General features: G+C 41.6%; 1 protein-coding gene across 3 annotated transcripts; it reads right to left on the minus strand.

The window, feature by feature from the left end:
* Positions 1-10,960: 10,960 nt before the first annotated feature.
* Positions 10,961-218,539, minus strand: LOC136884320 (uncharacterized). 3 transcript variants are annotated; one of them, XM_068229910.1, is made up of 11 exons: positions 218,411-218,539; positions 101,228-101,367; positions 99,667-101,151; positions 68,762-69,238; positions 68,635-68,683; positions 68,384-68,557; positions 59,979-60,142; positions 31,893-32,132; positions 30,753-30,890; positions 23,961-24,264; positions 10,961-11,888 (listed from the first exon to the last, which is right to left on the minus strand). In XM_068229910.1, the coding sequence occupies exons 2-11, from the start codon at positions 101,348-101,350 to the stop codon at positions 11,254-11,256; spliced, it is 3,789 nt and encodes a 1,262-aa protein (XP_068086011.1). In that variant the 5' UTR covers positions 101,351-101,367; positions 218,411-218,539; the 3' UTR covers positions 10,961-11,253. The 3 variants fall into 3 exon arrangements, with proteins under 3 accessions (XP_068086011.1, XP_068086010.1, XP_068086008.1); XM_068229909.1 differs by having other exon boundaries at positions 59,979-60,154; XM_068229907.1 differs by having other exon boundaries at positions 59,979-60,157.
* Between the last annotated feature and the right edge of the window lie 49,439 nt (positions 218,540-267,978).

Consider the following 267,978-nt stretch of genomic DNA (forward strand, 5'->3'; position numbering starts at 1 on the left):
GTACCATACAAGTATTGCATACAATTTTGTGGGTTGACATTGTTTATCATCTAAATGCAGATTATTAATTGTATGATATGTTGTGTTTTGGTGCATTATGTAGGAACAGAGTACATGCTATCATGTCTTGGTTTCTTCAAACACTATTCTGCCAGAGACTTGCCATCCTCTAGCAGATACAAAAGAAGTACAAATCTCAATATTTCTCAGTGTGTGGCCCTAGGTGCCTGATATGACAGACTGAAAGATGTATCATATACCAAATGGTGTTGCCGAAAACTTTTGATGTGTCAGTGCAACGTTAGACTGCAAGAAGAGAAAAAAAAGTATTATTTTGTAACTTGTCAGTTCCAGTCATTCTTTTATAAATGAATGATTTTGCATTTGTGTTGTGTTGTATTGTTTTCTGGTTGATAAATATTAATTGATGATTATCACTACTGAATGTAATTTATTGAAATTATTATATACTGTACTATGATCACTAAAACGTTTATGGAAATTTCTACACAATTTTTTTACCTGTAATACTGTGGATAGTAGGTAGAATATAGCTCCATAAATCGAAAGATCATGTTTAATTTCAATTTACCTTTGAATCCTACAATCCTTAGCATGAGTGTCCTTAATAATTTAGGTTCCTGTGTATGGCTTTCTTTCTTACATTGTATTTATATTTCATTTCCTGCATAAGTGGCATATATTAATACCATCGACTGTTGAAGTTGGCTTAGATAGTGTTCGTTCCTTCCTTCATTGCTTTCTTTGTGATTTAGCTTCTTTTTTCCTCAGCAGAAAAAAAATAAAGCAGCACCGGCCAGGCCGGTCACTCCCTTCCTTCATGGCTTTGTGAATTAGTAAAAATATAATTAAAATAAGCAGCACAGACTGGTAAGCTTCTTTCCTCCATAATAATAATAATAATAATAATAATAATAATAATAATAATAATAATAATAATAATAATAATACCGGGCGAGTTGGCTGTGCGCGTAGAGGCGCGTGGCTGTAAGCTTGCATCCGGGAGATAGTAGGTTCGAATCCCACTATCGGCAGCCCTGAAGATGGTTTTCCGTGGTTCCCCTTTTTCCCACCAGGCAAATGCTGGGGCTGTACCTTAATTAAGGCCACGGCCTCTTCCTTCCAACTCCTAGGCCTTTCCTATCCCATCGTCGCCATAAGACCTATCTGTGTCAGTGTGACGTAAAGCCCCTAGCAAAAAAAAAGAACAATAATAATAATAATAATAATAAAGGACAGGCTAACTCCCAGGTGTATCATTGTTCAGAATGAAGTATTTCAGAAAAAGGCAAGAGAAAGAAAGAAAAGAAGGAGATATAAAAGAAATGAAAAGAAATGAAATATATTTAATAGTGGAGGGAGGATGAGAACCTGGCACCCAACGCGTTAAACGATTTAAATCGCCCGCCGAGTAATTTTAGAATTAAAAATAGGAGAGGATTTCCACCAATCAATACTTATTTATTGTATATATTAAACTACAGGACCAGTTTCGACCTCATATTCAAGGTCATCTTCAGCTGAACCATACATACATATTTATATAATGAAGCTTTGATTAAGATTGTGGTGTTGAAGGAATGCCATATGATGATGATGTACATTTAGTTACATAATGGCGTATATGTCATTCTGTACTATATTGCAACTGTATGTCTAAAATGTTGAAGGTCTTAAAACTAGTGTATAAAACACGTCTTTTCCTAAACTAACTTATATATATGTACAAGATAAAAACAATATATAACAACACTTCATGCATATGAACATTCATTCTTGCTTGGTGGTCGATACATCGACTAACTTCCGTATTTAAGTCTTATTCACAGTTGTACACTTCAGCTGCTATTCTTGGAGTTTGTAAAATTGCATGGATAAAAGTTTTGTCTTCCTGTGCGTATGTGAGATAAAACATATTTAAGAAAAAAAGGTGCCAAATGTATGGATGAAATTCAAGTAAAATATGTTCAGCTCTGCTGTGTGTGTTGCCCTTTTATTAGAACCATATGTACACATATACCCCATAACTAATATTTTTTTAAAACATAACCTAAGAATAGCATTCAGAACTACACACAATAGTACCAACATCATACACAATGTCAGGACAATCAACAACAACAACAAATACAACCACTCAGGGGTATACCGTATCAAATGTAATAACTGCGAGACCAGCTATATCGGACGTACCGGTAGAAACTTCCTAACCCGATATAACGAACACATAAATGCAATGAAACACAATATTTTTCCTCAATAGGACAACATGTCGCAGACTATAAACACAGTTTTACAAACATCGATAACGATATGCAAATCCTAAACATAAACCCCAAAGGCCCCCTGCTCATCATAACAGAAGAATTTTACATCACTCTACATCAGTACACCAATCCAAATTACAACATCAATGAAATCACAGAAAAAACTAACATCATCTTCAATACAGTTATCCCCGCCCTAAAAAACCCTTACCTTAAGTTAATCGATAAACAGAACGCAACAAGCAACAAAAAAACACCAAACAACACACCCAGTTCCATCCCTACCCCCACAACAACAACTCTCCCTACCCCTCCTCCCCTTCCCCTCACAGCAGCTAGTATAAGCTCAAGAAGAACACGAAGTAGTACATTACAAGCTCGCATGTCAAACACAACTCAGCTACACCAACAACAGTAAGTACATATTCCAATTCACACACATAACCCTTAGACATTCCTCCACACAATATCACTTATAACTCAATCTTATCTTCCACAGATAAACATAACATCATTGCACAGCTACAAATGGGAAAGGAGCCACTACTTTGAAACCAATGTCATCCAACTTTACGGACGCCAAAAAGACAACATGAATTGGTTCTAATAAAAGGGCAACACACACAGCAGAGCTGAACATATTTTACTTGAATTTCATCCATACATTTGGCACCTTTTTTTTAAAATTGTAAATGTTTTATCTCACATACGCACAGGAAGACAAAACTTTTATCCATGCAATTTTACAAACTCCAAGAATAGCAGCTGAAGTGTACAACTGTGAATAAGACTTAAATACGGAAGTTAGTCGATGTATCGACCACCAAGCAAGAACGAATGTTCATATGCATGAAGTGTTTTTATATAGTTTTTATCTTGTACATATATATAAGTTAGTTTAGGAAAAGACGTGTTTTATACACTAGTTTTAAGACCTTCAACATTTTAGACATACAGTTGCAATATTGTACAGAATGACATATACGCCAGTTCACGCTAAGACGTGCCCCATTTGTATGTAACTAAATGTACATCATCATCATATGGCATTCCTTCAACACCACAATCTTAATCAAAGCTTCATTATATAAATATGTATGTATGGTTCAGCTGAATATGAGGTCGAAACCGGTCCTGTAGTTTAATATATACAATAAATAAGTATTGATTGGTGGAAATCCTCTCCTATTTTTAATTGTGCAATTCTCAATACGGAAATGAAGATTATAGATTACGAGTAATTTTAGTTCAGGCCTCTGACCGGAAGAGGCACTAGCGTGCAATTCCCGCCAATCTTTGCGGCAGCTCCTGGCAGTCTTTTCAGCTGCCGTTGCATACAGATGTGAAAAATAATGTACAGAGTCGCCTCTCACCCTTTCTCTTTTGAGGCAGATTGAGTATATTCGACCACAGCACTGGCGGCGTGCAAAATCTGGCTCGAGTATACTCTGTCGCAGCACTGACAGACCATTTCAGGCAGCTTGAGTGTACCAGTACTCGATCGCCGCAGTGAAAAGGTTAAATTTGCAGGCTAGTGTTATTCCAATTCCAAGTTCCTCTTTCTATAAATGAATATTTCCCCAATTTGTCCTCTTGCATCCCATGTGCTATGTGATATTATTTCAGCTTACAACTCTGACCAGAAAGGTTCAGCATTGCATGAACTGTGTCAACAAATCTTCCTCTCAAGATTGTCACATTTTGAGGTGCAATGACGATATTAGCTACCTTTATAAGCTCCACTCAAGCTTATTAGTCTACTCCACCAGCAGCTCAGAACATACCACTTAGTCCCTACTCCCTCCTAGTTCAACATTTTCGAAACACAACTCTTTTGCTGGAAATCACCTAATACAAAACGTACTGCTTTCCTTTCTACTTCTTGTAGTCCTGATGAGGATCCCACACACTCTGCTTTACATCCTTACTGAAAATCCTCAGCCCGTTTCCAGTCATTCGAGCAGGTCAAGAACCCATCTAGCGGCAGAGTTGTGCTGGCTGCCGAAGTCTGTCGCACTCCTCTGGGGCAATGATTAATGAATGACAGATGAAATGTTGCTGGAGAGAAAGATGGCAGGGAAAACCAGAGTAACTGGAGAAAGATCTATCCCACCTTCCCTTTGTCCAACACAAATCTTGCATGACGTGACTAGGCTTCAAATGATGGGATCCAGTCATGCGGGCTCTCCTTACTACAACTGTCCCTTTAGTATATCCCCAGAAATCTTGTAAATGCCAGCTATTTTTGACTTGTGTATCTTCTTGTAGATGTCTTGTTTTTTAATCCTTGGTAGGTACTTTGCCAGTATTACTCCCTACATACCTCGAAGTTAATCAGGAAATGTTCATGTTTGCCTTCATTCCAGTTCATTGACACTGATATCTGGCTTCAAATGTCTGTACTTCTTGTCTCCAAGTTATTTCCAGACCAGGATAGTTTATAATGTGGCTGGAAGTATCCTATTCCTGTTGTCTTCCACTTTGTTCCACTCTTCGCCATGATGAAAATGTTCCTCTAATCCATCAAATCAATTATGCCTTTAGTTTTATTCATCTGCATCAGTTGCCAGATTGGAACATTGATTTTGTTTTTGTAACCGGCTATTAGCTATTTTACGCACCCGGCTAATGTTGTGGTCTTGTTCTTCGATGAAAGGCTCATATTTGTCCTGAAAGCACTGGCCAGCTGTAGGACCTTCACAGCTACTGTAGCATTCATGGGGCAATGTCCTTCCCCTACTTGATGCTGCCCCCCATCTACCGTGACGTGGACTATGCTGTCGACCCTGATTTCTACATCACTCAAGTGAATTTCTATAGACACATTCTAGTTAAGGGACCTAGTAAATCCCCAGAACGTCCGTACATTCCTAACAGATTTCCTGAATTCAAAGTCAGATATGATGTAGTCTATTATAGATCTGGTACTCCTGTCCTCCCATTCGTAATATTCTTGAAGGGCGAATTCGTAACTATCAATTTCATACTAGCACAGAAGTCCAGTAAATTTATCCCATTTCTACTTGCTTCCAAATCTTCCCCCTATCTAACCATCACCTTCTCATATCCTTCAGTTCTATATCTAACTCTTGCATTGAAATTCCCCATTAGTATTATTTTAGTTGACTTTGACTATGGCATCAATCGGATGGGTAGTCACATCATAATTTGTGAATCACGAGAATGTGAATACCAGTTGCTATGGAATAGCGGTGGGTATCTGAGTCACTGGTTAGAGAAATTCTCACTGGGACTATTTGTAAGTAGGGTAGCATCCCACTTCAAGGTGCTCACGTAAGTCTCCGACTATGAGAGTCCCACTTCAATTTGATGGGCGAGGGCCTCTTTGGAAACAACTTGGTAAACAAAACAGAATTCCATGGAGTACTGTGAACATTTAGGAGGGCTTACAGAAATCCGCAGAGAGGATGTGTCTGGGTGTGTTAAGAGAGTTAACGAAGTTAGAGTAATGGGAGCTAATGGGAAACAAGAGATAAAACCATAGCACACAACAGAGTTTCTGTAAACAAGTGAATGATGGGGATAGCGAGAATCATCTCAGTGAAGGTGCAGATGACAAGATTTTATATATTTATTGTAAAACATTTTTAATAAAAATACAAAATGTACAATAATTTATTAGTAAGTGTTTTGTTATTGTTGTACCTATTCTGTGACTGCACTCGTTTCAGCACCTACATCTGACCAAATATCAAATTATCTTACACAAAGTATAGAGTAAGGAACACCTCATTTCATGGGAATAAAAAGTCCGCAAACAGAGCATCCTAGCAGCAAGTTTCCCGGCAATGATGAACGTCATCTGCTGTTGACATGTCTAGCAAGATCTAGGAATTGGTCCGGACAACGAATCAAGAGGTAGGTATCACAGGTACGTCACCAGTTACAGGCGAGAGAGAACTAACACCAACTCAGGCAAGGCATTCCACTATATGATGCAGGTACCTCTTCTCAAAAATTCATCAAGTAAATTTTCTTCAGCTGGAGTCGCTGGAGCCATTTTGGTTTTGGCCAGGGGTTCAGGAGCAGACGCACTTTGTAATGCCACGTGATCCTTGAGATGAAAATCGCCGGGCTGGGTATCTCGGACAGTAGAGCACTGGCCCTGTAAGCAGGTTCAATCCTGGCTTAGTCCAATGGTATTTGAAGGTGCCAAATATATCAGCCTCGTGTTGATAGATTTACTGGCACATTAATGAACTCCTGCAGGACAAATTCTGGCACCCTGGCATCTTCGAAAACCGTAAAAGTAGTTAGTACAACGTAAGTTACGAGATAAAAAATATCAAGCCGGGACAGATGAGGATTGAAACGTCAGCCTGCTGGGTGGAAAGCCACTGAGCTAATCAGAAATATTCATGTGGTCTGTATAAAACGTTCTAACAATGCTAAGAGGATCAAATTCTACGTTAACATTAGAATTATACATAAAGAATAATGCTGACTGATCTGTAGCATCAATGGAATTTATTCAATTTCTTTGCTTTCTTTTATCGGTATTGTATTCACTGAAACTCGACCTTTATCACAAGGCAACTTCAAATGTGGAACAGCATTTGATTCCAGCTTTCTTCTGGGGATTAAATCTTGTTGATAATCTTCATCTTTGAAATATATGGAGCATTATTTGTTACTATTTAGTTAGGCCAGTGCAGCACTGAACTGTACATTATTATGATGATTTCTACCTTCCGGTACCTTTTAACCCATTGCCTTGCAATGACGGAAAGCTTTATTGCTTTGTTGAGGTTTCAATATTTCTTTGCATGTTGGTAATTGTATTGCAGCTATCTTTGCCCTTCACCTACGTATTTCACTCCCAAAGATTCTAAATATGATCAAGTAAATTGCTGTGTAAAGCTTTAGTGAAGGTAAAGTTAATGTCATGGCCGAGTCGGATGCAGCTCGAATATTGTTTTTTGGAGGAAAGCGATGTCAGTGATCTGATGGTTTTTCCGATGAAAGTGATACTGAATTAATTTTGAGTGACGTTAGCGTTAGTAGTTCTGAAGAATTAGATGACATTATTGAAGAAAATGAAGACAGGGACACAGGTGGGCATGTTCATAACCTACAAGACTGGAAGTGGACACAAACAGACAATGTACCAAATAATATGTGGTGTATTATAGATGGAGAACTGAACTCTGTGGTAGCAAGAAGATTAGGCAAGAATCCAGGGAAGGCTGAAGTGCTAGGTGAGTTTTTGACTGACAAATTCTGGCAACTTGTAAAGAATGAAACTAACATTAATGCAGTAAAATGTCTTCGCGATATTGAAAGTAACCCTACAGAAAGAAAAGTTATTATGAGGAGAACTGGTTTCCTGTGATAATGGATGAACTGAAGGCTCATTTTGCATTATGTATATTGATGTCTGAGACTAAAAAGTCTTTGGTTCAAGAATACTGGACTAACAGAAGGGTTAGAGAAATGCCAATGTTTTCAGAAACCATGTCTCATAGACATTTCAGTATCATATCTAGATATTTGCATTTTGACCCAGATTCTCCAGAAACCCAGTGCGATAAGCCCAAAAAATTCGACCTGTTTTGCAGCTGCCGTTGGACAAGTTTCAGAAGGTGTACGTGGGGCGTTCAACCCTTCAAAAAGAGCACATTTCGGTATATATGTTGTATATAGTATGTAAATGGGACAGGTGATGCCAGAAAACTACTGTGTAGTGACGCAACTGTTCTTGAATTGTGTGACGAACTGCAAGGATCATGCAGGACAATTGGTATAGTTCACATACTCTCTTCAGGGACCTGATAATGAAAAATACCAATGCCATTGGAACTGTACGTCCAACCCGGAAATTCATGCCACCCCATTTTGCAGCAACGAACCTCAAGAAATGGCATCCTTGCCACAAAGTAGATGGATAAAAAGAATGTACATCTTCTATCAACAGTACATCAAAGACCAGATTTTGTCGAAACTAGATTCGAAAGGGGCAAACTTGTTCTGAAAACAAACATGGTTGTGGACTACAATTCTGGAATGGGTGGTGTTGATTCACATGATCATCGCCTTGCATAATACCCCCTAATGAGATGGTATGCCAAAAGGTATAAGAAAATACATGGTTATGCAAAATACTAGCGTCATTCATCACATGTCGAATCCTGGAAATGGGTTGATGTTGCGGTATCGTACTGAAAAGTTTCGCTATTGTGGTCTGTCGTGTGAGTACCTATTGTGTTCTGGTATCCTACTGAAAAGTTTCTCTGTTGTGGTCTGTAATGTGTGAGGTCATGGTCGAGTATCTATTGTGTTCTGGTATCCTACTGAAAAGTTTCTCTATTGTGGTCTGTAACGTGTGAGGTCATGGTCGAGTATCTATTGTGTTCTGGTATCCTACTGAAAAGTTTCTCTATTGTGGTCTGTAACGTGTGAGCTCATGGTCGAGTACCTATTGTGTTCTGGTATCCTACTGAAAAGTTCAGAAAGCTATACTGAAATGAAGCCTCTTAAAAATATTAGTAATTTGGTAGATGTTTCAAAAGTGACAAAGTTCTTCTTATTACTCTGTTCTTTTTTGAGTTGTGTTTCATTTTGCTTGATAGTTTGTCAATGCCGTTTTTCGTGTATCCATTACTGATTGCTATTTTATCCACAAGGTTATTTTTCCTTTTTTGTAAATCTTGTTCCTGATTAGGGCTCTGTTGAACATGCTCAAAAAGAAGCTTTTTTATGCACTGCAGGATGGTGCAAATCTTTCTGTAATGTATTTAAGGTTTGGGTTGGTCCTTTAAAAATTGTGTAGGACGTATTTCCTTTTTACCTTTCTATTGTTAAATCTAAATATTTAGTTTTCTCTTATTTTCAGTTTCAAATGTGGCCTAATTATTAATTTTTCCAGCAAATTGGTACTATTATTAATTTGGTTGTCTATTATTACAAAAATGTCATCTATGAAGCACAATTCCTTTAGAATTGTTTAGTATTTTGTGTTTTTCTAAATGGTCCATATAAAGTTTGGCAACAATACCAGAAGTTGAAGCTCCCATTGTTGGCATATTGAGTTGTTAAATGAGAAGAAGTTGTTATTAAGAGATGAGACATGAATTCCTGTATTTCTTGGATGGTTAGTCTGTTATTCTGCATTAAGTTCTTCTTAACCCTCCGGTGGGTGCGTGGCCACACTCAGTGCAGCAAATTCATTTGTTTTCACTTTGCTGATGAACATAGTTAGTTCCCACCTTGTTCATTATATGACGACTAGGTTTCAACTCAGCTGATCGCTTATCTGCCTCTTGCCAGTCATCTATGGGCTGTTGAAGTTGACAGGTACCGTGACGCCACAACGGGTGAAGCGCACGCCCACTCCCATAGCAGTTTCTTTCGCACTTGGCATAGGACGTGTTCACTCTGTGTGCGATGTTTTTACAGTACGTGCAGCTCATACATTGTGATATAAATATTGTCTGTATAACTCTTCTCGCTGTGAACGTTCAAATATTATTTTTCATATCGGCAAATATGTTTCAGATCAATTTCATTTTAGTAACTATAGCAAATTGTTTCTTGATCTAAACAAACAATTACTTATCTATTGGGCAGCCATAGAGGATATTTTCCTTCTAGACCTTTCTGATGACGATCCAGATCTTCAACCTGAATTCTGCGATGACAAGGACGGCAATCACGGACACATAGTACTTGTGGTGGGGGAAGAAGGGGATAGTGATACGGATCAGTCAGTGGATTCGGGAGCAGGTGAACTAGTCAACGACGGAGATGGTTTCAGATTTTATTTCGTAAAGACTTAGACACAATCTGGTGTAGGAAACCAGTTTTTGAAGCAGGCCAAACTAGGTCCAAAGCCGGTCCAAAACGAGTTGCAAGGGATACTAGAATGGAATTTGATGTGTTTCTAAAATTCTTTGATTCTGATATTTTTGACAATATCATTTCATGAACTAATATATTTATTGACAAATTGCTCTCCACCACCGAATGTGTCTGTGTGAGAGAGTGAGACTGCAATGATAAAACGAGAAGAGAAATAATGGCTCTTTTTGGAGTTTTATTCCTGATTGAAGTGATTAGATACACTTATGCTGAAGAATTATGGAAAGCAGATGGCACTGATATGCCTATCCTAAAAGCTGCATTCAGTCTCAAGCCGTTTCGTTTTTTGATGCGAGCACTTTGATTTGATAATGTGCTCACTCATCAAGAACGACAACAATATGAAAAATTAGCAACTATCAGGGAATAACATACAAGCATCCTGAACAATTCAATCGAATTATTCGCAAAGTGAATTCGTCACAGTAGAAGATTTTGAGGGTGTTAGAGTATCGAGCAGTATATGCCAAACAAACCAGCCCTGTGTGACAGCAAATCATATTACATATCTCACTTTGATCTGTATTGCGGAATTGTGACTGTTTTGATAGAAATGTTACCACTGACAACTAGTACTCCAGTTATGACTTGGCAACATATCTTTATGAAAATGGCCTCATGTTTTCAAGTTTTTCCAAAAAATGTGCATTTAAATGATATTTTGCAGGAGCCGCACTCCATGTAATTTCTCAAGGCACACCCACTAGAGGGTTAATTAAAATGAGTGTTTCTTTAAATGAAATATCAGATTACATGTTGGTGACATAAAAAGGTATTGGAAGGAGGAAATCATCTCTTAAAAATCAAAGTTGAGTTTAATACTAATATGGAATCCCACAATGAAATTTATAAATTACAATGGCTTTTTACATAGTTCACAGAAAATAAACACACGCTTTATTTTACACTGCAGATGAGTTACTGTCATAGCTTCTATCTCCTTGATGCACAGCGATTTAAATTTGTTCTATCTCTATGTGGTTCAAACTGTGGGTCCCACGTGATGTCACAACTGTGCATCTTTCTTGTGATACCTACATCTTATTCTACAAGGAATCTGAGTTGACCAGGACTGATGAACATCATCTTAAAATGTTGTCGAGTGAGGACTTTTGTAGGAATCTAGCAACAGCGAAGCTTCGTTCATCATCTTGGAGTTGGTCCTGACAAGGAATAAGAGATGGCACTCCTCGAAGGGTGTGAGGTCGATGCGGGTGCGTACAAGACCATTCAGAACGGTGGCCCTCTCCAGGTCGAGCCAGCGCTGCAAGGCAAGTTCTCGGTCAGCGATGGGCGCTCCCAGAGCAATGTCCGCAGGGCCCCACAGCGAGAACTCCAGGATGGACTTCACTCGCGACAGCGATCCGGCTTTCTCCTCGGTCAGCAGGTCGCCAACGAGCCGGGCAAGGGGTAAAGAGGGAGGTAGCAACTCGGGCACGGCAACGAGCGCACAGCGACACAGAGAGGCGTCGCTCTCGGCATTGAGCTCATGTAGCACGCAGAGTCGTGGCTGAGGATCTCGCTCTTCACGACACAGCACAAAGCTGGACAAGGAGACAGGTGCCTCCTCTATACCTCGAGCTTGGAGGAGCTTCAAGCCGTTGATGAGCTGGAGCATGATGAAAGTGCCGTCTTTCCAATGTTCGTCCCCCTTGTCTCGGAGAGAGCAGCCATACGACTGGATGGTGTCCACCTGCAGTTTAGTCAGCACGGTGACCCAAGCTGAAACAAACACAATTTGAACACATCTTGAAATGGAAAACTTGTGGGTTGGCCATCTCGACACAGTGACACTCTTGATGTGGGAAGTATTTCTTGAGGTTCAAAACAGACATCAGTTTTCAAAACACTCTTTTAATATGATACCAAACTTAAGTAATTCGTTCTGATTTTTCAATTATCCGTTCCGTGAAACAAAGATTTCTTGCATTATTCGTTCAAATGATGTGGGTCTTCTGCAACTGAAGAAATAATGCCACACAATACGGCAGTGGGGTTTTTGTGTACTTTTGTGAGCACATGGCTATTTCAGCATGATTCCTTCTCTGAACTATTGTGTTTTATCCCACATCATCCATTCCTCAAGGAAACAATTTCCCACATCTACCATGCAAAAGTGTCAGTCTTATCAATGGTAAACCCTTGGTGTAAAAAACAGTATTAACAACATACCTACAGATATTCGTGTTAATTACCAGCAGTAATTAGAGCAAGTACCAGGAAAGCAATTGATGGTGAAGTTGCTTAAGGGACCATCTTCTCAACACATTCACCTGGTATTGTTTAGGGAAACCACAGTAATCACAGAGTGGTCACAACAGTTGGAAGAAAACAGAGCACATTTCGACAGATCTACTTAAAGATGGAATTAGTTTCATCAAATGTTCATAGATGAAAAAAAATCTATGTTATGCCCAGGGTTAGATGTGACACTGATTAGGTTTTCAGCACTTCTCTCAGGAGCAGAGGGTGGGTTCAAATCCCACCGGCAGCAGCCCTGTGGTTTCAAGGGCCGCTTCAATGTGTTAGTGGGATGCTCCCTGTGGAAACTGTTTCCATGCTGAATACTGATCTGCATTTAGCTGACAGATTGTTTCCCAGCCTTTTCTTAAATGATTGCAAAGAAATTTGAAATTTATTGAACATCTCCCTTGGTAAGTTATTCCAATCCCTAACTCCCCGTCCTATAAACGAATATTTGCCCCAATTTGTCCTCTTGAATTCCAACTTTATCCTCATATTGTGATCTTTCCTACTCTTAAAGACACCACTCAAACTTATTCATCTACCAATACCATTCCATACCATCTCTCTGGCAACAGCTCGGAACATACCACTTATAAAGATATTGATTCCCATAGGGAACCTGAAATATTTGTTCTGAATGAGTAAATTTATAATATCAATACAGCTGATCTGTTATTGGACATTATAAATTTTCCAGCTAACTCATTCCTGGTTGCCAGTGTTTTGCCCCAGTGTGCCAAGTTGGGCTCATCAGTTGGTAAATAGCACACCTACTAATACGCATGGCTAATGCATACCGTGGAGGCCACTGTGTACGCTACTTGGAGCCACCAGCAGTGCCAATGTACTATGAGACACTTTGTCTCAAAGACATGTGTCTTGGTAGGTGTGCTATTTACCAACTGATGAGCCCAACTTAGCACACTGGGTTCGAAACACTGACAAACAGGAATGAGTTAGCTGGAAAATTTGTAATGTCTAATAACGGACCAACTATATTGGTATTACATACCACTTAGTTGAGCAGCTCATCTCCTTTCTCCCACGTCTTCCCAGCCCAAACTCTGCAACATTTTTGTAACGCTACTCGTTTGTCGGAAATCACCCAGAACAAAGTGTGCTGCTTTTCTTTTGATTTTTTCCAGTTTTTGAATCAAGTAAACCTGTGAGGGCCCCACACACTGGAACCATACTCTAGTTGGGGTCTTGCCTATATGCCTTCTCCTTTACATCCTTACTACAATCCCTAAACACCCTCATAACCATGTGCAGAGATCTGTACCCATTATTTAAAATCCCATTTATATGATTATCCAAATGAAGATCTTTCCTTATATTAACACCTAGGTACTTACAGTAATTCCCACAAGGAACTTTCACCCCATCAATGCAGTAATTAAAACTGAGAGGACTTTTCCTATTTGTGAAAGTCACAACCTGACTTTTAACCTTGTTTATCATCATACCATTGCCTACTGTCCATCTCACAACATTATCGAGGTCATTTTGCAGTTGCTCACAATCTTGTAACTTATTTATTACTCTATACAGAATAACATCATCTGCAAAAAGCCTTATTTCTGATTCCACTTCTTTACACATATCATTGATATATATAAGAAAATGTAAAGGTCCAATAATACTACATTAAGGAATTTCCCTCTCAATTATTACAGGGTCAGATAAAGCTTCACCTACTCTAATTCTCTCAGATCTATTTTCTAGAAACATAGCCACCCATTCAGTCACTCTTTTGTCTTGTCCAATTGCACTCATTTTTGCCAGTAGTCTCCCATGATCTACCTTATCAAATGTCTTAGATAGATCAATTGTGATGCAGTCCATTTGACCTCCTGAATCCATAATATCTGCTATAGCTTGCTGGAATCCTACAAGTTGAGCTGCAGTGTAATAAACTTTCCTAAACCCAAACTGCCTTCTATCAAACCAGTTATTAATTTTGCAAACATGTCTAAATATAATCAGAAATAATGCTTTCCCCAAGCTTACATACAATGCATGTCAAACTTACTGGCCTGTAATTTTCAGAGAAAATTTTAAGAGAAAAACAGGGAAGGAATCAAGATTTTCTAATATGAAAGCGTTTCTCTTTCATTGGTATCAGCAAGCTCAGGTGTTGAAAATTCTGGTGGATGATAACATCTCGCAAGAAAAAGCTCTAAGCATTGCAGAAAGAATGGGTGTTGAAAATTTTTCGGCTTCAATTTAAGGAGCCTCCTTCGACAAATGTTGCTCCTTCATTTCCATATATGAGCAGGCAGCAGCAAATTAGGGTACATTTTACATGTTGAGGGAGCAATGTACCATTAGAAAATGACTATTCTGTGGCTGAAGGAATAATGTATAATCAGTAGAGGAGCATGTGTTGCCCCTCCAGCTGAATAACTATTATTGTTTTAAAAGTACTGATACTTTGATCTCCCCTTGCGGTTGGGGGCAGTATATCCTGCCTGTCATAAGAGGCGACTAAGAGGGGCCCCAGGGTTCTTAACTTAGGAGCGTGCATTGCCGACCATAGGGCCCTTAGCTGAGTTCTGGTATTGCTTCCACTTACTTGTGCCAGGCTCCTCACTTTCATCTATCGTACCCAACCTCCTATGGTCGACTCTTGTTCTTTTCTGACCCCGATGGTATTAGAGCATTTGGGGCCTAAGGAGTCTTTCATTTTCCTGCTCTTCGAGGCCTCTGTCTTTCTTTAGCCGAAATCTTCATTTTTTTATGTGTCGGGTCTGTCCCAATTTTCCCCTCTAATCAGTGTTAATAGAGGATATTTGCATTCGCATGCAGCTAGTAGGGCAAAATGAGCAGCCACAGACTCATTCTTAGTGTTAGGTTTGTCGGTCTTATTGTATCTGAGTGCTCTATAGGCCGGATTGTAGAAAGCTGCTTTTTTCTGGGCTCCCAGATGTATGGAATTTTGCTTCACGACATTGCTCGCCACACAATACACTTACTAAATCTAACAAAAAACAGAATTATGCCACATTCACATTTAATAATAATAAATTATACCAAATTAGCAATCTATTCAAGAGACAAACATCAACAACACATTCATGCTAATATGTTCTTTAACACTCCCACTCTTAATACCAGATACAAATTCCTTAATTCCCGAGTATATAAACTGAAATGTTTAAACTGTTATGCATGCTACATAGCTCAGACTGGTAGAAGTTTCCTAATTGAATACCAATAACTATACAATGCCCAAAAATACAGCAGATTTTCAGCATTGAGCACACATATGACCACTATGAACACTCATTTTCATCAATAGAGCAAGACATGAAGATTTTACACCAGGCCAACAAAAATAAATTATTACAAAAATATTTATAATGAAATACATAAAAAAATAACCCCAGTTATAATATGAATGAAATATCTCAAAGAATTAACATTCTACTAGAAGAAATTTTCAGTTACAATTTTAAACCAAGCATAACTTGACTTTCTTCACCCTCTAAGCACAACCTCGAACTCCTTCTACCTACTCTCTCACTTGTCACTCCTCTCTCCTCCAAGTCTAGTGTGTTTACTCCCAAGCTTTAGTCAGTGTAACACACACTAGATGCCCCACCGGCCCACGAGGTGATTAGACATCAGATAACATACCACACACTCTGCAGAATTCAACATCTTTCAATATTTAACTACAATTTTTCATTCTTTGGCCAACTGCAGCAATGTTTCAAAGACTCTGCCCTGGTCCATTATCAAGAAGACGCTATTCTACCCCATATTGACAGTAATACACCCAGAAAAATGTTGATATAAAAAGAACTAATCTTAAAACTAAAGAATTCTTATACTCCTTTCACCATATTTTAAATGTGTTTGTCTCAAGCACATATTTTAAGAATACCAACACTGATTTTATAGCAACAATTCATACCTGTCAACTTTTCAAAAACAAAAACCAGGAAATTTTGATACGAAAATCAGGAAATATCAGGAGTTACAATTGGTCAAAATTGCTTATTCTACATATCTTGCGCAATACAGTACTATGATATATCTTCTTCTTTTATGACCACATAGGATCACTTTAGTCAGTCCGTCGTTCAGGTCATTTTGAAGGGATTGTTCAAGCTTTGCGGTCTTCCCAGTACTTCTTCAGACGCTCCGATCTTCGTACCCTTTCTTCAGTTGAAAATATGCATGTTGTTGGTTTGTTTTGTGTAAGGGTAAAGCGGAGGTTTGTATTCTTGAGTTTTGTATTCAATTTTATCCTATTTGTGGTGTCTTCTGTTGTAAGGCCTATTTCCTTCAGATCCTCTCTTACTTCTCTGATCCATTTACATCCTGTTGTGGTATTTTTTGAGACGAGATTGTGTTGTACTAGTTGTTTCAGAAGTCTCGAATCCTGCATCCTCATGATATGTCCAAAGAATCCCAGTCTCTTCTTACGCATAGTATCTGTAATGGGTTCTAGCTCTTTGTACATGACTTTGTTAGGTATTAACCGCCACTGTCCATCTTTCTGGTATTTTTTGTTGATGCAGGTTCTTCCAATCCTCCTTTCAATTTTCTGAAGTCTTTGATTGTTTATTCAGGTGAAAAAGTGTTTCTGCTGCATATGTAGCTTCTGGTTTTATAACTGTGTTGTAGTGTTTTATTTTTGTATTTATTGATAGACATTTCTTTTTGTACATATTCCACGTTAATTTTTTTGCTTTAGCTAATCTATTTGTTCTTGTTTGGATTGAGATTTTTTCATTTAGGTTATGTGTTATTATTTCTCCAAGATATTTAAATTGAGTTACTATTTTGATTTTATTACCATTTATGGTAACTTATTTTAGTTGTGTTGGTTTTCGGGGCATAATTTCTGTTTTTTCAAATGAAATTTTGAGGCCAATTTTATTTGCAATGTTTTGAAGTTCTGATATCTGGGTTTTTGTTTCTTTTATGTCCACTGCTAGTAATGCTAAATCGTCAGTGAAACCCAGGCAATTTGTTTTGATTTTTCGGCCAATCTTTATTTTGGGGGGACATTTTCTAAACCATTCCCTCATTACCATTTCTAGAGCACAATTAAATAATAGTGGTGAGAGCCCATCTCCCTGCCGTAGTCCAGTTTTAATTTCAAATGTCTCAGATGTTTCACCCCTAAAATTCACTTTTGATTTGGTGTTAGTGAGAGTCAATTTTATCATGTTTATTAATATGGGGTGTAGTCCAAGGTGTCTTAAAATTTTGAACAGAGATTCTCTATGGATGCAATCATAAGCTTTCTTGAAATCTACAAATGTTATCAACATTTCTCTATTTGTTCTCCTGTTATACTTGCCGGGCTGAGTGGCTCAGACGGTTAAGGTGCTGACTTTCTAACCCCAACTTGGCAGGTTCGATTCTGGCTCAGTCCGGTGGTATTTGAAGGTGCTCAAATACGACAGCCCCGTGTCGGTAGATTTACTGGCACGTAAAAGAACTCCTGCGGGACTAAATTCTGGCACCTCGGCGTCTCCAAAGACCTTAAAAAGTAGTTAGTGGGACGTAAAACAAATAACATTATTATTATTATTATTATTATTCTCCTGTTATAGTCCATTATCAACTTAAGACTCATGATCTGATCAGGACAGCTCCTCCAGGGTCTGAAACCTCCTTGATATTCTCCTAGTTCTTTTTCAAGTTGTAAACTTATCTTATTAAGGATGATTATTGAAAATGTTTTGTATGTTATGTCTAGAAGCGAGATTCCCCTGTAGTTATTAGGGTCGGTTTCATCTCCTTTTTTGTGCAGTGGGTGAATGACATATCTATAACACTTATTGTCTCAAAGCCCGGCTGTTGCTATACGAGGCTACAAGGCTAAAAATTACACATCTCTATTGTGTCACAGGATGTATGTGAGTGAGATGATCGGTCTGTGATAAGCCATCCGAAAATAGCATGAAATGCATCAACTATCCTTATAATTTTCCTACTTAAGTCCACATAGATCATTACAATGACGTCAATATAAATGTCACGAGTAAAAGTAATGCTGTCATATGAAATGTTCGATAGAATGAAAAACAGCACATATTCTCACTTTTAAAGAAAAGTACTACAGTGTCGATCTAACAGTTCAAAGTTCCAAAGCAAGAATGACCAGGCCGCAGACAGTTGCAAACACTCCTTTGTCATTATTCCATTCAAGATGATGCTTGTTGTTTAAAGGGGCTAACATCTAGGTCATTGGCCCCTAATGGTACAAGATGAGATGAAATTTAATGACAAATGACAATCTGAAAGTCCAAAATTATACACTGACCAGAATTCAAAACATGATGACAAAGACTGAATGAATGGATATGAATTTAAGACAATCAGTGGATCCGATCTGCAATGTCCCACATTTCCAGAAACTAGCGTTAAATAATAGTACAGTACAAGTCCATTATAGCGAGAATTCATAACAGCGAAAAATTTACTCGCTATAGCGGATTGTTGTTATATCTAATCTTTTGTAAAAGTCAGGAAAACCCCAATACACATTAAATACAGCTTGAAATTGCAATCAGTTTGTTCAAAATTTGAGTTTTCGCAGATAATATCCACACTGCGACTTACTTGTTTGTTGTTTTCCGAAATCCGATACTACGCGAAAGTGTGTGTTTAATTTCATTCTGGAAAGATATATATTACCGTATTTCTCCGGATCCAAGACGACCCCCACTTTTTCCTTCAAAAAATTTTAATCAGGCTTAAAAAGTGCTTTGTAAAATCATATGAATGTCTTTTTTATACAGTACGCATTTTCAAACTGTAGACGCCGAACATTGGCATTAGTCATGACATATTTTTCAGGCTGTACAATTATGCTTTATTTCAGCAGGTTTAATAACCATTAACTTAAAATTGGCATCATAATATCGAAGGGAACTCGTTGAAAATTTGCCGGCAGTACACATTCCACGCGTCTCTACAATACGACGACCCATCAGGAGAATATTCTTGCTTACTGTAAAACTGTTACTTTCACTCAGCGTCAGATATAACTGGCTGCCGCTACACGCACGTCTTGGTTGCCAGATTCGGCCAACTTCAGCGGCTAGTGATGTATAGATCCTAATCGCAGACTCTGAAAGTCAACAAACTAGTTTATTGCCCGCGGTATTGCAATTCCGCCCATGTATTTTTGTGCACATACCTCACAATTTTATCTTCGACTTTTTTAAAGCGCCCTTGCCGCGGGCCACTGAATGCATTTTTTGTGCAATACGCATTTTTAAGCTATCTTTGTCTCCACGGTAATGCCGAATATTGGCTTTAGTTAGGTCTATGCCGTATTTTCTTGCAGCTGCACAATTATTATATATTTCAGAGTGTTTAATAGCCATTAACTTAAAATTGGCATCATAACATCGACGAGAACCCGTTGAAAATTTGCCGGCAATACCTGTGCCACGTATCTTTACAATACGACGATCCATCACAAAAATATTCCTGCTGTCTATAAAACTTAATTTTACTAAGCGTCAGGTACAGCAGACATGTTATAACTCTGCTACCGAGTAGCCATGACCTTTCTAAGAATTCGAAGGCTCGCATGTTTTGATGCCATTCTGCAGATTTGAGAAACGTTTTTGAAGAGGATAATAGAATGTCATTCTCTCTTCACTATTTCCCGATATCCAGTGACGTCACATATAGGCACTGTACAACCGGTCGCCGCGGCTAGCGATGTAGGCCTATGATAAAGAGGCGGTCGTTTATTGTCAACGAGTTTTGTGTGCGCTCGCGGGGGGGTGAAAAGAAACAGCGTGGTTATTGCGGTAGTTGTATATCGCAATGCAAGTATCGATTGACAATCTCTCATTCTCGCGTGCTGTATTCATGTTCGCTCACATCAGTCTAGTGGATTCTGGAGACTAGTTGCTAGTTTTGGAGTCTTTGTAGTAATTTAGTGACAGAATTTCAAAGATAGTGACTAGTGACTTTTCTAGAGCTTTTAGGAGCTGTTTGCAGACAATTCTGGTGAATTTTAATTCATTAATTGATAAAAATAGCATTGCGTTTTGCAAAATCGCATGGGCGCATGATGCTATATAATTAATCTACACATTTGCTAAGTAATGGCATCTAAGTGCATGACTGATTGACAGGTGTGGAGCATGAGACCGATCATCTCACTCACATACTTCCTGTGAGGGAATGGAGACGTGTAAATTTTAGCCTTGTAGCCTCGTATAGCAACAGTTGGGTTTTAGACAATAAGTTTTTTTATATATACCATAGTACTCCTATACTGCACAAAACATATAGAATAAGCAGTTTTGACCAATTTTATCTCCTGATTTCTCCTGATTCTCATATCAAAATCTCCTGATTTTTTGTTTTGTAAAGTTGGCAGTTATGGCACTAGAATAGCAGACATGAAAATGTGATTGAATATAAAACAAATTGAATTTCAATTAAAATGATCTTCACTGCAGTAAACTGTAGACTTTCCAGATATATCACCGGCATTTTTTCTGGCTTGCCAAAATCCATTTCTTCCTAGTTTTACGGTCCTTTGGTATAACGATAAATAATTTGTTTGGGATGGTATGCAACATATTAGTGCACAGCAGAAAATCACCATCAACAGTCTCATATGCTCTCGCTCCATATGAACACTGCAGAGAGGTTTGAAATTTAATCCAGACTTTTGGCACGCAATCTAGTGATTATAAATTTAATAGCACCACCTCTCCTACAATGCCAGCCAACATTCTGATGTGAACTCGAACCGGCTAACCACGGTATCAGACCGTTTAGACTTCAATGACTTAATATTCATGTCCACCAGGAAATAAAAAGCTTAAGATGTGCATCGTTATGCAGATCTACATTATCTGGGACCTTCAACTGGCCTACCTCCTACTTGGCACTAGCTGGGAGCAAGCTGCCAGTGGGACTTCTCGTGGGGGCTTGTGACATGTGCAGCGAGAGCCTTGCACTCCCAGTGCATTTCAAAGAAGCAAGAAAAATATTACCGAGGAAAACTTGTTCGCAAACACAGACACAGGTTAAATCTAGAATAAAACAAGCCCAGAAACAATTCATTGATATGAGAAAATTCTTGATACGATCAGACCTCAGCTTATCATTGAGAATCAGAATGAGCCGCTGTTACATATTCTCTGTTCTCCTTTACGGGTGTGAAAGTTGGACCTTGGACCCAAATACTGAGAAACGAATTGAGGCATTTGAAATGTATTTGTACAGATGTATTCCACGTATACCATGGATAATGAAAGTTTCCTAATACTGAGGTCCTTCGCTGGATGGAAAAGCAAAGAGAACTATTGCTTGTTATAAAACAACGAAAAACAAGATATGTGGGACATATTATGAGAGGTGAAAAATACCATTTACTACAATTAATTATTGAAGAGAAAATTCATGGGAAAAGGTCTATTGCAAGACGAAGAAACTCGTGGTTGAAGGATATCCAAAGATGGCATTGTACATCGGAGGAGGTCTTCCATGCTGCAATGTCAAGATCAGAGCTGGTCGTGTGAATCGTCAACCTCTGTTCAGAGACGACGTCTTAAGAAGAAGAAGAAACACAGACAAAACGGCATTCGAATCAGTGTCCACCCAATTCAGTATTAATAAACTTTGATCTAAAGAAACATGAGCCCTCTAGCATACTACTTTATGCATTATATTTCGTTTCTTTTGGAACTACACATTTTTATAGGTGGTTTGAGAGTGACGTTGCTTGTGACTGCTGTAACAAGGTGTCAAATGGGAAAAAAAATTCATTATCAAACTAATAATTAAAGAAAATGCATCTTCCTGATGCATGTAGATATGGATGTACAGTAAAGCCTCATTAATTCGAAGTTGCTGGGTCGCAAAAATCAAACTTCGAATTACGTGATTTCGAATTAACCGCCAACATGTACTTCAGAAATGCCAACCCTTGTGGCGTCATAATATATTCTAAGACCCGTTACTGCATGCTATTAACCTTGATTCACAGTTTAAAGCTCTCAAATGCCATGAAAAATAACTATTTCCAAATTGTATCCAACAAGGTGCATTTACAGTATTCAAATAACGCACTTGGGTAACTCACCGGCAAACATAACCTCACGCAATGAAATCAAAAGAAAGAAAACATGATTCAAAGAACAGGAGAAATCTATACTGGCTCCCCTGTGCAAGTGCTTTATTCATTGGATTACTGTACTGTATGCATTTTAGATGCCTTGTGCTTGCACAGAAGGTACCCGATGCCCTTAAAACATCGTGGCTTATCAAACTTTCCTATGACATGGGGAGAAAGTCTCTCACTTCCATCCACATTACAGCCACAGTACAGTGCCTATAGTTGTACGATTTCCTGCCATGGCACTTCTAAGACCCATTAATGCATCACCTTGATTCTCATTTTAAACTTTTCAAATGCCATGGAAAACACTATTTCAGAAATTTATCCAAGAAGGTGCATTTACATTACATTATTTACATTATAAAACAATGGCACACATAACCTCACGCAACGAAAGGAAGAAAAACAAGATTCACAGACGAGGAAAAATTATGCTGGCTCCCCTGTGCAAATGCTTTACTTTTGGATTACTGTACTGTCTGCAATTTTAGATGCCTTGTACTGACGTGGCATGGAAAGTGCCCCGATGCCCTTAAAGCATCGTGGCTTTTCAAACTTTCCTATGACAGGGGAAGGAAGTCTCGCTTCCGAGTGCACTGCATAGCAACACAGTACATTTCCCGGCTGGCAATTCTCTCCTTTAAAACCATAAGTCCGTTTGGCCTCAGCATAAAAATAAAAAATAAAAAATCAATCAATGCAGTTTCATCGGCATTACAATATTGTTTGGTGCGAACAAATTGATTATAGGCTATAAGCCACGCTTTTTCGCCAACTGTCGGTATCGCCAGTGCTCACGGATTCTACCCCTCTGCACACTTCCTGCTAGGCCTACGTGATATTGTGGCGTTCCTTAAAACACTGAATACAAAATAATTACAATTCTGCTTGAACATAGCAGATGTAAAGCACATTGCAGACACGCCGAAGTAAATGAAAGTGAGCAAAGTTACCCCTGCACGTTCTGGAAGACACGTTCCTTCATGACGCGGAGAAATTTTGAATTTAAATTACTCTGTAAAGTACTATTTTTTTTTTTCAAAATGTAAAGGCAGTTTTGAATTAAAAGTCTGAATTTCGGTAACGGGACCGACATTGTTCTTCAAATTACAAATTATCCGTATTTCGAATATAACGATTTAAATAACATGCAAAACCGTACCTCAAGTTTCCGGGAACGAGAGCTGCTTCGAATAAGGCGAGATTTTGAATTAACCAATTTCAAATTATCGAGGTTCTGCTGTTTACACAAAGAATGACTGAAGTATTTTTGTTATTGTTTGTTAATTGCTATAAAATTTGTTCAAGTGAATTTGGTACCACTTGGAAACAGCTTGCACAGGTTATTTTCCTACTTTTCATTAACGCTGTACAGATTTAATGGGGCAGAGATGTCTAGTGACTATGTTCGCACTAGCTTATATTACCTTGTATGAGGTCGCCTTTACCCTTGGAGTGGACAGAGAGGTATCTACAGGGGACCAGGTCGCTAAATTCCGTAATGGGCACCGGCATCGAACTACCCCCTCTGGTGGGCAGTCCGCTCTGCAGGCCCTGGTCAACGGCAAGACACAATGTCACTTGATGCGATGACCACTGCGCCTGGTGGAAAGTTCTCCTGCCGACGACCACCGCCCTAGACTCGTCCGGAACAACGAAGTCTGTCCAGCACAGGTTAACGGCAGTCTTGAGTCCTCGCAGTGCAACAGGAATAGTGGTCCCCATGTTCACCTGCAAGACAGCACCACATGTTAACTCATAAACGAAGACTTACCGTAACCTCGTTCCTCTGAATACTTTTCTCAAAGATAATACTGGAAGATGAACAGAATATGTTCACCAGCCGTACTGATAGGCTGTGGCTCGTGTTGTCATACATACATCATCATTATAGGCCGTTATGCCTTTTAGCGTTCAGTCTGCAAGCCTCTGTCACCACAATCCTCTATTTGAAACTAGTGCTGTGGCCTCATTTACTTCTATACCTCTTATCTTTAAATCGTTAAAAACTAGGTATAACCATCATCATCTTGGTCTACCTCTACTTACCTTACCCTCCATAACAGACTCCAATATTCTCCTAGGTAACCTATCCTCCTCCATTCGCCTCACATGACCCCACCACTGAAGCCAGTTTGTGCATACGGCTTCATCCATCGAGTTCATTCCTAACTAGCCTTTATCTCTTCATTTCAAGTACCCTCCTACCATTGTTCCTACCTGTTTGTACCAGCAATCATTCCCACTACTTTCGTATCCGTTACTTCTAACTTATGAATAAGGTATCCTGAGTCCACCCAGCTTTCGCTCCCGTAAGGCAAAGTTGGTCTGAAAACCGACCAATGTAAAGATAGTTTCGTGCGGGATTTGACTCCCTTCTTGCAGAATACTGTTGATCGCAACTGTGAGCTCACTGCATTAGCTTTAATACACCTTGATTCAATCTCACTTACTATATTACCATCCTGGGAGAACACACAACCTAAATACTTGAAATTATCTACCTGCTCCAGCTTTGTATCACCAATCTGACTGTAAATTCTGTTGAATTTCTTACATACTGACATCAATTTAGTCTTTGAAAGGCTAATTTTCATACCATACTCACTGCACCTATATTCAAGTTCGAAGACTGCAGGCGTTTGGCACAATCTGCCATTAAGACCAAGTCGTCAACATACAGTACCGGTCAAAAGTTTAGGACCACATTAAAAAATCATGAAGTCCCATCTACAACCTAAAATTTTGCTACTAGACCTCTGTATTTTTTTTTTTCCCCCGCGCTCTCGCATCTAATATGATATACGTCCCATGATTTCAGTGATTTATGCCAAGTAGTGTAAAGTTATACATTTTTTACTGTTGGAAGGTCACGTCAGAAAGTCAGCATTTTTGGAAATATTATGTACTATATACTCTAATCGGCTTCAAGTATTACCAACAAGATTCTTTTATAGACTTAGCAACAGTTGGGGGTCATTTTGGTATAAATAGAAAAATTCCGAAAAAATGCGGCACCGACTTCTGTGCTTTTATTTTTTGTTTCAAATCAGCTCTAAAATGGTCAGTTTTTCCTTGTTCTTGTCATAGGTCACAGTGTGAGCTATCGTCATCAGAAATGTGTTCTTGGTTGCCATCCACAAAGTGCAAATGGAACTATCAGGGCAGATAAGTTTCATGCCGATAGCTCGTCCTGAGACCTTGGGCCATACATGACGAAGGCAAAGAAAAATCAACCATTTTGGCCCTGGTTCGACAAAATAAAACATGCCAAAAAAAGGTGCCGCATATTTTCGGAAGTTTTATATTTATACTAAAATGGCCCCCACCTATCTCTAAGTCTACAAAAAAATCTTGGCGGTGATACTTGCAACCAATTAGAGTGTACAGTACATTATATAACCAAAATTTTTGATCTTTTGGTGTGACCTTTCAAGGATTAAAAATTCATAACTTCCACATTATTTCGACCAACTCAATGAAATCAGGCGACATATATCCTATTAGATGTGAGAGCTCAGAAAGAAAATTACAGATATCTCGTGGCACAATTTTAGGTTCTAGATGATATTTCGTGATTTCTTTACGTGGTCCTAAACTTCTGACCGGTACTGTAGGCCAGACTGCTTACGACATTTCCAACTAACTGAATCCCTCCCTGCCATTTTATACCTTTCAGCAGATGATCCATGTAAACTATGAACAACAAAGGTGAAAGATTACAGCCTTGTCTAACCCCTGTAAGTACCCTGAACCAAGAACTCATTCGACCATCAATTCTCACTGAAGCCAATTGTCAACATAAATGCCTTTGATTGATTTTAATAATCTACCCCTAATTCCATAGTCCCCCAGTATGGTGAACATCTTTTCTCTTGGTACCCTGTCATATGCTTTCTCTAGATCTACGAAACATAAACACAACTGCCTATTCCTCTAGTAGCATTTTTCAATTACCTGGCGCATACCGAATATCTGATCCTGACAGCCTCTCCGTGGTCTGAAACCACACTGGGTTTCATCCAACTTCCTCTCAACGACTGATCATACCCTCCCTTCCAAGATGCCAGTGAATATTTTGCCTGGTATACTAATCAATGAGATACCTCGATAGTTGTTGCAATCTTTCCTGTTCCCTTGGTTACAGATTGGTGCAATTACTGCTTTTGTCTAATCTGAAGGTACCTTACCAACACTCCACGCTGATTTTACTACTCTATGAAGCCATTTCATCCCTGCCTTCCCACTATACTCCACCATTTCAGGTCTAATTTCATCTATTCCTGCTGCTTTATGATAATGGAGTTTAATTACCATCCTTTCCACTTCCTCAAGCGTAATATCACCAACATCATTTTCCTCCTCCCCATGAGCTTGGCTGTTCACAACACCACCAGAAATATTCCCATTTACGTTGAGAAGATTTTCAAAATATTCGCTGCACCTCTCCAGTGATTTCCTGGGATCTATTATGAGTTCACCTGAATTACCCAAAACACTGTTCATTTCCTTGTTCCCTCCCTTCCCAAGATTCTTTATTACTGTCCAGGAAGGTTTTCTGCTGCTTGACCTAACCTTTCCAGGTTATTACCAAAATCTTCCCAAGACTTCTTTTTGGATTCAACAACTATTTGTTTCGCTCTGTTTCTTTCATCTACATACAAATCCCTGTCTGCCTCAGCCCTTGTTTGGAGCCATTTCTGATAAGCCTTCCCTTTACATTTACAAGCTGCTCTCGCTTCACCATTCCACCAAGATGTTCGCCTCTTCCCATCTTTACACACAGTTGTTCCTAAGCATTCCCTTCCTGAACCTGATTACTGTTTACTGTTCGAAACTTCTCACTAATCATATCCATGTACTTCTGTCTAATTTCCTCGTCCTGGAGATTTTCTACTGTCATGAACATTAATTAAGTCACAGTGCTCAGCTGGAAGAGACAAGGACAACCTATAATGACTTTTGTTTTTGAGCTCTGAATTTTGTTATGTCCCATCAGGTTTGTTTCTCAGGAGCCGTGTTCAGAAATATGATCTGATCACATTCAGGAAGAGCATGGGTATCTTATAACGGCCAGGTTTTACTGATGACAGCCTAACAGTCGGCAAGACCGACATTTTACTTCTCTTGGAAATACTTAGGTACATCACATTTATCAATGCAAGGTTAGATAAGGAGATCAGCAGAAGGGTACAAGTGGGAAATATGTTCTACCTGGTGTGGATCAGAGAAGTTCCTTTGTTGAAATATAAAGAGATGTGCTATAACCCTATACTAACGTGTGCATCAGAGACTTGGACTTTGACAGCAAGAAATGAAAGTAAAATTCAGGCCAGTGAGATGAAGTTCGTGAGGAGTGTGGTAGGGAAGACAAGGAGAGGCAGAGTAGAAATGTTGAGGTAAGAAAAGAGGTAGGGGTAGAAATACTGAGTGATAGGATGTAGAAGAATAAATTGACATGGTTTGGACATGTTGTGAGGATGGAGGAGGGAAGGATACTAAAAGAGGTCTTGGAGACTAAGATAGAAGGAAAGAGGGCAAGGTGGAGGCCCAGAACAAAATGGATAGACTGTCAGGAAAAAGAAGACTGGAATACAATTACTGAAGAGGAGTGGTGGAAGGAGAGGCAATACTCTGACCTGGCAGGATGATGATGATAATGACGATGTATCAATGTCATGCAACCCCCATTTTGAATTCCTATCAGATTTTAAAAAAATTTTAAAAGCTCTGTTATAACCTGTAATTAGCATCCTCGTTTGCTTACTCCATGTTGTTTGTGCTTGTACAAGAGCACTCTTGCTTGAACAGCACCAAAGCAAGGAAATCAATCTTAGCAACACTGTCTTCTACGTATGGACTAGAAAATGTTGGTTTCTTTCACTGACGTGACAGGTAGTCCCTGGTCACCCACAAGAAAGGAAACTCAACTTCTCGTATCCCTAGTATGCCTCTGCTGATGGCAGGTCTTTATAAAGCAAGCGAAGTTCACCATACAGACTGATGGATGTTCATACGTGTGGCTCTCCAAACTGACATTTGTGATGGAACAAGGAAATGGATGTGGTGCCCATCCTTACTGACTGTGTTACAACCACTCTTAAGCTGGGTGGATCCCAGTGCTTGAACCTCCAGATACTCAGGATCTCAAACAGACCGAGATCTCCCAATGACAGTGGACCCATCTGGTGATTTTCAAGCTTTCCACAGGCCCTTAATAGACAGAAAACGTGCAGTCCATACTTGTTTTAAACTGAACATCCTTGTCTGGATGTGGCAGAGGAAACAGTGAACAGCAAGGAACGGAAGACTGCTCAAGACTCAAGCGGGCATACCGAACCGCTTATAAGACTCTGCAGATGTTGCGAGAAGTAAGACCGCCTTATGCACTTTGTGATGTGCTATGTACGTGTGCTCAATTCATCCCTTTGATCACTTGTATTTCTTTCTAATGTTTTGCCTGAGTTCACAATTTTTTTAATGTCTTTGGATCTGCCTTTAGTTAACACAGTGTTTCAAAAGTGTACATCAGCAAGACAGCATCAGTCACACCATCTAAGGTTATGTTACAAGGAGATTCTCACATTCCAATACTTGTACAATTTCTTATAGCTAGTTTATTGTTTACATGACATAATCCAGCTTAATTTCTAAGTTTGTTGTTTGTCCAACCCTTGTCCCCTTTCCCTATGGGGTCGGGTATGAGGTGAGATGAATCTGTCGTGGCGGGTTTTTATAACCGGATGCCCTTCCTGACGTCAACCTCATCAGAGGAGTTAATGTGATGAAATGAATGACGTGATATATGATAGTAGGGAGAGGGTGAAACCTGGTTACGGCACATAGCCTACTCCTGTTGAACTGCACCAAGGGGTCTGCTCAATGCTTAACGTCCCCATCCGACGGACGAATCACCATCAACAGTGTCATATCCCCTCATTCCATATGAGCACTGCGGAGAGGTTTGGAATTTAATCCAGCCTTTCGGCACGCAATCTAGTGATTAGAAATTGTATACCACCACCTCCCCTACCCTGACGGCCAACATTCTGATAGTGAAAATTTTTTCGACCAACGGGACTCGAACCGGCTAACCTCGGTGTTAGAACGTTTTTAGACTTCAGCGCCTTAACGATCATGGCCACCAGGTGAAATTGTTTACCTCACAGTCGGTCGTGTTGTGTTTAGCGTCCTCCCTTACGCCGTGTCGTCAACTGTATGTGTGTGAGGAGCTTGTGGTGGGCGAGGGGAAGCGGAAGGAGAAGAAATTTCACATATCCTCATACACCTCACCAAGATACATTCTTACAAGGTTTTCTCCTTTAAAATATCTCCTTCTTACTTAATTTCTTCATGTTTCAGATTTATCACAACATTCTGTTATTTGCTTTACGTCGCACTGACACAGATAGGTCTTATGACGACGATGGGATAGGAAAGGCCTATGAGTTGGAAGGAAGCGGCCATGGCCTTAATTATGGTACAGCCCTGGCATTTGCCTGGTGTGAAAATGGGAAACCACGGAAAACCATCTTCAGGGCTGCCGACAGTGGGACTCAAACCCACTATCTCCCGATTACTGGATACTGGCCGCACTTAAGCGACTGCAGCTATCGAGCTCGGTCGCACAGCATTCTAGCTTCAACTTCAACTACGGTTGTTCTCAAGAGTTCCCCCGACAATCATATGTTAGACAATCTTTTATATTCCTAACTTTATCTTCAAGACTCAACAAGTACATACTTCTCCAGCCTAAAAGGAAGACCCCTTATGCCGATTTTATTTGTTAACTTGGACATTGACTTGTTGGAAAATTTTAACCCAACATGAATGAACATTTTACCTCATCATCATAATCATCATACATATTTTAATTGTCCTGTCAATTTTTGTTAAATCTTTTAGCTGAAGATGTTCCATAATTGGAACAAAACATGTTCTGTTTAGTATTATACTTAGAAATTAAGCTGGATTATGTCATGTAAACAATAAACTAGCTATAAGAAATTGTACAAGTATTGGAAGGTGGGAATCTCCTTGTAACATAACCTTAGTTGTGTTGAACCAATACAGGACAAAATATAAGCTGTTCACATCATCTAGTTGAAAGTTTTGAAAGGACAGCCTATGATGCCTTTGAAGGATGCTTCTCAGTTCAAGAAGCCCTGTTTTTCTAAACCGAGGACAATATTCACCTGGTTCTTGTCCTAAATAATTACCTGTTCCAGCACTTGAGAAAGCGCCTCGTGGTTGGCAACGATCACTGCTCCGTAGTTGTCCTCTAGACTCGTGTGCACCACACTCCGTCCTTTCCGCAGCTTCAGTCGGCTCGTTGTGGAGGGCCAGTCTGCGTCATCCTGCAACACGGGTACACAGAGCCACTCTATCAAGGAAGGTCATAATTTAGTAAAGGAAGTCTAAGAAAAATCATAGCCACCTGAGCTTACAATAATTTGGAAACTGTTGTTCTTTTTCTTTTCCGTGCCCATGTTCAAGTCAATTTCAAGGAATTGGCATCTGACATTTGTTTGAAGTATGTCTCCCACAGTATTTGTATGATAAAACCTGAGGACAATTCATCAGATGGACTAGAAAGGCCTACTACCACAGTCACCACCCAACTTCCTCACCCGGTACCATATGGGGCAGCACCATGTGCAATCTACGCCACCCAGATTGTCAGCGAGGCATCAATCTGCTCAGGCTTGTGAATGAACTGATTGTCTTCCAGGTCACTCGTCCTTTCCCCATGATGGACGATGCCTTCGCAGATCTTCTGGTACGTGGCATCATAAAAAAGAGGTAAGTGATCAGCATTCCCATTCTTTCTTGTCCCAAAAGAGTTTAGCGCTGATCTTAGCGCCTGGACTGTCTCACTCGCTCCACCTGTCTTCCTCTTCCTCACTTGCTCCGTAGCGCTCCAAATTCGAGCCGAGTTGAGCCGAGTTGAGCCGAGCTTAGCCAAGTAGCCCAGAAACGAAGCGTTGGTTCGGGCCGAGCCGAGTGGGAGCGATGCACTGTGCACAGGAACTCTGCACCACAGTTTGGATGTGTGAGATTTTGGGCGTTTGAGAGGCCCTGGTCTAGACGAATCACCTCTTCACTGCCATAGAAGCTGTACCGAGATTAAATATCAGACTCTGTCTACATGAATCACCTCTTCACTGCCATAGAAGCTGTACCGAGACTAAATATCAGACTCTGTCTATATGAATCACCTCTTCACTGCCATAGAATCTGTACCGAGACTAAATATCAGACTCTGTCTAGATGAATCAACTCTTCACTGCTGTAGCTGTAGGGGCACTAAATATCTGACTCTGTCTCACTGCCACAATAAGAAGAGATAGATGACTCACCTCTTCACTGCCATAGAAGCTGTATGGGGAGTAAATATCGGACTCTGTTTCGCTGCCACAATAAGGGAGAGATGTAGACCTCACAAAACTTCTTCGGAACTTCAGGAACTCTGGAGAGGTGTCTATGGTACTGTCCGATCTGCGGTGCTGACCGTCATGCCTGGAGGATGCCTTCACCACTGTCATGTCGCACTCGGGAGATCTGGACCTCACGCTCTCGTACATGTTCTCACTAGCAGTCTGGAATGGACAAATATAAAACACCATTACATTACAACTTGCATGGGCTCAGACACGGGTACTCATCTCGTACTTTATATGTTTCCAGGGGAACGGACATCAAATGGCCTTGCCCTCTTCTATGAATTCGTAATGAGTACAGTGACCTTCAATGTGTTCTTTGTAAGGACAGTCGAACCTCTGTATATTGAAGATGGTATTAAAAAACTATTTAAAATAGTTGGTGTTGGGTCCACCTTTAAAGATAGAAATTTCTTAATGTTCTGTATCACAATTAAATTGAAACAAGAAATAAAGTGGTTCAACCTATTCAATACAAGTAAATAAGAAATGTAGTGTTACATTCTTATTTGGTTAAAAGCAGTACCGGCCTCGGCCACCAATCTGGGTCATCATCAGCCGATTAAAAATACAAAACCCTTCATAGGAAAACAAAAAATTAAAGGATAAGTCTTTCACAAAAGCAGTTCAAGAAGCAATATAAGACAATAGGAATTATCACTGCACAATTTTAAATCATAAAAACTAGAAGAAGTCGAAGATCAGTCACTTATATGTACCAAGGCGCATATCCTTGAAGAGTAGCACAACACACGCAATGTCCAAGTCGAAGACAAGTTGCTTAAATAAAGTAAGATGCTAGCTCCTGAAGATCAGCGCAACAGGAGTTTAAAAACTGAATTTGAATATAATTTGGATGAGGTAGTTATCCCAAAAGATGGCAAGTGCAAATACTTAGGTGTGAGATTTGAAAGTAATTTGTACTGGAAGGGTCATGTTGATGACATTGTTGGGAAAGCATACAGATCGTTACATGTCATAATGAGGCTACTTAAAGGATGCAACAAAGAATTAAAAGAAAAAAGTTACTTGAGTATGGTTCGTCCATTATTGGAAAACAGTGTTTGGGATCCTCACCAAGAACACCTAATAAAAGAAATAGATAGTGTGCAGAGGAAAGCAGCAAGATTTGTAACAGGGGATTTCAGGAGAAAGAGTGTGTATCAGAAATGTTAAAGGAACTTGGGTGGGAAACTTTAAGTAAGAGAAGGGAGAAAACTAGACTTATAGGATTATATAGAGCCTATACAAGAGAAGAAACATGGGGAGATATCCGTGAGAGGCTTCAGTTGGAAAATAATTATATCGGCAGGACTGACCACAAATATAAAATTAGAAGGAATTTTAGCAGAAGCAATTGGGGTAAATTTTCATTCATTGGGAAGGGTGTGAAGGAGTGGAACAGTTTACCAGGGGTAGTGTTTGATCCTTTTCCAAAATCTGTACAGATATTCAAGAAGAGAATAAAAAGCAAGAGAGAAAATAAATGAAATATTAGAGGGCATTCGACCAGTGCAGGTTATTGTAAATTTTAAAAAATGTGTGTGAATAAAGTAATTCCATCCCCTGGTTTAAGGAGTTTGGACAGCCAAAGTAGGGGACTGCCTGTAGGGGTGAAGTACAGTGGGGACTTTGAGGGCCCTGGGACCGCTACGGTAGCTGTGAAGGCCCTTCAGGAACTCTGGAAAGTGGTGGCGAAAGGGGCTCTGGTTAAGATGCAGCAGGTCGTTATGCTACTTAGGTTCCAGAACGGGTAAAAAAAAAAAAGTAAATAAGTAAATAAATGCAATGTAAATATTAATCTTATACCAGTTGTACAGTATCATTTGAAGTAATTCCACATACTGTATATCAGTTGACTATATTTGTAAGTAGGACAGGAGATATTATAAGTAGAATTTTGTAAACAATATAAATTTATTAAGGATGAGCTGTGTGTTTAATAGAAAACATTGTTAAGTATATAAATTTCATTATTCGTCCGTATTGAACCAAGATTACAATTTATTAAAATATACACGTTGTAATTTCACCTTAACAACATTTTTGGTATTGAATAAGGTGGATACGAATTTTAATAAATTGTAGAAAACATTGTTAGCATAAATTGTATAATATTGTATTATAGGAAAATTTTCTTCTCTTGTTAATTTAATATTTAGTGGTTGACAATAATGTATTTTAGTGTACCATTTGCCACCGAGGTAGACACCTCATTTGCAAATAAAGAGATTTGATTTGATTTGACATATGCAATGTCCGGCATTGTGCTTTTAAATGCCGATGAAACTCGGTGAATAGCTTAAAGAACAAGCCTGCAAATGCTTCAGTTGTGAAAATATATAATACAAGTTAATATAATTGAAGTATATATCAATGTTAATAGGATCTTGTAGATTCTTTAGAGATGCAGAACAGTTGACGTAAAAAACAATTGTGAGGAAAAAAATGTTAAAAAGCGCAATATTGGAAACAAATGAAATACGCATATGCATAGCGTGTTATTTCTTGAAGATAAGAATTTGGGTCATACTTGAGGTGGCGTAAGGTATGAGTTTAAATTTGAATGTTGCAATGATCTGAACTGTAGGTGGTATTATAGTATACAGTTCAATTCAGAAAATAGAATTTTTTTTAATTGAGGGGAGAGGTGAAAAGAAAAGATAAGAAAAGATGGGATAAGGTAATAAAGGAGGAGGATTAATAGATAAGAGAAGATTAAAAGAACTGGAAGTTAAAAGAAGATGGAAAAGGATAGGATAGGATAGGATAGGATAGGATAGGATAGGATAGGATAGGATAGGATAGGATAGGATAGGATAGGATAGGATAGGATAGGATAGGGAAATAAAGGAGGGGTAGTTTAGGGTGGGTTAGGAGGATGGGTTATTGGAGGTAGAAAACGTGGATAGAAACTGTGTAAGGCATGGAAAATTGAATTCGGGTTTAGAAATTTAGCATTTTTGAGAAGAATTAGGAAGTCAAATAGAATATTAGGTTTTTCAGAAATGTCGTTTAAATTGAAATTAGGGTTGAAGTATGGGTCAAGGTGAATAAAACAATTTTCAGTAGTGTTTAGAAGGGGGCCCTTGGTAATGATTTAAGTCTGAACTGAAAAAACAGACTGACGTCTATTTAACAAGAGGTGCATTGGCAACAGAGCTGTAAGGATTTCTGAAGGGGAACTTCCGGTTTAAAACCACTGCCGTCCTAAATCACCCCCTGCTAGATCAGTGAGTGGTCAGGGATATCAAACGTTTGCCAAACTGTTTGAATGCCGCTGGGTACGCGTTGCCCATCTCAGCTTTAGCAGAGATTGTTATCAGTGGAATACCCTGTAGGACGGATACTCACTGGAAGGTGATTGGGGATTTAAGTGAAATTATGGAGTGGGTAAGTGGGAAAGTGAGAGTGAGATTTCTAGATCCTAATAGGTGGGTAGGAGATAGGGACCTGAGCTCAGATGGCCTTCACTTAAACCGCAGTGGTACATATAAGTTGGGAAATTTGTTTGGAAGAGTCATAGGAAGGTATGTATGTATGTATGTATGTATGTATGTTTAGTCATCAGCCCGAAGGCTGGTTGGATCCTCAACAGTTCCACCATGAGCTGTCATAGATGGCCTAGGCATCACTGAAGAGACGTACTAGGGAAATGAGGAGTGAGGTAGTTTCCCGTTGCTTTCCTCACCGAGCCAGAAGTTGCTATTACATATCAGTCTGCCAAGCCCACTGAAATGAATGCACCAACCGACCCTATGAGCAACAGTTTCACACCATTCATAGCAAGGACTGGCTGCGTAAGGAATGGCATTACTAGCATCACTCATACCTCAGTCACTTTCATTTTGTCAAAGCCAAGGATAAGACAGAGACAGATCAATGAAAGTAACAAAATTGCTCTAGCCCATACCAGAAGACTTAGTGCAGTGTAAACACTAGGTCCCCATAGGGAGGTACGTTACGGGAAACAGGGTGGTCTAGAGAGTGGTGATAAAGGAGCAGGGATCTGAAAGTCAAGGAGGGATGACATAAAATGTTAGTGTTGAACTAGAGATATTACAAAAAAAAAAGGAATAGAATTATGTAATTTCACTATTTAATTTCATTTCTCACAGAACTGGAGTGTGTATTGTAGAGATAGAATAGGAATGGTAGAAGGGAAAGTATTCATTCTGGTGAAAGAAGAATTTGTAAGCTACGAAAATGTTAAAGATTCATTAAATTCTAGGTGTAAGGCTCAATTTCCGAAGATAATAGGGAACTTGATGTCTTTGGAATGTACAGACTGGGAAAGGGCAGCGCAGACGCTGATTCAGAAGATAATCAGCTACGTGGGAAACGATATGGAAAGGAACGTGACTGTAGGGGATGATCTTAATTTACCAAATGTCAATTGGGAAAGTAATGTGAATGACAGGGAACATGATCAACAAATGGCGAATAAGTTAATATGAGAAGGTGATGGAACCAACTAGAGGGAAGAATATTCTGGACGTGGTGCTGGTAAAACCAGATGAACTCTATAGAGAAACCAAAGTAATAGATGATATTAGTGATCACAAAGCTGTTTTTATCATAGTTAAAAGTAAATGTGATAGAAAGGAAGGTCATAAAAGTAGGATATTGGGAATACCATATGGCTGATAAAGCAGGCATGAGGGAGTTTTTAAAAATAACTATATTCGGTGGAAAACAGTAAAAATGCAAACATACTCTGGGGTGGGTTTAAAGCAATTATTGAGGAATTTGAAATCATGTTTTAACCTTTAAAGGGGGTAAGTAATGGCAAAGACTCATTCTATTATAACAGAGAAATAAAGAGACAAAGTAGGAGGAGTAAGTTGGAAAGAAATAGAATTAGAAATGGCTGTGAAAGGAGAAATAGAAAGAACTTGCTAGAAAATTGAATCTAGCAGCTAAGGACAACATGATGGCAAGCATAATTGGCAGTCATACAAATTTTAGTGAAAAATGGAAGGGTATGTATAGGTACTTTAAGGAAGAAACAGGTTCTAAGGACATTCCAGGAATAATTAATGAACAAGGGGAGTGTGTATGTGAGGATCTTCAAAAGGCAGAAGTATTCAGTCAGCAGTATGTAAAGATTGTTGGTTACAAGGATAATGTCCAGATAGAGGAGGTAACTAATACTAAAGAAATATTAAAATTTATCTATGACAACAATGACAATTACAGTAAGATACAAAAGTTGAAAACTAGAAAAGCAGCTGGAATTGATAAGATTACTGGAGATACACTAAAGACAATGAATGGGTTGAAATATAGTACCATATCTGAAGTACTTATCTGATTGTTATTTTCATGAAGGAGCTATATCAAATGAATGGAGAGTTGTACAAGGGAAAGGGTGATAGACATAAAGCTGAAAATTACAGACCAGTCAATTTGACATGCATTGCATGAAAGCTTTGGAAAAGCATTCTATCTATTTATATTAGACATGTTTGCAAAATTAATAACTGGCTTGATAGAAGGCAGTTCAAGTATAGGAAAGGTTATTTCACAGAAGCTCAACTTGTAGGATTCCAGGAAGATATAGCAGAGATCTCAGATTCAGTAGAACAAATGGACTGTATCACGATTATCAAAGAATTCCGAATCAGCGTCTGCGCTACCCTTTCCCGGGCTTTATACTCCAAGTATATCAAGTTCCCTATTATCTTTAGAATTGTACCAGACAAAAGAGTGACTGAATGGGTGACTATATTTCTAGAAAATAGATCTCAGAGAATTAGAGTAGGCGAAGCTTTATCCGACCCTGTAAAGAGGAAAATTCCTCAAGGCAGTACTACTGGACTATTTTATGTTTTCTTATATATATATATAACTAACGAATGGAGAGCCTTTGTAAAGTAGCTTTCAGTTTCACTGTGTGCTTCACTAGTAAATATCGAAGGGGGAAACAATGAACATCTCGATTTAGCTGACTGTACGTATATCGGACATCACTGAACCAAAATCACTTCAAAATATCTGATTTCATTGTAAGGATGGAATGAAACAGCAGATCGTATGGTCAGTATAAAAATCTATTGACTAGTGGTGATGGAGATTATTGTTTTATGTACAGTCAAAACCGGTTCTACAGTCTCTGAAGGGACCGCTAATTAACGGTCGTTCAATCAATCAATCAATCAACATTGTTCTGCATTTAGGGCAGCCGCCCAGGTGGCAGATTCCCTAGCTGTTTATAAAGCCTTTTCTTAAATGATTGCAAAGAATTTAAATTATTCCAATTACTCACGCCCCTTCCTCTAAACGAATATTTGCCCCAGTTTGTTCCCTTGAATTTCAATTTGATCTTCATAATGTGATCATTCCTACTTAAACTTATTCGTCTATTAATGTAATTCCACACCAATTCTCCGCTGACAGCTCGGAACATACCACTTAGTCGAGCGGCTCATCTCCTTTCTCCCAAGCCTTCCCAGCCCAAACTTTGCGACATTTTCGTATCGCTACTCTCTCTCTCTCTCTCTCTCTCTTTTTTTTCTGGAAATCACTCAGAACAAATCGAGCTACTTTTCCAGTTCTCGAATCAAGTAATCCTAGCGAGGGTCCCATACTCTGGAGCCATACACTAGTTGGGGTCTTACCAGAGACTTGCAGGCCTATTCCTTCTCCTTTACCTTCTTACTACAACTCTTAAATACCCTCATAATCATTTGCAGAGATCTGTACCCTTTATTTACAATCCCATTTATGTGATCACCTCAATGAAGGTCTTCACTTAATGTTAACACCTGGGTACTTACAATGATCCCCATCAGGAACTTCCACCCCATCAACGCAATAATTGAAACTGAGAGGAGTTTACCTATTAGTGAAACTCACAGCCTAAAATAGGTGATAGTTGCACAAACCAGTTCATTTGTTGTTAAAAATATCATATCTTCAAGTTTCAGGCTGCACACTTATGTGGTCAATTAACAGAATAAAGTTTAAACTTCAAAAAACATAACTGAAATAAGTTCTGTATTTGCAGTATAGTATTTATGGTGTAGGACTGAGAGGAAGTTTTCTTCTGAAGTTTATACAGTACGTACAGCAATAATATGTCAGCAATATATAAAATAACTAGCGCTTTGCCCGCGGCTTTGCTCGTGTCACAGTTGAATTATGTCCCATTATATTATTTTATTTCCCTTTTCTTTTGAAGTCCACCGAACCAACCTTATGCGTTCATCGACTTTCGTAAGAAATGTAAGACATGAACGTAAATTATGTATTTCCCCGTCCCGGTTTCGGCCAGAATTGAAAACTTTCACATGTATTCCGAGTTTGCTGTTAAATGAAATTCTCCTGTAATAATAGTAGCTTCTATTATTTCTTTTAACCCCGTCACACGTAATCTAGTGCCATTGCACAAATTAGGTGGTTTGAGAATACTGAAACGGGAACGCCCTGCGAGCATTCACGTTTCATTCATTTATTAAGAGGAGCTCGCTAACACCCGGCCGTAAGCATTTAAAACTTGCGCCGAGCGCACAGGCATTGTGGGTACTGCAAGCAAGCTCGCGCTGTTCTAGAACACCGGCCAAGGTCAAGCGACGTCACGCAGAAGGTTCTTTCGTGTTCCATAGCATTGCAGCATGAACGAAATGTGATATCAATATTTCAATAACGTCACCTTGCAGGCAGGAATAATGAACGCTGCTAGCCGAAATTTCATGTCAATCGTTGTAAAGATGGCCAAGATATAAAATTTTCTTGGAGCCCACATGTGTAGCCACGCCTACCGACCTTCGGCAATATAAGCGAATCGCCAGCCTGGGGTAAAGCAGAGTGTGCAGTGTGGGCAGTGTGCAGCTGAAGTGTGCCGTAGGCAGAGAGAGTGAAGGGAGTCGGCAGTAAGCCGTGAGTTCAGTGTGTGTGTGCAAGTAAGCACGTCGCGATATAATTCGTCACTCGGTCCGGCTGTATACTTGAGTTCAGAAACATTAGTGTTAGAAGCTTTCTCCGTGGGCTTGAACTTTGTGCATGAACAAAAACGTAATTTCGTTTTTATCAGTCTGTACGACTGGGCGATTATATTTCGTTTGTGGACTACGAGTGTTTCTAGCATAAACTGTGCCAACCTTGATTTCATTTAAAGACTGTGTGAAAACAGCGATAGTGTTTCTGGCATAAACTGTGCCAGCCTTGATTTCGTTTAAAGACTGCGTCTATCCATTGAACTGTGTTCGTAATAAAACTGTGCCAGCCTTGATTTCATTTAAAGACTGTGTGAAAACAGCGATAGTGTTTCTAGCATAAACTGTGCCAGCCTTCATTTCATTTAAAGACTGTGTCTATCCATTGAACTGTGTTCGTAATAGAACTGTGCCGACCTTCATTTCGTTTAAAGACTGTGTCTATCCATTTTTCGGAACTGTGTTTGTAATAAAACTGTGCCAGCCTTCATTTCATTTAAAGACTGTGTCTATCCATTGAACTGTGTTCGTAATAGAACTGTGCCAACATTCCCTCTTAAAGACAGTATTAACTTGTGGAATACGGTATCGTAATTTCTTTCTGAGGGACCATGCCAATTACCATCATAACCTGTTCTGAATCACGTATGATCTTAAGTGCCAGTGATAATCTTCTAAAAATTACGACATAACAGAACTTGGACTGTCGTTTATTTCAACAAGTGTGTGAATATTGTGCTCATGGTGTACAGTGCAGAGACTGCACCCGGTGAATTTAATTTTCTTTGTGAAGTGCTTAATCACTGCACCTCGGAAGGTCCTAGATTATTTTCGTTTATTTATTATTCCAAATATGATAATTCCTTCCATCTTATTCTCATGGAACTGTGACTCTGACTTTATCCTTGCTGCTAAAGTGCGTTCAACATCATTGACTGTGGGAACTATTTCGGTGTGCTTCGCCATGGAGGTGTCACACCAGAGTCCCATGACGTCCGATGCGGAAGCTCCACATTTCCCCGTTCCTGCCTCAGGTTCGAGTCGCCATCAACACTAATACAGAGAAAACACCAACGACGGAAGACAACGCCGACGCCGACCGCAAGATGACGCAGACGCCGCAGGACGACGTCCCCTCCACGTCTTCAAGGACAACCCCACGATTCAGCTGTAAAAGGTGACATAATTCTTTGCATATCTATTGAATAAACTGAAGGATCCACTTAATCATAATTTTTTTTCACTACCCTTCTCTCTCACTCTCTTAGCATGGGCCGTACATGCCTTGACGTTTCTCATGCTCTCCGATAAACTGAAGTACGGGCGTTCCTGTAACGTAACAACATTATAAGTGCTCCTACTTTCAAACGAAGTTTGTGATATGGGAATCCTGGAGGATTAAGAGTATTTAGGAAGTCTACTGGATAATTGACAGCATCGTCTGTTTGTGATACCGTGTCGACCGATTTATACTCTATTTCTTCTGCATCAAAATATGTACGCAATGCTTCATTTAATTCATTAGCCGTCTCATTAAAGTAAATCTACAAAAATCCAGGATCTTGATGAACATTTAGCATTAGACTGCCTATGGAATGCTAACTATGACCTTGTACTTTGAAAGTTGGCATAAAGCCGGATTGGATGACTTGCTTAGCACCAAACGATGTCATTTGAAAACAGCTGCTATGTTTTCTAATTCGATTAAAAAAATGACCATGATCTGGATGGGCACCCATTAGTAACTGTATAATGGTCCAGGTGGAGATTAGAGTGGTGGCAGCTGAACCTTGCCAGAATCGCAACACATGCCTAGTGTTTCTTCTTTTCACTTGAGAGCATTGCAGAATTGGCATTTATGGATCATTTTACCAGTGGTTATCAAGCTGTTATCTTCCTAATTAATTTCAGGATCGCAAGGCATTCTGGAACGAAACTTAATTTTACATGGACGCAATCGTGTTTCTTTTCGGACCCCAGGGTGATGTTGCTCATATCGCATTTGAATTGTCCTCTGATATTCGTGATTATTTTGCTGGTGTGTGGCTGCCGCTGCTCTATGAACCTTGAGATTATTCTTCTGGTAAGTGTCCGCTGCTGCTCTATGGACTTCGGGATTTTTCTTTTGGTATTTACTTGCAGGAATGGTATGTGCAGAAGGATTATTCTGTAAAAATGTGGCTGCTGCTTTTTTTAAATTGTATTTTTCTCGTAGCATTTGAGTATTGAGTACGACATTTTTCAGAAACTTTTGCAGCAACGAATGAATCACTTGTTTCTTCGCACAGACATTCATATACAGTACTTCAAAATGTCCATTAGAGAAATTACCAGTAAATCCCGATCTTTTTACGGTATTAGCTTCATCACTAAATGTCCAGTATAACTTTTGATCACGATAAACTTCAAAGCGGAATGGAAATATTTTGCCTGCTGCCGTCAACTTACATGTTACACCATAAGTTGAATCTTCTGACTCGAAAAGTCGGCACAATTTGAAGAGGATTAGTTATTACCAAGATGATTTTCGGATGAAATGGAGACAATTTACGAAACTATAGCTTTACGAACTTCATTATGCCGTAACTGAGTAGAATATAAAATGTAAGAAAGAGATCTAAATAGACACGCACCGTCACCTACAACAGAAACAATGTTATGTGGCAACACTTCACCATTAATGTTTAGACTGTCTCCTTGAAATATCACACACCAGTACGTTGAATCCTCTGATGTGAAATGTTGGTACTCTGCTGAGGAGAATAGTTATTAGCCAGGATTGCCAAGGTTCAAACGCTTATTGCTCAAGAGTTCTATCACACTCACTTCATTACTGGTCGACAATATTATGCAAGTTGCCTCCGGTCTCTCCTTCGTCAATATGAGTGACATATCTTCGACCCATAGACAGCTTTGCTAATGACGCATGCGTGCGCCGAACTTGTGGTACATTCGCCTAGCCTGTTTTACCAGTTGTATGGATGAAACAATTCATTTAAACTGTAAGCGACTGCATAACTCACTAACAAAATATAAAACTGTAATAAATCTCATTGATAAAACAATATTCCTGTGTTAAAAGAAGGCCGCCAATAGGCAGATTCGAACCTGCAATCTTGCAGTCTGTAGTCTGTTGACTTAACCGTTGCGCTATCAGCGCAGCGTTAGATACCTTCTCATGAATTCACTCACAAACATTCGTATATGTAGGCCTACATACTGTTAATTGTATTTTATTTTCTTTAAGGATTTGGTGTATTACCGTCTTAAAATACACGGAAGTGGAGTGAATTGTCGCGTACACTTACATGTTGGAAAGTGCTGTGGCCATTTTTAATTGGCAAAAGCCAAAGATTTATGCGCGCAAGGGAAGTATTTCATCTGGAAAATCTTGAAAATAAATATATTTCCGTTGACTTTTCAAGAAATGCAAGATTTTTGCTGTACTACCGAGACGATTTGGAAGACTGAATGACTATATATCTACATTTGTAGATTTCAAGAAAGCTTATGATTGCACCCATAGATAATCTCTGTTTAAAATTTTAAGACACCTTGGACTACACCCCAAATTAATAAACATGATAAAATTGACTCTCACCAACACCAAATCAAAAGTGAAGTTTAGGGGTGAAACATCAGAGACATTTGAAATTAAAACTGGGCTACGGCAGGGAGATGGGCTCTCACCACTATTATTTAACTGTGCTCTAGAAATGGTAATGAGGGAATGGTTTAGGAAATGTCCCCCCAAAATAAAGATTGGCCGAAAAATCAAAACAAATTGCCTGGGTTTCACTGACGATTTAGCATTACTAGCAGTGGACATGAAAAAGCAAAAACCCAGATAACAGAACTTCAAAACATTGCAAATAAAATTGGCCTCAAAATATCATTTGAAAAAAATAGAAATTATGCCGCAAAAACCAACACAGCTAAAAGAAGTCACCATAAATGGTAATAAAATCAAAATAGTAACTCAATTTAAATATCTTGGAGAAGTAATAACATATAACCTAAATGAAAAAATCTCAATCCAAATAAGAACAAATAGATTAGCTAAAGCACAAAAATTAACATGGGATATCTGCAAAAAGAAATATCTATCAATAAATACAAAAATAAAACACTACAACACAGTTATAAAACCGGAAGCTACATATGCAGCAGAAACACTTTTTCACCTGAATAAACAATCAAAGACTGACAGACTTCAGAAAATTGAAAGGAGGATTGGAAGAACCTGCATCAACAAAAAATACCAGAAAGATGGACAGTGGCGGTTAATACCTAACAAAGTCATGTACAAAGAGCTAGAACCCATTACAGATACTATGCGTAAGAAGAGACTGGGATTCTTTGGACATATCATGAGGATGCAGGATTCGAGACTTCTGAAACAACTAGTACAACACAATCTCGTCTCAAAAAATACCACAACAGGATGTAAATGGATCAGAGAAGTAAGAGAGGATCTGAAGGAAATAGGCCTTACAACAGAAGACACCACAAATAGGATAAAATTGAATACAAAACTCAAGAATACAAACCTCCGCTTTACCCTTACACAAAACAAACCAACAACACGCACATTTTCAACTGAGGAAAGGGCACGAAGATCGGAGCGTCTGAAGAAGTACTGGGAGGACCGCAAAGCCCGAACAATCTCTTCAAAGAGACCTGAACGACGGACTGACTAAAGTGATCCTATGTGGTCATAAAAGAAGAGGAAGAAGAAGAAGAAGTGTTCAAAAGAGATATTGAACACAAATATAAAATCACTTATCACCCCTTTTCACCCCTTTAAAATCTGAATTTTAAACATTTCTTTTAAAATATTATTTATGATATGTGAAAATAAATATCTGAATGAATATAAGTACAATATTTTTCACAAAAATGGAGAAATTCACCAAAAAGTAAAATCACATTTCGCCCCTTTTTACCCCTTTAAAATAGGAATTCTTAAAAATCCTTTCTTAGTGCATGCCTAAGCTATGGTAGGAACATGTCCTCAAATTTTCATGCAATTATCTCCAGCAGCTTTTGCTGTGCGTTGATTATCAGTCAGTCAGTCAGGACATCTTGCTTTATACACTGACTGACAGAGCAAATGCAACACCAAGAAGGAGTGGTTCGAAAGGGATGAAAGTTGGGGAAAAAACAGAGACGGCACGGACGAATAATTGATGTTTATTTCAAACCGATATGCAGGTTACACAATGCGCACGGCATCGACTCAGTAGGATGTAGGACCACCGCGAGCGGCGATGCACGCAGAAACACGTCGAGGTACAGAGTCAATAAGAGTGCGGATGGTGTCCTGAGGGATGGTTCTCCATTCTCTGTCAACCATTTGCCACAGTTGGTCGTCCGTACGAGGCTGGGGCAGAGTTTGCAAACGGCGTCCAATAAGATCCCATACATGTTCGATTGGTGAGAGATCCAGAGAGTACGCTGGCCACGGAAGCATCTGTACACCTCGTAGAGCCTGTTGGGAGATGTGAGCAGTGTGTGGGCGGGCATTATCCTGCTGAAACAGAGCATTGGGCAGCCCCTGAAGGTACGGGAGTGCCACCGGCCGCAGCACATGCTGCACGTAGCGGTGGGCATTTAACGTGCCTTGAATACGCACTAGAGGTGACGTGGAATCATATGCAATAGCGCCCCAAACCATGATGCCGCGTTGTCTAGCGGTAGGGCGCTCCACAGTTACTGCCGGATTTGACCTTTCTCCACGCCGATGCCACACTCGTCTGCGGTGACTATCACTGACAGAACAGAAGCGTGACTCATCGGAGAACACGACGTTCCACCATTCCCTCATCCAAGTCGCTCTAGCCCGGCACCATGCCAGGCATGCACGTCTATGCTGTGGAGTCAATGGTAGTCTTCTGAGCGGACGCCGGGAGTGCAGGCCTCCTTCAACCAATCGATGGGAAATTGTTCTGGTCGATATTGGAACAGCCAGGGTGTCTTGCACATGCTGAAGAATGGCGGTTGACGTGGCGTGCGGGGCTGCCACCGCTTGGCGGCGGATGCGCCGATCCTCGCGTGCTGACGTCACTCGGGCTGCGCCTGGACACCTCACACGTGCCACATGTCCCTGCGCCAACCATCTTTGCCACAGGCGCTGCACCGTGGACACATCCCTATGGGTATCGGCTGCGATTTGACGAAGCGACCAACCTGCCCTTCTCAGCCCGATCACCATACCCCTCGTAAAGTCGTCTGTCTGCTGGAAATGCCTCCGTTGATGGCTGCCTGGCATTCTTAGCTATACACGTGTCCTGTGGCACACGACAAAACGTTCTACAATGACTGTCGGCTGAGAAATCACGGTACGAAGTGGGCCATTCGCCAACGCCGTGTCCCATGTATCGGTCGCTACGTGCGCAGCACAGCGGCGCATTTCACATCATGAGCATACCTCAGTGACGTCAGTCTACCCTGCAATTGGCATAAAGTTCTGACCACTCCTTCTTGGTGTTGCATTTGCTCTGTCAGTCAGTGTATATATAGATGATATGTGTGAAGAAGTGGATTCAGAGAAAAGGCATTTTGCAGATGATGTTATTCTCTATAGAGTAATAAATAAGTTACAAGATTGTGAGCAATTGCAAAATGACCTGAATAATATTGTGAGATGACAAAAAGGGTTAAAAGTCAGGTTGTGAGTTTCACAAGTAGGAAAAGACCTCTCAGTTTTAATTACTGCGTTGATGGAATGGATGTTCCTTTTGGGGATCATTGTAAGTACACGCATGTTAATATAAGGAAGATCTTCATTGGAGTAATCACATAAATGGGATTGTAAATAAAGGTTACAGACCTCTGCACATGCTTATGAGAGTGCTTAGGGTTTGTAGTAAGGATGTAAAGGAGACGACATATAAGTCTGTGGTAAGACCACAACTAGAGTATGGTTCCAGTGTATGGGACCCTCACAAGGATTACTGGAAAAAATCCTAAGAAAAGCAGCTCGATTTGTTCTGGGTGATTTCCGACAAAAGAGTAGAGTTACTAAAATGTGGAAAGATTGGGCTGGGAAGACTTGGGAGAAAGGAGACGAGCTGCTCAACTAAGTGGTACGTTGCAGTTAACAAACTTCATCATATTGGTCCACACTGATACAGCTTAATTAAGAACAAGTATTAGGTATAATGGACCACACAGTCAATAAATACACTTCACTTTACAAGTGAGAACACATTCAAGTATATTGACTGGTGGACCATTAAACCTAATGCTAGTTCTTAATTAAGGGGAGAGATGGAATGGAATGACATCAGTAGATGAATAAGTTTCAGTGGTGTCTTTAAAAGTATGAAAGATCCCAATATGCATTTATAGGAAGGGGAGTTAGGAATTGGAATAACTTACCAAGGGAGATGTTCAATAAATTTCCAATTTCTTTGCTATCATTTAAGAAATGGCTAGGAAAAAACACATAGGAAATCTGCCACCTGAGTGACAGCCCTAAATGCAGATCAGTAGAGATTGTAGTTTGATTTGTTCTGGCCAGGTAATATCACTGTGTGCCCACTCGTCCAGTGTTCTGGGCAATGTGGATCCAGTTTACTGCAGGCTATATCACTGTGTGCCCACTCCTCCAGTGTTTGGAGCAGTGTGCCTGCAGTTTACTGTATGCCGTATCACTGTGTGCCCACTCCTCCAGTGTTCTGAGCAGTGTGCATGCAGTTTACTCCAGGCCATATCACTGTGTGCCCACTCCTCCAGTGTTCTGAGCAGTGTGCATGCAGTTTACTCCAGGCCATATCACTGTGTGCCCACTCCTCCAGTGTTCTGAGCAGTGTGCATGCAGTTTACTGCAGGCTATATAACTGTGTGCCCACTCCTCCTGTGTTCTGAGCAGTGTGCATGCAGTTTACTCCAGGCCATATCACTGTGTGCCCACTCCTCCTGTGTTCTGAGCAGTGTGCATGCAGTTTACTGCAGGCTATATAACTGTGTGCCCACTCCTCCAGTGTTCTGAGCAGTGTGCATGCAGTTTACTGCAGGCTATATAACTGGCTGCTCACTCCTCCAGTGTTCTGAGCAGTGTGCATGCAGTTTACTGCAGGCTATATAACTGGCTGCTCACTCCTCCTGTGTTCTGAGCAGTGTGCATGCAGTTTACTGCAGGCTATATAACTGTGTGCCCACTCCTCCAGTGTTCTGAGCAGTGTGCATGCAGTTTACTGCAGGCTATATAACTGTGTGCCCACTCCTCCAGTGTTCTGAGCATTGTGGATCCAGTTTACTGTATGCCGTATCACTGTGTGCCCACTCCTCCAGTGTTCTGAGCATTGTGGATCCAGTTTACTGTATGCCGTATCACTGTGTGCCCACTCCTCCAGTGTTCTGAGCAGTGTGCATGCAGTTTACTCCAGGCCATATCACTGTGTGCCCACTCCTCCAGTGTTCTGAGCAGTGTGCATGCAGTTTACTCCAGGCCATATCACTGTGTGCCCACTCCTCCAGTGTTCTGAGCAGTGTGCATGCAGTTTACTGCAGGCTATATAACTGTGTGCCCACTCCTCCAGTGTTCTGAGCAGTGTGCATGCAGTTTACTCCAGGCCATATCACTGTGTGCCCACTCCTCCAGTGTTCTGAGCAGTGTCCACACAGTTTACTGCAGGCTATATAACTTTGTGCCCACTCCTCCAGTGTTCTGAGCAGTGTGCATGCAGTTTACTGCAGGCTATATAACTGGCTGCTCACTCCTCCAGTGTTCTGAGCAGTGTGCATGCAGTTTACTGCAGGCTATATAACTGGCTGCTCACTCCTCCTGTGTTCTGAGCAGTGTGCATGCAGTTTACTGCAGGCTATATAACTGTGTGCCCACTCCTCCAGTGTTCTGAGCAGTGTGCATGCAGTTTACTGCAGGCTATATAACTGGCCGCTCACTCCTCCAGTGTTCTGAGCAGTGTGCATGCAGTTTACTGCAGGCTATATAACTGGCTGCTCACTCCTCCTGTGTTCTGAGCAGTGTGCATGCAGTTTACTGCAGGCTATATAACTGTGTGCCCACTCCTCCAGTGTTCTGAGCAGTGTGCATGCAGTTTACTGCAGGCTATATAACTGGCTGCTCACTCCTCCTGTGTTCTGAGCAGTGTGCATGCAGTTTACTGCAGGCTATATAACTGGCTGCTCACTCCTCCTGTGTTCAGGGCAGTGTGCATGCAGTTTACTGCAGGCTATATAACTGTGTGCCCACTCCTCCAGTGTTCTGAGCATTGTGGATCCAGTTTACTGTATGCCGTATCACTGTGTGCCCACTCCTCCAGTGTTCAGGGCAGTGTGCATGCAGTTTACTCCAGGCCATATCACTGTGTGCCCACTCCTCCAGTGTTCTGAGCAGTGTGCATGCAGTTTACTACATGCCGTATCACTGTGTGCCCACTCCTCCAGTGTTCTGAGCAGTGTGCATGCAGTTTACTGTATGCCATATAACTGTGTGCCCACTCCTCCAGTGTTCTGAGCATTGTGGATCCAGTTTACTGTATGCCATATCACTGTGTGCCCACTCCTCCAGTGTTCTGAGCAGTGTGCATGCAGTTTACTGCAGGCTATATAACTGGCTGCTCACTCCTCCAGTGTTCTGAGCAGTGTGCACACAGTTTACTACATGCCGTATCACTGTGTGCCCACTCCTCCAGTGTTCTGAGCAGTGTGCATGCAGTTTACTGCAGGCTATATAACTGGCTGCTCACTCCTCCTGTGTTCTGAGCAGTGTGCATGCAGTTTACTGCAGGCTATATAACTGTGTGCCCACTCCTCCAGTGTTCTGAGCAGTGTGCATGCAGTTTACTGCAGGCTATATAACTGGCTGCTCACTCCTCCTGTGTTCTGAGCAGTGTGCATGCAGTTTACTGCAGGCTATATAACTGGCTGCTCACTCCTCCTGTGTTCAGGGCAGTGTGCATGCAGTTTACTGCAGGCTATATAACTGTGTGCCCACTCCTCCAGTGTTCTGAGCATTGTGGATCCAGTTTACTGTATGCCGTATCACTGTGTGCCCACTCCTCCAGTGTTCAGGGCAGTGTGCATGCAGTTTACTCCAGGCCATATCACTGTGTGCCCACTCCTCCAGTGTTGTGAGCAGTGTGCATGCAGTTTACTACATGCCGTATCACTGTGTGCCCACTCCTCCAGTGTTCTGAGCAGTGTGCATGCAGTTTACTGTATGCCATATAACTGTGTGCCCACTCCTCCAGTGTTCTGAGCATTGTGGATCCAGTTTACTGTATGCCATATCACTGTGTGCCCACTCCTCCAGTGTTCTGAGCAGTGTGCATGCAGTTTACTGCAGGCTATATAACTGGCTGCTCACTCCTCCAGTGTTCTGAGCAGTGGGCACACAGTTTACTACATGCCGTATCACTGTGTGCCCACTCCTCCAGTGTTCTGAGCAGTGTGCACACAGTTTACTACATGCCGTATCACTGTGTGCCCACTCCTCCAGTGTTCTGAGCAGTGTGCCTGCAGTTTACTGTATGCCGTATCACTGTGTGCCCACTCCTCCAGTGTTCTGAGCAGTGTGCATGCAGTTTACTCCAGGCCATATCACTGTGTGCCCACTCCTCCAGTGTTCTGAGCAGTGTGCCTGCAGTTTACTGTATGCTGTATCACTGTGTGCCCACTCCTCCAGTGTTCTGAGCAGTGTGCATGCAGTTTACTCCAGGCCATATCACTGTGTGCCCACTCCTCCAGTGTTCTGAGCAGTGTGCATGCAGTTTACTACATGCCGTATCACTGTGTGCCCACTCCTCCAGTGTTCTGAGCAGTGTGCACACAGTTTACTGTATGCCGTATCACTGTGTGCCCACTCCTCCAGTGTTCTGAGCAGTGTGCAGGCAGTTTACTGTATGCCGTATCACTGTGTGCCCACTCCTCCAGTGTTCTGAGCAGTGTGCATGCAGTTTACTGTATGCCGTATCACTGTGTGCCCACTCCTCCAGTGTTCTGAGCAGTGTGCACACAGTTTACTGTATGCCGTATCACTGTGTGCCCACTCCTCCAGTGTTCTGAGCAGTGTGCATGCAGTTTACTGTATGCCGTATCACTGTGTGCCCACTCCTCCAGTGTTCTGAGCAGTGTGCATGCAGTTTACTGTATGCCGTATCACTGTGTGCCCACTCCTCCAGTGTTCTGAGCAGTGTGCATGCAGTTTACTGCAGGCTATATCACTGTGTGCCCACTCCTCCAGTGTTCTGAGCAGTGTGCACACAGTTTACTGTATGCCGTATCACTGTGTGCCCACTCCTCCAGTGTTCTGAGCAGTGTGCATGCAGTTTACTGTATGCCGTATCACTGTGTGCCCACTCCTCCAGTGTTCTGAGCAGTGTGCATGCAGTTTACTGTATGCCGTATCACTGTGTGCCCACTCCTCCAGTGTTCTGAGCAGTGTGCACACAGTTTACTGTATGCCGTATCACTGTGTGCCCACTCCTCCAGTGTTCTGAGCATTGTGGATCCAGTTTACTACATGCCGTATCACTGTGTGCCCACTCCTCCAGTGTTCTGAGCAGTGTGGATCCAGTTTACTACATGCCGTATCACTGTGTGCCCACTCCTCCAGTGTTCTGAGCAGTGTGGATCCAGTTTACTCCAGGCCATATCACTGTGTGCCCACTCCTCCAGTGTTCTGAGCATTGTGGATCCAGTTTACTACATGCCGTATCACTGTGTGCCCACTCCTCCAGTGTTCTGAGCAGTGTGCACACAGTTTACTGTATGCCGTATCACTGTGTGCCCACTCCTCCAGTGTTCTGAGCAGTGTGCATGCAGTTTACTGTATGCCGTATCACTGTGTGCCCACTCCTCCAGTGTTCTGAGCATTGTGGATCCAGTTTACTACATGCCATATCACTGTGTGCCCACTCCTCCAGTGTTCTGAGCAGTGTGCACACAGTTTACTGTATGCCGTATCACTGTGTGCCCACTCCTCCAGTGTTCTGAGCATTGTGGATCCAGTTTACTACATGCCGTATCACTGTGTGCCCACTCCTCCAGTGTTTGGAGCAGTGTGCATGCAGTTTACTCCAGGCCATATCACTGTGTGCCCACTCCTCCAGTGTTTGGAGCAGTGAGCATGCAGTTTACTACATGCCGTATCACTGTGTGCCCACTCCTCCAGTGTTTGGAGCAGTGAGCATGCAGTTTACTACATGCCGTATCACTGTGTGCCCACTCCTCCAGTGTTCTGAGCAGTGTGCATGCAGTTTACTCCAGGCCATATCACTGTGTGCCCACTCCTCCAGTGTTCAGGGCAGTGTGCATGCAGTTTACTCCAGGCCATATCACTGTGTGCCCACTCCTCCAGTGTTCAGGGCAGTGTGCATGCAGTTTACTCCAGGCCATATCACTGTGTGCCCACTCCTCCAGTGTTTGGAGCAGTGAGCATGCAGTTTACTACATGCCGTATCACTGTGTGCCCACTCCTCCAGTGTTCTGAGCAGTGTGCCTGCAGTTTACTGTATGCCGTATCACTGTGTGCCCACTCCTCCAGTGTTCAGGGCAGTGTGCATGCAGTTTACTCCAGGCCATATCACTGTGTGCCCACTCCTCCAGTGTTCAGGGCAGTGTGCATGCAGTTTACTCCAGGCCATATCACTGTGTGCCCACTCCTCCAGTGTTCTGAGCAGTGTGCAGGCAGTTTACTGTATGCCGTATCACTGTGTGCCCACTCCTCCAGTGTTCTGAGCATTGTGGATCCAGTTTACTACATGCCGTATCACTGTGTGCCCACTCCTCCAGTGTTCTGAGCATTGTGGATCCAGTTTACTACATGCCGTATCACTGTGTGCCCACTCCTCCAGTGTTTGGAGCAGTGAGCATGCAGTTTACTACATGCCGTATCACTGTGTGCCCACTCCTCCAGTGTTTGGAGTAGTGAGCATGCAGTTTACTACATGCCGTATCACTGTGTGCCCACTCCTCCAGTGTTTGGAGCAGTGAGCATGCAGTTTACTACATGCCGTATCACTGTGTGCCCACTCCTCCAGTGTTCTGAGCAGTGTGCATGCAGTTTACTGCAGGCTATATCACTGTGTGCCCACTCCTCCAGTGTTCTGAGCAGTGTGCATGCAGTTTACTGCAGGCTATATCACTGTGTGCCCACTCCTCCAGTGTTCTGAGCAGTGAGCATGCAGTTTACTACATGCCGTATCACAGTGTGCCCACTCCTCCAGTGTTCTGAGCAGTGTGCATGCAGTTTACTGCAGGCTATATCACTGTGTGCCCACTCCTCCAGTGTTCTGAGCAGTGTGCACACAGTTTACTGTATGCCGTATCACTGTGTGCCCACTCCTCCAGTGTTCTGAGCAGTGTGCATGCAGTTTACTGCAGGCTATATCACTGTGTGCCCACTCCTCCAGTGTTCTGAGCATTGTGGATCCAGTTTACTACATGCCGTATCACTGTGTGCCCACTCCTCCAGTGTTCTGAGCAGTGTGCATGCAGTTTACTACATGCCATATCACTGTGTGCCCACTCCTCCAGTGTTCTGAGCAGTGTGCACACAGTTTACTACATGCCATATCACTGTGTGCCCACTCCTCCAGTGTTCTGAGCAGTGTGCATGCAGTTTACTCCAGGCCATATCACTGTGTGCCCACTCCTCCAGTGTTCAGGGCAGTGTGCATGCAGTTTACTCCAGGCCATATCACTGTGTGCCCACTCCTCCAGTGTTCTGAGCAGTGTGCATCCAGTTTACTACATGCCGTATCACTGTGTGCCCACTCCTCCAGTGTTCTGAGCAGTGTGCATCCAGTTTACTACATGCCGTATCACTGTGTGCCCACTCCTCCAGTGTTTGGAGCAGTGAGCATGCAGTTTACTACATGCCGTATCACTGTGTGCCCACTCCTCCAGTGTTTGGAGCAGTGTGCATGCAGTTTACTACATGCCGTATCACTGTGTGCCCACTCCTCCAGTGTTTGGAGCAGTGAGCATGCAGTTTACTACATGCCGTATCACTGTGTGCCCACTCCTCCAGTGTTCTGAGCAGTGTGCATGCAGTTTACTGCAGGCTATATCACTGTGTGCCCACTCCTCCAGTGTTCTGAGCAGTGTGCACACAGTTTACTGTATGCCGTATCACTGTGTGCCCACTCCTCCAGTGTTCTGAGCATTGTGGATCCAGTTTACTACATGCCGTATCACTGTGTGCCCACTCCTCCAGTGTTCTGAGCAGTGTGCATGCAGTTTACTACATGCCATATCACTGTGTGCCCACTCCTCCAGTGTTCTGAGCAGTGTGCATGCAGTTTACTACATGCCGTATCACTGTGTGCCCACTCCTCCAGTGTTTGGAGCAGTGAGCATGCAGTTTACTACATGCCGTATCACTGTGTGCCCACTCCTCCAGTGTTCTGAGCATTGTGGATCCAGTTTACTACATGCCATATCACTGTGTGCCCACTCCTCCAGTGTTCTGAGCATTGTGGATCCAGTTTACTGTATGCCGTATCACTGTGTGCCCACTCCTCCAGTGTTCTGAGCAGTGTGCATGCAGTTTACTGTATGCCGTATCACTGTGTGCCCACTCCTCCAGTGTTCTGAGCATTGTGGATCCAGTTTACTACATGCCGTATCACTGTGTGCCCACTCCTCCAGTGTTCTGAGCAGTGTGCATGCAGTTTACTGTATGCCGTATCACTGTGTGCCCACTCCTCCAGTGTTCTGAGCAGTGTGCATGCAGTTTACTGTATGCCGTATCACTGTGTGCCCACTCCTCCAGTGTTCTGAGCAGTGTGCATGCAGTTTACTGCAGGCTATATCACTGTGTGCCCACTCCTCCAGTGTTCTGAGCAGTGTGCATCCAGTTTACTACATGCCATATCACTGTGTGCCCACTCCTCCAGTGTTCTGAGCAGTGTGCACACAGTTTACTACATGCCATATCACTGTGTGCCCACTCCTCCAGTGTTCTGAGCATTGTGGATCCAGTTTACTACATGCCATATCACTGTGTGCCCACTCCTCCAGTGTTCTGAGCAGTGTGCACACAGTTTACTACATGCCGTATCACTGTGTGCCCACTCCTCCAGTGTTCTGAGCATTGTGGATCCAGTTTACTACATGCCATATCACTGTGTGCCCACTCCTCCAGTGTTCTGAGCAGTGTGCACACAGTTTACTGTATGCCGTATCACTGTCCCACCGTCGGCAAAAGATCTGACTGTGTCAGTGCAATGTAAGGCAAATAGTAAAAAAACAAAAAAACAAAGTGGGTTCTTAGTGTTGCAGTAACATGATCTTTTCATTAGGCTAGTTGGCCATTTTGGCATTAAGTCCTCTTTGGCCCAAATCTGGTTCTGACTGAACTGGCTGTCCTCAGACAGGAGAGTTTCTAGTGGGTGCACACGTTTCAGTACATACATGCATATTTATCATTATAGACTGTTATACCTTTCAGCACTCAGTCTGCAAGGCTCTGAATTTAATAAACATCACCACAATCCTCTATTTGCAACTAGTGTTGTGGCCTCATTTAGTTCTATGCCTCTTATCTTTAAATCGCTAGAAACCGAGTCTAACCATCATCGTCTTGGTCTACCTCTACTTCTCTTACCCTCCATAACGGAGTCCATTATTCTCCTAGGTAACCTATCATACTCCATTCGCCTCACATGACCCCACCAGCGAAGCTGGTTTATGCGTACAGCTTCATCCATCGAGTTCATTCCTAAACAAGCCTTTATCTCCTCATTCCGAGTACTCTTCTGCCATTGTTCCCACCTGTTTGTACCAGCAATAATTCTCACTACTTTCATGTCTGTTAGTACTAACTTATGAATAAGATATCCTGAGTCCACCCAGCTTTCGCTCCCGTAAAGCAAAGTTGGTCTGAAAACAAACTGATGTAAAGATAGTTTTGTCTGGGAGCTTACTTCCTTCTTTCAGAATACTGTTGATCGCAACTGCGAGCTCACTGCATTAGCTTTACTACACCTTGATTCAATCTCACTTACTATATTACCATCCTGGGAGAACACACAACCTAAATACTTGAAATTATCGACCTGTTCTAGCTTTGTATCACCAATCTGACATTCAATTCTGTTGAATTTCTTACCTACTGACATCAATTTAGTCAATATAAATGATCCGTTATTGGACATTATAAATTTTCCAGCTAACTCATTCCTGGCTGCCAGCGTTTCGCCCCCGTGTGCTAGGCTGGGCTCATCAGTTGGTACCTAGCACACCTACCAAGACGCTGGATAGTGCATACCGTGGAGGCCACTGCATAGGCTAATTGTAGCCACCAGCAGTGCCAATGCACTATGAGAGACATTGTCTCATTATCAAAAATTGATGCCTGCTTGGCCATCAGATGATGTAGATGTTGATTCCCATAGGGAATCAGAAATAATTGTTCCGAAAGAGTAAATTTATAATACCAATATAAATGGTCCGTTATTGGACATTATAAATTTTCCAGCTAACTCATTCCTGGCTGCCAGCGTTTCGCCCCCGTGTGCTAGGCTGGGCTCATCAGTTGGTACCTAGCACACCTACCAAGACGCTGGATAGTGCATACCGTGGAGGCCACTGCATAGGCTAATTGTAGCCACCGGCAGTGGCAATGCACTATGAGAGACATTCCCTATGGGAATCAACATCTACATCATCTGATGGCCAAGCAGGCATCAATTTTTGATAATGAGACAATGTCTCTCATAGTGCATTGGCACTGCCGGTGGCTACAATTAGCCTATGCAGTGGCCTCCACGGTATGCACTATCCAGCGTCTTGGTAGGTGTGCTAGGTACCAACTGATGAGCCCAGCCTAGCACACGGAGGCGAAACGCTGGCAGCCAGGAATGAGTTAGCTGGAAAATTTATAATGTCCAATAACGGACCATTTATATTGGTATTATAAATTTACTCATTCGGAACAATTATTTCTGATTCCCTATGGGAATCAACATCTACATCATCAATTTAGTCTTCGAGAGGCTAATTTTCATACCGTACTCATTGCACCTATTTTCAAGTTCCAAGATATTAGACTGCAGGCTTTCGGCACAACCTGCTATTACGACCAAGTCGTCAGCATAGGCCAGAGTGCTTACTACATTTCCACCTAACTGAATCCCTCCCTGCCATTTTATACCTTTCAGCAGATGATCTATGTAAACTACGAACAGCAAACGTGAAAGATTACAACCTTGTCTAACCCCTGTAAGTATCCTGAACCAAGAACTCATTCTACCATCAATTCTCACTGAAGCCCAATTGTCAACATAAACGCCTTTGATTGATTTTAATAATTTACCCTTAATTCCATAGTCCCCCAGTATGGCGAACATCTTTTCTCTTGGTACCCTGTCATATTCTTTCTCTAGATCTACGAAACATAAAAACTGCCTATTCCTCTCGTAGCATTTTTCAATTACCTGGTGCATACTGAAATCTGTCCGACTCATTGGCTGAATGGTCAGCGTACTGGACTTCGGTTCAGAGGATCCTGGGTTCGATTCCCGGCCGGGTCGGGGATTTTAACCTTATTTGGTTAATTCCAATGGCCCGGAGGCTGGGTGTTTGTGCTGTCCCCAACATCCCTGCAACTCACACACCACACATAACACTATCCTCCACCACAATAACACGCAGTTACCTACACTTGGCAGATGCCGCCTACCCTCATCAGAGGGTCTGCTTTACAAGGGCTGCAATCGGCTAGTAATAGCCACATGAAGTTATTTATTATATTGAAAATCTGATCCTGACAGCCTCTCTGTGGTCTGAAACAACAGTGGTTTTCATCGAACTTCCTCTCAACGACTGATCGTACCCTCCCTTCCAAGATGCCAGTGAATACTTTGCCTAATATACTTATCAATGAGATACCTCAATAGTTGTTGCAATCCTTCCTGTTCCCTTACCTATAGATAGGTGCAATTACTGCTTCTGTCCAATCTGAAGGTACCTTACTAATACTCCATGCTAATCTTACTACTCTATGAAGCCATTTCATCCCTGCCTTCCCACTATACTTCACTATTTCAGGTCTAATTTCATCTATTCCTGCTGGTTTATGACAACAGAGGTTACTTACCATCCTTTCCACTTCCTCAAGTGTAATTTCACCAACATCCCCCATGACTTTATATTAAGGAGTGAGCTTGACTGTTCGCAACACCACCAGGAAGATTTCCTTTTACGTTGGGAAGATGTTCAAAATATTCCCTCCACCTCTCCCGTGATTCCCTGGGATCTATTACGAGTTCACCTGAATTACTCAAAACACTGTTCATTTCCTTTTTCTCTCCCTTCCTAAGAAAGGTTTCCCAGCTGCTTGACCTAGCCTTTCCAGTTTATTACCAAAATCTTCCCATGATTTCTTTATGGATTCAACAACTATTTGTTTTGCTCTATTTCTTTCAGCTACGTATAAATCCCTGTCTGCCTCGGCCCTTGTTTGGAGCCATTTCTGATAAGCCTTCTTTTTACGTTTACAGGCTGCTCTCACTTCATCATTCCACCAAGATGTTTGCCTTTTTCCATCTTTACACACAGTTGTTCCTAGGCATTCCCTTGCTGTTTCTACTACAGCATCCCTGTATGCCACCCATTCACTTTCTATATCCTGAACCTGATTACTGTCTACTGTTCGAAACTTCTCACTAATCATATCCATGTACTTCTGTCTAATTTCCTCATCCTGGAGATTTTCTACCCTTATTCGTTTGCAGACAGATTTCACTTTCTCTACCCTAGGCCTAGAGATACTTAGTTCACTACAGATCAGATAGTGGTCTGTATCATTGAAAAATCCCCAGAAAACTTGTACATTCCTAACAGATTTCCTGAATTCGAAGTTGGTTAAGATATAGTCTATTATGGATCTGGTACCACTAGCCTCCCATGTGTAGCAGTGAATAGCCTTATGCTTGAAGAATGTATTCGTAACAGCTAAACCCATACTAGCACAGAAGTCCAGCAAACGCTTCCCATTCCCATTAGCTTCCATATCTTCCCCACATTTACCAATCACCCTTTCATATCCTTCAGTTCTATTCCCAACTCTCGCATTGAAATCGCCCATTAGCACTATTCTATCCTTGCTGTTGACCCTGACCACGATGTCACTCAATGCTTCATAAAAGTTGTCAACTTCATCCACATCTGCACCCTCACATGGTGAATACACTGAGACAATTCTCGTCCTAATTTCTCCCACTAACAGATCTACCCACATCATTCACTCATTTATGTGCCTAACAGAAACTATGTTGTGTGCAATGGTATTCCTGATAAAGAGCCCTACCCCAGACTCTGCCTTCCCTTTCTAACACCCGTCAAGTACACTTTATAATCTCCTATCTCTTCCTCATTATCTCTCCTTACCCGAATATCACTTACTCCTAGCACATTCAGATGCATCCTCTTTGCTGACTCAGCCAGTTCTACCTTCTTTCTTCCATAAGCCCCATTAATATTGATAGCTCCCCATCGAATTCCATTTTGTTCGCCAAGTTGTTTTCAAGGAGTCCCTCGCCTGTCAAACGGGAGTGGGGCTCCGTTACTCCCATAGGTTTGAGGCTTGCTTAAAATGATCTGAGCTCGGTAGATTCATGAAGCAGGATGCTACCCTACTTGCACATAGTCCAAGTGAGGATCTCTCCTCTAACGGGTTATGGACCACCGGTGAATTGTATAGTCCTAGCCGCCTGAGCACAAGGAGGGCCACGACTCAGAATATGTCCGAGATGCCCACTCCCATTCCATAGCAACTGGTATCCCGACTCTTAGGACCACTTACTAGGCCACTCAGCCGTTGCCCATGGTTCACGAACTAGAACGTGACTACAGTTACGCACACCATGAACCATCACTACAATAATGTATTTTGTGGCTTTGAATCTCAGTCTGCAAGTCAAACAGCATTCCACATGCAATTGCCTATTCCGTCAATACAACAATAACAACCGCCCTGGGCCCTAAAACACTGGGGCCGATGACCTTCGATGTTAGGCCTCTTTAAACAACAAGCATCACCTTATTATGTTCTGTTAGAGTGACCATTATCAGTAGCACCCAAAGTACTTACCAGTGCAGCAGTAGGCTTCCCATCGACAAGTTCCACTGACTCGTAACCACTATCCTCCGAATGAGTTCCTCCGGTTGCTTTTCGCTTTGGCGTGTCCGCATTGGCATCCCTGATGCTCGCCGTCCTCTGAGGCTTGTTGGGAGCCAGTGCCGACCGTACCTCGCCTGCAACAATGACTGCTGCTGGGGAATCAGACACTAAACTTGTTCACTGTGAACAATTAATTGCAGTGAAACTTGTCCAAAGTGGACCAAGATTGAGCAAAATTAGACAAAATGTTATACAAATTACTTACACCTCCTTGATGTAAATACACCACGTTACACATGTCTGACAAGAAAACCTGTTCCAACTTCCTTGATGTCATGTCTTTAGTGCTATACAACAGTCACGGTGAATTCACATTGTCACTGACACACTGAATAGCTTTATCGTGAGTGCGTATTTTTTCCTAACCTTTTCTTTCCTCCATAATTTTTACTATCCTTTTCTTTCCTCCTCCCCTTTCTCTTCTTTTTCTTGACCTTCAATCTTCATATTTTCACCTTGATTCTCCAAAAGTTATAGAGCAGACTGAAAACTGTAGTAAGTAGAAAGAATGCAGATACCACTGGAGTATTTCTTAGTTGCACTGATGTCATCAATCTCTGCAAATCCTGCTTTTGCTTTGCTTCGTCACTTAGCAGCACCCAGTAGGGAAACCGAGCATAATCAGAGACTATATAGCGAGACTCACTCCTTGGTCGAAAAGCGGAAATTGGATGACAAGTGTTGCTGATAGTAAATTAAGGTTTTCAAAGGTCTATGATGATGGCGTATAACAGATGCCGAAACTAGTATCATTATGACATGTGACTGACTCACAATAAAATATTATTGTACTGAATAGGTGGACCTTTGAAAAACCTTAATTTACTGTAATCCCACTTCAATACGGAACATAACTTTAAGTGTTGCTGAAGAAAGAGATAACTTGGCCATTTTCCTTTTCCATCCACTCAGCCATCCCAGCTTTCCCATTACAACTGCCAAGATACTCGAAGCTTGCTCAAATGTAAGGTTTAAAAACACGTTAGTTTCACTGATTTTCTGACTTTTCAGTTTCCCCCTCCATGTTACTACACAACACCATCATAAGCCTTTCTTTCAACATTTTACCCATAGCGCACTTTTTCTCACAAAGTTTGAAGGCAAGGCACAAAAAGACCCACAAACTTGGTGCCTTGTCTTGAAACTGTCCAGACACCCAGTCAATGCTTTAGTGGATCTCATTCTGCAGCACAGGTCCACTAACTGACTGACCATTCCAAAATAAATCTTTGATTTCTTTTCATTTTATTAGTTTCATGGTTCATGTTTGTGGGTTACTGTAGTCACGTCCTAGTTCGTGAACCATGGGCAACGGCTGAGTGGCCTAGTAAGTGGTTGCTATGGAATGGGAGTGGGCATCTCGGACATATTCTGAGTCGTGGCCCTCCTTGTGCTCAGGCGGCTAGGACTATACAATTCACCGGTGGTCCATAACCCGTTAGAGGAGAGATCCTCACTTGGACTATGTGCATGTAGGGCAGCATCCTGCTTCATGAATTTACCGAGCTCAGAACACTTTAAGCAAGCCTCAAACCTATGGGAGTAATGGAATCCCACTCCCATTTGACAGGCGAGGGACTCCTTGGAAACAACTTGGCGAACAAAATGGAATTCGATGGGGAGCTATCAATATTAATGGGGCTTATGGAAGATAGAACTGGCTGAGTCAGCAAAGAGGATGCATCTGAATGTGCTAGGAGTAAGTGATATTCGGGTAAGGGGAGATAATGAGGAAGAGATAGGAGATTATAAAGTGTACTTGACGGGTGTTAGAAAGGGAAGGCAGAGTCTGGGGTAGGGCTCTTTATCAGGAATACCATTGCACACAACATAGTTTTTGTTAGGCACATAAATGAGCGAATGATGTGGGTAGATTTGTCAGTGGGAGGAATTAAGACAAGAATTGTGTCCGTGTATTGACCATGTGAGGGTGCAGTAGAGGATGAAGTTGACAACTTTTATGAAGCATTGAGTGACATCGTGGTCAGGGTCAACAGCAAGGATAGAATAGTGCTAATGGGCGATTTCAATGCGAGAGTTGGGAATAGAACTGAAGGATACGAAAGGGTGATTGGTAAATGTGGGGAAGATATGAAAGCTAATGGGAATGGGAAGCGTTTGCTGGACTTCTGTGCTAGTATGGGTTTAGCTGTTACGGATACATTTTTCAAGCATAAGGCTATTCACCGCTACACATGGGAGGCTAGGGGTACCAGATCCATAATAGATTATATCTTAACTGACTTTGAATTCAGGAAATCTGTTAGGAATGTACGAGTTTTTCGCGGATTTTTCGATGATACAGACCACTATCTGATCTGTAGTGAACTAAGTATCTCTAGGCCTAGGGTAGAGAAAGTGAAATCTGTCTGCAAACGAATAAGGGTAGAAAATCTCCAGGATGAGGAAATTAGACAGAAGTACATGGATATGATTAGTGAGAAGTTTCGAACAGTAGACAGTAATCAGGTTCAGGATATAGAAAGTGAATGGGTGGCATACAGGGATGCTGTAGTAGAAACAGCAAGGGAATGCCTAGGAACAACTGTGTGTAAAGATGGAAAAAGGCAAACATCTTGGTGGAATGATGAAGTGAGAGCAGCCTGTAAACGTAAAAAGAAGGCTTATCAGAAATGGCTCCAAACAAGGGCCGAGGCAGACAGGGACTTGTACGTAGCTGAAGGAAACAGAGCGAAACAAATAGTTGTTGAATCCAAAAAGAAGTCATGGGAAGATTTTGGTAATAACCTGGAAAGGCTAGGTCAAGCAGCAGGGAAACCTTTCTGGACAGTAATAAAGAATCTTAGGAAGGGAGGGAAAAGGAAATGAACAGTGTTTTGAGTAATTCAGGTGAACTAATAATAGATCACAGGGAATCACTGGAGAGGTGGGAATATTTTGAACATCTTCTCAGCGTAAAAGGAAATCTTCCTGGTGGTGTTGTGAACAGCCAAGCTCATGGGGAGGAGGAAAATGATGTTGGTGAAATTATGCTTGAGGAAGTGGAAAGGATGGCAAATAAACTCCAGTGTCATAAGGCAGCAGGAATAGATGAAATTAGACCTGAAATGGTGAAGTATAGTGGGAAGGCAGGGATGAAATGGCGTCACAGAGTAGTAAAATTAGCGTGGAGTGTTGGTAAGGTACCTTCAGATTGGACAAAAGCAGTAATTGCACCTATCTATAAGCAAGGGAACAGGAAGGATTGTAACAACTATCGAGGTATCTCATTGATTAGTATACTGGGCAAAGTATTCACTGGCATCTTGGAAAGGAGGGTGCGATCAGTAGTTAAGAGGAAGTTGGATGAAAACCAGTGTGGTTTCAGACCACAGAGAGGCTGTCAGGATCAGATTTTCAGTATGCGGCAGGTAACTGAAAAATGCTACTAGAGGAATAGACAGCTGTGTTTATGTTTCGTAGATCTAGAGAAAGCATATGACAGGGTACCGAGGCAAAAGATATTCGCTATACTGGGGGACTATGGAATTAAAGGTAGATTATTAAAATCAATCAAAGGCATTTATGTTGACAATTGGGCTTCAGTGAGAATTGATGGTAGAAGGAGTTCTTGGTTCAGGGTACTTACAGGGGCTAGACAAGGCTGTAATCTTTCACCTTCGCTGTTCATAGTTTACATGGATCATCTGCTGAAAGGTATAAAATGGCAGGGAGGGATTCAGTTAGGTGGAAATGTAGTAAGCAGTTTGGCCTATGCTGATGACTTAGTCTTAATGGCAGATTGTGCCGAAAGCCTGCAGTCTAATATCTTGGAACTTGAAAATAGGTTTGCAATGAGTATGGTATGAAAATTAGCCTCTCGAAGACTAAACTGATGTTAGTAGGTAAGAAATTCAACAGAATTGAATGTCAGATTGGTGATACAAAGCTAGAACAGGTCGATAATTTCAAGTATTTAGGTTGTGTGTTCTCCCAGGATGGTAATATAGTAAGTGAGATTGAATCAAGGTGTAGTAAAGCTAATGCAGTGAGCTCGCAGTTGCGATCAGCGGTATTCTGTAAGAAGGAAGTCAGCTCCCAGACAAAACTATCTTTACATCGGTCTGTTTTCAGACCAACTTTGCTTTACGGGAGCGAAAGCTGGGTGGACTAAGGGTATCTTATTCATAAGTTAGAAGTAACAGACATGAAAGTAGCAAGAATGATTGCTGGTACAAACAGGTGGGAACAATGGCAGGAGGGTACTCGGAATGAGGAGATAAAGGCTAATTTAGGATGGATGAAGCTGTACACATAAACTGGCTTCGGTGGTGGGGAGGATAGGTTACCTAGGAGAATAATGGACTCTGCTATGGAGGGTAAGAGAAGTAGAGGGAGACCAAGACGACGATGGTTAGACTCGGTTTATAATGATTTAAAAATAAGAGGTATAGAACTAAATGAGGCCACAACACTAGTTGCAAATCGAGGATTGTGGCAACGTTTAGTAAATTCTCAGAGGCTTGCAGACTGAACGCTGAAAGGCATAACAGTCTATAATGACAATGTATGTGTGTATGTATTATTAGTTTTCCTCTTCATTTATCCATTGCACTCCGTCCACCATTGTCCTTATGCTTCAACGGCTTATAAACCTGATGGAAATTCTAAGTTCCCATGGAGGGAATTAGATATTTTTCCACCAATAGAGCGTATCAAAATTAGATCAAAAATTAGATGTATGGCTTTTCAGGCGTTTGCTCTCTGAAGAGTCTAGTGTCAGACCTAAGACAAAATGCTGGTTAATAGCGCAAATGCCTGAAAAGCCATACATCTAATTTTTGATCTGATTTTTTTTTATAAACCTGAGTATTCTGCATCTGAAATACAATATAATTTCACACACACGCACACAATGTTAATATTAAGTTACTTCTCCTGTCCGACACATATCTACTGATGGGATACGAAGGTTATTTCAAAAATGGGCTCAAATAGAGTAAAATTTTAAGATCTCTACAAAAGGAAAGAAAATAGATTTCCATCTCCAGCACATCAGTCATGCAATTAGCAGGAGTAAATTCCCTTCTTCGAGGAACTTGAGAAACTCAGACCCAGCTTGACTCACGTCCAGATGAAATATTTCTAGTTGTGTGCCTGCGGTTCCAGGTGTACCAAAATAAATTTCACAGCAAAACCGCAAGTTCCACATTATAGAGTAAGTTTTGAACAAATATTTATTAATAACTTATTTTTGTTTCTGCCTTGAACAGATTCCGCTTAAACTTATCAACATAAATACCACGCAAAGACATAACAAGTGCATGGGGACCACAAGTGTGAACTTTATATATTTTGCTTTGAGGAGTGCAGAGCTCTTTGACGAGTACTCAGCCATTCAAAATGCTCTACCCTGACGAGCTCGATAAGGCTTGAGAACGAGTGTTACACAATGTAGAGACATCATCACTCAACATCATATTTCTAATAAGAAATTATAATTTATTTGAACACAGAGATGATTTTTTAAACCCGTTGGGGTACAATAAAAGTAAAATTTCCAATTGCTTGTTGCAGTGAGGTGACAAGAAACTGAGTGATGACCAATTTAATTTAGCAGGTGAAGAGGAAATCTCCGTAGGGGGCAGCTGAACAATATCATCTATACCTCAATTGGTAGAGCATCTGGGTTCAAGTCTCACTGTTGTCTATTCAACTATATTTTGTTCTGTGTTCAGTATGTACTCCTGACAACCTCCATCAGAACACACCATGACCACTGTACATCTCCTCGTGGTTAACTCAGTGATAATATCTCTTTATTACATCGGAAAGCAATTGTAAAGGGCACCATACACGTCCGAGGTAAGTCTCTGTGTCTATGACCATTAAGACTGCTTCAATTCAGAGAGAGATACTCTGCGATGAAAATAAAAATAAAACTGCAAGCAATTGTATTCAGTCCCTTGGATTTACACATCCTGTCAGCGACTTGTTCTGTTAGCTTGATGAATCCTTGTGCAGTTCATGTTGTCCATTTACCTTTGAGAAATTAAAGTAAAGGTTTCATATATGGTGAGAGAGAATTTCAGATCCTCGTAATTTCATCCTGTAGCGAGTGGATCATGGCATTTATTATTACTTTTTTTCTTTGTAATATATGGTTCCACTCTCCAAAGGAGCTTTCCATATGTTTCCTCCTCCAACCATCCGAAGTTTGTAATGATAAACAGTTTCATGAAGTCTGAGAGTCTGGCCGACCTGCCTTATGAAGACTCGACAAACGCTATCCAACTGTCACGTGCGCTTCATTTCGTATACAATCTTAACATTCATTTCATGTGCCAGTAAGCTTAAAATTGCTATAAACCAGAAACAAGAAGGTCCTAATATTTGCAATCATTCAAGAATATGGTACTGTCAGGTAATAATTTATAAACTGTGGTTGCTGATGTTATTTTCTATTACAGAAAATGAGAATGAGAGCAAAGTAGAGCACCGACACCAGCGGGGAAGACTGATATATAGTGAGAAGACAGGGATGGTGGTGATTATTGTTTTAAGAGGAAGTTGAGATCTCAGATACATTGCTCCAGTTACAATGTTGACAGCACCCTTAAAGTAAGTAAAACTCTGCCCATGTAAAAATCAGCAGCAAATTCTAAGCTAATAATGACTCCATGGTTTCTTTAGACAAACAAAATCTATCTTCAATGTTTCTGACACTATAACCTAAAAGGATTCCATGATCACTCCAATATGTCACTTTTGATCATGATTCAGATTGCTAACATACAAAATGTAATCTTCAGTGTCACCCAAAACATCGAAACGTGCAGCCATCTTAATGCATGACCCACACCATCTTGAGAAAACTCAATTCCCTCGCCGTAGCTAGTCAATGCGCATTAGTAAATAAAGTCAATATCAATAAGTATTGATGTAGGCCATTAAAAAACGGGCTGATCGTTGTGGTATCCATGATTGGCTGGCAGGCCTTCCTCATTAATGACATGGCCCTCATCATTCCTCGTTCAGAAAATACAGAAAAACCAGGAAATAAAGGAATTCATGGTGTGCATTGTAGAAGAGGTGCACCATAAATGTAGCATTTCTGGAGACATAACTTTTAATTTTCTGGTGCTTTTCTTCCTAAGTGACTTATATATTTTTGAAACCTAAAAGAAGCAGTTTTGAACCACACACTCTCCATTTTCCACTTCCCTTCTGTCACCGTCACTTCTTTGAGCCATCTGTCCCTCGGTCTCCTCTCATGTCCATACCACTCTCTCGTTAAACCTATTTGACACTTTTGAAACCCACTGCTTGTATTCTACTTTCATCCCTAAAATAGGTGTTTATTATATTGTTTAACATGGAAACCTGAATAGATTTTCAAATTCTTCACCATCCCATACTCACTGCATATGTATGTAAATGATCTAGTACTGACATAAGCATGTGATTTTACAATTTTTAATATCTTTGTCCAATGCATCAGTAAGAGGCCTAACACCTGGAGGGTTAAGAAACTGTGACCTACATCCCATTCAGCCATAGGGACATTAAATCAGTCCCAGAAAGTTTTAGAAAATTGGGACCAAAAATGTGATTGAAAGACAAAAATAATTTTAAACAGTGGTGTAAGAATGATGCAATTGATAATGTTCAATGTTTCACAATTGAGGTGCAATTTCTCATGAGTGAAAATGAGAATTACATTCTTTTTTTATAAATGACAAAATTTTCAAGTGTCCCATAGAAATATCACCGTACCTTCTCAACAAATCAGGTGGGAGAGGAAGGCTTGATGTGCAATAGATGGAGCATCTTTCATTAATTCGTACGTCACCGTAGAAATTTTTACAGTCACTAATGATGTGGTGATGTTCCACGTTGACACTAACTGAAACCTTACCTAAGTCAAGTTGGAACCACAAAGAAGTCCAAGAAAGTGACTGGAAACTATGGCACAAGACAAGACCAAGCTAAAGGTGACTTGAACAGATCAATGAGTGCTGGGGTGGCACCATGTGGCACCTGGGCTAATAGAGGCGGCCTATGATGATAATGACGATTCGTAAGGTACAAGTTAAAATCATAATTGGTATCAAACAGATCACTGCTTTTCTTGCAGAACCAATTCTTCTGTGCACAGAAGATCTGAGCAAGAGAACATTGTACCAACGGGCGAACGTATCCTAAATCTACCGGTAGGTGTTAATAGCTGGGACACTTGCGGTGGTAGCAAATGTACCAAAAATGAGATGTAGACTAAATTAACAGAGGTTTAACACTTCCATATCATTCAAAATGACGTAGTTTACTGCACAAAGCAGTTCCCCTTATAACAAGATAATGTGAGCAGGACTCACCGAGGTTGGCGTACACGTTATTTGTGGGTGCTGGCGGTGGTGTGTGGACAGCAGCCTGCTTCTGCTGTCGGAGCAGCACAGCGGACTTCGGCGGCGGAGGTCGAGCGGGCTTGTTCAAGCCCTCCAGAGGCTTACCCCAGTTCCTGGGTGGGGGCGGTGGCTTGGCGGGCCGTCCTGTGTGAGACAAACATTGGTTGTCAAATCATCGGGAACTTGAACTTATCAAGAATGATCTGCGGAACATTCCTTACCTGGTGAACCGGCCGACGAGTTTGAATCGCATGACATTATCTCTGTCTCCTGCAACAAACAACCAGCCTTTAACACTGACGGCAATAGAAGACTTGATTGTCCACAGTGACAAGACAACTCGCTCACCTTGCTGTCGGTGGACCCCGAACTGGTGGACACCGTGTCCTCCACATTGCTCTTGCACCCCACCACCTCCACAGCCACTCCGTTCAGATCTGAGGGATGGATGATCTCCAGCCTCGGCCTCGGCAAGGGAACGATCACAGGTATGTCGCTCTCAGCACGCAGCCGCTCGTCATCCTTGCTATGGCCCAGACGGAGGAACCTCCTCAAGGAGAACCTCGCCCTCCTTTTCTTGTCCACCTCGGCAGCAAGACTCTCAGCGGACAGGGAGAGGGAAGTCCGAGGAGCAGGTTCTGGCACTGCCCGCCCTCTCTTCTCTTTCTCGCGTGTTACCGGTGAGCTGGACTTGCAGTGACCAGCAGATGGGTTTCGTGTGAACAGAGAAGAACTTTCCTCAGTTGGTGGGGTGGGAGGCTTTGGTGCTTGTCTCTTCGGTGTCCGGCAGGCCTCCACCTCAATGGGTTCAGGTGTGGCAGGAGTCTGAAATAAGATCCAAGTGTCATGTCATCTAGAGTGGGGGAGGTTTACAAACTAAAAGCACAGGAGTCTGAAATGAGATCATATTACCACATTAGCCTGTCATTTACAATGTGCGAGGTTTATAAACTACAAGTGCAGGAGTCTGAAATGAGACCATATTACCACATTAGCCTGTCATTTACAATGTGCGAGGTTTATAAACTACAAGTGCAGGAGTCTGAAATGAGATCCAAGTGTCATGTCATCTAGAGTGAGCGAGGTTTATAAACTATAAGCGCAGGAGTCTGCAACAAGAGCCAAGTGTCATGTGATCTAGAGTGAGCGAGGTTTATAAACTCCTTTTTTTTTTTTTTGCTATTTGTTTTACGTCGCAAAGACACAGATAGGTCTTATGGCAACGATGGGATAGGAAAGGCCTAGGAATGGGAAGGAAGCGGCCATGGCCTTAATTAAGGTACAGCCCCAGCATGTGCCTGGTGTGAAAATGGGAAACCACAGAAAACCATCTTCAGGGCTGCTGACAGTGGGGTTCGAACCCACTATCTCCCGATTAGTGGATACTGGCCACACTTAAGCGACTGCAGCTATCAAGCTTGGTGGTTTATAAACTACAAGCATAGGAGTCTGCAACAAGACCCAAAGGAGTCTGCAACAAGACCCAAGTGTCATGTGATCTAGAGAGAACAAGGTTTATAAACTACAAGCGCAAGAGTCTGCAACAAGACCCAAAGGAGTCTGCAACAAGACCCAAGTGACATGTGATCTAGAGTGACCTGAGGTTTATAAACTACAAGTGCAGGAGTCTGCAACAAGATCCAAGTGTCATGTGATCTAGAGTGAGCAAGGTTTATAAACTACAAGCGCAGGAGTCTGCAACAAGATCCAAGTGTCATGTGATCTAGAGTGAGCGAGGTTTATAAACTACAAGCGCAGGAGTCTGCAACAAGATCCAAGTGTCATGTGATCTAGAGTGAGCGAGGTTTATAAACTGCAAGCACAGGAGTCTGCAACAAGACCCAAAGTAGTCTGCAACAAGACCCAAGTGACATGTGATCTAGAGTGAGCGAGGTTTATAAACTACAAGCGCAGGAGTCTGCAACAAGACCCAAAGGAGTCTGCAACAAGACCCAAGTGTTGTGTGATCTAGAGTGAGCGAGGTTTATAAACTGCAAGCACTGGAGTCTGCAACAAGACCCAAAGGAGTCTGCAGCAAGACCCAAGTGTCATGTGATCTAGAGTGAGCGAGGTTTATAAACTGCAAGCGCAGGAGTCTGCAACAAGACCCAAAGGAGTCTGCAGCAAGACCCAAGTGACATGTGATCTAGAGTGAGCGAGGTTTATAAACTACAAGCGCAGGAGTCTGCAACAAGACCCAAAGGAGTCTGCAACAAGACCCAAGTGTTGTGTGATCTAGAGTGAGCGAGGTTTATAAACTGCAAGCACTGGAGTCTGCAACAAGACCCAAAGGAGTCTGCAGCAAGACCCAAGTGTCATGTGATCTAGAGCGAGCGAGGTTTATAAACTACAAGCACAGGAGTCTGCAACAAGAATGAAGTGTCACGTCATATAGAGTCGAGTCGAGTTGGAGCAGTGTTTTTGTTGTTGTTGTTGTGAGGAGCAGTGCTGAGCTGTTGTTGTTTAGTTGTTAGTATTAAGTAGTTCACTGTGTGGAGCCGTTATTACTATACGAGTTGCTGGAGTCGAACCAAGGAACATTGCTGCGTGCAGCTGCTGTGTGAAGGGTGAGAGCAAGCCGCAGTACTGTGAGGACAGTGAAGTGTGTGTACCACGTGCGCACTTTCCGTGTTACACAGAGATGTGTCTCGTTAGTAGTATGATAGGCAGCTCACCTGTTTGTGGAGAACCGAAATTTCTTGAATATGGCACGTTCATTCTCTCTCTTGCTTGTATGTTCTGCACTTCGACGTCTGCAGTACCTTGCTTGTCGATACGCATGCCGTGCCAGGAATATGACTGGTGTTTGTTCGAATCTCGCCGTTAGTAATCATTGCGGATCGGACTTACGCGAGTGATAAATGATACCATCTGTGAAATATCAGATTTTAGAACTTCTTTGTGCAATTATAATATTAAAACTCCAGTGGTGTTCACGCAACATTAGTACCATGGTTACCACCTGCATCCCCGATATCTACGCGGGGTATGGCTCTCGTATGTTTATTTCTCGCAGACGACTCGCCTACGTAATAGAGCCTGTGTTTGATAGAGCGAAGCACAACGCTGCCAACCACTCTACTTAGGAAGTAAACCAACAGTGAGCAGAGGGGATCTGGGGGCTTAAGCCCCCAGGTTACAGCCGCGAAGCGGCCTTAGGTCCCTAGTTTACCTGAGCAAACACCATTCGTCTGCAGTGGTTAGGGTAGAGCCTGGACAAGACCATTGATCTGGATTGGTTAGGGTAGGAGCTGGACAAGACCACTGGTCTTTATAGGTTAGGGTAGGGCGTGGACCAAAATGACCTTTTTTCTCACCTTACTACACCGGCGCATTCTATCTGGGTTAGTGGTTAGAAAATGAGATACCTTCTTCTTGCTAGTTGTGAAAAGCTTAATTAATTTACAGCGATAGATAGTAGCAAAGCCTTCTACGTTTTTCTCGGTAGACAGCGCCTCCAGATCGAGACAGCAGTGCATCTGTCCATTGTTGATACAATGCCTATGTAATTCTATTGACATGGCTTCGCAGTCGTGTTCGAGCCCTCGTTGGGTGCGGTCGTTCACGGTGAAGACGAGTGTTATTCATCTTAGCGTGTGCAAGTTGCTGCCTTGGTAGCATGGTGACTTAGTGTTAAATATCGTGTGCTATATTCTGAGTGCTATAGTGTATTTATTGTAATTTATTTACAATGGCATTTGACAGTGGGGAAGGAGGAACTAAACGTAGTCCGAACCTCCTAGAGGGTGGCGATTTATTGGTAGATGGTACAGTTGATATGACCGGTTCACTTATTCTCAATTCAAATAATTCAAATAATGGGGCATATGACTCCATGGATTTTCTAGAGGATAGACCTCCTTTGCTGATGAGATGTAGTGTTTACAGTGCACTATGTCTTCTGGCATGGGCTAGAATAAAATTGTTACTTTCATTGACCTGTCTCAGTCTCATCCTTGGCTTTGACAATATGAAGGTGACTGTGGTATGAGCGATGCTAGTAACACCATTCCTTATGAGCCAGTCCCTGTTATGAATGGTGTGAAAATATCACTCATAGGGTCGGTTGGTGCATGCATTTCAGTGGGCTTGGCAGACTGATATGTAATAGCAACTTCTGGCTCGGTGAGGAAAGCAACGGGAAAGTACCTCACTCCTCATTTCCCTAGTATGCCTCTTCAGTAACGCCTAGGCTATTTATGACATCTGTTGGCGGAACTGTGGAGGATCAAACTAGCCTTCGGGCTGAATACCCAACATAGACCTCCTAACACAACACAAACACCAAACACCTCCAATCAATAGTCTGACAACCTGGGGATGAACAGAACACTAATTCACATACACATTCACATACGACTCCCAGAAGTAAAATTCCACCAGCGACAAGATAACCTGGCAATCATATGGGCCCCTAGCTTGTGTTTGTTGAAGCAAATGACAACAAAAATGTGGGCAACTTACACCCAATGACATTGGGTAGTCTCTTTCATGAGCGAAAAATTCCGGGTATCAAGGCTATTAATAGAAAAGGGAAAAATCGGATCCAATTAACTTGTTTCACAGCTGACGCTGCTAATCATTTTATGCAACACACCATTCTCAGTGAGAAAAACCTGAAAGCTTATCCAATGTCTACAGGGTCGGTTTAGTAAGGGAGTGGATTTGACGTTAACTGAAGATGAAATTAAGCAATTTATAGATTCACCAGTGCCGGTTATAGGTGTCCAGCGCCTTAAACGAAGGAAACACTGATTCATTCGAGTATGTTCCGACTGGAACTGTGAAGATCAATTTTGAAACTCACTCTCTCCTTCAGCAGATTTATATTTTTAGTGTAATCTTGGAAGTTCAGGTTTTCATCTTTAATCCTATTATTTGCAAGCATTGTCAACGTTACGGGCATACAGCTCCTAATTGTCGGGTGAAAACTCCTCGTTGTGGCCGATGCAGCAATAATCATGTCACGAAAGACTGTCAACAAACGCTTGTCAAATGCCTCCACTGTGATCAGAATCACCAGGTAGGATCCTCTCGATGTGCTGTACACCAACAACAGACGGCTATTAAGAAGCATATGTGTACTGAAAACGTTTCCTTTGAAGAAGCCAGAAATATACTGCAGCCCGTTACCTATAATCCGACCATCCTACCCCATTATTTTCCGTCCTTAGCTGAAACTCTGGTAACCAGACCTGATAATTTCAACCCGCGTAAAAGCAAAATCACTACTGGGAAAATCGCCCACCCCCACGTCCGGGTTATGATAGGGAGACCTATCTCAACATAATACGACCCTCCCCCACAATGGAACAATCGCCAGTTACCCAAACTCCGACCACCCATACTACTACACCGGCGGTCCCTACTAATCTTGATAGCGAAACCGATCAGGGAATAACCCCTTCCACATCACAAGTAACCCCTGTTACAGATTTACGTAAAGAGATCCAGGACGATCTTGTTAATCTGATGGAACTAATGGGTCCAAATGTCCAATGGAGACACTTATTAAAGCTGATACTTGATAAAATCCTCCCCATTTTAGATACTAAGCACGCAGATACTGCAATGGAACTGTAGGAGTGTGATAAACAAGCGACATGAGCTAATCTTACTCATTAACGAATTCCAACCAGATATTATCTTCTTACAAGAAACATGGTTTCCTAATTTTATTAAATTTAGCATCAAGGGATATACTATCGAACAATTAGATGGTCCAGGATATGGCGGAATTGCAATATTAATTGAAGGGCTGAGAACCATAGTGGGCCAAGTGTCATTTTTTAAAAATGGACAAAATTAAGGTTTAGTCACTGCTATAATTCATAGACACAGATTACAAAGACTACAACATTTGCATGTTATAGTTAATAGATACATTAATCACTACAAAGCAAAATACAAAGAGTATCTGGCTTTTAATACAAATAAAAAGTAAATGAATACCATCATTTTCCACTGGAGTGGATTTGGCCCACTTTGGCTCTAAACAGAAAGGATGAATTTTAACAATACGCCAGTGGGCCAACTCCACATGGCACTGTAAGGTACTTCATTTTGCCGTAGTTACAACACAATATTACAAATCCTTAAAAAACTTATGATTAACTGGTGGAATGAATGGAAGTATGGCAATTAAATCATCATATTTAGCTTTTGTCAGCTTAAATGGTGCTGTGTAAGCAGGACTCACTTCCTGTGGTGAAAGTACTGAAGTTGTTACCTTTACAGATGGCCTGCCCTTATGAGAAGGTGAAATATCAAGGATTTTCCATTCTTTCATTTCGCTGAGGGTGTACCTGAACTTAATCTTAAGAGGTTCATTAGACTGGAAACGAAACCACCTAATTTTGAGCCACACATCCTTCTCCCCATCTACTGTTTCCTTACGAATCACAAAGTTTTTTGAGAGCTCCTTAATGTTCACAAATCCTTTCTGTTCAATTTTCTTCACACTAAAGGGCTTATTTCTCCTACATTCTTTAACTAAGGTCACATAATCTTCTACCGAAAACAGAGATTTTGCCTTATTTTTTGAAGTTTCGATGGTACTAAAATCTCTGTCATTAGGCAAATATGAACGGCCGGTTCTAGGAACTTATGATCAATAGTTTTAAATTGAGAATAATGAACTAATGTGGCCCATAAGGATGCAATATATTGATTCCTATTCTGACCACCACTAGTGTCTGAATAGGTTATTAAATGATTTGCTGTTGTGCTGACGTTCCTCAGGTAATACAGAATACAATCATGAACCTACTTATGTTGGGCCCCTTTGTGCTGTATCTTCAGCCCACAAGTACATGTACCCTTTCCTACATTATACACCCAAAACTTCCTCTTGTAAAAATAAACGCTACTTGTTATTAAGGGAAGGAGGAGGGTTTGCTGCATGTCAAATCACTGCTTCTATTTTCCTCGTGACCGATGTCCGCCATGATACTACGCATATCACGTGACTCAGAGCAAGCGAGGGATTGGTCATGCGGATTTGGCCCACTATGGCACTAACTCCAGCGGCTAGTTCAATTTGGTTGATATTTTGTGACCCTGTAGCACATAAATAGGAAGACGTAGAGATAGCCCAGTTGGAGAGATAATACCTAAGTAAGAAATGAACCGCTAGGTGGCATTAACTCAATTTCGACGGTTGGTGGATTTGGCCCACTATGGTTCTCAGCCCTTCAATTAAGAATTGCATACCGTACCCTATAATCTTCTACAATCGGAACATGCTATAACAAGCACTTACTTTCAGCGCATACAAATAAAAGATTTTATCCTTTCTAACTTTTACTGTCCTCCCGATATACCTGGTTCCTATCATAATTGGTCCAATTTTTTAAAACCCAATTTACCGGTGAGAAGCAAAATATTATATTTGGTAACTTCAATGCCCATCATATAACCTGGGGAAGCAAGAGCAATAACTCCAAACGAACGCATATCTTAATCTCTTCTCTTCAAAGCCAACCTCACCATCCTTAATAATGGATAACCCACCCCTTCAAATGCTTCGAGTGCGGTAGATCTTACTATATGTACCACGGATATAGCGCATAAATTGTCTTGGCAAACTATTAAGGATCTTCATGGTAGTGATCATTTGCCCATTCTCCTTACATGGTCTAATCACAAGCCTCTTTCAACTAACACGCTTCCCAGGATACCTATACGCAATCTGAATAATATGGATTACGATCTCTTTTCGCAATTTATTCAGGATTATTTCAGTCATGTCTTTAAAACGACATCCGCGGAATATGATTCGCTTTTACAATGTATAAAATCGTATCTAGACATCTATCATCCAATTATTTACAAACCTGAACCAACCATAATCCGAAGTTCAACATTAGTTGGTGGGATCAAGAATGTGAGGTTTGGATTAGACGACGGAGAAACCTGATGAAAAATTTACAAAAACATTTCACGTTGACTAATTATATGCAATATAAACGAATCTGTGCAAAAATTATATGTCTATTTAACAATAAACGTCGAACCGCATGGAAAACCTTCGTAGAGAGTATAAACAGTACTACATCCAGCAAGATCATCTGGGCCAAAATTCGCTCTCTTAGTAACTCTCGGCGTACACCCCAACCTATCGCTTTATCTCCTCCTCAATTATACCAATTGTACTGCAATTTAACACCCGATTTTGTTCAGACTGAATACCTCTTAACTTGTTCACACCCATCTAATAAATATCAACCTTTGATGGATCCAATTACACATCAGGAATTAGAATTAAAAACTACATCCCCAGGACCAGATTTTATAACTTACAAGATGCTCAGCTCCCTACTAATTCAGGCTAAATCCATCATTCTTAACTGGTATAATAACATTTTAACAGATGTCTTAATACCATCAGACTGGAATAATTTTGACATCATTCCAATACATAAACCAGGCACGGATCCCTTACAACCTCAAAATTACAGAGGTATACTATTAGGGTCATGTCTACGTAAAACATTTCAACGTATCCTTCTCCGCAGATTAATATGGCATCTAGAGTATTATAATGATTTACGAAATGTCAATTTGCTTTCATAAAAGGACGAAGTACCACAGACGCCTTTAATATTTTTCTAACGGGCCTCTTATTAGCACGGTGCCAAAAAGAAGATACTGTAGCGGTTTTTCTAGATTTTTTTCCTGGTGGCTTTACGTCGCACCGACACAGACAAGTCTTATGGCGACGAGGTGATAGGAAAGGTCTAGGAATGGGAAGGAAGCGGCCATGGTCTTAATTAAGGTACAACCCCAGCATTTGCCTGGTGTGAAAATAGGAAACCACGGAAAACCATCTTCAGGTCTGCCGACAGTGGGGTTCGAACCCACTATCTTCCGATTACTGGATACTGGCCGCGCTTAAGCGACTGCAGCTATCGAGCTCGGTGATCTTCACATTTTGTTTCAAAAATTACACAAGTTAAACTTCCCACTATCCCTTATTCATATATTTAAAAACATTTTACTAAATCGAACCTTAAATTTTAAACATTATAGACTTAACGCTTATGCACGAAAGGCTAATGTCGGGATTCCGCAGGGCGATATATTAAGCGGCATACTATTTACTTTGTATACAAGTGATTTGGAACGAGTAGTAACTCCTGATGCACGTATATTGCAATTTGCCGACGACATACTGATCTATACCACACAAACTAACGTCGACCTATGTCGTCACTCAACCTCCCAAGCCCTCTCCCATATACATACGTGGATGGAACACCACGGTTTAGAAATCACGCACTGTAGTGCCGCGGTTATATTTACCCAAGAACGAACATATGACAAATCCGCACTATAATATGCCAACCACCATATTGCTATTTTTTTTTTTTTTTTTTTTTGTTAGTTGTTTTACGTCGCACCGACACAGATAGGTCTTACGGCGACGATGGGACAGGAAAGGGCTAGGAGTGGGAAGGAAGCGGCCGTGGCCTTAATTAAGGTACAGCCCCAGCATTTACCTGGTGTGAAAATGGGAAACCACGGAAAACCATTTTCAGGGCTGCCGACAGTGGGGTTCGAACCTACTATCTCCCGAATACTGGATATTGCTATTCAACCCTACACCAAATATTGGGGAATTTACATTGGAAGACACATTTCGCCCGGCTGAAATATAAAATTGGAAACACAATCCAAATCCCTAAGTCCTCAACTCGTAGAAACTGGGGATCGGATCCGGCCACGTTACTACTTTTATATAAAAATTCACTCCGGGCAAGGATAGATTATGGCTGCCATTTCTTCGACACGGCTTCAACGACCACCCTAAAAAGATTAGACACGTTACAATTCACCTCTCTACGCATCATATTAGGTGCATTACGGACAACACCCACCAATGCCTTACTGGTTGAAACAGCAAACTACCCTTGGCTATGCGACGGGAATATCTAGCGTCTAAATATTTACTTAAAAAGATAGCTCTGAATCGTCATCCTGTATTACCTAAACTGCAGCTTTTAAAGGAGTACCAAATCTGTCAAAAATGGAAAGCCACCAATATACCGGCGCTTCTACTGGCATATGAATTACCTTACTGTATCCCTTGCCAACGGCCGTAGCCGTGTTGAAACACCGGATCCAGTGAGATCTCCGAAGTTAAGCAACATTGGGCGTGGTCAGGAGTTGGATGGGTTGCCACGCGCTGTTGGTGGGGGGTAAGGGAATGGGGGAGCGGAAAGGAACTGGCCACCCTACCGCATGTAAACTCCGGCTCAGGAACACCTCTGCGGAGTTTCGGACCTGCCTTCGGGCAGAATAACCCTTACCTTACCTACTGTATCCCTTAAGGAATAACGTCTTACAGACAAGATCATTACCGGCATACTCTTATGAATACAACTTATCAACATATCACCCTTCCATCATTACTACTACTTTCGAACACCTTCCGGGTAATTTGAAGAATAATCCCACTCTAGTTAATAAAACTTTACAAGCATTTCTCAGTCCGCATAAACAATACACGAATTGCTTTACAGACGGATCTAAGACTTCTGAGGGTACAGGAGCTGCCTATTACATGTCCCAGCTTAACATCCAGCAACAATTTACTTTACCATCCAACGCTTCCATATACACTGCTGAAATCTTTGCTATTCGACAAACTCTTTTATGTTTAAGGCAATATAATATTCCCAATGCCATCATCTGTGCCGATTCATTAAGTGTCCTCCAAAGAAAGTTCATTCCTCAACAAGCTGGTTTTCGACCTGGAAAGTCATGCTGCAGTCAAATCTTGAACCTTACTCAACACATCGAGGATGGTTTTGAACAGCGTAAGGTAACTGGAGTTGCCTGTGTTGACTTAACAGCTGCCTACGACACCATTCAACCACAGGAAGTTGCTGAGGAAAATTTACCAGCTCACTAATGATTATCAACTAACATCTCTTATTGGCATTGTCCTGCAGAATAGAAGATTCCAAGTCTCTCTCCGTGGTAAGAAGAGCAGATGGCGCGTACAAAAGAACGGTTTACCTCAAGGCAGTGTGCTATCCCCTGTGCTCTTTAACATTTACACTAATGATCAGCCCATAATGGAACATACTAGGCTTTTCATCTATGCCGACGATACTGCAGTGGCTGCCCAAGGAAAGACATTTGAAGAGGTGGAGGAAAAGTTGACTTCTGCACTAGATTCCCTTGGCTCTTACTATGAAGGCAATCATCTAAAGCCAAATCCCAACAAGACTCAGGTGTGCGCATTTCATTTAAGGAACAGAGAAGCTCGGCGGGAACTGGACATTATATGGCAAGGCAAACGACTAGAACATTGTCCAACACCTGTGTATCTAGGTGTTACTCTTGACCGAACACTGTCCTTCAAGAAACATTGCCACAACACCAGGCTGAAAGTTAGTTCACGGAACAATATTTTGAGAAAACTCACAGCCACCACCTGGGGAGCAAGCCCTCACGTCCTGAGAACCTCTGCCCTTGCTTTATGTGTGTCCGCTGCAGAGTACGCTTCACCTGTGTGGAGTGCATCCACTCACACCAAGGAGGTTGACATTGCAATCAACGAGACCGTACGTATCTTGTCGGGATGTCTGAAGCCAACTCCAGTTGACAAACTCTACCCGATTGTTGGAATAGCTCCCCCCCCCCCCCCCCACTATCAGAAGGGCTGTTGCTGCTGATGCAGAGAGGACAAAGCAGACTAATGATTCTCGCCACCCACTGCATGATCACCAGGCTGTAGTCTGTCGACTGAAGTCGAGAAAGAGCTTCATCACCAGGACTCAACCATTGGTAGAAGCACCTGAGTCTAACCGCATCACCAGGTGGAAGAGCATGCTGCCGCCTGATACTCCTGCAAAGGAAGAGCTAGCTCCAGGAAATGACCTGCCCTAGCCTATTTGGAGATCACTTAATCGTCTTAGGGTGGGCGTACCTCTTTGCAAGACCAACATGCAAAAATGGGCCATACTTCCAGCTGATGGAGACGCATCCTTCGAGTGTGGTGTAACACAAGATCCGAACCACCTGCTCATCTGTCCTCTACTAGAACATCCCTGCACTACACAGGACCTGATCGAGGCGAACAACAAGGCCATCGGAGTTGCTACATTTTGGAAATGCTGATCGGACACGGAATGATGATGATTACCAACTACAACCGGAACTGCAAAGAACCCCCTGGTTCACTATGGGCTCTTACTCTCGGAGACAAATCACTACACTAATCCGCTTAAGATTCAATCATGAGCTTACACCTGAATATAAGTACCGATTTCATATCAGTGACACAGATATTTGCTCCTGTCAGCAAGCTAGTGGCACTATTCATCACATAGTTTTCCAATGTCGTAACTATTCTAACCAACGAAAAACATTTTTCCAAGCACTAATAAATCAAAACGTTCCCTACCAACAAGTGTCGCTTGTCTCATTCACACTCCTACAGAGCCTTTAGTTAATATGGTCACTAATTTTCTTGATGAATGTAAAATCGCCTTATATGTCACTCATTTATTTGCTCACAAATGTCGCTATCAATCTCACACTTAAAATACATAACCTAGCTATTCTTCTAACCTGCACATGATAAACAACAGTACTAACCTTAGCTCACCGATTATAGAAGAACTTCCATATCTAGCATCGATAGCACATATAGGTGAAACTAAATGTTTTATTATAACCTCATATAGGGTTAAATTAATACTTTAATCATCCTTTACCAGCACAAGCATACTCCTCTGCTTCATCTTTAACCTCGAAACCCAACTTCCAAGACTTTCACTTCCCAAGATTGCCAACCTACGGATATTAAATCAACGCAAACAAATGCATTACCAAACGGTGCTGTTACTGGGTACGGAGTTAAACTAAGCCCAACAACATACAAGAAGAAGAAGACATGGCTTCGTGCAGTCGATGTACCTGGTTTTTCATCTACTTATAAGAACAACTTCAATGATTTGGTCCAACTGCATCTACGTTACGACTTGCTTTCAATTAGCAATGTGTGTGAAAAGTGTGGCCGTGAGGTTAAATTAACAAGATCGATCGTGTAGCTTTTTCGTGTTGTCGGCGAGTACAAGGGGGTCGGGAATGCGGTTGGTATGCCAGTGACTCTGCATAAACTTCCACTTCATTAAGGTTACTTCTATTTACAAACATTATTCTTCAGTCGTATACATTGCTTCACTTTCAGGTTTATATTTGCTTGTGCTTTTTATCTCCGCGGGTTGGTAACGCTATGTGTTCTGATCACTAATGGGAATGACGTAACAGCGCATTTTATGAAAGCCAATAGCAAAGCTCGTAGCCATTTCAATATTGGAAAATGGTATGCGCTACTGTTCGTTACGTTATAAAAGTACCTAAATGTACTTCTTGGGGTAGGTTGGTGGGTCCCTGGCCGTGGCTATGGACACATCTCTTCTGTAAAAGGAATTTCGCGTAAATTTTGCATGCTTTTTCCTTATAAAACTTGCGTGAGTATGGAGTTTTACCATTATACTTTTGGGGATGTTAGGTCATGTAATACTTACTATATGCTGACGCGTGGATCGTCTTCAGAGCAATAACAAATAATGTACCGTACTGACAACTGTCACTCCATAGTCACCAGACTTAAGACAGTGAGACCATGTTAGAAATGTAGTTCATTTCATGGCCTCCAGAGTCTACGAGAAGATGCTGACGAGCAAATAAGTAGAGACAATACGCGACACTCTGCGAAATATATCGAAGGACAGCGATTAGAGCTCTGTCTAGCGGAGTGACCTGGAGTTAATGATTCTGTCATAAGAGCACGTGTATTTGTTTGTGAAGTTTTTGGCGATATTTATGCGTTTGCAGTAAGTTGACATAACTAAATAATAACGTGTGTTATTCCTTTATATCTCCTCTCAAGGTGGGTGGAAACATATGTGCTGTGTTTGGCTGCAATAACTATTATTAAGTGCAGAAGGATTCGCGGTCTTTCTTCCGTTTCCCTCGTGACAAGAAAATGTAAGTAAATATTGTTTTTGCAAAAATATTCTTCAAGTGACACGAGATTTTTATAGTACTCCTTAAACTTCTGGCTTGCGCGACCCATATTTTAACTGGCTTAAAATATAACAAGCTTATTTTATTGTTTGTGCAGCAGTTAACCTTCAATACTGATGTGTTGTTGTAGGTGCGATCTGTGGGTTTTGATTTAATTCAGGAAAATACATATGCATATGTGTGTGGCTGCCTGTGTTCCAAGTTACCCCATTTGGAATGCCGTAATGCGTTGTCAAGCACTGAAGAAAATATGGGTGACTTAAGAAATGTATGTATTTTGTTGAAACAAAATGATGATGCTAATTTGTTTTACCCTAATGTAATGACAAGTATTGCTTATAGGGAAATTTTGAATGTTTTTGACGCTAAATTTATAGATTTTCTTTCTGTTAGTAGGCTTCAAGTTAAGAGGAAAATTGCCCAGCTCTAAAATGTTAATTCATTGAATCATGTGCGTCAGGAATGTGCCAATATTTTTATTGACAAGTGTCTTAATGTGATGATACAGTGTTTTTTAAATGAGAAAAAAGACAAATCTAGCCGTAAAAGTTCAGACACGAATACCAAAGCTAAAAAAGTAATGCATAAATGAAAGATCAAGCCCTTTCATAGCAGTCCATTTCATATCTTGATTATATGTCTAATTTCAGTCTTTAAATAATAATCTGTTATATAATTCTTCACTCGTTTATCCAGAATTGCTTTGCCAACTTTGAAGTTAATATCTTTCTAGACGTAATTTATTTATCCATTTCCGTACATGCATTTACATTGATATTTGAATTTAGCGCGAATTTCCATGTCACGCCACTAGGAGCACCACTTGCGAATTATCTCCCATTTTGTTTGTCCAACCCTTGTCCCGTTTCCCTACGGGGTCGGGTATGAGGTGAGATGAATTTGTCGTGGCGGTTTTTTATGACCGGATGCCCTTCCTGACGTCAACCTCATCAGAGGAGTTAATGAGAGATGAAATGAATGACGTGATATATGATAGTAGGGAGAGGGTGAAACCCGGTGCCGGCACCTGTCGAATAGCACCAAGGGGTCTGCTCAAGGCTTAACGTCCCCATCCGAATCACCATCAACAGCGTCATATGCCCTCACTCCATATGAGCACTGCGGAGAGGTTTGGAATTTAATACAGGCTTTTGGCACGCAATCTAGTGATTAGAAATTGTATACCACCACCTCCCCTACCCTGCCGGCCAACATTCTGATGGTGAAAATTTTTTCGACCAACGGGACTCGAACCGGCTAACCTCGGTGTTAGAACGTTTTTAGACTTCAGCGCCTTAACGATCATGGCCACCAGGCGGGCTAATTATCTCCCATTTTAACAACGCTAAATCCGGGAGTGTCGCGTACTGTCTCTACTGTATTTGTGACGAGTTAACTATGGAGGGTAGTCATGATAAAATTATTCGGATGTTTAACAAATTTCTGTCGCCTCACGAATGATCCTAGGTATAAAATGTTCCTCTTTACAAATGACGGAAGTTGCATGTTCTCTGGCTGGCTTCCACGATGTTTCTTAAACCTCGTTGCTACCTTGCTACATGTTTGGCCAACATAAACCGATCCACAGGGCCAAGGAATCAAATATATAGTCCAGCATAGTTTAGACCAGTAGGATCTTTAACAGATCTCATATTAGGCTTACAGATGGTCTTGATAGTGCGCCTTGTCAATTCTATCCGTGACAGATTGTACGTATGGCAAGAAGGCCCGACTCAAAGGACAAGAATCACGTGACAATCTGTCTATTGGCTTAGCCTGTAGTACTTCGTCAATAGCCATTGCTCAGGAATGTTCTGGTCAGGAACTCAAGTTCACCGTTTAATGTATCCTCCTCACAAACCTCCCCTGCTCGGCTGTTAAGAGCAGAACATTTTTAGCATGACCTTCCTGTGCAAGTCTCCAACAGTGTACCGACGTTGCCTGGACAAAACCTCCTATGTGATAATATTTTTGGAGATATGCTGACCCGCAGCACATGCATTATGAAGAGCGAGAATGCCTTGAGAATATTCACACAATATTGCACCTTAGATGACAGAACCTTACCGGCAGCGTCGATATTCTTCTCGGAATATTACTACGCTTTTTCTACTCTTGTATGGTGGCGGGTACAAACTGTGTCGCACGTGTGGATTTGTGGCCCTTTATTACGGCCGGTGCCCTTCCTGACGCCAACCCTATGTCGCCTATTTCTGTGGTGGTGGTAGTGGGGTGCGTTTTCTGAATATGGGATAAAAACACCCAGTCCCGGAGCCAGGAGAATAAATCAGACACGAACAAATACCCGACCCAGCCGAGAATCGAACCCAGGGCTCTCTGAACCGAAGGCCTCAACGCTGACCATTTAGCCAAGGAGTCGGACATGTCGCCACGAGTGCGAATTAGGGAGTGGACAGGGTTTAGTACAGTGATGTATGATGTGGTAGCGTGGTAGCGTACTAACTAACACTCGTGACACAATTCACGCTCTCACTGTTTATTTACACTAATTCATGCAGATTGCGGTCACTCCAATACACTCTTCCTCAGTCACACTCGTTGGCGCTCGACAGTCTCGCAGACCACAAACTCGAGTGGAACTCTGTTCACAGCCCCCATGCCGACATTCCAGTGTTCTCTTCCAGGCTGTTCCAGAACGTTCACAGCTGGTGCAAGAGACACACACAAAAATGAGTTTAAACCAGGTTTATTTTAATCTGCTTTAAGTCTGAGTTTAATATTCATTTCCCTCATATTGGTTTAAACTTTGTTTCAAGTTTAAACTTGGTTCAAAGTTAAACCTTCTATATAATAGGTTTAAACTGGTGTTTATATTCAACCTTCTTGACATTTTATTAACGTATCTGTGATTTTCGTAGTAGAAGGGTTAGTTTTGACTAACAGTACTGCAGCACTTTAATAGAAAACGTACTAAAATTAGAACGTAGTATTAGCATTAGAAAAATGGAAGAATTTATTGCTTTGGTTAAAGAGGAAATAATTTTGATGCTCAAGCGAGGTTAAGAAGCTGCATTCCAACAAAAGTCTACAATCTTGGAAAGTCGGATGTAATGGAGTATTTTGATGGATTTATAATTCATAAGCGAACAGCAAGGATTGTCTAGTATCAAAGAAGGATACATTTAAAACGTCAACTGCGCTAAATAAAGCCATTTCGCTAAAAGCAATGATTCTGGTTGCTTTAAGATTAGAGGCCGTATTTTTTGGCAATAACGATACGCAATTTTTTTATATATCTTCTTTCTTGTCTATATATGACTTCCCAGGTACTAAATATACCGTATTTTAACAAAATGAACTCGCGAAATTTGATTTATTGCGCGAATTGCGCAAATAATCACGAAATATACACCACTTGGTGCGAAAAATGCGAAATGGCACCGGAAGAGCTCTCCAATAAACGTTTAAATGCTTCTGAGAATTTTACTATCGTAGTTTCCTTCTCATTTGCTTGATAGCGCTGTATATTCTCCACACAAATGCACACAAAGCGGTACGCACTGTATATCGAAAGTACGTGTATTCAGTTCCGCGATCTCTAAGGCAGTCGATAAAAATCAATATCTGTTATCGATTACACCTGCGTTCGGTGATCTTGGCTCCCGCATGACAGCTGACGACGCTGACACACTTGTAGAGACTCGAGCTCGAGTTGAAGCCGCCTGATTGAAGTGCCGCGTTGTCGTTTGTGGCAGCAAATATCCCCTTTGTCTCAGTTCGATGATTTATCGCACAGTCGTTCACCCAGTGGTACTCCGTGGAGTGGAATGTTCGCCGGCGACAAAGAAACACGTAGTGGAGATGCGCATGCTTAGATGGACACTGGGAGTCTGGTGAGTAGACCACACTAAGAACTAAGAAGTTAGACCAGATGGAAAACGGGCTCGACGCCGACGGAAAAGCGGCGTGAGAGCCGCGGGTCTTGCGTACTCTGAAGACTGGGCGAAATGAAAGAAGGCAGACCCCATATAATATGGCAAGAGTGCTTGGAATTATAAGATGAAGAAGAGAAATCGTCTATCTGGTTTTGAACCCGCGATCTGATGACGGACGGGTGAGGAAGTCTCAACTAACATCGAGGAAGAAGAACGTGCGTGCGGGTCATGCATCTCCGAGAAGCTAAATGGAACATCGCTAGGCCTTCACGGAGATCCGGAGATCCCGTTGAAAGCCTTTCCGACCTCCACTTGATTCAGCACAAATGTTACATGCAGTCACCGGCTTTGAACCCCTGCAAAGGCCACCAGAGTTTGTCGGAATTACAAGATCGTGCTGCCATGGCGAACACAGCACGGGACGGTAAAATGGAACAACCTTGGGCCGCAATGATCAACTAGATGGAAATACAGCCCGAAATGGAGGAGATTTCACCCCCCCACCCACCCACCCACCCAACCCCGCAGAAAATGGTCGTTGAAAAAACGAAGAACTTAGAGAATTTAAAATATCAAAGAGAACATCAGTGTTCAAGGTAATATGATAAGATACAAGAAAACGCTGTGAATTGTAATTAATGTACAATTTGCACCGCACATTGTGGCGTTACAGAATGAAATGGCTTGTTCCCGGTTCATTATAAATCAACAGCATAATATCAGCACTGTATGGTTAACGTGGTTCAAAGTGTCCCGGGTTGTATTTCTTGCAGCTCAGAAAATGGTAGCAAATTGCCTGCGTTAATACGACAACGGTGTCAATGTTATTTCCTACTCCTTGTTCTGTGTTTTGCACAAGCATAAACAAACATAAATTAAAAGTTAACTTGAACAAATAGCCTGACCGACGATGGCATGTTAAACTGGTTCGCAGCGACGTGGCATGCTGTCTATCAGATGGTCCAAGAGCTCTTTTAGCAGTCGATCCCATTCCTCCGAAAGGGCAATGCGAAGGTCTTGGTGGAGGCTGAAGGGATGCAATTCGCCTCCCAAATGCATCCCAGGCATGTTCTATAGGATTCAGATCCGCAGACCTCGCTGGCCAGTCCATGCGATGAATGTCTTCCCCAGCCAGAAATTCATCCACCAGAGCAGCGCGATGCGGTCAGGCATTATTGTCCATTAAGAGGAAGTCTAGACCAACCGCATCTCTGAAGGGTCGAACGTGTGGTCTCAGTACCTCACCCCCGTATCTCCGAGGGTTAACAGTGTGGCTCGGACCACCCATGAAGATGTGTAGGTCCGTACGGCCATTCAACATGATGCCGCCCCACACCATGACACCACCACCATCATACTGGCCCCCTTCCACGATATTCCTGTGGTTGTATCGCCTACCCGGTTCTCTCCAGATTTATGTGCGACGGGAATCGTTCTGCAAACTGAAGCGGGATTCATCTGTGAAGAGCACATGCCTCCATTTATTCATGGTCCAGTTTCGATGTTGACGGCTCCACAGTAAACGGGCCTGTCTCTGTGCTGGACGCACACCGCTGGACGTCGGGCAAACAGCCGTGCTGTTCTGAGCCTCCAGTGCATAGTTTGCCGCGAAACGGCAACCCCTGAGACGGCTGCATTCTCCGTCGACAATTGTCTTGCAGGTGCACTCCGATTTCGTCGGGCGTTTAAGACCAGGTATCGGTCCTGCTGTGGGGTGGTTACCCTTGGTCGACCTGGTACTGGCCTACGACTAACATCTCCTGTGTCTCTAAATCGTCTCCAAAGCCTGAAAATGACACTTTGTGGCACATTCAAGGATACGGTGACTTCGGTCTGTGTCTGGCCTGCTTCCAGGCGGCCGAATATTCTACCCTCCAAAACAGGGTTCAAATGGCGTCGTTACATAAGAATTTCCTTGGGATATGAAAACCTACGAAAATGTTTCGGATTATTTTAGAATGTTTTAACAGTTTTTGACAGCACCTTTAAAGCTTAGTGTTTACAGAAAATATACATATTTTAATTTTAATCTATATTCTATACGACACTAGTGTCCAATAGTTAAGCATAAGTTACGAGTAAGCAGGGCAACAGGAAATAGACCGCAAATCGCACGAAAAATGCACCTACCAAACTTACGTGTTCGCTCTGTATAGGAAAGGAGTGTTCTTTGCTTTGACTAGCGGCGTAACCGCAAGGTAAACACAGCCAGTGCCTGCGCCCCATATTCCCTCAGTCGTGTTTGCTCTGTTATAGTGTGCGGAGTGTAGTCTCGTGGTGAACGTGACAACATAATGCGCAACTGGCCGTTAGGGGTAACCATACATCCTGTTAACAGCGTATTTTGTTGTGGAAGACATTGCCAAGTTTTGTTAGTTGTTGTCAAAGGTGTACCTTAGTTATCAGAACCTTTCTGACACTGCTTTTGGACAAGTTTTGTGACATATGGTGTGTGATTCCGCTTCGGTTTATTCAGCAATCCGTCTGACATTCCTATCAGGCGGTATGGCCTAGTTTAGTGATTATGTTTAACTTTTGGACACTAGGGGAGCCGTTTAGAGTCTCAAGCATAAGGAATAAAATATCTTAATGGAAACAAATCATTTTATATGGAATGTGAACCAAAGAAACGCGATTGTCAGTTTCGATAATCTCACATGCTCCTGCTTTCGGGAGAAGGTGGATTCGAGGCTCGCCGTCGGCGCCCTTTGCGTGTTTCCTTACAGTACTGGTCATCGTTGACGAGGACTGCAGCTGTTGAACATGTAGAGTGGTCACTGCAGTCGTCCTGCCTCGAGCGGTATTGCAAGAGGAGGAGGTACGAGCGTTTTGAAAATCGGTTAAATTCACCATCTGACAGCCTTCTGGTGCGCTGGCCTGATGCTTCTTGGTTTGCTTCGAACCAGTTTTTGGTAGTGGAATGTTGTCGACCAATATTGTCCCATTCGTCAAGGTGCCGCATTCCAGGTACTCTCTTTTTGTGAGGTTTAGTCGAAATCCAGCCTTGTTTTAAACTGAGTGACCAACTCTTTCGTGAGTCGCTAACCAGCATAGAAAAGGGTCCATCCAGGTCCGCGGTTACTGTGTCCATACACAGGAGTGGTAAACACCCACTCGAATATCAAATGGTACTCTGACGCCAGCTGCACAGAGGACAAAGCTTATGGAGTTGTGGTCGAGGAGCTGAACCCAACGGACATATATCTGGGACACAACACCGTGCGTACGGAGACAATACCTGATAAGTTCCTCAGGAAAGCGCTCAAATGTTGAGGAGCGATTTGCGTTCTTCACCATCCAGTAATCGATTTGCAAATAAAACATATTAAACCGTTCCCATCCGTCGAAATTAAATATGCCGGGTAAGTCGGAGAGCTAAGCGTCAAAATGGGCGGAAACTAAGCTAACTTCCTAAGAAGTAAATACCATAGGTAAATGTGAATGGCAGACAGTTTGTTTGTTGTGAATAAGAAGCAATATAGGGGGTAAGATGGATTTATTGATCCAAAACACATGATATCGATTCAGACTAAATATGCAAATTGAAATTAAATGAGATATCTGGACTCCAATGTCCGTAAACATACAGAATATGTGCCGAGCACATCAGAACAAACTAAGGAGAAAAAAATACATAATTGTGCTCAAATACTCATCAAAATCAATTAACAATCTAAATACAAATGAATTCAAATGAAATCTTAGAATAAGACCTACACCTTGCATTGTATCGACGCGGACGAAATAATATGCCGATTACCCCAACGGGGTTGCGTTCGCGCATAACTCACATAACATGTTCCTCGATAAAAGAACATCAAGCTAGTTTCAATCCATAATATACATACATAAATCATAAAAACACATCACATTCAATCCAGCTTTCCCTAATCTTAAAGTACACTAAAGCTACCGACAGTCCGAACTGTCACAAGTGAGTCAGCATGGAAACTGGCTTCCCTTAAAATCGGGCTAATTAAAATGCAAAAATCTTTATCAACGCTGGCGTGACGTGGACAATAACACAAAAGTAACACAATCACAATACACAAGGATAAACACATCAACAACAGAAAATTCGGGCGTCTGAAAAATAAAACATATATATCAGAAAATAAGCACTTCTTCGTGAGGGAGATCTCTCAGCTGTGTGGCGCATTTAAAGAACTGTGCCAGTAGGTTACGCCCACCAAGGAACAGCTGGCAGGGCGCGCTCCTCATTGTCGGCTGGTCCGCTGAAACGTCAAAAATTCTACCTGCAACAGATTTACCCTGTAAGCGGGGGCGAGGTATTCATGCGAGAGCTCTCTCAAGGGCAAGCCCCTTGCTTCCAGCAGAGACCGATATCCCATTCTGTCTTTCGTGTCCCAAGGGAAACTTCACATTTAACTAAATCAGCTGTTACTGCACTCAAAATATTACATCTTTCTTTCTTTTTCTCAACAGAAAACAAGGCCTCTATATCTCATTCTAACAGGCGCGCAATCCTCTATTAAACAAGACGTCACTCGGGCCACCATAAACTCGCAGCTCAGGAGTTCGATTCTCGTCCTCAACTCCCCATTACCGGGCGTATTCTAACCCGTTTCCCAAAATGCAACCGTAACTCAATTGTTCCCCTTGAAATAACATTTTCACAGGCTTCTACTCCTGTTTCAACGCTCTCGTTGCACTTTAGGCGGTATCTAGCTCTCCTACCGGGTCACTGGCCTTTCTGCTTAAACTGAAGACCCTCGTTTACAACGCTGGCTTCCCTTCCGCCGATGCCCGGAAATTCCTAAAGACTCGCTACGTATATGAATCGAATAACCTACTCTTGATTTGCAAATCTTCGCCCTCACGAAATTTACTGCGTACAGCCTCAACCATGATGAAACTAACGCCAGAATTACATACTAAACATACATTACGGAATACTCTGTAAATAAAGCAACGAAACACGCTCCTAACTAAACCTATCCATATCCCTCTTCGCATAATTGGCTCAAACACAACAAAACAAAGGGCTAAGCATTCACCCCTGGATTTACATTTAAATAAAATGAGAAATAGCAAACTCAGCTTCACAGGCCTGACACTTAATGTTACAATTATATTGACACTGGATGAAACTAAGCTGACTCCTTCTATTTAAGAACATGCAATAGAATTCAAGACATATTACTTATCTTTGTTGATCCTGCTTTCACACCAGTCACATGACTGCTGAGCCTGTAGGTTTTACCCCTCTATCTCAGCACACAGGAGGTTGACACAATACAATGGATTACATCTGGAAGTTGCCATCTTGATGATCGTAATTAGCACTCGTATAATATAGATACCGTTAGTATCTCGTTACTTCTATTTACACACGTTCTTCAGATACAAAACACACTATATTAAATCACTAAGATAGAAGATTTTGTTTTATATTACAGTTCGGGGGGTAAAATACCGTAACCGTCTATATGCGACATCAGCGGTCGTTCGGGACGCACTCGCAACATACGCGTCCACGGTTTGCGACCCGGTAACAGTTTATGCATACGTACAGTCAGCAAAGTTAAATGTATGCATGAAACGACGCGTACCGTCTTACAGATGCCAACAAGGCTGTGCCTACCGCACTTGGCAACACCGTCTTTCAAATGCAGGCAGAAGTAAGTGCCATAAAGTTCGAACTTTTCGTCCCCGTGAATTGTAAACTTAAACTGCACCGGGATGGTGCGGTACTGTTCATCTCACACAGTCTCAGACAAATTGCAATGTTCTCGCTGAAGATACTTATGACCAAGATTACCGTCGTCACAACTGGCGTGAACGCGGCCTCACGATTGAGCAACGATTGAGAGACGAACGAATGAGAGCGCTTCCCCCGCTCCGGGCTGTTTTATAGCTTCGGTTGTCTTATTCAAACCAGAGGGTTTCCTAGGAGACTAAGGCTTGACGGTTCAACCGCCACTTGAAAACAAAGCGCACAGCCGTTTGAAAAGGCCAATTCAAAACTGCAATGATAAGTATCAGGAATTTCAACACAGAAGTATATCTAAATTCACCCAAAACTCAGTGGACATATAAAAACCGTGAAGCATAGACTTAATGACTGATTTCACCCGTCGGTTGATGGTAGGGTCAACTCTGCGATTTATGAAGTTGGTATCGCGGGCTCGCTTGTCTTGGAGATCACTGCCGCGGTAGACCACGCCTACACACTTGTGATAGGTCTATTTCAAACGCTTAGCAACAGGCGATGCTGCGACACACCTTGCAGACTTGTTCAAATCTTTAAAATACCCGCAGTTTGAGGGCTTGCCACTGCCTCCCCTCTATCTCAGCGTGGTCCAGAATGAAGTCCGTTGGCAAACCGCCACTCATACAAAACTTTCCAATCTGATGAATGCACAGCGTTGCGCAATATTGAATAAATTGATTATGGGGCATATATGGTATGTCACAATATTTATCTACTAATTAATTGGTTTATTTTCTGGTGTCTAGGAGCACTTTGAAACACTTTCAAAGTGTAAGGTTAATTATGTTTCCGGATTATTCCGAACCCCCTCCTCCTGCCAAATGTTCATACCGACTAGAGCAGACGGTCGAAGTTACCCCCCACTGCGCCTATAATCTCTTCTAGGAGTGGTCATATTAGAACGGTCACGCCGAGGCTATGTACATTCCAAGAAAATAACAGCATCTGTCAGAGAGGAGGAAGGTAACCTGTCTGCTTTTTTTCTTTTAATAATAGACACACATTTACTTTGTTCTAAAGACAGTCAGGTCAATCCATTCACCTTATCTCAATGCTGGCTCATGTAGCTGTCAGCTTGCATTGCATTCGAAAGATAGTGGATTCGAACCCCACTGTTGGCAGCCTTGAAGATAGATGATAGACAGATAGATATGGTTTAATTCAACTGGCAAAGTTAGGGACACGTGTCCCTGTCTTGCACTTAACCAGTGAAATAAATAAATGACATAAAATAAAAATATTAGATTACTGAATAAATGAAAAAAAGAGACTGAAACAAATTACTATGCTATCCTACTGTACACAAAAATATCTATTATATTACACAATATAAATTAACGTTTTGCTTCCTAAGTACAATTATGTAATTCCTACGAAGAAATTAACACACAACGAATTACAATAATAAGAATAAGAATAATATAGATAAACCTACTAATATTTACAATTAATTTGTCCAATTCCAGAAACATATCACACTGACGAATGTTACAGTTTTCGTGTGTTTACTGTGGGTGAAAAACATTACAAAATGGGGATCGGGATAAGGATAACTATGCAGGAAACCAAAGCTGAGTACTCTCTAACATTAGTGATGAATGATATAATAATAATAATAAGAAGAAGAAGAATGAGGAGAAGTTAAGAAGAAGAATAATGTTACACTACGAGCTCGTTTCATGGAGATATTTTCAGCACCTACTTTAAAATCTCCCGTGGTCTGATATCCGTCTGACCTCGTGCGGAAGGAAGTTCCATTCATGGCTGGCCACGACAGTGAAGGAATTGTTGTAGGTTGAGTATTTATGCTCAGGAATAGCGAGCAATGTCGAGCACAGCGCTCTCATTTCTTTTTATCATAGTGTTCAAGAAGGCTACGAAATCGTTCATACAGGTATGTTGGGGATTGTAATGTAAGGATTGGATGCAATGAAGTCAGCGTATACAGCTTGCGTCTGTCTTCAAGACGTAGCCATTCGAGGTCGACATAAGATTAATTAAGGCTACGGTCGCTTCCTTCCCACGTAAAGCAAATTGAAAAAAATGCTTTCTTTGCTACGCAAGCATGTTACTAGTCCCACCTGAGTCCAAGGACTGTTTCTGTTTTACATCTGGAGTTTAAAATGTTGCACAAATAGTCTATACTACATTTCTACCCGCAAGTCCCGTTCTGACTGACTAACATCACCGAGCCAAAAATGCTGGACACTTTAGATCATTTATAATCTTGACGAGATGTAGAATTGAGCATATATGCAAAGTAATGTCCACTGCAAGAATACATTTGTTCAACTCATATTTTAATTACCAGTAGGACATTACTTTGCATATATGCTCAATTCTACATCTCGTCAAGATTATAAATGATCTAAAGTGTAAAAGTGTATCTACACTTCGAAGTGATACGAAGAATATCAAAAGACTTCTTCTCTACTGCAATATTATGCACAAATGCTCAATTCCATACCTCATCAACTTGTATCTACGTTCTTGAATACTACGAAGAATACTAAAAGACTTCTTCTCATATATTCCCACAGCTAAGTGAAGTGTTTTAAGAAAATTATAAAAACAATTATTTTCATAGTGTCAAACTTTATGTTTTAAGACCATCTTTAAAACCACTGTGTTTCAAATACGTTGTTCTACACGCGATATGGCTGAAGATGAGCTTTAAATAGGTCGAAACTAGTCCCATTAAATGTTTATTTAATAAACAGTCTTTCATTTGTATTGAAAAGGTTGATTTAACTCGCTTATTATTTCAATTTGGTTTAACAATATTCGGTTTTCAAATTTGCTTAACGTCGCACCGACACAGTTAGGACTTACGAGGACGATGGAACAGGAAAGGGTTAAGAGTGGGAAGGAAGCGGCCGTGATCTTAAAGTACAGCCTGGTGTGAGAATGGGCTCCCGAATGCCCCGAGAGCGCAGCTGCCACTTCATATTCAAACGACTGCAATTTCCAGTTAAACTATGCTTCGCAGTGACAATGAACTACGCTTTAAAAGTTGCTCGTGTGAATTTGAGGAATTATTGTTTTTCCCACGGCCAGTTGTACGTAGCTTGTTCACGTGTCCTGGCAGCCTTGTGATCCTGCAGCCACATGAAAAATGTAGTGTGGAAAGATGTTTTATAAAACAACCTGTCTTCAACAACAACCTTGGACAACATAATCTGAACAGTAGTAAAATTCAGTTGTAACTGGTAGTAGGCAAAGGAGGCTCCATTATAATGAGAACACCCCAACTCGATTGCGACTGTCAGTAGGCAAATGCGACTATCATTATGATGAGAACACTCCAACTCGATTGTGACTCTCCGTACGCAAAGGCGACTGCCATTATAATGAGAACATCCCAACTCGATTATGACCGGCAGCAGGCAAAGGCGACTGCCATTATAATAAGAACACCCCAACTCGATTGCGACTGGCCATAGGCAAAGGAGACTACCATTAGAATGAGAACATCCCAACTCGATTCTGACTGGCAGTAGGCAAAGGAGACTGTTATTATAATTAGAACCCCCAACTCGACTGTGACTGGCAGTAGGCAAGGGGAAATGACTTTTATGAAATCTTCCCAGCTCGAATATGACTGTAATTAACACACCGACCTGTATTGTCAATGGCAGTAGAAAAGAGGGTCTGCCATTATAATAAATTCTTCCCAACTCGATTGTAACTGGCAGTAGGATAAATGGCCTGCCATTACGATGAAAACTCCCAACTTGAATGTGACTGAGTGTGACTGGAAGTAGGAAAGGGGTCCTGCGATTATAATCCAACGTCCCAAACTCGACTGTGACTGTAGGACATGTGGCCTGTCATTATAATGTAAACTTCCAAACCTGAACTTTATATGAGAAACGACGAATGGCGATCTGCCAGTGCTGTTTCTCGGGTAACGCTAAGAGCAATGCAATCTAATAACACCTTACAATGTGTACAGTATTCTGCCTACAATTCCGCATACAGTGTAAAATCCGTGGCGAATCACGCGTACATGAGCTAGTTATGCTGTATATGTACATATATGCATAGAACAATGGTATCCTATTTTGTAAGCTTTCAATGAAAAAATCAGAAAAATGTTTTTCACTCGGACATGAGTATAAGTGCGCGAGAGGAAAAATACATTAAGAGGAGCCGGAATGCAAAAATCTTTAAAATTTTACGAAATTCGTTTTTTGTGTTATAATAATCTGTGAAGTCTTAGCTTTCTATTGGTATCTCAATTTTGTCTATAGCTCATTCCCAATGTTACTAAATCACGAATAACAATGACAGGTGACATTCGAGCGGGCGCGCCAGAACTGCAATAATCAAGGCTGCTCACTGCTCGTTTGTTTCCGTGGAAACATGTATGTGTGTGTCTAGTAATTGTGTTTCAAGTTGGTTTGTGTTGCTTTACTCGCAATAATCATGCCAAAGAGATCATTGAAAGTTTTCGAGAAAAGAAAACACGTAGGAAAGAGGAAATCTTCACTGAAAACACCATCTAACCTCAACAGTGACTCGCCGCAGTGAGAGGAAGAGATGTATCGAGATCTAATGGTATTTCATCACAAGTTAAATATAAACAATATATTGATGAATCTGAAGGAAATATCAACGAAATATTTGACGTGAAAATTTTCAGAGACCTTTCGGACAGAAAACTACTGAAAAAGTGTCTTCACGGCAAAACCCAAATGAAAGTGGCAACAATGTAATTTGGGAGAGGCTCCCCCAGACAACCTTTGTACAGATAAATACCCTACATTTTGGGGTCTATGATGCAGTGCTTGGATTTAATGAGGGATGCATTGCCAAGTGTGAAGTGATCAAAGAATTGTTGGTAGTGTAGGCAGTCATACAGTGTGTGCAAAGCAATGCAATGAAAGGTTACGACGGGCTGAAAAGCACGCAAGGGCATTACAACAAAGGGCAAAGGGACATGGAAGACCTGCAAAGAGGAAACTGGAAGAAGAGGACTCCCACTCGTTCTAAATCATAGCATGAACCTTGATTACAGTTTCCCGCCAAATTTAATTTCATACCCCTGCGACCCATGTGACCTTGCCGCGGTGGGGAGGCTTGCGTGTCCAAATGAAGCAGATAGCCGAGTCGCAGGTGCAACCATATCGGATGGGTATATGTTGAGAGACCAGACTAAGGAATGGTTCATCGAAAGGGGGATAGCAGCCTTTCGGAAATTGCAAGGGCGGCAGTCTAGATGATTGACTGATACGGCCTTGTAATAATACTCAACATGGCTTAGCTGTGTAGATACTGCTACACGGCTGAAAGCAACCGTAAACTACAGCCGTAACTAACTCCCGAGGACATGAAGCTCTCTCTGTATGAATGATGTACTGATGATGGCTTCCTCCCGGGTAAAATACTCCGGAGGTAAACTAGTCCCCCATTCGGATCTCCGGAAGATGGATACATACTGACATTATGCGAGTCGGGGCGTGGAATGTTAGAAGTTTGAATCGTTGTGGTAGATTAGAGAATCTGAAAAGGGAGATGGATAGACTAAAGTTGGATGTACCTGGTATAGGTGAAGTACGTTGGCAGGAAGAACAGGATTTTTGGTCAGGCGACTACCGACTTATCAACTCAAAATCAAACAGGGGAAATGCAGGAGAAAACAGGGCAGCGGGTAAGCTACTACGACCAGCATAGTGAAAGAATTATCGTCGTCAAGATAGACAACAAACCAATGCCCACCACAATAGTGCAGGTCTATATGCCTACTAGCTCAGCGGATGATGAGGAAGTGGAAAGAATATATGAAGAGATAGAATATTTAATACAATATGTGAAAGGTGACGAGAATCTAATTGTGAGGGGAGACTGGAATGCAGTGGTAGGCCAAGGAAGAGAAGGTAATACACTAGGAGAATTCGCATTGGGACAAAGGAACGAAAGAGGAGCTCGGCTGGTTGAATTCTGCACTGATCATAATTTAGTCCTTGCCAATACTTGGTTCAAACACCACAAACGACGGTTGTATACGTGGACGAGACCTGGAGACACTGGAAGGTATCAAATAGACTTCATTATGATTCGGCAAAGATTCAGAAACCAGGTGTTGGATTGCAAAACTTTCCCAGGAGCAGACGTGGACTCTGACCACAACTTTTTGGTCATGAAATGCCATTTGAAGCTGGAGAAATTGAAGAAAGGAAGGAATGCAAGGAGATGGGATCTAGACAAGTTGAAAGAAAAGAGTGTGAGGGATTGTTTCAAGGAACTTGTTGCACAAGGACTAAATGAAAAGGCTGAAGGAAACACAATAGAGGAAGAGTGGAGAGTCATGAAAAATGAAGTCAGTAGGGCAGGTGAAGAAATGTTAGGAAGGAAGAAAAGTTCAGCTAAGAATCAGTGGATAACTCAGGAGATACTAGACCTGATTGATGAACGACGAAAATACAAGAATGCTAGAAATGAAGAGGGCAGAAAAGAATGTTGTTTGAGTCATCAGTCCATAGACTGGTTTGGTGCAGCTGTCCATGCCACCCTATCCTGTGCTAACCTTTTCATTTCGACGTAATTATTGCATCCTACATCTGCTCTAATCTGCTTGTCATATTCATATCTTGGTCTTTCCTACCGTTCTTACCACCTACACTTCCTTCAAAAACCAACTGAACAAGTCCTGGGTGTCTTAAGATGTGTCCTATCATTCTATCTCTTCTTCTCGTCAAATTTAGCCAAATCGATCTCCTCTCATCAATTCGATTCAGTATCTCTTCAATCGTGATTCGATCTATCCATCTCACTTTCAGCATTCTTCTGTAACACCACATTTCAAAAATTTCTATTCTCTTTCTATCTGACCTAGTTATCGTATATGTCAAAGAATCACTTATTTTTATTATTGTAAGACTTTAACGCTAACTGAAATGCTGAACCACTTGAACCAACATGGTCCCACTAACTTCGGCGCCAGTCTGAGCCACATACAACCCATCAGCACAACTCTAGTATCTATACCGCGTGTCTAAGTTCCAGGAGCAAGTGTCTCCACGCCAGGCACACTACTAATTAATAACTACTTTAATGGCTGCTTGGACATTATTTTATCCCAATTCAAAACAGATTGAGGGTATGAAGTTGACCATTCTTTTGTTTCTAAATTCCGCTTGTGACAAGATTCAAGAAATAAAAACATCGTTCTTGTCATTAAGGAACAATCCCATCAATTCCTCACTTCATATTTCGCTATCGAGCAAGTTGGCCGTGCGCTTAGGGGCACGCAGCTCTGAGCTTGCATTGTGGAGATAGTGGATTCGAACCCCACAGTCGGTAGCCCTGAAGACGGTTTTCTGTGGTTTCCCATTTTCACCCCAGACGGCACATTAATTAAAGCCACGTCCGCTTTCTTCCCACTCCTAGCCTTTCCCTATCCCATCGTCGCCAGAAGACCTATCTGTGTCAGCGCGACGTAAAGTCAATTGTAAAAAAAAAATCATATTTTACTGTAAACATAGAGCAGATTTGGTGAACTACTGGAACCCTCTGAAAATAAGCAGGTCCGCGCAACCTAGTGCTGCCGGCGGGTAGTGTAAGGATCTACTTACCACAGTTACTGGCTGGGTCTTCCTGCTCTGCAACACCTTGCTCGGCTTTTCAGGAACCTTGGGCTTTTCCATGACAGGTGGAATCTTCCTTTGTACGAGGCCATGGAGGAACGACGGTCTGGGTTCGACAGCGGGTGGAGGACTGCGAGGCAGCTCCGGCGGATCGTCAGAGTCGGCCCGTCCATCCGGCTCGCCAGCCAGTTCGCGACTATCGAGCTTGCGCACTGACAAAGTGCAGATGGGCTCCTCCACCTTCTTGTACACTCCACATCCCCCTCCAAATTTGATCTGCATTTTGTGAGAATTGACTTTGCTATCTTCACTCTCTCTGAAGTACACCACCTCCGAGTTGTGCGTCTCGCAAAGTAGCTGTGAACTTGCCTCTTCATTGCTGAACTTATGGACGTCAGAACTCGTCCTCGTAACCTCTTCGTCGCTGAGCTTCTGGAGAACCTCTTCATTACTGGGCTTGCGGATGACAGAACTTGCCACGAGAACCTCCTCATTGCTGAGTTTTTGGACGACGGATGTTGCTCTCGGAACCTCCTCCCTGTTAAGCTTGTGGAGGACAGAATTTACCTTTGGAACCTCTTCACTGCTAACCTTGTGGAGAACAGAATTTGCCCTTGGAACCTCTTCAGTGCCGAGCTTGTGGAGGACAGAATTTACCCTCGGAACCTCTTCAGTGCCGAGTTTGTGGAGGACAGAATTTACCCTCGGAATCTCCTCATTGCTAGGCTTGTGGAGGACAGAATTTACCCTCGGAACCTCTTCAGTACCGAGCTTGTGGAGGACAGAATTTACCCTCGGAATCTCTTCACTATCGAGTTTGTGGAGGACAGAATTTACACTCGGAACCTCCTCATTGCTAGGCTTGTAGAGGACAGAATTTACCCGAGGAACCTCTTCAGTGCCGAGCTTGTTGAGGACAGCATTTACCCTCGGAACCTCTCCAGTGCTGGCAACTTCTACATTTACCTCCTCAAGCTCTCCATTACTGACAGAATCCACCCTTAGACCCTCATCGCTTTCTTCGTCTCCATTATTGGGCCCGCTCGCTGCCTGCACCTCGCTTACCACGGTCAGTTTTTCCACCAGGTCTGCCCGACTACTGAACGCCGATGTTCTGGTTACTGCTCTGGATTTGATGACGGGTATCCTACTCGCTGTGTCCTTGTCGGTGTCGCCGAAGGGCTTCACAGTCACGAGAAGAGTTTCGCGGCGCGGTTGGCCCAATAGTAGAGCGGAGTAGGGACGGGATGTGTTGAGGTCCGTGTTAGACTGCGTCAGCCTCTGCAATGCACGGTCTTCCTCGTCATCAGACACGGCCGGGGAATCACCCGCCGGCTCGGAATTTTCTTCCCCTTCGTCCGACGAAAAGCATTCTTCGCCACCGAACCCGATCACGAGCGACTCTTCCGCTGGGAAGCGAACCGCCACCCCTTTGGATCGACGTGCAGGCTGGTGCGAGTCCCTCAGGATCCCCTGCGAACAGGACAGTGCAAGTAGACTCGTTGAACGACAAAGGGTGACCCTCGTTGTCAACTTGTAAGGCACTCACCTGTGGTACGACGGAGGCGCCCGAGCGCAGCGGCGTCCCATGTTCCTCCTTACTCTTGAAACAGTTGGAGCACAAGTCCTTCCTCCATGCATTCTGGACGAAGTGGTGACAGACCGGTGCCATCCTAGCGCACCACCATCCTAAAACAATTCCAATCAAAATTGGTCCAAGAAACTATATACTGTATACAAAATAAGAGTTTTGCCTGTGCATTGTTCAGAATTAAAAAAGAATGGTATTCCTGTATCGGTCGTGTCCACAGTAACAAGGAAACGATATTTTTACTTTTCCGTAATCTCTGTCTGTCTGTCTGTCTGTCTGTCTGTCTGTCTGTCTGTCTGTCTGTCTGTCTGTCTGCCTGCCTGTCTGTCTGTCTGTCTGTCTGTCTGTCTGTCTGTCTGTTTTTTCTTTTTTTCGCTATTTGCTTCACGTCGCACCGACACAGATAGGTTTTATGGCGACGATGGGATAGGGAAGGCCTAGGAATGGGAAGGAAGCCGCCATGGCCTTAATTAAGGTACAGCCCCAGCATTTGCCTGGTGTGAAAATGGGAAACCACGGAGAACCATCTTCAGGGCTGCCGACAGTGGGGTTCGAACTCATTATCTCCCGATTACTGGATACTGGCCGCACTTAAGCGACTGCAGCTATCGAGCTCGGTGTCTGTCTGTCTGTCTGTCTGTCTGTCTGTCTGTCTGTCTGTCTGTCTGTCTGTCTGTCTGTCTGTCTGTCTGTCTGTCTGTCTGTCTGTCTGTACGCGCATCACGAGAAAGCGCGTCAAGAGAATTTAATGGTATGTAAAGTCAGGGAATAAGTCGCTACAATCTGAGCTATAAATAATTTTATTCACACTGACTGAAATGGTAATTTGGGGGAAAGCCTAAAATTTAATTCTCAAATATTTATGTTATTAGTGGTCTTATCGATAAATACTTCAAAATTAAAGTTATATAGTATTAAATTTCCGATGATTTATGTCTTATACATTTTTACTGTACCGGCTATCAAACAGAAATTCACGAGTTTGGATTTTTGTTGCTAAGTCCATATCAACGCCGAGCCAAGAAAAAAGGGTAAAACAGTAATGAAAACGGTATGTCAAGTCAGAAAGAAAGGAACGACTGTAACCACTACGTGTCCTCAGCCCCAGGTAGCACACTCCCAATGAAGGTGAGCCCTCCTGACATTCTTAAATTTCTAGCGGTACCGGGAATCGAACCGGCAGCTAATAGCACTAACCGTTACGCTACGGATGCGGGCATCCACTATGGTTAAAATGGTGGTCCCATCGAAAAGTACATAGGACATATATAACACAATTGTCTTATTCTGTTTTACCGTACCGACTACGATAAGATTGGTGGTGGTGGTGATTATTGTTTTAAGAGGAAGTACAACTAGGCAACCATCCACTATATAGCACTAATCAGAGAGAAAAAAAAGGAAGGGGTCCGACACTTCAAAAGAAAGGAAGACTCACTTTACATTAGATGCCCTAATATCACAGAGTCGGAAGAAAGCTCAATGTGAAGGCCTATAATATAGACAGCTCATAAAGTTGATCAACAATAACATTACATTGACCATTGTTTGTTGTGGTGTGCTTTGTGTCTTCTGTTGCCACTCATCTCGGATACATGGGATTACTGTTGCGTACCGAGTATAACAGCCTGCTTGAATATTGGCGGGAAGTGGCTGGGGAGTTCTTTAACATGCCATTCCTCTGGTTCGTAAATTTGCTGATAACTACTCGTACGTAACACGCTGTTTCATTACAGTATTCCAGCTACTGGATCCCCACTCTGAGGCGCTGATTGGAGTGAGTAGTGTGCACACTTAACGGAATAATGGCATGGGAGTATTCAAGGCTGCCTGTGGCCTGGTAATTCCAGCTCTGGAACTTCCGGCTGGTAGATCGACAGTGTAGTAATGTCTCTTAAAAGTGAGAAAATGTGCGGTTTTTCATTGATCGTGTATTTATATGATAGCATTGCTTTTAATCGCGCCCTTCCTACTGACGTTATTTCAATGACCTATGTTGACTTCAGTTGGGAATACCACAAAGACTGTCTTTCTGAGAATGTAAAAAGGGAGGTGGAGAGTGAATGTCTGCCATTGTAATGAAAAAATCCCCAACTCGATTCTGACTGGCAGTAGGCAAGTGGGCATACCATCATAATGAATATCCCGAACTTGATTGAGACTGATAGTAGGCAAGTGGTCCTGCCATTACAATAAAAATTCTCTAACCCAGTCTTATCATAAGAAAATACGTATGGTGACTCCACGTCGCTTTTCTGGGGTAACGTTAATGATTACTCAATTGAATAATATCGTGACGAGTTGGCGGAGTAGTAAAATAAATTAACAGTGGCGGCAGTGAAGAAGTGCATGTGAGAGAGCTCCGTAAACCACCTAGCAAATCAGCAAGTTTAACTGCAATTCGTGTGTACTAGGTCAAGTTTCATAACTAAATAACACTCAGTGGCTACATACATTCATTCACAATGTCTCTAAAGGCATTGAACAAGCGGATTTCTTCATTCGAAGAAAAGCTAAACGACATCCAAGCTCGCTTCGAGAAAGCAACGCGCGCCGCCAACAGCAGTGCTACCAACCCCGGCGATGTTTCCCTAGACGCACTCGCCCTTGAGTTCCAGTCTTTCAGAGCTGCTGTCACCGAGGAGCTCAAGGAGGTGAAGTCCGAACTTACCCAAATGCACAACCAGATCTCCAAACAGGACGACCTAATCGACGAAGAGAGCAGTACAGCAGGAGAAACTGCTTATTACTCCACGGGGTGGCAGAAGCTCCGAACGAGGACGTCTATGACAAGGTGTTCGGTGTTGTGAAATCCCACCTAGGGATAGACTTGACGTTGGACAATTTAGATCGCTGTCACAGGATTGGGAAACCAAGGAGAACAACAGCTGAGGTAGTGACGGGAGGGAACAGGCCCATCATAATAAAGTTCACGCGATATCACGAACGTGACCGTATCTGGCGTGCAAAGAAATCGCTGAAGGGATCGGGTATGCTGATAACAGAATCGCTAACAGCAACGAGAAAGGACATACTAAACGCCGCGCGTGACCACTTCGGTCAGAAATCTGTATGGACTAAGGATGGACGTATCATTATTCTAAGCTCTGATGGGAAGAAAATTCAAGTGACCACACGAGCTGACCTTAACAATGTTATTCAAGCAGCTAGGGGGTGAAACAGTGTGAAGTAACGACAATGTGGATTAGTTTAAGTTTGTATTATAGTGTTTTATTATTGAGTGTGAATGTGATTGAGTGCATGAAAAGCCGGCGCGATATCAGAGGAAATACGCAGGTAAGAAGCATGTATTCTTCTTGGTATTCGGCTTTGTGTGATGAGTACTGTTATAACCACTACCAGCTGTGGACCTGACTGTCCCGCTACCCCTAACCTCTCCTATCCGAGAACGGAGACACCCCGCTGCCAAGGCTCATTAGCGAAAGTATTTCAGGCCAACGCACGTTCATTGAACTGCATTCATTTAAATTCTCAATCCCTACCTGCTCACCATGAGGAGCTAACAGCTCTCCTTGAAAACAGTAATGTACACGTAGCTTGTATCAGTGAGAGTTGGTTACGCGCAACTATCCCTAGTAGTATGGTACACATAACGGGCTATAATATTTACAGGCATGACCGAATAGATAAAAGAGGTGGAGGAGTAGCCTTGTACTGTAGAGATGATATTAAATGTAAAATCGTATGCACATCTGCCCACTGTCCTGACCCGAGACCTGAGTTCATTTTTGCCGAGATAACTGTGACAACAGTTAAAGCCCTAATAGGAGTTGTTTATCGGCCACCACGGGTAGGTCACCTCTCAGACATTGAAGACATCCTGCAGAGACTATCACCTGCTTATGAACATATTTTAATATTTGGAGACTTCAATACTAATTTACTGGAACAGGCTGGAGATACAAAGCAACTCTTAAGTATTTTCCAGACGTGTGACATGACAATACTTCCACTAAAACCGACAAATCATACCTCATCTTCACATACACTAATTGACTTAATGGTCACTAACAACCCACAGAAAATAGTATCACATGGACAAATTCCTACCCCTAGCATATCGACACATGACTTAATATACTTATCTTACTCGCTCAAAGTACCGAAGTATAAGTCCAGATACATCACATTCAGGGACATTAAACATATAAACTTAGATCATCTGAGAGTTGACGCCTTGAATAGTCCTTGGGATGACGTAAAAATATAAACGGTATCGATAAGAAAGTTGAAACTTTAAGTTCACTTATACTTGGTCTCCTTGATAAACATGCACCTAAGCGTACGGCCAAAGTCTCCCGACCTCCTTCTCCATGGCTGACCGATGACATTAAACAAATGATGTCTCACCGTGACGCTTTACACCGGCTCTACAGACGCACACACTCTTCCAGAGCGCTTGAACAGTACCGGACACTTCGGAATAGAATTAAAATAATAATTCGAAATAAGAAATTTTCTTTTTACAATCACCTGGCTGGAAATTTAAATGTGTCAAACACTTGGAAACAACTTCGTTCCATTGGAATTGGGAAAGCTTTGCCCCAGCCATGTAATCCAGACATCTCGCTGGAGAGATTGAATGCTCATTTTTCTGAAGTAAAAATTAAACCGGAAATACACGCAATATCACAGACTATAAAATCTCTTCTGAACCAGCCACCACCAAATAGGCCATTCTTTGAATTTCGCGAAGTCACAGAGATTGACGTGAAACGCGAGGTATTATCAATTACATCATCTGCTGTAGGACCTGATGAAATACCCATACTCATAATACAACACATCATTGACATTATTCTTCCTGCCATTACTCATATATACAACACGTGCCTCATAAGTGGCCTCTTTCCAAAAATGTGGAAAAATGCCATTATAAATCCTGTTCCCAAAACTTCCTCACCTGTACTTATAACAGATTATCGACCTGTTTGCATACTTTCATCTCTCTCCAAGCCTCTTGAACGCATAGTACACGTGCAATTAACCGACTATTTAAATAAATACAAACTACTTGACCCTTTACAATCGGGTTTCAAAAAGGGACACAGTACGGCCACTGCCCTGCTGAAAGTTACAGGCGACATGAGACGCGCTATGGACGAAAGGCAGGTGAAGTTACTTACACTTCTTGATTTTAGCAACGCTTTTGACACAGTAAATATAGACGTACTGATTGCTAAATTGAAATCGCTTCACCTTGGACAGACAGCTCTAGAATTCTTTCTCTCATATCTTACGGAACGAAAACAACGCGTAATTATTCAGAATAGGTCATCCGAATGGGTAATGAAATTTTCAGGAATACCACAAGGCTCTGTACTTGGACCACTTCTCTTTGTTATCTATATTAACGATATATCGACACGGCTAAGACACTGTAAATACCACTTGTATGCTGACGATCTGCAGATCTATTACCATTCCAAAATTTCAGACATCAATCAAGCAATAGGTTATATGAACTCTGACTTAAATAATATCTGTGCATACGCTCATGAAAACTGTATTTTAATTAATCCATCAAAATCTAAAGCTATTATTGTTGGGCAGACGAAACAAATCAGTGCGGCAAAAAACAAAAACATTCCTCCACTAACTTTATCTGGTAAAATTATTCAGTACGAGAACTCGGTAAGAAATCTTGGTGTAATTATAAACGAGAATCTTAACTGGGGAGAGCACATTACAAATATCTGTAGAAAAGTGTACGCGTCCCTTCACCCACTAAAATATCATCAAAATATGCTGCCACTAAACATGAGAATTAGGCTTATAAATACTCTTATTCTCCCTATATTTTCCTACTGTGACGTAGTACTAATTGATGCCACGAGAGAACAACTAAACCGATTACAACGTGCTATGAACTCGTGTATTAGATTTATCTTTTCCTTACGCTATGATGTTCATGTTACCCCTTATTATCGACAACTTTCCCTTCTAAAATTTGAACAATATAGAAACCTCCACGTGGCAGTATTAATCTTTCGAGTATTAAAAGAGAATATCCCATACTACTTATCTTCACAACTCAATTTCCTATCCTCTTTCCACCAGCATAACACACGCTCTGGCAGTACACTTGCTATCCCTCTCAGCAGGTCAGCAGCATTCAGCCGTTCCTTTGTTGCAAATGGAGCTAGAATATGGAATTCTCTCCCCCACAACATTAGAGCCATACAATCCTTAAATTCCTTCAAGTTGTCTTGCCGTGAGCATCTCCTCGATGTGTGCCGCCAGGCCGAATGAATCTGGTAGAGTGAATGTGTGTATGAATGTACGTTTACTGTGCTTAGGGTATTTAGTGTCAATCAACTTTTAATTTGTAACGATAGTTTAAGACATGACTAAGAATATTTATAGAGTTTATATTATTTTGTTTCATATTTTGTTTCTAGTTTGTAATGGTAGTTTTAAGATAATATTATGAATATTGCTCTCAGATGTACAATGTTAATGAAGTGTGGTTAAGTGTAAGAGAGGACCATGAGTCCTAACTTCGCCACTACAAATAAAGGCAAATATAATAATAATAGACTGGTAGCTTCTATACTACAATTTATTAACTAATGCTAGTAAATCACTTACACCTCGGTAAACGGTCAGGATTCCCTACTACACGCTTCTTTTGATCTCTTTCCTCACGCAAGGTTTGTTTACTCTTGACGCTACGACACTTTTCTGCTGTTCTTCTTTTTCTTCTCTCTGTTTTTCCGATCAAAGAGTCTAAGAGTAAAGAGGCGGACCAGATGGTGATGTCGCCAGACTCTCTCAAATTCCTACATGGCAGACACGGTAACCATTACACTGCCCCCTCCTTGAGACTGCTCGTTCCAAGTTGCTCCACGATACGGTGCCTGGCGATCCAGATGAACAATCATCATATTCCCTCGGGGACGCCGCCGGATCCGGTAGACAACATCGTTGATCCTGCTGACGATTGTATATGGGCCTTCCCATTGTGGCTGCAGTTTCGGTGAGTTCCCATTTGTCCGCACCGTACGGTACAGCCACACACTGTCACCTTCCTGGAAATCCGCAGAGTTCGCCAGCATGTCGTAGCGGGCTTTTGTCCGGTCGCTGGCTACCCTTAGATGATGTCGGGCATAATTGTAGATGTCATTGAGCCGATCCACCAACTCCCATACATAGTCCGCCACTGGTTGCTGCTGGTCTGGTGCTGACCTGAACATTAGATCGCATGTCAGGCGGATCTTCCTTCCGAAGACCATGTTGGCAGGTGTCATGCCCGTCGTCTCATGGGTGGACGCTCGATAGGCCATCAAGAAGAATGGCACCCTCTCGTCCCAGTCCCTCAGGTGCACCGAAACCTCCTTCCTGAGATGCTCCTCGACGGTTTTCACAAAACGCTCTACCATGCCATATGAGTTAGGGTGGAGAGGCGGTGTACGGGTCTTCCACACTCCTAGGCGCTGCAGAACCACTTGCATCAGTCTGAACTCAAAGTTTCTGCCTTGGTCGCTATCAAGCTCCCTCGGGACACCAAACCGGCACAAGAAGTTATTGACCAAAACGTCGGCCATTGTCATTGCCCCTTGGTTCGGGATGGCGTAGAGTTCTGGCCACTTTGTGAAGTAGTCCATGGTCAGGAGTAGGTAACGGTTCCCGGCGTCAGATTCGGAGAATGGTCCCGCAACATCAATGGCGATCCCTTCGAAAGGTGTTCCAACGTTGTACTCATCTAGCCTCTACTCTTGGTACGTGGGCCCCGGTTTGCAGCGCAGGTGTCACACAGCTGGCACATCATCTCAACACCGTTCCTCAGGTGCACCCAGTAGTAACGCTGTAAGGCACGATCTAGGGTCTTATTCACTCCCAAGTGGCCGGCAGTAGTGCCCGCGTGCAACTCAGTCAGCACTTCTTTTCTCATGCTTCTGGGAATTATCAGCTGGGCAATGTGCTTTTTGCCGTCAGTCAATTCCCACACGCGGGAAAGTACCCCGTCACTAACCATGAGAGATGACCACTGGGCCCAGTACACCTTGTAGGTTGGACTGGGTTAGGCGATGTCTTTCCATTCCGGTCTCTGTCCCGACTCAACTCCCCGTAAGATCAGCCCGATGTCGTCATCCTTCAGCTGAGGGCGTCTAGATCCCATCTTTCAACGGTGGTGGCCCTCACGGCCCGGACATCCACGATGCCTGCCTGTCTCTCCACTTTCTGGCAGTGTGTACAGTTCGCAGGGCACGGTCTTCTCTATAGAGCGTCGGCGCTGCAGTGCTTCCTTCCTTGTCGGTGCTCGGTGGTGAAGTCATACTCCTGAAGGCGTTGTACCGAGCAAGCTGTCTATCCTAGGTTTCTGAAGGTTAGGAGCTAGGTCAATGCGGAGTGGTCAGTGCGCAGGCGGAAAGGCTGCCCATACAGATACTTGTGGAAGTGCTCCAAGGTCTTCACTATGGCCAGCAATTCCCGACGCGTCACGCAGTAATTTCTCTCAGCTTTTGACAAGGTCTTCCTGAAATAGGCGATCACCTTCTCGTGGCCGTCTTGCACTTGGGACGGCACCCACCAATTCCCACATCGCTGGCGTCGGTGTCTACGATGGACTTCTCCCCAGGCTTGAGGTATCCTAGGATGGGTGCCTTACACAGGGACTCCGGCGTACAGAAGGCATCCTCCGCCTTATTTGACCATTGGAAAGACCTCCTCTCTTCAGTGAGCCGCGTAAGAGGCTTTGAGATGTCTGCGTAGCCAGCTATAAATCTGCGGTAGTACGTGCTAAGGCCAAGGAAACTCCTCAGTTCTCGCTTGTCCTTAGGCGCCGGCCAGTCCTTGACAGCTCTTAACATCTCCGGATCAGTGGCTACAACCTTCGCTGACACGATGTGCCCAGGTAGCTGGAACAGGTGGCATTTTCCAGGATTTAACTTTAGGTCAGCCCCACTGAACCACACCCCCACCCTTACCGACACAACACCTACGCGTAAACACATACGTCGGATAATTCGAGGCCTGGATCGCGACTAAGAAAGGCGATTTGCACCGCCCTGAACAGGAAACGGTTATAATTATAAATAAATAAGGATATGGCTTGTGCCAAACCACCCTTTACACTATCCCAAAAAATCAAATCGTTGATTTTACACCGAAAGTAACACATACATCTGGAATAATTGAGGCGTGGACTCCGGCTAGGAAAAGCCGAGACATAGCCCTGAGCTGGAAATGACCCTCGTTGTCAGTGAACAAGGGGTGAAACTATAACTACCAGCAATAAAAATAAAGAATTAGATTTAGGGTTTATTAATAAGATTGAAATCAAATATTAAACAAGAATAGAAACCATGATTGAAAATAAAAAGAAAGTAATGGTTATTAACAAGAACGTACCCTTCATAAATGAATATCTCCATATCAAGGCGTGAGCGAAGATTACACTTATTTCAATACTCAATCACACGTATTAAAAAGCTCAGCGCCTTCCAAGAACACATTCATTACATCATAGGGCAGCGTAATTACCATTCTCACATCTCAATTTGGGTCGCCCATTTTACGAGAAGTTTTCCATTCATAACACGGCTTTACTTACACCATTATGCAATCAACAGTATCAATAGCTCGTCAACAATCCGCCCAGCACGGAGAACAAAGGCAGATAGAAAGAATGGAGATATCTGTACAAGACTAAGAGAAACACCCATGGACCAAATCAAACATGATAGATCAAAGAATACTACAGGCATGCACGATACAGAATACACCCAGCAAAAATGGTGGCCACTCGGGCGAGCACACGCCACGCGACGAAAAATAAATAAACAAATCTGTACCGAGAACAAAATATGGCACAGATACAAACAAGACAATAAATCAGGTCGACCGACATAACACCTTTTGTCTCCCTCCACTCATTAACACACACATATCCAGCACACACACACATGAGGGTATCGGGAAATAAAAATTCGAACGGCCGTTCGGATAACAAAGTCGAACAGAATTAATAAATTATGACCCCACGGTCATCACCAATAGCTCTCACATATTTCAAGCATTAGCGTGCACCGTGCAATTAATTTTACGGCCAGGGTGGTTGAATACTTTATTCAAACCCATCAGTGGTCCATAACCCGTTAGAGGAGAGATCCTCACTTGGACTATGTGCAAGTAGGGTAGCATCCTGCTTCATGAATTTACCGAGCTCAGAACACTTTAAGCAAGCCTCGGACCTATGGAAGTAACGGAGTCCCACTCCCATTTGACAGGCGAGGGACTCCTTGGAAACAACTTGGCGAACGAAATGGAATTCGATGGGGAGCTATCAATATTAATGGGGCTTATGGAAGAAAGAAGGTAGAACTGGATGAGTCAGCAAAGAGGATGCATCTGGATGTGCTAGGATTAAGTGATATTCGGGTAAGGGGAGATAATGAGGAAGAGATAGGAGATTATAAAGTGTACTTGACGGGTGTTAGAAAGGGAAGGGCAGAGTCTGGGGTGGGGCTCTTTATCATTGCACGCAACATACTTTCTGTTAGGCACGTAAATGAGCGAATGATGTGGGTAGATTTGTCAATGGGAGGAATTAGGACAAGAATTCTGTCCGTGTATTCACCATGTGAGGATGAAGATGAGGATGAAGTTGACAAGTTTTATGAAGCATTGAGTGACATCGTGGTCAGGGTCAACAGCATGATAGAATAGTGCTAATGGGCGATTTCAATGCGAGAGTTGGGAATAGAACTGAAGGATATGAAAGAGTGATTGGTAAATGTGGGGAAGATATGGAAGCTAATGGGAATGGGAAGCGTTTGCTGGACTTCTGTGCTAGTATGGGTTTAGCTGTTACGAATACATTCTTCAAGCATAAGGCTATTCACCGCTACACATGGGAGGCTAGGGGAACCAGATCCATAAAGGACTATATCTTAACAGACTTTGAATTCAGGAAATCTGTTAGGAATGCACGAGTTTTTGGCGGATTTTTCGATGATACAGACCACTATCTGATCTGTAGTGAACTAAGAATCTCTAGACCTAGGGTAGAGAAAGTGAAATCTGTCTGCAAACGAATAAGGGTAGAAAGTCTCCAGGACGAGGAAATTAGACAGAAGTACATGGATATGATTAGTGAGAAGTTTCGAACAGTAGACAGTAAGCAGGTTCAGGATATAGAAAGTGAATGGGTGGCATACAGGGATGCTGTAATAGAAACAGCAAGGGAATGCCTAGGAACAACTGTGTGTAAAGATGGGAAAAGGCGAACATCTTGGTGGAATGATGAAGTGAGAGCAGCCTGTAAACGTAAAAAGAAGGCTTATCAGAAATGGCTCCAAACAAGGGCCAAGGCAGACAGGGATTGTTACGTAGATGAAAGAAACAGAGTGAAACAAATAGTTGTTGAATCCAAAAAGAAGTCATGGGAAGATTTTGGTAATAACCTGGAAAGGCTAGGTCAAGCAGCAGGGAAACCTTTCTGGACAGTAATAAAGAATCTTAGGAAGGGAGGGATAAAGGAAATGAACAGTGTTTTGAGTAATTCAGGTGAACTCATAATAGATCCCCGGGAATCACTGGAGAGGTGGAGGGAATATTTTGAACATCTTCTCAATGTAAAAGGAAATCATCATGGTGGTGTTGCAAACAGCCAAGCTCATGGGGAGGAGGAAAAGGATGTTGGTGAAATTATGCTTGAGGAAGTGGAAAGGATAGTAAATAACTCCATTGCCATAAGGCAGCAGGAATAGATGAAATTAGACCTGAAATGGTGAAGTACAGTGGGAAGGCAGGGATGAAATGGCTTCATAGAGTAGTAAAATTAGCGTGGAGTGTTGGTAAGGTACCATCAGATTGGACAAAAGCAGTAATTGCACCTATCTATAAGCAAGGGAACAGGAAGGATTGCAACAACTATCGAGGTATCTCATTGATTAGTATACCAGGCAATGTATTCACTGGCATCTTGGAAGGGAGGGTGCGATCAGTCGTTGAGAGGAAGTTGGATGAAAACCAGTGTGGTTTCAGACCACAGAGATGCTGTCAGGATCAGATTTTCAGTATGCGCCAGGTAATTGAAAAATGCTACGAGAGGAATAGGCAGTTGTGTTTATGTTTCGTAGATCTAGAGAATGCATATGACAGGGTACCGAGGGAAAAGATGTTCGCCATACTGGGGGACTATGGAATTAAAGGTAGATTATTAAAAGCAATCAAAGGCATTTATGTTGACAATTGGGCTTCAGTGAGAATTGATGGTAGAATGAGTTCTTGGTTCAGGGTACTTACAGGAGTTAGACAAGGCTGTAATCTTTCACCTTTGTTGTTCGTAGTTTACATGGATCATCTGCTGAAAGGTATAAAATGGCAGGGAGTGATTCAGTTAGGTGGAAATGTAGTAAGCAGTTTGGCCTATGCTGACGACTTGGTCTTAATGGCAGACTGTGCCGAAAGCCTGCTGTCTAATATCGTGGAACTTGAAAATAGGTGCAATGAATATGGTATGAAAATTAGCCTCTCGAAAACGAAATTGATGTCAGTAGGTAAGAAATTCAACAGAATCGAATGTCAGATTGGTGATACAAATCTAGAACAGGTCGATAATTTCAAGTATTTAGGTTGTGTGTTCTCCCAGGATGGTAATATAGTAAGTGAGATTGAATCAAGGTGTAGTAAAGCTAATGCAGTGAGTTCGCAGTTGCGATCTGCAGTATTCTGTAAAAAGGAAGTCAGCTCCCAGACGAAACTATCTTTACATCGGTCTGTTTTCAGACCAACTTTGCTTTACGGGAGCGAAAGCTGGGTGGACTCAGGATATCTTATTCATAAGTTAGAAGTAACAGACATGAAAGTAGCGAGAATTATTGCTGGTACAAACAGGTGGGAACAATGGCAGGAGGGTACTCTGAATGAGGAGATAAAGGCTAATTTAGGAATGAACTCGATGGATGAAGCTGTACGCATAAACCGCCTTCGGTGGTGGGGTCATATGAGGCGAATGGAAGAGGATAGGTTACCTAGGAAAATAATGGACTATGTTATGGAGGGTAAGAAAAGTAGAGGGAGACCAAGACGACGATGGTTAGACTCGGTTTCTAACGATTTAAAGATAAAAGGTATAGAACTAAATGAGGCCACAGCACTAGTTGCAAATAGAGGATTGTGGCGACGTTTAGTAAATTCTCAGAGGCTTGCAGACTGAACGCTGAAAGGCATAACAGTCTATAATGATAATGTATGTATCAGTATTGTGCGCCTCGTGCGACCCGAATGTAGCTTCGAGTCGAGACGAAGGGCACCAAAACGTCGCCACAAACCATATCATACAACGGAGCAGGAAGTGCACCAACATACCTGTAATTAACAATGCTTTAAATTAAAAGAAAAATGCATGTATGTCCAAAGCTTGAAGACATTAAATGAATATTTATGACACAAAAACGCCACCTCGATCACCGTAGCTTCCATTGTTGTTATCTGCCACATACACAAAGACAAGATGAGCTCCAAAGAGAAAAACGTTACCTCTCTCGCAAAATGAACGATCTCCCTGTTTTACCACTCAGGGCGCTGCCCTCTACTGGACATTACTAGAGGCTGACAGAAGCCATTTGCATAGAGAAATGTCCAATATGTGAACATGCTACAGGCATGGTTCAGACTCAAACTCTACTACCAATGAAATGCCATAAAAACTTAAAGAAGGGTTTATTATAAATTAAAATATGATGAAAACAAAGCAGGAAAAAATGATGAAGCCAATGTTTGGAAATAAAAGGGTTTCGACATAAACATACCTTCTTCAGAGGGTTTCACATCATTGTTGCGGGAACACATTATTACACTCAAAAATAATACGGAAAATTGCGGCAAGCTCCCTGTCTTAAATACAGCCTGATATCATCACCTATATTCTTACTGTTAACACGCTCCAACTCGGTCGTTCTTTCACGAGGTTCATTTTATTAGTAAAGTAAGAGTGTGTACATCTCATTCTCGACACAATGATCAAGGCTTATTAATACACCCACGCATCATGGAGTACAAACAGAGAGGATATACTAAAGGAATGAAGGTAATGGCATGGGACAGAGACCAATATCTCTGGACCACAGTAACAACGAAAAATCGAAGAGAAACGCAGGCACGCGTGTGGGCTAAACTACGGAAAAGTAAACATGGCGGCCCCATGAGCAAACAAAAACGCCCAAAACAAGGACATAAAAAAATAAATAATCTCGTACCGGGAATAAACAAGAGGCACAGAGCAGAAAATATATAATAACGGAAATCGAACTGGCTAATATATCATCCTTTCAACCCTCTCTACTCATCAACACACATCCCAGCATTCACTCACACGCCGGTAACAACAAACAACATGAGCGGCCGCTCCAACATTAACAAGAAATTAATTCATACACCATGACTCACATGGTCACAGATCATTTCTCGTACAAATCAAGTAGCAGCGTGCACCGTACAAATAAATGAACGACGAGATCGAAAGAATCTCGTACTCAGACCCATCATTTTAGGCGCTGTAAATATGACCTAGTTTTGAATATATTAAAAAGCCATTTAAAGCAGAGGAAGGCTACTCCGATGCACGAGGGCTCCATTATTCAAGCATCTAACATACACAAGACAAAGAAGTGCAATTAAGAGATAACACTGCTCGTCTCGTAAAAGCAACGACCTTTCGTCTTTACAACCGAGGGTGCTGGCCCCTTAAGTACATTGGCAGAAATACTTAACTCATTTGAATCGAGGCTGTAAGAATTCATTTAGCTATAACAAACATCATTCTTACGAACGTGCCATACGAGTGTGACACACCACGTAGCCTCAACGTGCTCTCTGAACGCGCGTCCCACAATAATTATATCGACCAGAAACACGAGGCAGGTGTCGTGAGTTAGTCCCCTCAATACAGACTCCATCAGTCGCTCTAAGGTCGCCGGCGCGTTGCAGAGGCCGAAGGGAATCACGGTGAACTGGTAGAGCCCTTGGCCGGCTGAGAATGCAGTCTTCTCTTTGTCTTCCGGGTGGAGCGCCACTTTGCAGTACCCAGACTTCAGATCCAAAGTCGAAAACCACTGGGCGCCATATAACGTGTCCAGGGTGTCATCTATCCTAGGTAACGGGAAACGGTCCTTCTTCGTGACGTCGTTAAACTTGCGATAATCGACGCAGAAGCGGAGCTCACCGTTCATTTTCTTCACCAGGACCACTGGCGATGACCATGGGCTGTTCGAATCCTCGATGACTCCCCGCTGCTTCATGTCACCCAGCATCTGGTTGATTTCCGCCCTTTTTGCCAGGGGTAACCTAGGAGGTGGCCGTCGGATTGGAGCGGCGTCGCCGATGTTAATGCGATGTTACACTCTCTCCGTCTTTCCGTAGTCGCCTCCAATAGCAGTGAATATGCCTCTAAACTCATGGATTAGTTCCTTAAGCTCCCTGAGCTCTCTCGCCTCCAAATGTTTCCGGGCGTCGGATATAATCATCTGGAGGTTATCCGATCCTTCGCCTGCTTCCAGGGTCTGTGCGTCTTCGCCGGCCATTGGCACGACACACGTAACTGTTTCACAAGTTGCAAACTCGGTTCCGCTGGGTATCCCCTGCTCCCGCGACGTGGAAATCAATATGCGTACCGGCACGCAGCTTCGTGCCGGAACGAGCGTCCTGGCCAGGTAGAGTCCTTGATCGGCGGTCGGCGGTCCGGGTTCCACGAGCACGCTGTCCCCTTGTATGGGTTCGTCTAACCGTGCCATAACCATCATCTCGATATTGGCTGGTATCACTTCGTCGCTGGCCAGCTTTAATCGCGCTACTCGAGTTTGCGTCCCTGGACGTCGGAGCATTATCTCTTGTTTGCCGAGCCACAACACACGCCGTCCCACGTCGACAGTAGCCTCGTATGCCCGTCGCGCGTCTAGGTCCAGGATAACCTCATCCGTGACGGCGGCGACGAAGGCCCAGACTCGTAGGCGTCGTTGTCCCAGCGTCAGTTGAAGTAGCGCCTCCTTCAGGACAGGGATGGTGTCTTCTGAGGCCGTTCGCAGCACGTAGGGGCAGTTGGGTTCCCTTTCTTGCTGTCCCTCAGCGAAGTCGGGCCTGGCGATGGTTAATCCCGCCCTCGTGTCTATCATGACCCGGCACGGCCTGTCTCCGTGCCACACGTCGGCGATCAAGCTATGGTCGCTCCGCTCGGTGACCACGAGGGGACGGTAAGAACGGTACCGGCGAGCCCCTCTCCTCGTCGGTCCTTACTCGTTTCCCTGATCAAGGCCGTCTCCATATGGCAGTTCCTCCGCAGGTGGCCACGCTCGCCACAGTTCCAACAGGTGATCTCGTTGGTGCGTCGGCGTCTCGGCGGTGGCGTGCGTCGTTCTCCTGTAACGGGGCGGTTCTCCGGCGCGTCCTCGCTTCTCACGGCTCGTATTCTTGGTGACGGTGCCGCTGTTACCTTCACCGCCTCCACCCTCAGGGCTAACGTCAGGGCCTCTCTGAGGTTATGCTCCCCACTGAGCATCAGCTTTTGACGGATCTCAGCGTCGCGGAGCCCTTCAATGAATGTATAGACTGCCTCCCGCTGAATGTGGTCCTCAGGCAGCCCATCCAGAGCCTTGTGGGTTAGTTGCTCCACATCGTGCGCGAATTCCTACAGCGTCTCATTAACGGGCTGGGTCCTCTTCCTTAGCTGGACTCGGTAGGCGGCTGCCAGCTGTTGGTAACCGTATCCGCTGTCGATCGCTCTAACAATCTTCTCGTAGGTGGCACCCGGCTGGGGATTGGGTAGCACTTCTGCTGCTGTTCCTTGCAGTCCAGCGATTAGGTGCGCGGCCCTGTCTTCCAATGTACAACCGTGGTGGCCACACACGGTCTCGAATTGGGTCCGGAAGGTCCACCAACATGTGGTCCCGTCGAAGCGCGGTGGTGTTACCTTCCCGGCGCTGGAGCCGCTGTCGCGGCTGGTGGTCCTAGCACGAGTCTCCATGGCTGTCACGCTCGTACCAAGGGCGCTTACTTCCTCTTCCATGTCTCGAACCCCTGACTCCACAACCTGCGGTACTTCTTTGATCTGTTTTTCAACCAGTTCCTGTACGTCCTGCACAATGTCACTCTTTAATTTTCTTCCTAGAGAGCGCACTTCCTGTTCTAATTTACCTTGTCCACCCTTAAGTTCATTCAATTCCAGTTTCAGTTCGCTCTTGATTTCGTCCTGTTTGGATGAGAGTTCGGTAAACTTACTGAGGTGAGCCTGAAACTGTTCGCTATCCATTTTGCTATTCGCTGGAGATTGCTAGTTACTGCTACCAGTCGACCCCGATTCTGACACCAGTTGTGATGAGTTGGCGGAGTAGTAACATAAATTAACACTAGATTGGTAGCTTCTATACTAAAATTTATTAACTGATGCTAGTAAATCACTTACACCTCGGTGCACAGTCAGGATTCCCTACTACACGCTTCGTTTGATCTCTTTCCTCACGCAAAGTTTGTTTACTCTCGACGCTACGACACTTTTCTGCTGTTCATTTTTTCTTCTCTCTGTTTTTCCGATCAAAGAGTCTAAGAGTAAACGGGCGGACCAGATGGTGACGTCGCCAGACTCTCTCAAATTCCAACATGGAGGACACGGTAACCATTACACTATCTTACTCACAACGTGTACACTAGTTAACCTAGAATCGGGTACGTCAGTGATGCTTTCACGGCCCGTACTTGCTCCGCGTCATGAGGAAGACTTCCACAAGAATGCTTTACCGTTGGAGCTGTAGTGATACGCTCATTTGTCAGTAGATATTTTCCTGTATGGTAGCGGGAGCTGTTCTATAACACCAAGTGTGCGTGAGAAGCAGATGAATCAGGATCGAATGTAGTACAAGAAATAAATAGAAAATAATAAAATAAAATAACATGCAACGAAAGAGAAGTCATCAATAGCTATTGTAGTGTCAATCTTTTACTGTCTATTTTGGAGAAAATTGATATTTACATGTATGATTAATTATCTTTAAGAATATGTAGGTTGCGATCATTTAAGAAAAGGCTAGGAAAACAACAGACAGGGAATCTGCCACCTGGGCGACTGCCCTAAATGCAGATCAGTAGTGATTGATTGATTGATTATTTTAAAATTCAATATGGGGCCCAAAAAGTAACTTCGGGCGAACTTCCATTAGAGAATTTATCTATTTCAGTGAAGACGCTTTAAGTAGCACCTATTCTGGAAAGACCTCATACTCCTTTATTAGTTGACCAAAGTAAACCAAACTACATAGCCCCTAACTGGGGTAATTTCCCACTGACACGAAGACACCGCTGTCCATTTTTAATTATTAAAAAGAAAAATGCAGGTTTATGACTGACTTGTACAATTCGTCCCGTTATCTGGAATATAGTGAAGAAATATGACAAAAGTATTCTGGCCAAGCGAGCTGGCTCTGCGAAATCGTGAGTTTCTACTCGCGAGACAGTGGGTTCGAACCCCACTGTCGGCAATTTTCACATCAGACTGTAGCCACCCTCGCTGTGAAACAGCATGTACTGTATTCAGATAAAGCACGATGAAGATATTGACGATTATCTGTGAGCCCTTTGCTAAGCAACTTCCATATCCTCGGAACTCGCCTGCGCGTCGGGGTGTCATATGCTTTACGTCCCCATCCGACGGACTTCATAGCAACTATGCGGAGAGGTTTGGAGTAAATAAGTTGAATGGTCTTGTGCATGGCAAATAGTTTATGTCACATTCTATTTCCTGGCCATCATTTCCGCTTTATTCAGCACTCCACCCTGCACACAGCGGAGCACAAAGAGTGACCGTCACGCTGGTTCGATCCCAGTTACCAACACCTCTTACACGGAACAAAGAGGGGCGGAAGGCCAGGTTGTGTGATACACCTCTCTTACAGCATCTCTGCAATCTGCGTGTCCTCTAGCTCCTCACCTGTTCTCTCCCCACATTTAGCCGATACACTCCTTCAGCACATGCCGCAGCAAATGCAGCAACGTATCAAAAGTAGTCACGTTCACTACAGAAACCGAACTAGGATATGTTTAAAGAAAAACATCCACTATCTTTGTGCAGAGAGCTTCATGTCTTCTAAAATATAACGTATATCTATGTGCTAAGCTGCATCGCTGCAGGTTGAAGCTATGTCTGTCCCTGTAAAAATTAAGAGGGGAATTCCTCAAGGCAGTATTATTGGACCTTTATGTTTTCTTATATATATATATATATATATCAATGATATGTGTAAAGAAGTGGAATCAGAGATAAGGCTTTTCGCAGATGACGTTATTCTGTGTAGAGTAATAAATAAGTTACAAGATTGTGAGCAACTGCAACATGACCTTGATAATGTTGTGAGATGGACGGTAGGCAATGCTATGCTGATAAACGGGGATAAAAGTCAGGTTGCGAGTTTCACAAATAAGAAAAGTCCTCTCAGTTTTAACTACTGCGTTGATGGGGTGAAAGTTCCCTTTGGGGATCATTGTAAATACCTAGGTATCAATATAAGGAAAGATCTTCATTGGGGTAATCACATAAATATGATTGTAAATAAAGGGTACAGATCTCTGCACATGGTTATGAGAGTATTTAGGGGTTGTAGTAAGGATGTAAAGGAGAGAGTTTTGTCTCTGGTGAGACCCCAACTAGAGTATGGTTCCAGTGTATGGGATCATCACCAGGATTACTTGATTCAGGAACTGGAAAAAATTCAAAGAAAAGCAGCTCGATTTGTTCTGGGCGATTTCCGACAAAAGAGTAGCGTTACAAAAATGTTGCAAAGTTTGAGCTGGGAAGACTTGGGAGAAAGGAGACGAGCTGCTCGACTAAGTGGTATGTTCTGAGCTGTCAGTGGAGAGATGGCGTGGGTGGACATCAGTAGACGAATAAGTTTGGATGGTGTCTTTAAAAGTAAGAAAGATCACAATGTGAAGATAAAGTTGGAATTCAAGAGGACAAATTGGGGAAAATATTCGTTTATAGGAAGGGGAATTAAGGATTGGAATAACTTACCAACGGAGATGTTCAATAAATGTCCAATTTCTTTGCAATAATTTAAGAAAAGGCTAGGAAAACAACAGTAGGGAATCTGCCACCTGGGCAACTGCCCTAAATGCAGATCATTAGTGATTGATTGATTGATTGATTGATTGATTGATTGATTGATTGATTGATTGATTGATTGATTGATTGATTGATTGATTGATTGATTGATTGATTGATTGATTGATTGATTGATTGATTGATTGATAACAGTTTTAAAGAACTGAATAATTGAATATTGAGTGAATAAAACTCTTCTCTCCCAAACGCGCATAACCAGCAACTGGGGACGGAGAAGACGTCAGCCATTATAAGGCGTTTTTACAAATCCAAAACGTTCTACTTAAATATGAATTCCTCAACTTTTACGCGGCAATACGCGCGACCCTTCAAGTGATCTTCAAATCTACATCATTCCACCCGTCATAGATGATATTCATCATTCACTTGTAAGTGAATGCGTCAGAGGACTTTAAAACTTCACCTGAACTGAGAACCATTCAGCAAGGGCAAAGAACCTTGCAAGTGCGTCCGCCTTTGCTATTTCTTAACTTTTTTAAAGTATTTAATATGAAATGTATTCGAAAACAAAATAATCAACCATCTTAATACGCTGATATTTACAAGTTGAGGTGTTCACTTCTTAGGATTAAAAAATCGAATCTAACAGAAGGTGGTCACAAACCAAGAGAAAAGGCCGCGCGGCCATAAGTAATGGCCAGAGCTTTCCGACCTAATCCCTATTAAACAGGGGAACACGCACGGAAGGCGATGGCGCGGCCATAAACAATGGCCAGAGCTTTCCGACCTAATCCCGTGTGTCAGAGGAACACGCACGGAAGGCGATAGCGCGGCCATAAACAATGGCCACAGCTTTCCGATCTAATGCCTATTAAACAGGGGAACACGCACGGAAGGCGATAGCGCGGCCATAAACAATGGCCACAGCTTTCCGATCTAATGCCTATTAAACAGGGGAACACGCACGGAAGGCGATAGCGCGGCCATAAACAATGGCCACAGCTTTCCGATCTAATCCCGTGTGTCAGGGGAACACGCACGGAAGGCGATAGCGCGGCCATAAACAATGGCCACAGCTTTCCGATCTAATGTCTATTAAACAGGGGAACACGCACGGAGGGCGATAGCGTGGGCAACTTGTGAAGAACGTACGAAATTTCACCTAGATGGAAACATGTACCCCTATATATGCCATAAATAGCCGAGATACGTCCAATAATCTAGCCTACTAAAGGGGCCGTCTGATGCCGCAATCCGTTTGTCGATACGACCAACCGTTCCGCCAAAGTGAAGGTCTGCACTTATAAACGTGCACATGTTGTTGATATTATATAAAACCGTACGGCTGACTGACTGACATTAAAGATTGACCACTTGCAGATGAGGTAGAAACTTGAAATTTGTCAGTGTGATAGCTATTAGGCTGTAACCTACGGAAAAGTTTCAAAAGTTCAATTTTTTATTATTTTTAGTCCCCTTCCCCTAAACTAAATGGTGGACGATATGTTGCAGTGCGCCAGAAAATTAAAATTTAACACAGTTATAGCTCTTGACCTACAACCGACGGAGAAATTCCAAAAAGTTCCAATGTTAAACAATTTTCATGACGGTGCAGACCATGGTTTCCATGTTTTTTGTGGCTAAACGGTAAGTCGTATCGCCAAATGGACAAGAAATTCGGAACCCATCATGAAGAGATCTACAACATCGGTCCCGTGACTTTTACTGGTATCTCGATCCCTTATGCCTTAGATAGAGGTGCGTTTTAAGGTTTTACGTCGATTTTGTACATTTTCTATAATTCATTTTACTGTTTACACACGTATACGACCGACAGAATCATGAAATTTGGCAGGCTCATTGGAACGTCTGTGGGTTACATGTGAGCAAAATGGAAGATTCTGGCACCGTATAAGAATGGAAAAACGAAAGGAATATGCGGCCACTGTGCTCCTAATCTGAGAGTCTAAACCAGTCTACGGTGTAGCAGATACGACGAAACATCAAAAAAAAAAAAAAAAAACGAAAATTTAGAACGTTTCAACCAAGATACATCTACCAAGTTTGAAGACTATAGCTGCCCATTAGATTAGGAAAATTATTTCTCATCTTGTGAGAATTGTACCTATGCAATTTGCACCAGGTCGAAACGTTTACCTCTATCTTTGATATAAATCGTGAATATACCATACGTACAGGACCAAACATGTACGCGAATAAATGGCCCATCTGGTGGCACACTCCGTTATTCGTAACGACGTACCGGTTCGTCACAGTAATTTTCCAAATGACCACTTCTAATGTAGAGGAACTGGGGGTTTGGGGGCGGAGCCCCTATTCTGTCTGTTATTCACAGCGATATTGTGAGAACGGGGCAGGTGCAGGTCTTTTGATTTGACTGCCGTAAGCGACCTGCGCGTCGTGATGAGGATGAAATGTTGATGAAGGCGGCACATACACCCAGCCCCCGTGTCAGGGGAATTAACCAATTATGGTTAAAATTCCCGACCCTGCCGGGACCCCTGTGATAACCATTTAACCATGGAGCCGGACAGAACGAGAGTTATAAGTTATCTCTTCTCTACAAAGAACCTCTCACGACCACGACTTTTGTAGTTGTCTCTCTTCGCAAGCGATTGTTTTCGTCGTTGTGTGGTCTTACGTGATTGTGTTTTAATTGTCTACTCACACAGTGTTGTGTTCTGCGCGCGTGTGTCGGCATCAACTCAGTAAACCTCAATAGTCGTATTTTACTTTAAAAGAAATGATTTTCCATTTTGGGGCTGGAGTCATAATATTTAATTATCCAGTACATGCATGCATCTTCCTAATAGATTTTCAGCTGTCAGTCTGCAAGCCTCTGTGTATTTACTAAACGACTCTGTGGTCTCGTTCAGTTCCTGAGTCTTCTCTCCCTCCATGACAGGCGAGATGTCTTCTGCTATGGGCTACAATATTTTTTACTTTCATTCACCTGTCTCAGTCTTATCCTTGACTTTGACTGAGGTATAAGCGTTCCTTTTGCAGCAACTCCCTGCTATGAATGGTGTGAAAATATCGCTCGTAGGGTCGCTGCGTTTGGTAGACTGATTTGTAATAGCAACTTCTGGCTCCGTGAAGAAAGCAACTGGAAAGTACCTCACTCCTCGTTTCCCTAGTATGCCTCTTCAGTGACACATAGGCTATCTGTCATAGCAGTTGGCGAAGCTGTAGAGGATCAAACCAGCCTTCGCGCTGAATATCCTCCTCCATTCGCCTCACATGACCCCACCACCGACGCCAGTTTATGCGTACTACGTCATCCTTCGAGTTCATTCCTAACTTCCGACTACCCTCCTTCCATTGTTCCCACCGGCGTGTGTCCGGCTCCATGGCTAAATGGTTAGCATGTTGACCTTTGGCCACAGGGGTCCCGGGTTCGTTTCCCGGCAGGGTCGGGAATTTTAACCATAATTGGTTAATTCCGCTGGCACTGGGGATGGGTGTATGTGTCGTCTTCATCATCATTTCATCCTCATCACGACGCGCGGGTCGCCTACGGGCGTCAAATCAAAAGACCTGCATCTGGCGAGCCGAACTTGTCCTTGGGCACTCCCGGCACGAAAAGCCATACGCCATTTCATTTTTTCACCGGCGTGTACCAACGATCATTCTCGCTTTCACCATGTGTGTTACTTTTTTTTACCTTATGAATAAGATATCCAGAGCCTATCCAGCTTTCAAGCTGACTTCCCTCTTACAGAATACTCTTGGTCGCAACTGCCAGCTCACTGCATTAGCTTTACTGCAATCCCCCATCACACATCCCAAATACCAGAAATGATGTACCAGACATTCATTTCTCTCACTTCAGTCTTGTAAAGGTTTTATCACCACGTCATCGCCATGTTAGGAGGCCCAGTTAACAATATATGTCGTTTTCCGCAATGTTCTGCGACATATAGTGTCGTAATTAGCAATTTACGCCCCAAACCGAGCAGGTCTCTGTGCTTGTGCCGAGAGGAGGGAGGCGCTCTCACTTGGAGCGAGAAAGAAGAAGAGAGGACGCTACGCGTAAAAGAGTCAGACAGTGGGGTGGATCAGGGCGTGTCGCCACGAGATAATCCATGACGCGTGAATTTATGAAAAGGACGCGAGATTGCGAACGACCCAAATACAGCCAATAAACCGGCAAATAAGCTACCCACCCTATGTCATCGAGATGGGTCAAATATAATTTTGCGGGTGCATATCTTCTTATGGAGTGGGAAATATCGAAATCATCAATGGCATCATGGACAGATGGGGTTATTTAAAGATTTTAAAGGACAGTGTCAAACAGAATGCAGTAAAAATGGGGTTGGGGTCTTGCTACATCTTTCAGCCAGACAATGACCCCAAGAACACAGCTCATATTTAGAAGCAGTGGCTTATATGAAACGTACCAACGAAACTGCGAATTCCTACCCAATGCCCTGATTTGAACCACATAGAACATTTGTGGGTCGTTCTAAAAACAAGGGCTCAAGCAAGGAAACCTCAATCACTTGAGCAGTTGAGAAGTATAGTCAACAAAGAATGGGGTAAAACCGACCATAAAAGATGTGCTAAACTGGTTCATTCCGTGCAGCAAAGGTGCAAGGCAGTTTCCAAGGCCAGGCGACACTCACCGGGGTATTAAATCCAAGGTAACAAGTGTTTTTGAGTGAACTTTTCATTTTCTTCTGTAAGTGTACAAACAAGATTGTTGCACGATGAAATGTTCAGTTTAGGTACATTGCTTGAATCTGTGTTAAATTGTACGATCACAGATCTGTTTTTTATTATTTAGATTGTTTATTAGTGAATCTATTACGAGAGGGGCAATACAATACAACACAATAATTGTATACAAAAATTTAACCGTTATTTCGTTGCAATAAGTTGGTGTACAAACAAGACTGATATGCACTGTATATCAGCGCGGTATAGATATCGCGAAAATAAGCCGTGTGGTACGAGACAAGTATGGTAGTGATGAATAGAGGTGTTATTTCAACATTTATTCCTAAAAAATGTTTGTAACTTCAGTGACGTCTCATGAAGTAATTATCAAAGAACGGGCAAACGCATAAGGTTGCTAGTGAGACAGCCGAATTATTTTAAATGATGCCCTGATATGCCCGGGATGGGTACAATATCATACATATAGCACCTATTTTCAAGCTCGAACTTATTACATTCAGGGCTTTAAGCACGATCTGCCATTATGACCAAGTCGTCGAAATAGACCAAACTGCTTACTACATTTCCATCTAACTGCCCTTTCCTATACCATCGTCGCCATAAGACTTATCTGTGTCGGTGTGTAGATCTAGAACCCCCTGTGGGTGGGGGTGGTAGAATAACACCCACGGTATCCCCTGCCTGTCGTAAGAGGCGACTAAAAGGGGCCCCAGGGGCTCTAAACTTTGGAGCGTGGGATGGCGACCACGGGGCCCTCAGCAGAGTCCTGACATTGCTTCCACTTACTTGTGCCAGGCTCCTCACTTTCATCTATCCTATCTGACCTCCCTTGGTCAACTCTTGTTCTTTTCCGACCCCGAAGCTATTAGGTTTGCGAGGGCTAGGGAGTCTTTCATTTTTGCGCCCTTCGTGGCCCTTGTCTTCCTTTGGCCGATATCTTCATTTTTCGAAGTGTCGGATCCCTTCCATATTTTCCCTCCGATTAGTGTTATATAGAGGGTGGTTGCCTAGTTGTACTTCCTCTTAAAACAATAACCACCACCACCTGTGTAGATCTAGAGACGGCATACGACAGAATACCAAGGAAAACATGTTCGCCGTACTTTGGGATTAAGGGAAGGTTTTTGAAATCAAAGGTATTTATGTTGACAACTGGGCTGCTGTGAGAATTCATGGTAAATAATAATAATAATAATAATAATAATAATAATAATAATAATAATAATAATAATAATAATAATAATGTTAATGGCTTTACGTTCCACTAACTACTTTTACGCTCTTCGGAGACGCCGAGGTGCCGGAGTGTAGTCCCGCAGGAGTTCTTTTACGTGCCAGTAAATCTACTGACACGAGGCTGACGTATTTGAGCAGCGGTCTGAGCCAGGATCGAACCTGTCAGCCCGCCCGGCTACTTACAGCGGCCAAGCGAGTTGGCCGTGCATTCGTGGGTTCAAACCCCACTGTCGGCAGCCGTGGTTTCCCATTTCACACCAGGCAAATGATGGGGCTACACCTTAATTAAGACCACGCCGCTTCCTTCCACCTCGATAGCTGTTACAATCCTTCCTGTTCCACTAACAGGTGCAATTACTGCTTTCTTCCAATCAGAAGGTACCTTACTAACACCCCATCCCTGCCTTCACACTATATTTCACAATCTGCTCCTGCTGCTCCACTTCCTCAGCGCAATTTCATGAACATCACTGTCCTCCTCCCCATGAGCTCGGTTGTTCCTTTTAGGTTGAGAATATTTTCAAAATATTCCTTCCACCTATCGAGCGATTCCTTGGTAAATACTATGAGTTTTACCCTAAGCACACTTCATTTTCTTCTTCTCTCCCCTTCTAAGATTCTTTATTACTGTCCAAAAAGGTTTCCTTGCCGCTTGACCAAGCCTTTCCAAGTTATTACCGAAGTCTTCCCAAGATTTATTCTTGGATTCAACAATGCATCTGCATCAGTCCTTGTTTGGAGCCATTTCTGATACGCCCTCCTGTTTCTAGTACCATTCTCTTGAACTTGCTTACTACCTATTGTTTGGAAATTTTCACCAATTATATATTTCGTGCTTGTACTTCTGCCTAATTTCCTCTTCCTGGAGGTTATACTTATTCGTCATCACACAGATTTCACTCAGTCTCAGGACTACAGATAGTTCAATACAGATCAGATAACGGCCTGTATAATTTTAAAAAATCTCTGGAATACCCGAACATTACCAGGAGATTTCTTGAATTCAAAGTCGATTATGATATAGTCTATAATGGATCTGATGACCCTAGCAATGAATAGCCTTGCGCCTAAAGAATGTATTCGTAACTGCTAATCCCATACTAACGCAGAAGTCCAGTGATCGCTTCCCATTCCTAGTAGCTTCCGTATCTTCCCCAAATGTACTCATCACATTCAGTTCTATTTCCAACTCTCGCATTGAAATCCCCCATTACCACTACTCTAATAAATAATAATATTATTTGTTTTACGTCCCACTAACTACTTTTTAAGGTCTTCGGAGACGCCGAGGTGCCGGAATTTAGTCCCGCAGGAGTTCTTTTACGTGCCAGTAAATCTACCGACACGGGGCTGTCCTATTTGAGCACCTTCAAATACCACCGGACTGAGCCAGGATCGAACCTGCCAAGTTGGGGTTGGAAGGCCAGCGCCTTAACCGTCTGAGCCACTCAGCCCGGCACCACTACTCTACCCTTGCGGTTGACCCTAACTACGTCACTCAGTGTTTCATAAAACTTGTCAACTTCATCCTCATACGGTGAATACACTGACACGATTGTAGTCCTAATTCCTCCAACTACCAAAGCTACCCACATCATTCGCTCATTTACGTACCTAACGGAAACTGTTGCGTGCAATAGTATTCCTGGTGAACAACCGTCAAGTACACTTTATAATTTCCTATCACTTACGCGTAATTTGCCTTTTCCCGAATATCATTAACTCCTGACACATCCATACGCATACTCTTTGCTGACTCAGCCAGTTCTACTTTTCTTTCTCTCTTTATTCCATACCGTAAGGCCCATTAGTATTGATAGCCTCCCATCGAATTCCACTTGGTTCACCAAGTGGTTTCCAAGGAGTCCCTCGCTTGGCAAAGGGAAGTGGGACAGCGTTACTCACATAGGTCGGAGGCTGGCTTGCTACCCTACTTATAGTCCCAGTGAAAATCTCTCTCTAACTACCGGTGGACTGCATAGGCCTAGCCACCTGATCACAAGCAACTGGTATCCCGACTCTCAGGACCACTTACTAAGCCACGAACTACATACTATTATTTCTATTAATATTAAAATAGTTTAGAAGGAAATGACTGTGCTTGATTTAAAATAATTGTGAATATAAATAATTCTACATAACGCACTTCCATTACAATTTAAAAAATTTACAACGAAATAGTAATCGTGAATGCAAAAGATATTCCTTCTGTGTCTTTTTTTTTTTTTTTTTTTTTGTAATGTAGTCCAAGTATGTTCGGGTCATATTATTCCAGCACTGAACACATGTCTGATAGAAATGGAGTTTTGTATCATACATTTTACACGTTAACTTGCACAGAGCTCATTCTTCACTGATACCTGCATAATGTGCAGAAAACTACAATTTATTATTGTATCAAAATGCTGACAAAAATGAAAGTGAATAAAATGCCATTGGCCATAAGTGTTTGTCCCAGTAACACTCGTAAAACAGAACTAGAGACGGATCAGTTGAGTCTGTACGCCATAGTTCCGCCGCAGTTACATTCGTACGGTACCGTAGTAGTTCAACGGTTCCACCTATCATTAAGGTATCGTAACGACGCGAAAGAAATAATTTCTATAGAATATACAGTATTTCACTAGCTAACAGTCGTTGTATTGTCATCAATTATTATTGCCGCTCTTCGTATTCAAATATTGCACGTTGTGATCGTGAATAAAGGGTACCGTATAGTGTAGTCTAGAAAACTAAAATAAAAACCAGCTGATGCCTGTATTCCAATAACTTATTTGTAGTTGTGAGTAGGTATTTCAAGTCTGCCCCTCGATCTTTCAGTATTTGAGAGCAGTTTTAATTTCTGTTAGCTTGTAGGAATAAAACACAACCTTTCTAACAGGATTTAGTTTTAATTACATTTCTGGGTTTTCAATTAACCAATTTGCAAGACTAAACGCAGGTTAGGGGTATGGTTTTCCACCTCTCCGACCACTCAGGCAAAATACTATAAATGAAACCCAGACGTAGCTCCGGGAACCGGCCGTAGTGCTTACGTGTCAGTATGGAACTGTTTACGTGCTTATCGTGCTTACAGTAGGGTAAACATCTCTCTTCTATTAGCGCGGAGGTAGGAACCTAAGTACGGTGTCAAGCATTCCAACTCAACTGTTTCGCTTAATGCAGTTGAGAATTGTAGTCTAGTTAATTGATTTAACTACCGCCAGTTTACATTTCTATTACAACATACAGTAGAGTCTCGCTCAACCGACCTTCGCTTATCCGACACTCCGTCTTGTCCGACACTGGTAGGCTAAATTTGAACTTTAGGGTGCGACTGTGGCACAAGGACTGGCAGTCATGCGGTAGGATTGTTCAATGTAGTATTGGTTGGATGCGGATGTTATAGTTTTCATATCCTCTGTGAGTATGGCGAGTAAACGTAAAAAAGTGATTGTTTCTGTGGAAGACAAGTAGAGTGGATTAAAGAGACTGGACAAAGGGGAAACTCTCCAAAAAATGGCTTCAGATTATGGTGATGGACGTGTTACAGTGGGAGACTGGAAACATACGAGGGAATAAATTGAAAAGTGGTACTCTACCAGAGCAACAAGCGATGCACTGAAAATTAGAAAAAACAATGAAAAATGTGATTACGAAAAAGTAAGTGAAGCACTATTTCTTTGGTTCACTAAAAACCAGGAAAAGGGCTTGTCAATATCTGGCCCCATTCTGCAAGAAATGGCGGTGTATATCCAGAAGGAGTTTAATAAAGGGACCCTAATTTTACTGCCAGTGCTTGGTGGCTTGATCAGTGGAGAAAACGGTACGGCATTGGGCAGCTTAATATCTGTGGAGAAAAACTGTCAGCTAAATCCGATGAGGTTGTGAAATTTAAAAGACAATTTCAAGAAATAATTCTTGCTGAAGGATTATCCGGTGATCAGATTTTTAATTGTGATGAGACTGGGCTGAATTTCAAGATGCTGTCATCAAAACTCTTGCAGCCCAAGCCAAGACGTCTGCACCTGGCTACAGGCGTAGTTTGTTTTAATTCATTTTCAAAGTTATTCTGTATTATCCGACATTTTCGGTGATCCGACATACTCCAGGTCCCGTTTAAGTCGGATAATCGAGACTCTACTGTAGTAGGATAAAACAGTAATAATAATTTATATATGTGCATTTAACTTCGTTGTTTAATCCTTGAATAGTTCTTCCCAATTTAAACTTTTAATGTCTTCGCAATTTAAACTTTTAATGGATATTTTCATTTCTGATTGCGCGTAACAGGCCTAACAGCCTGTTGTAATTAGGATACGTCTGAACGCAGTTTAGAATTATTGTAGTGTAGTTATTTTATTAGAAATCAGCATATTTATGTTAGTATTACGAAATATTTGTGTAGTAGGAGAGATCTCTCTCTAGAAATGTAGCTCCTAGAATTATGTTGTTGTAATTAGGATACCGTACTCTTAACTGCAGTTTAGAACTGTAACGTAACTATACTTGTTAGTATCTTGCTTGCCTTCTCTGTTTAAGTATTGATGATGATCATAATAACAATAATAATAATGTGTCCATAACTATACGTATTTAGTGTAGTTGTAGCTTTACATAGTTAGCCTCTTATTTATAGGATTTTATAATCAGGATACGTTTAACTACTATAATTGGAGTCATTATATTATTTGTTTCTTGAGTGCATTATCGTCGTGAAATATTTCCCTTCGTCTGACATATTCCTACTTCTATTCATAGAATACATTATTTTACTTCTGTTGATATTTACTTCTTTGAAGAGCTGAAGGAAAGGCTGAGAGAGGATGAAGGAAGAGAGAGCGAGTTTGAGGGAGATAGGTAGGTAGACGAGAGGGAGGACAAGGAAGGGGAAGAGGGAAGATGGAGATCACGGATGTGTTACAGAGGGGAGACGGTAACGTAGAGAGAGATTTTTTAAAATGCTATTTATTCGGGGTGTCGACCTAAGAAGATCTCCTGTCCCTACTTTGCACCATATGTTATGAACCTGCGTGTATTTGTAAAGTGTTGAATGTGAGGAAAGGAACATTAAGGACGACACAAACACCCAATCCCCAGGCCAGCGATATTAATCATGTACAATTTAATAAAGCGCTGACCGGCCGGAGAATCGAACCCGGAGCCGCCGGGTGACAGGCGGACGCGTTTCCCCCTACACCGCGGGGCTGGACAGAAGTAAAGAGAGGATAGGAAGAGGGTGGTGGAACAGGTTAGTGAGTGGGTGAAAAGGGAGGAGGCAGCAGGGGGTGCAGGCTCTCTTCAGGTGGGACCTAGGGTAGTGGAATCCAGGAATTAGGTTAAAGCAGATGTTGAGGAAAGTAGAAGAGTGGGACGAGGGTAAGGATAAAGTGGTCATTTTCCACGCTGGTACCAATAACGTAAGGCAAGCAGAAGTAGGCACTAACATAGCTGAGGATTTGGGATCTGGTTACGACATGGATATATGGTGAGATCTGTAGATCCTAATGGGTGGGTAGCAGATAGGGATCTAAGCTCAGATGGCCTTCACTGCAATGGTACGTATAAGTTAGGGGTTACAGGGAGGTATGTTGAGGGAAACGGGGAGGACCAGGGAGCGGTGATGGCACTATAGGAAGCATTAAGTCGAGTAACTGTCACTGTTCAACTGGAATAGAATTAAGTAATTTAATAGAAATATATTTACCAGATACTGTATTAGGAATTGAATCATGGCTGAGAAGCGAGATTATAGATTCAGAAATTTTGTCACAGAACTGGAGCGTTTATCGTAGAGACAGGTTAGGAACCATAGGAGGGGGAGTGTTTATACTGGTGAAAAAAGAATTTGTAGGCCTAAGCTACAAGAAAGTTAAAGATGACAAACATGAAATTCTAGGTGTAAGACTTACCTGTAAAGATAATAGGCAACTTGATGTTTTTGGAATATACGGAACTGGCAAGGCTGGTGCTGACGCTGATGCGGAATTATGTGATGAAAAAATCACCAATGTGGGAAACGACACAGAAAGGAACATTATTGTAGCGGGTGATTTGAACTTACCAAATGTTAACTGGCAAGGGAATGCGAGCGACAGAAAGTATGACCAACAAATGGTCAATAAGTTAATGTGGGAAGGACAGCTGAATCAGAAAGTGATGGAAATAACTAGAGGGCAAAATATTCTAGACGTGGTGTTGATAAAACCAGATGAGCTCTATAGGAAAACTCAAGAGACATATAGTGATCATGAAGCTGCCTTTGTCGTAGTTCGAAAGGAATGTCGTAAAAGTAGGACTTTTAGGCAATACTATATGGCTGATAAGAGGGGAATGGGAAAAATTTTAAAAAGCAATTATGATCAATAGGAAATGGAAAATAAAAATGTAAACAGCGTATGAGATGGGTTTAAAGCAATTGTTGAGGAGTGTGAAAACAGTTATGGATGAGGAACATGAATTCTAGGTATAAGACTCATCTCTAAAGAAAATAGGGAACTTGATGATTTTAGGGTGTACATATCTGGCAAGGCTGGTGCTGACGCTGATGCAAAAATATTTGATAGCTTAGTGGAATCGGTAGGTAGAAACGATTTAGAGCTGAATGCACGTAAACCAGTAGTCTTGACATTCAGACGAGGAGGGAAAATTGCATCGAAAGACACAATTTATTATGGGAGTGAGAGATTATCGACGGGAATGACACTACAGGCCACAGGTAGCCTTCCACTTGCACGCTGCTGCGGTAAGAGCCATGAATGAAATCAAGCATCTGCGGAGTCTCTCAGTGGATACAGCGATGAAGCTCTTCAAAGTGAAGATCTCACCAATAGTGAGTTAGGGACTACATCTAATATGGGACCATCTTACCAAGAGTAATTTAAGAGATTTAGAGAAGACGAAAGCCGTTTATCTAAAGAAAGTTCTGAGCCTATAGAAATTTACTCTCTCACGATCGGTATAGGAAGAATCGTTGTGATCGCTATCACCTCCAGGAATGTGAAAAAAGAGTGGTGTCCTTGACCAAATTTTGTAGTGACTAACACAGGGAACTACATATGGTACTTCAAGTGAACATTTATTCCATGTGTTTATGTATAACTATCGCATGGCCACTGGCTGCATTAAATTAAATTATCAAAAATATTTGATGTCGCTATGTGAGGAAGGACACGGAAAGGAACGTTACTGTCGTAGGAAGGACCCATTATATGTAGTGCATTATAACAGGGAAATAAAGAGATGAAGAAAGAAGTGCAAATTAGAAATAAATAGAGTTAGGAATGGTTGCGAGTATAAGGAGAGACTGAAAAATCTCATTAGGAAATTTAATTCAGAAAAAAAAATCAGCTAAGGATAACATGATGGAAAATATAACTGACAGCCATATGAATTTTAGGGAGCAACGGAAGGATATGTACATATCCTTCAAGGCAGAAACAGGTTCCAGGAAGGACATTCCAGGGATCATGAAGGGGAGTGTATAAGTGAGGATTTACAGAAGGCAGAAGTAAATATTCAGTCAGCAGTTTGTAAAGGTATTTGTATATAATGTTCTAATAGAGGAGGCGACTAATACTGGGGAAATACTGAAATGTTTACATGAATGGAGAGTTGCATTAGTAGCCCCAGTGTACAAGGAAAGGGTGATAAACATAAAACTTGACATGTGTTGGCATTATGTTAGACACGCTTGCTGGTTTGATAGAAGGCAGTTTGGATTTAGGAAAGGTTATTCCAGTGAACCTCAACTTGTAGATTAGATTCAGGAGGTCAAATGGGCCGTATCGCTACTGACCTATCCAAAAGTAGATTATAGGAGACTACTGGGCTAATGGAACGGTTCAATGGGTGAACTGTTATCTGATGCAGTATTATGGGCTAAGGACTGTAGTTGCAGGGTTGTGAGCGACTGCAGCAGACAATGGTATGAATGTAAATGGAATGGAAAATAAAGTTGTCACGAAGACGAAACGAACGTCCTCTAAATTTTAATTACTGTGTTGATGGGGTGATAGTATCCAATGGGGAATAATCTGGTGATCATGGTTACGAGAGTATTTAGGGGTTGTAAGAGATAAGTCTGGTTTACGTCGCACTGATAGCGATACAGCCACTTGCTGAGACCCTCAGCACGACAAAGGAGCAATGTTACGAGAATGTGTCGAGCTGACAATAAGACTGAGTGCCGAAGCTTGGAATTCAAGAGAACAAATATTCGTTTATACGACGAGTCTCATTCATTGGCTGAATCATCAGCCTTGAAGGTCCCGGGTTCGATTCCCAGCCGGGTCGGGGATTTTAGTCGCGTTTGATTAATTCTTCTGCCTCGGAGACGGGTGTTTCTTCCGTCACGCACCACAGAAACAGTGAACACATCCCTCCATAGAGGTAGGAAGGCATCAGGTGCGGGAAGACGAGGAGTAAATGATTGGAAGGGAAATGTTCGAAAGTCTTTGAAAAAGCTCGGTAGCACACCTGTGGTGAAACAGAACGAGAACCTGCACGACTCTCAAGACCATGAATATAAAGCGATTGCCTCATACATCGATAAAGCAAACAATGCCAAGAGTACTTCATGCAGAATGAAATACAATTATGAAGTGGAAAAATAAATCATTAATCATTTAAAGTTCATTTGTATGAGAACTTTTTTTTTTGTGGCATAAATAAGAAGATAAATCATTGGAACGCTCTTTGCCATAGTAAAACACGTACCATCCGATCGATTAGATTTTCTTGTTATTGCAGAAACACGAGCTGAAAACCGCACCCTACGAAGGTGTTTCTCACGTCAACCGGAATTATAAACTACATTGTGCAATAAACTTTTCATACTGAGTCGTAGATAGTCCCGTGGAAAGTTGTCACATTGTTCACGTATATTTTTGGAAATGTAACTGAGAAGCATGGTTGTTCTTCATTGCGAAACACACAAGCAATTTGATTTTCAACAGTTTCACACAATCCCACTCTCTTTTCACTCAACTACCAAGCTCGGACGTTAGTGTTTTATCATCTGTCCTAACAAACACATTGAATTCGTGACCACGATAATCGGAACACTCTCGCTTCCATCACAAGGTGTTCCAGAACAAACTTGTCAACGAATGTTCGGGAGAGTAAGCCTCCGGTTCGAAATTACTGACCCACAAGAGCTCCGAGATTTACGGGATCCACCGTGTCAATGCAAACATCAAATGGATCTCGATCTCCCTACCTTCAGTTGGGTTCCCAAATCAGCACAGAACTCCACGTCGCATAGTTCTTACGGGAACGAGAAGCAGGAGGATCGCACTCAGTAGGTCGCAGACAACAGGTTTCAAGACGGATGTCCCATTTCCTCGGGCTATGACCTGCGCGCCCTCCTTTCTCCACCTCCTCATGACTGGGACCAAACTACGATGGTCGGGCGGAAGAACTCGCCTCATGTAGACTCCACCGCTAGAAGGTTGTGTCTACACCGTGCAGATGTCTACTTTGATGACAAAAGAAAGGTTTGTCTTCTGCCGCCTACTCTCTGATAAGTTTGTGAGAGCTGCAGACTCACTGTGCGAGGCGACGTGGTTTGAACCACGCTTTAACACCGGACTCTGCGGATCTCAGTCGAAGTGCTCGGTTCGTGACCACGTAAACGTCAGGCACTAAGGAACCATTCTTCCAGAAATCCCCCCTTGGGTGGGGGCTATATCCCCCTGCCTGTGGTAAGAGGCGACTAAAAGGGGCCCCAGGCGCTCTTAACTTGGGAGCGTACGTTGGCGACCACGGGGCCCCTAGCTTTCCCCCTACTTGTGCCAGGCCCTTCACTTTCACCTATTCTATCCGACCTCCCGTGGTCAACTCTTGTTCTTTTCGACCCCAACGTTATTAGGTTGCGAATCCTAAGAAATCCTTCATTTTCACGCCCAACATTGCCCTTGTCTTTTTTTTTCTGGGCAATACCTTAATTTTTCGAAGTGTCGGATCCCTTCCATTTTTCTGTCTGATTAGTGTTATATAGAGGATGGTTGCCTCTTAAAACAATAATCACCACCACCATTCTTCCAGAAATGTTATGAGATAGCGGAGAATATCGTATGTAAGGTCGATGTGAACCACAAGCATATAAGGGTTCCTCGACTTCCCATCCGAGCAACAAGAACAAGTTCGAAATGTTTAGTAAATCTCTGACATATTGTGAGGTGGTGCTGGTGATTATTGTTTTAAGAGGAAGTACAACTGGGCAACCATCTTCTATATAACACTAATCAGAGGGAAAATATGGAAGGGGTCCGACACTTCGAAAAATGAAGATATCGGCCAAAGGAAGACAAGGGCCACGAAGGGCGTGAAAGTGAAAGACTCCCTAGCCCCCGGAAACCTAATAGCGTCGGGGTCGGAAAAGAACAAGAGTTGACCAAGAGAGGTCGGATAGGATAGATGAAAGTGAGGAGCCTGGCACAAGTAAGTGGAAGCAATGCCAGGACTCAGCTGAGGGCCCCGTGGTCGCCAACCCACGCTCCAAAGTTCAGAGCCCCTGGGGCTGACAAATTGTGAATACATTCTGATGTAGCAGGAGTTTCCAACTGGCGGCGGCCCGCGGGCCGCAAGAGGTCCTTGAAAGTACATTTTGCGGCCCATTTAGAAAATTAAGAAAAAAAGAAATATGAAAATCTACGAAAGAAGTCATAACTCTTCGAAAAATGTATTTTTTGTAGCCATTACACAATCGAGTGAGAACTAATTCATTCTTCGATATTATTTCCCGTTTTCATGTATTCACAGAACTATGCAGAATTTTACGGATATTAGCATATTTATTGAAGTGCCGCCCCCGATCATAGAATGTGGCCCTCGAACCCTTACAAGCTGAAAACCCCTGTGACATAGGTATTTTGCGCATCAAATAATCAGGAACGTCCTGTACAGCGGGAGAAAAAAAGAGAAATTGATCTTCGCATACTCAGCACGCTGCATTCACACATGTCACTGGGTCAAAGGACAGGCAAAACTGCAGCCAAAAACAAGATGCTCCTCACACAAAACTTCTCGTTCCCAGCACCTCTCGGGCGATGGCTATCACTCCACCACAATGAAAGAATGCACTCTATTTCCAGTGGGGGGCGGGGGAGGGGCAGCCCCAGCAGCTCTTAACTTGGGACCACGGGACCCTCGGCTGAGTCCTATGCGATCTCCCTTCGCCAACTCTTTTTGTTGACTCTTAAGTAACAGATATTTGCTACAACAAGGAGGTTAAATAACGCACAGTTTTCGTCTTCTTTTCATTGTAGCTTAATGATGACAGTGAAGTGCCTGCGATTTTCACCTCTAAATACAGGAAATCAATAATAACATTATCTGCTTTACGTCCCACTACGTACTTTTTTTTACGGTTTTCGGAGACGCCGAGGTGCCGAAATTTAGTCCCGCAGGAGCTCTTTTACGTGCCAGTAAATCTACCACCGACACGAGGCTGATGTATTTGATCACCTTCAAATACCACCGGACTAAGCCAGGATCGAACCTGCCAAGTTGGGGTAAGAAGGCCAGCGCCTCAACCGTCTGAGCCACTCAGCGCGGCAATATAGGAAATCTGGCATCGGATAATGTCCATTACTGCTCCAGTTAACAGCAAGTATTCACTGATGTGGTAATGATGAAATTTAAAACTTGTAGCAAATATGTAGAGCGCCTGCTAAATAGCCCCACGGAGTGTAGAGACGTTTGAGTACGACTCTCGGTCATGTCATGTCAGTACCGAACTTGTGAACGGTAATCAGCAAAGAGAAAAATCACCGTGTTGTCCGAGTTGGCCTCGCGTTTGACAGATGTGTCCATTGAATTTCGTGGTGATCCTTCTGCTTTCAAGGTCAAAATAAAGAATACCAAAACGCTGAAATGAAAGGAGGGTGCATGTTAAAAGAACTGATGCACAAGTTAAGAAGGAAACTGTGTTTAATCCAGGTTTCAGTTCATGTGCCGGTAGCCCACGTGTAACAGTCGGCCAAGAATTCAAGAATGTGCTCCCGTTGCGGCCCACCTGGCCCTCCCTGTGAGTTCAGGCGGTATCTCCTGCCTGTCGTAAGAGGCGACTAAAAGGGGCCCGTGGGCTCTCAACTGGGGAGCGTGGGTTGGCGACCACGAGGCCCTTCCTTGTGCCAGGCTCCTTACTCTTATATAACCTGTTCGACCTCCCTTGGTCAACTCTTGTTCTTTTCCGACCGCGACGGTATTAGGCCTCTTTCAGGCTCATCGTGGCCCTTGTCTTTCTTTGGCCGACACCTTCACTTTTTGAAGCGTCGGACCCCTTCCAATTTTTATCTCTGCTTAGTGTCATACAGAGGATGGCGGCCTGGCTATAGGGACCGTGCGTAACAACCGCAGCGCCCCTAGCGGAAGAGACGATTATTCATCGGTAGGAGAAACACCAGAATAACATCAGCTGTCGTTGTTCACTTATTGAAACGTGTTGTGAATACGTACAATTTGAATTAATCAGCTATGTCGAATGCTGTTATTCTTGTGGGTTTTCAGAAAATTATGTGCAGTTCTCAGTATTTTAGGAATTCTACTTTGAGGAAAGGAAGAGAGCTTAATGATAGCCATCACATATATCAGGAGGAAGAAAAACTTGAGAGAGACAAATGTTAGTCAAACCCCATATAATATTAACATCAAGGTAAGAATTTAAAAAATTCTGAATTCAGATCCTTTGGTTACGTGAAAGAATCCGATCCACGAAATGTCACGGTAATATTTGTCCCAAATGGAAGATAATAATTGTTTTTACTCAAATAAAAGTCTAAAATCTGCGGTAAATTAACTTGTAACTTGTTTAAATTTACTTGTAGAGAATAATATGGATACATACTTTACTGTGCCTTTGCTGGCAAGATGTAGTGTTCTCAGTGCACTATGTCTTCTGGTATGGGCTATAATAAATGTGTTACTTTCATTGACCTGTTCCAGTCTTATCCTTGGCTTTGACAATATGAAAGTGACTGAGGTATGAGCGATGCTAATAATACCATTCCTTATGCAGCCAGTCCCTGCCATGAATGGTGTGAAAATGTAGCTCATGGGGTCATTTGGTGCACGTAGGCTTAGCAGACTGATATGCAATAGCAACTTCTGGCCTACTGAGGAAAGCAACGGGAAACTACCTCACTCCTCATTTCCCTAGTACGCCTCTTCAGTGACACCTAGGCCATCTATGACAGCTAATGGTGGACCTGTTGAGGATCCAACCAGCCTTCGGGCTGAATACCCAACATACATACTTTACTACCTTACAACTTTTTTTTTTTCTGCTACGTCGCAGCGCTTCCGTGCGAGTTTTGTCTGTCTAACACTTTCGTGTGTAAAATTGTCAGAGTTTCTGAATCACATTTTGAATTATCACTGTGCAACATATAAATTACAAAATAGTACATTTACATTTCCCTGGTCATATGAAAATGGTAAGTTATCAGTCTGAATACCTATACTACAAACAGTTTGCGGAGATTGTGGTTCAGGAAGAGAATTCATGTTTTCTTGCACTTCACTTTGTCTCCCTTTCCTCCTCTTGTACCTGACTGTCAGTTTCCTCTGTATTTCGTCCTCATTAGTTCTTCCTGGTAATATATGCAAAGTAGGTTTATATCCAGGGCTATCAGGGTCTCTGGTAGGTGTTCCATCAATGAAGTGTCGGATGCAGATTCTGGAATTACTGGCAGGAACCTACGGTTTTCCATCAAGTGTTGAACAATTTAAAGATGTTATCCATGCTTCCCTTCTGATCTTATGGGCAGCTGCGGCTGTAAAAGGAAAAATAATCGTTTCTGGTGAGCTGTTTTAGTAGGTGTAATTACAACCTGCACGGAACAGTTCACGTGACATTTACTGCGTTTACTGGTACGGTACTATGAGTTTCGTTCATGCTTAGAGAATATGCTGAAAGAACCTAATCAAAACGTAGGCCATCTCAGTAAGCAATGTGAACAGTCAAAGACTTAAAGCTAGTAAAATAAAAAACACGATTCACTAACTCGATGGTGAAAAATGCTCCTACCGCTCCTACCAGTTACTTTAGATTAAGCCACCAGATGGCAGCACTCGCTACACGCACGGTCCCTATACTTCCTCTTAAAACAATAATCACCACCACCAGCAGCAGCAGCACCTGATTAGAAGGGATTACTGATCAACCTGACGTCTCCAAGAAGTCCAATCATATCGATAGGAGTTCTACTATAGCTCTACATTATGGACATAGTGCGGTAGTCTATAGCAGTGGTATTCAAACTTTCTGGTTGGCGTACCCCAAAACTCCAACTGCTGTACCCCGAGGTACGAGTAGGCCTGTTAAGCGATTATACCACAAATAAGAAATGATTGCAGCTTATCCCGCGCTGGCTCAGGGCCCAGCAATCAAGCCACGGTCGCCTACATAACCCTGCTCTTGTATGGGCAAAGGAAACCTAACTTCTTCGGGGTAAACTGTACTGAGCGGTCAGCATTTTCATTGCTTAATGATAGTCCAATTATTCGAGTCTTCTGTTCCCTTCGCAGGCAACGCACCAAGCCTTCACAAGACAGATGGAGAAACGTGGTTTTCTCGTGAGTGGAATTTTACATTGTCTAGCAACAATATGTATACGAGTGTAATTATTATTAATGCAACAATTACTATTCTACTGCATACACTGCTACGGAAAAAGTTTAAGTGAATCAGTGGATTTCGAAACAAAAAATTAAAAGAAGAGCAATTCAGCAATGTCAGTGGTAGGTACAAACGTGCACTCGATGTCACAGGATGGTGATCCAAGAGAGGATCCGCAGGAGTTCTTTTGCATGCCACTGGACTGGGGTTTGCTATGATATCCCATTTCGCCGCAGTAGGAAGTCCTCTTCCTCTTACGTTACAATGAGAGCAACACCTTTCATCTTCCCTTCTTCAATATCTCCTATTCCCTCTGCATTCTCCTCCAGGTTGCCTCTAGTCTGTGCTAATGTCCAGCTGTTGCAACCGCTCCAAACAAAGGTTTTTGCAGAGGCCTTCCCAGTTCGAATATCTATATGTTTGTAAGCCAGCAGTTGCTTTTGATCTTGGACTTTTCGTGACTTCTCATAGGCTTCGATTATCACTCGTGATTAGGATTCCTGTTTCACTTGTTCGATCTTATCAAAGCCAATTTTGATGTGTGTTATGGATGTTTTCTTGGATGTACATATTATCATGGTATTTGATTCCTTGCATTAAATTTGAGGTTCCATTAGCCTAAAGTTTTTGCTAGTAGCCTATGTTGATCATTCTCTGTTTTTGCTAGTATGACAATACCATCAGCATAGAATGTGCTTGTTTTGATCCCAGCTGTTTTCTCTTTCATGACTGTGACGGCTTCTCCAATGAACATATCGAAGAAGTATCTCACTTTATTTACATTATTTCAGCAGATCCAGCCCTGAAAGATAAAGACAAGTCATGCTAATATAATTACTACATAACATGGTTACACTGGCATCCTCACAAGTTTGTTCTGGCTGTGATTTAGATTCTAATGGTCGTCGTCTCCAGTTTGATCGAGTTGTTTGTAAATTATTATTATTATTATTATTATTATTATTATTATTATTATTATTATTATTATTATTATTATATAGCTAAAGGTGCAAATAACAAGCCTTAAAAAATTTTAAGCGGCTAATCCAAACGGATTTTGATAAAAATGTACCAGGACTTTTAAAAGATTTAGCATGCGTATGATACGCAGTTCTTCCTCAGACCACCTGTGTAGGAAACATAGAGTACAAAGAAGTCCATAGTAAATAAAACCATTCCAACTTCTACATTTTCGAAAATATAATTGGTCATTGAGTAGAGAATAATAATAATAATAATAATAATAATAATAATAATAATAATAATAATAATAATAATAATAATAATGTTATTTGCTTTACGTCTCACTAACTACTTTTTCGGTTTCAGAGACGCCGAGGTGCAGGAATTTTCTCCCACAGAACTTTTACGTGCCAGTAAATCTCCTGACACGAGGCTAACGTATTTGAGCAGCTTCAAACAGCACAGGACTGAGCCAGGATCGAACCTGCCAAGTTGCGGTCAGAAGGCCGTCTAAGCCACTCAGCCCGGCGGGAAGAAAGACGCGCTCATAAGAAGCATCGTGGGTTTGGACAAGTGTTCCATACAACCTACTGGGTCAAATGAAGGTAGTCCCTAGTTGGCCGATTAGCGAATAAGAACTCCAACCTGAAGTGTGGAGAACATTGTGAAGGAAGAAGGACTCCCATCAGTGAAACTGATCCAACAAGTGAAGAGAGGTGCGTGCCGGCTTCGTACAAGCTACTAGAAATCAAAGTGTTCTCAAAAGTTGTGCTAATTCTGGGTATTCACTTGTCTATGGTTATGATATATCCGAAAAAAAAAAAAAAAACCACTCAGTAGTTCGAAAACAGCAATAAAGAAGAACTGATTTGAAGGCGGCAAGGAACAAACTGGCAGCGGTGGTGGTGATTATTGTTTAAAGAGGAAATACAACCAGGCAATCATCCTCTATATAACAGTAATCACAGGGAAAAAATTGAAGGGATCCGACACTTCGAAGAATGAAGGTACCAGCCAAAGGAAGACGAGGGCCACGAAGGGCGAGGAAATGAAAGAATCCCCAGACCTCCATACGTAATAGCGTCGGGGTCTGAAAAGAACAAGAGTTGACCAAGGGAGGTCAGGTAGGGTAGATGAAAGTGAGGAGCCCGCCACAGGAAAGTTGAAGCAATGCTGAGGGCCTTGTGGTCACCGACCCACGCTCCCCAGTTCGGGACCCCTCTTATGACAGGTAGGGGATACCACCCTCATAGTGCTGACACGGGAACAGGCGACCTCGAGGACTGAAATCCTCGTATTCCGTCAAGTTTTCAGTGAATGAAATAAATATGAGGTAGATAAACTGACAACGTACAAGGAATACTTGAGAACTCTGCGTGCCGTAGTTTTGGCTGGACACGGCTGCTGGTGGTAATAATAATTTCGTGTGGCTATTTCTAGCCGGGTGCAGCCCTTGTAAGGCAAACCCTCCGATGAGGGTGGGCGGCATCTGCCCTGTGTAGGTAACTGCGCGTTATTGTGGTGGAAGATAGTGTTATGTGTGGTGTGGGAGTCGCAGGAATGTTGGGGACAGCACAGACACCCAGCCCCGGATCCATCGGAATTAACCAAAATCCCCGACCCGGCCGGGATTCGAACCCGGAACCCTCTGTACCGAAGGCCAGTACGCTGACCATTCAGCCAACGAGTCGGACGATTGCGATGGTGATATTCACACACACACACACACTTCTTTTTATTACTGTAGATGGAACAATTTGTGGAGCACTTAGGAAGGAGCAGCGCTCGAGTAAAGAAGACGTTTGGTCAGACATGGCGACAAATTGGCTCTTGCCAGGATTACTACTTGCCTTTAAATTTCAGTCACTTGTTACGTTGACAGAGTGCGTGTACTCTGATTTTACTTTTCCGACTTAAAAATAGTATAAATAATAATTGAGTACATTAACTTAAATGAGCGTGTAAATAGCGTGTGTGCAGGTCTGCGCGCCTGTGAAGGTGGCTTTATTTGTCGAGAGAAATTAAGGCGTACTGATCCGTTACGGAAAGATTTAGTTACGCCTCGCACCACGAAGTTTCTGCTTCCATTCTTCCTGCCTGCATAGCACGCGACAAGTTCCTTCTCGTTCATTGCGAGATGCTTGAAGTTCAACTTGGATGATATGGTTTTAGCGCGTGGGCTAGTACCTACGTCTGACGAGAAGCCGAGGCAGCTTGGAGCAGACAGTGCGAGCTTCACTATGCAGTACTCAACTAGCGCAACAGCCCCTCAGAGTTCGCAGATGTTTACTGTCTAGGCGCATGCGGGCCAGCAGCTTTGTACGTCCCCTTCCCTTGATCTTCCTGTCATCACAAGATTTTCCAAATACTGAGCTTGAATATAATATTATAGTCGCTTGATATTTCCACCGTAAATATTTTAGAGGTTGGTTCATCCCTTGAGACCTTCCACCAGGTGGGGATAAAAGACAGTTACATCATGCTTATTATTAAATAATCCATTACAGAAATGCATTTGTAAGCTGACAAATTTAATGTAGTTGATTTTAGTTCTCCACCTATAAATATAATCAATGCTATAATGTAAGCCTTCTTACGCCATACGTTCGGGTGTATTTTCAACTCTGTTTGGCGGTTACCTTGTCTTGCAACAGTGAGATTGCAGAACTGCAACCACAACAGAAATTTTGTGTGGGACATTCCACTGACTCCTAAACCCAGCCTTGGTTTGTTGTTCCGAAGTTTCTGGATCTTGCACATCCAGTGCTTGAAACGAAAAACGAAAAATACCAACAGAAACACCGGGACCAACATCTACTTCATTTACACGAACGGGAATTGTTTGAAACCATTTAAGAAAAGAGCAATCTGCCAGCACCGAATGCAGATCAATATTCGTCTGTCTGCCCAGCAGTTAGGTTTGTCCAAATGGTCTACGAGATTCTTCGCTACACCGCTACACCATATGTGTAGGCGCGACGTAAAGCAGACTGTAAAAACACGTCAAATCGGTCGAAAACGTGTCTTAATATAATCAGAAAGAGCTTACAAACTAGCGGGGATGACAGTATAGGAAGCATGAAGTCAACTTACCACAAGTGTTTTAGAGAAAGGAATAGAATTAAGAAATTTGATACATCTATATTTACTAGAACAGGAATTGAATCATGGCTAAGAAGCGATATTACGGATGCGGACATTTTCTCAAGGAACTAGAGTGTTTATCGTAGAGACAGGTAAGGAGCAAGTATTCATACTGGTATTGCACCCAAATTGCATTAATTCATTAGATTCTTTGTATAAATTCGATCATTTTAGCGAGGACTACAGATTGTTGACGACCCACCAACGTGGACGAGCTAAGGCACGTTCTGTTGGGGGTTGTTCAACAATTATGTCGTAAATGCACTTGGCCAGATATTGCCTGAGAACTTACGCCCGCCGCACCCAAGGGACAGATGGTCACCACACCCTGAGAACCTTTTTTTGAAAACTTTCCACGAGGCCGTGCAAGACAGAAAAACTTAAGATGCGCGAAAAGGACAGAAGATGGCTAGAATCTTTGGAATTGGACGAATAGACCCCAAAGAAAAATGGTGCAACCAATCACATGGCTCCATTCCAAACTGCGAGATTCCCGCTGGGAATATTTTAGTCTATCTCGTGAATTTGTAACAGATAGCGCGTAAATTGTGTTTCTAGTCACAGATAACTTTTGGGGGACCTAGTGGAATTACGCATAACGTTAGTGACACAATAAGCATTGATCACGTGTGTATAGCGTGGGAGGATCCGCAAATAACATCTTTCGCGCCACTAAGCACATGGCCGACGTTAGTTTAATTCAACCGACAAAAAAGTGAATTAGACAAAACGGTACGATTGTACTCTCTACTCCGTACCACGATACAGTAAAAATAAGAAGCCACGGACACTGGTACATAACTTAGTGAATCCACTGGACAAAATTGTGACGCTCCGTAATATCACCGGAAGCTGGGTGAGAATCACGTAGTTGGACCATATGCATATAACAGAAGTGTATCGAACCAGTCAGTCAGTCGGTATTCTGCAGTCATCAGTTTGTGACGTACTAACAACCGAAGAAAAGGACAATCAAACAACTGGCGGCACAAGACCGCAGCCCAGGTCTTCGATTGCCAGCACTACCACAAAACAGACAAGAGGCCAACCCAGCGCGAAGTCACGCCAACTACTTAGGGAAGGCCTCGATAAAAACACAGGTACAGGACTGGGAATCGGTGGAATCTGGGCAGAACTAAAGATCAAAAAGGAACCTCAGGAGAGGGTGGATCTAGGGGAATAGGATAGAGCAATTCATTGAAATACCCTAAAACACTAAATCGTTTTAACCATATGAAAATTTAATAAATAAGAATACTTCTTAAAAGGACAGTAACACTAATAAATAATCCATAAATTTTAAAAGAAACAACAAAATTTAACTAAATAAACTAAATAAGAATAGGAAGAAATTAATTCATTCAATGAAGCATACTAAATTAAAAATCGTGTAATGCCTTATATATATTACACATAAACTGCAGTTCATTTTTTAAAAGGTAACCTTAACCTTTAGTCAACGGTCATATGACTACATTAGTTTGAGAAACCTATTTTAAAAAGAACGGGGTACCCCTTTTAATAGACAAAATTTTTCTACTAGAATACTGAAGAACATTGAAAATAACAACACCATTTAAAGGTCACACAAGAAATAAAATTAAGAAAATAAACCAGAAGGGAAGAAGACACATCCCAACCAACTATTTCAAAATACTATAAGTGGTAAAAAGGCGAAGTAGGAAACAAGACGGCGACATGTCAAAACACGACAAAATTACATCACACATTAAACGGAAAAAATATCGTAGTGATCACATTCCTTTAATCACATCGCCAATGTTATTTAATATGAGGTACAATAAACCACAGCCATCACCACTACACCACACAAGCGTCTGGTCCACAACGCTTCTCGAAACACTATCAATTCGTAACGGTGATGTAATGCTTATCAAATTATGTCATATCTTATCAGTACCCACTATCTCGACATAACCGTTGTAAGATGGAGCTACAACAACAGTAGCAAGAATTAAGGTTGCAAGAAACAGAATAAATCCGTAACGTTAAAGCAAATTAAGCTCCAAAAAGATAATAGCGCCTTCAATATTATATAGAAAATAAATAAATTCCAAGAAAACCTATTAATAACAACAATAACCCAAGAAAATTAAGTTTGATTAGAACACATCTGAGAACAACCAATATAAATATAAACAATGATAATAATATGCTACTAGGCCTTAGCAGTGCCTAGAAAAGTCTTTAAAAATAATACTGAAAGAACACTTAATTACGGACACCACAATGTTGTTTCGGTTTTAAGGCCGTCAAAGTACATACCGGATATCACCTTGAAATTTAGAGGGGAACACTTTTCAACTGCTTCAAATATTATTTCGACCGATGAATACCAAATTTGAGGCATTTTCACACAATGCCGCAGGAAATATCAACGCATTGCCCTTGCGCTGTATAGCAAATATTTCAGTCAGACATGTTTAAATTCGTGGAAACTCCCCGTGTTGTAACCGTCCAGGCTTCTCCAGCCCTACTAATTTAATATAATATCATTTTACGCGATATCATTTAATATCAAGTTTATCCGCCATCGGCAATTTTTCGTAATAACATATTTATTCAACGTCAATCATTTGTAATCAAGGCTTTTTGGAATCACATTGTATATATGATAACATCGTTTTATTATTTAAATGATTATATTATGTAGGATAAGAATTCATTATGTTGTAAATACGGTCAATATGTTGAGACATAGTTGTTTTCAATTCATCTCATGTTTGTGTATACGGAGGGTTATTCTTGAAGCTTGGGATTTTGCGTGAGTCATGGGTTTATTTTATGACCAAGGCTAGTAAACAGCGACCCGTGCGCGAGGCTTGCAAGCTGGTCAGCTATATCATCGCCACGCCTTCTGGACTTGTCGAGGAAGAAGGGAAGGGGAGTTGATGCTTCGATCTATCGAATCAGATACTTCGTTGTACATGAGTTTTGAGATTGAACTGTTACCAAGAGTGGGGGTGAGCCCGGATATATACTGATTCTCAACACGAGAACGGGACCTAACAACCTTACAACCTTACAACCTTTCAACCTATCTACGTGAACTCCATCACTAGTAATTCTACTGTGAACATCTACTTTGAACGACGTGATTTGATTTTTGAAACAGTGTGTGGTCGCTCTGCAACATAGTTACTTTTGTACTATGTGTTGTCGCTTCGGTTATGTTATCGGATCTGCGTGACACGAAACAAGCTTACGGCTTGTGTTATTTTCAGTAAATATTGTGGACGAAGAACTATGTCTAGTTCAAGTCTACGGAATTTTGGTACAAGTCTGTACCGTATAAATAGTATAGCTCAGTTGGTTTGAGATTTCTACTAATATGGAAAAATTCATATCTCTGAATTTTCTCCTCATACGATCAACGCTGATCAGTTTTTACAAGTATAGGGCCAATGTCTATTTTAAAGACTAGGCAAGCAGGGAGTGCTAGTCCAGATAGCCCGTACCATATCAGAGAAGGAAGGAAGGATGTCCATGGAGCAAATTCTACATCGAGAAGGAGAGAACGAGTAACCACGGAAACCAGATGACTTCAACGGAAGCTGCAATTGGTGAGCTTCAATTAGATAAAGCAAGCAATAGTAAATTCAGTAAATTATAAATTCCTCCACGCTTTAAGGAAACTTTTCCGATTCATCTCATTTTTTGTATAATAAATTCATTTGCATTTTATATTGCGTTAATTTTCTTTCTTAAGCGATACTTAATGGTTAATTATTTAAAATCCTACCCCTGTGATTTAAGTATAAGTCTCTATGCTAGTAAATATAAATTTTGGTTTACATGGCGCCCAAACATTATATAGAGAAATGGGGAACCATGGAATGTTAATTGTTTCTATTTGCGTGGCAATTTGCGGGCAAGCCACAAATAGTTTATTTAATATGCATGTGTCCCAAGATAATAACTTTCATCTCCCCAAGTGTTTTGACGAGGGGGAACAGTTACAGTGTTAACAGAGTCATGGTAGACCTTCAAGTTACAAAACTTACCGACGAGAGGTCCGTAATAATCCTTTTCGGCACATATCATAAAATAATATTACCACACACTGTTACTTTACAGAAAGAAGTGATATCACACAGCACTAATCAACCACCTTAAGAGTAAATTAAAACAACCAGACGACTTACCATGGTAGGTCTGATAAGTAAAGGCTCCACAGCCACTTCAGTCCCTTACCTAGGGTGGACAGTAATCATTTCCCCCAGCCATAATGGCTAGACGGAGCAAATACAGTAGAGATTAATACGCGACACTGAGCGAGATATCGAGGGACAGCTACTGGAGCTCACTCTAGCGGATAGACCTGAACAGTACTGATTCTCTCATAAGAGCACGTTTATTTGTGTGTGAAGTTTTTGGTGTTATTTATGCGTTTTCAGTGAGTTGACATAAATAAATAGTAGTGTGTGTCATTCCTTGATATCTCCTCTCAACATGAGGGGAAAGGTATGTGCTGTGTTTGGCTGCAGTAATTACGAAGTAGAGAAAAATGCGCGGTCGTTCTTCAGGTTCCCTCGTGACAAGAACATTGTAAGTAATATTGTGTTTGCATATACATATATTCTTCCAGTGACAGAGATTTTTATAGTACTTCATAATCTTCTGACCTGCTCGACCCATATTTTAACTGGCATAAAATGTAATACGCATACTTTATTCTATAGTGCAGCAGTTAACCTTCAATACCGATGTGTTGTTGTAGGTTTGATCTGTGGGTTTTGAAATGTCACAGAAGTGATTTGGATAAGGTGTACAAGAAAGAAGGGACGTTACGCTTATATAAGAATTATAAGATCTGTTCAGATTATTCCCAGGCCAGCAACTTTAAAAATCCTCGACTATACAGCCAAGGGTATGTTACATTTTTACTCTAATTGTACGTAAATATTCCTCAAAGCATCACTATCGACAACATTTTCATACTTTTCTTTCTTTTATCCCTCTTCTCAGATTAAAGCCGGAATTTTATAGATTTTCTTTCTGTTAGTAGGCTTCATATTGAGGAAAATTGCCCAGCTATTAAATGTTAATTCATTGCATCATATGTGTAAGGAATGTGCCGATATTTTTATTGACAAATGACTTAATGTGATGATACAGTGTTTTTAAATGAGGAAAAAAGACAAATCCAACCGTAAGAGTTCAGGCAGGAATGCTAAAGCTAAAAAAGTAATGCTTAAATGAAAGATCAAGCCATTTCACAGCAGTCCATTTCACACCTTGTTCATATGTCTAATTTCATTCTTTGAATAATAACCTTTTAAATGATTCTTCATTCATTTATCCAGAATTGCTTTAGCAACTTCGAAGTTAATATCTCAATAACACTTTCTTTCTAGACGTAATTTATTTATCCATTTTCGTATATGCATTTCCATTGATATTTGAATTTAGCGCGATTTGTTCAGGTCAAGTCACTAGGAGCGCCACCGTCGAATTGTCTCCCATTTTAGCAAGGCTAAATCCGTAAGTGTCGCGTATTATCTCTACTGTATTTGGGCGGAGTGTCTCTTCAAACACAGCCATCTTCGAACGATCAGATGCCGAATCCCTGTTCACAGAGTAGGACCACAAGTCAGCGCACGTTGACAATTGACTCACGCCCCGACGTCGTCTAATCAAGATATTAGATGTACCACAATTAACAAATTGCAGCCAACTGCTGTCTAGCAGTTCATGGGGCATTGTTAAATGATTCATTTTAAATTCCATACGTACTAATAGTTATAGATGGCAGTAGTTATACCAGTCCGCAATAAGTTCAACACTCGGCAGTGAGCACTCAGTACTTCAGTTTACAAGTGAAGTCCATCGTGTGAGTATTCAGCCGAATACAAGAGGGAACGCTAGCCAGGAATTGCAACCAGATAATCGAATTGTAAGAGAAGAAACTTTATTTATTCACTCGCCGTGGAGAAATAGGATTTTCTTAACATAATCATTGGCTATAGACCTCGTGCGTATGGCGAGTTTACCAGCTGGCGCGCCTAGCGGCAACTCGCTCAGAACATTCATGTGACGAGTGTGTGTAGTGGCTTGTGCGGGAGAATGAAGTGACAGTGAAGAAAGCTTTTCAAAGATGAAATGTCGTCGTCCATAGAGATTTGTGTGGGATTTCAGAATATTCGTTGGGAGAAGTCGTAGTAATCACATATTCCAGGTGAAAGAACGATTAGGAGAAGAAATATCCAGCTTCTGTTTGAGAGAAACGAGCATTAATCAACCGCCTTATGCAGTTAAACTTAAGGTAATAGTTACCTTTCTGTTTGCACCATAAATCATATGTATGTATAGACTTGAGGAAAGCAATGGCAAACTACCTCACTCCTCATCTTGCCTAGTACGCCTCATTTTGGTGCTGCCATTGGTTTTTGCGGTTTCCTTATAACCGCATAACCTTCGGTGGTACTATTTGAGGATACAACCAGCCTCTGGGCTGATGACCTAACAGACAGACATGTATAGACTCTTAATTTCAAACATACCTTTATTATACAGTACATATTATCCGTGTCTATTGCCGTTGTAAATTATTTTTTTCATTAATTAATGCTAGTCTTGTTTTAATATTTAACAGGTAGATTGCAACAGGAATGTTCAGTCAGCCAAGTGTGAATGCAAAGCAGGCCTTTCCAAATGCTGTAAACACATTGCTGCGCTTTGCATTTATATTAATACAGAAAGAGATTCTTCGAAGACTTCCTTCCTACAACAATGAGAAAAACCTAAGAATGTTGTCGCGGAATATTCTAACGGTGAACATTTAGGAGAAATGTTCAAGGACAGATTAGTAAGCCGCTAGTTTGTAGCGTACGGGAAAGTGAAAGATTTGAAACATTCAGCAAAACTGAACTATGTGAGAAAATTCTAGTTATAGACTGTGCTTTTACAAGAATTCTGAAGGCCGAGTGTGAAGGTGAATCCTGAATTATCTCCAATTCCATTGCTGAAGCTGTCGTGGATGCTGTAGCGAAACAAGATTTTTACTTCAGTGTCTTCAGCAATTTTTTTTTTTTTTTTTTTTTTTTTTTTGCTAGTTGCTTAACGTCGCACCGACACAGATAGGTCTTATGACGACGATGGGATAGGGAAGGGCTAGGAGTGGGAAGGAAGCGGCCGTGGCCTTAATTAAGGTACAGCGCCAGCATTTCCCTGGTGTGAAAATGGGAAACCACGGAAAACCATTTTCAGGGCTGCCGACAGTGGGGTTCGAACCTACTATCTCCCGAATACTGGATAGTGGCCGCACTTAAGCGACTGCAGCTATCGAGCTCGGTACCTTCAGCAATTAGAACTTTTTTTTTTTTTTTTGCTAGGGGCTTTACGTCGCACCGACACAGATAGGTCTTATGGCGACGATGGGATAGGAAAGGCCTAGGAGTTGGAAGGAAGCGGCCGTGGCCTTAATTAAGGTACAGCCCCAGCATTTGCCTGGTGTGAAAATGGGAAACCACGGAAAACCATTTTCAGGGCTGCCGAGAGTGGGATTCGAACCTACTATCTCCCGGATGCAAGCTCACAGCCGCGCGCCTCTACGCGCACGGCCAACTCGCCCGGTCAATTAGAACTTCAAAACGTTAATAAACTGTTTAGATGCTGTGAAATAAATTACTTCCCATATGGCAAGATATCAATAGAGCCAAACAATTGAATGTACGTTGCCAGGTAACGTCCTGAATTTTTATTATGACAACGTAAAAGTCATAAAATTGTAGACGATTGAGACTAGGGCTCAGTCTAAAAATCCTGCGTGGTTCCATCAAAGAAACTTACACATATCTTCAAGCCAGAATGTACACAAATCATGACACTGCAGAGTGGAGATTTTAATGAACCGGCAACTCAGCTCCTTATTTCTAAGGACATAAACAGTCCTGCAGTGAGATGCGGCAGGGATAATGAGCAGAGGGCATTTCAGGAGTTCTGTTTATCGTCCCAATGTTGCGTGTCACAGCTGGGTTTGTTCATAAAAGAGCAACCCTAGTAACCCGGATGGGATAGTGCTAGATCAGGACTGACTCCCCAGAAATTCTTTGTAAACCATGTTTGTGGGAATAGATATTTGGAATATCCTTTAAAATTTAAGAAACATGTATTTATTTCTTCGACTTGAGAGGGGATTGTTTCTCACATGTACAGTTCTATGTCGCATGGCCGCCTTAGCCCAAAAGGTAATACCACAAAGTAAAGAAACACGTGTACTTTTGTCTTCGGAAAATCCACTTAAGGGGGCGTGAGTGAATTGAAGAATTTGTTGAATTCTTTGTATGAGGATACTTATATCTCAAAAACTAACGAGTTAAGATATAAGTATCCAAATAAAAATTATTCAACTATTTTTTACTTCTTTTCACCCCCTGTTAAGTGCCTTCTCCGAAAACAAAAATGTACATGTTCCTGTATTTTTAAAGGACTTTCCAATACCAAGTTTCTTGTCTCTAACATGTTAAATTTTTGACATATAATGTAGATATACCAGTACTCATTTTAAAAATTCAACCGCCTTTCCAATTCCTTTCAGCCCCTTAACGGGATTTTCCGAAAACAAAATAATACGTGCTTCATTATTTTCAAGGGAAATTCCAAATACCAGTTTTCATGTCTGTACGTCGGTGACACCTTCACTTTTTGAGATAAATGTATACTCACAAAAATAATTCAACTTCTTCTTCTTCACTTCTTTCCACCCCTCTCCCGCCTTAAGTGGACTTTCAAAAACAAAAAAATACGTGTTTCATTATTTTGAAAGGAAATTCAAAATATCAACTTTCACGTCTGTAACATCTTCAGTTTTTAAGATAAAGTATCCTCATAAACATATTTCAGCTCCTTATTTATTTATTTTCAACACCTTACATGGATATTCCGAAAATCGGATGGGACTTCTCCTGTCTCATACATCTTACACACTAAATGGAATAACCTTCTCTTAGGGCAGTCAGTAATTCAGAGGGAATGTCATCAATTCCAGGTGCCTTGATCCTATTTAGGTCGCTCACAGCTCTGTCAAACTCTGACCTCAAAATTGGGTCTCCCATTTCATCAGCATCAACAGCCTCTTCTTGTTCCAGAACCAAATTATCTACATCTTTACCTTGATACAACTGTTGGATATGTTCCTGCCATCTTTCTGCTTTGTCTTTCCCTAGAAGTGGCTTTCCATCTGAGCTCTTAATATTCATACACCTAGATTTCCTTTCTCCAAAGGTTTCCTTGATTTTCCTGTATGCAGCATCTACTATTCCTAGGACCATACAATCTTCTCCTTTGAAAATAAGAAAACACGCATTTTTTTTCCGGCAGAATGTTGTTATACCTATTCCCAAGAAAGCCGGTGCTGACAGGTGTGAAAACTACAGCACCATTAGTTTAGTATCTCATGCCTGCAAAATTTTAACACGTATTATTTACAGAAGAATGGAAAAACAAGCTGAAGCTGAGTTGGGAGATCAATTTGGCTTCAGAAAAAATGTAGGAACACGTGAAGCAATCCTGACTTTACGTCTGATCTTACAGGATCGAATCAAGAAGGACAAGCCCACGTACATGGCATTTGTAGATCTAGAAAAGGCATTCGATAACGTTGATTGGACCAAGCTATTTAAGATTCTAAAGGTGATTGGAATCAGATACCGAGAACGAAGAATCATCTACGATCTGTATAAAAATCAGTCTGCAGTGACAAGAATCGAGGGCTTTGAAAAAGAAGCAGCAATCCAGAAAGGAGTGAGGCAAGGCTGCAGTCTGTCCCGCTCCTTTTCAGTGTTTACATAGAACAGGCAGTAAAGGAAATCAAGGAGGAATTTGGAAAGGGAATCACAGTCCAAGGAGAGGAAATCAAAACCTTGAGATTTGCCGATGATATTGTTATTTTATCTGAGATTGCAGAGGATCTCGAGAAGCTGCTGAATGGTATGGACGAAGTTTTGGGTAAGGAGTACAAGATGAAAATAAATTAGTCAAAAACAAAAGTAATGGAGTGCAGTCGAACGAAGGCGGGTGATGCAGGAAATATTCAATCAGGAAATGAAGTCTTAAAGGAAGTAGATGCATATTGTTATTTGGGTAGTAGAATAACTAACGATGGCAGAAGTAAGGAGGACATAAAATGCAGACTAGCACAAGCAAGGAAGAGCTTTCTTAAGAAAAGAAATTTGCTCACTTCAAACAATGATATAGGAATTAGAAAGATGTTTTTGAAGACTTTCGTGTGGAGCGTGGCATTGTATGGAAGTGAAACATGGACGATAACTAGCTCAGAAAAAAAAGAGAATAGAAGCTTTTGAAATGTGGTGTTACAGAAGAATGCTGAAGGTAAGATGGATAGATCAATTCACGAATTAAGAGATACTGAATCGAATTGGAGAGAGGAGATCGATTTGGTTAAATTTGACGAGAAGAAGGGATAGAATGACAGGACATATCTTAAGACACCCAGGACTTGTTCAGTTGGTTTTTGAAGGAATTGTAGGTGGTAAGAACGGTAGGGGTAGACCAAGGTATGAAAATGACAAGCAGATTAGAGCAGATGTAGGATGGAATAGTTACGAAGAAATGAAAAGGTTAGCACAGGGTAGGGTGGCATGGAGAGCTTCATCAAACCAGTCTATGGACTGATGACTCAAACAGCAGCAATGATAGTCCGATTATTCGACCATTCGAGTCTTCTGTTCTCTTCGCAGGCAACGCAGCAAGCCTTCACAAGACACATGGAGAAACGTGGTCTGTCTCATGAGTTGTCTAGCAACAATATGTATACGAGTACAATATTATTATTAATGCAACAATTACTATTCTACTGTATACACTGCTACCGAAAGGTGGGCCAGCGTAAGGTTTCACATGACAGCTGCGCAAAATGTTGTTCACGCTGCACGAAGCTTTTTTGCCGCCATAACAACAGCTGATTGCACGACACGTAGGATTGGCGCACGGCCGCCATAGCAACAGCTGATTGCACGACACGTAAGATTGGCGCACGAAGCGATGGTGCCGCCATAGCAACAGCTGATTGCACGACACGTAAGATTGGCGCACGAAGCGATGGTGCCGCCATAGCAACAGCTGATTGCACGACACGTAAGATTGGCGCACGAAGCGATGGTGCCGCCATAGCAACAGCTGATTGCACGACACGTAAGATTGGCGCACGAAGCGATGGTGCCGCCATAGCAACAGCTGATTGCACGACACGTAAGATTGGCGCACGGCCGCCATAGCAACAGCTGATTGCACGACACGTAAGATTGGCGCACGGCCGCCATAGCAACAGCTGATTGCACGACACGTAAGATTGGCGCACGAAGCGATGGTGGCGCCATAGCAACAGCTGATTGCACGACACGTAAGATTGGCGCACGGCCGCCATAGCAACAGCTGATTGCACGACACGTAAGATTGGCGCACGAAGCGATAGTGCCGCCATAGCAACAGCTGATTGCACGACACGTAAGATTGGCGCACGGCCGCCATAGCAACAGCTGATTGCACGACACGTAGGATTGGCGCAAGAAGCGATGGTGCCGCCATAGCAACAGCTGATTGCACAACACGTAAGATTGGCGCACGAAGCGATGGTGCCGCCATAGCAACAGCTGATTGCACGACACGTAAGATTGGCGCACGAAGCGATAGTGCCGCCATTGCAACAGCTGACTGCACAACACGTAAGATTGGCGCACGAAGCGATGGTGCCGCCATAGCAACAGCTGATTGCACAACACGTAAGATTGGCGCACGAAGCGATGGTGCAGCCATAACAACAGCTGACTGCACGACACGTAAGATTGGCGCACGGCCGCCATAGCAACAGCTGATTGCACGACACGTAAGATTGGCGCACGAAGCGATGGTGCAGCCATAGCAACAGCTGACTGCACGACACGTAAGATTGGCGCACGAAGCGATGTGGCCGCCATAGCAATAGCTGATTGCACAACACGTAAGAGAGATGATTTCAATGTCACTGCGATGATACAACGTAGAAATGAAATCGGCCGACAACAATCGCACTTTCAACCCAATGGCAACACCGATAAAGTTTACAATAAAATATATCATCTCACAAAATGATACGAGATAAATCTACTAGGAAGATTTTATTATCCCGATGTTAGAAAACGCGGAAGAAATATGCAGACAAGAATCTCACTTTAAATACACCAATAAATGTTACAATAATATACACCGGTGCTAACACAAAAGATTTCGAGTAAAATCTTTTAAATTTACGAAAATTCAGAAATGTTATCCTTCTTACCTTATTCACACTGGTAGAGGTTCTATACTCTCCAGACCACTGCCATAACTAATTTCGCCTTTGTTGTTGTTGTTGTCGTCGTCATCCAGGCAGATCATCAACTCCTGACGGTCACTTATAATGGCATCTATTGCCATTGCCGAGTTAATTAATGTTGCGACATGGCTAACTTTCTTGCTCCACGAAGCCGAAATCCACTAGAGCAATACCCTCTCCGAACAGTCTTTCCACTTCAGTAACTGTGAAGGATTTTTGGGTACAGTGACTCACATAATTATTCGGACACGTTAATAATACTCTGGCCCTTTGTTTCAGAGAAAATATTGTACATGGAAACTAGTTCCTGACAGAACCCAGTTTGACCGATTCAACGCGGCGTTGACATGTGTACTTTTAGAAAACAGGAGAGAACCAGTGACCCTGGAACCTCAGAACGCAGTTAACGTGCTTCAACAAAATTATTCGGACACAAGTCAGTTGCCATGCAGAGGTCATCTGTAGAAGAGCCACGGACAGTAGGAACGTGAGTTAGAGTACTGTGTACAACTTAAGAGAAAATGGGCCGCAGAGGAAGAGAGAGAACAATCGAACAGCGGCAACTAGTAATTTTTCACCATGCTAAAGTTAAAATTTGTCTTCAAATTGCTGAAATGTTAAAAATGAAGAAAAGTACAGTCTCTGATATTATAACAAGATTCCGGAAGGAAGATAGGATCGAACATCTACCGCATACGGGACGTCCAAGAACTTTTTCTGTGAGAGGAGAGTGTTATATCATCAAAAAAAAAAAACAAAAAAGGAACCCAAGTTTAGTGCTCCAAAACTCGTTACGGAGATTGCCGCAGACACTGAAACGAAAGTTCATCCCGAAACAGTACGGAGAGTGCTCAGAAGAGGTAACATTTACGGCCGTATTACAAGAAGGAAACACTTCATAAATGAAATAAATCGAAGAAACAGAATGCTGTTTGTCAAAGAGCATGTTAGAGAAGACAATGAGTGGTAGAATGGCGTTATATTTGCTCATGAGAGTAATTTTCCATGTTTCAGTCTGATGAGAGTATAACAGTTTGGCGGCGTCCCAATACTGAGCTTCAGGAGAAAAATCTGAGAGCTACTGTGAACGATGGCGGTGGACATGTAATAGTTTGGGGGTGCATGTCGACGAATGGAGTTGGTGAATTGGTTTTTATTGAGGGTAAAATTGACCACTTTCATTACCTTAGAATACTTAGGGACAATATGAAAAAGAGTGCCTATGATATGGCTATTGGTGAAATTTTAAGTTTTATCAATATAACTACCCAAAGCATATGGCCTGGAAGGTAAGGATGTGGTTATTGTTTAAATGCCCCAAGGTGCTTCATTCTCCCCCTTGTCGGGCTGAGTGGCCCAGACGGTTAAGGCGCTGGCCTTCCAACCCCAACTTGGCAGATTCGATCCTGGCTCAGTCCGGTGGTATTTGAAGGTGCTCAAATACGACAGCCCCGTGTCGGTAAATTTACTGGCACGTAAAAGAACTCCTGCGGGACTAAATTCCGGCACCTCGGCGTCTCCGAAGACCGTAAAAGTAGTTAGTGGGACGTAAAGCAAATAGCATTATTATTATTATTATTATTATTATTATTATTATTATTATTATTCTCCCCCTTAATCACTAGACTTGAATGTGATTGAGAATCTTTGGGACAAACTTGATAAAGAAATAAGAAAAACAAGAATGACATCTAGAGAACAGCTTGAAAACCGACTTCAAGAAGAGTGGTAGAAGTTGACTCAAGGAAGTAATTAAAATGAAAGGAAAGCCCACCAGATGCTGAACCTTTAGGACCATATGTAAAAAAGGAAAGTGTCCGAATAATTTTGTGCAATATTGGTTTTGGTTTTGTTTTTAATTATTATATTTTCATAGACAGTGTTCATTAGAAGAATGATGGACGTTTAGTTTTTATATTCCTTACAGAAACTTGTATTCAATTTATATCAGTGATTTATTATTACTGAAATCACTAATGCAAAGGAAAATGTAATAAAGCATGTCTGTCCGGATAATTATGCGAGTCACTGTATTTGTGCGTACGTAATGTTTCGCTTCACTCCATACCAATTCAATAGGGTTGAAGTGTCCTTGTTCCTTCGCTGCCTCATCGACTACATACGTCGGCGAAACCGGTTTGTTTTGTTTCACCAGTGCATTTAAAGCTAATTTAGTCATACCCATATGCGCTGGGATATTTCTTGCCTGCAGCCATTCCACAAACATTTCTTTACGGGCGGCCGGCTCCATGGCTAAATGGTTATAGTTGGGGACAAAACATGACGACCTCAGTTCCTGGAAGCCTGCACCCTGCTGAGTTAACGAGCTCTAAGTGATCCTTGTTTGTTTTGGAGAGGCTGCCAGACCACTTTCTTCCTCACTCCTTTCTTCATGTAGAGTGCAGTAGCCGATTTGGCAACTCTGGCTGCAGTAGAGGTAGTAAATCCTATAAGCTGCCGCTGGAAAGTAGTGGTGTGAGGCGAGGTCGTCATGATTTGTTCCCGGGTTCGATTCCCAGCAGGGTCGGGAATTTTAACCATCATTGGTTAATTTCGCTGGCATGGGGACTGGGTGCATGTGCCGTCTTCATCATCATTTCATCCTCATCATGACGCGCAGGTCGCCTACGGGGGTCAAATCAAAAGACTTGCATCTGGCGAGCCGAACTTGTCCTCGGGCACTCCCGGCACTAAAAGCCATACGCCATTTCATTTCTTTACGGGCGTTCGAAGTAGGGGTCTTGTCCATTATTACGGAGTGGTAAGGTGCATTGTCCATAACAATGACAGAAGGACCTTGGAGCTGTTGCAGGAGCTTGTTAAACTAATCTAGAAAGCGAACATGGTCCATATCATCGTGATAATCACCGGTTTTTATCGATCGGAACATTAGAAGACCACCTTCCATAAAACCACTGGATGAACCTGCGTGCATCCTTCCCAGTCGGTAGCTTTTAGGACTGTCATCAGTCCAAGATTTAGCAATGCACTCCCTAGCATTCACCCACGTCTCATCCAACCCTATTACCTCGTGGAGAACCTTACCGTTAAGTTTATTCAGAAAAATACTCCTAGCCTTCACGATGTGCGACTTTACAAGCAGCAGTTTTCTTCCGTTCAGTTTTTTATACACTTAAGAAAATGGAAATTGCAACACCATGAAGGCATTGGCCGTTTGTGTTGATATTCAAGATATGGAACGATGTCAGGTAGGCATGTAAACGATCAAAGTTTCAGACCCATTGGATTGTTGCTACAGGTCCCCCCACGTGATTGGTCGCGGAGGAATCAACTCCAGTATACGGACTCTGGTGTAGCGTAGTTGACTTGCAGTCTGTGTAGTGAAGTGTTCCCCGTCAAACATGCCTCGACGACAGAGAAGAACACGCTATCAACAACTGTCGCCGTTTGAGAGGGCTCGGATAATTGGGCTATGTGAGGCTGGATTATCGCTAAGGACTGTCGCTGCACGTGTTGGCCGACAGGCATCTACGGTACAACGTGTATGGCAGCAGTGGTCAAATGAAGGTACCCACACTCGTAGACCTGGCACAGGCCCAGCGCGACAGACAACTGTGAGAGAGGATCGCCGCATCATTCGGATGGCCCGGATGGAACCCCATGCAACAGCAGCCCAAATTCGAGGAGCTGTGGCACCCCACGTTACACGACAAACGGTTGGTAATCGCCTGCGTGCAGGTGGCTTACGAGCCCGTGTCCCTGCAGAAGGTGTTCGATTGACCTCACAACAGCGACGTGTAAGGCTGGACTGGTGTCGAGAAAGATCGACTTGGGTCGACGAATGGCATAGGGTCGTCTTTAGTGATGAATCGCGCTTCTGTCTTGCCCGCAGTGATCGCCGGAATCGTGTGCACCGACGTACCGGGGAGAGGGGCCGCCCAGATCTTATTGTCGAGAGGTACACAGGGCCAAAACCAAGCATTATGGTCTGGGGAGCTATTGGCTTTAATGTGAAATCACAATTAGTGCTTGTTGAGGGCACCATGACTGCTCGACAGTACGTTGATAGGGTACTCAATCCAGTGGTTGTACCTATGATGGCGAACATTGCTAATGGGATGTTTCAGCAGGACAATGCCCGGGTTCACATTGCACGCATCTCCAGAGAAGCTCTCCACGACATCACAACCTTAGAATGACCCGCCAGATCCCCGGACCTCAGTCCTATTGAGCATGTGTGGGACATGATGGGTCGACAACTGGCCAACCGTCCTCAGTCACCCACAACTCTGCAATAACTGACCCGTGCAGTGCAGCAAGCATGGGCCACAATTCCTCAGGAAGCGATCCAGGGCCTTATTGACTCCATGCCTCGACGAATTCATCAATGTATTGCAGCTCGTGGTGGGCACATCCTGTATTGATTGTTGTCCAAACTTGCGGTCAGAGGAACCTGAAAGTGTAATCATCGAAGCACAACCGAACACTCGTCCTGCATGTTAAACTGCAGCAATGTAGCACCACTCGTTCTGGGTGTTGCAATTTCCATTTTCTTCAGTGTATCTGAAAGGTAAGGCTCGAAGTACCAAATTTAATGAAGCTTTTCCTGTCTAAGGGAGACTAGTAATTTTATCACGATAGGGTATTCCTTCCTGCTGTAATAATCGTACACGTGTCTCCGTATTGCATTAGCCTGGAAAGAATCAATTCCTGTTACAGGAGATGGCTTAAATATATCCTTTCCTAGAGTGCTACGAAACAAGTCCCCACCATCAGCCCCGTTTCCGCTACTGCTAAGTTCCCCAGTCCTTTTTCCTTCAGTTCCTGGAGGAGAATACCTTCCTGAATAACAGTCCGCTTTGAAAGCCCTATTGTTTGACTTGTACGTTCCACGACTTGATCTGCAGGAACAGAGGGACGACCATGCAAGCGTACGAATTCCCTCTCCCTCTCGATAAAACTCGGGAGTTCTCCGCACTAGTTCACATGCCTGACTATTAAGGGGCACTCCTCGGCGCAAAGGAGTCATCATGATGTCCTTTCTGTGACATCGCACTGCACTAGTTACAAAAAACACCACTCTCATCAACGTGCGAATCACGCGTGACGACAAACACTAAACTAGCCATATTGCCAACAACAACCAAATGAAAATAGTTCATCTTTATTTTGCAGCTCGCTTAAACATTACATTTTTAAAATGCTCGTGTTTTTGTAAGTAAAGAAAAGGTTATACGAACTATACGAAATTACATACCTACGAACTAATACGTATAAAATGCATAACTATGTCTGACATAAAAAGTAGTGGATTGGTTGATCTGATTGACGGGTGACGTTCTGTAGTAGTGCCAACATGAACTACAAGTGTCAAGTACAACCTAGTACCGGCCCACCTATAAGTGAATGAACGGATTTCGAAACAAGAGTTAAAAAGAGCAATGAAGCATGAGTAAGCAATTTTACATACTTCGCCATACCTCATCAGAATGAATAGTTGGGAAAGGGGGCACTAAATCAAAACAAGATTTTAGTGAAAATGAACGGCATCAACTTATTTCTGAACATTTGTGTACCCCTTGAGACGACCACACTTTGAATACCACCGATCTAAGCTTTTCACCATTCACCAGCCGGTTCTCTATGGGTGAGTTATGGAGTAAACGTATCGCGAGCGTCGACTACTGAGGAAAGTAGTGAAGAGAAGAGAAGCAGAAGAAGAAGAAATTGTCTCGGTTCTGTGAGGAACTCTCCTTCCCAAAGCTATTTCCAGCCAGACATCTTAAGCTCTTCCGGCTGTGAAAGAGCAAGTTCCACAAGTTCAAAAATAACTCTTAGTAAAATTCTGACAATATGGTGAGTTGCCACCTTCACTCATCAATTATAGGACCAGTGCTCCCTTCCTCGCAACTTACAAACCAAGTATTATTATTAAGCGTACGTATTTTACTAGACTTTTAGTGTGTTGAATTGTACAATTTAAAACTCTAGACATAATGAGTTGCCGAGGATGTCACAGTGCTGATCAGCAACAACATAAATCATGAGCATATTTGCCATTTATGGGACCATTGGACCATGGGACCATATTATCTGCGAATGAGCCACTTTATACTTCCTGTGATCAGACATATGGAGCTAGAATTCAATCTTATTCACATAAGGGCCGTTTAACCAAACACCATCGATCGAAGAGTTGTACCACTTGAACCCCCAGGATGTTTGTTCCACGTGAAGTACGGTCCTGTACACTTCAAGGTATCTGTTAGACATGCTTGCTTGGAGGCTCCACTGTATTTCCAAGTCCTTCGTGAGTATTGTACTCTCTATACTTGTGACTTCAGTCTTCACCCACCCCTTGCGATCTAGTTTTATGCAACCCGCCGCATTTACAAGAATTTCGAAATACTCCCACTTCCTAAACGTGGTAATATAACGAGATGTCTAGTTACGAGCTAAACACCAGCAAGAAGCGTGAGTACCACTATCAATAATTCTTGTCCGTACCCAGAATGAACCCGTAAACGAGTACAGATACGAAGAATATGTACCTTACAACAGGAGGTGCGCGCGCTCACCTACACAACAGGAGCAGGTAAGGTATAGGCTGGAAACTGCGCACTGATGTCAAGCCTCGCAATAGCTCACTTGGCACGGGCGCGGTGGGAGTTGTGATAGTGGACGGTGTTCGAAGATTCGAATTCCAGGCAAGTATTTCTTTTTTTACTGCCAGATGACTAGGATGTGGCAAGGTTGCATACTTCACAGTTTCTACAGACTGATTTGTTTATTGGCCACGAAAACGTCCAGTGATATGGTGGCATACGGTATGGAGATGGGTTGGAAGAAGACGGGAAACATGTGACAGGATTTCAGTTACTTACGTCGTTTAACGTAGCACCTGCTCGAACTGACAACCTCCGTAGTCGATATAGAGCTGCGCGCGGTGTTGTGAGGACCGTCTGGCACGTTGCAACATCTCCGGCATAAGGGATCGGCATGCCTCGGTGATGAGCTATCTATGATGACCAGAACCGGCCGGTCCCAGTTGATTTACATGGCCAGGCGACAAGTCCCAAACTTCTTATCCATTTGTCGATTCTGGACGACCGCCACATCCTGCAGCAGTCGAGTTCAACTTGAAACCGCAGATAGCGTTTCCCCGTCAGACGTTCCTCAAAAAAATGAAAACCCACGATGCCACACCATACGTTCTCGCCCCATTGTACCTGTCGAATATGCACACTGCAGTAATGTATATCATGTCGATTATCGGTTCCATTGTTGTGGATCCGCACTTTGTCCGTGAATAAGATGATCGCTAAAAGTGTCCACTGACAGAACGTGTTTGGAAATCATGACCATGGATCTCCTGGTTAAGTGCAAACGGCACGGGTGAAACCGCTGGGTATGCAGTATCCGCATAGCAAAAGCCTGCCTGATGTCCGTCTCCTGTGTAATGTCCCGTGAGCTAGTGTGAGCGTCCAGCACAATTTCATCATTGTGAGCACACGTCACAGGATGATCTCGAACAGGCCGTGTCCTTCCCAGGGACACAGTAGACGTCTTTCCACACTCCGAAATGTCATGCCTGCACGTTGATACCGTTCTTCATATAGCCGTTGTGCCTGGTAGGCACTCTGTCTAGTTACTCCATAGGTGAATAACATACACAGATATTCGTCGCTGGAATACATCATAGCTTTGTGTTGTGTTGTGATTACCTCGAGGGAGGGGAGTTTGCGCAGCTACATGTCTACCTGCCATCCAAGGGGCCACACTTTGCGCTACCTCAGGTCTACGAAAGTTGGAACATGTGCGACGTAGCTAACTGGTTGCCTGTGTCGAAGCCAAAGGCATCACGATGCATACGGCCCTTTACGGGGCAAAATAAACAAACACCTCTGTGGAAGCTATCAAGTATGCAACCTTACGACATTCCAGGAAATTGGCGGTAAAAATATTTGGGTGGGATTAGAACTTTCGAGCACCGCCTACTATCACAATTCCCTGCCAAGTGAACTATTGCGACGCTTGACATGCAACACGCAGTTTCACGCCCATACAATACCTGCTCCTGGTCTGTGTGTGCCTTACCTGTTGTAATCGAATCTGTGCTCGTTCTACGGGTTCATTCTGGGTACTCACAATGAACCTTTAGCCCGTAAACACACATCTCGTTATATTACCGCAGGGACCGTAAACACGCTGGGGCTGGTGAACCACCCGGCAAAAAGTTCATTGTTGAGCTACGTTATTACAACTCAGCATCATGTTAAGGAGACATGGAGTTTGTAAATTAAACCTTCTCTCCCTACAGTGTCGTATGCACCTTTGAGATCAATGAAAGCCACGGAAGTTTAGGTGATGCTGGAATTTTGTCTCGATACGGGTTATTAGCAATGGCACCAGTTTCTTCCACTGTAAATTCTGCTTGCTCCTCGGGAATATGCTTCAACAGTTCTGGGGACATTCTACTTAAGGCTCTCCACAGGTTTGTAACGTGCACTCAATACGGGAGTGGGTCTAAAGCACTCTGGTCGAACACCGCGTTTACTAGGATTCAAGACGGCAATGATTTTTGCTTGCTTCAATAAACGAGATAATCTGCCGGTTTTTTGCAGAACTGTGGTAAATATGGACAGCCAAAGCTTAGCATTTTTATCAGAGTTAGTCAAGAATTCTGGGTGGATTCCACAACAGCCTGGAAATTGCTGCAACTATTTCTTCTATTGAGGAACATTCTAGAGGTTTACGGTATGCTTGTTTTTTTCTTCATATATCGAGTGTTTCGAGGTGCTGGTGTTTGGAGTTTGTATGTCCAAGTTTCAACTTAATTGTTTACAAATTATATCGACTAGTTTCTCTTTCTGCCCAGTAACTTATCTGTTGTCCGTTTTCTAGAAACTCATGGTATAAACTTCACTGACCTCAGACCATTCCTTTCCGTAAACTGTGGGCGGTATCCACCTTATCCAGATCAGAAGAGAAAGCTTTGCCAATTTCCAGCGTGGTGGTCTCCATGTTGGAAGAACTTCACGCGAAGCTGATCTTCGATCTATATTTTTAATATTCATATACATTTTATCGAAGTTTTCAAAGTTTCTTAAGTGGCACCTTTCAAACTCAAGCAGTCTTGTGGCGATGATGGGATAGGAAAGGCCTAGGAGTGCGAAGGAAGCGGCCGTGATCTTAAGTAAGGTGTGAAAATGGCAAACCACGAAAAACGATCTTCAGGGCTGGCGAGAATACAAGTGTTTTGTGACTTCTCTATAAAAGGAGAAGTTTATGATAATTATCAAACATGTTCACAGGTTTGTTTGTTAAAAATTGATTATTTAAATTTTTCAAACAATTCTGTGACGAGAGTTCGTTCTTGTGCCACTTTCGCCCAGCTTTACTCTTCCTCTGTGCTGTGGAGTGCTCGTTCTCACTAACGAATTATGTGTGAATTTCATTAATTTGCAACTTATTTCCTCGTGACAAGGACAGAGTATGAAAGTCATACAAGGTTCAGAAATAAATTAGGATGATGTGAATGTCCTCAAATTGTATAGAAATGATAGCGGAGTAAGAAATTTCTAGAATCACAGCATAAAAATGGATGTTTCTAACTTTAAAAATATTTCATTTGGTTCTATTAAAAGTTTTTCATGTATATTCACTAATACGTAGTTTTTAACGGAAAAGAATGATATAATTACTCGTATAAAAACATCTGTAAGAAAGTGTTAATATTTCGTATCGTAAATGTCTAAATATGCAGCAAACTAAACTTCTGATAACTTACGTACCGGTATGTTGTTCATTATTTATTATTTTAATTTAGAACTAGCTGATGTACCCGTGCTTCGCTACAGGATTTTTCAGAAAGACTGACCTTGTGGTTTTCCTAACTGAAGGCAACATAGGATATTACAAAAACGTCAGTAGGAAGGTGGCGTCAGTAGGAAGCTATGTTATCATAAAAAATACTCGACCAAATGAAAAACCGCACACTGTATTTTCTCACTTTTAACGAACAGTACCAAGGTGCCGATCTAACAGTCAAAAGTTTCAGAGCTAGAATAACCAGGCCGCAGACAGCCCTGAACACTCCTCTGCCATTATTCCGTTAAATATACACACTGCTCATTCCAATCAGTGCCTCAGAGTAGAGTTTGAATAGCTCGAATGCTATGATGAACCAGTGTGTTACGTACCAGTAGGCCTAGTATCAGAAAATATATAAACCAGAGGAATGGCATTTTAAAGAAGAAAGTTATCTAACTCTCCAGCTACTTCCTGCCAATATTCAGGCAGGCTGTTACACTCAGTACGACCGGACGAGTTGGCCGTGTGGTTAGGGGCGCGCAGCTGTGAGCCCGGGAGATAGTTGAGGCGAACCCCCCTATCGGCAACCCTGAAGATTGTATTCCGAGGTTTCCTGTACCTTAATTAAGGCCAAGGCCGCTTCCTTCACACTCCTAGCCCTTTCCTATCCCATCATCGCCATAAGACCTATCTGTGTCGGTGCGAATAAGGCAATTTAAAAAATACTCGGTACGCAGCAGTAATCCTATGTATCGGAGATGAGTGGCAACAGAAGACACAAAGCACATCACAGAAAAGAATGGTCAATGTAATGCTATTGTTGGTCAAGTTTATGAGCTTTCTATATTGAAGGCCTTCAAATTTAGTTTTCTTTTACTCTGTGATATTAGGGCTTCTTATTTATAGCGCAGACTGTAGTTCCTTATTCTCCGACTTAACACACGAATTTGCATTAAATTCTGTTTACCCATTTTCTCGTGACTCGGCGCTGATATGGACTTAGTAAGAAAAATCCAAATCCATGAATATCTCTGTTATCATAGCCGGTAGGGTAACAATGTATAGGACATAAATGATCGGAAATTTATTACTATATAACTTTAGTTATGTAGTATTTATCGATACGGCCACTAATCACAAATGTTTGAGAATTAAATTTTAGGCCTTCCCCTAAACTACCATTCTTCTCAGAGTGAATACAAATTATTTATGCCCTAGATTGTAAAGAATTATTCTCCAACCTCGACTACCGATTTTCGTTAAGATACGACCACTAATAACGTAAATATTTGAGAATTAAATTTTAGTCCTTCCCCTAAACTACCATTTCGCTCAGCGTGAATAAAATTGTTTATGGCCTAGATTGTAGCGACTTATTCCTCGACTTTTCATACCGATTTTTATTAAATTATCTTTAGCCGTTTTCTCGTGATGCGTGTACATACATACATACATACATACATACATACATACAGACAGACAGACAGACAGAAGTTACGGAAAATCAAAAAAAGTGCATTTCTTTGTTACAGTACTGTTGAAACGACTGATACACAAATACCACCCTTTTTAAATTCTGAGCAATGTATTCAGATATTCATGGACAAGATCTAACTATCACAACAGGTTTTTTTTTCTTAGGGGCTTTACGTCGCACCGACACAGATAGGTCTTATGGCGACGATGGGATAGGAAAGGCCTAGGAGTTGGAAGGAAGCGGCCGTGGCCTTAATTAAGGTACAGCCCCAGCATTTGCCTGGTGTGAAAATGGGAAACCACGGAAAACCATCTTCAGGGCTGCCGATAGTGGGATTCGAACCTACTATCTCTCGGATGCAAGCTCACAGCCGCGCGCCTCTACGCGCACGGCCAACTCGCCCGGTACATCACAACAGTAGGACTTGCGATGACTGAATGTCTTTACTGCAGAAATCACCAAATATATGTGAGAAAGAAATCAATGTCGTGCATGTGTCACATCTGCAGAGTTTTCTTCAAATTTCTGTACCTCTGAATCTGTAATAACTGTGTTGAATTTTCATCGAGCTGAAGTCTGCACGTTCGTGTTCCGAGTTAGGTAAAAGTTATGGTGAGCGGACGTGATCGGCTAAACGGCTGCTCTAACAACAATCATTTGATGACCACGAACTCTGCTGAATGCTAGGAATTCTGTAGACACACATGGTAGCGTCATAAATACTATACAAGTATTTCAACACCGAGCGCGGTAGCCGCGTGGATTCGGTGTGGGTTTGAACCCCACCAGGCTAATTCCTGCCTGTGTCGATGTGAAGTAAAACTAATACCAAACAATGTACGACGCTGAAATTTAAAACAAACATCTTGCCAAAATGTTTAAAAACCATGTATTTCTTTCAGTAAATCTACATTTAAAGACGGCACAATCTTTATAGTTTAAATTCAGCTATTTTATTTTGTAAATGCTTGATTTCAAAATAGTTTTGATAGGACTAACTGAATTGTTGAAACCCGGTGTGTATAGTGCAGACAGACGACACACCCGAGTGAGATCACCTGCGCATTTAGTGATTGTGTGACCTCACCGGCGTGCTGCTGGTAGCAAACTTCAGTCCTGGCTCTTCGGTTTAATGGTCGCGTGGCGACACAATCACCACCATCAACGGGCCCGTCTGCCAAAGTAAAATTTCTGGCCCGCTGAAATAAAATGTAAATGCCAACTTGTAGGATTCCAGCAAGACATAGGAGATTCAGGTCAAATGCACTGTATCGCGATGGGAAGGCTGCAGGACTAGACAGAAGAGTGCTACGTTTCTAGAAAAGAGTATGAAAGTGTTATCTGATCCTGCAATGATTAAGAGGGGGGGGGGGTGCAGTATTATTGGACCTTTTTGTTTTATTATAAATATACATGAGTAAAGATCTGGGTTCACAGATAAGGCGATGTTATACTGTATATAGCAGGGGGAGTGAGATGGACACGAGACGAGAAGTGAAGTTGATATGGGGAGCACCTAGATGTTAATATAAGTCACTGGCTTTTTTTTTTTTTTTTACAACTGTTAGATTCTTCAGTCTTTGAGTAAACTTTGAGTAAGTACATTTATAAACTTCCTGAAAGAGAAAAAACATGGTAACATTAATGTCCGAAAAAGGAGTAATGTTGCAAACTTTCGGCTAGGGAGACTTGGGAGTAAGGAAACGAGCTGCTCGACTACGTGGTATTTTTCAAGCTGTCAGTGGTGAGTTGGCGTACAAGAATAAGATTGAGCGGAGCGTCTAAATGTACGAAAGATCGTAATATGAAGATAAAGTTGGAATTTAAGACGACAAATTGGGGCAAATATTCATTTATAGGACGAGGATTGAGTGAAAATGTCCGATAAATTGACAAGTTCAACGTTTAAGAGGTAGAATCTGCCACCTGGACAACAGGTCGAAATGGTGGTGGCAGTACTCTCTCCCTTGGTAAATCATCTCAATCCCTGATTTCTACAAAAGAATATTTCCCCAATTTGTCTACTTCACTTCAACTTTATCTTCTTTCCTACTGTAAAAATTCCACTCAACCTTATTGACCTACTAATGCCATTCCACGCCATCTCACCACTGACACCTCAGAGCATACCAAATAGTCCAACAGCTCGTCTCTTTACCCCCAAGTCTTGGCAGCCGAAAGTAACATTACTCCTTATCGGAAATCGCCCAGAACAATTTGAGCTGCCTTCCAGGTCTCTAGTCTTGGTGTGTGTCCCGGGGTCTCACCAGTTACTACAACCTCACAAACTATACTTATAAGCTGGTTAATATGATTACCCCAGTGAAGATCTTTCTTTGTATTAACACCCCCTGTCCTCTGTCCATCTCACAACATCATCCGTGAGATACTTAACTGAGCTCTATTGGCACTAACCGGAGTTGCGAATCTTCGAAAAATGAAGGTGTCGGCAAATGCCATAGAGAGGTCGAGAGCAGCAGCAACAGGTGCGTCACTGCAGTCCTGCCAGAGCGGTTTGGTCCGAGAGAAAGCCAAGGATCACCAAAGATCTAATGCCTAGAGAGGTCGGTACTTTCCAAGTCAACAGCAGGTGCGTCACTGTAGGTCAGTAAAGAGTATCATTTGGTCTGAGAGAAAGTAACACACATAGCTTTTCGTTTTCTGCTATAGCGACAATAAAAGCCAAAGTAAGCGTGTTGTGTTACAGCAGTTAGACCTGATATGAACTCTCACATTACAAACTAGTTTAAGTCAATTACATTGTTAGTGTGTTCTCTTTCAATTATGTATAATCTAGGTAGATGCCATATTAATTAAACAACTGAAGAACCTAAAATTCTGACAAGCCCGAAGCTTTTAATCAGTTTCAATTTATTTTAATGTTTTAAATGAAATTAATTAGCTTTTAATACTGTATGTTAGCCTCTTCTGCAGAGCACACTGTAGGGTCTACGTTCTGTTCACACCACGTAAGTTGCAAATAGAATATCTAAGTATGGCCACGCCCATTTTATGAACATCTTTAATTCTGATCAAGAAATTCAGAAGTACAGTATTTTCCTCGGCTCAAGTAAGTTGTAGCCATAAAAGTTGGAAGACTGGCCATGAAAAGCCCTGCTATCACGTACTATGAAAGTGAGCCAGATAGTTTCCCGTTGTCAGCCACGTCCGTACCAACAGACCCTACGAGCGACTGGCTGCATCGTTCACACCTCTGTCACTTTGAGACAGCTCTCGCCAGCAAAATTGTTGTTTAAAAGAGCCTAATATATAGGTCATCTGTCCTTTAAGAGACTTACGGCTGTTAATACTGAAACTTCACCCAACCTCCTCTGAATGTAAATCCACCTAAAAACTATAATACCGGACCAGTTGGTCGGGCGGTTAGGAGCGCGCGGCTGTGAGCTCGCATCCGGGAGATAGTGGGTTCGAACTCCACTGTCAGCAGCCCTGAAGATGGTTTTCCGTGGTTTCCCATTTTCACACCAGGCAAATGCCGGAGCTGTATATTAATCGAGGCCCCGGCCGCTTCCTTCCAATTCCTAGGCCTTTCCTATCCCATCGTCGCCGTAAGACATATCTGTGTCGGTGCGACGTAAAGCAACTAGCAAATATATATATATAGAACTAGCAAGATACCCGTGCTTCGCTACGGTATTATACTGAAATTTATAATTGAATGCTTATTGGTTTATACATAATCAGCCGAAATTCGCGATCTGACTGGTTTTCTGAGAGAATCCGCCAAATTTCGCGATCTGACTCGTTTTCTAATAGATTACGGCAAGTTTCCTCCCATTTTTCAATCTTTCTTTCCAGGAATCGATTTCGTACTTCCCGGGCTAGGTCCAGGTATTCCACCCAGTCAGTTGGGTCCCTAAATCTTTGCCATCTTTTCCTATAAGCATTTTTAATATGGATCAAATCCTTGAGGAGATCCGGCGTGGTTTCGTCTTGGGTGCCTTGGCGGTACTGAACCCGCGGCCGGACTGCATTCTTAGTCATTATCCGTCCAGGACCCGTTATTATTATTATTATTATTATTATTATTATTATTATTATTATTATTATTATTATTATTATAGATGTTCTGGACCCCATAGCAAGATGCAAGACCGCTACTTGGCGGTAAATTACATCTGCTGCCATTGTCATTGTTGACATTGTGACCAGCACCATTGTCGCGCGTAGGCAAGTGTGCGGGATTTCTGGCGATACGAATGACATACTTCCGTGTATTATTGACCTTATTATAGAGGTGAACAATTGGACGGTCAATCTCATTCCTGTCGTTTATTTCAAAGGTGTTTAAATTTTTATTTATATGCCAGGAGAATCTACTGTAATCTAAGAACGTTCTCCGAAGAAAAAGACGGCTCTTGAAAACGAACCCAGGAAAGATTTAAAATGATCGGTTTATGATCAGAATAAGTACATCGAAAATCTACAGCCTGTTTCCAGTCATTCGACAGGATCAGGAATGGAATGAATAAAGCCCCCATCTAGCGGCGACAATTGGAATTGTGCCGGTTGCCGAAGCCTGTCGCACTCCTCTGGGGCAATGGATAATGAATGACAAATGAAATGAAATTGTATTGGACAGTGTGCTGGAATGAATGATGACAGGAAAAACCGGAGTATCCGGAGAAAATCTGTCTCGTCTCCGTTTTGTCCAGCACGAATGTCACGTGGAGTGACCGGGATTTGAACCACGGAACCGAGCTGTGAGAGGCCGGCGCGCTGCCGCCTGAGCAACGGAGGCTCTTTATAAGTACATTATGAACAGTAAAATCAACTGGACTCACCTCCTTTTACACCCCACCGCCGTCAAGTTTATTTACCCTCCCCCCCCCCCCACGAAAAATTAAAAGAAGGCATGTTTCTTTATGTTTTAAGGAGATTCCAAACACCAATGTTCACGTCTATTACCTTCAGCTTTGGGATATAAGTATCCCCATAAAAATAATTCACTTTATTTCACTTCTTTTCACACTCCTCCCCCCCCCCCCCCCTAAGTGAATTTTCCGGCAAAAAATTGTTTCTTTAATAGTTAAAGGATCTTCTAAATACCAATTATCACGACTCTAACTTCTTCAGTTTTTGATTTCTGTGTCCTCATGAAAGGAATTCAACTCCATTTTACTCCCGCCCCCCAAGATGATTTCCCCGCCAAAAAGCGTTTTTCTTTGTTTTTAAAGGAGATACAAATACCAATTTTCGCGTCTGTAACAACTTTAGTTTTTATTAGATGAAAGTATTCTCATACAATAAGTCAATTAATTTTTCAATTCTTTCACCTCCCCTCCTCCTCCCCCCCCCCCACTTCATTGGATTTTCCGAGAATACGTGTTTCTTTACTTTTAAAGCAGATTCCAAATACTAAATTTCACGTCTGTAACATCTTCATTCTTGAGATATCAGTAGCCTAATTAAAATAATTCAACACCATTTTCAGACACTTTTACCACCCCCCCCCCCCTTCCACACAAGTGGTATTTCGGAAAACTAAAAATACACGTTTCTTGATTTTTAGTAGAGGTAAAAAATACCATTTTTCACTTCTGTAACATGTTATGTTTTTTGAGATATACTGTACAAATTCTCATTTTAAAATTTCACCCCCTTTTTAGTTCCCCTTAAGTGGAGTTTCCAAAAACAAATCACCTATGTTTCTTTACATTTACAGGAGATTCCAAATACCACTTTTTACGTCCGTAACATTTTACGTTTCTCAGGTATTCTGTAGATATAATCTTTCAAAAAATTCACCCCAATTTGTCACTCCTGTTTAACCGCCATTAATTGGATTTTCCAAAAACAAAAAAAACACGAGTTTCTTTATTTTTAAAGAAGATCCCATATACAAATTTTCAGTTCTGTAATATCTTCAGTTTCTGAGATATATGTATCCGCATTAAAGGCATTCAACCCATTATTCACCCTTTTACACCCCTCCTATTGGGATTTACAGAACACAAAAAAATACGTGTTCCTTTATTTTTAAAGGAGATTCTAAGTATCAATTTTTACATGTGCAGACTTTTAAAGTTTTGAGATATAGATACAGACATTTTAAAAATTCACCCCCTTTTCACCCCCATTAATTAGATTTTCCAAAAACAAAAAAATACATATTTCTTTATTTTTAAAGGAGATCCCAAACACCAATTTTCAGGTCTGTAATATCTTCAGTTTCTGAGATATATGTATCCTCATTAAGGGCATTCAAGCCGTTTTTCACCCCTTTTCATCTCTCCTATTGGGATTTTCCGAAAACAAAAAGTACGTGTTTTTTTCTTTTTAATGAAGATACCAAATACCAATCTTTACATCTGTAAACTTTCAAAATTTTGAGATATAGATACACTCATTTTAAAAATTCACCCCCCTTTTCACCCTCCCATCAATTGGATTTTCCGAAAACAAAAAAATATGTGTTTCTTTATTTTTAAAAGAGATCAAAAGTACAAATTTTCAGGTCTGTAATATGTTCACTTTCTGAGAAATGAGTACCGGTATCCCCCCCCTTTTTTTTCACCCCCTTAGCGACGGAATATCCAAAAATCCTCTTTTAGCGAGCACCTACATGTTAATATGAATGTATGTCCAGTGTATGTCCAGTAGTTTGGGCTCAGCGATGGTGAATCAGTCAGGACAAGTTACTTTATATACAGACTGACAGAGCAAATGCAACACCAAGAAGGAGTGGTCAGAACTTTATGCCAATTGCAGGGTAGACTGACGTCACTGAGGTATGCTCATGATGTGAAATGCGCCGCTGTGCTGCGCACGTAGCGAACGATAAATGGGACACGGCGTTGGCGAATGGCCCACTTCGTACCGTGATTTCTCAGCCGACAGTCATTGTAGAACGTGTTGTCGTGTGCCACAGGACACGTGTATAGCTAAGAAAGCCAGGCCGCTGCCAACGAAGGCATTTCCAGCAGACAGACGACTTTACGAGGGGTATGGTGATCGGGCTGAGAAGGGCAGGTTGGTCGCTTCGTCAAATCGCAGCCGATACCCATAGGGATGTGTCCACGGTGCAGCGCCTGTGGCGAAGATGGTTGGCGCAGGGACATGTGGCACGTGCGAGGGGTCCAGGCGCAGCCCGAGTGACGTCAGCACGTGAGGATCGGCGCATCCGCCGCCAAGCGGTGGCAGCCCCGCACGCCACGTCAACCGCCATTCTGCAGCATGTGCAATATCGACCAGAACAATTTCCCGTCGATTGGTTGAAGGAGGCCTGCACTCCCGGCGTCCGCTCAGAAGACTACCATTGAGTCCACAGCATAGACGTGCACGCCTGGCATGGTGCCGGGCTAGAGCGACTTGGATGAGGGAATGGCGGAACGTCGTGTTCTCCGATGAGTCACGCTTCTGTTCTGTCAGTGATAGTCACCGCAGACGAGTGTGGCGTCGGCGTGGAGAAAGGTCAAATCCGGCAGTAACTGTGGAGTGCCCTACCGCTAGACAATGCGGCATCATGGTTTGGGGCGCTATTGCGTATGATTCCACGTCACCTCTAGTGCGTATTCAAGACACGTTAAATGCCCACCGCTACGTGCAGCATGTGCTGCGGCCGGTGGCACTCCCGTACCTTCAGGGGCTGCCCAATGCTCTGTTTCAGCAGGATAATGCCCGCCCACACACTGCTCGCATCTCCCAACAGGCTCTACGAGGTGTACAGATGCTTCCGTGGCCAGCGTACTCTCCGGATCTCTCACCAATCGAACACGTGTGGGATCTCATTGGACGCCGTTTGCAAACTCTGCCCCAGCCTCGTACGGACGACCAACTGTGGCAAATGGTTGACAGAGAATGGAGAACCATCCCTCAGGACACCATCCGCACCCTTATTGACTCTGTACCTCGACGTGTTTCTGCGTGCATCGCCGCTCGCGGTGGTCCTACATCCTACTGAGTCGATGCCGTGCGCATTGTGTAATCTGCATATCGGTTTGAAATAAACATCAATTATTCGTCCGTGCCGTCTCTGTTTTTTCCCCAACTTTCATCCCTTTCGAACCACTCCTTCTTGGTGTTGCATTTGCTCTGTCAGTCAGTGTATATAGATGGACGAGAAGAGGCTGACAAAACAGATTTTTAAAACATTTGGCAGTAGACCTATAATTTCCGACAAATGATTCAGGGAGGTAAGAAAGGATCTTGAGCAGTCTGGATTAAATCGGGAAGACATCGTCAACCGAACAAAGTAGGGATCAGTGATCGACAGCTTTAAAGGTTTCCATGACGAACAGAAACTGAACAGGGAATGGGCAGAGGAAATAAGACAGGTTACCAGACAAAAAATGCAAAGATTATGGGCAACAAAGAAGGCTTCTAATAATGTGTGGTTGTTGGTTAACTTGGTCTCACAGTGGCCGTAAACGAATATAATAATATACCGAGCAAGCTGGCTGTGCGGTTAGGGTGACGAGAGATAGTGGGTTCGAAGATGGTTTCCCGTGGTTAAGGATAATAATCAATATCATCATCACCTCAGTCAAGACCGACCACAACCGTAATAACGAAACCAAAATGGCGGAAGTCATACGGGATCTGCTGCCGATTGTTCAAGGTTAGGGCGTCCTCTAAATAACTCCAATTCGAAGCTAAACCATCATATATTAGATTCTTTCCTCCAAGAACTTCAAAACCAATGTTTGAAAAATGTATATAGTAGAAAAGAATTGAAACAATGCACAAAAACAAGAAGAAGGCTCCTAAACAATGCATTAAATCATTACCAACTAAAGAGCTATATGAATACAGAGACAGACTCGCAAAGAGGACTTCTGATGTAGTTAATAGCTCAATGAAGGAAAACAGTTGGCTGAAAGAACTAGAAGAAGATATTCAACAAGCAGATATCGACAAGGCGATGATAAATGAAAGAAGCATGTTCAGAAATAAAATTAAGAATGCGAAATACGAAGTAAAATGGAGTAAAAAACAGGGAAAGTATAGAATGAAGAAAGGAAACAAGAACACCGTCAAAGTACGGAAAGATTTTGGGAAGAGAAAAGACGAATTGAATATTCATGTAACACTCAAGTTCAACCACTGTCTTAATGGCAATAATGTATGATGCTAAATCATTACGTTAGCATCGTTTACACTATGAAGAGCACAGTAAATAAATACCACAAACATCTTTGCCCAGAGGAGCAGAATATACGAGAACATTTAGAAACTAAATTCAAAAACTGGATGGAAACCTCAGTATAGTAGCTTCATTATGTAACATCTCCAATGGCAAAATAATTTTATGATTAAAACTGCTGACTGCTAGAGCGACTTTCTGCGTCCCGATACAAGTCTGAAGAACAGCAGTGATGACTAATGTCTAGATCAGTTTAACCAATTATTTTGTATATTGCCAAACAAAAGAGAGGATCATCTGGATTAAGTATTTAAATAACTCAGATACTTTCCCCACTCATGGATTACCTTGAGAACAGGCACTGTTAGCTTCGGTAGTGTCTCGGTTTGTGAGACGGCCTTGTGATCGGCACATTGGTGGCAGCCGTCTTGAGGAATACCTAAATCCTCATTCAAAACCAAAAGTTTACAGTTGATATATTGCCATTTGTCCTTTGCACTTACTGGTAGGTTTCTTGTGGCAGCTCTGGCGAAACTCATAATTCGAACAGTATTCCAAAACAACCATATCACTATGAAGAATGAAGATATTCACTATATCATACATCACATCATTCACTACATCTCATTAACTCCTCTGATGAGGTTGGCGTCAGGAAGGGCAGCCGGTCGTAAAACGCATCTCACTTCATGCCTGACCCCGTAGAGAAACGGGAGAACGGTTGGTCTATAACAACTTTTAGTGAAGTCAACTCATCGCAAGTCAACTCGCTACATTTCTGCGAGCGAATTCGGTCGACAATTGTCGCTACAGCCTACCAACGACCATTGCTCAGTTCGAAGGCTTGTGGAGGCCGTTATTCTTGTCTCTCTAGATCGGGGCTGCTCCTCACCTAGGGTGGTCAGCGGTCTCCTGGACAAACAACAACGTAAAAGAGCTGTTCCTGGTCTGCGACCACATGTCGTCCAGTAGCCGTTTACAAAAGGAATTCTTTGTTTTGAACGGCACTTGGATTATCTTCATGAGAGTAAGGAAGAGCGGAAATGGCGACCCCATACTGCAGTATCTGTTTGAGGACCTAACAATTCTGGAAGTGAGAGTGATCAGTTCCGCTAGCTGCACGTTCCACTGACACACAGGAAGATGAGCCTGAGAAGTGTTTTCACTCTCCGCTCTGGCCGCGTTTCCACGACCCTCATTTCAACAGTCTCGAGAGGAATACAATGGTGCAGTTGTAGGCGACCTATCTCATATGAATAATGATGTTGAAGAGAGACCCCAGCCAGACGAATTAACCAATTAAGGTTAAAATCTGCGACCCGGTCGGGAATGGAACAAGGGGACAAGGGGGTAACCATTTAGCCGGTGAACTGAACACGAAAAAGTAATGCAATAAAGTCAAGTGATACATGAATGTCTGATTAAGAAGTAGTGTACATGAATATGACGATACAAAAGAACGTTCTTAAGAAAAAAGTCATTTCTCACGTGAAACACAGATACAGATGTTTCCAAGAATCAGTTGTAGCCTATTTCATCTTAAAACTGTGAAAGTTACAAATGTAATGGGATGGCACTTGTGCCATTCTGACATTATAAACAAAAATCGCCTGTTTAGAGTTAAGCGAAGCACAGTACAGAAAGGAGAACGTGTGGTGGTACTACGTTATGGCACCGAGAAAAAGGAAATCTGTTTTCGTGAGAGCAGTGTTGCCAACGAGCCAGGGGAGAAAGAAAGAAAGAAACTGCTAACATCAATGCGACGAGGATGGTCTCACGGCCTTGACACGTTTGTGTGGGAATTGGAACTGCAGCTGTTGACCCCGCAGAGTTCTGCAACTCCGCAAGAGAACGGAAGTTCACAAGACTCCACATGAATGCCAATATTTAAAACAACGTCGCACTGACACAGATAGGTCTAATGTCAACGATGGCAAAGGAAAGGGAAGGAAGTGGCCGTGGCCTTAATTAAAGTACAGCGTTTGGGTGGTGTGAAACAACGGAAAACCATCGTCAGAGCCGCCAACACTGGGGTTCGAACCCACTATCTAACTTATTGTTTGCTACAGGATTTTCATCCCAGTTACAGCAGCATTCTTTGTGATGCACAGAGAACTTACAAATAAGTATTACTTAATATTACCTAGCCTAACTTAAATCTATTCTAAACTCATTTTAATCTAATCCTTTTTACTGAAAAACTGAACGACTTTCTAGACATTCCGCATTGCTATAAGATCAAAGTTTAACTACATAAATAAAAGTATCACAATTAATAACAATAACACAGTCTAGAGCATTAACATTTGGAAACACACACAAAACTCAAAGAACAACACGTTGCTTATCATGACATTGACGGCCGGTGCGATGCTCCATTCTCACTGTGGGATCAATTACATGGCCTTTCTTGCTGTCATGAATTCTTTTAAAAATACTGTTATACTTGTACTGAAATCAAGAGCATTAAAGTGGTGAATTTTGATGGGCAGATGTTCTAGCTTTTTTTATCTGAAACTGTTAAATGAAATCTTGAATTTGGGCGTGGCACATGGAAATTCAGGAGAGAAAGGAACTCAGGATTATCAATTTGTGAATTTATTATTTTATATATGAACTTTGCCGCATATTTCTGCCTTCGAACTTCTAAACTCTCCATTTCTAATTTTAACAAAGGCTCGTTGTACGAAACCATAAGACGATATTTTGATGTTCTTTTAAAATGTAAATATTTCAAGTATTTCTTTTGCACCTTTTCTAGTTGATACACATGCAACCACGCTCGTAGCCTCACCAAGGTGTTGTACAACTTAATACACGTTTTTAAATGGTTTCACATTTCTTATCACAAATCCTAAAGTTCTACATGCTTCAGTGACCACTTTCTATACCTGAGGAGTGAAGGTCAGCTCCCGGTCTAATAATACTCCGAGGTCTTTTCATTCTGTTACGGCTCTCAGGTCATCGCACCCTAACTTGTAAGTGTAGAGGGAGGGTGCTTTACTTCGGGTGGACGACATGGACACACATTTTGGAATGTTTTATTTTCTGCCGCCCAGTCCATTATGTTATTCAGGTGTAACTGGAGATGTTCGTTGTTGCTGATTGTTGAAATGGCTTTGAATACTTTGAAGCAATCCGAATAAATCACTCGATCAGGTAGATCATTTATAAATGCGAGAAATATTAACGGGCCCAAATCAGACCCTAGACCGCGTATTCTTTAGAATTAAATCTTCTATACGACACATATTGTTTCCTTCCACTCAGGTAGGAAGACAAGAGACATAACAATGAATGAGAGAACCCTAAATTATTTAATTTATTTAAAAGTATATCACGATTTATTTATTTATTTATTTATTTATTTATTTATTTATTTATTTATTTATTTATTTATTTATTTATTTATTTATTTATTTATTTGCTTAACGTCGCTCCGACACAGATAGGTCTTATGGCAACGATGGGAGAGGAAAGGCCTAGGAATGGGAAGGAAGCAGCCATGGCCTTAATTAAGGTACAGCCCCAGCATTTGCCTGGTGTGAAAATGGGAAACCACGGAAAACCATCTTCAGGGCTGCCGACTGTGGGGTTCGAACCTACTATTTCCCGGATGCGAGCTCACAGCTGCGCGCCCCTAACCGCACGGCCAATATATCATGATTGATTTTGTCGAAAGCTTTTTCAAAATCCGTAAATATGACATCCATGTGATCGCCGCTCTCGAGGGCTGTGGACACCGACTGTGTGAAAGTAACCAAATTTGTAACTGTAGATCGTTTCAAAAGAAATCCATGCTGTTTCTCTGATATTAAAGGTCTAATGTGATTCGATATTCTAAAATATAGTACAAATTCAAAAATGTTCGTTACTGCTGACAATATGGATACCGGCCTGTGGGGTCTCCTGATTTAAACATTGGGCACACTCTCGACACTTTCCATAAGGATGGAAATCTCCACGTTTTGAAAATTAAATTGTAAATGAAGATGCTCCGATCTGGCCCCGCGGATGACTTTGGTTTAAGTTTCTTCATCGCCATTTCAACCTCTCTTATGTTTATAGCGCTGATATTTAAACAGTTTATATTAACACATGAATTCTTTGGACAAATATATTGCGCCGTGTCTGGAGCATATACAGAATAGAAGAAATTTGCAAATCCTTCCGCTATATTCTGGTCGTTATCAAATATTTTCCCCCGTATTTGAATGCATTGCAATTACCATTATTTTTCCTTTTCCTTTTAACATAAGCTCAAAAATATTTTGTATTACCTGATCTATCTTGTTCTACTGATGCTATATACCTTTTATAAGCTGATCTTATCACCGACTTTACTTCCGATCTTAATATTTTTAATTATCTATTGCAATGTTCTGAAGTGTGCTTTCGTTTTCTGAAGTATTCTTGTTCTTTTATTGTTTTTATTATGCCATCCGTAAACCAAACCGGATACTTCCTAGACTTTGCCTTGCATGTTCGGAAAACCGATACGTTTATTGCTGAGTATATGTTCGTGTAAAAGCAGACTATTTCATTATCGACAACAGTTCATTCGATTAATGCTCCACAATTTATACTTCATAACTCAGTGTACAGACGTTCAAAGTCAGCTCTCCTGGAATTGTAAGCTGTTTCGGAGATTCCATAGCCTTTTCTACGATCTGAAGTGACCTGGAGTTCTATTTCCAGGGCGGGGTGGTGAGCGTCCTCAGACAGTATGGGACAATCGCTCTTTATGCGGGCTACGTTTGTTACCGACCGACTAATTAACACTAAATCCAAAGTTCTACCATCACGAAGCCAAATTGTATACGTTCATGAAATTTCTAAGCTCCTGTGTTTGTCTATTTAAATTTAGGTCTGTTTTGTTATTACATACTGATGGTATGTTAAAATCTCCGGCAATTATTATATTACTGTCGTGGATCTCATAATGAGATTCCAACCAGCTAAATACCTCCGAATATATCTCTGACTTTGAAGACGGTGGCACATAAATACCGCAAACATGCAGACTTTCCCTTGAACGAGTAATTTTAGAAGCAATCCTTCGAAACCCCTCGTTACTTGCTCAACTTTAAAACAGATAATCCACTCTTGACTGCTGTGAGAACACCACCTCCCCTCCCCGTCCCACCCCCGGCTCTATCGGCTCTGTACACTCTGTACTGCCCACTGTTGACTGCCCTGCCATACACACTAAGAGTCAAGCCAGCTTTCACTTAAAATACAAATGTCTATATTACTACATAATAGGTTCTCATTGAATACATCTAATTTTGTTTTCAGTCCACGTACATTTTGATAATAAAGAATCAGTTATCGAAACCGACTTTCAACCTATTAGGTCGTGTTACGTACATTTAGTACGTGTTGAAGAGATGTTAAGTACAGAACAAAAGTGGCCAACCAGGAGGTTGTGGGTTCGGATCCCACTGGTGTCTGGTTGGCCGTAACACGGCCTAATAGGTTGAAAGTCGGTTTCGATTACAATGCGGTCATGAAAATTCAATATTCAAAGTATCAGTTCTTGTATATCGTCGCCCTCTAATTCTTTTCTAGATCATCAACATTATTTATAACAACAATACGAGAACCCTGATTTTTACGCACTTTTATATTCCATTTCTTACCCATAAGAAAGCATAGTCTTCTCTTCTGACGTGCAGCTGCCAGCAATCTCCTCTCCGGAGCCAAACTCCCGATGACATATACCGTGTTGTCTCCAGGTAGTCCAAGGTGTCTTGTGCTGAGATTCCTCTTCACTCTACGACGTTCTATAAAGCTGTCTTTATCAAATCTCCTCAAAAACTTCACAATAATTGCACTGTGCTCTTGACTCGGTTGCTTTGGCAGACGGTGGCACACATCCACCATACTGTCCGTCACTTCCATGCGAGCACATTCTCATTTCTACACTCAGAAACACCTTGTATTTCAAGGGTGTTCCTTCTTGAATATTGTTCTGACTCCCTTACCCGATTCTCTAAAGCATTCACCCCAGAGCGCAGCTGAGCATTCTCCTGTGTTAGAGACTCAATATGAGCCGAGCATTGAGCTATGCCATGCTGCTGATTTTTTAGTAGACGCACATTGTCATCCAGTTTGTCATGACATGCGTTCAGTGAATTCCCCAGATCAGTTTCTCTCTGGCGCTGTTCTAATTTAATGGCTTGTACTTCTTCTTGTAACTTATTTAAAAGTTCAATCACATCACTTACCGAATACGATGGTTCACTGTTCCGGCGCACTTCACCACACTGTAGTTCTTTCTTGCACTCCGCACACGTATTCATGTTGAGATGAGAGCCCCTGTATTTATTTTGGAAGTTTATTAACAGTTTATCTCCGTCCTTTGCATCGAGTGCGCACGCAAGTGTAATGTGGGTCACCGAATAACAAAAGTTAATTCTAATTTATAAACCGATCAAGTATCTTCAAAAAATACAATTCCGAATTTAAAATCTCAGCAAGTGGACGAACTGAAACTACGACATGCGTCCAATTTCCTCAACAATGATGATAACAATACATATTGTGTTTGCCTGGAACATCAGAACGAAAAGGGTGGCTAACTAACAAGAAAAGCTGCATCCTCAGAAATACCGAGGGAAGCTATAATTTAATTTCATCAACTGAGAATAATAAAATACTCGTGTATGGCGAGACGTGCCGCGCAGCAATCGGGCAGGCAGCTCTGATGGCCTGCTGATGGCTTTTAGTGCCGGCAGTGTCCGAGGACATGTTCGGCTCGCCAGGTGCAGGTCTTTCGATTTGACTCACGTCGGCGACCTGCGCGTTGTGATGAGGATGAAATGATGATGAAGACAACACATACACCCAGCCCCCGTGCCGGAGAACTTAAGAAATGATGGTTAAAATTCCCGACCCTGCCGGGAATCGAACCCGGGATCCCTGTGGCCAAAGGCCAGATCGCTAACCATTTAGCCATGGAGCCGGACACAGAGTGGTGTGAGCTCGTATTTCAGGGGGGGGGGGGAAATATGTTTTTGTAGGTTAAATGGTGAGCGTCCAGCGAGTCGCAGTCTGGTGGGCGGTGTGCTCTATCGTCACGGAGGCTACACAACTTGTGGACCTGTAAATTGTACGCGAAGCAGCGAACACAAGGTAGAAACAGAAAGAAGCAGATAGTGTTTGAGGAGTGTTGCGAACTTTGACTTGGAGAGAAGAGGACTGGGGGAGGTTCAACAGCAGCCAGACAGAGTGAAAACGATTTCTAATTGGTGTAAAAACGTGGATAGCATTTGGATAAAATGCAATTGAGATAAATGAATGCGAATGGACCGTGCAACTTCAGTGTAAAAAGGAACTGGAATTACTTTTTTTCCCCCTGAAATTATACTTACTAATAATCTTTAGTCTCGTGCTCAAGTGAGACCTGTCTCGACGTGCGCTGAACATTCCGCTTTGTGCGTTCGATATGGTCCAGGCAATGTTAAAAACAAGTTGGTGAAAATGCTAAGCATTAGTATTGTCACAAAATTGCCCAGTTTCAGTTATATTGAGGCAGAAAAATAAACGGGGGTTCTATTAACGTTGTCTTCTTCGAAAAGTTAGCAATATTTTAATTGTAACCCATATATTATTACAAGAGTTTACTAGAACAGCTTTGTCGAATTCGTCCGTCCGTTCTACTCGACCGATTTGCTTAATTTTTGTTTTATTCTCTCCAAAATTAGCTGCTGGTGAATCATGAGACACTGAGCCAACTCCAGAAGACGGCGGGTTGCACACAGTTACCCCCAGGGGTGATATCTATCTACCTAGGTATTCTGCCTTATGGCAGGTCTTGTCATGGGATGAACCTCTTCCACTGTTGCCTGTCCTGCGCCAAGTTTTTCATGTCCGAATATTTATTTCCTTGGATATTGTCCAACATTTGATATTTTTTCCTTCCTCTTCCTCGTTTGCCTTTCACCATTCCTTCTACTCCTTCTTTCAGTAAACAGTCCCTCCTCAAACAATGTCCGATCCAGTTCATTTTTCTCCTTCTAATGGTTTGTAACATACTTCGTTCTTCTCCAACTCTTCGTAATACCTCCTCATTCCTTACCCGGTCTTCCCATTTCACTCGTTCTATTCTCCTCCAATACCCACATCTCTAGTGCCTCCAATCTTCTCTCATCTTTCTTTCTCAATGTCCAAGTCTCTGCGCCATACAGCGCTATGCTCCAAATGTAACACTTAGCAAGTCTTTTCCTCAAATCTTTGTTTAGTGGTCCACAAAATAATTTTGATTTTTTCCTAAAGCCTTCTTTTGCTATGGCAATTCTTTTCTTAATTTATGTTGTGCAATACATATCATCTCTGATCATACTTCCCAAATACTTGAAGTTACTGACTTGCTCTATTTCTTCTCCTCCTATACTAATATGACAACTTCTACCTTTTCCTCCAATTATCATACTTTTCGTCTTCTTCTTATTAATTCTCATTCCATATTCTTCTAGTTTCATGTTGAGTTTATCTAACATTTGTATCATTTCACGTTCGCTTTCTCCCATCACAACCATATCATCTGCAAATCTTATACATTCTACTCTCCTACCTCCAACACAAACTCCACTATTTCCATTAAAACTTTCATTGATTATTTCTTCGAGATAGATGTTGAACAGTGTCGGTGATAAAGAGCAGCCCTGTCTTACACCTCTTCCTAATTCAATTTCTTCACTCAACTAATCTCCTATTCTCACTCTTGCTCTCTGGTTTATATACAAATTCTTTATTAGCCTTCTATCCCTACAATCAACTCCCTGTTTCTTCAGGATTGTCATCAATTTGTCCCATCTGACACAGTCAAAAGCCTTCTCAAGGTCAATAAATACAGCACAAACCTTCCTGTTTTTCTCTATGTACCTCTCTCCTATCACCCTCAGAAGTCCAATGGCGTCTCTTGTTCCAACTCCTCTCCTGAAACCAAACTGTTCTTCACCTATAAAGTTATTCAGCTTTCCATATATCCTTCTGTTGAGCGTCCGCAGTAAGACTTTGGCTGCATGTGAAATTAGACTCAATGTCCTATGTTCTTCACATTTTTTGCTGTTCTTTTTCTTTTCCATAGGGATTAAGATGATTTCACTGAAGTCCTTTGGCCATTTTCCTGTCATGTATATTTGATTACATAATCCAATCAACTCCTTTCTCCCTTCATTATTTAACGCTTTTAACAGTTCAACAGGAATCTCATCTATTCCCATTGCTTTTCTATTTTTCATCTCGTTCAGTGATGCTTCGATCTCTCTTCTCAGTAGGGTTTCCCCTTTATCATCCTCTTTAACCATATCTTCCTCCTCTAATTCAAGTTCTTCTTCATTTGGTCGATTGTCCCGATCATATAGCCATTCTATGTATTCTTCCCATCTGTTCATTATTTCTTGGGGTTCATATATCATTGTGCCATCTGTAGCCTCTATTTCCTTATTGCTGTTGTTCCTTCTCTTTTCTCTGAATACTATATTTGTTGCTTCCTTGTACATCAAGTCATATTTCCCTTCTTTCTCCAGTTGCTCTATCTCATCACACTTTTCTGTCAACCATTTCTTCTTTGCCTTTTACGTTTCTCTTCTTAATTCATTATTTAACTTCCTGTAGTTACGCTTTCCTTCTTCTGTATTTACTGTTTTCCATTTCCTGCGTTCCTCCATTTTACTTATCATTTCTGATGTTATCCATTCCTTCTTTGCCCTTTTCTTCTCCTTGACTCCAAGCGTTTTCTTAGCTGCTTCTTTTATCCCATTTTTAAAAGTTTCCCATCTCCTTTCTACATTTTCTGTTTCATTTCCTAATGTATTATTGTTACAATGCTCATCCTCTAGTTCTCTACACTTGTCTTTATCTTTCAGTTTCTCAATATTAATTTCTTCTCTCTTCTTTCCTTTCCATGCTATTTTCAATTTAATCATTACCTCTGCTACAACTAATATATGGTCAGAAAAATGTCTGCTCCTGGGTAACATTTAGCATTCTTTAGGCAGTTTCTGTACCGTTGTTGTATCATTATATAATCAATTTGATATTTCTTGTCATCTAATCGAGATATCCAAGTATACCTTCTCCTTTTGTGGTTGTCAAACAAAGTGTTTCCAACCACCAGGGGTGAGAATGACATGTAAAAATAATAGAAAAAACCTACATTAGTACTGAATCCAGTTTTCGGGGTCGTTGAGATGACACTTAAGTCCAAGTTCAGCGGGTCAGAAGGTCTGCACTCCGACCTGTAGGGTAGCGGGGTCAAGTCAGTGATCAAGGCCAACACTTTTATGTTCACTTTATAAACTTCTACAGTTATGTTTCTGATTGTTTATTTAGTTTGTTCCTAGCTTTTATTTTCTTTTTGTACAACCCCCAGTAACCCGCCCCTGGCTGCGACAACCGACCGCAGAAGCCAAAAACCGAGCGAGCGGCTACGAGGTATGGGTCGCGCTCCCTGTCTGCACACGTCCCGCCAATGGAACTTGTCCTCACACCACAGATACCTCAAGTCCTGGAGCTGTGGAACTCCATGCTCGCGCACCGAGTACCATACAAATTGGAACCCATTCGAGTGCTAACGGCATTTATACAGAGTGGATCTTTCGTATGGATATTCTCTCCGATAGGTGGAAAACTGGTTGTTTCAACAAGGACACGACGAATAGGCAATCTCGAAAGCGTCGCTCTCCCGCCATTCTGTCGTTAGAGGGTAAGTTTCGCGCACGAATGATCTCTGTGCAGCATTCTCGACGAAATAAGGGTCAAATATTCCATGATCTGTTGAAGAAGTCGTCAATGACTAGTTTGTGAGTACCTTGTTCTCCATTTTCGTTGACGAAGAACTTATCCTGTATGACGGTTCGGTGCCTCCTCGTAGTGTTGTCAACGCCAAGCTCCTTGTGACCACCAAACTACGAGGACAGTGTCGTTTGATGTATCTACCATAGTTTCGTTTCGTTTCACTTCCACAGCTTCAATTTTCTCGTCGTCTTCGACTTGCGACATCATTTCGGACGTCACTGTCGCAACTTCTGTATCGAGAGTTAGATTACATTCATGGAAAGTGCTAGTCAGACGGTTCCTTTTTTTTAATTTTTTTTATTTTTTAGTCCACGCGATTTGCAAAGAAGCAAGTACAGACACACAACTAAAATCACAACTTTCACCATTTGTATGGAATTTTTACTCATTTCATATCCGAAAATAAGCGCTATAAACGCGATTATCATTGGTAATATTATAAAACGTCCACACTGCCCCTGCACTGTGACAATGCAGGAGCCTGTAGTGTCGGCCAGCTAACACGAACGACTTGATGCGTCGCTCTAGCTAGCTCCTTACCGACCTTCACAATCGGCTCCAAGCACTGTAATCGGAGTAGTTCCATACCTCGACACGTAGGGCTGGTGGCCTAAGTTTTTGCCGTGGAAATGAATACTCCTCTGTGGAAAAGATACTGACTTTGATTGTCGATTTATCGTAATTTAGAGGTACGATGAATGTTACATAGGTTAATACTGTTAAAATGATTAATCAGCGAGAAAAAAGTATTTTGATTAAATACTTGCTAAACTGTTCATTGCACAAGTTAAAGTTCACATTATATTCGATAAAAATGTATTGTGTTGCTGTCATGTCGCAAATATGACTCCGCCTAAAGGATTATTCAATGAAAGAAAATTTAGGGGTGCTAAATACCCGAAAAAAGAAACGGAAAACTAAGATGAAAGTGCTAATTCAAGGGTGGTTGTAGGGAGATATAATACAAACCTAGGTGTAATGTCAGGCATAAGCTCGTTGTTCTACAGTGAAATTGACATGTGGTACCTTCGTTATTGAAGAGCTCGCATCAAGCAATTTGGGTGAGGGTGGTGCCGTTCTAGTACTCTAATAGGGAACCCTAATGTTACAGAACCTTTCTTCTACTTTTGCGTACAAATGAATAATCATGTTGTTTGACAGGCAACGGAAGAAGCATGGACAAAGTTATCGCGAATAATTGCTTTGAGCCAATCCTCCTGTTCCAAGTACAGAAAGACAAACAGCAATACATTTTCGAACATTTCCAAACACAGTTAAAGAAAAACAAATCAATACACTACACAATTTAAAAAAAAGCGAATTAGCGCATAAATTAGAATTCTTGTCTAGGACGAAGTTACGGCGAGAAATCACCTTGAGCCATCATTACATTTGTTCTTGTTTGCAGAAAATTTATGTTCGAAGTACAAAAAGGCGCACAACAATGTCGTATAGGCCTATTCCAAGATTTGTAAACACGATTTAAAAATCAAATCACCACACTACACAATAAAAAATAAACTAATTAGCGCATAACTATCAACTCTCAATAACAAGCCAACAAACACCTCATTGCGAACACATTGCCAACACTTACGATAGCAAAACAATATAAATGAAAGTGGAAATGTGATAATTTGTGGTGGACAGCTTCTTGTCAGTGACTCAGGTGGTCAGCGCTCGAGCGGCATTATGGAGAAACTTTCCAATTACGGCTTCAGACTGGGCTTCACAAGCGATTGTCAAGGCCGGTGCGAGGGATCCAGTCGGCCGTGGTTACTGCTCAGAAGATGGCGAACAGACGAGAAACCGTAACTGCTGACAGAGACGTCCTTCGGTGACCACCAACTTGGTTGGGAGAGTCTTCCCCACTTCGTTGTCGGATAGTTACCACTACCACCGAGATATTTCTCAATTGCGATGTAGTTGTTAATAATAATTGTACCGGGAGGTACACCTCAGCCCCGCACATTTAAAAGAAGCGCCTTAAGGAACACTATCTATCGAACAAATCTTGAAACAGCTAATGTATCAAGTTGGAACATTGATCAGAAGACGTCACTACTGAATAACTGAGTAATAGGTTATTTTAAAGTTTCTTAAACTGATTGGATTTATTTGTTTTGTTTTGCTGTACATCAAGAAGTTTAAACTTTTCTCCATATATGTCTCTACAAAAAACTGAGGTCATGCACTCTGGTGCAAGGTGGAAGAATGAGTGATTTAAAAAGTTTTGTGTTTATAGGTTTTCTCAACTAAATTTACTTTCATTTATTTTGGTACTTCAAGGTTTGTAACACTACCTTCTCATCCCGCCAGCTTTTGAATCTGACCAATTACAAATTACAAATTCGCTATAAGACCTAGCTGTGTCTGTGCGACGTAAAGCAAATTGTTACAAAAAATAAAATAAGAAAAGATGTGCATGATAGCCTGGAACTGTCCTCCTTTTTTCCATTTTTGAGTGTATTTATGGTTTTAAAAACTACTGAATATATTTTCTGTATATGCAGTTTGTTGCTTTCCCTTCGTACAATACGTGTAGCAGTCCACATTCATACTTTACCGGATTTTATAATATACAGTACAGACTAGATGTGCAACACCGTGTGAAAATCTGAGTTCTTTACTTTCGTCGATATTATTATTCTTTTAAATGTCATATAGGACTATATACAAGTATAATAAATTATTGACCGAGTGAATTGGCCGTGCGGTTAGGGCCACGCAGCTGTAAGCTTGCTTTCGGAAAATAGTGGATTCAAACCACGCTGTCGGCAGTCCCGAAGATGGTTTTCCGTGGTTTCCCATTTTCACACCAGGCAAGTGCTGGGGCTGTACCTTAATTAAGCCCACGGGTGCTTCCTTCCCACTCCTAGCTCTTTCCTATCCCATCATCGCCATAAGGCCTATCTGTGTCGGTGCGATGTAAAACAAATTGTAAAAAATATTGTATTTTTTATGTTCTCTTCAATCATATCATTTACCACTCTACCTTTCCATTAACGGAAATCATTTTACAATCTTTTAAAATCTTAAAGCAAATCATATATTTCAGGAAAAGATGAATAAAAACTCCATAATAGGCTGAAACCACAACCGAGTGTCATATTTCCACTTGTAATCCCGTTTAGAAAACATCGATAATAATAATAATAATAATAATAATAATAATAATAATAATAATAATAATATTGGCCTTACGTTCTACTAAGTACTTGCACGGTTTTCGGAGACGCTGAGGTGTCGGAATTCTTTCCCACGGAAGTTCTTTCATGTGCCGCTAAATCTACCTTCAAGAGGCTGGCATATTTGAGCACCTTCAGGTATCACCGGACTGAGCCAGGCTCGAACCTGCCAGCTTGGGCTCAGAAAGCTGGGGTCTAAGCCGGTGATGATAATATTTTGTCCACTTTACCTCAAAATCTCGCGAACGTTTTTAGGCCTAAACACTCGCTCATCCGCTTCGTACGAGAGAGGACATTTTCGGTCGTTGGGCAGAATTATACCAAATTCCTGGTCATTTACCCAAAAAAATTGCAAAATATACGAGCCCTCCTTCTAAACGTATGTTGTTATAAGACTTAATATGAACAGTAAATTAATTTTGTATTACTTGACTGCACCGGAACACCGTCCTCTTTTATCACGCATTTAGTCCTGTATTGATGCTTTTTGGGCTTTATTTTTTATGGAGAGAAGCGTCGCAAGTATACTGTAGTATCTGAGAATATTTACATGTTAGAATTTGAAACTTATCTATAACCACACAGTTTTAAAAGTCCCCTATTTACATTGACGAGTACAGCGGAGTGAGCTTTTTGCCAAACAGTTGCTCCGCTCGCTACAGTGATATGGTCTTATTGATCGTCGAATTACTGAGTGTGTGTGTATTAAGACAGGAGGTGGGGCATCTCATTCTTCGGCAGGCAGAACATCAGCCCAGGTAATGGCCACCAGTTTTCTATCTCTGTAGTTATCTCCGCAAACTCACCCGAGGGGAAGGTTCTAATCTTTAACTATGTAACCATCTGTTTTCTCAAATGTAAACGTCTTCTTCTAATGTAAAATTTCATAAAGTCTTAAACTGTAAATCGGGGATAGAGAGTGCGTTACCCTCTCGAGTTCCCCTTCAATTCATCTGGAGGTGACTACGATTTTGTAACTGTTTTTCTCATGTACACTGACTGACAGAGCAAATGCAACACCAAGAAGGAGTGGTCAGAACTTTATGCCAATTGCAGGGTAGACTGACGTCACTGAGGTATGCTCATGATGTGAAATGCGCCGCTGTGCTGCGCACGTAGCGAACGATAAATGCGACACGGCGTTGGCGAATGGCCCACTTCGTACCGTGATTTCTCAGCCGACAGTCATTGTAGAACGTGTTGTCGTGTGCCACAGGACACGTGTATAGCTAAGAATGCCAGGCCGCCGTCAACGGAGGCATTTCCAGCAGACAGACGACTTTACGAGGCGTATGGTGATCGGACTGAGAAGGGCAGGTTGGTCGCTTCGTCAAATCGCAGCCGATACCCATAGGGATGTGTCCACGGTGCAGCGCCTGTGGCGAAGATGGTTGGCGCAGGGACATGTGGCACGTGCGAGGGGTCCAGGCGCAGCCCGAGTGACGTCAGCACGCGAGGATCGGCGCATCCGCCGCCAAGCGGTGGCAGCCTCGCACGCCACGTCAACCGCCATTCTTCAGCATGTGCAAGACACCCTGGCTGTTCCAATATCGACCAGAACAATTTCCCGTCGATTGGTTGAAGGAGGCCTGCACTCCCGGCGTCCGCTCAGAAGACTACCATTGAGTCCACAGCATAGACGTGCACGCCTGGCATGGTGCCGGGCTAGAGCGACTTGGATGAGGGAATGGCGGAACGTCGTGTTCTCCGATGAGTCACGCTTCTCTTCTGTCAGTGATAGTCACCGCAGACGAGTGTGGCGTCGGCGTGGAGAAAGGTCAAATCCGGCAGTAACTGTGGAGCACCCTACCGCTAGACAACGTGGCATCATGTTTTGGGGTGCTATTGCGTATGATTCCACGTCACCTCTAGTGCGTATTCAAGGCACGTTAAATGCCCACTGCTACGTGCAGCATGTGCTGCGGCCGGTGGCACTCCCGTACCTTCAGGGGCTGCCCAATGCTCTGTTTCAGCAGGATAATGCCCGCCCACACACTGCTCGCATCTCCCAACAGGCTCTACGAGGTGTACAGATGCTTCCGTGGCCAGCGTACTCTCCGGATCTCTCACCAATCGAACACGTGTGGGATCTCATTGGACGCCGTTTGCAAACTCTGCCCCAGCCTCGTACGGACGACCAACTGTGGCAAATGGTTGACAGAGAATGGAGAACCATCCCTCAGGACACCATCCGCACTCTTATTGACTCTGTACCTCGACGTGTTTCTGCGTGCATCGCCGCTCGCGGTGGTCCTACATCCTACTGAGTCGATGCCGTGCGCATTGTGTAACCTGCATATCGGTTTGAAATAAACATCAAATATTCGTCCGTGCCGTCCCTGTTTTTTCCCCAACTTTCATCCCTTTCGAACCACTCCTTCTTGGTGTTGCATTTGCTCTGTCAGTCAGTGTAAATCATAAATTAACTTGTCCTTCTCGTCACCTCAGTAGAGTGGGATTAGCCTCTGTATCATCGGGCCGCAAGCCCAAGTAGGGTTTTAAAACTTGGTTTTCAAGGAGCGCAAGTGTACGCCTCCATACCTTTTTGAGTTGGGGCCCGTAATTTAACCTGTTGTTCTTTTCACGAAGGCCCAGTAGTATGGTTACTAGATACCCCTGTATTAATTAGATCGTAAATTGTAGGTTGTGCCTAGAGAGGAAAGAGAGAAGTTTTTGTAAAGTTGCCTTGAGTAGGCTATAAGAGTTTGGGAGCGCAGCCTCCTTGGTTGAATTTGTAGAGCATGTAAGCTCTTTTCTGAGATTTGTGTAATTTTCGAGTGGCGCCTTTGGAAGGCCTTAAACTGTAACGGTTGGAGCAAAGTGCTCTGGATAATTTGTGTCTTGGGAGATTTCTCTCCTTGTCTATCTAAATACTATATTAGTGACGGTGTAAACTTGAAAATTTGGAGCTGGAAGCTCAAAACTGGTAAATTCCCTATTTCTGGGTTTTTCTATTATTGTATCAAAATTGTTATTGTACCTGATAACTTCCTCCTTCACCTAGTGAAGAATTTTGTTAAGTTTGAGATCTGAAAAGAAATATAACCTTTATTTTAAAGTTTTATATTAATCTTTGATATCGTAGACAGACCCATTCCCACCAGCACCTGCTTTCACCTCTGCGTTCCACAGATAACCCCGGAACAACAACAACAACAACAATAATAATAATAATAATAATAATAATAATAATAATAATAATAATAATAATAATAATAATAATAATAATAATAATAATAATAATCTCCCAAAGGGCTGCCTGGCCGACGCGGTAAAGGCGTTCTACTTCCCACTTCCGGAGGTGCATATGGAGCTAACCAATCTACCCCACCAGTGCCGAGGTTACGGATACCTTCCACCCTTCCAAGGGCCGTCATGTCATGTACGCAGATTACTTTGTTTTCCAAATCTTGCCCCCTCTTGAGTTCTTCACCGAACGATCATGAAAATGATCTTCGAACTTGGCTTGCCTTTAACGCCAAAGCAGCCGAGTCCCAGCGTCGGCAGGAAGTAGTACACTACCACTAAAATAATGATTGTTGGATTCGGACTAGAACCTTACCGAGCCAGCTACATCGCGCTTTAACACAGCAAATAAAATCACCATGTTGTATGGAATGTATGCTGATTAACACGATAATGGGGCAAAGCATACGACACGCCGAAAAGTTTCTCCTGAAAACAGCTGCACTTGCGTAAGAACTTTCGTCTCGCTCAGCAGCCTTAGTGAATACGGTATGCAAGCTGCTGGCAGGGTACGAGAGCTTCTAATCACGAGTCAAACCTCTCCACAGTATTCATACGATGCTGATTGGTCCGTCGGGTGGCGACGGTAAGCCTTCAACTCCTTGGTGTTATTCGGCTATGTGGCGACCTCATCATCATCTCACACTGAGCCGCGCAGGTCGCCCGTGGCCGTGACTCTCCCGGCACGAACTCTTGGCAGTCTGGAGTGCAAGTGAAACACACAGCTGCACACTACATCAGAGCCCATCAGGTCAGTGGCGTCCAACAAAGCTCAATTACGTTCAATTGTTCCCAAACAGGGCTGCTGCAATGACTGCAAAACAACGTCCGACATCCAAGCTCACGAACAATATGATGCAGCCTAACCAGGAAGCTTGCATATGCCACGGAAATAAACGATGATGTAATTCGCACGGCATACAGCAGACCAATCCCGTCATAAGTCATAAGTCGAGTGACTGCTCAATAAGAACAGACAAACAGTAATTAACAGTGAAAGAGAAGATCGTCCACAGAAGCTTACGACAAGGGAAACTAGAATATTGCTCAGAATGGTCAAGCGCCTGCACTATTCGCACGTGCCTGATCAGCTCCAGGGGTTATCCATACCATTTTCAACCCTTCGGGCACCTGGACGAAAACCCTACATTACAGCTTTACGTCGCACCGACAGAGATAGGTTTTACGGCGATGATGGGATAGGAAAGGACTACGAGTGGGAAGGAAGCGGCCGTGGCCTTAAGGTACAGTCCGAGCATTTGCCTGAGGTGAAAAAGGGAAACCACAGAAAACCATCTGCAGAGCTGTAGACAGTGGGGTTCTGGCTCACAGCCGGGCGCCCCTAACCGCACAGCCAAGTCTCTCGGTCTACATTACCAAAAAACAACAAGAAATGGATATTGGAACTGGCACAAGAGTATGTATCGAAGATTTCTAGGATACGGTATTATTTACGGATAATGTTGGGATATTGGTGTGGAGGAGACCAAATACAGAACTAGAGCAAGCCACGTAGGTAGAGGGGCATGGCAGCCTCCTGTGTTGGGAAACTTGTGCAGAGATAGGGCCCCACTACAGGAAAAGAAAAAGGGCCCTGCGAAGAAACTGTATAACACACATACTTTTTAAGTACAGCTGATGCTTTAATGCAAGCTGCATTCATGTAATATGTAGCCTATACTGTAAAGGACTTGCTACAAGGTTACTAAATTTATTTATTTATTTATTTATTTATTTATTTATTTATTTATTTATTTATTTATTTATTTATTTATTTATAGATTTTATTTTGTAGGTATTGAAATACGGTACAACATTAATGAACATATGTTTGTCCTAACATTGGCTGTACGCGCATTCGACTCTAAATAAAATGGATACCAAGGCAGTGACTATCCACGGATGACACATTCAATGCCGAGAAGGCTGAGTTCAGAGTCTGTCTTGGATCGTAACGGTTCTTTAAAGTCACAGTATCGTTTTGCGGAAGAAATAGCTACACGAATAATTAAGTGTAAAATCTGCCATTTTGGTCACATTTTTTGCTGTTGCTTTAATGATAACTTGGCGCAGGGCGAGAGACAATGAGACCATACTCACACACTTCTCCTGGAGGGTCACTAGTCTGAAGACTTGCAACAGTGTTGATGCCTTGGTTCCAGCGAAAAATAAACTTTCAACAGGACAATGATCCAAAACACGTCCGGCTTGCTGTACCACACTTCAAACACTACCTGGGAGTCCCGAGCTGAACGCAGTCGAGTAGCTGTGGAGAGAACTTGAAGTAGCTTTGTCTGTGAACGGTGAAGTGTGGTTGTCACTTCGTTGGGTAGTGACGGGACATGAACCGCCACTGCAAGTATCTCCGTAAAAAAGTTGTTTATTTATTTCCTGCGTCTTACAGGACAACAGTCTGAAGGCTGGTTAATAATAATAATAATAATAATAATAATAATAATAATGCTGTTACGTTCCAGTAACTACATTTTTGACGGTTTTCGGACATGCCGAGGTGCCTTCATTTTATCCCGCAGGAGTTTTTAACGTGCCGGTAAATGTACCGACACGAGGCCGACGTAACTGAACACATTCAAACAATGAGGCAGGTTGGGATCAACCCCTCGCCGAGCTCAAGACGAGAACGAGAGCAGAGGCTCTTCTGTTATGTTTTATTTCCTAATTGTTATTGCAGCGGGTCAGGATGGAATGAATGAAGCGCCATCTTGCGGCGAGGATAGGAATTGTGCCGGTTATCGAAGCCTGTCGCAATCCTCTGGGGCAATGATTAATGACTGACAGATGAAATGATATTGGAGACTGTTGCTGAAATTAAAGATGACAGGGAAACCCGGAGAAAAACCGGTCCCGCCACCGCTTTGTCCCGGACAAATCTCACATGGGATGACCGGGACTTGAACCACAGAATCCAGTGGTGAGAGGCCGACGCGCTGCCGCCTGAGTTTTAATGGATAGTGAATGCTTTCGAAATAATCTCTCCAACTGAATGAATATGTCCTTTTGTCAAGAAAATATTTCATAAATCAATACACTGAAATTCACTGATTCAGGAAGCTCAGTGACTTCCCACAAAGACGGACTGGGTTTGACTTCCGGTCACTGCATATCGGTAGCATTCGTAACTGTGGTTCGGAGTCCACGAAAAATATGAAGTGCCGTGGCCTGTAACCAGTCTGAAACCGGAAGTTTTAAACATACAAACATATGAGCACCTCCAGGTTATATACTGACTGTACCCATATTGTCACTGGAACAACGTTCAGTCTGCAAACCTCTGTCAATGTACACAATCCTCTATTTGTTGTGGCCTCCTTTAGTTCTATACCTCTTGTCTTTGAGCCTAACCATCGTCGTCTTGGTATACCTCTAACTCTCTTACTCTCCATGGTCGTCTACATTATTATTTTCTTCCATTCGCCTCACATGACCCCACCATCGAAGCCGCTTTATGCGTCCTCCATTCGCCTCACATGACCCCACCATTGAAGCCGCTTTATGCGAAACACTAGATCCATTCCTAACTTAGACTTTACCTCCTCATTCGGAGAACCTTCCTGCCATTCTTCCCACCTGCTTGTGCCAGCGGTCATTTCCGCCCATCACTCCCGTACCTGTTCTAGTTCCGTATTCACAACCTGATATTCAGTTCTCTTAGGTTTCTTACTGCGACCGTTCATCACCCTGCAGTTTGAATATGCCGTTTTCCGTGTGATTCTACGTCAAATAGTCCCCAAGTTAGCACATTTCACCCTTCCCGGGACACGAGTAGCATGCTGATACTTATTAGCGGAGCGAAATGAGCGAAGAGGCGTGGTTTTGCCCTCTCCACCTATGCCAGCCCGGTCGAGCTGTTTAAGGGATGCACTTTGAGGCAAGGTATGATACTTCTATTCGCATTGTACGTGAGTGACAGTACGCCGACAGTGTTCTTTGTTAAGTGTGAAACGGTAAATGGTGACTCACTAGGCTGATAGTGAAATAATTTCAAAGTAATGAGCATATAAAATCTGCTGTTAAAGAATTTACAGAGGACGGTAAGAAGCCGTGAGTAGAATTATTTGTGTGACGTGTGAGGCGGCATGTTAAACCGTACGTGAGTGAAATTAGTGCAGCTCGGCTACGCTAACAAATACCGAAGTGCATGGATCTAATAGTGCTGAGGGAATAACGTAGAAGTTCTATAACTGTGTGTTACTGTGAGAGCCAGTTGGCAGAAGAAAGAGCGGCTTATTGGCAATAATGTTAGAAAGGGCTACGTTTGCTAGGCAACCCCAAGTGCAGTATTACCTAAAACTAGTACTGTGAGTTAGGCCAACTTAAAACCACGATTGTTTAAAATAACAGTGACCGTGACCAGCTGAACGTGTGTTAATTCAGTGCTGAGATTGAACCAGATATTCAAATGAGTGAGGAGTAGCGGGCGACATGAACAATACCGTTGCTAGACTGGAATGCTCGAATCTATGAGTAAATCTAATCATTATAATTATAATCTGTGACGTAAAATTTAGCACAGTTATAATCAGTCAGGTCTCCTCATTTGTGTGACATCATCATCCGAGGAAGGAGACTACAAGCAGGTTGCCTGTATTCGTCCTACACGTCGTGGAACATCCCACACTGATGATGATGATGATGCCTGTTGTTTTAATGGGACTAACATCTAGGTCATCGGCCCCGCATGGTACGAAATGAAATGACAAATTAAAAGTTTTAAATCATCCACTGACCAAAATAAAAAATGGCATGAAGAATGAATGGATGGATATGAATTTAAAACAATCAGTGGATCCTACCCAGAAACTACCATAAAAATAGTATTACTGACCAAGAGACCACTTCTAAACCACAATCCTGAATCGAGGATGCTTGGTGTCTAAAGGAGTCCAAAATACAGGTCAACGGCCCCGCACAATGGTACTCGCTAGTTAAGGAGAACCATGGTATTTGCCTTGTTGGGTACTAATTAAAAGTATCGTAGACTGACGGTGTTCCACATATGATGGTACTACTTACAAGTATTGGACGTCGTACAGGTAACGCAGACCTATGGTGTTTCTCACATAATGAGGCCACACATAGGTAACGCAAACCGATGGTGTTCCACGCCTAGATGTACTAATCACGGGCGCCGGTATTCCCGTGGTGTTCCTCACATAGTGGGTGCTAAGCGCAGGCAACGCAGACCCACGGCGCCGCTCATATAGTGATGCCCACACCCGTGGTGTTGCTCACAAGGGTACGACTCACGGGTACTGGAAACCCACAGTGACCCACTGCTGCTACTAATCACAAACCTATTTCGTACCTAATATAGTGGTACTGCTCGCAAGTACAGGCAACCCATGGTCTTTCCCGCGTGATGGTACTAATCAAAAGTAGTTTCATGGTTCTAATACAATCATCCCTTGGTCGTTCCTTTTATTCGCCTCTCACGACAGGCAGGGAATACCGTGGGTGTATTCTTCATCTGTGTCCCCCACCCACAGGGGGTGCATCCCACACTGAACGAGAACCCAGCCGAGATGCGAGCGACCCTTCAGCAGCCTGCCCGAGAGAGTTTTGTTCGTGACCCAGAAGCGATGAGCACCATTTCAAGTCTATAGCATGAAGTCGTATCTTTAATTAAATGTAAATTGCATATAAATATAACAGAATGTAGTTTAGGATTTTCGCTGTTTCAGAGGGATGTAATACTTATATATTAGGGTTTTATATTTAGTTTTCTTCACGGTTGGATAACCGTATTTTTATTTCATTTATTACGGGAAATATAGTGTATGTTATATTTAAGGCCTTAGAGTAAATTAAGTGTGAAGCATCAAAATGTTTAAAAGGGTTTTGATATTGAGTGAAGTCACTCCAGTGATCATCAGTTTATAAATCAGCACGAGTCGTCAAAAGATTGCGAGACTATTTATTTTGCGCTTCACATACAAGTTAGACAGTCCTCCCATGTAAGTTAAGATAGCTGTACCGGAAGATGGACAAACGACGCATTATTTATCTCGCGAGTGTATTTGTCCCGTAGAATATAACTTCTTATTTAAATGCGCATGTGGCTGATATACCGTGAGAGGAGGACGGAGCGATATGAATCTTCCCCAGTGAACGGTTGATAATTCCGCGCCAAGAAAATTATGAAGGCTAGATTAAAGCCGATATGTGTTACTGATACCGATAGCATCCAGGGGAATTAAAGGAACAAGTAATTAGCTTCGAGAGTTGCCAGTGGAGCAAGGCCCTGTCGAGACGACAGAGGGAGTGATACTTGTGCTGCCGCATTGAAAAACGTACTGCAGGGAGCTCGCCTCTCCGGTGTAACAATTACATGCCATAATTTGGAGCTTAACACCGTTCGATAGATTTACCGTTTCGCTAGATGAGAGGATTTCCCCCATTTATTTACATTAAATGAAAACCTATAGGCATTTCAGATGGATTACACACCCCACGCTGTCAAAGAGGCTTGGGTTCATTCCCAAGCAGCAACTGTGGAAGTTATGCCCACTATTGCCAACTGCTGATGGATTGTACCATCGTGGTGTGAATATGAAGTTCATTATTGTTTTGTCTTTATTTCAGGGAATGATAATTAACATGTTTATTGTACTGGTTTGGTTTCACCATATATATTGTTCCAGGGAACAGCGTTGATTAAGTGTCTTGTTTGCGAATTAGCGTTTAAGTGATATCCCGGTGAAACACGCTATATAAGATTTGATGATTTAACAGATAGTCAGATAGGTTTTCAAGCAAATGCTGTGACACGACTTTCATGTATCTTGAAATACGCTCATAACTTTGTCAAACACCTCAGTTCACACGATGCTAAGACGTCGTAAATTCTTGTTTAAATATGTAAATTAACGATATAAACAAGACGAAACATCGCATCGTGTAATTATCTTTGTGTATACTGAAATAAGTGTTTAATGTGATAAGTGCTACAGTTTATAAAGCTATAGAGTGTAATGCAAACTCACTCTCACTCAAGAGAATTTGAAGTATATATACGTAATTTCATGTATTTTAATAGTGTGGCATATCTGTGCAGAACATGAGCTTCCTTAGCCATTAAATTTGTGTTATAAAAGATAGATTCATTCTTCTCATTTCTTACTGTAGATGTATTCCTCTCATAGTTAAGGTTCCTTGCCCTTTTCATGAACGGTTCACAGACCCGTAACGCTCTCTTGAGCCCAGCCGAGGGGTCGACGTCGGGCTTGTTCGAAGGTCTCATCAAGGGTGCACCATCCTGATATCATATGTATGTGCCACGACATTTTATTTATGTGCTGAAGCCTTGGACAGTTACATTACCTACTGGCATCGCTTTACTGCTCGAAATGCTAATTTTCAACAGTGGCGTATACTGAGGGCTACCAAGGCTATCAGTCAAGCCCAAGCCTCAAATGAGAACGATGGAAATCTAATTATAATGTAAGCATCTGACACATTCTTCCATTTACAAAACTGGAAAGCATTGAGAAAGAACGTCGCTCGTATTTCTGAGAGCAAGGCATCGGAGACTAACATCGCAGCCCAGGCCTTCGGCCCACTCCCCTCGACCCACCGCGCGAGACTTGCTGGCGAATGTCGGAATGGTGCAGGGAACGAGGGGATAACTAACCTAGGCTTCGGTCCGTCAAATCGCCGCCCTTAACGAGAGAGACAGCGGTGGAAAGAGAAGGCCCAAAGACTCGAAGTTCTCCGGAAGTGTCCGAATTGATGGGATTCACCCATGTGCTACAGTATCACGAGTTTGTTTTTGCATGTGCAGGACATCTTATGGGTTGCTTATAGTTGGAAATTATTGGTATATTTCAGTTGATCTCAGAACAATTTTCGTTTATCTGAAGTTATAGTGTTGAACGTGACTGTGACCTTGCGATGTTACTTCTCTGAAATGGCTGAACCGTGTGTAAGTTGTTGGATAAACCATTCTCGCAACTGAAATATGAAGATAAATTGCTGGTAATTAAAAATTGTAGGCCTACCCCACCTCTTACTCAGTTACAGTGTGAACAGGAAGAGAAAAACAAGAATCCATCAAAGGGTATTTCAACGTAAATAAGTATGAAAAGTATTTGTGGTTATGTGGCTCATGCGAACTTCCCAAACTTTATTGTTGGCCATCCTTATTGTTTGCAACTGAGAAAATAATAATAATAATAATAATAATAATAATAATAATAATAATAATAATGGGCCGATGACCTTCGATGTTAGGCCCCTTAAAACAACAAACAAACAAAAAAACAAACAATAATATAGTCCTCTCCGTGTAAGGACGTACACTAAGGGTGCAACCTTACCCTTTCTCCCCTGTAATATTAAGGTATTGGTTTATAGTGACTTTTCTTGATGTTGGGTCTTTTTCAGTGTCGGTAACCATACAGTTTAGGGACCCTACTTGCCGATACGACGTCTTACTGTTACCGTTAATCTGGCACGTTGGCAACGTTCAGTCACTGTTCTAGCGTGAATTGTGTGTTGCCACCGCATTGCCTCTAAAGTCACTAGCGATACATTTGCGAGAATATTTAAAGCATATTTTCTTTTTCTGTGGGATTGTAAATCTATTTGGCTAATACCAGGTAAGTAGAATTGTGGCATGTTCGGATAATGCATTTAATAACATAGTTTGTGTGAAATGATGAGCACATCATTTTATTAATTACGTTCCTATTTCGTCCCATACTTATACGAACAGAATTCGATTGGGATGTCTAAGAAGGAAGAAAAATCTGCAAAAACTCCTCCGAAAAGGAAACCAAGGTTACGTCCTTTACAAGCTTCAGGTCAAGAAATGCTTGTACATTGCTACGAGCAATTGAAACAGGAAGACGACGAAGAAGGTATCAGTCGTAGTGATACGAAGCTAATGGCAAGAGTTTCATTATTAACTGGGGTAAGTGTTCGTTTTTATCTTGTTTCTATGATAAGTTTCTGGCATAATGACAATCAGTTGAAAAGGAGCAGTATTTCATTCTGAACCTAACCTAACCTAACCTGATCATGTAGGCCTAGGCCTATACCGGTACCATGTCTTGTGTCGACTTCGATACGGTTCGTAGACTTAACCTTTGTGTATTCATGTTGACTTATGGTATATGTGTATGTAATATATTTCTGTGTGTGTATTCTTACAGTGTAGTTTCGGTTTAGTCCGAAAAGTAATAGGAAATTTCAAGAAGGGAGTTGAATTTTCTACACCAGGTAAACGCCGAAAGCGTGAACATCCAGTGACCGGCATAGACAGTTTTTCTAAGGAAGCGATAGCAAGGTTTATTTATGATAAATTACATAAAGGTAAGGTGACTTCATAAGGAATCTATTGCAACATTATTTATAGAAATTGGCACGCAGGTGAGATAAGCTCCCAGAAATGTTTTGTGCATGTATTGTCATACAGCTCTTTTGAGTCCCTTGTAACTCTCTTTTTTCTTCCCACAGGAGAAGTCGTAACTGTAAGAAAGGTTTTCGACCACATGAAAGCAAATTATGACACTTATTTGTACAAGGGCTCCGAAACATCATTAAGAAGAATTTTGAAGGCCATGGGGTTTGTGTGGAGTAAAGGTGATCCCTATGCGTATGTTAGAGAAAATGAAGACATTTGTTTTAAGAGATCCTGTTTTCTGAGGGAATACATGCGTAATAAGGACAGTGAGAAACCAAAACCTGTTGTTTTCTTGGATGAGACTTGGATTTTTATGAATGGTGAATATATATGTTATATATTACATTTTATATTTAAAAAATCTTGGAATAATTTATCTTCATCAGGTGTCTTTGGTTTCAATTGTGCATTTGTCTTTCAGGGTCACCCACATACTCCTGGAATAAACCACACAAATCTGGACATGATGTTCAAGGAGTAATTCGTCGACCTGTGTCTGAGGGAGGAAGACTGGTTATTGTTCATGCTGGAACGAAGGATGGCTTTGTACCTGGTATGTTCTTAATTTATTTTACTTCATTTTATTGTAGTGAGGTGATCTCTCTTTACATAGTTATGAGGGTATTTAGGGTTTGTAGTACGGATGCAGGGGGGGGCACATAAGTCTCTGATAAGACCCCAACTTAAGTACAGTTCCTGTGTATGAGACCCTCACTGGGATTACTTGGTTTGAGAATTGGAAAAGTTCAAAAGACAGAAGCACGATTTGTTGTGGGTGATTTCTGACAAAAGAGTAGCGTTACAAAAATTTTGTCGGGTTTGGGCTGGGAAGACTTGGGTGAAAGGAGACAAGTTGCTGGACTAAGTGGTATATTCCGAGCTGTCGGTGGATAGGTGGTGTGGAATGACATTGGTAGACGAATACGTTTCAGTGGTATTTTAAAAGTAGGTAAGATCACAGTACAGTGCTAAAGTTGATGAAAAGTGGGGCAAATATTTGTTTTTTTTTAAGAAGGGAGTTAGGGATTGGAATAATTTACCAAGGGAGATGTTCAATAAATTTCCAAATTCTTTGCAATTATTGAAGAAAATACTAGGCCTATCCCTGAAACTACATCTTCTGTCCTAAGTGCAGATCAGTGGTGACTGATTGATTGAAATTGACTGGCACTAGATCGGAAGTGGCATTATAACTTACCGCTCATTGAGCTCTGTACGTGGTTTTTGATTTTGACTTCTCCACTGTTATTAAAAAGACTTGCAGGTATTCACTTTAGGCCAATGATTAACCTTAGAGAGGTATTTCAATCAAAACTTACTCAGTGTATTTTCATATAATATTACTGGATATTTGTATCAGTAAATTACTTGTATTGTAGGCCTATTTATTATGTTTATTCTGCATTCGACAATCTCCACCTGAATCAGTGCTTGATACCTGACTGTTGAACACCTTCCAAGCTTCTTATTTCTTACTGCCTGATATAGGTTCAGTGTTCGCAGCAATTACATTTGTTCTAAGGTATTGAAATGGGTGTTTATACTTATATCTTTTATGCAAGTGATCGTGGACTTCTAATCCAGATATAGGCCTACTAATGGAGATACATTCATGAGAGATGTTACGATAAAGTAGTGTAAGTAGTAATTAATTGACTTCATCATCAGGTGACTTTGCTACACAGTAGTTGGTTTTACTTAAAATCAGACAGCTTTTTGTATCATTCAACAGAAATCACATTTTTTATTAATAGGCCTATACTTTTTTTAGAACAAATAACTTCATACTAAAACTTAAAATTCTTACAGGTGCTGATTTGATATTTGCTACAAACTTGAAGAGAAATCAGGATTACCATGGTGCTATGAACAGCGAGAAATTTCAGATGTGGGTGAAGACGCAATTAATCGTAGGATTAAGAAATATAGGACCCTGTGTTATTGTAATGGATAATGCACCATATCACTGTAAGCTTGTTGAGCATCAACCAACAACGAAATGGAGGAAGGATCAATTAGTGGTAATTATACTTAATTGAATATTTCCTTCTACTGAATGATGTTTAATGATGTTACAGAAATTAATTTTTATTTTTCCTTTAATTTACAGTCATGGTTAAGGCAGAATGGAGTTTCTCCACCAGAAAATGCCACAAAAGATGAGCTGCAAAGGTTGTGTAATATGAATCGAAGTCACTTAAAGAGGTACAGAAGCACGTAAACATAAGTTTAGATAATGTTGTTTACACTCGTGTATTTGACTTTCATGTATGCATAACAATATTTCTCTGTTTCTTTAAAACCAGGTACATTGTTGACGAGATGCTGCACAGTGAAGGCCATACTGTCTTACAACTTCCTCCATACCACTCATTTTTCAATGCCATCGAATTTGTATGGTCTGTGGCAAAACAGTATTATAACAAAACAGTGGCTTCAAGACCTGGTCACGGATTGGACAGAGCTACAGCTGTGTGGAAAGAATCTCTTGATCAGGTAGGCCAAGTGGAAATGTTATTTATTGGATATATGCAAGTGGAGTTTATAATATACTTGTCAGGTTGTGATACTTCAATATATCCTATAGGCGACAGCAGAGATGTGGAGAAATGAAGTAAAACACACTGAGAAGAAGATTGTCGAGTTCTACAATAATGAGGTGAGAGGTCTTCCTGAAGTGGAGGAACTAGTCATTCATCATGGAAGCAGTGAATCGGAGGAGGAAGATGAAGAAGATGAAGAAGAAGAAGAAAGAAGAGAAGCCGAGGAGTTAGCTGTACCATTGTAAGAGCCATTCCATGAGATTAAGAATGTTATAACTTTGCTGGGAAATAATACATTTCTGATTGCCCCGTCCTTTCTGATATAACGAAGTTACATTTCAAAATTGTGGGAATTGTGTATCTACAAGTTACAGGGCGGTATAGATGTGCAGGTGGGGATCAGTGTCCAATCGGAGTGGAATTATCTAGAACTGCTGTGGCGCAATGTGATGAGGAGCGGGCAAGGGGGGGGAGAGAGAGAGGGAGACAGCACTCTGTCACCAATACACGATGTAAACATTGTACGCCTGTTAAAATACTGACATAACTTAAATTTTATACACTATCTAATGGTTTTCCACAGTTCTCTGAAAGTCACAACTCACGTATACTGTATATATATAGAGAGAATTACATATAAAAATACCTGTGTACACAATAAGTAGCCCACATATTAAATATAAATCAATTTGCTTTATGTCGCACCAACACAGATAGGTCTTATGGCGACAAAGAGGATAGAAGAGATAGGAAAGGGCTAGAAGTGGGAAGGAAGCGGCCGTGGTCTTAATTAAGGTACAGCACAAGCATGTGTCTGGTGTGAAAATGGGAAACCACCGAAAACCATTTTAACGGCTGCCGACGGTAGGATTTGAACCCACCATTCCCCGAATGCAAGCTCATAGCTACGCGACCCTAAACGCACGGCCAGCTAACTCGGTCATCTTTGAAAATGTCTTTTTCTATCAGCAGAGGCTTTTTTAAAATCGTCATATTTTGTATAGGCTACAGGAGATGTACAGTAGCCCACTGGTTTTCTGATTAAACATCATTTATTTAATCTATTGCATCAGTCTACTTACATACTCACTGTCCACGTACATCGGTAACCTCGTGATTCGATTATTGAAGTATTGTGCAATGATGCGACATACAAACTAAGAGAATACCGAGTGGTTCTTCCAAATATAAAACAGACAATTTCGAGTGGTCATGAGCATGACTCATAGTCATAGGGTAGGCTAAATAATAATGTTATTGGCTTTATGTCCCACTATCAACTTTTAGGTTTTTTTTGAGACGTCGAGGTGCTGGAATTTAGTCCTGCAGGAGCTCTTTTATGTGTCAGTAAATCTACTGACATGAGGCTGAGCACCTTCAAATACCACCGCACTGAGCTCGGCCCTGCCAAGTTGGGTTCAGAAGGCCAGCGCCTCGACCGTTTGAGCCACTCAGCCAGGTGTGGAGGCTAGAGAGCTGAGTTTAAGTAATTGTCGAACGTCAACTACTTATAAAGATACTGATTGATTAAACTAATACAGTAATTAGAATAACCTAATTGACTACCTACTTACAACCTAGGTACTTTGGAATTGTGTTCTATCTTTTTAACACTGCAAATAAATCCATGTATTGTTTAAAACTCCCTGTAAGAAGAGGACAGTGGATGCGAATAGGTATTATTTTCAAATGAGCTGAGCTCGAGAGTCCATTATAGCATACGATTTTTTCAGTGTACCATGACTCTGTATGTATTGCTTCAGAGGAAGTTCGGCTCCCCGCCATGTCCAGTGTACCGATAATGAACCATGTGTGTGTTGTGTCTCACTGATCCATGACTGCGTACGATTCTTTCAGTGTGCCATGATTCACTGTGGCTCACTGCAGCGAAAGCTCGACTCCCCGCCAGTGTCCAGTGTGCCTATAAGGAGCCGTGTGTGTCGTGTGGCTCACTGAGCCGTGATTGTGCATGATTTGTGTGCCATGAGCTTGCCGTTCCTGTGAATCGATTCACTCGGACACTGAATGAATCGATACACTGCTTCGAATCAAGCACTCAGTAGCCTACACTAGTAGAGGTACATAGTACATTACCATTAAGATAGATAGCATTGCAAAGTAATTTGTCTTTACCATAATAACAATAATAATAATAATAATAATAATAATAATAATCGTATGGCCTCAGCTACCATGTGCAGACATTTCAAGTTGACGCCATCTGGCTGTCTGCTCGTCAATTTTGACGTTCCGTTATACTCTAGGCCCACTAGATGGCAGACCGAGTAAACCGAAACTCTCTTGGGCGTCTGTGGCTGAGATTTAATGAATTTTGTCGGGTAAACACCAAATGCGTCACCAGAGATCTTTTACATGCCGACATCGTACGACATGAAGTGTCGAATGGACTTTTTTCTGCCCTTCAAAAATCCGACTACCTCTGCCGGGTTTGAACCCGCTATATTGGGATTCGGAGGCCGTCACTCTACCACTGATCCACAGAGGCAGCTGTCTTTACCATGAAATACATCGTCGTCGTACATGACTGAATTACTATCAATATATCTTAGAGAAACTGTAATGTACATGAAACCGAAATTGAGTTAATTTCCACGATACATTCTTCCTATATAAAGGAGACCATGTAGCTTATCCACCTTCATTTCAGCCACATAAATATTCAGCAAAAATTGCAAAATCACATTAAAGGACAAATACAATTTTTTAAGTAGAAATAGTCTGGAACATAGATTAGTGAGGTTGGACATCCTGCGCGTCATCATTCAGGAGTCGCTGTTGAACATACTGTACTTGTCAAAACTAGTAAGTTTCTATTTTACACAATAATAGTGAAATGTTGATGAAGACGACATACACCCAGCCCCCGTGCCAGAGAAATTAACCAACGGTGGTTCAAATTCCCCACCCTGTCGAGAATCAAACCCACACCCTGTGACCAAAGGCCAGCACGCTAACCATTTAGCCATGGGGCCAGACAATAATAGTGAAAAAGCATGTTCACTGCAGCTATTGTTGACAGGATATTTCTTCTCTTTAAAGAACAATGAGTACCACGAATTAATATCCTGTTTTGTTGATTCCTGTAAACTTTGTATGTACGGTTTTGGTTCGCCAGTTCCTAGCGTATCTACTGAATGAAAACTTTGTAGACCAATGGATTCAGTTTTATGTTTATTGCCTTCAGTCGTCACGACAGTTTTTTCAATGACAACAGTCGCTCAATTACAAATCCTGTCAAACCTAACCTAACCCTGCGACAATCAGTGGTTTTCGATGGATCACTACCTAACCGGTCATTATAATTTGTTTTCGGTGGATCACAACCAAACCTGTCCCTATCAGTGGTTTTCGGAAGAATACAGTGGTTTTGTCACAAGTCAATACAGACTCTTGAATCAATGTGTGAAAATGGGAAAGTGTAGAAAACCCTCTTCAGGAATGCCAATCTCTAAGTCCATAGTCTTTTCAGCGTTGTCACACAGCTGAAATTCACTTTAGAAGTAATTGTAAAAAGTCGTATATAGGCTCTACAGATACATAGTACATTACCAATTCCATCTCGATTGCTATGATACGCACACTGCATAGCGGTTTTGCTCTATAGATAAATCATATTATAGTGAAAAAAAATTTGTTTAAAAAAAAAATCTGTCTGGCATGAAGGTCCAGAAGGAAAATACTTTCATTGAATTCTTATTTATGTGCTCACCACCCTAGTAGGTTTAAATAAACCTTATAAATACGTTGTAAGACCCATTCTCGAATATGGATCTGCATGTTGGTTTAATAAATTCCCTAGAGAAAGTTCAAAGAAGAGCGATGCGTTTCGTAACTGGGAATAGAAGGAATACCATTAATTGGGAAAGTCTTGAATCTAGAAGAACTAGAGCTCGCCTGTGTGGTCTTTATAAGAGCTATACGGGAAGGGCTGCTTGGAGTTGTATTAGGAATAGGTTATAACCTCCCTCATTGTATCACTATTTGCAGCGATAGCCAGGAAGCATTAAAAGCACTATGTGCAGTTAAAACAACATCAAAAATGGTATGGGAATGCCAAAGGATGTTAGATCAGCTGTGTGAATTTAGCTCAGTTACCCTATTACGGGTCCCTGGGCACACAGGTATCAGTGGAAATGAAGAAGCTGACAAACTAGCGAAACAAGGCTCAAAAGGTCCTTTTATAGGACCAGAGCCCTTCCTGGGAGTGTCACTCCGAAGCGTGAAACTGGTAATATCCCAGTGGACAAACCAGTCTCACTTAAGACATTTGGAAGAGGTTAACTATAGCAAGGCAGGCACGTGAACTTATCAAAGGGCCTAGCCAAAGTTATAAAAAGGTCCTGATAAATTTGAATAGGACCAGAATGCGAATGGTAGTTGGACTGTTGACAGGCCACAATACCTTACAGAGACACCTACACATCATGAAAATCAGTCAGGATCCGATGTGTAGAAGATGCGGTAGGGAGGAGGAGACCTCCACGCATGTGTTATGTCAGTGTGAGGCTCTTGCAAGCACTAGACATCGATACCTTGGCTCACATTTCGTGAGCCTGGAAGACATCAGGAATGCCAACATCCGGGCACTGGTATCCTTTATAGGAGCACTAGGTCTGGACTAGGCAAACCCGTTTAAGGGACACAAAGGGTCTTCACAGACCTACGTGTGGAGCCCTGCGAAGGCAGGGTTCACCCATTCTTTATCTATCTATCTATCTAACCTCCCTCATACTTATCGAGAAATTATCATAAGCATAAAATTAGGGCCAGAAACCAGCATACGGATGTATTGGAAATAATTAAATTGTGTATGAAACTGTACATGATGCTGGATTTAGAATGACTAGTAGTATTTCTTGTAATATTTTTTTCCATGGAATTCCTTTTTGTACTTGAGTTGTTGTAGTTGTTGGGTAGTATGATTTAACTTTATTATCACTTGTAGTGTTAAGCTAGTAGTAAGTTCAATCTATAGTATTGTAATTTGTAGTGTTAAGTACTGGAAATACTTAAGTTGTGTGTGAATATGTATATAATGACACTGGATTTAGAAAGTTTAATTAGTAGTATTTCTTGCTTGTTGTAATGTTGTTGTTGTTGTTGTTGTTGTAGGGTAATTACGGTTTAACTTCACTTTATTATCACTTATAATGTTAAGCTAGTAGTAAGGTCAACCTATAATATTGTAAGCCAAATTGTTAAGCACTGTAAATACTTAAGTTGTGTGTGAATTTGTATATGATGTTGCTCGATTTAGAATATTAAACTAGCAGTAATTCTTGTTATATTTTCCTTCCATATATCTGCTTCTTGTACTCTTGTTGTTTGTTTGTTTGTTTGTTTCTTTGTTGTAGTTGGGTAATTATGTTAACTTTATTATCACATTACTGTAAGTGACCGTTGCCACCGGGGTATTTCCCATTTGCAATTTATTAATAATAATAATGAGTGACAGAGGTTTAACGTAATTTGGAAGGAATGTTTTGCGTATGATAAATGAGTACCAGTTAACTATTGGGGGCAAAGGCGGTCATGCGTTGAGCTAACCACTCCACCCCACCCCACCAAGTGCCAACGTCATGGATAGTGGAAGCCTTCACCTTCCCCCTTTCCAATGGCTTTCATGGTTTGTACGGAGATGACTTTGCTTTTTGCTTTTTAAATATTAGTATTCATGTTTATTATGTTTGTTTATTCATACCCCTGCTTTGTAATTCAGTGACCATGGAATGGCTCTAAATGTTGTAAATTATATTTATATTTACTTGTATTTATTTCCTTTTTCCTTATTGCACACGTTTGTTGTTGTTATTGTTATTACTACTACATATCGCTTAACATGTAAATAAACTAATATTTAATGCAGTAAATAATGCTTATCTCTTCGGATTCATTTCTTCGTTGCGTATTCGTTTTGCTATGACAACATGACTTCTTTATGATATAAATAAATATAAAATAAAAGTATTTCTTCCCAAACATATTTGTTATACGTGCACCAATCAGAGAACCAACTAGGGAAGTACCTCGTACTAAGGTGCATAATGTTTTTGCATACATGTATAATTGAAGAATTGAAGATCCATATACAGGTAAGTGGGTCGCCCATGTGGTAGGCCTATTACGCGTCATAGGAAACTGAGTGAACTGGCTGTGCAGTTTGATCACATTGCTGTTAGCTTGGTTTCAGGAGATGGTGATGTATTCGAACCCCACAGTTGGCAGGTCTGAAGTTTTTTTTTGCCCGTCATTTTCATTTCAGGCTAGTGCTGTGTCTGTACGCTTATTTACATCTTAAATCCTAGCCCTCTTTCCTATCCAATTCTTGCATCACAACCTGTCTTCATGTGATTTAAGCCAATATATATGTAAAAATCTGGTAATGTTGTAAGCTTGAGATACACCAACTTGTAAGCTGAAAATATGTTTAAAATGCCAAATGCCGAAAACCGTAAAAGTTCTTAGTGGGATGTAAAGCTGTTAGCATTATTATTAAAAGGAAGGACATATGTCTTATGTGGTAAGTCCTTGAACTTGCAGAAACCGCAATGAATTATTCAATCTATATTCCCTCCCCCCTTTCTTTAAGAATGCAGTTATAGTAATGCATACATCAGAATCAGAATAAAGGCAGGAAATGTTTAACATTATTTTAAGCGAGTGAAGGAGAGAATGTATGACTAGCTCATGTTGGCGGATTCGAGTTCGGCGGTATTTGAAAGTGCTCAAATACTCCAGCCTCATGTCTAGATCTACTGGTACATAAAGAACTCTTGCGGGACGAAATACTGGCACCTCGGTGTATGTGAAAACGATAGAAGTAGATAGTAGAACTAATATTCAATTGTGCAGTGAGCTTGAAGCTGACCTAATTTCCGTTCACGTAGCTTGGCACATTAGTATTCCTATATGTTTCCTGATAACCGTGAAGATATAACCAGCCTGCAGGCTGAAAATATGCCCAATCTCTCTCCTTAGGCTACGGGTTACCGGTATTGAAGAGAGAAGGAAATGTTCGCGCAAAAGAAAGGGAAGTCATTGGACTTTCGAAAATCACACTGCAAAGACTTATTAAACAAATTGCATCGTTTAACACGCCCCTATTTTCAAGAATATGGTTATAGTACGCCTACTGCATATCAAAATAAAGACAGATATATGTAACATTAATTTGAGTGAGAAAGGGTGTTTATTTCCTAAATTTCTCATTGAGCGTGGAAACCGACTTAATTATGAATATCTTGATTTATTTCATCTTAACTTTTATCATTTACTAGGGTAGGGAAACATTTATTATCGGTGTTTACATTGAGGTTGGTTTGTTTGGTTATGTCTGGTGATTTTAATATGTAACCAGGCAGGTTGGCAGCAGTGATCAGCCATTACAAAATAGAGAAAAGAAGAGCATCGGGCGGCGATATTTACTTTCTGGGGTATTTCGTTACGTGGCTATTACTATAATAATAGGGTAATAATAATAATAATAATAATAATAATAATAATAATAATAATAATCATAATGTCCGCCTCTGTGGTGTAGTGGTTAGTGTGTTTAGCTGCCACCCCCGGAGACCCGGGTTCGAATCCCAACTCTTGCCACGAAATTCGAAAAGTGCTTCGAGGGCTGGAACGGGGTCCACTCAGCCTCGGCAGGTCAACTAAGTAGAGGAGGGTGCGATTTCGACTTCAGCCATCCTCGAAGTGGTTTTCCGTGGTTTCCCATTTCTCCTCCAGGCAAATGCCGGGATGGTACCTAACTTAAGGCCACGGCCGCTTCCATCCCTCTTCCTTGTCCATCCCTTACGATCTTCCCATCCCCCACAAGGTCCCTGTCCAGCATAGCAGGCAAGGCAGCCTGGACGAGGCACTGGTCCTCCTTCCCAGTTGTATCCCTCGATCCAAAATCTCACGTTCCAGGACACTGGCCTTGAAAGTAGAGGAGGGATATCTCACTGAGTACGAGGGAAAAACTAACCCTGGAGGACAAACTGATTAAGATTAAGGCTTGATGGTGACCTGATGAAATGAACGGTGAAGACGTCATAAGCACTCAGTCCCCGAGCTAGGGGAATTAAGAGTACGAAGAGGCTGATTCTTTGGCTACCATCTACAGTAGCACAGGCTAGGGCTTGTGAACCATCCTTAACACAGCAGGCTACTCCGATGGCTATTAGCTGCAGCTCAAAACCCTTAAGGCTTGACGTTCACTAAATCAACTATCGAAAATGGGTAACCTAAGTCTAGTGACAGCCCATGTATTGATGGCAGCATACGCCACTGATTTTCAAATCATATTCATTGTACATATTAGAATGCAGGCTTTGAAACAATTATTATACTTTAATAATTTACCATTTAAAAAATAACTTTCTCCTCCCAGTTTCCGAACAGGGTAAAGTTAAATTTGAACTTAGGGGATGTTGTTTTTCATAGCAGTTCATCCATTCGTTTATTTTAATGGACACACGAGGCAAAGGTCGCCGTAAGACATATCTGTGTCGCACGGCTCTTATGGCTGGGACTGGGAAGAAAGCGACGGTAGCCTTAATTAAGGTACAGCTCCAACATTTTACTTGGTGTGAAAGTAGGGAAACCACGGAAAAGCCAACTCGCTACGTACTTGCGTGGTCCAATCCGCTATCTGGACCCGGAGGCGGACTGTGTATGGTCCCACGCAGTCGCTGACAGTTCCACACCGCCACTAACGTAGCCTATCAACAACTAGCGATGATTGGGCGTCAGTGATGAGGGAAGCAAGGGTGCGAGGTGAATTAGGGCTCAACGACTCTTCAAAATGATGGATGTATTTACACCGAGCTCGATAGCTGCAGTCGCTTAAGTGCGGCCAGTATCCAGTATTCGGGAGATAGTAGGTTCGAACCCCACTGTCGGCAGCCCTGAAAATGGTTTTCCGTGGTTTCCCATTTTCACACCAGGCAAATGCTGGGGCTGTACCTTAATTAAGGCCACGGCCGCTTCCTTCCCACTCCTACCCCTTTCCTGTCCCATCGTCGCCATAAGACCTATCTGTGTCGGTGCGACGTAAAGCAACTAGCCAAAAAAAAAAAAAAAAAAAAAGATGTATTTAGAATGAAGAGGCGCCTCCACGGGTTCGAATGGCTGTGCACAGCGAGGACGGACTCGAACCACCACCCTGTCTGACTGGAGCGCAGCCCATTGGCCTTATTTTGTTTTATTCCCGCAGATATTTCCGACTTGTCTCCGTGCCGTAGTCGCTGGCGACCTGAACGTTTCCTGTCTCTTTTACTGATGCATCCCGTATTTTATTTTTACATTTAAATACTTTTTTTATTTTGTGGTCTTTTTTGTTTTGGAGCTATTTGCAAACTTTTAAATTTTAATCTAATTTAATTAATTTTAAATCATTATTCGTCCTTGTCTCTTAAACATGTATGATTTTTCGTTTGTCAAGTTCGAGCGAATCATTGTCAAACAGTGTGGCAAATGTTGTAAATAATGTAAAAATGTATTAATATTGTAAATAGAAAAAACAACAAATAATAAAGTATATGATGTAATCTTTCTTCCTTAATCTGTTTACCATCCAAGACTGCCAGCTGAAGGACAGTGTCCTGGAGTGGGACACTTTGCGTCGGGGGATACCACTGGGAAGGAGGACCAGGCGACCTCGCCTGCTATGCTGAACAAGGGCCTTGTGGGGAGATGGGAAGACTGGAAGGAATAGACAAGGAAGAGGGAAGGAAGCGGCCGTGGCCAACGGTGTTTGGCTGGAGAAGTTGGAAACCACAGAAAACCACTTCGAGGATCGCTGAGGTGGGAATCGAACTCCCCTCTACTCAGTTTACCTCCCGAGGCACAGTGGACGCCGTTCCAGCCCTCGTACTACATTTCAAATATCATGGCAGAGGCGGGAATCGAACCCGGGCTTCCGGGCGGAGGCAGACTTCATGTAATCTAAAAAAAAAATTGTACCGAAGAATACAATTAAAAGAAAATGGAAAAGGAAGAAAAGGAAATAAAATAATCAACGTCGAACTCGATCTCCCAAACTTCAATTGCCAATGCGCTAGCAATTACGCCACAGAGATAAGTCGGAAATATCTGCGGGAATAAGAGTAGAAAAGTTTGGACCAGGCTAAAATATTTTTAATGAAGGACAAATGCTCAATGTTTGAACACTAAATGGTTCCGAACTACCAGAGCCGAGAGTGACAGGAACTGCACGTCTCCCAGTAGGCACAGTACGCCACAGATCTACGAGTTTGACCACGTCCTGGTCCGAATATAGCGGTTCCGACACACGCCTCCAGCGTTCTCTGCACGAAAGTTGCTTGGATCATTACCATCCGTTCTCACTGACAGTCACAAACAGCGCGCTGGCGCTCGCCGAACACGGCACACCTTGTAACCCAATAAAGCAGAACCGTTATGGCGGCGGGAATGTGGCGCACTAAACAAAGAGTGCAACATTATAAACAGAAGATCACACAGAGTAAAACTGTTTGACACAGACTTACCTGCCCGTGCTGAAGGAAGAAGTATCCAGTGTTAACGAGTAGCACTTCATGAAGCACAGTAGCACACGCACAAGACACCACTCTAACTGACACCATCACCAGCCAGCAACTGCTGACCTCAACAGTGAAAGCTGGTCTGACGACTCTGCGACACCAGCGCTCCCTACAAAACCACGCGACCGACATGCCGCAGTCCTGCTTTAGGAAATGTTCAACGACCCAGTAGCGGCGATCCAATTTATGGAGACAATTTTACATTTTAAATTCCATTTTAGCCGGGTGAAACTCTGAAAGCTCTGCTGTCTTATCAACTAAGTATTCACTTGACTTTTTTTAATTATTAAGAAAATTATTAGTGGTAATACGCACAAAATGTCGTTCGTCCCGGCTAACCGATTTGTATAGAGCCACACCAAGTGCTATGAGGAAAGATAGCAGGGCTATATTTCTCTTGGTGAGGTCATGGACAGCTGAGGTATGATTCAACCGCGCATTCATCAGTCTCGCAGTCCATTTAGTGTTTGTTATTGTGTAGTCAAATACTAAATGACTTCACGCCCCACTTGTAATGAAAATCTGCAGCATGTTTCCAGTCATTAGACCGGGTCAGGAATGGAATGAATGAAGTGCCCATCTAGCCGCGAGGATAGCAATTGTACCGGCTGCCAAAGCCTGTCGCACTCGTCTGGGGCAATGATTAATGACTGACAGATGAAAGGAAATGATAGTGGAAAGTGTTGCTGGAATGAAAGATGACAGGGAAAACCAGAGTACCCGGAGAAAAACCTACCCCGCCACCGCTTTGTCCAGCACAAATCTCGCATGGAGTGACCGGGATTTGAACCACGGTATCCAGCGGTGAGAGACAGACGCGCTGCCGTCTGAGCCACGGAGGCCACCACCCCCTACTTGTAATACATGTGTCTATCGCATAAAATCAAAATATCAAAAAACTATTCTTACCCGACTTAAGTTTGTACTGTGTGCATGTACTCAGTACCCGAGCTATGTAGAGGCTAGGAGAGCGTGGCTGTATTCACTATACTGTGTGCATGTACTCAGTACCCGAGCTATGTGGAGGATAGGAGAGTGTGGCTGTATTCACTATACTGTGTGCATGTACTCAGTACCCGAGCTATGTAGAGGCTAGGAGAGTGTGGCTGTATTCACTATACTGTGTGCATGTACTCAGTACCCGAGCTATGTGGAGGATAGGAGAGTGTGGCTGTATTCACTATACTGTGTGCATGTACCCAGTACCCGAGCTATGTGGAGGAGAGGAGAGTGTGGCTGTATTCACTATACTGTGTGCATCTACTCAGTACCCGAGCTAACTAGTGGATAGGAGAGTGTGGCTGTATTCACTATACTGTGTGCATGTACTCAGTACCCGAGCTATGTAGAGGCTAGGAGAGTGTGGCTGTATTCACTATACTGTGTGCATGTACTCATTACCCGAGCTAACTAGTGGATAGGGGAGTGTGGCTGTATTCACTATACTATGTGCATGTACTGAGTACCCGAGCTATGTAGAGGCTAGGAGAGTGTGGCTGTATTCACTATACTGTGTGCATGTACTCAGTACCCGAGCTATGTGGAGGATAGGAGAGTGTGGCTGTATTCACTATACTGTGTGCATGTACTCGGTCCCCGAGCTAGCTAGTGGCTAGGAGAGTGTGGCTGTATTCACTATACTGTGTGCATGTACTCGGTCCCCGAGCTAGCTAGTGGCTAGGAGAGTGTGGCTGTATTCACTATACTGTGTGCATGTACTCGGTCCCCGAGCTAGCTAGTGGCTAGGAGAGTGTGGCTGTATTCACTATACTGTGTGCATGTACTCAGTACCCGAGCTATGTGGAGGAGAGGAGAGTGTGGCTGTATTCACTATACTGTGTGCATCTACTCAGTACCCGAGCTAACTAGTGGATAGGAGAGTGTGGCTGTATTCACTATACTGTGTGCATGTACTCAGTACCCGAGCTATGTAGAGGCTAGGAGAGTGTGGCTGTATTCACTATACTGTGTGCATGTACTCATTACCCGAGCTAACTAGTGGATAGGGGAGTGTGGCTGTATTCACTATACTATGTGCATGTACTGAGTACCCGAGCTATGTAGAGGCTAGGAGAGTGTGGCTGTATTCACTATACTGTGTGCATGTACTCAGTACCCGAGCTATGTGGAGGATAGGAGAGTGTGGCTGTATTCACTATACTGTGTGCATGTACTCAGTACCCGAGCTATGTAGAGGCTAGGAGAGTGTGGCTGTATTCACTATACTGTGTGCATGTACTCATTACCTGAGCTAACTAGTGGATAGGAGAGTGTGGCTGTATTCACTATACTGTGTGCATGTACTCAGTACCCGAGCTAACTAGTGGATAGGAGAGTGTGGCTGTATTCACTATACTGTGTGCATGTACTCAGTACCCGAGCTAACTAGTGGATAGGAGAGTGTGGCTGTATTCACTATACTGTGTGCATGTACTCAGTACCCGAGCTAACTAGTGGATAGGAGAGTGTGGCTGTATTCACTATACTGTGTGCATGTACTCAGTACCCAAGCTATGTAGAGGCTAGGAGAGTGTGGCTGTATTCACTATACTGTGTGCACGTACTCCGTACCCGAGCTATGTAGAGGCTAGGAGAGTGTGGCTGTATTCACTGTACTGTGTGCATGTACTCAGTACCCTAGCTAGGTAGAAGAGAAGTGATTGTGGCTTATTTACTGTACTGTGTTGTGTACTGTGTACATGTACTCAGTTCCCAAGCTATGTAGTGGAGAGGAGAATGCGGCTGTATTTACTATACTGTGTTGTGAAGATTGTGCATGTACTCAATCCACGAGCTATTTGGAATATAGGAGCGTGTGGCTCTATTGATTATAGCGTGGTGTGTACAGTGTGCATGTACTCAGTGATCGAGCTATGTAGACGATAGGAGAGTGTGGCAGCTTCACTATAGTGTGTTGTGTACAGTGTGCATGATCTCAGTCCCCGAGCTATGTAGAGGAGAGGTGTGAGCCGTACCCCCTCCCTTACCGACAATCTACGTCACCATAAAACACACTCGTCGGGAGATTCGAGGCGTGGACCGCGACTAGGAAAGGCCAATGACACAGCCCTGAACTGGAAACGACCCTCATTTCAATGCAGAATAGTAACGAGACTAAGGCTACTAGCAATAAAATTCAAACTTAATTTACATGAGGGTTTATTGAGATAATAAAATTTAAAAAATCAAGAAATGAAGCCAGCAATTAAAATAGAGGATATGTACATGTGCATAGTTCATCAAATTGGAGTCCTAACATTAATGCCTGAGCACAGCTTTTCAAACACCAAGCTTAAATTATTCATACGACGGGCTCACCGTCTCAATTGCAATCTCGCTACATAATGTGGTATTTTGAATACAATCCACACGGATCAACTCGGTCATTCTTTCCACGAGATTAATAAAATTCTTAACATACGCGTCTATTTCACTTCCACATCGTCTCAACAATTACCACAGATCAAGGTTCCCACGCAGCGAGGAGAAGAAAAGAAAAAAAATCCAGAGAATGTAAAATAAATGTGAAAGATCACAACATAGCCCAGAGAGAAACATCTCTGGACCAAAGAAACAAAATTCAAACCCAAAGAGGAACACAGGCCGGCGAATAGCCTGAATATAAGAAAACAAACATGGCGGCCTCGTGGGCAAGCAAACGGCCATGACAGGGACCAAGGCAAAATAAATATCACCGTACCGGCAACAAGCATGACGCTCAGAAACAAAGTCAAAAATACAATTTGAGCTGACCGATACGTCATCCTTTCTCTCCTTCTACTCACCAACACACACTCAAACATTCAGACATTGTCGGTATCGGCAAACAATACGAGCAGTTGCTCCAGTTAATAAGTTGAACACCAACTCATATAGTATGGCCCTCATGGTCACAAACAAAGGTCTCACATATGTCAGAGATAGTGTGCACGGCGCAGATAATTAGCAGTAGGATAATAGGGACCCAGTGGTCACGCATAAATCCATCAGCTTACGCACTTCGTGCGACAGGTATGGATCTCCGCGTCGACACGCAGGGCGTACTTCATTCGATGGCAAAATACTTTACAATGTAGTGCACGTAAATAAAATGAATCAGAGACCCAGCTATGAACACATCACAATCACGTCAACAACTGACACACAGCCCATTCTCGCTGTAGAGCAGAAGAATCAATCGGCCATCATTAAAAGGGAAGAATGGCAAAACAGAACCGTAGAAATAATATTAATACAAGGATTACCATACCTGTAATATCAATAATCAAAATAACAAGAAGGATGGTAGTATGGGTCAAGTTTAAAACTATTAAAATCCATTTATGGCATAAAAACGCCACTCCAATCTGCGTGGGCTCCATGTTTATATTCCACACACATAACAATGCAAATATTCGCTCCAAAGAGATAAAACAAAAGTCTCTCCGAAAGAATGATCTTCCGTGCTGCCTTCTCTGGAACAATCATAGAAACACTTAGCTCAATCGAAGTGAGGCCGATACAAGTCCTTTGCAATATGGGAAACATCATTTTCATGAACATGCCATGCAGATATGGCTCATCGTCTCAGTGCCCCCTTTTTAATATGTGTCTTTTCTTGTTGATCAGACAAGGAGACACATTTTTAAGCGAGGTTCAAACCCTTAAACCTAAAGTGCGCGCTCTGCTAAATACTAAAGGACCTTAAATGTAACGAAAACTAGGAATATACATATTATATACATAATTACAAAAATGAGTTACAACAATGCACAATAAAATGCAGTCCACCTCGATCTGAGGCCCTGTACTTTCTTGAACAATATCACGCCTAATCAATCAGTCTATTTCAAGCAATTCATTCAATGCTTCCTTGAGTTGGTGTCAGGTAACCAAGGAAAAGTTGTAATTAAACATAACATCTTCACGTCTCCAAGGGATTCGCAACTTATTTCGTCTCATCTTCAACCAATGACACCGATATTCCTTTCCTTTCCCCCTTTTTCCTCTATATTATTTTCCCTGAAAGAAAAAGGACTTTAGAACACTGGTAATTATACAACAAGAAAAAAAAACCTCTGTTACTACTAAAGTAAAATGGAAAATAGATAAAGCTTTACTGGCTCCGTTGATGATATGGCTTCAATAAAGACACACGAGCCTTCGATAACCTCTTACTCGTCAGATCCTCCAATTCTACAGTTACAGGTCCCAGGAAGCTTATAATTCTCTTGGGATTAGACCATTTATGGCAGAGTTTGGCCGTGATTTGGTACGCTGCCGAGCTTTTTACCACAACCAGGTCTCCAACTTCTAGGGTGAACTTTTTCCTTCCCTGGTTGAATCTTTTTGTCACCCGGTCTCGGGCTCTGATCAAGCGTGCAACGGCTTCCTTCCATTTTGCCTCAATATTCATGTTTCTCGACGGCACCACAGATACACAATGGCCCATTTCAACTGAAGCGGGTCAGCAAGGCTTCTCCCTAGAAACATGACAGCTGGGTGCGGCGGTGAGATCCGTGCACAGCACTGTCGAAGGCTAAAAGAAAAATTCCAAATTATCATCCCAGCTGCGCTGATCAGCGCCATGGAAAACACTCAGACATGATTTCAGATTGCGGTGAAATCTTTCAACGTGAGAAGGTTTGGGGTAGTGGGGGCTCAGAAAAACATCCTTCAATCCCCACCCAAAACACAGGTGACGAAATTTACGACAGCTGAAAGTAGACGCGCTGTCCGAGACTAAAACCTCCGGGGCTCCATAAACTCCAAAAATATGCCGAGATAAAATGAAGACGGCGCTGCTAGAGTTTAATTTGCGGACCGGGAACAACCATACGAATTTAGAAAAGGCGTCAACGACGGACAGGATTCCAACGTTGCCATTCTTGGATTTCGTGAGAGGACCAAAATAATCGACAAATAACTTTTCCCCCGGGTACATCGCGACGTCAGCGGAGTGGGGTCCAATTTGAGAAGATTGCGCAGGTTTACACCGTTGGCATACGTCGCAGCACCTCATATACTCTAATACGTCCTTTTTGAGATTAGGCCAAAAGAAATCACGAGAGATACGATGCAAGGTTTTGTATTGACCTAGATGAGCACCCTGGTAAGAAACATGATAATAGTGCAACATCATGGATCTTAATTTGAGGGGAACGTTAATTTTGTCATTACCATTTTTACGGTTACGACGAACCAACAACCCTCGTTTGATACCAAACGACTTGTCTCGAAGAGACCCATAGCGACTCCTTTCAGCAGTTCTTGACACTCGGTGTCATCCTTTTGGTGCTCAGAAATGTCCATGAATTACCAAGGATAATTTTGCAAAATACTGATACTTTCAACAATATCAGACTGACGACAGTTTTCCTCGAACTCGACCTCACAGTCATTTACGCCGTCGAACATACGCGACAGAGAGTCGGCCACAACATTCTCCTTCCCACGAACATGCACAACTGTGAATTTGTAGGCTGACAACCGAAGGATCCACCTAGCTGTCCTGCCAATTCGCTTGACGTTGGCGCTCATCCACGATAGGGCTTGATTATCCGTATGGACGAAGAAATGACGGTGCTCCAAATAAGAACGGAATTTCTCAACACCTAAAACTACGGCCAGGCATTCCTTTTCATAAACAGAATATCGTAATTCGGCCCCATGCAACAACTTGCTGAAATACGCAATAGGGACTAGCATCCCGTCCTCCTCGGATTGGTTAAGTACAGCAGAAACGGCAAGTTCGCTGGAGTCATACTGCGGGACAAAGTCACGGGAAAAATTTGGAGTGTGGAGAACAGGGGCTTTGCAAAGGGCTTTCTTCAGTTGATCGAAGGCACGGGCTTGGGCTTTGACCCAAACAAAACGGCAATTTTTTCCTTTTCAGAAGGTTTAAGGGGGCCGAAAGTTGGGAAAAGTTTTTGATGAAACGGCTGTAAGAACCAACCATACCTAGGAATCTTCTCACACAGCGGACATTCTTGGGCCGAGGAAACTCTTTGACACATTTAACCCTGTCGGGGTTCACAGCGATTCCGGAATCGGATATGACATGACCATGGAAATTTAAGCGTTTAGAGCAAAGCGACACCTTTTTCGGATTTATAGTGAAACCGTGCCTGTGCAAGCAACCAAGAACTTCACGCAGATGAGCTAGGTGCTCGTCAAAGCTTGGTGAAAAAAATGAGAAGATCGTCCAGAAAATTGAAGACATAGGAAAATTTCAGATCTCCAAAGATCGAATCCATTACGCGGCTGAGCGCTTGTCCACCAATAGAGATACCCATCGGTACTTTATTAAATTCAAGTAGTCCAAAAGGAGTGGCGAAGGCAGTGAAAGGGTGGCTTTTGGGATCCAAAGGGATTTGGTAATAGGCTGAATTAAAGTCAAAAACGGTGAAGAATTTAGCGCCATGAAAATGTTGAAAGGCACTTTCAATGGTGGGCAAGGGCAAGCTGTCGAAGACAATATTCTTATTGGCCTTCCTATAATCCATAATAAATCTAAATCTACCATCCTTTTTGGGAACAAGGAAGGCGGGACTACTGAAAGGAGACTTGGAGGCACTAATTACCTTCTTTTCCAAGAGGTCGCTAACACATTCTCTCATAGCAGACAGTCTTGGGGGCGAGCAAACGAATGGATGCAACCAAACAGGGGTATCATCATTCAGTTCGATGGAATAGGAGAAATTTTTAGCACAACCCAAATCAGCAGTTAAAACATCAGAAATTTCTTCCAACAGATCGTTTAACATCAAGTTTTGGTTGTCAGTCAAGTCACATGAGGCGTTGGGAAGTTGAGATTTCGAAAGTGCGCATACGGTAGCTCGTTGAATAGGGGTTTCAAAAGGGTAACTTACGCCTGAGTTGAATCGAAAGGCAAAGGTACGAGTGATAAAATCAATAGATAGACCAGTAGCCAGCATAAAATCGGTTCCTAAAATAACCGGGACAGATAGATCGGGAATAACATTAAATGCCCAATCCCACGAAAGATTATTAATTTTAATATGACATTTGATTCGACCCATGGGACATACCTGACAGCCATCAGCAGACATGAACGTTCCCAAGCTTTCACAGGCTTGGAGATATTTTAAATCCATAGACGACACAAGGGGTTGGTTCACGAAGGAAACGCAGTAACCGGTGTCTAAAAGGCATACAGTACGCGCGATCCAACATAAATCTTGGCCCAGGGTGTAGACGAGGGAAGGCCCCAGATCCTTTTATTACCACCAACATCAGGCGCCAACGACGGGCCATCACGCCGGCGCGCATTTAGTTTCCCTGCCGAGAGTTGCACCGAGGACACGCGTGCTGTGTGACACCAGCTAGACCACACTTCGAGCATTTCAGAGGAGGCTTAGACCGACAGTTCTTTGAAACATGCCCTAGTTTCCCACAATTCCAGCGCTTCCTTGCTGCAGTATCGCTTACTATAGGCGAGTTAGAAGGTTGAATGGCATTTACACAGCGTCGAGGCGGAGATACAACGCTGGACCTGCGATCGGGACTACCAAAGGGGCGAGACGGCGAAGGGGTTGCACCAAAAGAGACTGACCTGACGGGCGTACGACAGGCAACGTCGAGAAATGAACAATCGGTCGGAGTAGGAGGCGGACGGTACAACTTATTCTGACTGACTGTCGACTCGAAATCACGACCGGAATTAATAATATACTCAACACATTCAACCTGAGATCTTTTTATGTATATTTTATAATCAGGGGCTAGATTTCTATAAAACTAGTCGAAAATTTCAGATTCAGGCACCTTGACAAACAAATGGTTGAACAAGGTCAAAATACCGGTGATGTAATCATCAGTTCCTTCCCCTACTCCCTGGGTCCTCCTGAAAATTTCTTGTTTTAAACAGTAGTCCCTGTCGGACAGCCCAAAGCGCTGTTTGATACGAGTAGCAAAATCGTCCCATGACTGAATGTTAGCTTTGATCAGCCTGAACCATTTTAACGCTCGCCCTTCCAGCATCCCCGGGATGTCAGGAACGAACAGGTCAAGGGGTAGTGAGCTACATTCGGCGATATCTTCCACCCGCTCAAGAAATTCAATGACACTGGAGCTGTTCCCTTCTCCAGAAATATTTAGCTTCCATTTCCTGACAACATTAAAACCAGGGTTAACATTAGCGTTAAAATCACTAGCGGGTCTTGAATTGGGGAAAATGAGCTCCACACGGTGCTCGTCGAGGGCACAATTTCTGCTTGCAATAGCATTCCTACCGTCAGGACATCTACCACTATCGCTACCAGACACGAGTGATGCATTAACCTCATCAATACCTTCCCTCTATTCTCTCTCAAGGTTTGAGATTTACCCGGCAAAATCTTCGCTTTCGTTACTCACGACTTTCCATTATTCTAGGCAAAGATTCAGCGGTAACAAGCACGGCACACGCATGCAAATGGTCACAAGAATACATAAATTATAAATAATACTCAGGATTAAGGTCAGAAAAAACTGGCCTCACAATACTAAATCTAGGGGGAATTAGGACTCACTTAATATTCCCAACATAAATCACCATTTCCAGTTCAACCTCGTCCGATCCTTTTTCAGAGGAGATATCCTCTCTGGACCAAAGGAACAAAATTCAAATCCAAAGAGAAACACAGGCCGGCGAATAGCCTGAATATAAGAAAACAAACATGGCGGCCTCGTGGGCAAGCAAACGGCCATGACGGGGGACCAAGGCAAAATGAATATCACCGTACCGGCAACAAGCATGACGCTCAGAAACAAAGTCAAAAATATAAGTTGAGCTGACCGATACGTAATCCTTTCTCTCCTTCTACTCACCAACACACACTCAAACATTCAGACATTGCCGGTATCGGCAAACAATACGAGCAGTTGCTCCAGTTAATACGCTGAACACCAACTCATATAGTATGACTCTCATGGTTACAAACAAAGGTCTCACATATGTCAGAGATAGTGTGCATGGCGCAGACAATTAGCAGTAGGATAATAGGGAACCAGTGGTCACGCATAAACCCATCAGCTTACGCACTTCATACGACAGGTATGGATCTCCGCGTCGACGGGCTTTCATGTCAGGTGGGAGGTTCGTGTCCGGAGTGAAGATACAAATTTTTGAAATATTTAATAATACGTACCGCACGCAGTGTAAGCTCAGTACCCGCTTTCATGCAGATTGTCTCTGAATGAATGTAGTTTATGGCCCTAAAAAGGACCGATCAGTTAGCAGGCCGGACACATACAGACCAGAAATAATAGGAACACAACTGCTCTGATGATGTTTTATCGCAGCAAATGCTCGATGTGATGGTTTATGCACATTCGGGCCCGGTGTCCAATAGATCGTCTTGCGCGCCGAGGCATTCCAGATGTAATTGCTCGGCAGGCGTCCGTGATGAGTTGCCGCAGATGGTCGCGGTTTTCCGGCACTTGAGTGTAAACGACGTTCTCCAAATGTCCCCGCAAGAAGTAGTCTAACGGAGTTAAAGTCGGTGATCTGGTGGGCAAGAAACAAGGCCTCCTCGTCCTATCCATTTCCCTGGCAGTTCCTCGTTCAGATGGTTACGAACGGGCAAAGTCTAATCCTGTTGCAACCACATCGTCAAACGATCATGCAAGGGGGCATCTTCCAGCAGCAGTGGGAGTTCCTGACGCAGAAAGTGCAAGTGGCGCGGGGCCGTCCAATGGCCCTCAAAGAAATAAGGTCCAATCAGGCGATCCCCCAACAATCCACCCCAAACATTCACTCCCCATCGTACTTGATGGGCCACCTGTCGAACCCAGTGAGGTTTGTCCGGACTCCAATAGTGCATGTTGTGGCAATTTACGTTCCCATTATTGTGGAAGTGCGATTCGTCCAAGAACAAGATATGCGATACGAATGCTGCATCATTATCCAGCCTGCTTAATAGCCACCGACAGAACTGCATTCGAGCTTCGAAATCCAGCCCATGAGCTCTTGGTGAAGTTCAAGATGGTATGGATGAAATTTATGTTCATGCAATATTCGCCAGACGGGCGACTGGCTGGTGTTCACCTGCCGTGCAATCGCCCTTGTACTGATGTGTGGATTATTACGAGCTGCCTCCAGAACGACCTCTTCTGTTTCACCCGATGTATCGGGTCTATCGCGGACCGGTGGCTGGTTGGAAATCACTCCTGTTGTCCTTAGGCGTCTTTCAACATGGTGGAATGTCGCCTGTCGGGATACCGCTCCTGCTACAGACTAGTGCCTCGCACGCGTTTTGTCTTGCTTCCAAATAAACGAGGAGTATGTCAACATGCCGAATGACAGCAGAGATGAAGCCCTAACCAGCGGAAGATGAATAACAGCGTCGTTCTACTGTGGGCCTGTGTTTACGTATTTAACCCTCAACTGGTATCATCTATGTTTGTGACGTAACTGGTATCATACGTCTCTCAGACTCCAGATATTTACTTTTAAATTAAACAATTTGTTCTTAATTTTTTGTTATTTATTCAACTTAATTCCTTTAAATGTATGTTTGCAAACATGTCAGTGCAAAAAGTAGAAGAAAAAAATTACCAACGTAGAAAAAAAAAATTAGAATGATGCTCAAAAAATGTGGACGCTTCTGCTTTTCTTAAAAATCTAGAAAATATTATTATTACGATTATTTCGCTGATATATCAGTATTATACAAAGACCATACAAACAAATAATAAAATTACTGGAAAACTCGAAACATAAATTTAATTTTTAAGGTTCAAAATCACTGTTTGTTAGAAAGCACAATTTTCCTTATCACAGGATATGTTACTTTATTATAATTTTTTTGGCGCACTCCAAGCAGATCGGTTTTCCGCACTTCTGGCACTGGTACTTCGTTCTTCTTTTCAGTTGAGGATCGCAAAAGTAGCACGTTTTACGAACCTCGAAGAATTCAGGTTCCTCTTGTTCGTCATCAATCTGATGAATCCTCCTCATGCAGAATGTTAGTTCACGTGGAATTTTCTTCACCTCAGTAAGCTTCCAATGCATCTGAGGATAGACCAGTGACTTGGCAAGTGTCTTCATAAAATGAAGAATAGCCATTATCTCAATAAACACTCAATACTGAATAACGTCATTCGCGAACAATAGTCACGGAACTGGTATCATACGTCTGTCAGACGGCGCGATAAGTTTAATACGCACTTACTCAAGGTGAAACAAAGCGAGCGGTACATCACTTTCCCTGCAGGGAAACAACATTCCAACTGAGAGGTACACAAGGGAAGAAAGCAGTAGGCTGAGGATAGGAGAGGGGATGGCCTTGGGAAAATTTTCGGCCGTCTCACAGACGTATGATACCAGTTGAGGGTTAAACATCATACCAATGCAAACGATGCAGGATTCGCTGGCACATTCCGTCGATTGCTGGGCGAACGCCTAACCACATGCGCTACGCTACACAGCTGGAAACATGCTGGTAGTACGACACACGCAATCCAGTTCGGAGTTTCAGACATTAATTACTGCACTGTTACGCATTGATTCCCCTCTTCGTTACACCCGGTCACGACACATTAACAGAGTTGCTACATGATTTCAAGGCGTCATGTTTTGCGAACCGATGATATAACATTTCGCTAGGGTTCAGAATCGGGCGCAAAATGTGTTCACTGAACATTTAGTACCATACAATACGCCTGCAGGGGAATAGCACCCCTATAACCATATGCACGTCAGTTGGGCTGCTGAATCACACTGTATAGAGGATAGTTTCCTAGTTATACTTCGTCTTAAAACAATAATCATCACCACCACCAAAGCCACTAAACAAAGAACACTCACTGGGTGCCATGTTCCCTGGCCACACTATGATTGTGCTTATATGGGAGGGGGATGTCATATTCGATCTCTTTGTTCCTATGCTATCGATATATTGTTCTTACGTACTTTGTTCTATATGAGTCCTATTAAAAAAGTGTAAAACCCGTCCTGACGTAACAATCCATTAGATGTGCATGATAACACATCCCCATATTTTGAGACACTTTATGAGTGGGCATGACTCTCTCTCTCTCTCTCTTCCTTGCTCTCTGCAGCGCTTTGCACTTATTGATGAGCATGATTCGATCTCTTCTTTCCTGTATCAAGCATAAAGCTTGAACTCTCTTTACAGTCTACAAATCTAACATTTCAATGGACTGCTACTGATATTTCCCATATTTTTTGGCTGTATCAAGAAAAGGTAGAGAATAAAAAACTGCCACAAGCTCTTTTCCAATAAGAGAGATACATCGAGTAATAGGCACCTTCTGAAGCAACCCCTCCTGTTGACGTTTTTGAACAACTTATAGCCTAGTTAAGGGATGATTTTGAATTGTGTGTAATAGAATTGGGTGAATTGTAATATGTCATGCTGTATCCTCTGTAACATATGTTTTTAACATTTATTTTCCTAGTATATTTCCTTTTTTGAATTTTGGGGTTATGTAAAATCTTGGTTTCTTCCTATAATTTGTGGGTCTAGGGTAAACTCCGGATTTTTTAAAATTTGTTTTGCTTGCTTTCTTTTTTTCGTTTGAAATTTTGGATAGTGCTTGCCAGGGGTGCTGGGGTAACCCAAGTTCTATGGGAGGGGATCTCCCTATGGAGGTCGTTGAGACACCAGTCGGGTGACTTGAAGCTTCTTATCCACCGAGGGGGTTGTGCCTCTAGTACTCCTCTGTCTGCTGCATGGGGATTTATGTTGCATTGGCTGCAATCTCCGTTTCTATCTGACGGCAACCTGATGTGCCTAGTTGAGGGGCACACTGTATGTCTTGGGCACTATCGTCCGTCACCACAACCCAGTGGTCAGATGTCCAGATGGCGGCAGTCTTGCTAGACTGCGCCTCATTTCGCTGCCTGATACCTGTTGGGTCAAGATACGGATCGGCTGCACTACTACATGCCTGATGACCACATTTGGACTGAACTTGTACGGAAGCTGGTGGCAAATGGCCGTGTTGGCAGCCACATATTCAGTGATAACCAGTGGTCAAGTGCGGCCACTTTGATCATGTAACTAGAGTGAAAACTAATGCAATATCTACTCATTTCAAACTTTGTCATGAAGGAGGTAGTGGATGCCTTCTTATAGAAAGTGAATGGGATCTGCATTACTGACTGATTGTGGAAGCAAAGAATAATACACAATTTTCAGTGAACATAAGAGGGACACAAGAGAAACCTCCCAGAAGGGTGTATTTACATGTGATATTGTCATACATCCGGGTGTCGCCTGGGCAATGGACTAGGACTATTCCTAGATGGCTGATTCTCTTACTCCAGTGGCACTATCACTAATCAGCAGGCCTATGGTTAATAAATATTTCAAAGGGTCCTTTTCAGGACCAAAGCTAACAATCCTGTCTGTAACCATAGAGGGCATGACATCGAATAAAGAGGCCATATTACAGCAAATGTGCCACACACAAGTGACGTTCTTTGTGTTCAGGAAACTCACAGAAGTAGTACACAAAACTGACCAAAAGTACCGGGAATATGACTTGTCACCGAGAAACCTCATGGAAAATACGGCAATGCCATTTTTGCAAGCCCTGAACTCAATATATTATCAACCTCCGTTTCTGAAGATGATGATATAGAATTGATATCAATAGAATTATCAAACTGTATGATAACATCAGTTTATAAACCACCAAATGTTCCATTTCAATTCTCCCAGTCCGTTAATCTTTTAGGAAGTTAGATCCATTTTGTTATGGGTGACTTCAATGGCTACAGCTTCATTTGGGGATATAGAGATGACAATGAAAATGGACTAGCTGTTACAAATTGGGCTGAAATGAATCACTTGTCTTTAATTCATGACAGCAAGCTTCCATTGTCCTTCAACTGTGGCAGATGGATACAATCCTGATCTCATATTTGTTACTGATACCATATCCCATCAATGTGTAAAGGAAGTCTGTGAACCTATTCCTCATACTCAGCACAGACCAATTAAGTGCCAGGTTTCTCAGCGGTTCGACCTCAAATAATACCTTTCCAAAGAAGGTATGATTTTCAGAAAGCTGACTGGGATAAATTCACCAAGAGTCTAGATCAAACGATCTTGAAAATCAATCCAAGTCCAGAATCAAATGATAAGTTCACTGATGCTATCAAGAAATGTTCACGCAAGTCAATCCCACGTGGTTGCAGAACACAGTACATTCAAGGTTTAGATCCTTATGCAGTACAAGATCTGGAAAAGTACATTTCGCTTTTTGAAGCGGGTCCTTTTAATGAAGAAACAATACAGGCTGGCAGTAAACTGATAGAGACTGTTGGTAATTTGAAAAGGGGACGTTGGATTAATTTGATGAAAGAATTGGATATGTCGCAGAGTAGCATGAAAGCCTGGAGACTACTAAAATGTTTTAATAATGACCCCACCAAGGCATCTGTTCATTATAATGTATCCCCAAATGAAATCGCCCATCAGCTCTTGCTGAATGGCAAAGTTAAACACAGAGCTAGACCACCAACATTTCTAAGGAACGTTGAAGATGAAACCTGGGAAATATCCAAACCTTTTGTTTTTGTAGAGCTGGAAAACGCCATCGAGATGTGTAAGAACAGAAAATCATCTGGTCTAGATGTCATTCTTATAGAGCAAATTAAACATTTTGGAAATGCTACCAAAGAATGGATACTCCAACTCTTCAATTACTGCCTGGAGCGCTGTCACATTCCAAAAATCTGGAGGAAGGCCGGAGTAGTTGCTATCCTTAAACCTGGCAAGGACCCTAATGACCCTAAGAACTTTCGACCATCTCCCTTTTATGCCACCTCTACAAGATCTTGAAGATGATGTTTGTTGTTTTAAGGGGTCTAACATCGAAGGTCATCGGCCCTTACAAGATCTTTGAAAGAATGCTTCTTAATAGTCTTGCACCATCTGTGGAGCCTTTAATCCCAGAGCAAGCTGGTTTTAGGCCAGGCAAGAACTGTACTGCACAAGTAGTAAACCTAACACAGTATATAGAAGATGGTTTTCAATCCTGAAAAATCTCAAGAGTAGCGTTTGTAGACCTTTCTTGTGCCTATGACACCATACAACATCAAATCATGTTACAGAAACTGTACAGCCTTACAAAGGATTTCAAGCTTACCAGAAGTGTGCTAGCTCCCTTACTTTTCAATATATATACCAATAACCAGCCACATCCACCTCATACTAAAAGCTTCTTATACGCTGATGATCTGGCCTTGGCTACTCAGAGTGAATGCTTTGAAAGAGTAGAAAACAATCTCACTTCAGCAATGGATATTTGTCTCACTACTATGAGACCAATAATCTTAAACCAAACCCGTCATAAAACTCAAGTATGTGCTTTCCATCTGAAGAACAAACAAGCTTCAAGGAAGCTGCAAGAGAATTGGGAGGACAAAGTTCTAGAACATAATTACACACCGAAATACTTGGGTGTTACTTTGGATCCCTCTTGAACATACAGGGAGCACTGTGCAAACATGAAGGCAAAGGTCTCCTCTCGGAACTCCCTGCTCTGTAAAATGACAGGTTCAAAGTGGGGCGCCCACCCTCATACGGTAAGGACAACAGCCTTAGCACTTTGTTACTCAGCAGGGGAGTATGCTAGTCCTGTTTGGTATAAATCTACACACGCCAGAAAGGTCGATGTCGCCCTGAATGAAACATGCAGACATATTACAGGATGTCTGAAACCAACACGAACAGACAAACTGTACTCCCTTGCAGGAATAGCCCCTCCTGAGATCAAATGCGAAGTAGCTGCAAATGTGGAGAGGTTAAGGGCTTCTACCAGCTCAGCCCACCCCCTACATGGACACAAACTACCACCAACTTGATTGAAGTCCAGGAACAGTTTTGTGCACTCCTCATCCCCTGCTAGTGCAGATGCAAGGAAAACCAGACTTCTACTCTGGAATCAGAAGATCCCTTTCGCATAACAGAGTGTTCCTCTAGATTTCCGCATTCACCTATTTTAAGTTTCCAATGACTGTGGTTCGGTGGACAGTCGAAACGGCTTTTGTGCTTTCGGAGGCAAACCCCTTTTCAGGCTTAGTACTTTGTAATTAAGAATAAATGTAACTTTCCTCCTGGAATAGTGTATTGTACATCGCATTAATTTTTTAAATTTCTTTCGAGGATGTCTCCATTTATTCTGGGTCAACTTTTACGTTAAAGTTCATTTCTTGTTGTCTGAAGAGCTTGATCAGATTATGGTTTTGGTTTAATAGTTTATTTAAATATCTTTGGATTTAAGTGTTCTAAATTGTCACCTACTATTGTCATTTGTCTGCTTTGTTAAATTCTGTAAACATTTTCATTTTGTTAATAGTTAATAGAGGGTGACAATCGAGAACATTTTCTTCCCCATAACGTCATAATTTCCCACAGACCTCAATAGGGCTCCTTCCACCTTCCACGCCCTTCCGTAGTTGTCATTTGTTAGACCTGTAAGTTATGTTTATAAGTCAACAGTCTCATTTCCCTGCCTAGATGTGAAGCCGCCACTACATGGTTAATTTTTCTAATTCATTTTATTATTATTTTGTGTATGCACTTACCAACCGCCGCTACACTCTTGGCTGATCATCATTCCTGTTGTACGTTCCCTGCTCATACTCTCTCCTGTGAAAACCATGATTGTTTTGCCCTTGATACCTAAACTTTTCTCGTTGCACCTGTACTCAGTTATACTGTGGTGTGCTGTGTACCAAGTGCATCTCTCTTTAACAGTTTCGACCTTGTGCATGCATGCTGCTAACCTTATTTCCTCTTAGGCCCTACTAGGTCCTCTGACGAAATTAAGTTTTGTGTCAACAAAACACACTCCATGTCATTTTGACACCCCCTTGAGCCCCGTCCCCCCCACATATTTTCCAAAATTAATTGTATCTTTGGCAACACCTTGTTTATCACTATTCCTATATTTAACAAGAAAAGCTTGCTCAAATTCCCTTAACGAAGTGACACAAGATATCTTAAACTCCGCCACTGACGGCTCCGTAATACCTTCAGCCCACCCTTTCCCATACCTCCGTTTGATCACCTTAATGAAATCTACTCGACCATACGACTTATTGCTGGAAGTTCCACTTTAACACCACCTAACATTAATGCTACTCCAGTAACTACTAGGCCGCATAAACATTACATAAGTAATAGAGAGGTCAGCAGTAGAAAGAAACTAGCTCTCTGCTCATACATCATCCCCAGCTATCGTGTACCTGCTAGGCTAAGCCAAAAAAAAATTTTAAAAAAAATTGAGTTATTCCACTTCTTCAATACAAATTAAATAGTGTTTATTAAATAAACATTTAATGGGACTAGTTTCAACCTATTTGGAGGTCATCTTCAGCCATATCGCATGTATCTGAAACACAGTTGTTTTAAAGATGGTCTTAAAACATATAAGTTTGACACTATGAAAAATTGTTTATAGAATTTCCTGAAAACACATTTGTTATAAGAAATTAGTTCACTTAGCTGTAGGAATATACGAGAAGAATTATTCTTAAAATATTCTTTGTAGTATTCAAGAACGTAGATACAATTCAAAATTCACAGTCTTGATGAGATTTGGAAATGGGCATATATGCATAGTGTTGTGGTAGAGGAGAAGAAATCTTATGATATTCGTCTTATCACTGCGAAGCGTAGATACACTTTAACTTGAGGGTCAATACTAAAACCTGGCGGTATCTGAACGACATTGGATGACTCAATATGATCACAAGAATCCGAAATAGAAGCTGCAACAGGGTCCAACACCTCTTCACTACCCTTGTTAGACTTGCCTTCGATCGCCAAAGGAAATACACGTTGTAGAGGGCGAGTCATTATTCTCTTCAGTTCTCAACTGAGTAACTCGTATATTACCATCACATCCCTGAATTATATTTTCTACTCGTGCAAGTGGCCAGTAGATTCTTTTGGTATTATCTGAACCAATTAACAGGATTTCTCCTACTGAGGGCACACGAGTCTTCTTGCAATGAATCCACTTCAGTGAGCCTAAGTATTCTGAATGGAACCGAGCCCTCAGCTGCTCCCTGAGTTTGTGTCGATAACGTAAACGACGCTCCAAATGGTTCTTTTCAATTTCGTCTATATCTACGGTTCCACTATTGTGAACAATTTGTTCATATTTGCTGAAGTAGCGATACAACCAGGCCTGGTCGTTGTGCGCAACAAGGAGTACAGTAGTTTCACAGTTTCACTGATCACTTCTTCCTCAACGTATGTACACGATGATAGATGCCAAGAATCGTGATGTTGTCTCAACCATGGGGGCCAATCCCACCAATGTGAAGCGATGAGATGCTCAATTGTACATCCTCTAGAAGGGAGGTCAGCGGGATTCAAAGGTCCAGGAATGTGCTTCCACTCAACCCTCTGAGTTAATTTTTGTATCTCCTTAACACGATTCCTGACAAAGACTGACCACTCTTCTTCTCTTCGGATCCAGGCAAGCACCGTGCTAGAATCACTCCATGCATGGTCCAACCAATGGCATCTCAAACAGAATTCAGCAATCTCGCCCCGATGGTAGCTGCCATCAACTCTAATCGTGGTATCGTAAGTTTCAAGGATGGTGCAACCCTTAATGTAGACAGCACCAAATTGACCTTTACATCTCCCCCTGCAGTTTCACTGCGCAAAAATACGCATGCAGCATACGCCTTGTAACTTGCCTCAATGGAAAGGTGCAGTGAACGATTATGAGAAGTCCTAATATTTTGAGGGATGTTTATTTCTTTGAGCAGAGGAACTCGTTGAAGGCACGCTTTAAAAATATTTTCGTTTTCATCATCTATAGGCTCATCCCTGTCCAATTTCTTCTCCCATAGGTTCTGTAACATCAGGTTCAAACTCAAAGTTGCAGGTCCATTAAAGCCAATTGGGTCGAATATTCTCTGTGTCGTGGAAATAACGTTCTTCTTTGTAAGACAGCCCATCTGAGTAGCTTTCTCCCACCAACTGATGTTTAGACTGAGCTTGTCACTCTTACGATCACATTTCAGTCCTAGCATAGGAGCCGACTCTTCAGAAGAGTCACCTAAGAACTCCCACCCTCTGAGATTAAATCCTGCTTTAGCCGTAACACATGTAGCAAGAGTCCGCAGATACTCAGCCTCTGAAGGACTGCCTACACTCATAGCTAAGTTATCGACATAGAATCTGGCCTTCAACTTGTTCAAAATTGCACCATCTTCTACAGGATAACTCTCAACATATTTACTGAGATGGTGATCGAGAACTGCGGCTAAGAGGAAAGGGCTACAGGTCACCCCGAAAACCACTTGGGAGTTTCTCAATGTCATTAACCTGCTGTCACTGTCCCACCACAGGAACTTGAGATAGTCTCCATCATCAGGATGAATTGCAATCTCTAGAAAGTCTTTCTTTATGTCCGCTGAGACATCCACGGTTTTCTTTCGAAATCGCATCAAAATATCGGGTAACAGTTCAATGAGATTCGGTCCTTGTTCCAAGCATTCATTAAGAGAAGGAAAACCAGCAATTTCTGCAGAGGCATCAAAGGCATCTCTTTTATCACTGGATGATGGGGCAAGTAGTGTCCCTTACCATTCTCCTTCGCCTTTTCAATGTTGTTAAGCTTCAAACTTTCATGAAATAATAAATCGTAATCTTCAAATAAATTGTTGGAACGGCGCATCTTTCTTGTTGAATTCAATACAGCAAGTTTGTTCCACGCAGCGCAAGGTTCATTGGGGTCCCGATTGAACCGAGACTACTTCTGTTTAACACAGCAAGCTTTTCATTCCACCATAGAACTTGTTCAACTTTGTCAACTTTTAATCATGCTGGTCTAATCGGACAATTCTTCCCTCTACGCTAAAGTGGAACTTACATCTACAACTTTCTAGAAGCATATACTTAGTTATATATTTCAATCGTGCAACACAGGAGTAACTGCCAACCAAAGACTATCTCATCAAGAGTTTTTACGTGACTTCACAAGATTTTACTTGTTAATGCAAACACTTCTGTTACTTTTATCATTATTCGCAAATACGGTTTTTCACTTTTGTCTGTCATTCCACCACCATCCCATCCTTCTAGATCCTCTCTCATTTCTCCACACTATTTTTATCACTATGTCTTTTACTGTTGTAATTTGGCTAGGCTGATGATGGTCCACAGTGGACCGAAACTAGTACCTATTAATATCATTGTAATGTTTTTGTAAAAACAGCAAATGATTTTTTAGTACTGAGAAGGTGGAATATTAAAATTTTGTATTTACTTTAAGCATAGTCTCAACTCAATACGGAACCGAACAATGAAGTTTATTACTTTGAATGACCTCCAAATAGGTCAAAACTAGTCCCATTAAATGTTTATTTAATAAACACTATTTAATTTGTATTGAAGAAGTGGAATAACTCACTTTTTTTTTTTGGCTTAGCCTAGCAAGTACACGATAGCTGGGGATGATGTATGAGCAGAGAGCTAGTTCAATACGGACCCATAAAATGAGATTCATTTCTCTAGATACCTGCTAGGCCATATAAATGTCACACAAGTACATAGACAGGTCAGCAGTAGAAACTAGCTCCCTCCTCATATACCTACCCTAACTATCGAGTGCCTGCTACTCCATATAAACATCACACAAGTACACAGACCAGTCAGCAGTAGAAACTAGCTCTCTGCTCATACATCATCCCCAACTATCGTATGCCTGCTACTCCAGTAACTGCTAGTCCGTATAAACATCACACAAGTACATAGACAGGTCAGCAGTAGAAGGAAACTAGCTCTCTGCTCATACATCATACGCCAGCTACTCCACTAACTGCCAGGCAGTATAAACATCACACAAGTACACAGACCGGTCAGCAGTACAAACTAGCTCTCTGCTCATACATCATCCCCAACTATCGTGTGCCTGCTTCTCCAGTAACTGCTAAGCCATATAAACATCACACAAGCACACGGACAGGTCAGCAGTACAAAATAGCTCTCTCTTCATCCATCCAATTCTTCTCAGTCCCCAACTTCCCACCTTCATTACTGATGTGGCAAGACATCTCGAGAAGTGAAGAGTCATAATGTAGAAATGGTAACGGAATAGGAACCCAATAGATCAATTCAAGTATTAGAAAGAAAGAAAGATAGAAGTGCAAATCAAGTAGAAAAGCAGGAACATGTAAACTGAAAAGGACAGATCATTGACAGAAAAGGGCAAACAAGAAGATGGCTCTGAAGAAATGGATGTAGAAGTTTGATGAGGAATGAACAGATTGTGCTCGTGTAGTTTTCCCACATGTCCCCATCTCTTCAACTGTGAGTGTGTACCGAGTGAGTTCGCTGTGCAGCTGTGAGCTTGCAATCGGTTGATAGTCAGCAGTTTCACACCAGGCTGTACCTCAGTGAAGTCGTTGGCTGCTTCTGTCCCACTCCTAGCCCTTTCCCATCCCATCGTTGCCATAAGACCTATCTGTGCCATTGTAAAAAAACAAATGTTCAACTGCATTTTTTGTGAGAGCTTTGGTGAACATGTGCTTCTAGGATCGTGGATATCACTAATCAGCTGTATCAGGTCGTGACTGGAATAGGGAGTACCTCCTCCTTGGTGATGACGCCTGGGCACAAGATCTTCTACGTCCTGCAATACATTCACGTCTGGAAAGCCTGTGGTACATTCAAGGAGAATGGGACATTGAAATAAAGTGAAGCCTTTAAGAAATTATAATCTTTATTAACACAGAAATATAAAAACAGTGAGACATGGACTACAAAATACAGTACTTTCTTTCACAACCAATGACGTACAACGTATGTGGATAATTAAACAAATAGCTATTTCTATGAAAATATTGAGCACATCGTCTCCAGACCCCGAGAGTAAAACGGGCCTTCCTCCTCCATATAATGACAATCTGCCACTTGAAAGCAGCTCACAAGACTCTTTGTGGGGACAGTCATATCCAATGAATTCTTTCTAGATTTACACCAATGGAGCTATAGGGTACCATACAGATAATTCAGTTTCTCCAGAGTCTAAGCACTAAGAAAGCATTCACAAGAAAACGTGTAGGTGGAACACTAACACGAGAGTTTGCAACCTCAAAGCTTCATGATGACGGAATATCAGGAAAATAAAAAAAAAACCAACACTATCACATGGCACAGGAACAGACTAAAATGGAGTAATGTGATGTGAAACTGATAGGGGTGTCTTAACTTTTATGATGATGGTCTCTAGCAAAACTGAAACTAGTTTCATCAAATATATGTAACTTTTAAATAGTACTGAATGGGTGGAAACCTTTAGCTTTTGTTTTACATGACAGTGGTGTTTCAAAAACAAAACTCCTATTAAAACAATTTAGTCACCGTCTTGCATTACGGAGATCCTTATTTCTCATTCAATGTCTTCAAACACTGCATGGAAGTATCCAGTTTTACTTGTTACGTTAATGTTTTCAGACAATGCCGTGAAGCAGAAAAACAGACACCGACTCTGGAATGCAACAGGACAGTGAAGAGGAAGATTCTTACAAGACATGGGTACGTCCATACTATGGTGAAATTTCAGAAGTGTTTCATCTTACAAATGGCAGGTTTTGGTCCACTTAATGTGTTTTATGAGTGTGATGGTGTTATGTGTCAATCTAATGTGTGAATTCTTGACACTAATATTCAGTAACATTTGTGCCATGTCAACCATCATGTTTAGAAACCTCCACTCTCTCAAAAGCAAAGTAATCCGTGTACAGGCTACAAAGACTCTTGAAGGGGTGGAAGGTACCCATAACCTCGGCACTTGGTGAGGAGAGTGGTCAGCTCAATACCCAACTGCCTCTGTCCCCAGGAATTAACCTGATATGCATTTCTGGTGTAGGCTGAGCCAGGTGCACAACCAGAAGTGAAAATCTCGCTTCTAAATTTTTCAACTTCCTGAGGGGGAATCGAACCCTTGGGTGAAGTGCGTCGGTCAGTGTCTCACACTGATTATTTGGCTTCCTATCGGTGTCTTCCAACTGTCTGAACTTCAACACCACCTAGGTGCTGTTCACGCTAGCTACTGGATCGTGGATATCTTCCTCCACAAGTCCAAGCAAATTTCACAGGGTTGCACAGCTGTAAGCTTGCATTCGGGAGATGGTGGGTTTGAACCCTCTATGTCGACAGCCAGCAGGGGATGTACCTTTATTAAGGCCATGGCCGCTTTCTTGCCACACCTCTTATATCCCATTGCCATCAGCACCACAAGGTGCAATGTAACGTACATTGTAGTTTAAAACAATTAAAAGTTTTTTAACATTTATTTCTTTTTAAAAATTTATTTGCAAAGACTAAATATCAAATATAAAGTTACATAATAAAATATAACAAACATAACAAATGAGTAACAATATGAGGTACTTCTGTACCTGTATTTAAGGTCAATATAGTATGGCCTCACAGTTAATGTCAAGCATATGAAAGTAAATGTTCTCTTCAACTACTAAATGTTGCCCAGTTTAGTGCAATATATATTAATGTTGGCAACCTTTTCGAAAGTGAAAAATTAAATTTATATTGCAAGAAATTGATTATTATTTTAATTACCACGGACATACCAGCATTAAGTAAATGCGACTTACTCATCCATCCTCCAGTACATACACCAAAATATGTTGGCAACCAATATTATAACAATAATAATAATGAAATTATAACAAATATGCTCAAAAAATCATATTTACTCATTAATTTTTTACGTGGTGCATATCTACATTATTTTTGATAATTTGTTGTCAGCTTATTAAGAAATTCACATTTATGGAAGTACAACTGGACAACCATCCACTATTAACACTAATGGTGGTAGTGATTATTGTTTTAAGAGGAAAGACCATAATACGAAGATAACTTTGGATAAACTGGGGAAAATATTCATTTATAAGAAACCCGCTGATGTTGATCACGAGAAGAGCCCACAATTCCATTCAGCAAGGAAGCATATCAGGAGTTGAGTTCTGCAAGACATTCTACCTAGCACAATCTTTGAATTCTGCCTTGAAATCATCAATAAGTATTCTAAGAAACCATCTTTGTTGATTTAAACACATTATTTTATTTAGTTCCCCATTACACACTCTAGTTGTTACCAAGTACAAAGTGAGGAAGGTCATTATAGAAGCTAAAAATGTCATATCTGTAAGTTTTACTTACATGGCTGATTAACATTTCAAGAAACGTACCAGTAACTGTATTCACAGTACAGCTTTAGTCGAGTAGGTCCACTGCTTAAACCATCTATCACTGTGTTCAAATTATATGACCAGATCCATTTCAAAAGAGATTGTATTATCTCTCTGTCCTACACCCAATTCCTTCCCCATTTTCTAATCACCATATGTGTGTGATATTTTTTCTGACTTCACAGCGATGCTTGCCTCAACTGTTTAACAGAGTGATTTGAAATCTACAATAATGAATGACAACCGCCTGACTAAAAGGATATTTAAATATATAATTGGATTGAGGAGGACAACAAATGGGTGGAGGAGGTTAAGAAGGACGCAGAAGAAATTAAAACAACAAATTTGATCCTCAACAGAAACAAGTTCAGAACTCGAGTAAATGACCACAAATTTCATGAAGAGCAGCGGAAGAACAGGCCCAAATTTGTAATATCTGAGGAGCAGAGAAAGATAAGGAGTGAACGAATGAAGAAGTTCTGGGAAGAGAAAAGAAGAAGACTGGCCAGAAAACATTAAGTTTCACGCGGTCCACACTTGGCCAAATTCGGAAGCAAGAAGAAGTGTTACATTGTTGTCAGCAATCCCCAAATACATAACAAACAAAAATCAACACCGGATGTTATAGTCGATACATTTACCCGAAAAAGTGATGAAAATACGTCGTAATAAGCAACGTCGTACTAAACAATTTTTTAAAATAGTTCTTATACTGGATTTAGACGGGGCAATTAGATTTCACTGTTATATCCAATATGTCATTAAAAGCGATGTCACAATAAATGGTTTCAACTGTACCATGTATAAAATTAAGTACTGGAATAATTTAGCAGTGCGAAGGTATAGTTTCACAAACTCTGATGATGTTACAAACAGAGATATAGTTTCTTTTACCGTTTTATAATATTTGCTTTACGTCCCACTAACCACTCTTTACGGTTTTCGAACACGTCGAGGTGCCGGAATGTAGTCCTACAGTAAATCTACCAACACAACTTACTTGAGCACCTTCAAATACCATCACACTGAGCCAGGATCGAACCTGCCAAGTTGGGGCAGCGCCTCAACTCTTTGAGCCACTCAGCCCGGCTACTGTTTTCTGATGAGATTCACATTTTGCACAAGAATTTCATTCAGTTTATCAGACAGTCATGCTGTGTATCACCAGACATGGATCAAAACTACCTCAGCGAAAGGTACTTACGTGAGAACAAATTCCAAAGGCTGATATACAATAACTTCCGAGCCAATATTGTCCACGTGCACTGCTAAATTAACGTAGCCTTGAACAGCTTCGTGGACAGTGAAGTGATCAGTCCATCAACCACTAGATGTGCGCACCATTCATAGTGGCACTGAAACAGTAACATACACAATAAATGGCTGATGAGGAACACAAATTCATGAAGTGGAAAAATCAATAGCCAGATTATTTGACTTCTTTTTGAGAGTGGTAGAATCTGTCTGCGACTCCACTCCTCTATGAACGGTGGAAAAGCCGTTCAAGAAATGTGGGATCACAAATTCGTTTGATGGAAGCAAGGATGATGTTTTTTTTCTTTTTTTTTTTGCTAGTTGCTTTACGTCGCACCGACACAGATAGGTCTTATGGCGACGATGGGACAGGAAAGGGCTAGGAGTGGGAAGAAAGCGGCCGTGGCCTTAATTAAGGTACAGTCCCAGCATTTGCCTGGTGTGAAAATGGGAAACCACGGAAAACCATTTTCAGGGCTGCCGACAGTGGGGTTCGAACCTACTATCTCCCGAATACTGGATACTGGCCGCACTTAAGCGACTGCAGCTATCGAGCTCAGTAAGGATGATGTTAGCAATGATTACAGATGGTAGATTTTCAAAACTGTGATAAATGCAAAATGAGGCCAAATGCTACACAAGTGAATATAACCACATATCATATAAATTTTGCTATTATTTCCAAATAGGCAGGTGAAAAATTATGAAAAAATGCAAAATAACACTGACATATTGTCCCCGGACAACTGCACATCGATACTGGGACTTTATGTGGTAGTCCTCCCATACCTTCGCATTACATCGCCAGAGTTACTACCTTCACTTATAATGAAGTCACACTCTGAACTGCTTTCACCAATTAGCTATTTCCGCCTTCTCCAAAATCAGTAAAAGTAGACGGTGGGACGTAAAAACAAATAACATTAATAACGCCACCACGTTTGTTTGTAAACTCGAAACGTGCAGAGTTCTAAAAAATAAATGACTGTGTAGGAATGCAACATCTCTTGGCATTAATAGTTAGCTCTGGGTGTAGCCAAAAGCTGCCTCTTCCTGCCATCTTAGGACAAAGTAAATAACTGTTACAAAATCTATGTAGTGCGATTTCAAATTCCACAGCGAACCATTGCACCGTACATGCTGTGACCGCAGCTGACCAGTGGGCGGGTCCGTTGTGTGTGTTTTTTTAAAAGACAATTAAGTGTACCTCAAAATGTATGTGTTTCCGCAAAATAAAATTACGAGACATTCTCTTTATAAAAAGACAATTGCCAAGTGACTTTAAATGAGAAGCTTGGCACAGTTCAAGTAGTTTGGTCACCCTTCCATGCTACCATCTATGTTATCTGCAGTTCTGAACGCATCTGCCTCAACACGACTGTAACATTAATTGTTACAATTCTTCTTTTCCTTTCCACCTAATTCAATACAAAAAAATGTTTATTGTCTGTAGAAGGACATTTTTTTTACAATACAACACTAACAGGGACATGTTTCACTCATTATATTGAGCATCCTCAGCCTCATTTGAACAAATATCTCAAGGTTAAGTCTTTACATTGAACCTTCATATAAATAATTTGTTTGTTGAAATTATTTTACAATAATAAAATGTTACCACTATTTAACAAATAATTAAAGAGAATTAACAAATTAAAATATATAGCTGTGATGGACTAGACATTGATCACAATTTGCTGATGTCCAAGTCATGGTAATGTTCTAAACATCTGTAAGATTTAGCTAAAAATCTCGTTACTTCCCAGATTTTACTAACACTATTTAGTACTAAGCAATTTTTCTAAATTTAAATGTCTTATTTGAAATTAATGTTGTTAGAGGGTTAAATTTGTGGTGTTTTTCTTCTTCGTTGTACTTTCAGTTTAGTTGAGAAACCACTACTTTATTAAAAGATTGTATATTGAATGTTTGTGATCTATTGCAATCATCACACCAGTAGTCTTCACTAATCGTCACCAAGGTTTGAGTCAGCCTGTTTTTACACTGATCTGTTTGTTACTGAAGCATGGTTAAAAGGGACACCAATTGCTGGTGTGTTGTTTGTAGTTGTTATGAGGAATTCTTGTGGTTGGAATTTCACTTACCCCTTTATTTACTCCTTAGTGCCTAGCTGTGCTATTTGTTATCATGTTTCTGCTTCTTGTGTTTTATGTATGGGGCGGGTGTGGTGGAGCGCGAGTAGGAGGCGTAGGGGAAGGAACTGTGGGCTGGATGTTGGATACTGATCTAGCTTGTGGTGGGAGGTCTCTATGTGTTTTCGAATGGGATTTGTGTTTGTTAACGTGTTGGAAGGTTTATAATTGAATATTTTGAAGATTTTACTATTTTCTGATTTGAGAACTTGTAGCGATTTTGGCAATTGCTCTATTAATGGGCTTTTTATTTTGATTGCATCATTTAGGTTTTTTCTTTATTGAAATACTGATCCAAATGAACATAAATGTTCTCATACTCGGTCATTAACTTCCCTTTCTCGATCCTTTTTATTATTTTGAGATCCCTGTCTATTGTACTAAATTGGTGGCCAGTCTCTTTCATGTGATTGCGCACTGTGGAATACTTATTACGTTTTAATGCGTTATAGTGTTCCATGTAACTTGTAATAAAGCTGCGCCCAGTTTGGCCAACATATGAGAAATTACACTGTGTTCTTGTTAACCTATATATTCCAGATCCCCGATATTCATCGCTATTTGAATGAACTGTATTATGGTTGAAGAAAAGGTTTTTATTAGTGTTATGTGTCTTGAAGGCTACTTGTAAATCTCATTTTTCCAAGGAATTTGTAATTTGATGAATCGCAGGATTGGTGTAAGTGAAAGTTGCATATTTTGATTTTTTAGTCTTTTCTGGAGTAAGACTGGTAGGCAACTTAAGTGTACTTTGTTAATGATTCGATTTACCATCTCTTTTGTAACCATTAGTCTGTGCTAGTTCTTTTATGAAGCTAAGTTCTTTCCTTAAGTTAACAGAAGATAAAGGTATTTTGAAGGCTCTGTAGACAAGGCGGAAAAAGGATGCCTGTTTATGGGATTTCTGGATGAAGGGAATAATTTTTTATTGTAATAGGGATGTGTGTTGGTTTTCTGTATATCTGGAAATCAAATCCTAAATCTGTACGCGTTACACTCTCATCTAGAAAATTTAATGAACCATTGTTTTCGTCTTGCTTGGTAAATTTTATACAACTGTCTACCTTATTTTAAAATTCTAGAATTTTTCTACTATTATTTTTTTGGTGGTTTATTATTACAAACGTGTCATCCATGTACCTCATCCAAAGACATAGCCCCTCTATATTTGGTTTAATTTTAGGTTCTTCCAAGTTATCCATATATATACATATATCGGCCAGTATCCCTGAGCTGGGGTCCCCCATAGCCAAGCTAAATTGGTGATAAATTTCATTATTGAAAGAGAAGTAGTAGTTATTCAATACAAATTTGAGTAATAAATTCTTCTATTCCTAGCTTACTTAAATTGCTATATGGGGATAAATTGAATTTTATTATTTCGACTGTTTCATTAGTAGATATGTTTGATACATGTTAGTGATATCAAACGAGATTATTTTGTGATGGGGCTGCAGGTTGAACTTTTTAAATCTTTCACAGAATCTATCGAATTTTTGACTGAAGAAGTATTATTAAACTAAACAATGCATTAGAAATAAAAAGCCCGTTAATAGAGAAATTGCCAAAACTGCTACAAGTTCTCAAATCAAAAAATAGTAAAATCTTCAAAATATTCAATTATGAACCTTCCAACATGTTAACAAACACAAATCCCACCTCGAAAACACATAGAGACCCCCCACCACAAGCTAGGTCAGTATCCAACATCCAGCCCACAGTTCCTTCCCCTACGCCTCCTACTCGCCCTCCACCACACCTGCCGCATGCATAAAACACAAGAAGCAGAAACACGATAACAAATAGTCTCAGTACTGCTGGCTCATAGTCAGCAAATGAAGGAGTATTGGAAGAAGAAGAAAGCAACAACTTTACTGAAGAGTAGATACGAGCCCCGTTGTCCTCAGTAGGCCTAAACAACAAAGAAGAAGAAGAAGAAGAAGAAGTCTCAGTACTGCAAAAAGCACAGCTAGGCACTAAAGCGTAATAAAGGGGTAAGTGAAATTCCAACCACAAGAATTTCTCGTAACAACTACAAACAACACACCAGCAATTGGTGTCCCTTTTAACCATGCTTCAGTAACAAACAGATCAGTGTAAAAACAGGCTGACTCAAACCTTGGTGACGATTAGTGAAGACTACTGGTGTGATGATTGCAATAGATCACAAACATTCAATATACAATCTTTTAATAAAGTAGTGGTTTCTCAACTAAACTGAAAGTACAACGAAGAAGAAAAACACCTCAAATTTAAACCTCTAACAACATTAATTTCAAATAAGACATTTAAATTTAGAAAAATTGCTTAGTACTAAATAGTGTTAGTAAAATCTGGGAAGTAACAAGATTTTTAGCCAAATCTTACAGATGTTTAGAACATTACCATGACTTGGACATCAGCAAATTGTGATCAATGTCTAGTCCATCACAGCTATATATTTTAATTTGTTAATTCTCTTTAATTATTTGTTAAATAGTGGTAACATTTTATTATTGTAAAATAATTTCAACAAATTATTTATATGAAGGTTCAATGTAAAGACTTAAGCTTGAGATATTTGTTCAAATGAGGCTGAGGATGCTCGATATAATGAGTGAAACATGTCCCTGTTAGTGTTGTATTGTAAAAAAATGTCCTTCTACAGACAATAAACATTTTTTTGTATTGAATTAGGTGGAAAGGAAAAGAAGAATTGTAACAATTGGTATTAAGTTCAATATGGGTAAAAAACATGAAAACCTTTTTATGCAACGACTGCAACATGTTGCCCGATTGTGCGATACTTGGTGAATGCCACAAGGGTTCGGGATGATCACCATTACACAACGATTGGAAAACTATAAAAGTGAGCAATTTGTGTACATTGTGTATTAACCTTTACAATGCTATGCATGAGATATCTCATGCGCGGTAGTACGTAACATCCTTGCTGCACCCGAGATACCTCGCAGATAACTTCAGCTAAATATCTGAAAATAAAATGAATACATTTCGAGTTTCCTTCAGTTTTAAAACTTGTGTAGCAGCAAGCTACATTTTTAAGAACATAATGGACCATGTCCATAAGTCAAAATGCAGACAGCATTTTAATGCTATATCAGGTTAAATAATGCACTAATCTCGGTACACAACGGAAGTTGGCAGTCCCGAAAAGCACCTGTCTCCAGGGCTTGTAAAAAATGGCTTCAAGTAGCATACACGTGTGCTTCCAGATTTCAAACTTACAGAAGCTGTGAATACTCTTGAATCGGAAGATGAATACTCAGATATCAGCGCTTGAATATCGGACATTCTATAGCAGGGATGGCGAACTTTTTCCAACCAGTGTGCTATTTTAAGTCTGGTTTATTAATATCAACTGTCTACTGTGCCACTTGATATTTTCGTTTGTAATGGCTACACCCCCCTGCCACCGTCAACTTCCATCCCTAATTCCAAATTATATTTCATAGTTTCATAATACATTATTACTAGAATCCAGAAGTTCAGGCAGTTTTTTGCTAACATAGGCAGGCAAAAATGCACTAAAAATTTAGGGAATAGGCAATAAAGTAATTTAAATAGGCATTTATAATGACAAAATGGGCACTAACTTAATAAAGATGGTTTAATGTAAGCTACGTAATGCATACCTGCATCCCATTTTACTACTTAATTTTAAGGTGATAGAATAACACCTTACATAAAATCAGCTTCATGGTCCGTATCGCACTTCAATAGATTCACAATTAAGTATTTATTTATTTTCCACCTAGTCGATACAATGATTGCTTAAGGCAATTTTTAATGGTCAAAAGTGGTACATGTTTCGTATATTATCAACATCTTCAGCCACATAACACTATTTAGATGAAAAATATATAAAATTGACAAAGTAATGCTTTAGAGGAAGTGTCCTTAAAATTAACATAAGATTGACAAGATTAAAACAAACAAATAACTCAAGAGAAAATATATAAATTATTTCTACAATAGAAAGCAGTCGTCAAGGAAACACTTGTACAATATTCCATAGAGAAATTGCCCTAATAAATATTCTTTTCTTAATAATTCATGAAAAAAGATCAATTTATAAATTAAAAATTATACAATTTATAAGTAATTGATCTTTTTTCATGAATTATTAAGAAAAGAATATTTATTAGGACAATTTCTCTATGGAATATTGTACAAGTGTTTCCTTGACAACTGCTTTCTATTGTAGAAATAATTTATATATTTTCTCTTGAGTTATTTGTTTGTTTTAATCTTGTCAATCTTATGTTAATTTTAAGGACACTTCCTCTAAAGCATTACTTTGTCAATTTTATATATTTTTCATCTAAACAGTGTTATGTGGCTGAAGATGTTGATAATATACGAAACATGTACCACTTTTGACTATTAAAAATTGCCTTAAGCAATCATTGTATCGACTAGGTGGAAAATAAATAAATACTTAATTGTGAATCTAGAATAACACCTGTCGTAAGAGGCGACTAAAAAGGGTGAGCAGGGCCTCTCAACTTGGGAGTGTGGGTTGGCTACCACGGTTCCCCTAGCGGAGTCTGGCGTTGCTTCCACGTACTTGTGTCAGCATCTTCGCTCTTATCTTTCACACCAGAACTCCCTTGGTCAATTATTCTTTTCAGACCCCGACGGTATTAGGTTTTCCATTTTCATGCCCTTCGTGGCGTTTCCGTTTCCTTTGCCGATATCTTCAGACCTCTTCCATTTTCCTTCTGATTAGTGTAAATAGAAGATGGTTACCAAGTTGCTTTTCCTCTTGGAACAATAATCACCACCATTTAATCTTACGTAGCAGGGCAACCCTATCGACCATTTGGCTTCTGGAGTGTGTTTTCAGTAGAGATGTGTATAATATTAAAATATCGTTTGTGTAAATGTTATTTATTTATCTATTAAGTTAGAATGAAATAGTCTTGTGTATTATTAACATGGAATCATATTTTCTTTTCTTCCAATATTGATTTAATAAATAGCAGCTGAAAATATCCACAACTCAAAAAAACGTGCAGAAAAGGCATTAAGGTATCAAACAGGCAACAGAAGCTAAAATGGGTTAAAAAAAAAGGCAAAATAGTAACTTGTCCTACAGTTTCCAAATTTAAGGAAATACATATGTTTCTATTTGACACTTCGATATAAACATGCAAATAAAAAAAGCATTCTGCCTAACTTCTGGGCTCTAGTTATAACATATACATATCTACGTTGTAAAATAATACATCTGATTGCATGCTTCATGGCCGTATTTTGCTAATATCGCGAAAATACTTAATAGTCATGCCAATTATGTCAGGTTCAAAACTTGGCTTCAATAACACAAGAGAAACACTTAGATAACTAGAAAGACGTTTTCTAACTGTTGACATTCATTGTAGAAAACAGCCGCTCGCAGGTGTAACTAGCGCTATAGCAAGTGGCAGGCTGTTCTTTGGCTTCTGGGGAGAGTATTCACCATCAACAGCACACTCGATTTTCACCAATGCTTCGCCAAGTTGTACGAATTTCCTCACCCGTGTAGTGCTTTCTTGAAATCCAGTCAACTCCATTTCTAAACTGTCAAGATCTAACTTTATGAGGTCATTTCTCCAAATCTCTTGCAACTATTTGTCTTAAAAATTCAAAACAATAAACATTTACTCAGTAATGCGATGCTGGCAACCACATACAAGCTGCATCTCATTTGACTTCCGGACCTATCAGTGTTGCCATAATGCACGTCCAAATGGAACTAGAATTCACATTTTCGGTATTTATTTCTTATACCTGAAACACGATGCACGAGATATGTATGGTCTATAGTACAAGACGTGTCCTATAGGATACCTCTATTGGAAAACTCTGATTTTCTCTGTCCTTAATTTTTGTGCAAAAAAACTTGAAAGGTATTTTGGAATTCTCTCGCGAGTTCTTTATATTAAAAGAGTTAACTAAAAATAACTTTGGCAAATCCGTACGTCCGTTCTACTGGACCAATTTGCTTCATTTTTGTTTTATTCTCTCATCTGCCGGTGAATCATGAGGATAAGTTCAGCCAACTTGGAGTAATCATAAAATGATCACTCCAATAATTCCAGGCACTAACACTTTCATTAATATTCTGATGTATGTAATTTTCATCCTTAGTAATGCATACCTGCCAACTTTTAGCAACCAAAAATAGGAAGATTTTTTAATTCTTGGATTTCACACATATATTTCACCACGGTCTAGGTGAAAAAAGGTCAGGATAAAAGGCATACATATCTACAGTTACAATGCGAATTGACTATTAAATTCAAAATCTTAAACTAAGAAAACATAAAAATTGTTACAACAAAATGTACCTAAATCATTCTCATTATGACACATACGAATAATAATATTTACGTCACACCGACACATGCAACAAAATGCATAATACCGTATTTTCTCGCGTAATCAACGCATTTTTTTGATGAAAAATACATGTGAAAATTTCGGATGCATGAATTATTCAAGGAATTCAGATATTTAAAAATTATTTGCAATTCATTTACATTTAAAAGATACATCAAATATAATATAAACATAACTGGTTCAACTCATTTGCGGTTATCGTCATTTCGCGTAAAATTCTGGCGTGAGATTTTTGCTGAAAAGGCAAATGAGGGCACATCAGGTAAGTTAGACACGTGGGTTTGAAGTACCGACACTGGAAAGTATTCTTCTGTTATGAGCTTTAATACGACCTGAAGTGAAATAAACATGAACTAATAAAAGTACAATTCATGTAATGTCATAACAATGACATACCGGCAAAAAAAAAGAAAACTGTCCAACACGAGAAGGGCCGGGCATCAAAGGAGGGACGTGTCCATCCACCCTTTTTCTTGAACACGAACGTGGATCGCTCGCACAAATTTTACTTTAGGCATTGTTTTTTGTTTAAGAACAATGTAAGGAGCAAGCTTTTTGCCATCGGATGTTACAGCAAGCATTGCAGTACTTATTTGTTTTTTGCTTCTGGTAGTGCGTGCGATAACGCTGTACGTTGCTTTCTTCTTGATTGTTCGACTTTGTGGCATATGGAAACTGACTGGCGTCTGACCTGCTGTTCCTGTACGGGAGATCAAATATTCTTTCACTTCTTTCACTTTACGCTTCTCAATCACAAAGCGATGAAAATGGACGAAATCATTCGTCATTTTTTGGCATAATGTTGTTCTTCGTAGAAGAGAAAGTCCATCTCTCTTCATAAAATTAATCAAGCCTCGGCTAACCATCAAATCCAAGACACCGATTCCATGTGCAGCGGCTCTTTCTCATTCTTTAAAATACAGCATTTTGTGAGAAACTGCTTATCCAACATTGTGTAAAAAAATCATATACTTAAGCAGATAATCCTCTACCTGCGGAAACTTACCGCTTTTTGGTCCGCGAAATGCTTTGCGAGACTTGTTGGTCGCTGTTACCGCAGTAGGGCACGTTTCATTTGGACACTGAATACTTGCTCCCCGCTGCCGTATTCCCAATGTTTCGGCGTAACTGATCACCGCGAGTTTGTATGATGCAGTATTATTCCAATATTGTGGACTGACAATTTTGAGATCACAGAATGTCCCGTACCCGAAACAGTTGTCGTAAAACTAGTGTAGTGGGATTTCCTAACGGCTAATAGCAGCACGTTACCCTGTATTTGGAATGCCCGCTTTCGCAATAGGAAGCCTGCTACTTGAGTAGTTGACATCTTTATTTCAAAACACATCCGGAGCTGCATAATGGATGTTCGAAGAAATGCAATAAAAAACACATGGCCAAAAACTCAGACGAAACTACGCTCAGAAACGATGTTAACGGCGTGCGAACAACACAATAACAAACTCATTCTTTCATCCCGATTAACTGAGTCGCTAACACGCGCTAGCCTCTCTTGCTTGCAGGACGATTGCCGCCTGGTGAGCGGGAAACACGATACACTTAGGTGATGGACGAAACACTCACGAAATAAAGCATCAAATAAGTACGCTTGAAAATGATGTTTCGTAAATTACACAAGCACATAAGAATTTATCGTTTATCCTAGAGGAAGAGTATTGGCTGTACTATAGGTTATATTGGTCAAAAATAGGGAAAAGTAAACATAAATCACAAAATCCAGGTAAATCGGAAGCGGTGGCAGGTATGGTAATGTCACTGCATGCAGCCATGTTTGATTACTACATCTCATCATGGAAGAATAATATTCCCCGCTAGATACTCTTTGATTTTCTAACCTTTTCCAGCTTCCAAATATATTCAACAGATGGCAGAGCATTTTTAATGAGTCAAATGCTGCTAAGAGAAAAAAAAGTCTACGTACAAACAGACCGCATTATGACATACGTCTTAAACATTATCTGGGAACACCTAGCTATATCAGAAAGAGTGAAGGCCACGTATCTTTAAAACGTTCTCTGCCTGGCAAAACAATGCTCCTTCGAGACTAACCTATAAGCTCACAAGACAACCGTTCTATATAGAAGAACGGCTAATAAATATCCAACTGCCTTCTACGACACAATACCAAGCTTTACATGAAAAACTGCAGGATAAAAAAAGTTAATTTATGGACAGATTTTTTGTCAGACGGCATGAAGACATCTCACTAGCAACTGTGGCATACCATAACACGCTTGTTATTTAATGTTCATAAAACCATTGAAAAGGGCAGGCAAGACAATATGGCTATGACAGGTGTATCAAGACGAGTTATCTGACCTATTTATAATGAATGCTGCGGGGCAGCGCAGGTCCTCTAGTATCTTATTATTTTTGCTCACTTTTTATATAGTTTTAGACCTCATATTAAAACTAAAAATTCAGTATGGAGCGTTCTGATAGTCAGCAGTGAAAAGGGAGAACAGAACCTCGACTTAAAAAGCATAATGAGGGGTTAAATGGCAGGCTACCTTCCTAGAGCTCAAAAGGAATATTCAATGAATTCAAGTCTAGAAACTCATGTCCTTGTTCAAAGATGGTGCAGTTTATGTACCGTACAAGCCCTCTGGCTGTACCGGGACTGTGACGGCAGCCTCCTGCCATTCTTAAATCTCTGGCATTACTTCCAAATGGGGCAATTTCGGACAGTATGGTAGCTGTGGGCTGGAACATGCTGGTTCCAAGTGGCTCAAAACCGAAGACGATGGAAACATATGGAAGAGGCCTATATCCAGCAGTGGATTGAAATAGGCTGGAAAAGAAGAAGCAGAGGAAGATAGTAGATTTGCCACAGCAATCACACTCCCACGTGTTGAGATTATGATTCCCAAGCTCTGCAGTTTTTATTTTGAGTCTTGGACAATTTCCAGCATGCACTGTCATAAGTACATACTTTCAATTGAAGGACTGCATTATAGTTATGTTGTTAATGAGATCAGTTGATTGCTGTGAGTGTTTTAGACATGTTATTGAAAACTGAAAGCAATGTCTAGAAATGACAGAGCATGAAAGGCAAGCAAGGTGCAATTCCGATCCAGAACTATTAGAAAAAGCTGTACGTGATGTTCAATGTGGCAATGCAATAAAAATAAACTGTAACATCACCGCAGTCCCCAGTATCCTTGGTAGAAGCCAAGAAACCTGTTGCCATCACTGTGATGAGAATGAAACCCTTTCCCATATAGACACCATAGTATCTGGAGCTGTCTCATAAAGACGAGCAAGTTAGAAGTATTTGAAGTATTTAATCTGAGAGCTTATGGAGCATCTTCGCCACTCCAGATGTTTTTAGTAGGTACGCTTTTATTCGTTTCACACTTTGCTCAATCAAATCATTAACATAAATTTAATCTCAAATACACAATAATAATAATAATAATAATAATAATAATAATAATAATAATAATAATAATAATAATAATAATAATAATAATAATAATAATAATAATAACAACAACAACAACAAATAAAATGGTAGCATAATTTGAAAGAACTCAAATGTCAAGTAACAATCTGCAAGCAAAACTAAATTTCCACGCCAGATTACTTTCTTAAAATACTAAATTTACAAAAAATACAATACTAACAATAAACTAAATTAACAAAGAACACCTTAATTTATGATCAAAATGAAAACTATATTTACAATAACAATTAGGGGAGCACTAGCCAGGGCATGGCGGGAGGTCAAAGGATCACGCCAAAGACAGAGTAACGGATTTGGAACAGCTTGCATTCTAATCTAGAGTGGAGAGCAGTGAGGACTTCATAAGACAAGCTCCAAAATTCATGTTTTTAAAGATTAAAACAGAACAAAACATAAATGTTTACACGTTTCTAAATATATTTGAACCCGATGATGTTCTTAATTAATTAATGTTATTTGCTTTACGTCCCACTAACTGCTTTTACAGTTTTCAGAGACTCCGAGGTGCCAGAATTTAGTCCCGCAGGACTTCTTTTATGTGCCAGTAAATCTAGCTACACGAGGCTGACTTTCAAATACCACCGGACTGAGCCAGGATCGAACCTGCCAAGTTTGGGTCAGAAGGCCGTCCGAGCCACTCAGCCCGGCGATCACGTCCTAAGAATAAAACATTTTAATTAAGATGTATAATTCTGTTCTCACGTTCAGGTAGTTTATAAATGTATTTATTCAGAATCAATTTTAACTTGAAGAAAATAAACTGAGACAATGATGATCGGAACAATTGTCCAATGTGGACAATCAAGTTAATAATAATAAAAGATATTCTCAAAAAATACCACAACAGGATGTAAATGGATCAGAGAAGTAAGAGAGGATCTGAAGGAAATAGGCCTTACAACAGAAGACACCAAAAATAAGATAAAATTGAATACAAAACTCAAGAATACAAACCTCCGCTTTACCCTTACACAAAACAAACCAACAACACGCACATTTTCAACTGAGGAAAGGGCACGAAGATCGGAGCGTCTGAAGAAGTACTGGGAGGACCGCAAAGCCCGAACAATCCCTTCAAAGAGACCTGAACGACGGACTGACTAAAGTGATCCTATGTGGTCATAAAAGAAGAAGAAGAAGAAAATGTATTCTAATTCATAATATTCTTTGAATAAACTAATTATGTGCCTGTATCTTCACCCTTATTCAAGGGCAGCTATCCTTTTTGGATTTCTCTCTCTAGAACCGCATGTATACCTAGCTTCACCCTACAAAGTGAAGTCCAGAAAATAAATCCAAAACCAGTCGAAATGAGGAGAAGAGGAAATGATGAAAGGCTGTGCCCTGGAGATTTCCCTTCACAAACTGGACATTAAGATTTTTTTTTTTTTTACAAGTTGCTTTACGTCACACCAACACAGATAGATCTTATGGCGACGATGGGACAGGAATGGGCTCGGAGTGGGAAGGAAGCAGCCGTGTGTGAAAGTGAGAAACCATGGAAAGCCATCTTCAGGGCTACCGACAGTGGTGTTCGAATTCACCATCTCTCGAATACTGGATACCGGCCGCACTTAAGCGACTGCAGCTATCGAGTTCGGTAAAGAATTAGTTAAAATCTGCCCAAAAAAACCAGAGATTTTCAGTCAGTCAGATAGCTCCCCTCCACGTGAGAGGCAGGCACGCGGGGCCGGTTACCAGAAGAATGAGCACATTTATTTCTAACAGGCATTCAGAAGGTCTCTCTGTTCGCTGAAGCAAAAATATTAATAGTACATAAAGCAGCTCAGCAACATAAAGCTTATCAGAAGCAAAAGATAATCGTAAAACGAGGCAGTAAGCATGCATACCATCTTTGGAGTTTGAACCCACTGTCTCCCGAGTGCACTCTAAGTGCCTTTACAAATCCAAGCACTGTTTCAATAATAATAAGAGTGGTAGATTAAAATCCAATCTAAAGAAGAAAATGGACCAACCAAGTCACATGTCGAGGAATGTGAGTGGATTCATTCTCCTTCCAGGATTTTAACACCTATAATGAGCTGTTTTCACATTTCGAAGGATGCTTTTCTGTCACTTCTGAACCAAACATGAGCGGGTTTTGTGCACGAACTATCAGACAGTGAGGAGGTTCCACTCCAACGAAACCTGCTACTTAAAGCCACTACCTCCTGGGAAGTCGAGCATGCAGAAGCACGTGATGGTCCTGGCAACAGTAGCGAAAGTGATGAAATACACAATGAAGTTCTAGTCTTCCAAGAACAGGTTCTCCTAGTTATGGAACAAATTGCATACAGGCAGTACGTTGCAGTTCATACGATGTGGATGTCAAATTCTTGCACCCACACAACAGCAGAAAAGTGTGTGTATTCCTTAAACTCCCTGATCAGAGTACCGGCAACTGCTGCAGAGGTGGACTTGTTCCGAGGTGGTGCACTTCTTTTCAGGCATGCCCAATATGCACTATATTGTTGCCGTAAGACCTATCTGTGTCGGTGCGATGTAAAACAACTAGCAAAAAAAAAAATAAATATGCACTATACCAGCCCTCCTGCCATTCTTAAATTTCTGTCAGTAGTGGCGCAGCTGTTCAGAATTTGTGTTAAACTTCTAATGGATGTGTTCAACTGACAAAATAAAATTTTTTTTTTTTCCTTGAATACCGATTATGTTTGAGAACAAAGAAGTGGGAGGGAAGCGATATGAAGATCCAGGTGCGATACACGATCAACTAGGACCGTTTGGAAAAGAACTGAAGACTAATAAAGCACACGGATGCAATGAATTGACTAGAGAAATGATACAGGGATTGCATGATCAAACACGTGGCTGTATTTTTAAACTGATCACAGAAATATACAAAATTAGAGAAATTTTACAATTTTAACAACTGCCTCATGATCCCAATACCTAACAAACCTCTAATTGTAAAATGTTTATTGTCGCACATGTCAAAAAAAATCACAAGAAGAATACCGTAAATAATGGAATAAGCAATAAAACTGAACTAAATTTAGCTGAAGACCAGTTTTGATTTAGATGGAACACAGATATAACGGAAAGTATGTTATTGTTAAAACAGGTCATAGACAAAATGTTGAACTTAAGAATAGGTTAGTGAAGATTATGGCTAGTGGTGGTCTAGATTTCAAAGACAGATGAATAGTATGTGAAATGTATAAAAACCAAAGTTTCACTGAGAGGAAAAGTCCTGTTGTTAACCATAATAGGTACTGACTTGTCTAACCCTTTGCAGTCCAATTTTCTGTCACATGTTCCAACAAACTGGTCCAAATTAGTTTTGCACATTTTTACCTAGTCAGATTAAACTCAGAACTTTCATTCGTAACTATAATTATGTTATTATTATGAGTGAAGGACCAAACCATACAACACATTGTTCAAGAGTGCCCACTTCGTGCATTTGACGGTGGTCTGAAGACTACACCAAGTGACACCATGTGCTCTGGAATGGTTGTCAAATTTGGATATTTCCATTTGATTATTTGTAAACTTCTGTGTACTTGTACAACCATACGATATATTATATATATTTTATTATGATTATTATTATTCTATAAATATGAGTCTAGTCAGTTATTTACAGTTTCACATAAAAGTTTAACATCTCATTTGCCAGATATGAAGGATTACTACCAAACCCCATGGCACTACAGCCTTTGAAGGGCCTTGGCCTACCAAGAGACCGCTGCTCAGCCCGAAAGCCTGCAGATTACGAGGTGTCGCGTGGTCAGCATGACGAATCCTCTCGGCCGTTATTCTTGGCTTTCTAGACCAGGGCCGCTATCTCACCATCAGATAGCTCCTCAATTCTAATCACGTAGGCTGAGTGGACCTGCAACCAGCCCTCAGGTCCAAGTAAAAATCCCTGACCTGGCCGGGAATCGAATCCGGGGCCTCCGGGTAAGAGGCAGGCACGCTACCCCTACACCATGGGGTCGGCATGAAAGATTACTAGGCTAAGGAATTTGTTTGTTGTGTGCCTTTCTTCAGTGAAATTTTTACTAGGTAAAGTTTTTTACAAATATTTGGGATGCTCCATTTAGAAAACACTCAAAATCAAGGTACCAGCCTTAGAACCAGAAAGTCAGTAATTTTCTAAAATATGTAGACAGTAAATGTAGGGAATATTTCATACCTGGACCAAACTTGTCAGCTGACGAATCTGTTGTTGGTTTCAAGGGAAGAATATCCTTTATAACCTACAACCCCAAGAAACCAACTAAGTGGGGGCTCCATTTGTATGTTTTGGTGGACTCTATTTGTGGATACATTGTATCTTTTGTGTCTTAGCATGAAAAATTGACAACTTGCAATGATGGAGTTCTTAATCTACACTTGGCAGTTCTCTAAACTCTTTGTGTAATTCAAATAAATAATCATCGTCACTGCTCTCTAAATAAACGTGCATACATATTTCTTCTTCACTCATACTTGCCGCTTTTATACTGCAAATTCAACTGAGACAATTTGCATTCCCAGATAAACACGCCAAGTACAACACGTCCGCAGCACTACTCAATGTAAACACAGCCGACAGGCCGCGGGTAACCACGACGATACGCGGCTGCATATCTCGTATCATTTTCATGGAGATAAGAGAACGGCTTCCTTTGTGCACAAAAATTTTGCTCTAGAAACTCAAGGGATATCGATCAATCTCAATCAGCTCAAAGAATTTCAATAAATAACTTCTCGCGTAGAATGAAACATAATGTCGAGGTGAGCTCGACGTTGGACCGGAAAAGGTTAAAGAAACTATTTAAAATAGTCATCATCTTCCGAGCCAAATGTTTGTAACACTGCTATTTCGTCAGAAATCACCCAGAACAAATCGTGCTCCAGTTCTCGTATCAAGTAGTCCTGGTGCGCTAGAACCATACTCTAATTGTGATCTTACCAGAGATTTAAAATAGTTTCTTTAATAGATTTAGGAAAAGTCCTCTCAGTTTAAAATACTGTGTTGACTGGGTGAAAGAACTTCACGGCGATCACTGTACGTAAGTTACTTAGATGTTAGTAAAGGTCCTCTTTAACAAGGCTGTAAATAAAAATTACAGATCTCTTCATATTTATGGGTTTTAGTAAGAGTGTAACATTTAATTCTTGCATTTCATTGCCATGGTTTCGATAAAAAAGGACAACATAAAAGGCATCCATATCTACAGTTACAAGGTGACTGGACCATTACATTTAAAATCTAGAAAACATAAAAATGGTTGCAAGAAAATATAACAAACACTCAACAAAATGCATAACATTTTCCTTTATTAGACTGTAAACATGAATGGAAATTCAATTTTATAGATATCTCTGAAGACTTGGAGATAGCATTTATTATGTTTTGTGGTCATAATGCGAAGAGAAATACCAGAAACTGTCACCGACATGCTCTCTGAAATACACTCTACTCATTGAAATTATGAATTAAGAATGAACACAAATGCACTTAAATACGACTCATTGAAATTATGAATTAAGAATGAACACAAATGCACTTAAATACGCGAAACTATCACATACAAAACAGATCAATACGTCTCATACATTATTAACATATGACTTCGACAGTGGGAAAAGCATAGAACAGCAAAAAAAAGCAAATGGCCTACAATCCCAACGAAACTATGCACAGAAACGATGTTAACAGCGCGTGAACCACATAATAAGAAATTCAATCTTTCATCCCGATTAACGGATTTGCAAGTTGCTTTACGTTGCACCGACACAGATAGGTCTTATGGTGACGATGGGACGGGAAATGGCTAGGAGTTGGAAGGAAGCGGCCGTGGCCTTAATTAAGGTGTGAAAACGGGAAACCACGGAAAACCATCTTCAGGGCTGCCGACATGGGGTTTGAACCCACTATCTCCCGAATACCGGATACTGGCCACACTTAAGCGACTGCAGCTATCAAGCTCACTTTAACTGATTTGCAAGCACGCGCTAGTCTCTCTTGCTTGTAGGACGATTGCAGTCCCGAAATCCCAGGATGCTGTAGTGAGCAGGAAACACGATACACGAAGGCGACTGAAGATACACTCGCAAAATAAAGCATCAAATAAATACGCTTGAAAATTAGGTTACATAAATTGCAAAGCACACAATAATTTATCCTAGGGGAAGAGTAAAAATAAATCGGAAAATTGGAAGACGAGTTTAAAAACGACAATTTTCTGGGTAAATCAAAAGGGTAAGGAGAGGACATATAAATCTCCGGTAAGATCACAATTAGAGTATGGTTCTAGCGCAACAGGACTACTTGATACGAGAACTGGAGCAGATCCAAAGGAAAGCAGCACAATTTGTTCTGGGTGATTTCTGACGAAATAGCAGTGTTATGAAAATGTTACAAACATTTGGCTCGGAAGATGATGAAGTGGGATATTCTGAACTGTCAGTGGACAGATGGTATGGAATGACATTTGTAGATGAATACGCTGGAGTGGAGCTTTAACACTAGAACCGCCGGAGCAGTCAAAATGACCGCTATTTCCCAAACTCAATTCTGACTATAGTTTTTATTGTAGGATGTTGAGCTACAGTGAAATTTCCTGATTACTGGTCAAGAAAGTCCATATTAAATATAATTAACTTTGCATCAATGGATGGGGCGTTAGTAATGGGTATACCTAATACCGCCGGAGCGGTCAAAATGACCGCTGTATTAACTATCATAATACATATCTTTTGTTAAGATATAATCATCTACTTATAATTATCCTATCAACAATGGCAAAGTTCTTAAACACAACAATGGAACTCGGATATATTACGAATTGTACGAGGATATTTCCGCTGCGTCTCCAGTAGTGTTATCATTCTTCAGCTTGTTTCAGTACAGTAAACATGTCTCGTAAACTATCAGTTGCTGAGTATATTGTATGGCATTCCTGAAGATATGTCTCATGTAGAATGTGGTCCAGATATAAAGGACCTAAAATGAGAAAATGTGTACGAAGATTACTACCACTCAAGTGATAACTCGGAAAGCAGTGATTCAGATCATGCTGAAAACTGGATTGTTGAAGCTGAAGGTAAGTTGATATTAGTATTATTATTTATATCAGCATAACAAGTTTGGTGAAATTTCTTGATTTATAGGCTGAGCACTGATGAGTTTTCAATTATTCTATTACAAATGTAGAAACAGTAACCCGTAAAGCATGCTATCATAGGGGACGCGACAACCAATGTAAAAGCCTCCCATGGCCAGATAATGCACCATTAGGTGCTGATGGCATCAGGGAGTGGACTGTAGCAGACTGAGATGATGACACTTGGTTGGATTGCTCGCCATACCCCTTGAAGGAAAATCCAGGACTTACTCCATATTCAAAGCGGCATGTTTAGACGACAGTGTAACGAGTGTGTGGTGTCTTTTTATTGATAAATAAATACTGAAACTCATAAAGCAGTGTTCATAAACAGAGGCAAAACGATAATAATGAGTAACTGTGCGTATCGAGAACGAAAATACAATAATTTCAATAGCGGTCTAAATGACTGCATCGGCGGTTCCAGGTATATAATATATTCTGGCGGTTCTAGTGTTAAAAGGTAAGAAAGATCATAATATGAAGAAAAAGTTGGAATTCAAGACAACAAATTGGGGCAATACTATATTTCATTTTAATTGCGTCCTTGAATTTGAGCCTGCCTCTTGACAAAGCTTACCAAATCGAATACAAAACAATGTTATTTGGGTACAAACAATGTCATCTAGAGTAAAATCAACAAAGGATATAAACAAAAGGGTGAAGAATGAAAAAAAAGTAAAAAGGATAATAATTATTGATATACCAGTAATTCATAGGATATTTGCGATATTAGATAGAAGAGGTAAGTTAGGAATATACCGTCATTGCTGGGACAAAACCTCCTATGTGATAATATTTTTGGAGGTATACTGACCCGCAGCACATACATTATGAAGAGCGAGAATGCCTTGACTGTATTCACACAATATTGCACCTTAGATGACAGGACCTTACGGGCCAAAGTTCTAAGCTAAAATATTTCACATAGGAGGTTTTGTCCCGGCAGCGATGATATGTACAGAGCCTTTAAGACTACTGGAAAGTATGATACTGCAGATATTGATAAAGAATCTTGGGATGGTAGGTCAACAGCTTCTATTCTGTCAAGGTGACAGTGTTTGTAGTAGTCTACAGTTGGTATATAAAGTTTCTTTTTTTTCCTCTTTGTCAACATTTTCAGGTTAATTGGTGACTGTCTCAAGTCTGACAGTTGGGTCCAGGATGATCTTCTTTATAGACGATCTTCTAAGAACCTGTTCAAGTTTTCAGCAATTAGAGATGCTGGTCATTGGAGTAAAGCTCCCTGTTTTGTTCCACTACTCTCGTTTTCACAGTGCATCACCATGTTCAGGAGTTTCTATCTTGTCACATCTTCAAGGAATAATTTATCATGGAAAATATCCATTAAATTCACCTACGAGATTATAAGAAGATAACTAACAAGTCAGTTGCCAATCCATGGTGACATGAATGATGTTCTTATTAACAGGCTAAAATCTAGACATCCACCTCTTAGAACAGCCAGAAACCTAGCAGATGCTAAATTTAATCTGCTTCAGGCCTGGAAGCAAGTATGGATATCCAGTGCTACATCAGAATATCACAATCTACCATGGCTGAAAAACAAACCAGAGGGTTTTTATCTTCCACGGAAGACCTAGACAACCATCAACAGGATTCGTACTGGCCATGGCAGATGTGCCAACTCCCTCCATAAATGGGGAATACTTAATTTGGCAGTGTGCAGTTGTGGTGCTGTGAAGTTAACAGTTTGGCGCACTGTGGAGCAGTGTCCTCTCACCGCCTACCAGAGTTTTTTTTCTGCTCTCACCTTTGTGTGTTGACTACTGTATGTAAATAACCTGAACCTGTAAATACTTCAAACTGTAAATATTATATATTACAGCTGTATTTATATGTGTTACCCATATGATAGATAGATAGATAGATAGATAGATAGATAGATAGATAGATAGATAGATAGATAGATAGATAGATAGATAGATAAATAAATAAATAAATAAATAAATAAATAAATCAATCCATCATTTAAGAAAAGGAATCTGCTACCGGTGTGACAATCTTAAATGCAGATGCCATCTCCAAATCGTCCCTAAAACGATGATTCCTTTGTCCTCACAGTCCAGTCTCTTTTAATGTGTGTTCCATAGATGGTATTAATAATTTGGGTCACCTTGTTTCACCCCCTTTCAATTTTGAATTTTTCTCTTAATTTTTAAAATTCAATTTAAGCTGAATTCTTGAAAATATTTTCTATTATAGTGATGTACTTTGTAATTATGTTACGCTACATGTAGGGTATATTTGTGACAAATATCTACGTGACTGCTTTAAAAGAAAGTACCGTATATACATGGGGGCCGATGACCTAGATGTTAGGCCTATTCAGGTATATACATGAATGATTCTCACACTCTAATTTCAGGAAGGGAAATTTTGAAAAAAAAAAAAAGTATTTTAACTGTATAGCTTTCTTAAAATGCTAAGAATAATAATATTAAAAATCGTAAATACATCTGATCTCTACTGCTAATTTGCGGGAATAAATTCAAATTTCTCTGGTAGAAGCTCAAATCTGTGGAAATGCACAATATTTTCTTCATACCTGGCTAGCAGAGGTTGCACTATGCTAGTGTTCCAACGAAAATTGACGATCTTTTGTTAAAAAAAAACCATGCATGAGACAAGCATAACACATAACTCTGTTGCTTTCGACTGACAAATTTCATTTAAAGATAAAAATTTCATTGTTCCGTATTGAAATTATTAACATTAAAAATTAAATAATTGAAGTTCAACCAATTCAATACATAAAAGAAAGAAATGTAGTAATTACATTCTTATTTAAATGGGACCGGTTTCGACCCTAGTCCAGGTCATCGTCAGCCATAAAAACAAGTAGGCGAAATCACACAATGTTTAATAAGAATTTAAATTTAAATAAGAATGTAATTACTACATTTCTTTCTTTTATGTATTGAATTGGTTGAACTTCAATTATTTAATTTTTAATGACAAATTTCATTCATGACTGCATATCCAAACTGTCTCTTTCCAGTCACATATTTGGATATCATGTTTTTGATTTTGGGGAACTTTGTGTTTCGTTTGCAAAATGCCCAGTGGTTCTGTTTAAGATAAACTTTATTTTTCCTGCAGTCTCTTCAATAACGTGAAGTTTTTCTTTAGGCTCACCAATCATTTTAAACACGTGATACTGCGACACACGGGAGCAGATTTACGTCATGAGCACAGTATTATACTTGCACCCCAACTTTCCACCACAAAATATGCAGGGATTATTCATAGCTCAGAATAAGAAACACACAATTGAAAGCTGAGGTTAATGAAAATATGGTATTGCAGGTTAGTAGTAAAATTAGGGTGGATGGATAATTAATTTGTGTATATACAGTCACACTTGCTATTGGTAAAACACGAGGCACACATCCTTTTTAAAACAAGAAATAGGGTGTGGATCAGAGGAAGTGTAACTGGTGATCAGTTCTGACATAACCACTGCATTACAATTAATTATCCTTTTTAGAGTGGTTGTATTATACAAGTGTAATGCTTAATCATTTTGCTATTTTAATCAAGTTATCTCAATCTCAATGTTTTGCTCTCAGTGCTGCCAACAAACATGCTGCTGGCTATTTCTTCAACTACTTGGCTGCTTTGTTTGATGTAAACACTGCATGTGCCCTGACAAAACAGAGATAGTGGTGAAAGTGATATGGTGGACGTTGGTGTCGATCTGTCGTTCACATGGTCAGATGCCTGGAACTGAACCCAGGTATGTTGACTCCAGATTTCCCAGAAATATTCATGATTGAGAATGCTGTGGATGGATCAGGCACTAGAGGATAAGCCAGAATTTCCCTGACTGGGGATGTACGACCTGTACTGATACCTGCGTTGGTTGAAGGCATACATGTAGTGAGCATAAA

Source organism: Anabrus simplex, chromosome 12 (genome assembly GCF_040414725.1).
Source record: "Anabrus simplex isolate iqAnaSimp1 chromosome 12, ASM4041472v1, whole genome shotgun sequence".
NCBI lineage: Eukaryota > Metazoa > Arthropoda > Insecta > Orthoptera > Tettigoniidae > Anabrus > Anabrus simplex.

What these genes read in the sequence shown, in the direction of transcription:
- LOC136884320 (XM_068229907.1), bottom strand. Translation starts at nt 101,350, where the DNA reads ATGGCACCGGTCTGTCACCACTTCGTCCAGAATGCATGGAGGAAGGAC. An exon ending in GCTTCTATGGCAGTGAAGAG is followed by an intron (nt 30,891 to 31,892) that starts GTGAGTCATCTA and finishes CCCGTGTTGCAG; the next exon opens with GATGACGCAGACTGGCCCTC. An exon ending in TTTCTCAAGTGCTGGAACAG is followed by an intron (nt 24,265 to 30,752) that starts GTAATTATTTAG and finishes GCTGTCTTGCAG; the next exon opens with GTGAACATGGGGACCACTAT.